Source organism: Oncorhynchus mykiss, chromosome 1, assembly GCF_057628025.1.
Source record: "Oncorhynchus mykiss isolate SJ-2025 chromosome 1, ASM5762802v1, whole genome shotgun sequence".
Lineage (NCBI taxonomy): Eukaryota > Metazoa > Chordata > Actinopteri > Salmoniformes > Salmonidae > Oncorhynchus > Oncorhynchus mykiss.
In genome coordinates, this window is record NC_143022.1 from 32756722 (window position 1) to 32996391 (window position 239670).

A 239670-nucleotide genomic window follows, 5' to 3' on the forward strand; every position below is an offset into this window, starting at 1 on the left:
TACAAACATTCTATAATCATCAGCTCGACTAAACTGTTTTTTTGTGTTATGAGAACAGTTGCCTCGACCCAACAAATGTTCTGTTAAACTTCACAGAACCAATTTTGGTTTGCTGGGTAGCCAGCCTTGGAGGTCCAATGAAATAATATTGATATATTGTCACATTGATCAAATAACCCATATGCTATGTTGAAAAACACCATAAGAGAGTGCTCATCTTGTCAAATGCATGTTGTTGAGAGGTTGACTGTCAGGTCAAACACCAAACACTGAGCGTACAAAATATTAAGAACAGCTTCCTAATATTCAGTTGCCCTCCCCCGACCCCGGTTTCAAAAGCGTTCTAGGGGAATGCTGTCCATGTTGACTCCAATGCTTCCCACAGTTGGCTGGATGTCCTTTGGGTGGTGGACCATTCTTGATACACACGGGAAACTGTTGAGCATGAAAAACCCAGCAGCGTTGCAGTTCGTGACACGGTGTGCCTGGCACCTACTAGCACACTCCATTCAAAGGCACTTCAATCTTTTGTCTTTCCCATTCACCCTCTGAATGGCACACATTCACAATTCATGCTTCAATTGTCTCAAGGCTTAAAAATCATTTTTTAACCTGTCTCCTTCCCTTCATCTACACTGATTGAAGTAGATTTAACAAGTGACATAAATAAGTCAGGGATAAGTGCAAAGTCTTGTAATCATAATTACTATGTAATGTTTAAATAGGCCTACTACTTTTTGAAACTACAAGATTGCCTAAATGTCAGTCGTGTAGCATAATCTGAGGAACCTATAGCTAACCTATATCTAGATCTATGAAGGTTCTGTGAAATTTGGGGATTAATCTTTTACTGCAGTGGGCTAAATCAAGGTCATAAGAGTGTTTTTAGGTAGTCTTAAACAAATCTACTTTGAAACAAAAGTATGCATCTCACACATGGTTATAGGCTTAAAAAAATAAGATACTTGTACCAAGTCAGATATAGAGTTTAAATGTTTTCCATTTATTTTCAGTTTGCATTCCAATATTACACTTTATATACATCACAGAAGACTGAAATATAGCAAAACTGTTTGACATAGAAACGCAAGATTTTCGGCTGTTTACATTTTTTTTTGTGGGGGGGGGGGAATAGGAAAAACATTCCACCCATGGGGACACTAGGTTATTTGACTGCAGGAAAGGGATGTATACCTGGGTTAGAATATTTTTTTGAAGTGACACAGAGTTGATGGAGGGGCATGCCAAAATGCTGAATTTTGGCACTTTTGCAAGCCTTTATTTATATAGAAACTCGGATTTATTGAATTCTCCATGTGGTCTACATTTCATATAACTCTTTTTTTCAATTCAATATTGGTGCACAAGTTTCACTTAAAATATCAAAGGGACGCAAAAGTCACTAATTTCACGGAAAGACCTAGTGACATGCGTCAAAGTAGCCTTTGACCATCCAGGAACTGGAACCGTATGCTGTCCTGCTGTCACTGCGATGTTATCGCGAGGAACACTGATGATGCTTTTGGGGGTGGGTGGCATGAAAAAGCTCTTTATGAAAGCCATAAAAACGTCAAATATTTCGGATTTTGATCTCACATTTCATTGTGAGATATAGTTCGTTGCTTCGCATCTGTGGATGACGCTGGATCACAATTTCAGCACCTGGACAGTTCCTGGTCATTAACCTATACTGGACACATGGAGTCCATAACGTGTTTATGGGGAAACCCTGTGAGCAGGCGCGATTTGTGCACTCGATTGGCCTCCTTCCGTTACAAAGATGCCATTATCTGAATATGTGGATCGTGGTGGACATTTAATAGCACCTTCGTGAAGGATGAGGCTTGCAGTAAGGATCGGGCTTTTTCGTTGTGCCCTGTATTCTAAGCAGCAGCACGGGTACTTCGCCAATGCAAATCTGGAGAGGATTGCAGCAGCCTACTCCCAGCAAGAACCGAGCCTCGCTCACACTGATCATCGACAAGGGAGACATTACCATCATCATTAGGAGGGCATGGGAGTCACGACCATACTTTCAACAATGTAGAGCATTAAAGGTATGTTTATTTGTCAGAATATCATATTTATTAATTATTTCGATACTTCCTGCCTGTGACTTTCACTGTTTCATCTATTCCTTCACCTTTTCTTTTATTGGCGTCTTAATGACCACAATGTCATATTCGTGCTGTGTTTTTTTTATTGCACTATTGATGGCTTTGCTACATTTTCAGGAAAACATCTAATATAGCCTACTACTTATAGTAGCTACCGTGTAGTACCAACCTATATATATTTTTGTTCCACGTGCTTTGAACCAGAAAACAGTCATTGTAGAAAGCTATCCAAGGCCTTGTGTGTGAAGAATAATGGAGACATACTAGCCTTTATCTGTTTAGCAGGGATCAATGTTGACAAGTCTTTGAGGTAGAACCCTGTGTTTATTGGGGGAACTTCGAATGTAGGATACATCTTGGATTCTGACTGAGGAGGTGGATACTGAAATGTAGACAGAAGGCTGTAACTGAGAATATTGGGAAGTGAAGGGATTGGATATGAAATGGTTGCCTTTATGTATGTCATAACCTGTGCGCACCGTTAAAAAAAATCAAGTTATTATTGCCTTTAAGGGGGAATGCAAGTTACTGTATGTTGGAGAACAACATGGATATATGGCAACAGTTCATTTACAGCCTGATAGATATTTTATTTTGATGATGAGTATAGAGGTGTGTAAGTATTTACTCAAGTCCTGGAATTGATGGATGTTTTATTCCATATATATTCTACCTGTTTCACGGAGCTTACCTTAAAACTACCTTGTCTGATGGGTTGTCAAGTCCTTGACCTATGACCACATCCATTATTAGGAGCTGGGATTGACTGGTTTCTTTAAAAAGAAGAAATCCTGCATACAGTAACTCCAATGCTTAGCCTATGCTATTGCCTGTGCTGTGACCACAGTTCCTATAGGTGCCAGTTCTGTGCATTATTTTGTCTTGGGTATAGCATTGATGCAATATTACATTCTAGCCCTTGATTGACCTGCATTTATTTATATTGAATACATTATTCTCTTCTCTGCTGTGCTGCACTACATTCTGTTCTGCTATAGCTCCAAATACTGACTCCTCATCACATCAGCTCATGTGTCTGAAGGTTTTTCCTGTGCCCTGACTTTGTACAACACTCTGCAAATGAACCTCTCCTCACCGCCCGGCATTTAAATGATTGATGCTTTGAATAAACAACCTCCACAGTGCATGCTGCTTACTGATATGTGTTTATATTGCTGCTGACAACTTCATCAGACTTTTTAAAAGTGACGCACTAGCACATTGAGCATCAGTTTGTACCTGCAATGTGGGGAATGCAGCTGTCTGTGCAGTGATATCCCTTTTCAAAGACTAGGGGATTGTGATTATGTGTGAGTGAAGCCTATGTACCTGGTTGCTCTTCTCTTGTGTGTAGTCTGTGGAAAGCTGCTGGAATGGACTGTAATTTAAATGAACTTTTCAATGGTTCTATTTCCTATGGCAAAAAAGAAGCTCTCATCCTGCCTTACTTGTTATTCAAGTGATGTGATGTTTTTGAGCCCCTGGTGCAGAGTTAAATCTGTCACTACCAGAGGACTCACAGAGCAGAGTATATACTGTAGGAGAATGTTTATGTTCAGATTAATTTATTGTTTTCACGCTATTCAGATGAATATAGAGTCTTTCATCTGTAGTTTATATGGACAATCTTCGTTGTTTTAGGTGAATTCATAAAACAGTTAATGAACATGACATTCAAAATAAATGTTAAATGGTTTAAAGTACAATGAACAAGTTTTCATATATGAGATGCGCTGTTGTCAGAATGTGAATAGTTATGGAGAGACTATGAATAACTTCCTTGTTTTCTAACCTTTCTCCACAGGTGTGATATGAGCCAAGTCTCTAATCTCTGTTGAAATCAGGAGTAACAATCGTGTCGACATCCATTCACAGAAACAATACAGCAACATGAGCAAGCCCCAGTAAGTAAAACATCAACTTACCAAATTAACTCTGATGTCCCTATCTGTTTAACACATCGTAACCTCTCACTATATTGTCATGTGTTTTGCGCATTTTACCATGACTGCCCGCTATGAAGACACACAGATTTTGCGATGGAACACCCAGCAAGCCTCAGCTGATTATGAGAACAGCCTCTTTGTATTTCCTCATGCACTTCCAGTCAAGGACTTTGAGCCTGAGCAGCAGGGGAGCTGAGTTTGCCTTAGCTAGGCACTCCAAGAGAACGACCACCAGTCGCCAGACTGCCTCTGCTGCAATCTCTTAGCATGCAGGAGGGGTGTCCACTTTTCATCTTCTCTTAATAATAATTCCTCTCTGTGTGGTACCCAAGATAGCCCCTGCATCCTGATGACAGGCCTGGTTATGGCCAAGTAAGGGGAGGGAAATGGTGGGTGAGGTGGAGGGAAATGATGGTGAAGTGGGAGGGAGATGGTGGGTGAAGGGGAGGGAGATGGTGGGTGAGGTGGAGGGAAATGGTGGGTGAGGTGGAGGGAAATGGTGGGTGAGGTGGAGGGAAATGATGGTGAAGTGGGAGGGAGATGGGGGGTGAGGTGGAGGGAAATGATGGTGAAGTGGGAGGGAGATGGGGGTGAAGTGCAAGGGAAGATGAAAACACTGTGGGACAATATACTGGCCAGTGGGCGACAAACAGAATTGTGATATGTTTTCTGGTTAACACTGAGGCATGAATTAATGCAGTCGGTCCTCAGCGACACCCTGGTGAAATGACAGATATGATATCCTTGTGTGGTGTGATCACGTCTGCGGAGCTGTTTTCACCACTGTTCTTTTCATTCTACACTACTTTAAATAATCTCTCCCTCTCTGTGGTGTATTTCTGCTCACACTAAGAATAGTTGCTACTAAAGATTTAACCTCCCTGTAAGTGGACAGATTTATTATATTATATTTAACATTCAGTTTAAATTTGAACATGTTAAAGTTGTAAAAGCTTTGATTGATTGATGCAAAGCAGTGAAGAAAATGTACTGACAAAAAGAAGAAAGAACTGCATTGCCTTTTCGAGCTTCATTCAATAACATCATTTTCCACATTGAATAAACTAGCTGTAGGCTCTTCTCATTGCAGATGGTCTATGCTAGTATATTGATAAGTATACTGTAGCAATAGTGGTTGGTGCAGGGTTTCCCAAACTAAGACTTCGGAACACCAAGGGGAGCCCATTTTGGTTATTGCCCTAGCACTACACAGCTGATTCAAATAATCATCACCAACTAATCATCACCATTCAGAGAGTATGCTACACACCATGACGAGTCAGCTAACAGGTCAGCTAACATTTACTGTAACTAACTTCTGTGGTCACGTGAGTCTCTGTCACAGAGCAGTTAATCACTCTATTTCGATTCTATGTCTCGATCCTGTCTCATTACAAGAAAATGTGCTGATGAGCAGTTTGCCGTTTTAGCACAATATATACAGTCAGCTCACATATGGGAAGTTTAAATCTCCTACAGATGATGTTACATGATATTACATAACATTATGGGTGGCAGGTAGCCTAGCAGTTAAGAGCATTGGGCCAGTAATGTAACGGTCGCTGGTTCGAATCCCTGAGCTGACTAGGTGAAAAGTCTGTAGATGTGCCCTTGAGCAAGGCACCTAACCCTATTCCCTCCTGTAAATTGCTCTGGATGAGAGCGTCTGCTGAAGTACAAAAATGTATGCATGTTTTCCTGGCAGATGTATCCAGGGATTCTAACCATTAGTTCCATGGGGCATTTACTGAAGTAACAAGGCAACTACGACCAAAAAACATTAGTCATAAATACAGCACCAGTGTTAATACTATGATTTAAAGCCATTTAATTGTGTTTTAATAGCTTAGTGAGTTCATCTTCCTAAGAATCCACACAGCTTCTCAAAACATAGGTTCCCAAGAAGGTTGAGTTTTAAACTAACAGTCTATCTTCACATTATAGTATTTGTTACTGCATATTGTCCATTGAATAGTATGTTACATATGTAATGCCATGTTAAAACCATGAATTAGAAACATTTACTGACTTGTTGGAAAGATGGCATCCTATGACGGTGCCATGTTGAAAGTCTCTGAGCTCTTCATAAAGGCCATTCTACTGCCATTGTTTGTCTATGAGGATTGCATGGCTGCGACCCAATTTTATACACTTGTCACCAACAGGTGTGGCTGAACTAGCCAAATCCACTAATTTGAAGGGGTGTCCAAATACTTTTGCATAAGTAGTGTATGTACAGTACCAGTCAAAAGTTTGGACACCTAGTCATTCAAGGGTTTTTCTTTATTTTTACTATTTTCTACATTGTAGATAACAGTGAACACATCAAAACTATGTAATAACACGGATATGGAATCATGTAGTAACCAAAAAAGTGTTTAACAAATGTTATATTTATATTCTTCAAAGTAAACACCCTTTGCCTTGATGACAGCTTTGCAGACTCGTGGTATTTTCTCAACCAGCTTCATGAGGAGTGAGTTTCCAACAGTCTTGAAGGAGTTCCCACATATGCTGAGCACTAGTTGGTTGCTTTTCCTTCAATCTGCATTCCAACTCATCCCAAACCATCTCAATTGGGTTGAGGTCAGGTGATTGTGAAGGCCAAGTCATCTGATGCAGCACTCCATCACTCTCCTTTTTGGTCAAATAGCCCTTACACCGCCTGGAGGTGTGTTTTGGATCATTGTCCTGTTGGAAAAACAAATGATAGTCCCACTAAGAGCAACCAGATGGGATGGCATATCGCTGCTGATTGCTGTGGTAGCCTTGCCTGTTAAGTGTGCCTTGAATTCTAAATAAATCACAGACAGTGTCACCAGCAAGCACCCCCACACCATCACATCTCCATGCTTCACAGTGGGAACGACACGTGCAGAGATCATCTGTTCACATGCTGTGCGTCTCACAAAGACACGGCGGTTGGAACCAAAACTCTCAAATTTGGACTCATAAGACAAAGGACAGATTTCCACCGGTCTAATGTCCATTCCTCATGTTTCTTGGCCCAAGCACGTCTCTTCTTCTTATTGGTATCCTTTAGTAATGGTTTCTTTGCAGCAATTTGACCATGAAAGCCTGATTCCTCTAAACACTGATTCCTCTAAACAGTTGATGTTGAGCTGTGTCTGTTACTTAAACTCAGCGAAGCATTTATTTGGGCTGAAATCTGAGGTGCAGTTAACTAATGAACTTCCTCTGTAGCAGAGGTAATTCTGGGTCTTCCATTCCTGTGGCGGTCCTTATGAAAGCCAGTTTCATCATAGCGCTTGATGGTTTTTGTTTTGGTTACTACACTATTACATGTGTGTTATTTCATAGTTTATATGTTTTCACTATTATTCTAGAATGTAGAAAATAGTGCAAATAAAGAAAAACCCTGGAATGAGTATGTGTGTTCAAACTTTTGACTGGTACTGTATATACACTACCATTCAAAAGTTTGGGGTCACTTAGAAATGTCCTTGTTTTTGAAAGAAAAGCACATTTTTGTCCATTAAAATAACATCAAATTGATCAGAAATACAGTGTAGACATTGTTAATGTTGTAAATGACTATTGTAACTGGAAACGGCAGATTTCTAATGGAATATCTACGTAGGTGTACAGAGGCCCATTATCAGTAACCATGACTGCTGTGTTCCAATGGCACGTTGTGTTAGCTAATCCAAGTTTATACTTTCAAAAGGCTAATTGATCATAAGAAAAGCTTTTTTCAATTATGTTAGCACAGCTGAAAACTGTTGTTCTGATTAAAGAAGCAATAAAACTGGCATTCTTTAGACTAGTTGAGTATCTGGAGCATCAGCATTTGTGTGTTCGATTACAGGCTCAAACAGGCCAGAAACAAAGCACTTTCTTTTGAAACTCATCTGTCTATTCTTGTTCTGAGAAATGAAGGCTATTCCATGTAAGAAATTGCCAAGAAACTGAAGATCTCGTTCAACGATGTGTACTACTCCTTTCACAATACAGCGCAAACTGGCCCTAACCAGAATAGAAAGAGGTGTGGGAGGCCCCAGTGCACAACTGAACAAGAGGACAAGTACATTAGAGTGTCTAGTTTGAGAAACAGATGCCTCACAAGTCCTCAACTGGCAGCTACATTACATAGTACCAGCAAAACACCAGTCTCAACGTCAACAGTGAAGAGGCGACTCCGGAATACTGGCCTTCTAGTCAGAGTTGCAAAGAAAAAGCCATATCTCAGACTGGCAAATAAAAAGAAAAGATTAAGATGGGCAAAAGAACACAGACACTGGACAGAGGAAGATTGGAAAAAAGTGTTATGGACAGATGCATCTAAGTTTGAGGTGTTCGGATCACAAAGAAGAACATTTGTGAGACGCAGAAAAAATGAAAATATGCTGGAGGAGTGTTGACGCCATCTGTCAAGCATGGTGGAGCCAATGTGATGGTCTGGGGTTGCTTTGGTGGTGGTAAAGTGTAAAGTGGGAGATTTGTACAGGGTAAAAGGGATCTTGAAGAAGGAAGACTATCACTCCATTTTACAACAACATGCTCTGTGGACGGCGCTTAATTGGAGCCAATTTCCTGCTACAACAGGACAATGACCCAAAGCACAGCTTCAAATTATGCAAGAACTATTTAGAGAAGAAGCAGTCAGCTGGTATTCTGTCTATAATGGAGTGGCCAGCACAGTCACCGGATCTCAACCCTATTGAGCTGTTGTGGGAGCAGCTTGACCGTATTGTACGTAAGAAGTGCCCATCAAACCAATCCAACTTGTGGGAGGTGCTTCAGGAAGCATGGGGGGAAATCTCTTCAGATTACCTCAACAAATTAACAACTAGAATGCCAAATGTCTGCAAGGCTGTAATTGCTGCAAATGGAGGATTTTTGACGAAAGCAAAGTTTGAAGGACACAATTATTTTTTCAATTAAAAATCATTATTTATAACCTTGTCAACATCTTGACTATATTTTTCATTTTGCAACTCATTTCATCTATGTTTTCAATGAAAACAAGGACATTTCTAAGTGACCCCAAACGTTTGAATGGTAGTGTAATTCAGTAAAATTGTGTTTACAGAGGTTGTTCAATTTCATGTAGAAATACACCCTCTGCACGCCAAAAAGATACAGCTGTTCATTTGGAAGCACTAATGAAATGCAGACTAATGCATTCTTGTGTAAGAAATGGGTGACTCAAAACTGCAATCCTACTTGAAAGTGTTTTAAAATAGGAATAGTGTAATTATACAATGTTATTTTGTTCAGAAAATGCACCAAAATACAATTATACCTATTGTCTGCACTCAACTTAACTGCCCAATGACCTCCTCTGACATTCCTCTTCTGAACAAATACTTTCCCATAAACCACATACAGTATATTCAGAAAGTATTCAGAATCCATTGATTTTGTTACGTTACAACCTTATTCTAAAATTAATTCAATATTTTTTTTTTTCTCATCAATCTGCACACAAGACCCCAAATTACTCAGTACTTTGTTGAAGCACCTTTGGCAGCGATTACAGCCTCGAGTCTTCTTGGGTATGCAGCTTGGCACACCTGTATTTGGGGAGTTTCTCCAATTCTTCTCTGCAGATCCTCTCAAGCTCTTGTCAGGCTGGATGGGGAGCTTGGCCCAAAGCCACTCCTGCGTTGTCTTGGCTGTGTGCTTAGGGTCGTTGTCCTGTTGGAAGGTGAATCTTCGCCCCAGTCTGAGGTCCTGAGAGCTCTGGAGCAGGTTTTCATCAAGGATCTCTCTGTACTTTGCTTCGTTCATCTTTCCATTGTCCCTGACTAGTCTCCCAGTCCTTGCCCCTGTAAAATATGCTCACAGCATGATGCTGCCACTACCATGCTTCACCATAGGGATTGTGCCAGGTTTCCTCCAGACATGACACTTGTCATGCAGGCCAAAGTCTTCAATCTTGGCTCTAGGAAGAATCTTTGTCATTCCAAATGTCTTCCGTTTAAGAATGATGGAGGCCACTGTGTTCTTGGGGACCTTCCATGCTGCAGACATTTTTTTGGTACCCTTCCCCAGATCTGTGCCTCGACACAATCCTTTTCCTATTTTGTTGCCTTACAACCTGGAATTAAAATTGATTTCTTGGGGGTTTGCATCATTTGATTTGCATAACATGTCTACCACTTTGAAGATGCAAAATGTTTTGGGGGTTGACACAAACAGGAAATAAGACACTGTGGAGATGGCGTTCTCGGGGTGATGAGAGGTGTTGGGTTTGCGACAGACATAGCGTTTTCCTTGATGGCCAAAAAGCTACATTTTAGTCTCATCTAACCAGAGTACCTTCTTCCATGTGTTTGGGGAGTCTCCCACATGCCTTTTGGCAAACACCAAACCTGTTTGCTTATTTTTTTTTAAAGCAATGGCTTGTTTCTGACCGCTTTTCCGTAAAGCCCAACTCTGTGGAGTGTACAGCTTAAAGTGGTCCTATGGACAGATACTTCAATTTCCGCTGCAGATCTATGCAGCTCCTTCAGGGTTGTCTTTGGTCTCTTTGTTGCCTCTCTGATTAATGCCCTCCTTGCCTCGTCTGTGAGTTTTGGTGGGCGGCCCTCTCTTGGCAGGTTTGCTGTGGTGCCATTATCTTTACATTTTTTAATAATGGATTTAATGGTGTTCCGTGGGATGTTCAAAGTTTTTGATATTTTTTTATAACCCATCCCTGATCTGTACTTCTCCACAACTTTGTCCCTGGCCTGTTTGGAGAGCTCCTTGGTCTTCATGGTGCCGCTTGCTTGGTGGTGCCCCTTGCTTAGTGGTGTTGCAGACTCTGTGGCCTTTCAGAACAAGTGTCTATCTACTGAGATCATGTGAGATCATGTGACACTTAGATTGCACACAGGTGGACTTTATTTGACTAATTATGTGACTTCTGGAGGTAATTGGTTGCACCAGATTTTATTTAGGGGTTCCATAGCAAAGGGGTGAAAATATATGCATACACCACTTTTCTGTTTTTTATATTTTTAGAATGATTTGAAACAAGTTATTTTTTTCATTTCACTTCAACAATTTGGACTTTTTTTACGTCCATGTATGTCCATCACATTTTATAAAAATCAATTTCAATTACAGGTTGTAATGCAACAAAATAGTAACAATGTCAAGGGGTGTGAATACTTTGCAGACCAATGCCTACTTCTCACATAAAACATTGTTTTTGTTTTTATTTTACATTGTTTTTACATCGGAAGGTCTTAGAATACGGCAAAACACAGCAATAAAAGTAAAAAGTTAAAGTACACAGTAATGACAAATATTGAGTAAACTGGACATGTTTTCCTCTTCCTCTCTTTTAATAAGACAATCAAGAAAGCCCCTGGAATGTACACAAATAATCAACATGTACCCATTAACTAGTTACCTGAAAATGTACTTTAAAGTTTACTGAAGAAAGGCCTAGTTCTACATTAACTGTAAAAAAATATGTTATTACAAAATATAAAAATATACAATCAAACGTACTTCCAACAATATGTAATCAGGTTGCTTAGGATTCAAATCTTCGCAAACAGCCTAAGTCATACTCTTCAGAAGGACTTTACATTGTCCTGCTATTAAAATGATCTGTCTATATATATATATATATATAATAACATATATAGCAGTAGTTCATGGTTTGGGGTTTTCGTCATTGATTATTTGGACGAATCAAGATTGGGTGATTCTATATATATATATATATATATATATATATATACACAATTTATTTGAAAAATATTCAGACGCCTTGACTTTTTCCTCATTTTGTTACATTACAGCCTTATTCTAAAATTGATCAAATACATTTATCCTCATCAGATATAACATTTATACATTCAAGGATGGTCACATTTGCTCTTGGAGAGCTACATGGTTATGCACGCTTTCTTGTTCAAGCCGAGTTCTGACACAGCTGATTCTACTATTCAAGGTCTTGATGAACAGCGGAGTAGTAGAATTATTAGTTTCCCCGAAGGAAAATTCTCTTGCATAAGTTTGTCATTTCCTGTCCACGAGAGATTGCAGGTGTGGTATTAGTGGGCTTGAACTTTAAAGCCTGCATAACTTTGTGGCACGTAAATAGCCATTTTGTGAACTCCTTAAACAAACACTGTGACAAATGAAAAACTGCTGAGAAACAGCTGTAAAGTTCAAAGTCATTAGACACAAAACACTTGACATTGGATAGGTGCTGTAAATCCTTTTGCTACATATGTTCTTAATAATGCTGTACACAGCTGTCCAACTCCTGCAAAAGAGCACACATTCATTCCCCACATTTATAAATGGCAGTATAAATATGAAAACAGATGGGAGCAGAGTTTGAGAGCTGGTCCCTATTTTCAAAGAACATCTTAAGGCCAATTTCATCTTCAGAACCTTCATAGTAGCATCGTTAAATCTCAGAGCTGTTTCACAAAACCATTGTTATTAAAATTGCAATTGAAAGCGCTCGTAATCTAACAGCCGCCTCAGATCACTCGTAAAACAGATAAGTGCGTCGTTAGATGCTTTTTTGCCCTCCCATGTCACTTTATACACAGATCTCCGCTAAACATATAATCACATGGTTTATCCGTCTGTGACTGCAATAACTTCAGAACAAAGTTGGCTACAAATACAAAGTTGCCTTTGCAATTGATACAAACACGCAACGTATATATCAAGGCACAAGGCAAGACCCAGGTGCAGACACGGGAGGCAGATGGTTGGAGTCTTACAATGTTTAATAATCCAAATGGGTAGGCAAGAGAATGGTCGTGGACAGGCAAAATGTCAAAACCAGATGGGAGTCCAGGAGGTACAGAGTGGCAGACAGGCTCGTGGTCAAGGCAGGCAGAATGGTCAGGCAGGCGGGTACAGAGTCCGGAAACAGGCAAGGGTCAAAACCGGGAGGACTAGAAAAAGAGAATAGCAAAAAGGAGTCTGGGGAAAAAACCACGCTGGTTGACTTGACTAAACATACAAGACGAACGAACTGGCACAGAGAGACAGGAAACAGGGATAAATACACTGGGGAAATTAAGCGACACCTGGAGGGGGTGGAGACAATCACAGGAAAAGGTGAAACAGATCAGGGCGTGACAGTATAAAAAGATGCTTGAAATGAAAACCAATATGATTGCATTAAAAATATAAACAGTATGCTATACGCCGATTTCAATCATATTGAAATACCTTTCATGGTCAATCAATTGAGTTATATTTTGCTACTTGTAAGCACTGTCTGTAATTTGTCTCAACATATTTCATGATGTGTAGCCTCAAAATGCAAAATGCACTCGCAAATCAGATCTATCTTTTTTTGCAGGTGTGTGGTACCAGTTGAATAAAAAGAAACCCGCACACTGCTCTTGATAGTATCACTGATCTTTAATAAGCTTAGGTATTCGCAAAGCTCTGAAGGTCATGAGGCCGATACATAAGCGTATTAAAGAGCAGTGATACTATCAGGAGCAGTGTACGGGTTTCTTCTTTTCTCTCATGATGTGTAGCCTAACATGTGCACAATGATGTGCCAAATCAGGGATTTAGTGCATTTTTGTTGGGTACGAATTTGAATAACCACCTCAATATCTGTAGCCTTGGGTGGAAATATCACTCTAGGAGCTGATCCGTCATCAGTATTGTGAAATAATTCTAATGTTAAGGAAAGATTTGATTTGAATGGAGAAAGTTGATCCGAGAGCAACTCCTTTCTATTCTATCATTATCAACACATGCTATAACAACACACTTAGCGACCGTTCTCTCTAGGAAACGCATGTTACATTTTCAGCCGTTGTAAGAAAGATACATCTTTAAAACACTTGTAAGCCTAAGTTTCATCACTGGTGTTTCCACTCCCTGTCCCTTGCCACTCCCTGCCGAACAAACTCAAAGGGCTCTTTTAAGAGACACCTAATAAATGAAAAGAAGCACACACCGTGTGTGCATGTGTGTGTGTCGCAAAAGGGAGGGGGGTGTCAAACTATACACGAAAGAGAATGGTCAAAATATCCCCTCCGGTAGGCAAACTCAGGAACTTCATATCCCAGGTCGGTGACGCTAACTGTTAAGCTACGAACCCTGTTATAGATGCTTCAACTTGACCCTCTATTTGAATTGACAGTCATTTGATGACAGCTCGCTTTCATTCCAAAATGTTGTTGCTGTTCATTCACTCAGTACTGATTGAACGTTTATTTCTCTTGCTTGGTAAAAAAATGTTTTGTATAAAACAGTTTATGTGTTGAAAACAGTTTCATTTTATCACATAGATAACCAAGTTAGCAAGCATAGCTTTTTCTTTTGACTGCACACAGGTCACACAAGCAAGGAATTATCATTCTGATGTTTTACCTGGATGCTTCATGTGCAACCCACACCCCTGCTACTTTTTACTTATGGATGGCGACTTCAGGTTTTCGGGAACACATTGAAAAGTAACTTCACACTGTGTTGATCAGTCAGCACAAATGTTTATTATAATGACAACAACATTGCATTGACAGAGGAGTGAGCACACTGAATTAATGCAGAAGGTGAGGGATAGAATTTGCTCTGCATCTTCTAACAGCGATGCATCTGTCTGGTGTGTGCATGTATTATAAATTAGCAGTGGCAGTTTTCTCAAAGTTTGATGTATCTAACGGGCTATAATAGCAGCCAAAACATTCGCTAGCTTATTTGTTTATGCTCTGATTACATGCAAGGGTCCAGGTCAGCAGTTTACACAGATGACTGTCTTCAGCCATATGAAAAATCTTCCATAGCAAAATATACCTAACTAGCTAGCTACTTTCCTTTTGCTTCTCATCCAACTGGTTTTAACTAGCTAGCTACTAGCGTTCTACTAGCTAGCTGCTACTGTTGCGCAGCAACCGAGGTGCTCGACCGATTTAGAACTCTGAGATTCATCTGAAAAGATCAGAAATGCTGCAAAAAAGGTAGCACATCATTGAAATGTGTATGTGAAAGTGATAAATTGTGAATTTAATAAAAACTATTGCAGCCACAAACTTGTTCAGTCAAAATGGATCTAAGTCTAATGGTCACCTTATGGATGTTGTAGCCTCGTTTTGGGACGGCAGGTAGCCTAGTGGTTAGAGCATTGGGATCGAATCCCCGAGGTAAAAATCTGTCGCTCTGCCCCTGAGCAAGGCAGTTAACCCATTGTTCCGTGGATGTCAATTATGTCAGCCCCCCACACCTCTCTGATTCAGAGGGTTAAATGCGGAAGACACATTTCAGTTTAATTTTTATTTTATTTTATTTTACCTTTATTTACCTAGGCAAGTCAGTTAAGAACAAATTCTTATTTTCAATGACGGCCTAGGAACAGTGGGTTAATTGCCTTGTTCAGGGGCAGAACGACAGATGTGTACCATGTCAGCTCGGGGAATGCATTTAGTTGTACAACTGACTAGGTATCCCCTTAATACAACATCTAGAATTTGAGCTAGGTTTGATCAAACAATTATCTGATGACCCTAATGCTAACAACCCTGTCAAAAATCCATTACAGTGGTAAAAGGCCGGACAGATAATGATGAGAGGCGTGGAGTGTGTTGTGTACCTCCAATAAAGTTGAGTTGCCAATTTTCATCGACATTGGTGTCATATTGACTTAGATATGATGGTAGGGAGATTTGAATTTAACCTTGAGTTTCAACCAATGCACGACTATAATGATTATTATTATTAATACAATTGCTCACTATTGACTGTACTGTAGAATACTGTCAATGTGAAAGCTTGTTGCTTGACTGCTCTGTGAAGAAGCTGGCAGTGGAGGTCTGACGGATGCTTTTGCTGAGCCCGACATTATATCCCTATCCCTGCACACACACATCTTCTCATCTCTCTATACACACAGCTATCTGCTGGCAGAGCTGTCCATGGGATGGTACAGGAGGAATTAGCTGTATCATATTTATCCCTATAATGGAATCAATCTCTTTGAGAAAGCATACTCATTCAATGTCACAAACGTCCTCTGTCTGTTAACGCTCATAATATTCAGGATGAAGATGGGGGAAATGCTCCCCCCCCCCCCCCCACACACACACACACACATACATTAGTGATGACCTAAAATGTCAGATATGACAAATACGCTGGCATATCAACGGGCCGCATCAATGTCAGGGGTGGTGGTTGAAACTTTGGCTTGTATTCAAGTCAATGATTTGGCACGTTGGTCTGGCTTGTATTCAAGTCAATGATTTGGCACGTTGGTCCGGCTTTCCTGGTGGTATCAGAGCACTGAATTGCTTTCCATTGAAGAACAAGCAACCAGGCTTAAATGCTTATTGGGTGAGAGTGTGACAGGGTTTTAGACAGCAGAAACAGTGTGGTGGTGAGTGATCAGAATGACAATGATACGGATGCCCTCTACATAACATGACGCTATGCTGAAGCAGAACTTTGTAATCATGTGAAGTGACTGAAATGGGTGGCTTCATTTTACAGTGAGAGCACAGAAATAATCATAATACTGTATGAGCAAATGGGAGTTATTGGTTTATTCACAAAATGTGGTTCATGAGAAAGTATTTATTCAGAAGAGGAATGTCAGAGGAGGCCATTGGGCAGTTAAATTGAGTGCAGACAATAGGTAGAATTAGATTTTGGTGAATATTCTGAACAAAATAACACTGTATAATTACACTATTCCTATTTTTAAACACTTTCAGTTAGGATTGCAGTTTTGAGTCACCTCTTTCTTACACAAGATTGCATTAGTCTGCATTTCAATAGTGCTTCCAAATGAATAGCTGTATCTTTTTGGTGTGCAGAGGGTGTATTTCGACATGAAATTGAACTCTGCCTAAAAGGCCAGCATTCTGGAGTCGCCTCTTCACTGTTGGCGTTGAGACTGGTGTTTTGCGGGTACTATTTAATGAAGCTGCCAGTTGAGGACTTGTGAGGTGTCTGTTTCTAAAACTAGACACTCTAATATACTTGTGCACCGGGGCCTCACACTCCTCTTTCTATTCTGGTTAGAGCCAGTTTGGGCTGTTATGTGAAGGGAGGGGTACACAGCATTGTACTTCAGATCTTCAGTTTCTTGACAATTTTTCTGATGGAATTGCCTTCATTTCTCAGAACAAGAATAGACTAACGAGTTTCAGAAGAAAGTGCTTTGTTTTTGGCCATTACGAGCCTGTAATCGAACCCACAAATGCTGATGCTCAGAGACTCAATTAGTCTAAAAAAGGATAGTTTTATTGCTTCTTTAATCAGCACAACAGTTTTCAGCTGTGCTAACACAATTGCAAAAGGCTTTTCTAATGATCAATTTGCCTTTTAAAATTATAGACTTGGATTAGCTAACACAACGTGCCATTGGAGCACAGGAGTGATGGTTGCTGACAATGGGCCTCTGTACACCTTGTACACACAATAGTAATTTACAACATTAACAATGTCCACACTGTATTTCTGATCAATTTGATGTTATTGTAATGTACAAAAAAAAATGCTTTTCTTTCAAAAACAAGGACATTTCTAAGTGACCCTAAACTTTTGAACGGTAGTGTAATTCAGTATTCAGTGATAGATTTAATTAAGTTTTATATTCTGTTGAGGTTTCAGTATTTGAGAGCATGAGGATGGATGCACGTTGAGCACCTCTCCTACATCAGACTGCAGTCTACTAAACTGACTATCTGTTCCCAATAGGAAGGTCCTATATAGAGGACAAGGAATGTTTTTTTTATGTAGGGGGTACCTATTTATTCCCCTCGTAGTTTATTTAATCTTGTCTTTGGTTTACTTTCTTGTAATATAAACTACCAGTCAAAAGTTTTAGAACACCTACTCATTCAATGTTTTACATTTTTTTAACTATTTTCTACATTGTAGAATAATAGTGAAGACATCAAAACTATTAAAAAACACATTTAATCATGTAGTAACCAGTCAGTCAATACGGAACATTTCAAGAACTTTGAAAGTTTCTTCAAGTGCAGTCACAAAAACCATCAAGCGCTGTGATGAAACTGGCTCTCATGAGGACCACCACAGGAATGGAAGACCCAGAGTTACCTCTGCTGCAGAGGACAAGTTCATTAGAGTTACCAAATAAATGCTTCACAGTGTTCAAGTAGCAGACACATCTCAATATCAACTGTTCAGAGGAGACTGTGTGAATCAGGCCTTCAGGGTCGAATTGCTGCAAAGGGGGGGTGCGGGGGTGCTGGGGGTGCTGTGCTGGTGACACTGTCTGTGATTTATTTAGAATCCAAGGCACACTTAACCAGCATGGCTACCACAGCATTCTGCAGCGATACGCCATCCCATCTGGTTTTCTATTTAGTGGGACTATAATTTGTTTTTCACCAGGACAATGACCAACCACACTAGGTTGTGTAATGGCTATTTTACCTAGAAGGAGAGTGCTGTAGTGCTGCATCAGATGACCTGGCTTCCACAGTCCCCCAACCTCAACCCAATTGAGATGGTTTGGGTTGAGTTGGACCACAGAGTGAAGGAAAAGCAGCCAACAAGTGCTCAGCATATGTGGGAACTCCTTCAAGACTGTTGGAAAAGCATTCCAGGTGAAGCTGGTTGAGAGAATGCCAAAGAGTGTGCAAAGCTGTCATCAAGCCAAAGGGTGGCTATTTGAAAAATCTCAATTATATAATATATTTTGATTTGTTTAACCCTTTTTTGGTTACTACATGATTCCATATGTGTTATTTCATAGTTTTGATGTCTTCACTATTATTCTACAATGTAGAAAATAGTAAAAATAATAAAAGCCCCTTGAATGAGTAGGTGTTCTAAAAGTTTCAATTTAATCTAATTTTACATATTTAATCAACATTATAAGGCAAGTCCCTTCATGGTTATACTACACTGTAAGTCAGTATAGTATAAGTCCTTTTGTTTCTAGAGTAAATAGTTGTAATTGCTCCAGATTCTGACATGAGACGCAATTATAATCAACTATATTAATCATTAAATTAGCCAATGCATTTGTGCAATTTATCATCCCTACTCTGAATCCATACTCTGAACCTTTCATATTTTCAAAATCTTTGTTGTTGACTTTTTTTGTCTTGACAAGCTATATTAAAATTTCCTCCTTCAGAGGGAATGAGTTGAACCTGGCAGCTTGAAGTCTCAGCAGGGTATTTATTTTTTATATTTCTATTGGTCATCATGTGGGGATTTATGGCCCAGCGGTGTAGAAATACTCGGGGCAAAGCCATGGATGCCTTTTATTCTGGGGGAGTCAATCCTTGGCAGTGATTAAATTCCAGAAGGAGAGGGTCCGACTCAAAAAGACAAAGCTACTATTAATACCATTACAGAAAATACAGAATGTCCAAATTTCATTCTAATTGGAAGTACAATTTGACAAAAGTTGCAAAAAAGTACATGTATAATATTTGTTCCTGTATTACCTACATTATATCTGTCACAGGATACTTACATTAGAGCATATGCATTGCACTTTGTTCTTTAAACTAAGGTTATCTGGTCCCTTTGTACCGTGTTATTAACATGGTGTGACTGTGAGCAGCAGATCTCCCTGAGCATTGAGTGCCCTATGTTAACCTTTAAACTTCCTTGTGGCGTTTGCTAATATTGCATGCCTTTGAAAAGATTTCCAGCCTTTGGCATGCTGGCTTCCTTTGCTTTGCCTGCCTGCCTGCCTGATGGAATGGAGCAGTATTCCAATGTGCAGCCAGCCACCCACTCCCCAGGATGGCAACAAGCCACTGAAGCGGCCACTGTCTCTACACATAATGGACCTTGGCCTCGTCTATGATTGTTTGGAAATGTGATTTTGATTCAGTGAACAGTTTGTCTGTCATGACTGATTAGCATCCTTGTTGCGGCTAGCAAGAAGAGGTGCCAAGTGTACAATTTCGGAATGCACTGGCTATTGTTGAGCATGTGAGGCGTGTGTGGGCATTTTTCCCTGAGCCAACCACATCCAGTGGCCACGTGTAAGTTACAGCATTATATCACAGACGGGGGGAGGGGGGGGGGGGGGTTCTGCTCTGTAGAGTGAACTGCACTGAAATACAAAGATGTACAATAATGTATTTCTAGCAGTACTATTATACCACCTTTTTGTGGGTACCTATGCAGATAAGAAAGCAACCTTTGAAGTAAGCATGTACAGTATGTTAGGTAGAGATAGTCATAGGTCAGTGGAGAGCAGTGGATGTTTTCCTTTCCAGGGCTGACTACATTAACCTTTCACAGGGAGGTGTGTCTCTGTCTGTTTTTCTGTCTGTCTCTTTGTCTGTCTGCACACACTGATCTGATGCTGACAAAGTGTGGTCCACAATTTAACCTCCACATATCACCAGGCTGTTAGTCCCCAACTATCTACAGGCACAATGTGTTTTGTTCTCTCTGGCTTGTAATCAATGCCCTCCTTCCTTGTTAAGCTCTGGGGTTATTGATGTCTTCAAATGGGCTGCGCTGGGCAGAGTCTTCTGTTCTTGGTTTGACCTCTCCTCGTCTTTTACTGGCTGAGCTGGAGAGGGGATCAGGGTCCTACTCACACTCGGGTTTTAGTGTGGAAAATGAAATAAGGGAAATTAGATTGCTGTCCCTGCAAGCAAATGCATATTTCTGTCAAACAGAAAAGTACTGCTATTTCATGCCATTTCACAAAACCCATTCCAGTTAGTTTGTAAAAGTAATATTATGATTCCAGAAAGTAAATGTGCTTCAAATCTCTCAGATCTCACTAATCAAGGCAAACCAAGGCAGTTATAAATGTTATTTTTCTGTTGTCTTTTTCATATTCACTGAGTGTACAAAACATTAGGAACACCTTCCTAATATTGACTTGCCCCCCCTTTTGCCCTCAGAACAGCCTCAATTAGTCGGGGCATGGACTGCAAGGTGTTGAAAGCGTTCCACAGGGATGCTGGCACATGTTAACTCCAATGCGTCTCACAGTTGTGTCAAGTTGGCTGGATGTCCTGAGGGTGGTGGACCATTCTTGAGTCACACAGGAAACTGTTGAGCGTGAAAAACCAAGCAGCGTTGCAGTTCTTGACACACTCAAACCGGTGCACCTGGCACCTACTACCATACCCAATTCAATGGCACTTAAATATTTTGTCTTGCCCTTTCACCCTCTGAATGACACACATACGCAATTCATGTATCAATTGTCTCAAGGCTTAAACAATCTTTCTTTAACCTTCATCTACACGGATTGAAGTGGATTTAACAGGTGACATCACCTGGATTCACCTGGTCAGGTTATGTCAGTCTATCACACAAGTTATACAATGTGAATAGGTACTTTGTTATACTGTAGTGCAGGAATTCCCAAACTGGGGGGTACGCCAAATAAAAATGTGATTCACATTAAAAAAAAAAAACATTTTTTATATATTTTATATATCTTCACATTTTCAAACAGTACATTTATATTTTCCAATGGGGCTTTACATTTGGGTGATGTTTTTTTCTCACCTGAGTAGCCTCGTTTCACTGCCAAAAATAAAATGAAACCATCTAGTGTTCAGCAAAAAACAACACATTGTCAAATACAGATAGTCTAATCAAATAATTAACATCAGATCACATTAACCATTACTCTCTCGCGGGAAACCTTCACTCTTGCGCAGACATTTAGAAACGAAACATGACAATTTGAAAAATGAGCCACAGGAGTTTTTGGAGCGAGAATAAAGATGACTTTCGAGTAGTAAGACGTGTAAAAGCAACAGATACCATTAATAAGAAGGGGCTAGAAGCATCTTATATGGTGAGCTACCAAGTGGCCCCATACTATTGTGGAGGACTTAATTCTTCCTGCTGCCGCTGATATGGCTGGGACAATAGGCCAAAAAAACTATACAGACAATGGCTTCATCAAACAACACTGTTTCCCGACCCATCAGTGACATGGCAGGAGATGTTTTGAAACAATTACTGCTTAACATTCAAGCCAGTGAATTATATGCGTTACAGCTGGATGAGTCAACAGACGTGGCGGGCCTGGCACAGTTCCTGGTATATATCCGTTACGTTTATGGGGGGTCAATTAAGGAAGACATCCTCTTCTGTAAACTACTGGAAACCAGGACAACATGAGAGGATATTTTTAAGGTACTGGATAGCTTTGTGACATCAAATGGACTTTGGTGGTCAAGATGTGTTGGTATCTGTACTGATGGCACAAAAGCCATAGCCATAATGAACTCAAGCTTACGGACAATGTCAAATGTGATATAGCGAAGCACCTGAGTGAGCTGGGTGCACAATTGCACATGTACTTTCCCGAAACGGACGACACAAACAACTGGATTTGTTATCCCTTTCACGCCCTGCCTTCAGTCCACTTACTGATATCTGAACAAGAGAGCCTGAGTGAAATTGCAACAAGCGGCTCTGTGAAAATTGAATTTAATCAGATGCCACTGCCTGATTTATGGACAGGGCTGCATTCACGTTGCTATGTGAGAGTGGATTCTCAGCCCTCACTAGCATGAAAACTAAATACAGAGCCACAGACTGTGTGCGGAAAATGATTTAAGACTGAGACTCTCTCCAATACAACCCAACATTGCAGAGTTATGTGCATCCTTTCAAGCACACCCTTCTCATTAACCTGTGGTGAGTTATTCACATTTTTTGATGAACATATAAGGTCTTAAATTGAAGATGGCTAAATAAATAAAGAGCAAAATGATTGATTATTATATTATTATTTTTGCACTGGTCCTATAAGAGCTCTTTGTCACTTCCTACGAGCCGGGTTGTGACAAAAACTCAGACTCATTCTTATGTTTAATAAATGTTTTGAATAGTGTGGCAGGCTTACAATGATGGCAAAAAAACAACAATTGAGAGTTCAATGACCCTGGCGCAAGAGGGATTACGCAGCTGGAGGTTGAATGTTTGAAGGGGTACGGGGCTATAAAAAGTTTGGGAAAAACTGCTGTAGTGTATTGCAATATGCTGACATTTACATTTATATAATCAGGTTTCACTATCTCAGCTGCTTATTCAGGTCAAGCTCTTCTTAATAAGAGAAAATAGCATTGTTGTGGATGTTGTATCTGATTCACCATTTGAGGAAGTACAGTTTGTGTAACCCATCATCTGTTTCCATTATGTAGGCTGTAATGTATTATTGTCCCTACATACCAGTCAGTATCTCTGAAAAATGGGTTCTAATAGATATTGTCCCTTGCCTTTTGTAACTATTTTGTTGATCAGTGAAAGACCAAACTCTGAAGTACTTTACCATTAGATTGTGAGAGAAGATTCATTTGTTTAGTTGAATGTGTGAGTCCTGGGCCCTCCACTACTACTAACAGAGTATCCATGGTGTTACGTACGTTGTGTCCTCCAGGGCCCCTCCCCAGGCCCAGGCCAGAGCCTCAGAGCTGGAGGTGATCTCCCAGCAGGTGGAGGAGGACAACCAGTGTCAAAATCCAGTCCAGCTAGGCAGCTTTGCTTACAGAGACCTGCCTCTGGCCGCACTGGACATCTCCCTGGCCGGTTCCCAGCTCATCTCCAACCTGGACGAAGAGGACAACAGAGAGGGGTAGGTGGACACAGAGACCCGTCCCCTCTGTGTATCTGTGTAGGCCTAACCATCAGCCTGGACCTGGATTAGTCCAAGCTATGCTCAGTCCATTTTTTTTGTATAATGCAGTCATACTGTATATTAATCTTTGTTATATGCCTTCTTTCTCAGGTGAGATCATTCTTACACAGCCATAGATACGTAACTGGAAAGACAGCTAACCTTCACATTTTGCCATGGGTCAAAGAGAAAAATGTGCTGTTCATTTCCTGCTATACTATCCTGTGGTCAAACTCTGTAGCCACAGTATGCACTACGATGCATTGCATACATTAGATAGATTACAGGAGAGACTTGAGTGTGAGGATATTGTACAGAGATAGAGGGTGCAGAACATTTGCTTAGGCATGCTAGGAATATGTTATACATGCTGCTGTAGCCTAGTGGTGAAGCAAAAATAGAATAAAGACAATGTCACCATCTAAAACAAGCAATGTTTCTTGACTGAAAATGTGTCATTCCAGTCATCTGAATTGGTGCCATGAAATGTTCAACCAAAAGGATGCGACTACAGAGATTGTACCTAAAACATTTCCCCTGTGTTTTTGATAATTGTACAATTACAATAACTGACATAGAACTAAGCACAATCCATAACCAATATGACAGAGATAATGTCTGCTTTCATTCTCTATCATGCTAGTTTAGCTCATCATAATGATACCTGACATGCCATTGAATCACTCACATTCACCTCTCATTGTGGTGTAGGATAGTTTGAGGATACAGTATGTGTCTGTAGTGTCATCCTTGCATTGTCAAGATATTAACTGACATGCCAGTGAGCCTACACTATTCAGTGACATAATTTCTCTGTTATAAAAAGATTCCTCCCTTCAACGTGCACTTTTGGCTCAAAACAAACAGTGTTGTTAGCGTCACATTGTTCCTGAAATGTCAGGCGCTGGTGGCTGTGTTGTTGGGTGTGTTCTCTCTGCCCTTAGGCCCTGCTCGTCCTGGTTGGGTGTTTCTCACATGGCCCTATCACTGCGCTGCAAGCTGAGTGTGTACAGGACACACCCCCTCTTATTCTGCCAGTACTCTCAGGATGCGTGACTCGCAGGCTCGTTGGGCATTCTCGTCTGTGCAGAGAAAGTAGACATACACCATGAGCTTAATTAGAGCATCCGCCCGCCACGTCATTCAATGCCTGCTCTGTCAGCTGACATCACCACGCCCGGCTGGGACCTGGTCCGGCCCAGGGCTCTGTGGGAACCAAGGGGGGGACAGATGACCCCAGTCCCACGCCACACACCCAGTCCACAGAGTGCAGGAGCTGGCAGCGCTGGCATCACTTTGGGCACTCTCAGGAGAACGTGCCCATATGAAACTCTGTCACACCATGAGAAAGCACACAGCGATGTGAAAAAGTCATGGGATGCTAAGGTGCATCTCTAAGGGATTTTAGAAGTCTAACTTTTCTGGTAAAGTCTCTGGTTAAAATAGCTATTTGTTTTGATGAAAGGGATTGGAATGATTTTCTTAATTGGAATGATATTTCCCTCCAAGCCTGGGAAATATTATTTAGCCCTGTAGTGCCTTCATAGTAATCAGAATAGGCGGTGGTGCCAGTGAAGCTGGAGATATGGCATGTTCAACCTTTTTAGATTGGAATTTCAGATTTCCAAACCACAGGCATTCCAAGGCCTACGCGTCATCAGAGTTTCACTGTGGGCTCATGTTTCCATCCGTTGGAAGCATTCGTGAAAACAGAGAAATATGCAGCCACGTCACAATTTCTTGTTTACTCTGTGAGTTATGTCTGTAGCATTAGAGGAATGACAGAGCTAAGTTGGTATTGCACATTGCCATTCAGACTCATTGAAATAGTCAGACGCCCTAATGACTGAGTGTACATTCTGATTATTTATAAAGCATTGTTATCCCTACCCTCATGCACATTATGTTCCTTAACATCCTCTCAACCTTGTCTTAATACATTTATAAGAAAAATCTATGCATAATGAAGTGCTTTCTCTAAATGTAGACCCTTATGTCACGGTCAATATTTGGCATGAACACCGTAACTGATTATGTAACGTTCAAAATCACATTGGATTATTGTTTTCCTGATGCTGACTCATTTTTGTTCTTAGATGTCCATATCAGATTAGCTACTTAGTTCTACTAAACCAGACCTGACAGACATTCCAGAGAATAAATGAACGTTGTTTTAAAGCTGACACAAACACTGTAATTTGTCCACATGACTAAATATGGGTCTTCATATATGGGTCTTTCATCAAGTAATCAATAGCATACTATAACGTTGGTTGCTTAGCTGAATGGGTTTACCATCAGCCCTGGGTTTACCATCCATTTTCCAAGTAGATTTAACGTCATCACATCATTTTGGGGGGGTTTGAAATGACATGGAAGCAATGTTGATTTAGTTTTTGCCCAGTGAGAAGGCTTTAAAGAGGACTTCCCTTTGTTGTGCTCTGTATAGCTGTGAAACAGAAGAGAGTCTTATAGTGCATGTGGTGGGTTTTGCATTGTAGCGAGCTGCTGCACGTGGATCTCTATCAGCAGACGTGGGCGATTATGTAGGAGGTGGATGTTCTTGCGGACAACAGGGGGCACATGCAGTACTAGCAGATTCAGAGCAGTGATGAGTTCTGGATTTATTAATAGACTTCTTCATGGAGCTACCTTCTTGCCAAGAACATGCTAGAGACTACGGTGTTGTGGCGTGTTGCTTTCCACTCTTATCACCTTATTCACCCCTTCTGATTAACCTGTCATATGCTTTTGTCATGTTATGACGTTCAGCTTCTGAAAATCCACCAGCATCGTCACAGGGATGTGGCATAGAAAGACATATCCAAGCCTTTCATTGGTTATAAGACATATTGTAAAAAGGGTTGTTTTAAACACATTCTTACACACTTTAACGGTTTATGAGTGTAACCGGACTATGTATAGTGTGATCTGTTGGTCAAGATGTGAAGCTGCAGCATTAAGGTGAATTAGAGTGACGACCTTCCTTGTGGGTTGACCCTTCAAATCCAGACTTAGTTGAGTCCAGGTCCCTCCAGAGAATCTCCAGGCCTCTCCAGAGCTGAGCCAGGGGCCAGGGCTCCTCTCTGAGCTGCCAACCCGGGGCCCACAGCCCTCACTCGGTATATCATCTGTCAGACCAGCCTCCAGCCCCAATCCACCAACAGCAGCAACAGCAGCATATGCCACTAATCTCAACGGGGCCAATGTGTGAAGTGTGATGCGTCGCAGCAGTGACAGATGGTTAATCTGGGTCAATTTGTCGCTGTGACTGGAGGAGAGAGAGAGAGAGAGGAGGGACCTTCACCCTGCCTGCTCCCATACTCCCATGAATTAACAAAGCTGCCCGCCAAAGATTAGTGGGAAATGGCTCCATTTGCTGAATGTGGGTTTGCCTCTGACTTGTCTGTGACTATCATTAAATGAGAAGACTGTTATTTTATCAAATAAATTCTCTAGATTTAAAACGAATTATTTAAACGTGAATTAACTTCTTTCGGATCAGTGGAACGCTAGCGTCCCTCGACAACATCCGGTGAAATTGCAGAGCTTTCATAAAATCACAAGTGCAATACATCAAAATAAAGCTTAACTTGTTGTTAATTCAGCCGCCTTGTCAGATTTCAAAAAGGCTTTACGGCGAAAGCAAACCCTGCGATTATCTGAGGACAGTGCCCCGCATACCAACACATGGAAAACATATTTCAACCAGGCAGGTGCGACACAAAAGTCAGAAATAACAATATAATTCATGCCTTACCTTTGAAGATCTTCTTCTGTTGGCACTCCAAAATGTCCCAGAAACATCACAAATGGTCCTTTTGTTCGATAAATTCCTTCTTTATATCGGCAAAATGTCAATTTATTTGGCTCGTTTGATTCAGAAATACACCGGTTCCAACTCGCCCAACATGACCACAAAGTAGCGGATAGCGGATAAAAATAACGTGGAGAGAGCTCCAGTTCACGCACGCCACACAGAAGAGCCCACTTGGCTTGACACTCACAATGAACAGCCCTACTTCTTCATTTCTCAAAAGAAAAACATCAACTAATTTCTAAAGACTGTTGGCATCTAGTGGAAGCCATAGGAACTGCAACCAGGTCCTCATAAATATAGTTTCCCATAGAAAACCAACTGAAAACAAAGTGACCTCAATGTTTTGTTTACCTGGATGGTTTGTCCTTGGGGTTTCACCTGCCAAATAAGTGCTGTTATACTCACAGACATTATTTTAACAGTTTTAGAAACGTTATAGTGTTTTCTATCTAAATCTACCAATTACATGCATATCCCAGCTTCTGGGCCTGAGAAACAGGCAGTTTACTTGGGGCACGCTTTCCATCCAGACTTGAAAATACTGCTCCCTATCCCAATGAAGCTAAGAGATTACAAAGTTATAATTTTCAGAATATAACTATTCAGATATTTTATCTGCACGAACCCTAGCCAAAACAAACAGTAGATATTGGTTACTAACAATGATAGAAAAGTCCCTAGTGGGCTAAGCCGATATGACGGCTTGGTAGACAAAGGAAAGGGGTGGGGACTGAGAAAGAGCGGGAAAGACAACATGGATTCACTACACACAGTCTATAATTATAGTCATTGAAGTGCTAATCCTTTGCACGTGAACGGCCACTCATTCGAGAATAATTGCAATTTATATATTTACACCCGTATGTCTTTGTTGTCTTCTCTGTTGGAATCCTCGATCGTCCTGTAGAGTTCATCAGAGTCTCTGGTTAACTTTCCCAGAAGTTACAATGCCTTTCATGGTTGTAGGTGGCAAGAATGGATACTTCAGAGTACCATTCGGAAATGTTCTTATGTAATAGCTGCTTCGGCGGTTGACAGTATTCTCGTAATAGACTTATGTAATTTCTAGCTGCAGACTAGTAATTATGCGTCTAAGATTTGCTCTTATTCTGTAGTGATCAATAGTCTCAGAGTTTAACCATTTCCAGCTGTGTAGCCAAACTACAGCTGTTAGGTCTCCGTGGCCTATAGAATTGTAGCCATTCCAATGTGGGGACTCTGTCCCGGCGTTCTCTGACTTCTTAACCATTCGAGACGTCCGGCTTACCGTGGTTCTCTTTGGCAGAGTTGTAGTTTAAACCATTTCACATGAAGTGTCAGCTGCATGTTTTCTAGTCTGGTGTGAATTTCTTCAGGAGTGGGTTTTATACACTTCAGAAAAAAGGGCGGTCCATGACGCCTACGTACTGCCTATGCTCACGTGGGCGTGGCCATTGATTTGGTTAACTTTTTATATGAAAACCTGTACTCTCATTTAGAAGGTTAGCATCACAATACATCTTTTCACAAATAGTTTCATGTTTAATCACATACATTTCACAATATTTAGAGGTAAAGCTGACAGCTGGGAAATGTACACTTTAAGAGATACAGTTATGTGTGTTTCCTGCCCTTCATGAGATCACCAAATGGAACACACTTGTCATAACTGTCCCTTAAGTGTCCATGGACCATTTCCACATCCTCCAAAATATAAATATTGTTTAGTTCTCACATTTTGGGGATTAGGAGTTTTGAAGAAAATAAGTTATTTGTTTTGGTAGACTCTCTCAATACTGCATGGTAGTTTCTAAATAAAGGAAACACCAACATAAAGTGTCTTAATAGGGCGATGGGCCACCACGAGCCGCCAGAACAGCTTCAGTGCACCTCTGAAACTCTATTGGAGTGATGCAACACCCCTTCTTCCACAAGAAATTCCATAATTTGGGCTGAGGATACCATGAAATTGGCGAGAGAAAAAATATACACTGCCGTTCAAAAGAAGGCCAGCATCCCGGAGTTGCCTCATCACTGATGTTGAGACTGGTGTTTTGTGGGTACAATTTATTGAAGCTGTCAGTTGCGTACTTGTGAGGCGTCTGTTTCTCAAACTAAACAATCTAATGTACTTGTCCTCTTGCTCAGTTGTGCACCGGGGTCTCCCACTCCTCTTTCTTGTCTGTTTAGAGACGGTTTGCGCTGTTCTGTGAAGGGAGTAGTACACAGCATTGTACGAGATCTTCAGTTTCTTGGCAATTTCTCGCATGGAATAGCCTAGACATTTCTCAGAACAAAATTTTTTTTTAAAGTTATATATTTCTGGCCATTTTGCTGATGTTCCAGATACTCAACTAGTCTAAAGAAGGCCAGTTTTATTGCTTCTTTAATCAGAACAACAGTTTTCAGCTGTGCTAACATAATTGCAAAAGGGTTTTCTAATGATCAATTAGCATTTTAAAATGCAGAACTTGGATTAGCAAACAAAACGTGCCATTGGAACACAGGAGTGATGGTTGCTGATAATGGGCCTCTGTACACCTATGTAGATATTCCATTAAAAAATCAGCTGTGTCCAGCTACAATAGTCATTTACAAAATTTACAACAATGTCTACACTGTATTTCTGATCAATTGTATGTTATTTTAATGGACAAAAAATGTGCTTTTCTTTCAAAAACAAGGACATTTCTACGTGACCCCAAACGCTTGTAAGATGGCGCTGGAGCAGAAGGCAAACATTTTACATGCCCCCAAACGTTTGTGTTTTTTTGTTTGTTTATCTGCGTTGTTTGTAACAATTTTGTTTTTACTCATTTTGTACATAATGTTGCCGCTACCGTCTTTTATGATCGGAAATAACTTCTAGACATCAGGACTGCGATTACTGACCACTCACCGAGGCAGAGTATATACGGCTCCCTCTGGAACAGGCCCCGACCCCCGTGATCTGCGTGAAGAGGAGGCGTTGAAAGAGAGGCCGGACAGAGGGCTGCCTTCTGAGAATTTGAAGGCGATCGAATCAACCCCCACTTCCCTCAATTCTGCTAGAAAACGTGCAATCTTTGGACAATAAAATTGACGAGTTACTGGGAAGATTGAACTACCAACAGGACATTATAAACTGTAACATCTTATGCTTCATGGAGTCATGGCTGAACGACGACAATATCAACATACATCTGGCTGCTTATACGATGTACTGGAAGGATAGAACAGCGGCTGGTAAGACAAGGGGCGGTGGACTATGTATTTTTGTAAATAACAGCTGGTGCACTATATCTAAGGAAGTCTCAAGCTATTGCTCACCTGAGGTTGAGTATATCATGATAAGCTGTAGACCACACTACCTACTGAGAGTTCTCATCTGTATTCTTCGTAGCTGTTTACAAACCACCTCAGTCAGAGGTTGGCACTAAGATAGCATTGAATGAGCTGTATTCCGCCATAAGCAAACAAGAAAACACTCACCCAGAGGCGGCGCTCCAAGTAGCCGTGGACTTTAATGCAGGGAAACTTAAATCATTTTTAACAAATTTCCAGAGGGAAATTTACTCTGGATTACCTATACTCTACACACAGAGACGCATGCAAAGCTCTCCCTCGCCTTCCATTTGGCCTATCTGGACATAATTCCATCCTCCTGATTCCTGCTTACAAGCAAAAATTAAAGCAGGAAGCACCATTGACTAAATCAATAAAAACATGGTCATGAAACATATGTTAAGCTACAGGACTGTTTTGCTAGCACAGACTGAAATATGTTCTGGGATTCCTCCAATGGCATTGAGGAGTACACCACATCAGTCACTGGCTTCATCAATAAGCGTATCGATGACGTTGTCCCCACAGTGACCGTACGTACATACCATGTCGTGGAAATATTAGATCAATAATATTTCTCAAATACCAGGTCCTGTGAGTTCAAATAGACTTTATTACAAAGTAATATGAGCCGAGCTGGTTCATGAAGTAACTCCCTTTCCAGCCTTGGCGCACACTTTTCATACAGGTTTCATCCTTACGTCACACACATAGTAACTCCTCTTTATGTTAATGATTCATCCCCTCTGGCATTTTACCATCATTATATTTTTGCCTTTTTGCCTTGCCTAATTTTTGCTCGGTTTCACATTAGGGCATAGAAACATTAGGCCATAGCAATGGCACAAAAATAAACAGACATTCCCACTCTCAAGACAGGTGCATGTGTAACGGATGTGAAACGCTAGCTTAGTTAGCGGTGGTTCGCGCTAAATAGCGTTTCAATCGGTGACGTCACTTGCTCTGAGACCTTAGAAGTAGTTGTTCCCCTTGCTCAGCAAGGGCTTTTGTGGAGCGATGGGTAACGATGCTTCGTGTGTGACTGTTGTTGATGTGTGCAGAGGGTCCCTGGTTCGAGCACGGGTATGGGCGAGGGGGCGGTTTATAAAGTTGTACTGTTACATTGATGCTGTTGACCCGGATCACTGGTTGCTGCGGAAAAGGAGGAGGTCAAAAGGGGGGTGAGTGTAATGGATGTGAAACACTAGCTTAGTTAGCGGTGGTTCGCGCTAAATAGCATTTCAATTGGTGACGTCACTTGCTCTGAGACCTTGAAGTAGTAGTTCCCATTGCTCTGCAAGGGCCGCGGCTTTTGTGGAGCGATGGGTAACGATGCTTCGAGGGTGACTGTTGATGTGTGCAGAGGGTCCCTGGTTCGCGCCCGGATATGGGGGAGGGGACGGTCTAAAGTTATACTGTTACACATGTCTAATGGTGTCTAATGACCTAGACACACATATAGAGTGCACTTATCCTGCTGACTACTTCAAAATGTATAATGGGCACACATGTACTAGAAAATTCTCAATAGGCGTAACCATAGCAACAGTAAATAATAGGCCATAGCAATAGTACAAAAATAAACAGACATGTCCACTCCCCAGACAGGTGCATGTCTAATGGTGTCTAATGACCGAGACACACATATATAGAGTGCACTTATTTTACTCTAAGATGTCACACATGTTCTGTCCCAACACCCACTGCCTGGTGTATCTTGATGTACACTCAATCTCCAGAATTCAGCCCGCTTCCTTGGTTATCTCCGCTTTCACATGAGGAGATACACAATGCAACGCATGGGTCATTTCCTCACAACATAGACCCTCCTCTTATGGCAAGATCACTAAGATGTTACATTTGAATAACAGACCCCCCTTACTCCAATTGGTCTCCTAGTTACCAGCTACCAAGCCATGTGGCAGGAGTCCTCATAAACTGATGTCCCAACAATGCTACTAAAATAACCCCTGCTACTACTAACATGGCCCATGCCTATAGTCTCCTTCAATTACGGTCCCTACAGTGACTGCAATGAGAATATCTCCTGCATGTAATCTGTCAAATGTTCACCGGTTGTTAGAAATTGGGAAAGAGATTAATGGGTTGGAAGAATATCCAACCTAACAAAACTCTGAATCACAGGTTTCTTGAAAGTTTACCATAGTGTCTGAATTGCCATCACTATCTATTCTACTCTCACCATGATCTGGGTATGTGTAATGTTCAATTTAACTTAATTAACTCCCTATATTGTGCACAGTTAGCTGTCCTCCCTCTCCTATGAGCTATCGCCTGTAACAATATACAGTCTCTGGGCATTTATACTCCTCTATCAGCACAACCTTAATTTATGAGCCCCCACAGATCTTTACTGCAGTCACGTTCCATCCCACTTAACAGCCCTATGTAAACATTCTGTCTCAAACACCTCCTCCTGCTACAGATACATTTGCACATATATAATTCCATCTAACCCATGACACACTAGTCAATACTCTTCCTAATGCACTTCTTTAATTATAAACATACTACAACATTCTCAAATCAATTAGTCAATATACATCAATCCCTCCTCTGGAACATTGATCACTCTGATGCTCCACAAAACCTAATAAACATATTGACTTGAAAAGGAAAGAGAAAAAAAATTCATGTTTAATAACTTCACATCACTCATTGATGGGACTTAAACTACAATTCTGATTACATGGTTAAACAAAAGAGAACAAAAAACTTAATGGTTAACCCAAGTTATCATTCAGTGAACTTCCCTGTCGGAGGACACTTAGAAATAAGGTTTCTGGAGCCTCCCTTGGCCTAATAAATTTGAGCAGTGCCGTCACCCCTTTCTGTTGCTGTTAATACCTCTTCTCATTACAGCCCCCCTTTGGCCCTGTTTTCCTGTTGCAAGTGGCCTGGTAATGAAAGATCAGTATCACAATGCATCCGTAGTCTATATTGTTCGCAGTGTGTAGACCCCCCCTGTCTTTCTCCTGGCACTTAGCATTCCAGCGTGTCTTTTTCAGATATCGTTTACAGTTCATCTTCCCAACGGCACATGTAACTCTTGCCTGTCCCATTTGATGGCCCTTGATAATGTCCCAATTTAAATTTCAAAATAGACACATCCGTTTCTCCCACATACACGAGTCTCTCACCTGAGCCATTCTCTCTTCACGCTCACTCAACACGCTCTCTCAACACTCCTGCCCCGGTTTATAGCTCGGATTCAAGTAGAAGTGTTAAAAGTCACTGTCGTATTGCATGCCTTTGTCGCTCTTTCTTCAGCCGGTTAGGGAGGGTGTTGAGGTTCACATACACTGTTTGTGGTCAAATTATTCCTACCATGCATTAAGACACGATCTGACGTCACCTCCATGATAACCTAAAAAAAACATAGATCAGAACAACAGTTTAGTTCAATTCATTTCTGTTTCAGGAAATCCAGACAAGCATTGACTATATTACAAATTATTCAGTAACCTTTTCTTAATAACGTTATCTCTATGACAAATGTCGAAGAGCATAACAGCATACTGTTACTACTAAAACCATTTTCAAAATTAGTTTATACTATCTTATTTTACTGGCAATCTCTCGGAAGAGTTACCAGATCAGAAAGTTATCACCCTAACGCCTCACCGAAATCCCACATTCCATAAATCCCAATCTGGTTAAATTTGTATCGAAACAAAAAAACGATATATAAAATCAGCAACTTACATATCACACTCCATTTGGAGTAACTGTCATCCCTTCTTAACATATATCTTTCCTTCTATATGCAGACGGACAAAGTACATTTGTAGATTTACCCAAAGAACAGGATCCCAGGAAACTGGTAATTTTCCCATTTGAACACATGATTCAAAACAACATGTTGAATAAAATATTAACCCATTTGAATAACTAATCAACTTAGAACTACAACAGTAATGGTACCACTCTTATTAGAGACTGGTGTTTCACATTCATTTTATAATTAAATCCTACCTGTTCCTGTCATTTCTAGTGAGATGAATCAGGCCTCACCATTAAAATATTTCCTCTCCCTTTTCTTTCCCTGATCTTCCGAAACCATTTAAACAGCTTTCAAAGCATTTTCATCCTTCTGCATACCTAATTTAAAACTGAATTGAAAAAAAAAACATCCAAAATAGATCCCACAGTATCAACACCACTAACGCATATTCATAACCGGTAAATTGTGTGTGTGTGTGTGTGGTAAACCATATGACAAAAACAAACAAATATGGCCAGGCCTTATTTCATTTAGTAACCCCACTTTAACACCGAATCCGGATAACTATATACAGTTGAAGTTGGAAGTTTACATACACTTCGGTTGGAGTCATTAAAACTAATTTTTCAACCACTCCACAAATTTCTTGTTAACAAACTATAGTTTTATCAAGTCCGTTAGGACAACTACTTTGTGCATGACAGAACATTTGTTTACAGACAGATTATTTCACTTATAATTCATGGCTTTAGAAGCTTCTGATCGGCTAATTGACATCATTTGAGTCAATTGGAGGTGTACCTGTGGATGTATTTCAAGGCCTACCTTCAAACTCATTGCCTCTTTGCTTGACATCATGGGAAAATCAAAAGAAATCAGCCAAGACCTCAGAAAATAAATTCTAGACTGCCACAAGTCTGGTTAGTCCTTGGGAGCAATTTCCAAACGCCTGATGGTACCACGTTCATCAGTACAAACAATAGTTTGCAAGTATAAACACCATGGGACAGCACAGCCGTCGTACCGCTCAGGAAGGAATAAATCATTCTCTCTACTATTATTCTGACAAAGTGGTGATCCTAACTGACCTAAGACAGGGAATTGTTACTCTGATTAAATGTCAGGAATTGTGAAACACTGAGTTTAAATGTATTTGGCTAAGGTGTATGTAAACTTCTGACTTCAACTGTACCTATCAAACTGCTATATTTCACTAACCACTCTCCCAAGACCATAGCCTCAAGAAACATTTCAAAGAGAGATAATGAAAACCCCTCCTCTTCTGGAAAAGAAAGTGTACATTTAGTTAGCATTCACTGTGCTACATCTTAATCAGCCATCCCAAAGTATTATTTATGAACCAAACATGATAATGGTAAATCCACACTCCTTACTCCAATCATTAAATGTTTGTTTTAATCCACCCAATTCTTTATTTAGCATGTACTACCCTTAGACACAATTCACTCCCATATGGTATTATATGATTGGTCACTCTCTTCCTTAACCATGTACAATTATCCTGGTATCATTACTAGACCAATGTCCATTCACCATATGTAATAGCTGTTTCACCTTAGATTGTTCCTGTTAACCTTTCTAAACGTAATACTTTTTCCTGTCGCAAATGTAGTCAATTTCTCATCTTAAGGAATCAGTGATATTTGATCCCAAGCATCTAATAAAAAGTTGTCTCCCTTAATTAGCATACATACTGTATTGGACTTCCATCACTCCTGGAAGCAAGAATCCTACTCAAGACACATCAGATAATACTGTCATGTATTGTCATGTTGTGTCTTTCTGTCCTTTCCTTTCACCCTGTCTCCCTCTGCTGGTCGTATTAGGTTACCTTTTCTCCCCCGCTTTCCCCCAGCTGTTCCTTGTCTCCTCCTGACTACCTCGTCACCCCGTTTCCCACCTGTTCCCTTTTTCCCTCTGATTAGTCCCCTATATCTCTCTCTGTTTTTGTTCCTGTCCTTGTCGGATTCTTGTTTGTTGTGTTTCATGCCTGAGCCAGACTATCGTCATGTTTGCTGTAACCTTGTCCTGTCCTGTCGGAATCTGCCGGTCTATCTGAGCCTACCTATGTTTGGTTATTAAAGAAGCTCTGTTTAAGTTAGTTCGCTTTTGGGTCCTCATTCACTCACCGTAACAGAAGAATCCGACCAAGAATGGACCCAGCGACTTCGGATCCTCTCCACTCAGCCGTCGAGATCCAGGGAGCGATGCTAGGCAGACACGAGCAGGAATTGTCTGCTGCTCGACATGCCGTTGAGACCCTGGCCACCCAAGTCTCCAACCTCACAGAACAGGTTCACCATCTCCGCCTCGATCCACCGGCCACTTCCAGGGCTTTCGAATCTCCGGAGCCCAGAATCAATAACCCGCCGTGTTACTCTGGGGAGCCCACTGAATGCCGCTCGTTCCTCACCCAGTGTGATATTGTGTTTTCTCTCCAGCCCAACACTTACGCCAGGAGCACTGCTCGTGTCGCCTACGTCATATCTCTCCTTACTGGACGGGCTCGTGAGTGGGGCACGGCAATCTGGGAGGCAAGGGCTGAGTGTACTAACCAGTATCAGGACTTTAAGGAGGAGATGATACGGGTTTTTGATCGATCTGTTTTTGGGGAGGAGGCTTCCAGGGCCCTGTCTTCCCTATGTCAAGGCAATCGATCCATAACAGACTACTCTATTGAGTTTCGCACTCTTGCTGCCTCCAGTGGCTGGAACGAGCCGGCTTTGCTCGCTCGTCTTCTGGAGGGTCTCCGCGCAGAGGTAAAGGATGAGATTCTCTCCCGGGAGGTTCCTTCCAGCGTGGATTCCTTGATTGAACTCGCTATTCGCATTGAGCGACGGGTTGATCTTCGTCACCGAGCTCGTGGAAAGGAGCTCGCGTTCTCCGTTGCCCCCCTCTCCGCATCACTACCATCTTCCTCTGCCGGCTCGGGAGCTGAGCCTATGCAGCTGGGAGGTATCCGCATCTCGACTAAGGAGAGGGAACGGAGAATCACCAACCGCCTCTGTCTCTATTGCGGTTCTGCTGGTCATTTTGTCACTTCATGTCCAGTAAAAGCCAGAGCTCATCAGTAAGCGGAGGGCTACTGGTGAGCGCTACTACTCCTGTCTCTCCTTCAAGATCCTGCACTACCTTGTCGGTCCATCTACGCTGGACCGGTTCGTCAGCTTCCTGCAGTGCCTTAATAGACTCTGGGGCGGAGGGCTGTTTTATGGACGAGACCTGGGCTCGGGAACATGACATTCCTCTCAGACAGTTAAGGGAGTCCACGGCCTTGTTCGCCCTGGATGGTAGTCCTCTCCCCAGGATTCAGCGTGAGACGCTACCTTTAACCCTCACTGTTTCTGGTAATCATAGCGAAACCATTTCTTTTTTGATTTTTCGTTCACCTTTTACACCTGTTGTTTTGGGCCATCCCTGGCTAGTTTGTCATAATCCTTCCATTAATTTGTCTAGTAATTCTATCCTCTCCTGGAACGTCTCTTGTCATGTGAAATGTTTAATGTCTGCTATCCCCCCTGTTTCCTCTGTCTCTTCTTCACAGGAGGAGCCTGGTGATTTGACAGGGGTGCCGGAGGAATATCACGATCTGCGCACGGTGTTCAGTCGGTCCAGGGCCACCTCTCTTCCTCCACACCGGTCGTATGATTGTAGTATTGATCTCCTTCCGGGAACCACTCCCCCCCGGGGTAGACTATACTCTCTGTCGGCTCCCGAACGTAAGGCTCTCGAGGATTATTTGTCTGTAGCTCTTGACGCCGGTACCATAGTCCCCTCCTCCTCTCCCGCCGGAGCGGGGTTTTTTTTTGTCAAGAAGAAGGACGGGTCTCTGCGCCCCTGCATAGATTATCGAGGGCTGAATGACATAACAGTTAAGAATCGTTATCCGCTTCCTCTTATGTCTTCAGCCTTCGAGATCCTGCAGGGAGCCAGGTTTTTCACTAAGTTGGACCTTCGTAACGCTTACCATCTCGTGCGCATCAGGGAGGGGGACGAGTGGAAGACGGCGTTTAACACTCCGTTAGGGCACTTTGAATACCGGGTTCTTCCTTTCGGCCTCGCTAACGCTCCAGCTGTCTTTCAGGCATTAGTCAATGATGTCCTGAGAGACATGCTGAACATCTTTGTTTTCGTTTACCTTGACGATATCCTGATTTTTTCACCGTCACTCCAGATTCATCTTCAGCACGTTCGACGTGTCCTCCAGCGCCTTTTAGAGAATTGTCTTTTTGTGAAGGCTGAGAAGTGCACTTTTCATGCCTCCTCCGTCACATTTCTCGGTTCTGTTATTTCCGCTGAAGGCATTAAGATGGATCCCGCTAAGGTCCAAGCTGTCATTGATTGGCCCGCCCCTAAGTCACGCGTCGAGCTGCAGCGCTTTCTCGGCTTCGCGAACTTCTATCGTCGTTTCATCCGTAATTTCGGTCAGGTGGCAGCTCCTCTCACAGCCCTTACTTCTGTCAAGACGTGCTTTAAGTGGTCCGTTTCCGCCCAGGGAGCTTTTGATCTCCTCAAGAATCGTTTTACATCCGCTCCTATCCTTGTTACACCTGACGTCTCTAGACAGTTCGTTGTAGAGGTTGACGGGCGTGGGAGCCATTCTTTCTCAGCGCTCCCTCTCTGACGACAAGGTCCACCCATGCGCGTATTTTTCTCATCGCCTGTCCCCGTCGGAACGTAACTATGATGTGGGAAACCGCGAACTGCTCGCCATCCGGTTAGCCCTAGGCGAATGGCGACAGTGGTTGGAGGGGGCGACCGTTCCTTTTGTCGTTTGGACTGACCATAGGAACCTTGAGTACATCCGTTCTGCCAAACGACTTAATGCGCGTCAGGCGCGTTGGGCGCTGTTTTTCGCTCGTTTCGAGTTCGTGATTTCTTATCGTCCGGGCTCTAAGAACACCAAGCCTGATGCTTTATCTCGTCTCTTCAGTTCTTCAGTAGCCTCCACTGACCCCGAGGGGATTCTCCCTGAGGGGCGTGTTGTCGGGTTGACTGTCTGGGGAATTGAGAGGCAGGTAAAGCAAGCGCTCACTCACACTCCGTCGCCGCGCGCTTGTCCTAGGAACCTTCTTTTCGTTCCCGTTCCTACTCGTCTGGCCGTTCTTCAGTGGGCTCACTCTGCCAAGTTAGCCGGCCACCCTGGCGTTCGGGGTACGCTTGCTTCCATTCGCCAGCGTTTTTGGTGGCCCACCCGGGAGCATGACACGCGTCGTTTCGTGGCTGCTTGTTCGGTCTGCGCGCAGACTAAGTCCGGTAACTCCCCTCCTGCCGGCCGTCTCAGGCCGCTTCCCATTCCCTCTCGACCGTGGTCTCACATCGCCTTAGATTTTGTCACCGGACTGCCTTCGTCAGCGGGGAAGACTGTTATTCTTACGGTTGTCGATAGGTTCTCTAAGGCGGCTCATTTCATTCCCCTTGCTAAGCTTCCTTCTGCTAAAGAGACGGCACAAATCATCATCGAGAATGTTTTCAGAATTCATGGCCTTCCGTCAGACGTCGTTTCGGACAGAGGTCCGCAATTCACGTCTCAATTTTGGAGGGAGTTTTGCCGTTTGATTGGGGCTTCCGTCAGTCTCTCTTCCGGCTTTCACCCCCAGTCTAACGGTCAAGCAGAACGGGCCAATCAGACTATTGGTCGCATCTTACGCAGTCTTTCTTTTCGCAACCCTGCGTCTTGGTCAGAGCAGCTCCCCTGGGCAGAATACGCCCACAACTCGCTTCCTTCGTCTGCGACCGGGCTATCTCCTTTTCAGAGTAGCCTCGGGTACCAGCCTCCGCTGTTCTCATCTCAGTTCGCCGAGTCCAGCGTCCCCTCCGCTCAGGCTTTTGTCCAACGTTGCGAGCGCACCTGGAAGAGGGTCAGGTCTGCACTTTGCCGTTATAGGACGCAGACTGTGAGGGCTGCTAATAAGCGTAGAACTAAGAGTCCTAGATATTGTCGCGGTCAGAGAGTTTGGCTCTCCACTCAGAACCTTCCCCTTAAGACGGCTTCTCGCAAGTTGACCCCGCGGTTCATTGGTCCGTTCCGTATTTCTCGGGTCATTAATCCTGTCGCAGTTCGACTTCTTCTTCCGCGATACCTTCGTCGCGTCCACCCGGTCTTCCATGTCTCCTGTATTAAGCCCGTTCTTCGCGCCCCCGCTCGTCTTCCCCCCCCCCCCCCCATCCTTGTCGAGGGCGCACCCATCTACAGGGTCCGCAGGATTTTGGACATGCGTCCTCGGGGCCGTGGTCACCAGTACCTCGTTGATTGGGAGGGGTACGGTCCTGAGGAGAGGAGTTGGGTTCCCTCTCGGGACGTGCTGGACCGTGCGCTGATCGAGGATTTCCTCCGTTGCCGCCAGGTTTCCTCCTCGAGTGCGCCAGGAGGCGCTCGGTGAGTGGGGGGGTACTGTCATGTATTGTCATGTTGTGTCTTTCTGTCCTTTCCTTTCACCCTGTCTCCCTCTGCTGGTCGTATTAGGTTACCTTTTCTCCCCCGCTTTCCCCCAGCTGTTCCTTGTCTCCTCCTGACTACCTCGTCACCCCGTTTCCCACCTGTTCCCTTTTTCCCTCTGATTAGTCCCCTATATCTCTCTCTGTTTTTGTTCCTGTCCTTGTCGGATTCTTGTTTGTTGTGTTTCATGCCTGAGCCAGACTATCGTCATGTTTGCTGTAACCTTGTCCTGTCCTGTCGGAATCTGCCGGTCTATCTGAGCCTACCTATGTTTGGTTATTAAAGAAGCTCTGTTTAAGTTAGTTCGCTTTTGGGTCCTCATTCACTCACCGTAACAAATACAGTGTTCCATTAAGTGGATTCGACCCCATCTAAAATAAACAATCCCAGAACCCCTTTCTGGTAATCCTATCAGTTTAACCTGTTGCATTAATTTAGTAAAATGCAAAACTGTTGTCCAACACATGTAGAACCTTCAAAAAGTTGGAGCTGTCTCATCAGCTTATTAACAGTCAATACTTATTTCATTCTACTTTTATTACTGGACACTGTTCCACTTAATGGAAACAGATTATCATTTTAGAATACATTAACTTCCTGCTCAAATTCACTGGTGTTACCTAACTTACCCACTGCCTGCTCCCTTTCAACCGCAGCGACTCTTTTTTACAATCTCAAGGCTCAATCCCTCTACTCATCATTTAACCTTGTATTGGACCTCAGCTTTTCAAATTACTAAAATATTGCATCATTAAAGTGCTAAAAAAACACTAATGACATATTACTATTCACATACTGTCAACACTCTACATTTACATCAAGCCTCCTTATCAATAGGACTATATTTGTATCACTAACCACTGCTTCACACTGTCGTGGACATTTCCTGTATTACCAAATCATGAGAGAGCAAACCACACACAAGTCAGAGTTATCATAAAGTCCATCTTTAATTATATGAGCTTCACCATAGCCCTGTGACTCTCAGATCAATTCAGTATCATAAATTAATTCTCTGAGAGTGTCAACATAATGGCAACTGAGATCCTTTATAGCAAAGACACACCCATCTAAACTCACATGACAAATAACAGATCTTAGAAACATTATACAAAGAAACAAAATCCTATAGCCAGACAGCATTAGCTATAAATTATCCTTCAGTTTGCCCTCTTAGACAAAGTTTTTATCTCGTTCTTGGTACCATTTAGGACCAAAACATTACCTCATCCAATGGCACATATCAATTGTCAATTTCTAGATACTCCCATAAAAAATACAACCCCTCCTGGACAAGCTTACAGAGAGAAGTGACTGGCACACAGACATTGTGGAGTCACCTAACTGGTTCACCATTAATCACACCATCCCTTCACATGGTTTAGGAATAGTTACAGACACATTCACAGATAAGACTAACCCGACCTCTCCCCTCTCTGGGCCCAAGTAACCTTTCCCACATAAGCATGCTTGTGAAAATGTATAAAACATCTTATTTATCATTGTTACCTAAAGGATTCTGATTCTGCTACCACAACACTCATTAAACATAGATTTTTTTTACGATTAACCTGTATTGCGCCAAATGTAGAAAATACATCAGCCAATTGTTAATCAATCCAAACAATTCAAATTCGAAATTCTTACTTTCCAATTGACTAACTCTCATTTGTTACCTTCACCAGTCTACATCTCTTCCCTTAAACTCAGAAAGCTCTGTACAGTCTCAACCATACTCTACCTCTGTCTTTCTGCTAACGTTTATGTTACCAGGTGAATTTTTTTAATTTAAATTATAGTCAAAACAAGCATAACTTCTACTTTTCACAGAGGCCACTTTAATTACTCGTATCTCTTCCTCCCTTTCGTCAATTCAATAAATCTATTTTTAGAATAAAATGAAACTAAGTCTCATAAATTTAAACTACTAGGGTTTTCTTCTTGAGTTGCATGGTTCTCGAAGCTCCCAAATATGTTCTCTTGTTTTCGCCAGTTGTACTTTACCATAGCTATAATTCCTTGTGACCCTGCTCTACCACATAGTTTACTAATGTGGCGAGGTTTGGCATATGAGTTTCTTCATCTTTTTACGCCAACAACAAATACACTACCTTACATATTGTATCAACACAGAACCCCAAAATCTACACCCTTTAGTGATTGTTTGAATGTGGCGTGATACAAAGTTTGACTATTTTTAAACATCATTCATGCTCTCGCCCATATATACTGCCCATTCTAACATGTTGCCTAATATCCACTGTCCTTGATTCTCACACGGATTACTCAACCCTGCTCTGCTAAGAAGCAGGGTTGATCAAAACTCTCTGATTCATAATGCATAATTATTTTCTTGCCAAAAGGCAGTCAAGCACTCAAGCTAACTGGCTGAAGTTGGCTAGCTAATTTAGCTAACGCTACTTCTAGACACAACCAAGAGAATACATCTTCACTCTCCATTCTACTCAACTCGCAGGGCTGGTTAGGCTCTTTACATGTTTGTTAAAAACGTTGGTGACTAAATGTGCTGCTGGCAATAATTCAAATTACGTTATTTCCCTGACGTTTACTGACACCGGCCATATTCAACCCGGCATTGAGCATTCGTAAATTCGTAAGTTTTCTGCACTCTGGTACATCCAAACCAGTGCTTTGAAATTCAAACAAAATAGCCTGAGCAACTTTACCAAGTACCCCATTTTACAATATCCATACTCAAATAATGCGGTTAGTGCAATTACACTGATAGAACGCTAACTTCAATACGCTGATATATTGATTATATCTGGTTTTATGTGATTGTGCCGAGTCATAATTTCCTCCCTGAATTCTTTTTTTGATTTGAATTCTCCATTAGCAGGGAAATGTTCCCTAATATGATCCTTTTTGCTCAATTCTTTCCATATTCAAGCCAAATTGGTAAAATTCTTGTGCGCTTCTTTCAGCGACTCCATGGTTTTAAAATAATCCTCTAGCTTCATATTACAGAGAAAAACGGGGCCGTTTGTCGACATATGAATAGTTATTATTCCCAAACCTCTCCCTACTGTGTCTAGGGTGTTATAGATTTCTTCACTCCCGTCTATATTTCACACCTTCTATTAACTATTTTCCAAGCCTCTCCCTATTTTCCTGTGGTATTTGTATTTATTATTTTCTCCCTAGTTTTGTTTTATTATGCTATTCACTTTATTAAAACCACTTTCTTTCTCTTGTTCTTAGATTTCTCCCTACTATTCCAGGGCTAAATCTTTCTAACGGTCTGTTTAAGCCCTGGATGGCTTGACCACACTCTATTCCCTCCTATTTATATCCACATTATTTTTCTTTCTCTGATTATTGTACTCGGTCTATTGGTTATTGCCCCTGTCTCTAGGTTTTTATAATTGTTCTCCCTTTTTGAGTATATTCTTACTTCAAATGCCACGGTCTGACACAATGTCCTCCGGGATCCCGTAGTGCCAGAAGACGTGTGTAAAAAGAGCCTAGGCAGTTTGCATGGCCGACGGGAGTCCAGGCAGAGGAAGGAGGCGACAAGCTTTGGAAAACCAATCCACAACGACGAGAACAGTGGTGTTCCCCTGGGAGGGTGGAAGGACAGTGACAAAGTCCACCGAGAGGTGAGACCAGGGTTGTTGTGGAACCGGCAGGGGAAGGAGCTTTCCATGGGGGAGGTGTCTGGATGTCTTAGACTGGGCACAACCAGGAAGTCCCTAGACAAGGTGGGCCACCAGTAGTTTTCAGTCAAGCAGGCAATGATACGGCCTATCCCAGGATGGCCCGACACAGGTGCCGTGTGCGCCCAGGTAAGGAGGCGGTCCCGCACCCCCGTGTGCATGTAGGCGTGGTTCTCCGGGCACTGTAGAGTTGTGGTTTCCGTACGCAGGGCCTGCCATATGTCGGCGGCCACGTCCCACACCACTGGCACAATCATACGGAACGGAGGGATGATGGGGGTCTCCTCTCCCTACATCATAGAGGCGAGACAGGGAGTCTTCCTTCACGTTCTTCGAGCCTGGCCTATAAGAAAGTGTAAATTGGAACCTGGCGAAGAATACAGCCCATCTGGCCTGTCTCGGGTTTAGCCTCTTTGCTGTCCTGGTGGGGCTGCAGGTAGCCTAGTGGTTAGAGCATTGGACTAGTAACCGAAAGGGTGTAAGATCAAATCCCCGAGCTGACAAGGTAAAAATCTGTCGTTCTGCCCCTGAACAAGGCAGTTAACCCACTGTTCCTAGGCCATCATAGAAAATAAGAATTTGTCCTTAACTGACTTGCCTAGTTAAATAAAGGTTACATTTAAACAATAATAATGTACTCCAGGTTGCGGTGGTGCGTCCACATCAGGAAAGGGTGTTTGAACCCCTCCAGCCAGTGCCTTCAGAGCCTTCATCGACCGCCAATAGTTCCCAGACCCGTACGTCGTAGTTCCTCTGGGTGGGGCTCAGCTGCTTGGAGTAAAAGGCGCAGTGCCGCAGCTTTGGAGTGGTTCCGGTGCAATGGGACAGCACTGCCCCAACTCCTACTTCAGAGGCATCCACACCGACAATGAAGGGGAGTGAGTGGTCGGGATGTGACAGCACGGGAGCAGTGATGAAGTGTGCCTTCGGCGTCCCGAACGCCATCTCTGCCTCCACCATCCAATGAAGCTGCTGGAGACCTCTCAGCAGGGAGGTAAGAGGTGTGACCACCGTGCTGAAGCCCCGGAAGAACCTTGGGAAATAGTTGGCGAAACACAGGAATACCTGGACTGCTTTCATGGCGTTGGGGATGGGCCATGACCTGACTGCGCTGACACGTTGCTCCTCCATCTCCACTCCCTTCGTGGATATGAGGTAGCCATGAAAGGACACAGACTGCTGGAAAAACAAAAAATGTCTTGTTTAACTTCTTACGGATCATTGGGACGCTTCCGTCCCACCTGGCCAACATCCGGTGAAATTGCAGAGCGCCAAATTCAAATGACAGAAATCGTAATATTAAACATTCATGAAAATAGAAGTGTCATACATCATTTAAAAGCTTAACTTCTCGTTAATCCAGCCGCGTTGTCAGATTTCAAAAAGGCTTTACAGAAAGTACACCATGCGATTATCTGAGGACAGCGCCCCGCACACAAAAGCGTTACATACATTTTCCAACCAAGCAGATGCGTCACGAAAGTCAGAAATAGCAATAAAATAAATCACTTACCTTTGAAGATCTTCATCTGTTTGCAATCACAAGGGTCCCAGCTACATAAAACATTGTCCTTTTGTTCAATAAAGTCCTTCTTTATATCCCAAAAAAGTCTGTTTCAATGGCGCGCTTGACTCAGTAATCCACCGGTGTCCCTCGTTCAAAATGCATACAAAATGAATCCCGTAAGTTACCAATAAACTTCTTCTAAACAAGTCATACAACGTTCCTAATCAATCCTCAGGTACCCTATTATGTAAATAAACGATACAATTTAAGACGTAGAATACCGGAGATCATTACCGTAGATAAATAATGAAGTACACACACTCACCGGAACGCGCTACAAACACTACAGACAAAATGGGAGCCACTTAGAAAAACTATAAATTCTAGCTCATTTTTCAAAAAAACAAGCCTGAAACTCTTTCTAAAGACTGTTGACATCTAGTGGAAGCCCTAGGAACTGCAATCTGGGAGGACTTCCTTTTATATTCCCATCCCAGCCATTGTAATCAGAGGTGAGCTGAAAAATAAAATTCTGGATGGATTGTCCTCGGGTTTTCGCCTGCCATATCAGTTTTGTTATACTCACAGACATTATTTTAACAGTTTTAGAAACTTTAGAATGTTTTCTATCCAATACTACCAAGTATATGCATATCCTAGCTTCTTACTCAGGCAGTTTACTTTGGGCACCTAATTCATCCAAACTTCCGAATACTGCCCCCTAGCCCGAACAAGTTAACATATAGATTATGCTCCAACCATCTTCACAGCACAGATCTGACTAACGAGACATGCTGGGCACAGTCAGCAGAATAGACCAAAATGTTGTTTTTATAAACCACTACGCTCCTTACCAGCATGTCCCGAAACACTTCGTTAAGAAAGGTCTGGAAGACTGAAGGAGCATTAAACAAATGCTCGTAATGTCCCGTGGTCGTGGAAAAGGCCGTTTTCCATTCGTTGCCTGCACGAATGCGCACCAGGTTGTAGGTGCTCCTCAAGTCCAGTTTTGTGAAGTGCTGCGTCCCATGCATTTGTTCGATTATGGTTGGGATGAGGGGTAAAGAATAGTTGAACTTCACAGTGGCTTTATTTAGTGTTCGATAGTCAATGGAGGGGAGCAGTCCCCCATCTTTCTTCTTAACAAAAAAATACGCTTGAGGAGGCTGGTGACGTAGAGGGGCGGATAAAACCCTGCTGGAGGCTCTCCTGTACGTAGATCTCCATGGCCTCGGTCTCCGCATAGGAGAGGGGATAGACATGTCCTCTCGGAAGGGCTGCGTCAGACAGCAGGTCAATGGCACAGTCCCAGGGGCGATGAGGAGGCAGGTATGTAGCCTGGGTCTTAGAGAAAACCCAGTGCAGATCCTGGAATTTCTCTGGTAATTCCACTTAAATGGCGTTGTCTGGACTTTCCACCATAGTAGTGTTGACTGACACTCCTGCGACCAACCCAGCAGTCTCCTCTCGGACCAGGAAATAACAGGGTTACCCCAACTCAACCAGGGGAGACTTAAAACAACGGGGTGCGTGGGGGTGTCTATAATCAAAAAGGTGATCTGTTCTGAATGAGTGTTAAAGGTCAGCAGAGTAACGGGAAAAGTGATGTGATGTATGAGCCCTGTCCCTATTGGACAATTATCCAAAGCTCGAACCGGAATGGGTGACTGTAGGGGAACCAAAGGAATGCGTAATGCAGTAACATGTAGCACCAAAAACTTGAAATAAAACAGAGCATAGGTAATCACAAGACCAATGGACCTAGGACAATGATCGACAAGGACAATGGAGAAAAGAGGGCACATATATACACATACTAATCAGACGGAATGGGAACCAGGTGTGTGTAATGAGACAAGACAGTCCGAGGTTGGTGGTAATGAAACAGTTCAGTGACGCCTCGACCTCCGGAGCTGGTGAACAGAATGAGCAGCAGCACCAGGGGGATCCGTGACAATATAGTTTCCTTAACTGATGTTACTTTGAAAAAGTAACTACATTCAAACTGCTTTATGAACAATTATCATATCGAAATCTGAAATGTCAAGAACAGATCACCATGGAGTCAGATGTTAGTAGAATTAGTCATTTAGCCTATTAAACACAAAAACTGTTTCAAGTGACAATTAGGCAAGTCTGATGCCAAAAAATAAAGGACATTTTTGCCTATTTCAGCCAATAGTGTGTATGTCCAGTAGTTAGCTATACCGTTAAATGGCAAAAAAATTGAAATTACTGACAACACTACCGACATTTTAATTTAGTTCAACTACCACCAAGCTACTGCAAAATGTAGTTGAATTATTAGTTGAACTACATGCAGTTCACTACTCCTCAACACTGGTCCCTCATTTACTTTGGCAGTTATCTATAGATTGATTACAACAGTGCTCTGAGTTCCCTACTGGGATCAAGTCCTTCTGCTACTTATCCTGCAACCATTGAAACATGACTGTTGCTTGGCACAAGAATGATTCCATTAATTATACACTCAATTGTACATTTCAACAGTCAGTAGAATTAAAATTGAAGTTATATGAACATCACAGAATGTAAGAATACAGTAGAGAATTAATTTAACTGAATCTGGACATCTCTGTAGATGGATTTCTGAAAAGAGTAGAGGGGACTATTTCAAACACACAGAGGAACAGTCCTCACCATCAAATTGGCTGTGCAGCAGGTACCACATGCTGCACAGCTGGGTAGCACAATTTGTGGGCATGGTTTGACGGTTTGTTAATATTCACAGACATGCAAAGTGTGAGATTGCTTTTTGGGCTGAGAGTGAGAGAGATCAAGTGAATTGGTGAAAAACCATTTATCAGAACCAGCTTGTCTGCTGCTCTGCAGATGTAGGCCGATCCATCTCCATTTGCCTTATATTAAAAGCCAATTTCTCCAGCAAAGAATCGCCTGAATTCCTTTTGGCACCATGCCTTCCAAACAGCAGGTAGTGAGGTGCATATCCTGCACCGTGTTGTTGTATTCCTGCATCACTTCCTGCAGGTGGTCATGCCAGTGTCGTCTCCAAGGATCCACTCCATTTCGCATATTGCCCCAACAGATCCACAGATGACGCAATCACTATTGCACTCCACACTGCCCTCTCGCACCTGTACAAGAAGAGCACTTACGTGAGAATGCTGATAGTTAACTACAGCTCAGCATTTAACACCATAATGCCCTCCAAGGTCATCACTAAGCTCAAGACCTTGGGACTGAATACCTCCCTCTGCAACTGTATCCAGGACTTCCTGACGGGCCGCCCCCAGGTAAGGCTGGGCGATATGGCCAAAATATCATATCACGGTATCTACATTTTTTTTACGGTTTGACAGTATTTTATGTTTTTGAATAATAAAAGTTAAAATTATGCTTTATGAGTAGTGTGTGACCCAAGGGTAGCAACACATACATTCTAAGTGATTTCAATGGGTCTTTCTCCATTCTGATGGTTTTATACTGTTCAATTCAACTTCAACAAAAAATTATTTTCAGCATTTACATTCATCTCTGCATTTCCTGCACTCATTTGAGATCATTTCCACACGTAGGGCTGCATGATAGGGCCAAACAATCTAGGCCTCATATTTATATTGAAATCATTTATATTGGAATCATGGAAATATAATGATTATTCAAATTCTATAGTTAGAATATAATAGTGGGCACTTTGAATAGAGTGTTTGACATGACAACAACTTAAAATGCCAGGGAGAAGTTATTGTTACAAGGTAGGAACTGAAGTGTTGACAAGTGTTTCCTATAATCTTGATAAAACAGCATCGGTTGTCATCAACATTATTGCAAGTGCAGCATTGACCATGCAGAGACTGAACGCAAGTGTCTCGTGCTCGAGGAACAACAAATGCGCTCCTTGAGTGACAGGAACCGGGGCTAGTTCTGTGTAGAAAGCGGCATTGAGAGCGATATCGGAGAGCGATGGCTCAGGAAGCGAAGTAAACTATAAAAATGGACGTTACACATGGTGTATCACATTTAACAAACCAAACATTCAAATACTGTTATAGAAGATAAAGTAAAAACACAAACCGGTCGTGCATCAATACAGCTATATCGTAAAATATGTTATACCGCCCAGCCCTACCCACAGGTGGTGAGGGTAGGAAACACCACATCCGCCACGTTGACCCTCAACACGGGGGCCAATCAGGGGTGTGTTCTTAGTGTTCCCCTCCTGTACTCCTTTATCCCTAACGACTACTTGGCCACACACTACTCCAACACCATTATAAAGTTTGCTGACGACACAACAGTGGTCGGCCTGATCACTGATGATGATGAGACAGCCTATAGGGAGGAAGTCAATGACCTGGCAGTCTGGTGCCAGGACAATAACCTCTCCCTTAACGTTAGCAAGACAAAAGAGCTGATTGTGGACTACAGGAAACGGAGATGCGAGCACGCCCCCAATCCACATCAACGGGCTATAGTGGAGTGGGTCGGGATCTTCAAGTTCCTCGGTGTCCACATCACTATGGAATTAACATGGTCCACACACACCAACACTATCGTGAAGAAGGCACAACAATGCCTATTCCAACGAAGATTTGGTATGGGCCCTCAGATCCTCAAAAAGTTCTCCAGATGCAACATTGAGAGCATCTTGACATCTTGACTGTATCATCGCTTGGTTTGGCCACTGTTTGGAATTCGACCACAAGGCTCTACAGAGGGTAGTGCATACGGCCCACCCAGTACATCACTGGGGTTGAGCTCCCTGCCATCCAGGATCTCTATACCAGGCGGTGTCAGAGGAAGGCCCTAAAAATTGTCATAGACTCCAGCCACCCAAGTCATAGACTGTTCTCTGTATGGCAAGAGGTTCCGATGCATCAAGTCGGGAACCAAAAGGACCCTGAACAACTTCTACCCCTAAGCCAAAGCTGTATGGCTATATCCAGGAAAGCCAAAGTTCCGAAAGCTGGGCCTAAAATAGTATATAAGAGATCATACAAAAGATTTTGCTGTGACTCTTATGTGGATGCTGTTAAAAAATATGTATTGTTCTCATGTGATTAATAAGGGGCATCCTGACGCTGCACTTGATGAAATTGATTCGTCCAATTACTGATAAACATGCACCTGACTGTTAGAACTGTTAAGGCTCCATGGATTGATGAGGAATTGAAAAACTGTGTGGTTGAAAGAGGTGGGGCAAAAGGAGTGGCTAATAAGTCTGGCTGCACATCAGACTGGCTGACTTACTACACATAGAGAAATTATGTGACTAAACTCAACAAAAAGTAAAATAAACTTTTTTATGAAGCCAAGATCATCGATATAAAAAATGATGGAAATCAACGGTGGAGTACTTTAACTGAAATGATGTGCAGAATGACTCATTCAACTCCATCTTTCATCCAATCAGATGACTTATTCATCACAAAGCCATTTGATGTTGCCAATTATTTTAGTCATTACTACATTGGCAAAGTGCACAAACTTAGGCAGGAAATGCCAACAACGAACAGTGAGCCATCATATTCATGCATAAAAAAACGAATAATGAAAGAAAAGCATTGCAAGTTGGAATTTTGTAAATTTAGTGTGGGAGAGGTGGACAAATTATTGTTATCGATCAATAATGACAGACCTCCTGGCATTGACATCTTAGATGGAAAGCTACTGAGGATGATAGCTGACTCTATAGCCACTCCTATCTGTCATATCTTAAATCTGAGCCTAGAGGAATGTATTTGTCTCCGGGCCTGGAGGGAAGCCAAAGTGATTCCGTTATCCAAGAGTGGTAAGTGGCCTTTACTGGTTCTAACAGCATACCTATCAGCTTGCTGCCAGCTCTTAGCAAACTGTTGGGAAAAATTGTGTTTGACCAAATACAGTGCTATTTCTCTGTAAACAAATTAACAACAGACTTTCAGCATGCTTATAGAGAAGTGCACTCAACATATACTGCACTGACACAAATTACTGATGATTGGTTGAAATGCTAATAATAAGAAGATTGAAATGACTGATGATTGGTTGAAAGGCTAATAATAATAGGATTGTGGGAGCTGTTCTGTTAGATTTCAGTGGAGCCTTTGATATCATTGACCATAACCTGCTGTTGAAAAAATGTACAGTATCAGTCAAAAGTTTAGACACACCTACCTACTCATTGAAGGGTTTTTATTTAAATGTAATATTTTCTACATTGTAGAATAATAGTGAAGACATCTAAACTATGAAATAACACATGGAATCATCCTAGACCCCATCCCCGCAGGAGGCCTTTTGCCTTTGGTAGGCCATCATTGTAAATAAGAATTGTAACTAACTTGCCTAGTTAAATAAAGGTTAAATAAAATAAAATATGCACCTGCTGTCACGTTCTGACCTTAGTTCTTTTGTTATGTCTTTGTTTTAGTATGGTCAGGGCATGAGTTGGGTGGGTTGTCTATGTTCTTTTCTGTGTTTGGCCTGGTATGGTTCTCAATTAGAGGCAGCTGTCAATCGTTGTCCCTGATTGAGAACCATACTTAGGTAGCCTGGTTTCACTTTTGAGTTGTGGGTGCTTATTTCCTGTTTAGTGTTTTTGTCTTTCACCTTACCGGACTGTTCGTTTGTTATTTATTGTTTTGTTCAGTGTTCTAGTACGTGATTAAAAGCTATGAACACTTACGACGCTACGCATTGGTCCTCCTCTCTTTCTCCCAATGACAAACGTTACACCTGCACTCCGCTCTCTCATTAAAAAACACTTCATAGCTCTTGGAGTCCCAAGAAAAGCTAGTCTAACTTGATGGATTTTTTGGGCCATTTCTTATACTAATAGACTATGCAATGAGGGGTGCAAGCTCTTGTTTGCTGAATGTTAAATACAGCAGCCAATAGGAGTTTGAAAGAAGAGAGAACGGGTGATGGCGGTAGGTTATAGCAGTTATTTACTCAGACCCATCTTCAATTTTGGTGAAGTGAAGGCTATCTGCATCTTAGTCTAGTCCATTGTAACATTCTCACATAGGTGTTCCTTTTGTTCAGGTGAGAAAAGGAAGTGTGGAGTGCAGTAGAGATTGCATCATCTGTGCATCTGTTGAAGCGGAATGCAAATTGGAGTGGGTCCAGGGTGTCTGGGATGATGGTGTTGATGTGAGCCATGACCAGCCTTTCAAAGCATTTCATGGCTACGGGGCGATAGTCCTTTAGACAGGTTACCTGGCGTTCTTGGGTGCTCTGGTGGTCTGCTTGAAACATGTAGGTATTACTGACTGGGTCAGGGAGAGGTTGAGAATGTCAGTGAAGACACTTGCCAGCTGGTCAGCGCATTCTCTGAGTATGCGTCCTGGTAATCCGTCTGGCTCTGCAGCCTTTTGAATGTTAACCTATTTAAAGGTTTTACTCACAACGGCTACGGAGAGCGTGATCTCACAGTCGTCCGGAACAGTGTGTGTTTGTGCGTGTGTGTGTGTGACAATGTGCATGCCCCGCCCACCCGAGGATGTATTTTTTAGCCATCTAGCAAAAACTTGCAAAAACTTGTCACTTAAATCTTGCTGGATTGATTGCTTTCATTTTACTCCTGCGATTCTTTCATAGTCTTGCTTGTGCCTTGTTGTGCCTTGTTGTTTCTAATGACCTGTCAAACACTCCCCTGTAATGGCTGAAATGGGCTCAATGGAATACATAGTCTATCATTTGAATCTATAAGAACGCTAAAGCATCGTCTGGGATTTTGTGCACTCTGAAAAGACAAGAAAGAGAAGAAATATAACTTTATTTTGATGTATTCATTTTTTTGTGAAATTGAACAAAAAGTTATTTAAAGCTGCAATATGTAACTTTTTGGGAGACCTGACCAAATTTTTAAGATCTGTCATTCTCATTGAAAGCAAATTTAAGAAGCAGTAGATATGTTCTATGGCTGCTATTTCTATGCTCCCCGTTCTTAAGTTTAGTTTTTGCATCTTTTACTTTGGGTTATGTACACCAGCTTCAAACAACTGAAAATACTATATTTTATGGAAAATATATTTCACAGCGGTTTAGATGGTGCAATGATTCACTACACTATACTTGTTTGTTTTGCCACATTAACTGAAATTATGAGAACTGTTAGAATTTTTGCAACCAGGAAATGGCTTAGCGATTTCTGAATAGTAAATCATTAATAAAAAAATGTTTACAAATTAGATGCGCTGAAATGCAGGGTTGGGGAGTAAAGGATTTGTAAGGGATTACAAAAAAACTGTAACTGTTTATCCATTACGTTACCAGCTAAAATATTGAAATCAGATTACAGATACTTTTGAAAATCTAGATGATTACTTCGAGGATTACTTTTAAATTCAGAAAGGATGTTTGTGAAAAAAAATCTTTGCCACTTCTCTGTTTTCTCAATGACTTTCAAATCAGCATTGAAAAAAGGCGTAAATGTACGTTCCACCTGAGCGAGTCTGACCACAAGTCAGAGACCACTATGATGACACACCAAATGTGCTTGATATATTGCGGGAAAAGAGCAGGAATAGGCTTTTGTAGGCTACAGTCCAAGCTGTCTTCCAATGGTGCGGCTGCTGTCGGCATCAAAGATTATCCAATTTGAATAAACGCTTGGAGATAAGGATGGCAGCAGGGGTTTGGGCAACGGCCATACGGATATCACTCATTATTGATATCTACATTGCGCATTGATGTGAATCACACTGCTGCTCTCATATCCATTGATTCTTGAAGAATAAAACTTATAAATGCCTCATGAGTTTAGTTCAACTGTCACACTCCATGAGAACCCAAAATATTAACTTGTTTTTCTACAAAGTTTGTAAACATTGTAAATCTTAACAAACACTGTATAGCCTCATAACATGGTTAAAACAATATTTTTGATATCATGGATGGTCAGTCCTTGCATCCATAGCTTTGTCTATTAATCATTTTTCCAGGCCCATCACTCAGCTTTTTAACAAAACAGACGCGGAGCGCCCATTTTGTTATTTTTTCATCTGTGGATTTGCCCCTTAAACAGCTGCATATTATCAAGATATCAAAGTGTCACCAACAAAAATGTAAACAATAGGCCTATAGCAAATGCAGCATATAGCATTCATTTTTCACAAGTAAATAGCACTTTTCAGTAGTGCTCAAAGCATGTCATTCCATGAGCAGAGCATTTATTTTTTTATTCGAATCAATGAGCCTAATCAGTCCTCCATGACAACACAATCATAAACCACAGAGTAGGGCTGGCAAAAAATTCCTTCGTTTTGGGGTTATGCTCAGGTAAAGCAATGTGGCTAATCAATACTTCCATATTTCCAAGTTCAATTCTTGAAGATCAAGGGGTATAACATTTATTGGAATGACTGGAATCCTGATAGACTTTTTAGGTTTTTAACGTAAAGATATCATTTAATCGTATTATTATATTTATTAGAAAGCGATGGGTTAGAAGAAGCCAACATAACCAACCCAATAATATATTTTTTACATCCATATATGGCCAGCTATGTAAACTTTAACATTGATTTATCCTGCAATAGATGTCATTCAATTGGTAATATACATGTTTGTCTTCTTCAAATGCCTCTTAAGGCAAAAGTAATCTAAAAAAGTAACTGAATGTAATCAGATTACGTTACTGAGTTTGGGTAATCCTAAAGTTACATTACTGATTACAATTTTGGACAGATAACTAGTAACTGTAACAGATTACATTTAGAAAGTAATCTCCTGTACCCAACTCTGCTGACATGAAAGTTAAAATGAACACTCAGATTATAGTGATATCATGTCTGATTTTCAAACAATTTAAAGTATGTTTAGCTAGTTGTAATCTAGAGCCAAGCGCGTTGAATTTTAATCCGAGGGTATCATGCTATTTACACACTTGTTGAATTATGCAAGATAACGTGACAACAACAGTAATTTATGAGGCAGTCTGGACAGCGCAGGTGAGTGCAGATAGGGTAGACAGAGCAAGTGTTTGGTGGTTGCATCCCTGTTCCACACCTTTATGTTAATTCATTCATATATGCAAATACACCCTGGTGTAGTTATGTAAATTAGGCACATATAATTGTCTTTATTTGAACACAAAATACTTTACAAATACATGCTACAATGATAAAATGTATATATGAGTGCATTTACTGAATTAATATCAGACGGATTAAAACAAATCTAAAAGTTTGTAGTATCTTTATCCATTGTCCGTTGCATTTATTTGATTTTTGGCAAAACCTTTTAACAATTTCAATGACTGTTGCTAGTGTGTGTGTGCGTGTAGATCTTGAAGTGTTGCCTGTTCTATGTATGGGCTATGACTGGCTAAGACTGAGGGAATTTCCCTCTCTCACTCACAGTGTTTTACCACTGATACTACTTCACTTGCTCATAAATACTTAAAAGTCTTCAGTACTCCAGGTTTAAAACGATTTCCCCAAAATTAAGTTTATGAGCTTCGAGTAATCCATCATGGCCAATTGCAATGCTTCCAGACAGGGTTTCTCTTTACCATTTTATTACATTAATACCTTTCCTCCTTGCTGGAAGGATCACTTTAAATTAATTATGAAACCATACACATTAAATTAGCCTTTTTAATCCAGAACCTAACACCAGTGTTTCCTAGAAAAAAAGTGCTGTGTTAGTGTGCTACCCTTTCAAATAGCTGTGGCAGACAATAAATGACGCCTGGTCTCAGTAGACGTAACATAGTCAACATCAATCCGGGACACTCAAATTAGTATGATATGTTACGCTTGGTATGGTTATATAAGACTGAAGGTTACTTAAGGCAAAAACGAAAGTTGGGTGTTTGGTCGGGGTGGATGGATGGATGTATTAACGTGAACATCTAGCAACCCAAAGGCTGCGTGCTCTAATCTCATCACGGACAACTTTAGTATTTTAGCAATTGCTTGCTACTTTTTTAGCTACTTAACATGTTAGCTAACCCTTCCCCTAACCCTAACTCCTAACCCTAACCTTAACCCTAACCCCTAACCACTAGTGTAGCTAATATTAGCCACCTAGCAATAGCCACCTAGCCATGTAGCTAACGTTAGCCACAATGAATTGGTGTACGTAACATATTGTACGGATTTCAATTCATAATATATCATACGTAATGAATGATAGACATCCACAAATTAATACATACCATACGAAACGTAACATCTCATACTAATTGGAATGTCCCCGATATACATTTACTATGTTACGTCTACCCTTGAGTCCAGGTTGATAAATGGAGTAGATATGTGTTACACATGTAAACATATTGTTTGTTTGGCTATTTACCACTGAACAAGTTTCAAATGTTATTAGTCGTATGTACAGGATGGTATAGCCCGTCCAACTAAATTCTTACTTGCAGGTTTCTTCTCTACAATGCAACCACAATAAGAAATAATACAAGATACGAATACGAACATAAAGTAAATGGTTCAGTAGAATATAATATGTTTTATAGCATAAGTATAAAACAGGGAGGCACAATTTATAGTCCAATAGTTACACGTTTTCGGGGAGGGCGGATTGGGGGCATGTGTTTAAATTGTGCAGTATTTAGCAATAATAATACAAGTCTGGTTGCAGCAGTTGTAATGTGTGTGTAGCATGTTTACCGTGTGTGTGTGCGCTTGAGTGAGTGCATGTGTGTTAAGGTGCGGACAGGCAGTGCAGGTGGTCAGTCCAGTTCAAGCGTTCAGCAGTCTGATGGCTGGTAAATAAAAACTGTTTTTGAGCCTGTTGGTATCAGACCTCATGCTGCGATACCGTCTGCTCGACGGTAAAGGGAATGAACAGCTCATGGGTGGGGTCCTTGATGATGCTTCGGGCCTTCCTCAGGCAATGTTTTGAATAGATGTCCTGGATGAGTGGGAGCACAGTCCCAGTGATGTACTGGGCCATCTTCACCTGGGCCAGGAAATTCCCATACCAGACCGTGATGCAACCCGGTCAGGACGCTTTCGATGGTGCAGCGGTATTATTTGGAGAGGACCCGGGGTAGCATGCCAAATTTCTTTAGCTGCCTTAGGAAGTAGAGACGCTGTTGCACCCTCTTGACGAGAGTGGTGGTGTTGTTGGTCCATGATAAGTCCTCGGTGATGTGACTCTCTCTACTGCAGTCCAGTTGATGTGGATCGGGGTGTGTTCCCTCCTCTACTTCCAGAAGTCAACAATCAACTCCTTTATTTTGCTGATGTTGAGGAAGAGGTTGTTGTCCTGGCACTACATTGCCAGTTCACTTACCTCCTCCCTATAGGCTGACTTGTCCTTGTTGGTTATCAGTCCTACAACCATTATGTTGTCAGAAAACTTGATGATGGAGTTGATGGAGGGTCGTGCAAAGGAACACAGTCGTAGGTGAACAGGGAGTTCAGCAGAGGGCTGAGGATACACCCCTGAGGGTCCCCTGTGTTAAGAGTCAGTGTGGAGGAGTTGTTGTTGCCAATCCTCAAAGCCTGTGGTCTGCCCATCAGGAAGTCCAGAATCCAGTTGCAGAAATTGGTGTCCAGACCCAGGGCTCTGAGCTTGTTGTCAGGCTTGATGGGAACAATAGTGTTAAATGCTGAACTGTAGTCAATGAACAACATTCTCACATAGGTGTTCTCCGTTCATCTAGGGTTTTTGGTTGGGTTACAGAATGTCCGTATTGTTATTGTGGGTACAACATCATCAACACATTTCCTACTGATACCTGTGACTGACAATGTATATTCCTCAATATTTGATGGATGGGTCCTGATTGAAACATATTTCAATCAGTATTCTCAAAACAGTCTTGCAGCATTGAGTCACACATGTAACGTGGGATACTGTCCCTACTGGCCAATGAATGTATTTTCTGCTATCACATAGAAGCCTCCTCTAATTCCCTGTTACCTCCAGTGTTGAGCTCCTAATCTGTTGGCATGGCTTGGATCAGAGTGACAGGCAGACAGTGCAGTGGGTAGCAGCGTGTGCCAGTTAGCCCCTGGGAGTGCTCATTGACACAGCATGGCCCTGCTCCAGCCCCCAGCCCCTCTGCTGATCTTGGCACCAGGTGGACAGGATATCCAGTCCTCCACCGGAGGTCCAGCTGTAGCCGCAAACTGGCTCATCTCACTGGGCCTCTCTCACTCTCTTGCTCTGGCTCCCCTTCCCCCCTCTCTCTTTTCTCTCTCTACCCCTCTCTGCACAGCCCCAGTGCCTTCAAAAATAACTGCCTCTCTGTCTGTTTGTCTGTTCTGTCCTGAAGCCTGGAAGTAGAATCTTTCTTCTTCTCTTGTGCTAAAAGACGGACATTGGCAATGGGATTTCTTCACTCGGGGACAGGTGACAATGACAAAGTGCTGTTTTTCAGAGGACATGCATCTTTCACTGTCTGCCCCTAAGAAGCTCTCTCACTAGAAATATCAGAGTAGTTTTGTATGTGTAAAACACAGAGTAGTGACAGGGAGGGAAATCCCTGTCTGCCTCGCACAGATCTGCCATTATTTATTGACCATAAATCTCTGGGAGCCTGTCTCCGGCCTAGCGTCTGGTAGGAGGGACCCAGAGGAGAGGATGGATTTAAGGTAGACACAATGTATCCAGACAAAGGCCTAACTCACCAGGGAAATGCCACTCTTATCTGCACACTGATGGAAATGCATGGCCGTTTAGATTTTAGAGGGAGGGGGATCACTGGAACCTTCTGTCAGATCACTGGGGAATGGATGGCAGTGTGCATGAATCACTGACATAAGGGTCATGAGATGTAAAGGTGATATTACGGATCCGACCCACACCCTGTTACCACCTACTGCATCCCTGTCAGAAGAGAGGGAAAAAGAAAAACCCAGTAGTGTATGAATATTGTCATTGAAATCAGATGAAGCCATCATCATCCTGGAGGCAATCATATTTTTGGCTGTGAATGGGGAGAGATGAGGAGGAGGTCTGTGGCCTCCAGATGGTGTGGATACAGCCCCACTGAAGCCCTCTGAGAGCCACAAGATGAGGTCACACAGCCAGCATGAAGGTGGCTGGAACACAACACGAGGCACACTGAGCACAGAGATCTGGTTTGGAAATATCCTTATATCTCTAATTAAAGAGATCATAAAAAGTTTGAGTTCTATGGCTTCAACATACTGCTCAGCTCTCTAAACTGCCAAATACATCTTGTTTGTGAAGCTGAGTAAATATGGCCATGTGGTGAGTGGTGCCAAAAGGCAAACACAAGCGCTGTGTGATTCTAGAGCACTAATTCTTCACATTGTTATTTGAGTTTAGATTAAACTTTAGTTGGTCAATTCAACAAATGCTCAGGCAAACATTGTCACAAATCAGTAGTAGGTGTGTGTGGATGTGTAATATTGTGGTATTTGTGCCTGATTGGAACTGTGTCCTATGGTGTCTCAGAGTATAACACCAAGTATAAAGCACTTCTCAACGACTCCACTGTACTGTACTGTCTGTCATAGAGCAGAGGTAGGCAACTAGATTCAGCCTCTGGCCAATTCTTTTTTTGTTAATGTTTGTTTAAAAAAAAAACATACATAGACAAAAATAATAGTCCACTTAACATTTACATACATTTCCACGTATATTAATGAAATCACAGGTGCTCAGACCCACATGTTCCACCGTATCCACACCCAGTGTTGTTTGTAATGCTTGTAAGTCTCTGCCCCATATGACTTCATATTGTGTTACGTTGTTTCTGTCTGTAGACAGATTTTTTTCAATATTTAAATCATGTCGAAGCAGATGGTCAGAAGGGCAGAACATAATTATAATTTGAACACTGCAAATTGACTACAACAAAGCCCATTAAGAGATTGCATTTGGAACTAGCAATAATTTAATATCTTGATTACATTGAGGCATGATCACAGATGTCTTTTTTTAATGAGTGGGAACACTTGGGAACAGACTTCCTAAATTAAACACATTTTTTGCTTGAATTCCTGACAATTTAAAAACATTTTTTTTACCTAATAAGTCATTTTTTTTACGAAAAACTTTGAGGGAGCAAAGAAAATCACTTGCAAGCCGGTTTTGGCCCACGGGCCGCCTGTTGGCGGCCCCTGACATAGAGGTTTGAAAGAGAACTAATACATTTGAATACATGTCCTTCTCTGATTTGCATTTAATGACATTATCTTTTGTCTCTGCATTCCACCCCCTCCTCTCTGTCTCTCTGATGTCAGGTCTAACTGGCTGAAGCCGTGCTGTGGGCGGAGGGCAGCCCCGTGGCAGGTGTGTCTGCTGAGCGCTGGCTTTAACTGTTTCGTGGTGGCCTGTGTCATCCTGGTGGTGGTGCTGCTGTGTCTGGAGCTGCTCATCGACACCAAGCTCCTGCAGTGTGAGTGACTCTGGAACATGGATCTTCTGGACTTGTTTTCATGCAATGACCATTTAAAAGGGCTAACTTGTGATAGACTTCTGCAACTTAAACTGTCACAAAGATTGTGATGGAAGATACACTAAATGTGATTTGACTCCTATTGAAGTTAAGACATACAAAACAGCTGTGGTATAGTATGTTGGAATATACTGTACAATAATGCACATCTGCTGTTATGGATGTAGATAATATACTGTTTGATAATGCAGTGGCAGTGACAGGTCCAGGACCTGGGGCTGTGATCTCTCCTCTCTATAAAAACAGTATAATGCAGTGACAGGTCCAGGACCTGGGGCTGTGATCTCTCCTCTCTATAAAAACAGTATAATGCAGTGACAGGTCCAGGACCTGGGGCTGTGATCTCTCCTCTCTATGATATCAGCCTCATTAGTAAGCACAGTGTCAGGTGGTCTAATGCCACTGTGACCCATCTCACATGGAGATGACCTCATCTGCATCCTCTGGCTCTGGGGAGGGAGGTGTCCTCATCTATCATGGGGATAAGGTCAGGAGTCATCACCTCTATGGTGTCACAAGCTCTATAAAGGATGATACTGTAGGGCCTCCATCATGTCAATGTGGATGTATTTTAATGCATTCAAGTCTTTACAAGTCCCTGGAGGCAGATTTAAGAGACGGGACAGTTGGGAGGGAAGGATAAATGAATTGGGTGATTAAGGTTGTCTGTCTGCTGGGTGAATGTACGGAGAGAGGGAGGGATGGAGGAAGATGAATGGACTGATGGACAGATCAGTGAACACAGCAAACAAAGACAGATGGGAAGGGAGGTGGCGTGTGAAGAGGAAGAGGAATGCTGTAGTTGACAGCCAAATGCAGTATGATGCTGGCCACAATTAGGCGGATGAATAGACAGGCATTCAGACAAACCTGTGCATATGCGCGTGCGTGTGAATGTATGTGTCCTTCCCTGTATGTCTGTGATTGTGTGTCCGTCTCCAGTATTTAACAAAGTATCTGAACCTCTAAATGAATCTCTAAATGTTGTCTATTCTGTGCTGTCTTCATAGTTAACAACGCGTTGCTGTTTGCCAGCATTATCCACTGGATCAGCCTGGTCATTCTGTCTGTGTTCTTCACTGAGGTGAGCCCCTCTCCCTTCTCTCTCCCCCACTGGATCAGCCTGGTCATTCTGTCTGTTCTTCACTGAGGTGAGCCCCTCTCCCTTCTCTCTCCCCCACTGGATCAGCCTGGTCATTCTGTCTGTGTTCTTCACTGAGGTGAGCCCCTCTCCCTTCTCTCTCCCCCACTGGATCAGCCTGGTCATTCTGTCTGTGTTCTTCACTGAGGTGAGCCCCTCTCCCTTCTCTCTCCCCCACTGGATCAGCCTGGTCATTCTGTCTGTGTTCTTCGCTGAGGTGAGACCCTCTCCCTTCTCTCTCCCCCACTGGATCAGCCTGGTCATTCTGTCTGTGTTCTTCACTGAGGTGAGCCCCTCTCCCTTCTCTCTCCCCCACTGTGGCAGCCTGGTCATTCTGTCTGTGTTCTTCACTGAGGTGAGCCCCTCTCCCTTCTCTCTCCCCCACTGGATCAGCCTGGTCATTCTGTCTGTGTTCTTCACTGAGGTGAGCCCCTCTCCCTTCTCTCTCCCCCACTGGATCAGCCTGGTCATTCTGTCTGTGTTCTTCACTGAGGTGAGCCCCACTCCCTTCTCTCTCCCCCACTGTGGCAGCCTGGTCATTCTGTCTGTGTTCTTCACTGAGGTGAGCCCCACTCCCTTCTCTCTCCCCCACTGGATCAGCCTGGTCATTCTGTCTGTGTTCTTCACTGAGGTGAGCCCCTCTCCCTTCTCTCTCCCCCACTGTGGCAGCAGGCTCACTTACAGCTGATGCAGCCAAGGGTTGATTTAATGCTATAGTGTGCAGTATGAGACAAAGGTGAGCTAGAGAGGTGCAGTGGTGTATCCTGATTACAACACCCTATTAAAGCCTGCCCTTTCCCCCATCAACACATTATCGACTTATTAGGGTTTCGTGAGATCCAGCAAGGTCTAAGCAAGTAATTTATTCATTAAAAAAACTAAGGGAAAAACAGCTAACTTCCAGTAATTCTACACATTTTGCCAATGGACAGGAGAAAAATCTGTCAAATGTAAGAACGGTAGCTATTTCTTTTGCTCCTCATGTTTGTTCACTGCATTACAGCCTCCTCTCTTTCACTCATTCCAATACAATTTGCCCTTCACATCTTGCTATGAGTGTTGGTTCCTCTTGATGTATTGTGTCAATCCTCAACACAAACACTTTATGTCAAATGCAGATAGAGCTTTTCCGCTGCACCGTAGATTTGAACTAACATTAGAGACTCTCGTATTGATTACCGTTTCCTCAGACATAGCAGCACTTATCTTAGTTATTCTCTGTTCATCAGTCTGCTGCTCCATTTGGTCGAGAGATGTGTTTCAGTTATCAATGAAAGCTAACCTTTAGTGATTCATGTAACTATTGGATGTGGCAGGGCAGCTTCATCTCAGGTGAAACCCTGAATCTGTGAAAAGAAGAGAAAAAGAAGAGAAACATGGAAAAATCGAGGAAAAGAAAGGAGAGTAGTGCAGTAGCTTTCTGCAGCCCCTGCTGAGTCAGCTCTAGCTAGTGCAGGGTGCTGTGTGCATCTCTAATTGTTTGGATGAAATCCGACCGCTGTGGTAGTGAACTGAATTAATATAATGTCATTGATGAATTACCTGTGGATAGATGAAAGAAAACTGAATCACAACCTCATTTCACTTTTTCTGAGACATTAATGTTTTTAGGGGGATGTTTACATCTAAAGGATTAAATGAATTATATCGCTATGGTTCTCTCCATCTCCCTTTTTTCCCTATCTCTCCCTCCCCCTCTTTCTTTCCCTCCCTCTCTCAGACGGTGTTCAGGATTGTGGTGCTGGGGATCTGGGATTACATTGAGAACAAAGTGGAGGTAAGCTCCCTGGAGGGCCATTAGTCCTGAGGTGGGGCTCTGAACACCCCACCACTTCCACTGCAATGTCATTCTCCCAATGTCAGACCTCAGCCTGGAAACCACCCACAGACCTGGAGGAACAAACTGTATGGAACACTCACTGACACTGGGAGATGTTCATGTTTTTTCATTCACATATTTTTCAAAAAAAGGATGTCTCCATTGTCTGCTTGCTAATTGTAACGGCTGTCTTGGGTGGAAGAAGGAGAGGACCAAAGCGCAGCGTGGTTAGTGTTCATCTTAATTTCATAATAATCAAAAACTGAACACTTCAAATACAAAACAGCAAAAGTGACAACCGAAACAGTTCTATCTGGTGCAGACACACAAAGACTGAAAACAACCACCCACAAACCCCACCCGCTACCTAAATATGGTTCCCAATCAGAGACAATGACTAACACCTGCCTCTGATTGAGAACCATATCAGGCCAAACAAGAAACCCAACCTAGAAACACAAAACATAGAATACCCATCCAACTCACGTCCTGACCAACTAAAACAAAGAAATAACACAAGAACTAGGGTCAGAACGTGACAGTAAAACCCCAAGGTGCGGACTCCGGCCGCAAAACCTGAACCTATAGGGGAGGGTCTGGGTGGGCATCTGTCCGCGGTGGCGGCTCTGGCGCTGGACGTGGACCCCACTCCACCATAGTCTTAGTCTGCTTCTGTGGCCTCCTAGGAACGGCGACCCTCGCCACCGACTATGGCCTGGGAACCCTAATAAATGGGCCCACAGGACTGAGGGACACCTCTGGAGTGAAGGATGCTTCTGGACTGAAGGACGCCTCTGGACTGAACAAACTCCTCCGGACTGAGGGGCAGCTCAGGACTGAGGGGTAGCTCAGGACTGAGGGGTAGCTCAGGACTGAGGGGTAGCTCAGGACTGAGGGGTAGCTCAGGACTGAGGGGTAGCTCAGGACTGAGAGGTAGCTCAGGACTGAGAGGTAGCTCAGGACTGAGAGGTAGCTCAGGACTGAGAGGTAGCTCAGGACTGAGAGGTAGCTCAGGACTGAGGGGTAGCTTAGGACTGAGAGGTAGCTCAGGACTGAGGGGTAGCTCCGGCTGACTGGCGGCTCTGGCAGCTCCTGGCTGGCTGACGGCTCTGGCAGCTCCTGGCTGGCTGACGGCTCTGGCAGCTCCTGGCTGGCTGACGGCTCTGGCAGCTCCTGGCTGGCTGACGGCTCTGGCAGCTCCTGGCTGGCTGGCGGCTCTGGCAGCTCCTGGCTGGCTGACGGCTCTGGCAGCTCCTGGCTGGCTGGCGGCTCTGGCAGCTCCTGGCTGGCTGGCGGCTCTGGCAGCTCCTGGCTGGCTGGCGGCTCTGGCGGCTCAGGACAGACTGGCGGCTCTGGCTGCTCAGGACAGACTGGCGGCTCTGGCTGCTCAGGACAGACTGGCGGCTCTGGCTGCTCAGGACAGACTGGCGGCTCTGGCTGCTCAGGACAGACTGGCGGCTCTGGCTGCTCAGGACAGACTGGCAGCTCTGGCGGCTCAGGACAGACTGGCGGTTCTGGCGGCTCAGGACAGACTGGCGGCTCTGGCGGCTCACGACAGACGGGAGACTCTGGCGGCTCAGGACAGACGGGAGACTCTGGCGGCTCAGGACAGACGGGAGACTCTGGCGGGCTCTGGACAGATGGGAGACTCTGGCGGCTCTGGACAGACGAGGCGCACTGTAGGCCTCAAGGCGAGTGCGAGGAGCAGGAACAGGGAGTACTGGGCTCTGAAGGCGCACTAGCGGCCTGGTGCATGATGCCGGAACTGGTGGTACCGGGCTGGGAATACGCACCTCAGGGTGAGTGCGGGGAGCAGGAACAGGGCATACTGGACTCTGGAGGCGCACAGTAGGCCTGGTGCGTGGTGCCGGAACTGGTGGTACCGGACTGGGAACACGCACCTCTGGGCGAGTGCGGGGTGCAGGAACAGAACACCCCGGGTTGTGAGGGTACTCTGGAGACCTGGTGTGTATAGCCGGCATCAATTGTTTCGGAACATTAACACGTCTCAGGATGAGTATTAGGAACTGACACGTGGCATCAGACAGCTAAAACGCTCCTGAATGCTGTGCATACTACGCCAAACCAACAGCTCTCTCTCTTCACTCTCCTCCAATTTTGTCAACAACTCCTCGAATGTCTCATAATCTCCCCTCCATTCACTCTCCTCCAATTTGTCCAATAACTCCTCAACATTCTCAGACTCACACCTCAACTTCGCCGACTGCTCTGATTTCATCCTCGGCTCCTTACGGTAAGCACGGGAAGTTGGCACAGGTCTCCTACCTGGCTTCGCCACACTCCCTGTGTGCCCCCCCCCCAATACATTTTTGGGGCTGCCTCTCGGGCTTCCAGCCGCTCTGCCATGCTAGCTCCTCATAATGCCGCGCCTCTGCTTTTGCTGCCTCCAGCTCTGCTTTGGGGCGGCGATATTCCCCTGGCTCTGCCCAGGGTCCTTTGCCGTCCAACTAGTCCTCCCATGTCCATTCCTCCTTCTTGCGCTGCTCCTGCTGCCGCTGCCTGTTACCGCGCTGCTCCTGCTGCTGCTGCCTGTTACCACACTGCTTGGTCCTTTTTTGGTGGGTTGTTCTGTAATGGTTGTCGTCTGGAGATAGAGAGGACCAAAGCGCAGCGTGGTTAGTGTTCATCTTTTTAATGGAAAACTGAACACTTCAAAAATACAAAACAACAAAGTGACAACTGAAACAGTTCCATCTAGTGCAGTCACACAAAGACTGAAAACAACCACCCACAAACCCCAACAGAAAACAGGCTACCTAAATATGGTTCCCAATCAGAGACAATGACTAACACCTGCCTCTGATTGAGAACCATATCAGGCCATAGAATAGCCACCCAACTCACGTCCTGACCAACTAAAACAAAGAAATAACACAAGAACTAGGGTCAGAACGTGACACTAATATTATTTGTTTGTGTGTGTGGTGTGTTCCTGTCTGTGTGTGTGCATGCTTGTGTGTGTGTGTAGGTGTTCGATGGTGCAGTCATAGTGCTGTCGCTGGCCCCCATGGTGGCCTCAACGGTGGCCAACGGCCCCAGCAGCCCCTGGGACGCCATTGGCCTCATCATCACCCTGCGCATCTGGAGGATCAAGAGGATAATCGACGGTGAGGTTGGGAGGACCACAGGGGGTGGAGGAGGCATTGGGTGCAGTTTCCTCTGTATCATGTCCTTTACTGTCAGGTTGCAGAGATGCAGCAATAATATTTCTGCAGCTCCACCCATATGGATGACATCATCATCCCAACCTGCTTTTTACTGAGCTTTACAGAGCATTTTTTGCCATGCTTATTACAAACTGCAATCAATACTTGCTTTACAACACAATGACAAATACATACATAATCTGCTACAGATACACACGTTGTACTGACTCTAAATTGATTATTTTACAAGGATATTACGCCCTCTTGTGGTGGTTCTGTCTTCAGCTAATGATTAGCACAAATACATTTGGTTAACCCCATGCTTCAACCTATGTATTTATAACCACTATGCTGCATCAGTTGGGCTACAGGTGATATTGCTTATTGTTAAATAACACACCATCCTGATAATATGGACCAATATGTTGTTAGGCAAAATATTTTTTGGGGGAGGGGGGTATATTTTAAGGGTGTCCCCATAATTTTATTTTAATTATTTTGCAGTAGAAAAGTCACCAGGGCTGCGTTCAGTACGATAAAGTGTAATGCAACGTTCAATTAAACGGAAATTGTGCCTTTCTGAACGACCAGTTGAAAAAACAGGGAGGGGTTGGGTTGTGGGTTCAAATTGCACCGCTGCCCTTCAAATACGTCAGTTATTGCTTCAAGCCACACTCTGCCACACCCACCAAATGGAGCAAACGTAGGCTACCTCAAAGCCTGTTCAAATCAAATCAAACGGGGCCTACTACAGATATATAAAATAAAGTTGTATCAGTGTGAATGCTTTTACCCCTACATTGCAGTCTGTCCTGTGTTCTGTCCCAGCCTACGTGCTGCAGGTGAAGGTGGAGATGGAGATGGAGATCCAGCAGTATGAGAAGGCCAAGGCTGTCAGGGAGGAGCAGCTGGAGAGACTTACCCAGATCTGCCAGGAGCAGGCAGTATGTTCACACACCTCCTACATACTGACCCTGCCTGTCATACACATCTCCAACCAGCAGAAGGCAGCAACTTGCCAAGAATGAAAAGACGTTCATTTCCAATACCTTTTGTATAGATTTGAGAAAACAAAACATTCAAATCCAAACATTTATGTGCAGAATAACCAAACATTTCATCTGAGTAGGGTCACACTGACCCTTGAACACATAAATACATTACCTATCCATAGGAGGAGCAAGTATCAGGTCCTGTATTCAGTCAATGTTTCACAAGTTCCTGTTATTCCCATCCTGGCGTTTACATTCAGAAAAAGGACCCAGTCACATTTGTACACATATGTAATATAGCAAAGCTTGACTGAAGAGGGCATTCGGTGCATTCAAAAAGTATTCAGACCCCTTGACTTTTTCCACATTTTGTTAGTTACAGCCTTATTCTAAAATAGATTAAATTGTTTTTTCCCCCTCATCAATCTACACACAATACCCCATAATCACAAAGCAAAAACAGGTTTGTAGAAATTTTAGCAAATGTATTTAAAAAAATAAAAAAATAAAAAGGAAATATCACATTTACTTAAGTATTCAGACCCTTTACTCAGTACTTTGTTGAAGCACCTTTGGCAGCTATTACAGCATTGAGTCTTCTTGGGTATGACGCTACAAGCTTGGCACATCTGTATTTGGGGAGTTTCTCCCATTCTTCTCTGCAGATCCTCTCAAGCTCAGGTTAGGTTGGATGTGGAGCGTCGCTGATCATCTATTTTCAGGTCTCTCCAGATATGTTCGATCTGGTTCAAGTCCGGGTTCTGGCTGGGCCACTCAAGGATATTCAGAGACTTGTCCCCGAAGCCACGCATGGGTTGTCTTGGATTTGTGCTTAGAGTCATTGTCATTGTGCTGTCGGAAGGTCAACATTTGACCCAGTCTGAGGTCCTGAGCAGTCTGGAGCAGGTTTTCATCAAGGATCTCGCTGTACTTTGCTCCGTTCATCTTTCCCTCGATCCTGTCTCCCAGTCCCTGACACTGAAAAAACATCCCCACAGCATGACGCTGCCACCACCATGCTTAGCTGTAGGGATGGTGCCAAGTTTCCTCCAGACGTGACACTTGGCATTCAGGCCAAAGAGTTCAATCTCTGAGAGTCCAGGCTTTTTTTCTGCAAACTCCAAGTGGGCTGTCATGTGCCTTTTACTGAAGAGTGGCCTCAGTCTGGCCACTCTACCATAAAAGCCTGATTGGTGGAGTGCAGCAGAGATGATTGTCCTTCTGGAAGGTTCTCCCATCTCCACAGAGGAACTCTGGAGCTCTGTCAGAGGGACCATCGGGTTCTTGGTCACCTTCCTGACCAAGGCCCTTCTCCCCCGATTGCTCAGTTTGGCTGGGAAGTAAGCTCTAGGAAGAGTCTTGCTGGTTCCAAACTTCTTCCATTTAAGAAAGATGGATGCCACTGTGTTCTTGAGAACCTTCAATGCTGCGGAAATGTTTTTGTACCCTTCCGTAGATCTGTGCCTCGACACAATCCTGTCTCATAGCTCGACGGGCTATTCCTTCGACCTCATGGCTTAGTTTTTGCTTTGACATGCACTGTCAACTGTGGGACCTTATATAGACCGGTGTGTGCCTTTCCAAATGTCCAATCAATTGAATTTACCACAGGTGGACTCCAATCAAGTTGTAGAAACATCTCAAGGATGATCAATGGAAACAGGATTCACCTGAGCTTAATTTCTTATTGCAAAGCCTCTGAATACTCAAGTAAATAAGATATTGCTGTTGTTTTATTATAAATTAGCAAAAAATTCTAAAAACCTGTTTTCACTTCATCATTTTGGGTTATTGTGTGTAGATTGATGAGGATTTGTATTTATTTAATCCATTTTAGAATAAGGTTGTAACGTAACAAAATGTGGGAAAAATCAAGGGGTCTGAATACTTTCCGAATGCACTCTATATGTAATGTATGTGTTCAAAGATCAGTGTGACACAACCCAGGGTTTGTCAATAAAGCCAACACAGTTAAGCAAGAGACCAGGTGTGTAGCTATTTGATTAAGTACAGTGGGTGGCCTTTAGCATGGTGGATGGATATGAGAGCCAGAGCTCTTAAAGTTTATTCAGGTGTTTCTGTGTAAGGATAACACATGTACTGTATGCATCTCTCTCTCTCTCTCTCTCTTCATCCATCCATCCATCCATCCATCCATCCATCCATCCATCCATCCCTCAGTTTGAGATCAGGCAGCTGCGGGCCCATCTGGCTCAGCAGGATTTGGACCTGGTAGCAGAGCGAGAGGCTGCCATGCAGATTCACCATGTGTGGGGCAAGCAGAGCAGTATCTTTCAGGAGGTGGACGGCCTAGCCCCTACGGGCCCCGAGCAGCGCAGCCAGGCTAAAGCCAGGGAGGCAGCGGGCCATAGAGGTACCACACCCTGATCCTATATCCACACCAATTACTGTAGTATTACTTCAGAGCACAGCAGATTGCCTTATTGAGATAGAACCCTATGAGACTGTTTTCTCTCTATGGACTGCCTGCTGGCTGTGGTTTCTAACCAAAGAGGGTTTCTCTTGAAGCCAGGGAAATAGATAGATGCTCTTGCCATGTCACATCAGATTTTCCATGCAAAGTGGTTGAATGAAGAGAGTGCTCTGTGCTTTGGGTCATGTAGTTGTTACAGAGTGTTTGAAAATATGTGCTCAGTTCACCTTGAAACCCCCAAAAAATAAACATCGAACAAACCTCACCATATTCCAGGGAGGATATAATTGACAAATCAAACTTTATTTGTCACATGTGCTGAGTACAACAAGTGTAGACCTTACAGTGAAATGCTTACTTACAAGCCCTTAACCAACAATGCAATTTTAAGAAAAATACGTGTTAAGTAAAAAATAGATAAGTAACAAATAAGAAATAAAAGTAACAAATAATTACAAAGCGACAGTAAAATAACAATAGCGAGACTATATACAGGGGCTACCGGAACAGAGCCAATGTGCGGGGGCACCGGTTAGTCGAGGTAATTTGTTATGTACATGTAGATAGAGTTATTAAAGTGACTATGCATAGATAATAAACTCGAAAATAGCAGCAGCGTAAAAGGGGGCGGGGGGCAATACAAATAGTCTGGGTAGCCATTTGATTAGCTGTTCAGGAGTCTTATGGCTTGGGGGTAGAAGCTTTCCGTGCAGTAGCAGAGAGAACAGTCTATGAGTAGGGTGGCTGGATTTTTAGGGCCTTCCTCTGACACCGCCTGGTATAGAGGTCCTGGATGGCAGGAAGCTTGCCCCCAGTGATGTACTGGGCCATACGCACTACCCTCTGTAGTGCCTTGCGGTCGGAGCCCGAGTAGTTGCCATACCAGACAGTGATGCAACCAGTCAGGATGCTCTTGATGGTGCAGCTGTAGAACTTTTTGAGGATCTGAGTACCCATGCCAAATCTTTTCAGTCTCCTGAGGGGCAATAGGTTTTGTCGTGCCCTCTTCACAACTGTCTTGGTGTACTTGGACCATGATAGTTTGTTGGTGATGTGGACACCAAGGAACTTGAAGCTCTCATCTCCACAACAGCCTAGTCGATGAGAATGGGAGCGTGCTCTGTCCTCCTTTCCTGTCCACAATAATTTCCTGACTTGATGACGGAGAGGTTGCTGTCCTGGCACTACACAGCCAGGTCTCTGACCTCCTTGCTATAGGCTGTCTCATTGTTGTCGGTGATCAGGCCTACCACTGTTGTGTCTTCAGCAAACTTAATGATGGTGTTGGAGTCTTGCCTGGCCATGCAATCATGAGTGAATAGGGAGTACAGGAGGGGACTGAGCATGCACCCCTGAGGGGCCCTTGTGTTGAGGATCAGCGTGGTGGATGTGTTGTTACCTACCCTTACCACCTGAGGGCGGCCCGTCAGGAAGTCCAGGATCCAGTTGCAGAGGGAGGTGTTCAGTCCCAGGGTCCTTAGCTTAGTGATGAGATTTGAGGGCACTATGGTGTTGAATGCTAAGCTGTAGCCAATGAATAGCATTCTCACATAGGTGTTCCGTTTTTCCAAGTGGTAAAGGGCAGCGTGGAGTGCAATAGAGATTGCATCATATGTGTATCTGTTGGGGCGGTATGCAAATTGGAGTGGGTCTAAGGTTTCTGGGAAAATGGTGTTGATGTGGGCCATGACCAGCCTTTCAAAGCACTTCATGGCTACAGATGTGAGTGCTACGGGTCGGTAGTCATTTAGGCAGGTTACCTTAGTGTTCTTGGGCACAGGACCTATTGTGGTCTGCTTGAAACATGTTGGTATTACAGACTCAGACAGAGAGAGGTTTATATAATGTCAGTGAAGACACTTGCCAGTTGGTCAGCGCATGCTCGGAGTACACATCCTGGTAAACCGTCTGGCCCTGCGGCCTTATGAATGTTGACCTGTTTAAAAGTCTTACTCACATCGGCTACGGAGTGTGATCACACAGTCGTCCGGAACAGCTGATGCTCTCATGCATGTTTCAGTGTTACTTGCCTCGAAGCCAGCAAGTTTGCAAGCCCTGCCACATCCGACGAGCGTCGGAGCCGTTGCAGTACAATTCGATCTTAGTCCTGTATTGACGCTTTGCCTGTTTGATGGTTCCTCAGAGGGCAATGTTGGATTTCTTATAAGCTTCTGGGTTAGAGTCCCGCTCCTTGAAAGTGGCAGCTCTAGCCTTTAGATCAGTGCGGATGTTGCCTGTAATCCATGGCTTCTGGTTGGGGTATGTACGTACAGTCACTGTTGGGACAGTGTCATCGATGCACTTACAGTGCCTTGCGAAAGTATTCGGCCCCCTTGAACTTTGCGACCTTTTGCCACATTTCAGGCTTCAAACATAAAGATATAAAACTGTATTTTTTTGTGAAGAATCAACAACAAGTGGGACACAATCATGAAGTGGAACGACATTTATTGGATATTTCAAACTTTTTTAACAAATCAAAAACTGAAAAATTGGGCGTGCAAAATTATTCAGCCCCTTTACTTTCAGTGCAGCAAACTCTCTCCAGAAGTTCAGTGAGGATCTCTGAATGATCCAATGTTGACCTAAATGACTAATGATGATAAATACAATCCACCTGTGTGTAATCAAGTCTCTGTATAAATGCACCTGCACTGTGATAGTCTCAGAGGTCCGTTAAAAGCGCAGAGAGCATCATGAAGAACAAGGAACACACCAGGCAGGTCCGAGATACTGTTGTGAAGAAGTTTAAAGCCGGATTTGGATACAAAAAGATTTCCCAAGCTTTAAACATCCCAAGGAGCACTGTGCAAGCGATAATATTGAAATGGAAGGAGTATCAGACCACTGCAAATCTACCAAGACCTGGCCGTCCCTCTAAACTTTCAGCTCACACAAGGAGAAGACTGATCAGAGATGCAGCCAAGAGGCCCATGATCACTCTGGATGAACTGCAGAGATCTACAGCTGAGGTGGGAGACTCTGTCCATAGGACAACAATCAGTTGTATATTGCACAAATCTGGCCTTTATGGAAGAGTGGCAAGAAGAAAGCCATTTCTTAAAGATATCCATAAAAAGTGTTGGTTAAAGTTTGCCACAAGCCACCTGGGAGACACACCAAACATGGGGAAGAAGGTGCTCTGGTCAGATGAAACCAAAATTGAACTTTTTGGCAAAAATGCAAAACGTTATGTTTGGCGTAAAAGCAACACAGCTCATCACCCTGAACACACCATCCCCACTGTCAAACATGGTGGTGGCAGCATCATGGTTTGGGCCTGCTTTTCTTCAGCAGGGACAGGGAAGATGGTTAAAATTGATGGGAAGATGGATGGAGCCAAATACAGGACCATTCTGGAAGAAAACCTGATGGAGTCTGCAAAAGACCTGAGACTGGGACGGAGATTTGTCTTCCAACAAGACAATGATCCAAAACATAAAGCAAAATCTACAATGGAATGGTTCAAAAATAAACATATCCAGGTGTTAGAATGGCCAAGTAAAAGTCCAGACCTGAATCCAATTGAGAATCTGTGGAAAGAACTGAAAACTGCTGTTCACAAATGCTCTCCATCCAACCTCACTGAGCTTGAGCTGTTTTGCAAGGAGGAATGGGAAAAAATTTAAGTCTCTCGATGTGCAAAACTGATAGAGACATACCCCAAGCGACATACAGCTGTAATCACAGCAAAAGGTGGCGCTACAAAGTATTAACTTAAGGGGGCTGAATAATTTTGCAAGCCCAATTTTTCAGTTTTAATATCCAAATATCCAATAAATGTCGTTCCACTTCATGATTGTGTCCCACTTGTTGTTGATTCTTCACAAAATAATACCGTTTTATATCTTTATGTTTGAAGCCTGAAATGTGGCAAAAGGTCGCAAAGTTCAAGGGGGCCGAATACTTTCGCAAGGCACTGTATTGATGAAGCCAGTGACTGATGTGGTGTAATCCTCAATGCCATCGGAAGAATCCCAGAACATATTCCAGTCTGTGCTAGCAAAACAGTCCTGTTTTGCTAGCACAGGAAAAGACTACAGGAAAAGACTTGGAAATTACGCTAGAACAACAGGCTGATAGAGGCCTAGCAGTGTGGGACCTCTGAATCTGAGACCTAAGTGCTATTGGAGTGCTGTTTTGAATGAGTAGTGCTGTTTGGACAATATCCTCTGTGTAAATATACCTGTAAACAATACACCAAGAGATTGGTTTAATATGATGAGCCACTTTTGTATGAAGACTATGGCATCGAACTTAATCTGGAATTCAATCAGATCGCAGGCTAAAGGCATTGTTTCTTTTAAAGGAAATGTCCGATGTACATATGCAGCATGACTGGAAACTCCACGAATGTGGGAACATTGCCTTTAAAAGCCGAAATGCCTATAACCTGCGATCGGATTGAATCCCGGCCTTAGATATAATGAGGAGAACATCTATCTGATACTGTAAATCTACTGTTTGATTTCCATGTATCAGGAGACAGAGGGCAGGGTGACTGGCATGATGGCATGGAGGTACTGAACTATTGTCAAAACATACTTATTTAAAACACTCCAAGGAGCCATACACCTTTCAAAGGGTGACAGATCATAAGTTACAGGAGGTAGAGGAACAAAGCACTGTCAGTACTGTATTCTCAGAGCTCAAAATACAGAGCCCATTCCTTAAGTAAAGATCTAAATCACCATGCTTCTCTCTCTGCTATATATCTGAGGTTTCACAGAGAGGCGGTGTGTCAGACTACAGTATTTTAAGTGCTCATGTGTTATTAATCACAGAGTGATTGTCTCTGCCGCTGCATTTTAGGCCAAGCATTGACTTTCCTCTTGGGACAGTCTTAAAATAAATATTTGAAGAAGAAGCAAATATAACCCATAACTATCTGGAGGGAACAGGGATGGATGGCACTTAGAGGGAGGTAAACTGTGACAGGTCAGGCAAGCCAGTCACAGGCCCTGCTACCCTCCACCTTACCACTGCTCACCTCTTCTCTGGTAATTCAGGTATAATGAGCATTATAAACCAGGTAGTTTGGGTCATGGATGCTGATTGGCTGAAAGCCATGGTATAGTTAAGCAATAAGGCACGAGGGGGTGTGGTATATGGCCAATATACCATGGCTACCCACTCCGCGTTGAGTCGTACATAAGAACAGCCCTTAGCCGTGGTATGTTAGATATATACTGCACCTTCTCGGGCCTTATTGCTTAATTCTACCGTAGTCTGACTGCATTCTATGTGTCTAAATCATTCGCAACCACTGCTATCACCTACAATGGGTAGGACACAAAAAAATCTGCAGCTCATCACTGAACTACAGCAGCATGCTTTTATGTTTGGTGGTTGGTGCCGTTACAGTTCATCATTCTGGTCAGACATATCTGACTGATGCATGCTGGGAAACCTTTACACAACAAACACAGGAATAGATAAGGGTACCAAACATCCTACTCATTTGATTGTTTTAGAGAAAGAGTGCACATGTATTTAGTTTCTTATTTCTTTCAGATCATGTTGTTCAAGACGACATGAACAACTACATCAGCCAGTACTACAGTGAGGCAAGCAGCGGTAAGAATAAATAATGCTTCCCACTCTGACACATTTGTTTCTGTCCTTTATTTCACAGTCAGTCAGCAGTATTGTGATGAGTCTAAAATGTTTTCTTGTAGATATTGGAATCCCAGATCCAGCTCGTGTCATCACCACAGCCATAGACATCCATCTTCCCAACAATCCCAGCCAGCAGCCCTCGTCTCTGGTGAGTGCAGACGCAGCGTCCAGCCGCCTGCAGCCGACAGGCGGCTCTGTGAGCGAGGCCTCCAACGCCACCATGTCCCACTCCAGCTTCAGTGCCCGCCAGCACAGCATCAGCAGCCACACCCTTGGCTCCACCACTGACTGCAGCTCCACCGTCCGTGAGGCTTCCACCTCCACAGACTCCTACAGCGGCCAGCGCTGTTACCCCCCACCCTACTGCAGCCCCCTGGCCCTGGGCACACAGCCTGGCGCCAGAGGACACCCCAGCGCCGTGGTGCAGGAGTTGCTCTCCTCGCTGTCTGAGGACTCCTGTCTGGGCCAGAAGGGCCTGGACCCTGTCAACCTCAAACTGCCCAGCCCTGCTAGCTCCACCAAGACCAGCCCTGAGCTGGAGCACAGGCTCAACATCTACAACAAGAGGAACCAGGAGAGCCGGGGAGGCTTCCACACCAAGCCCCTCATCCACCTGCAGGCCAGTGAGCCCTTCATGGAGGAGAAGTACAGGCTGTCTCAGGCAGATGCCCCCATCAACCGTCTGCCTGAGACATAGGAAAGGGCTACAGGGGTACTGTAACTCTCAGACCGCACTGACTCACTCCTCAAAGACCCTCCTGAAACTCAATAACACTAAAGACATGCACTCAGAGGCCTCCTCAACTGGCATACAGCCATCCTCCTCATCGCCAAAAGCACCCTGGAACTGTGAATGGCGGCTCCGCCAGCAGCGCACATCTTCCATGGAGTACAATAAGGCAGTTTAGTGAACACGCAATGAACATTATCAGGAATTGACACAATAAATGAGTATATGAACAAGTCACCAAAAGAAACCAGCAATGGAGCATTAGCTCCAGCTAGGAGACAGCAGGGCTCTGCAGAAATGGGACTGGCTCTGATGCTTTTACAGTGCCTTCGGAAAGTATTTACACCCCTTGACTTTTTTCACATTTTGTTGCGTCATTGGCCTACACACAATACCCCATAATGTCAGAGTGGAATTCTGTTTTTAGACATTTTTACAAATGAATGACAAATGAAAAGCTAACATTTCTTGAGTCAATAAGTTTTCAACCCCTTTGTTATGGCAAGCTTAAATAAATTCAGGAGTAAAAATTTGCTTAATAAGTTGCATGGACTCACTGTGTGCAATTATAGGTGTTTAACATGATTTTTGAATGACTACCTCATCTATGTACCCCAGATACAGATAATTGTAAGGTCCCGCAGTCGTGCAGTAAATTTCAAATGGATTCAACGACAAAGACCAGGGAGGTTTTTCAATGCCTCGCACAGAAGGGCACCTATTGGTAGATGGGTAAAAAAAAAATCAATAAAAAACCAGACATTGAATATCCCTATAAATGATGCCAATAGTGACTTTAAAACAGTTAAGAGTTTAATGGCTGTGATAGAAAACTGAGGATCAATTAACAACATTGTAGTTACTCCACAATACTAATCTAAATGACAGAGTTAAAAGAAAGCATGTACAGAATACTCTAAAACAAGCATTCTGTTAAGGCACTAAAGTAAAACTGCAAAAAATGTGGCAAAGAAATTAACTTCATGTCCTGAACTCAAAGCATTATGTTTGGGCCAAATATATCATCATCATCGTCGTCGAGTACCATCATTCATATTTTCAAGCATGGTGGTGGCTGCATCATGTTATGAGTATGCTGTCATCGGCAAGGATGAGGGAGTTTAGGATAAATATGAACAGAAAAGAGCTAAGCACAGAAAAAATCCTAGACGAAAACCTGGTTCAGTCTGCTTTTCAATCAGACATTGGGAGACAAATTCACTTTTCAGCAGGACAACAACCTAAAACAAAGCCAAATATACACTGGAGTTGCTTACTAAGACAACATTGAATGTTCCTGAGCGGCCTAGTTACTGTTTTGACTTAAATCGGCTTGAAGATCTATGGCAAGACTTGAAAATGGATGTCTAGCAATGATCAACAACCAACTTGACAGAAAAACTGGCCTTCTTTAGACTAGTTGAGTATCTGGAGCATCAGCATTTGTGGGTTCGATTACAGGCTCCAAAACGCCAAAAACAATTACCTTTCTTCTGAAACTCATCAGTCTATTCTTGTTCTGACGAGTTTCAGAAGTTCTTTGTTTCTGGCCATGTGTGTAGATGGGTGAGAGAAAAAAATTATATTTAATCCATTTTAAATTCAGGATGTAACACAATGTGGAATAAGTCAAGTGGTATGAATACTTTTTGAAAGCACTGTACATTAGATATCATTTAGGGATGGGGCTGGGTGGGTGTGGAACTGGGTGGTTTGTCTAAAATACTTGATTAGGGACTGGAGACGCTAGACCGATCACCCTTAGACATGTAACAAACATAGTTCAAAAGTCAGCCTGATGTCTCCAGACCCCAACATTAAGTACAGTCCTCTCTGTTCGGACTGCTGCTGTGTACATTTAATCTGTTCAAATGTGTTGAGTTGTGTTCCTAGTTTATTTCTTACCTTAGTCTTTCTACATTATCAATGCTAATGTTTGTTTTCAAATTACGACAAAAAAAAGCTCAGTGAAATCATAAGCCAGACACCAGAACACTTGAGGAACATTTCAGCTACAAAATCTGGAGGGTTTTGTAATTGAAGCTGTGCAAAGTGTTATCAGGAGAAAACGTATTATAGGATAAACCTTCGATATGGCAAACTAACCCTGTGCACTTTAATGTCAACAGGCATTTTGTAAGTTGATCATGAAGGGAATTCATTGCAGAGTAAAAGCAATTCAAATGCAAACATGGTAAAAGAACAGTCATTTACAGTCAGTTTCATCATTATACCAAGAGCTTTTGGTATAAAAAAAGTTAAGTGAGGAGGCAGGTTTAGACTTCCCGAAGATGACCTTTGCGATGCTACGTTAAATACAAAATATGCATTAATAGGGATAAAAATATCACCTACGCCAGATAAGCAGATCATTATTTGTGGCATTTTCCTACCTACGTACATAAAAACAGACAGTTTGTAAAATGAGAGTGTTATTCTGTTGCCATTTAGGTACAATGATGATAACATTATTAGGGTCCCCAAAATAGTAGCTCCAGAAACCATTTAAGGCAGAGGTTGTAGGAGAGTTGTATCCGTGGTTACAGTCTTGGTACCCAGGTAAGAGTGGTGGGATGGCTGCTTAGCTGAACGCTGGCTTACTTGTTCAATGCTGCAGTCATCTCAGGCACAGCCTAGTGAGAGAAAAGAGTTGAAGATGGTTACACCTCCCTAACCAGGCAAATCTAGCCAGGTTGACACAATGAACATGGTGTATGCTTGCGACATGGAAATGGAGGGTTGAGCTTTGCTATAACTGTCAGTGTTTAGTCTCATGGTTTTGGGGTGACATCAATTCATTGATAAACCAATTAAAATCTGAGAGTAACTGGGCATGAGGGGCATGAGCGAGGGTACCTGACAAACTATATCAGTAGCACCCGAGTCGAGTGTGTCCCGGGGATCAGTTTTCAATTGAAGGAAGAAGAGAAAGCCCATACATTTTAATCGGTTATCCGAGGAGTGATCACATGTAAGATGATAACCAGCAGGTCACAACTCTGCTGCCACGAGCTATTACCAGTCACTTTTACAGAGTTTACCCAGAACACCTGGGCCTCTCACACACCCCCACAGTAAATAAAAGATGAAAAACAGGACACATACACAAGAAAAAATAAAAGCTCTTTCACCGAAAGCAAAGGCCCTCTTTTCCAATAGTTTGTCATCCCTCTGGCACACTGGCCATATGTGCCAGCCAGACAGTAGAGGGCAGCTAAGCATGTAAAGTACTGACACTAGGAAAGAGAAAATAAAACCTGAGAACCACCCAGCCACTTAAGTTAACTATCGATTTCTTTTTATGGTTTGAAGGAGAGCCGTCATTGCATCTTAACCGAGCAGTAGGCTCTGGCCACAATTCACCTGATTAATTCAGCACCTCAATAATTCAGATGCACATTTCCATTAGGAAGGATAATAATGTGTCTTGCAAAATGTATTAGGGAAACGTTGAATAGAATTTTCTGACTGTCCCTTTTGTCATGTCTTGGTTATTGAAATGCCTCTCTTGCTGATCAGGTATTCAGCGCTGTGCAGGAGGCTGGTGCAGTGTTGGGTTTGTTTCAGTCATGGCAAGGGTGTTCATTAATCAGCATGCTATCTCACCTTAAAAGAGATCAGACCCTAGTCAACCACCTGGAAGATGGGAGCCTCTGGGTCCTTGTTAATGGCAACAATAGTCTGCAGAATAAAACATAGTTCAAAATATCGCAACATGCTCTTTTTTTCTTATACTTGTGTATACCTAACAGAAGATTCTGGAGGGGGAAAAAAATCAAGCAAGAATGGTAACGTGCTGACCTTCATCCCAGACAGATGTTGAATAGCTCCAGAGATGCCAACAGCGATGTACAACTCCTGCAGAGACAACAAGGACAAACAAGCTTTATCAATATAATAACACAAGAGCTTGGTGCACATGCACATCTATGTAGTGTCAGTTGATTCAGACTGCTGAACACAGGTAAGACCATATTTACTGAGGAAATGTATTTTCAATCTATCTCCAGAAAAAGTCATTAAGAGCTGACCATGATACCAGAGGCCCTCATTGACACCCTAAGTCTGATGCAGCATTTGCTACGTTGTGTAACGGCTGGTACTGAACACCTTTCTCCAAAATATTCTTGAACAGACTGAGGTAAGTTTGGTCGGTGAGGCTTGAAGCAATGAGTGACGTATTTAAAAAGGGCAGCGGTGCCTTTAACCCACAACACAACCAGTTTTTCAATTAGTCTTTCAGAACAACACTGTTTGTTTAATTGAACGTTGCATTATGTTTTTCCGTACACAACGCAGCCCTGGGTTTCCATATTAGAGGATGGAGCTGTTCTAGTGCTGACCCTGACCATGTTATCTCAGAGAGAATGCTGGGGGTGGTGAAGCAGAGTGTATGACCCTCCACCTCTGGGAAAAACAGAGGCTTTCAGCGTAATGCACTGCCATATTAATATTTCAGTGCTATTTAATGTTATTGGAGTAGTCTCGGAGGAGCAGAGCATAAATTTATGAACACAAGTGTACTAACGACTAAAAGTGAGGACCAATATTTCACGATGAGAGGTACTGTCCAGCAAGAGCACGGTCCTACTGTAGCAGAGGGAAAACGACAGCTTTAGTTCTTAAATATCACTGTATGGAAATATCAGAGTACATGCATGTCTAGCCTATTTGGAGAGTCTTCTCAGAGTTCTTCTCTTTACGCTCTTTTAGCAGCTTTGCGGTTTTCAGTAAGAAGACCAGGCAGGCACACCAGCTGTTGTGTTGCTAGCTTTCCCTCAGGTGTCAAAACAACTCCCTACATGCAGCATGACTGCATCGCTAACTAGTCATTCAAGTGTGGTGATGCTATTGTTAACCAATTTAAAAATATATATATACACATATGTATACACACACACACACACACACACACACACACAGTGGGGCAAAAAAGTATTTAGTCAGCTACCAATTGTGCAAGTTCTCCCACTTAAAAATATGAGAGAGGCCTGTAATTTTCATCATAGGTACACTTCAACTATGACAGACAAAATTAGGGAAAAAAATCCGGAAAATCACATTGTAGGATTTTTTATGAATTTATTTGCAAATTATGGTGGAAAATAAGTATTTGGTCACCTACAAACAAACAAGATTTCTGGCTCTCACAGACCTGTAACTTCTTCTTTAAGAGGCTCCTCTGTCCTCCACTCGTTACCTGTATTAATGGCACCTGTTTGAATTTGTTATCAGTATAAAAGACACCTGTCCACAACCTCAAACAGTCACACTCCAAACTCCACTATGGCCAAGACCAAAGAGCTGTCAAAGGACACCAGAAGCAAAATTGTAGACCTGCACCACGCTGGGAAGCCTGAATCTGCAATAGGTAAGCAGTTTGGTTTGAAGAAATCAACTGTGGGAGCAATTATTAGGAAATGGAAGACATACAAGACCACTGTTAATCTCCCTCAATCTGGGGCTCCACGCAAGATCTCAAGATCTCGCAAAAACCCCAGAACCACACGGGGGGACCTAGTGAATGACCTGCAGAGAGCTGGGACCAAAGTAACAAAGCCTACCATCAGTAACACACTACGCCGCCAGGGACTCAAATCCTGCAGTGCCAGACGTGTCCCCCTGCTTAAGCCAGTACATGTCCAGGCCAGTCTGAAGTTTGCTAGAGAGCATTTGGATGACCCAGAAGAAGATTTGGAGAATGTCATATGATCAGATGAAACCAAAATATAACTTTTTGGTAAAAACTCAACTCGTCGTGTTTGGAGGACAAAGAATGCCGAGTTGCATCCAAAGAACACCATTCCTACTGTGAAGCATGGGGGTGGAACCATCATGCTTTGGGGCTGTTTTTCTGCAAAGGGACCAGGACAACTGATCCGTGTAAAGGAAAGAATGAATGGGGCCATGTATCGTGAGATTTTGAGTGAAAACCTCCTTCCATCAGCAAGGGCATTGAAGATGAAACGTGGCTGGGTCTTTCAGCATGACAATGATCCCAAACATACCGCCTGGGCAACGAAGGAGTGGCTTCGTAAGAAGCATTTCAAGGTCCTGGAGTAGCCTAGCCAGTCTCCAGATCTCAACCCCATAGAAAATCTTTGGAGGGAGTTGAAAGTCCGTGTTGCCCAGCAACAGCCCCAAAACATCACTGCTCTAGAGGAGATCTGCATGGAGGAATGGGCCAAAATACCAGCTACAGTGTGTGAAAACCTTGTGAAGACTTACAGAAAACATTTGACCTCTGTCATTGCCAACAAAGGGTATATAACAAAGTATTGAGATAAGTATTTGGTCAATAACAAAAATTTATTTTCCACCATAATTTGCAAATAAATTCATTAAAAAAAATCCTACAATGTGATTTTCTGGATTTTTTTTTCTCATTTTGTCTGTCATAGTTGAAGTGTACCTATGATGAAAATTACAGACCTCATCTTTTTAAGTGGGAGAACTTGCACAATTGGTGGCTGACTAAATACTTTTTTGCCCCACTGTGTGTGTGTATATATATATATATTTTATATATTTTTTTAATCTACATGACAACCTGGCTGCTCCGTTGCCAAGCTGTTCCCCGAATGTGGTACTTCCCTGAAATGCTACGGCATGACACCCCACATCTTAGGTTACATAATTTCAAAAGCTTAGCTGTGACATACATGCTGACAGAAAGAGTGAATGTCAACTAATTCCGTGCCGTGAGATTCTTTCAAATGTAAACATTTCAGCAAAACTATACTGATCAAAAATAAACAAAATAATTTCAGAGTTACAGTTCATAAAAGGAATCAGTCAATTTAAATACATTCATTAGGCCCTAATCTATGGATTTCACATGAATGGGCAGGGGCTGGTAGGGGCCCACCCACTGGGAAGCCAGGACCTGCCAATCATAATGGGTTTTTCCCCACAAAAGGGCTTTATTACAGACCAAAATAGTCCTCAATTTCATCAACTGTCCAGGTGGCTGGTCTCAGATGATCCTGCAGGTGAATCCGGATGTGGATGTCCTGGGCTGGCATCCTGGGCTGACATGATCTACAGTTGTGAGGCCAGTTGGACATACTGGCAAATGTTCTAAAACAATGTTGGAGGCAGCTTGGTTGACATTCCTGCAGTCAGAATGCCAATTGCACGATCCCTCAAAACTTGAGACATCTATGGCATTGTGTGGTGTGACAAAACTGCACATTTTAGAGTGGCCTCTTGTCCCTGGCACAAGGTGCACCTGTGTAATGATCATGCTGTTTAATCAGCTTCTTGGTATGCCACACCTGTTAGGTGAATGGATTACCTTGGCAAACAATAAATGCTCACTAACACGGATGTGAACAAATCCGTGCACAAAATGGAGACATTTTATTTCAGCTCATTAAAAGTGGGACCAACACTTTACATGTTGCGTTTATATTTTTGTTCAGTATAACTGGAGCAGTTCAATACTGGACATAACCACTATTTTAAGCTTGCAAATAAATAAATAAATAAAATAAATAAATACACACACTATTGTCAAAAGGGGTTCAATATAATAATTAATAAAACTGTTGTATATGTCAAATATAAATTGCTTGTTACCTCACATAACAAAAAGGAACACAGCTTTGGGCTATGTCACTCATAGGGAATAAGGGGACATTTGTAAAATAAAAAAAAGATGTCAGACAGACCAGACAGTAACACTGATAAGACACGCATGGTTCTGTCCTAACAATGCCTGAAGATAGTGATAACAAATTACCTTCTAATATTTATATGAATCCTTTAAGTGGTGTGTATGAAGACAATGAACAACTGACTGACAAATATGAACAGGATAAAAAATAAAATACTGCAATTCAAATTGTATTTAATACATTAAGCCTACATGACAATCTTGTCAAAACATTAGCAAAATACAATTTGGGAAGAATGACCTGATCTGGGGGTCTGAGCAGACACCCACTGCACTGTGCACTGCTCTTTAATGGATCAGCTAAATCATTTAGGAGCCTATATGTGCCATTAACTACATTTCATGGGATCTAATGTGTGGATAATCACAGCTAGTATATCCCAGTTGAACCGGATGATGGATTTCTTTGCCCTTTTAAAAAGGTTAAATTCCCATCTTTAGAACACTGAATTCCAGGAATTGTCTAGCAGGTCTTTGTCAAGCTGCGGGCAACTTGCACAATAATTGATGGGTAACTCCTCAGAAAACATATATTCGCATTTTAGAGGAAAAAAATTGTAAGTGTAGACCCACAAAAAGTTTACCGCCATCTTGGAAAATTGTGCAATATTATTACAGATGACACCATTGTGAGCACAACATTGCCTATCAAAGAACAGGATGAGTGTAAAATGATCCAGAGTTTGTCACTTACGGGGGCCACGATCTTGCCAGTCTGTCCAACCTGCATGTCATTGGGGACATATCTAGCATCCACAGCAGCTCTGGAAGCACCAACTGTGGGGGAAATCAATTCAAACCTAATGGACAAAAAAAATGCATTCCAATTTGTTCACAAATAATTTATCAGTTATTCAAATTAAGAAAGTAACATTTGTTGTCATTGAAAGACTTATTCTAAATTACCCACTTACCTGCAGCATTAATTTTGTCAGCAAGGTCATAGAGCAGCTTGAAGTTGTCTCCATTCTTCAGTCCCCTTCCTAAAAGGACGATGATTTATTTAAACGTTTACATGAACATGACAAATAAATTGATGTGTAAGGCAAATAGTATGATGAGCTGAAGGTGACTTCTACCTCCGGACACCACAACCTTAGCCCTGGTGAACTCTGGACAGTCACTATTGGACAAGGTTGCTTCCAGCCACTCAGACATCCCAGCGGAAGCAGACACAGCAACTGAAATAAACAACTCATGGGGATCATATTAAATAAAACTAACTATACCCTGACAAAATAAGTTATCCAGTCAGGAAATTAACTAATTATTTTAGAATGATAAACAAGAACAATAGCTTTTGTATGTATGCTTTTCATGTGTGTATCACTGCATGGTTAGTACTATAGCTACCTTCCTCTGATGTAGCACTGCCTCCATCCACCTCAGTGGGCTCAAAGGATGTCCCTCTGACAGTGAAAACCTTGACATTGTCATTACACTTGACAGTGCTGAGAGCATTTCCTGAGAATGAGACAAACAGTGATGTTTTGTTATCTAACTCTAAACCTCATGCAACTCTTCTGATGACAAATGGGAAATAAAAGTAGATAATTAATTTCACAGAATCTAATTTGGGAAACATCTTCTGGGCTCAAGGTTCACCATGAGTTTTCAATATGACCTATTTGGACATGACAATTAAACAGCAACGGTTTAAGTGGATAATGTCATTTTGATTCATTCAAAGCCCATAAGTGCAATTGAGAAATTAGGCTTTTGGGATCTAGTCATTGCTGGTATTGCCAAAAGACTGAATTGGCGCTATATCTAAAAGCAAACCAGTTCCCTATGGTACAGTACATGAGTTACTTTTCAAATTCATAAGAGCAGTCCCAAAGCAGTAACAAATTCAATTGACTTCCAAAGATAATATCAAACAAAATCCATTTTGAGTATCAAAAAATGTCTAAAGCACTCTAAAATGCATTGGTGAATTATAATGTGCTCAAGAATATCTTAGTAGTATACAGTGGCTTGCGAAAGTTTTCACCCCCCTTGGCATTTTTCCTATTTTGTTGCCTTACAACTTGGAAATAAAATAGATTTTTTTTTGGGGGGGGGGGGGGGGTTGTATCATTTGATTTACATAACATGCCACTTTGAAGATGCAAAATATTTTTTATTGTGAAACAAGAAAAAAAAGAAAAAAAAAAGAAAACTTGATCGTGCATAACTATTCTGACAGGTTTCCCAGTCCCTGCCGATGAGAAAAATTCCCACAGCATGCTGCCACCACCATGCTTCACTGTGGGGATGGTATTCTCGGGGTGATGAGAAGTGTTGGGTTTGCACCAGACATCGTGTTTTCCTTGATAGCCAAAAAGCTCAATTTTAGTCTCATCTGACCAGAGTACCTTCTTCGATATGTTTGGGGAGTCTCCCACAAGCCTTTTGGCAAACACCAAACGTGTTTGCTTATTATTTTCTTAAGCAATGGCTTGTTTCTGGCCACTCTTCCGTAAAGCCCAGCTCTGTGGAGTGTACGGCTTAAAGTTGTCCTAAGTACAGATACTCCAATCTCGCTGTGGAGCTTTGCAGGTCCTTCATGGATATCTTTGGTCTCTTTGTTACCTCTCTAGTTAATGCCCACCTTGCCTGGTCTGTGAGTTTTGGTGGGCAGCCCTCTCTTGACAGGTTTGTTGAGCTGCCATATTCTTTCTTTTTTGTTGCGGTGCCACATTCTTAATGGTGCTCCATGGGATGTTCAAAGTTTCAGATATTTTTTTTAGAACCCAACCCACAACTTTTTTGTCTCTGACCTGTTTGGAGAGCTCCTTGGTTTTCATGGTGCCGCTTGCTTGGTGGTGCCCCTTGCTCAGTGGTGTTGCAGACTCTGGAGCCTTTCGGAACAGGTGTAAATATTCTGAGATCATGTGACACTTAAAAAGTCCAGATAAATCACATAATTAGATTGCACACAGGTGAAGGTAATTGGTTGCACTAGATCTTATTTAGGTGTTTCGTAGCAAAGGGGGTGAATACATATGCACACACCAATTTCCATTTGATATAATTTTTTGAAACAAGTTATTTTTTTCATCTCACTTCACCAATTTGGACTACTTTGTGTATATCCATTTCATGAAATCCAAATAAAAATACATTTAAATTACAGGTTTTAATGCAAAAAAAAATTAGGAAAAACGCCAAGGGGGATGAATACTTTTGCAAGACACTGTAGGTTGGTTTGGGGGAAAAAAAATAGTTATATGCTTAAGTTCAAATGTATCTTCTCATAACACATTCACAAAAAGCTAGTTACCGGCATAGATGGTTCTGACAAAGGTGTCAGGGGCTTTGATCTCAATAATGTCTGAAATAGGAGCAACATCCAACTTGGCAGACACTCTGGGGGGGAGATTCTAGAAAAGACAGGTTGGTAAATAAGCAGGGATATAAGGCAATCTGTAACGATCAGCCAAAGATGCTCTACAAATAAGTTCCAGAAACCATGGCATGAATAAAAAAATACAGCATACTCATAACAGCTATATTTTTTTACACTAGGCTTATGAAACCAAATCCATCCTACGAAATAAATAAAGTCATCTGCAGGCAGATCGCTTTCCTAAGAAGTGACAAACGACCTGAAGGTACGTACAGTTGAAGTCGGAAGTTTACATACACCTTAGCCAAATACATTTCAACTCAGTTTCAAAATTCCTGACATTTAATCCTTGTAAAAATTCCCTGTCTTAGGGCAGTTAGGATCACCACTATTTTAAGAATGTGAAAATGGCAGAATAATAGTAGAGAGAATGATTAACTTCAGTGTTTATTTCCTTCATCATATTCCCAGTGGGTCAGACGTTTACACACACTCAATTAGTATTTGGTAGCATTGCCTTTAAATTGTTTAACTCGGGTCAAACGTTTTTGGGTAGCCTTCCATAAGCTTCCCACAATAAGTTGGATGAATTTTGGCCCATTCCTCCTGACAGAGCTGGTATAACTGAGTCACGTTTGTAGGCCTCCTTGCTCGCACATGCTTTTTCAGTTGTGCTCACAAATGTTCTTTAAGATTGAGGTCAGGGCTTTGTGATGGCCACTCCAATACCTTGACTTTGCTGTCCTTAAGCCATTTTTGACACAACTTTGGAAGTATGCTTGGGGTCATTGTCCATTTGGAAGACCCATGTGACAAAGCTTTAACTTCCTGACTGATGTCTTCAGATGTTGCTTCAATATATCCACATAATGTCCCCACCTCATGATGCCATCTATTTTGTGAAGTGCATCAGTCCCTCCTGCAGCAAAGCACCCCCCCACAACATCATGCTGCCACCCCCATGCTTCAAGGTTAGGATGGTGTTCTTCGGCTTGCAAGCCCCCCCCCTTTTCCTCCAAACATAACGATGGTCATTATGGCCAAACAGTTCTATTTTTGTTGTTTCATCAGACCAGAGGACATTTCTCCAAAAAGTATGATCTTTGTCCCCATGTGCAGTTGCACACTGTGGTCTGGCTTTTTCATTGAGGTTGTGGAGCTGTGGCTTCTTCCTTGCTGAGCGGCCTTTCAGGTTATGTCGATATAGGCCTCGTTTTACTGTGGATATAGATACTTTTGTGCCAGGTTCCTCCAGCATATTTACAAGGTCCATTGCTGTGTGTCTGGGATTGATTTGCAGTTTTCACACCAAAGTACGTTCATCTCTAGGAGACAGAACGCGTCTCCTTCCTGAGCAGTGCAACAGCTCCGTGGTCCCATGGTGTTTATACTTGCGTACTATTGTTTGTACAGATGAACGTGGTACCTTCAGGCATTTGGAAATTGCTCCCAAGGATGAACCAGACTTGTGGAGGTCTAGAATTTATTTTTTGAGGTCTTGGCTAATTTCTTTTGATTTTCCCATGATGTCAAGCAAAGAGGCACTGAGTTTGAAGGTAGGCCTTGAGATACATCCACAGGTACACCTCCAATTGACTTAAATGATGTCAACTAGCCTATCAGAAGCTTCTAAAGCCATGACATCATTTTCTGGAATTTTCCAAGCTGTTTAAAGGCACAGTCAACTCAGTGTATGTAAACTTGTGACCCACTGGAATTGTGATATAGTGAATTGTAAGTGAAATAATCTGTCTGTAAACAATTGTTGAAAAAATTACTTGTGTCATGCACAAAGTAGATGTCCTAACCGACTTGCCAAAACTATAGTTTGTTAACAATAAATTTGTGGAGTGGTTGAAAAACAAGTTTTAATGACTCCAACCTAAGTGTATGTAAACTTCCGACTTCAACTGTATATAAAGGGTCTTATAACCTTACTTTCCCAAATGCAGAAGCTCCAGCACAAATATGGGTGAAGTTGAACTGCTTCTGGGTTGCCAGTATAAGTGGAGTCAATTCCTCTGTGGAAAGACATGCAAGTTGCTGTTAACACCACACGCAAATAGATGTTTTATTTTTTATTACTCAGATTTTTAAGTAAGATGCTGAAGTAAAACTTCCAACTCATTTACAGCTTCAGTGAATCTATTGCCTGTATCTGCTTCACACTCTGGATATACATACCTGGCAGAGAGCCTTTGTAAGCATCATTTTGAGCAATCAGAACTGTCTTCACACCTAGGACTTTGCTGACTTCCTGTGCAACCTGAAGAGATGATAAATATACAGCAAATCAATCCCTTGAAGAAAACCACTAAGCGTCTAGGTCTGGATCCATTTCACTTCAAGCGCTATTTGACAGCCTCCATTTTAATTTAAACAAAACTTTATATACATGATTGCTCATGGAAGAAATAGTTGAGTTTGATATAATTTAAAAGGTTACAAAACAAGGTTGTCAAACTGCTTTATAATTTCTTGAAAACAAACCTCAAGAAATTATACATCAAACGTCAAATTCACGTTGTAGTTTAGACCCTACTTTACATCTGAAGTTTGTGTTGTGCCCGCCATCGGTTGAGACATTCTTGAATACAGGGTGTGTCATTTCAATCATAGAAATGTAATTCATAGAACGGACATCCCTTCAGACCACTGCAATTTAGCTGGTACACCATTGACATTTTTATTGAAATGTTAATTTTGAATTACTCCCATAAAGATGGCCGATGGTCCAAACACTGTCGAATGTCAGCATAAATGGTCATGTCTATTCTATTATTTCTATAATTGCAATAGGTTTCCGATGGAGGATTGACAGTATAGTATAAAATCAACAGATATTCCCATTCAAGTCAACATTCTTTGATGTGTGGACCTTGAACGGTCTAAATTTATCTAAAAAAACATGAAACCTACCCTGTATTTAAGCGCATGTTGGGTCTCAAACTATGGCGGGCACAACACAAACTCAAATATAAAACTTACTGTATGTGAATGACAAATCTGAGTTGTGTTTTTTAGCTAATTGACATTTAATGGGTAAACCCTGTTTGTAAGCTTTTAAAAATATATAAATCTCAAACGTTGATCTTTTCCCATAAATATTTGCCCATTGTAGAAGTGCTCAGAAAGTTACTTTTTGTACCTGAATGCCAAAACATTCATTATGCAAAATAGGTCAACCTTGAGCACTTTTTATCTAAGTGGACACATGTTTTTAGATTTTTTTGTTACATTTCATTTTCAATAAATGTCAAATCTCATTTACGTATGTGTACACCCCTTCAAATTAGTTGATTCGGCTATTTTCAGCCACACCCGTTTTCCGACAGGTGTATAAAAATAGAGCATACAGCCATGCAACTTCCATAAACAAACATTGGCAGTAGAACGGCCTTACCGAAGAGCTCAGTGACTCAACGTAGCACTGTCATAGGATGCCACCTTTCCAACAAGTCAGTTAGTCAAATTTCTGTCCTGCTAGAACTGGCCCAGTCACCTGTCAGTGCTGTTATTGTAAAGTGGAAACGTCTAGGAGCAACAGCTCAGCTGCATAGTGGTAAGCCAAACAAGCTCACAGAATGGGACAGGGGAGTCCTGAAGCACGTAAAAATCATCTCTTCTCAGTTGCAACCCTCCTACAGAGTTCCAAACTGCCTCTGGAAGCAATGTCAGCACAATAAATGTTCATTGGGAGCTTCATGAAATGGTTTTCCATGGCCGAGCAGCCTCACACAATCCTAAGATCACCATGCGCAATGCCAAGCATCGGCTGGAGTGGTGTAAAGCTCGCCGCCATTGGACTCTGGAGCAGTGGAAAAGCATTCTCTGGAGTGATGAATCACACTTCACCATCTGGTAGTCCGACAGACAAATCTGTGTTTGGTGGATGCCAGAAGTACTCTAATTACCTGAATGCATAGCGCCAACTGTAAAGTTTGGTGGAGGAGGAATAATGGTCTGGGGCTGTTTTTCATTGTTCGGGCTAGGCCCCCCTAGTTCCAGTTAAAGGAAATCTTAACGCTACTGCATATAATAACATTCTAGACGATTCTGTGCTTCCAACTTTGTGGCAACACTTTGGGGAAGGCCCTTTCCTGTTTCAGCATGACAATGCACCTGTGCACAAAGCGAGGTCCATAGAGAAATGCTTTCTTGAGATTGGTGGGAAAGAACTTGACTGGCCTGCACAGAGCCCTGACCTCAACTCCATCAAACACCTTTGGGTAAAATTGGAACTCCTAATCGCCCAACATCTGTCCGACCTCACTAATGCTATGGTGACTGAATGGAAGCAAGTCCCCGTAGCAATGTTACAAAATCTAGTGGAACGCTCTCACAGAAGAGTGGAGACAGCAAAGGGAGGGACCAACTCCATATTAAATGGCCATGATTTTGAAATGAGATGTCCGAATAGCAGGTGACCACATACTTTTGGTCATGTAGTGCAAGTATTTACACCCGAGGAATAGATCTTCAAGCCGATTTAAGTCAAAACTGTAACTAGGCCTCTCAGGAAAATTCAATGTCGTCTTGGTAAGCAACTCCAGTGTATATTTGGCCTTGTGTTTTAGGTTATTTTCCTGCTGAAAGGTGAATTTGTCTCCCAGTGTCTGTTGGGAAGCACACTGAACCATGTTTTCCTCTAGGATTTTACCTGTGCTTAGCTCTATTCCGTGTATTTTTAGCCTAAAAAAACCTCCCTAGTCATTGCCGATGACAAGCACCATGTTTTAAAATATGAAGAGTGGTACTCAGCAGAGGTCGACCGATTATGATTTTTCAACGCCGATACCGATTATTGGAGGACCAAAAAAAGCCGATACCGATTAATCGGCCGATTTTTAAAATATATATATATATTTGTAATAATGACAATTACAACAATACTGAATGAACACTTATTTTAACTTAATATAATATATCAATCAAATCAATTTAGCCTCAAATAAAATTAAACATGTTCAATTTAGTTTAAATAATGCAAAAACAAAGTGTTGGAGAAGAACGTAAAAGTGCAATATGTGCCATGTAAAAAAGCTAACGTTTAAGTTCCTTTCTCAGAACATGAGGACATATGAAAGCTGGGGGTTCCTTTAAAAAGGAGTCTTCAATATTCCCAGGTAAGGAGTTTTAGGTTGTAGTTATTATAGGAATTATAGGACAATCTCTCTCCATACAATTTGTATTTCATATACCTTTGACTATTGGATGTTCTTATAGGCACTATTGCCAGTGTAACAGTATAGTCCCTCTCCTCACCCCTACCTGGGCTCGAACCAGGAACACATCGACAACAGCCACCATCGAAGCAGCGTTACCCATCGCTCCACAAAAGCCGCGGCCCTTGCAGAGCAAGGGGAACAACCACTCCAAGTCTCCGAGCGAGTGACGTTTGAAACGCTATTAGCGTGCACCCCGCTAACTAGCTAGCCATTTCGCAATGGTTACACCAGCCTAATCTCGGGAGTTGATAGACTTGAAGTCATAAACAGCACAATGCTTGAAGCACAGCGACGAGCTGCTGGCAAAATGCACGAAAGTGCTGTTTGAATGAATGCTCAGTCAGACTGCTCTATCAAATCATAGACGTAATTATAACATAATAACACACAGAAATAGGAGCCTTAGGTCATTAACATGGTCGAATCCGGAAACTATCATCTCGAAAACAAGACGTTTATTCTTTCAGTGAAATACGGAACAGATCCGTATTTTATCTAACGGGTGGCATCCATAAGTCTAAATATTCCTATTTACATTGCACAACCTTCAATGTTATGTCGTAAGTACGTAAAATTCTGGCAAACTAGGCAGCCCAAACTGTTGCATATCACCTGACACTGCGTGCAATGAACTCAAAAGAAGTGACACAATTTCACCTATTGCCTGCTAACCTGGATTTCTTTTAGCAAAATATGCAGGTTTAAAAATATATACTTCTGTGTATTGATTTTAAGAAAGGCATGATGTTTATGGTTAGGTACAGTCGTGCAACGATTGTGCTTTTTCGTAAATGCGCTTTTGTTAAATCATCCCCCGTTTGGCGAAGTTGGCTGTCTTTGTTAGGAAGAAATAGTCTTCAGAGAGTTCGCAACGAGCCAGGTTAGCAGGCAATATTAACTAAATATGCAGGTTTAAAAATATATACTTGTGTATTGATTTTAAGAAAGGCATTGACATTTATGGTTAGGTACACATTGGTACAAGACAGTCCCTTTTTCACGAATACGCACCGCATCGATTATATGCAACGCAGGACACGCTAGATAAACTAGAAGTATCATCAACCATGTGTAGTTAACTAGTGATTATGATTGATTGATTGTTTTTTTACAAGAGAAGTTTAATGCTAGCTAGCAACTTACCACGGCTTCTTACTGCATTCGCGTAACAGGCCGCGTGGAGTGCAATGTAATCAGGTGGTTAGAGCGTTGGACTAGTTAACTGTAAGGTTGCAAGATTGAATCCCCGAGCTGACAAGGTAAAAATCTGTCATTCTGCCCCTGAACAAGGCAGTTAACACACCGTTCCTAGGCCGTCATTGAAAATAAGAATGTGTTCTTAACTGATTTGCCTAGTTAAATAAAGGATAAATAAAGGTGTAAAAAAAAAATCTAATAAAATACAAAATTGTTATGAAAACTTGAAATCGGCCCTAATTAAATCGGCCATTCCGATTAATCGGTCGACCTCTAGTACTCAGTGATGTGTTGTGTTTGCCCCAAACATAACACTTTGTATTCAGGACATACATTTATTTTCTTTGCTACTTTTTTGCAGTTTTACTTTAGTGCCTTGTTGCAAACAGGCTGCATGTTTAGGAATATTTGTATTCTGTACAGTCTTCCTTTTCCCACTGTCAATTAGCTTAGTATTGGAGTAACAACAATGTTGTTGATCCATCCTCAGTTTTCATATCACAGCCATTAAATTCTAACTGTTTTAAAGTCACCATTGGCCTCCACTCCGGCACATGAGTTAGGAAGGATACCTGTAACTTTATAGTGACTGGGTGTATTCACTGCTCGACTGAGGGACATTACAGATAAATTGTACAGTTGGGGTACAGAGATGAGGTAGTCACTCAAAAAGCATGTTAATTAAACACTATTATTTCACACAGAGTGAGTTCATGCAACTTATTGTGACTTGTTAAGCAGCTTTACTCCAGAACTTACTTAGGCTTACCATAACAAATGGGTTGAATACTTATTGACTCAAGACATTTCAGCTTTTACTTTTTAATGAATTTGTTTAAAAAAAAATGTAAAACATAATTCCACTTTGACAATATGGGGTATTGTGTGTAGGCTAGTGACACAAAATATAAATGTAACCCTATTTTAATTCAGGCTGTAGCAACAAAATGTGGAAAAAGTCAAGGGGTGTGAATACCTTCTTTAGACACCATCTGATCAAACCCAAGATTTAGCATACCTTTGCACAGTCTGTTCCAGCAACTAAACAGGGCACGTCTCCTCCTAGTTTCTTGGCTGCAGTAATAGCACTCAGCGTAATGGGGGTCAGCTTGTCATTGTTGTGCTCTGCCACCACCAAGGTGCTTTGAAACCTCTGGGAGACCAGACTACAGAGGAAATGTATTTTTCAGTAAATGGCATGACATAAGCGTAAACATAACTGCTCTCATGCCAATCAAACTTGAAAGCTACCATTACGATATGGACAATTCAGCAACATTGTGTAGTCCAATAAACAGCAAGGCATTGAATCAAACAGGATACTACAGATTCTGTTCAGGTGTACCTTTTGGGCGAAAACAACATCTAATGGGTATTTTTTGGAGGTCAGCTATAGCAGAAAGTGTGAGCTACATAACACAGAAGGGGAGGAAGGATCTGGGCCAAACCCTTCTGTAAACAAGCCGACATGACATCCAAGATATGCACTGGCTTATACAACATTTTGACCGGGAGTATCAATCCTATCACCAACCTAAAACAGGAACAGATATATCTGAACCTGTGTCTGAAAGACAATTTGAATTACCAGAGTAAAGGTCATTCACACAGCAGTCTATCCAACGTCACAGCACAATACAGTAGCAAATTGGGAGTAAATAGTAGCTATACATTAAATTATGGTCTTCATTGAAATTGTGCTTCAATGGCTTTAAAGTTATTGCATCATTGAAGATTGACATGTTTTTACGTTTCGTAACTCATTGTTTACGAGGTTGCATAAGCTAGCTAACTAGCTACAGTAACAGCTAGTTAACGTTAGCTACATTTTCAGCTAGCTAAGGTATGTGAAGCTGGCTGTGAGATCAAATATGATCCGATTTTCAAAACTATGCAATGTACTTTTTTCATATGTATTAATAAAGCAAGGAAAATCAATTAACCTTTCTATGGTTTCGTGCACGGGAAAGATAAGTTAGACATATAAGTTAGCTAGCATAGCTATCAGGCACCTACAACACCAGTTTGTACTATGTGTGCTTTTTTTGTATTTGCCACATTGCGAATGAATAGCAAGTTACTTAGCTAGTTAGTCTGATATAATCATTTGCGTGTAACGTTACTTACCAACTGTTTGAAATGTGTTTTCTTGATAGCTCTGTGCATCTTTCTCTCTGCTCCTCGATGCTCACCTCTTGAATGAACTCTGACAGGTGTAGAATGTTCTGGTTTGACTACAAATGTCTGGTTTGACTACAATCACTTCCGTTTTGGGTGGAAGCAGAATAACCAAAGACAGTACAGTGTGAAGAAAGGCAGAAATGTATTATCCAATAGGTGTCCGTGCGAGAGTTGCAGTGATGAGACAATACTGTAACTACCAATTGGATACCACAAAATTGGGGAGAAACGGGGTAAAAAAATAAAATCAATAAAAAATCCCTGATCACACAGGTAGGCGACGTTGGTTAGTTTAAACTCATGCGCAGAAACATGTAATCGGGTCTAACTCATGGTCTCCGCCAAACTGGGCATGTATCTAAAGCACTCCTTATATATAAAGTTATTTTTGACGAAAAGGAAAACGTGTCAGTTTGTCACTTTCAGGTGGTTGTAGTAATGACATGTTCAACTACTTAAGACATTGTTTCGAATCTAGGTTGTGCCTTTAGACTTATAGATAATTAACAACTAAGGAATACTTTTCCCACTTCTCTCATTGACTTCTCAAACCTAGGACTGGTCTGCTTGGTCTGTTTCGAAGTATTACCTATTGCGCCTCCGGGTATAGAAACTCAATTGAATAACGTTGTATTTCAGAAGACCATCCTAGATCCTGCCTGTACCACTTGGGTGCATGATGATGACTGGGTAGATGGATGTGGGCAACAGGGAAAACGACATACTATTTATCAACAGCAAAGTTATTACAACTATACATTCAACCCAGATCTGTAAACAAACTGAATTTAAATGAGTAGATGGCAAAGTTCTATGAGAAGGGTATAGCCAGTAAGACAATGCACACCAAATAAAGTTTGATAACCAATCTGTTGCCTAGACCCTACCTAGGCCACATGAGTCAACCCTGGAGTTGTAAGCGCCATGCTCTACCAACTGAGCCAAACGGCACCCACACAGGATATGTGATAAGGGACATCTTTCCACCCAGGCAAAAGCTAAGTCTTATCTTAAATCGAGTCCATGAAGAAATATGCCTTCACAAATACTTTGAAACTGCACCAGTACGAAAACTCTAAACTCTCTCCTAATGTTTAATTGCAGTATTGGGACAGGTCTACATTGTGAGGAATACATATATCAATTACTGTAGGAGGAATTATAATTTTAATCTCAATGGGATCATCTGTTGGCGATCTAGCCTAATGGATAACTAAATTAATGATGAATACAAAAGTTTCCAGGATCAGGGATGGATGGCAAACATCAACATGTAACAAATAAAGACTTAGTAGCCATTCACAAAACAAAATTATATTATCATAAACATTAGTCTATTTATGCCTCTACAAAATTGGTCCTGACTCTCTGTGGTCACTAAAGATCCCATGGTATTTATTGTAAAAGTAATCTGGTGTCCTGGCTAAATCCCTAATCTGTCCCTCATACCATCATGGCCATCTAATCATCCCCAGTTTCCAGATGGCTCATTCCTCTCCCCTGTAACTATTCCACAGGTAGTTGCTGTAAATGAAAATGTATTCTCAGTCTATTTACCTGGTAAAATAAGAGTAAAATAAATAAATAACAATAAATGACCTTACTATGATTGTTTTCAATTAAAATAGTTAAAAATAAACAAAGAGCAATTTCTCAAGTAAGAATTTTGATAGGACTGGGAGTGGTCTGAGTGGGGAGGGAAAACTGAAAACAGGGCAGAGAGGTTTGGAACTCTCTTTCTTTTTGGTCTAGGAACTATTTTACCTGTGATGTCACCAGGCAGGCCAAAACTCCATCCCACCAAATAAGGCTGAAATTTCAGGCAGGCTTTTCAAGCAGCTAGTACACTAAAATGGCATTATCAATTTCACAGTATTATTCCAACCTCATAGCGTGCAAATACAGTGCCTTGCGAAAGTATTCGGCCCCCTTGAACTTTGCGACCTTTTGCCACATTTCAGGCTTCAAACATAAAGACATAAAACTGTATTTTTTTGTGAAGAATCAACAACAAGTGGGACACAATCATGAAGTGGAACGACATTTATTGGATATTTCAAACTTTAACAAATCAAAAACTGAAAAATTGGGCGTGCAAAATTATTCAGCCCCCTTAAGTTAATACTTTGTAGCGCCACCTTTTGCTGCGATTACAGCTGTAAGTCGCTTGGGGTATGTCTCTATCAGTTTTGCACATCGAGAGACTGAAATTTTTTCCCATTCCTCCTTGCAAAACAGCTCGAGCTCAGTGAGGTTGGATGGAGAGCATTTGTGAACAGCAGTTTTCAGTTCTTTCCACAGATTCTCGATTGGATTCAGGTCTGGACTTTGACTTGGCCATTCTAACACCTGGATATGTTTATTTTTGAACCATTCCATTGTAGATTTTGCTTTATGTTTTGGATCATTGTCTTGTTGGAGGACAAATCTCCGTCCCAGTCTCAGGTCTTTTGCAGACTCCATCAGGTTTTCTTCCAGAATGGTCCTGTATTTGGCTCCATCCATCTTCCCATCAATTTTAACCATCTTCCCTGTCCCTGCTGAAGAAAAGCAGGCCCAAACCATGATGCTGCCACCACCATGTTTGACAGTGGGGATGGTGTGTTCAGCTGTGTTGCTTTTACGCCAAACATAACGTTTTGCATTGTTGCCAAAAAGTTCAATTTTGGTTTCATCTGACCAGAGCACCTTCTTCCACATGTTTGGTGTGTCTCCCAGGTGGCTTGTGGCAAACTTTAACCAACACTTTTTATGGATATCTTTAAGAAATGGCTTTCTTCTTGCCACTCTTCCATAAAGGCCAGATTTGTGCAATATACGACTGATTGTTGTCCTATGGACAGAGTCTCCCACCTCAGCTGTAGATCTCTGCAGTTCATCCAGAGTGATCATGGGCCTCTTGGCTGCATCTCTGATCAGTCTTCTCCTTGTGTGAGCTGAAAGTTTAGAGGGACGGCCAGGTCTTGGTAGTGCTCAGTGCTCCTTGGGATGTTTAAAGCTTGGGAAATCTTTTTGTATCCAAATCCGGCTTTAAACTTCTTCACAACAGTATCTCGGACCTGCCTGGTGTGTTCCTTGTTCTTCATGATGCTCTCTGCGCTTTTAACGGACCTCTGAGACTATCACAGTGCAGGTGCATTTATACGGAGACTTGATTACACACAGGTGGATTGTATTTATCCTCATTAGTCATTTAGGTCAACATTGGATCATTCAGAGATCCTCACTGAACTTCTGGAGAGAGTTTGCTGCACTGAAAGTAAAGGGGCTGAATAATTTTGCACGCCCAATTTTTCAGTTTTTGATTTGTTAAAAAAGTTTGAAATATCCAATAAATGTCGTTCCACTTCATGATTGTGTCCCACTTGTTGTTGATTCTTCACAAAAAAATACAGTTTTATATCTTTATGTTTGAAGCCTGAAATGTGGCAAAAGGTCGCAAAGTTCAAGGGGGCCGAATACTTTCGCAAGGCACTGTATATATCTGCAACACAAGAAAATCTAATTTTTGACTGCACTGGGCCAAAGGTGAGGGTCGATACAAGTTCACAGTTTGATTTTCAGGAAATGGTTGATGTTGCCACATGGTCTTATGAATAAAGACATCTTGAACAAATAAACCAATAATCTGATGATATATCATGCAGTTCTTTGCAATAATGTAATTATTTAGGGTGAGTATTGAAAATGTGCTTTCTGGAAAACCTTACAGAATCATCCCATTGTCAGAATCATCCCATTGTCAGAATCATCCCATTGTCATGTCCCCAACATGATACTATTCTAAATAGCTTTGGAACTCTACTGCAATATATAAAGGAAAAAGGAAGAAATATTAAACACAGGATGGATGATGTCTTCAAACACAAATTGTTCTGAGACCACAGTTTTTCAGTTGATACTGGCAAATTGGGATACATTGATTGGCAAAGTGGGACACTTAATTATTTATTATAAAGAAGGAGAAATGAGAGAATATATATCAGTAATTTCAATATTTTAATGATAAACATCCATTATTAATTCAAATTAAATATATTAAAACATTCTGTAGGTATTTTTGTGGAACATTAATAATTATAATTTATTGTTATTATTAATATCATCATACTTGATTATAATTATATGCCCTACAATACCAGTCACAAGTTTGGATACACCTACTCATTTGAGGGTTTTTCTTTATTTTTACTATTTTCTACATTGTAAAATAATAGTGAAGACATCAAAACTATGAAATAACACATATGGAATCATGTAGTAACCAAAAAAGTGTTAAACAAATCAGATTTGCCTTGATGACAGCTTTGAACACTCTTAGCATTCTCTCAACCAGCTTCACCTGGAATGCTTTTCCAACAGTCTTGTAGGAGTTCCCACATATGCTGAGCACTTGTTGGCTGCTTTCCCTTCACTCTGCGGTCCAACTCATACCAAACCATCTCAATTGGATTGAGGTCGGGTGATTGTGGAGGCAAGGTCATCTGATGCTGCAGTCCATCACTCTCCTTCTTGGTCAAATAGCCTTTACACAGCCTGGAGGAGGTGTTTTGGGTCATTGTCCTGTTGAAAACCAAATGACAGTCCCACAAGAGCAAACCAGACAGAATGGCGTATCACTGCAGAATGCTGTGGTAGCCATGCTGGTTAAGTGTGCCTTGAATTCTAAATAAATCACTGACAGTGACACCAGCAAAGCATCCCCACACCATCACACCTCCTACTCCATGTTTCACAGTGGGAACCACACATGCAGAGATCATCCATTCATCCACCCCTTGTCTCACAAAGACACGGCGGTTGGAACCAAAAACCAAATGACAGATTTCCACCAGTCTAATGTCCATTGCTTGTGTTTCTTGGCCCAAGCAAGTCTCTTCTCTTTTTTGGTGTCCTTTAGTAGTGGTTTCTTTGCAGCAATTCAACCATGAAGGCCTGATTCACACAGTCTCCTCTGAAAAGTTGATGTTGAGATGTGTCTTTTACTTGAACTCTGTGAAGAATTTATTTGGGCCGCAATTTCTGAGGCTGGTAACTATAATGAACTTATCTTCTGCAGCAGAGGTAACTCTGGGTCTTCCATTCCTGTGGCAGTCCTCATGAGAGACAGTTTTATCATAGCACTTGATGGTTTGACTGACCTTGTTTTAAAGAAATGACGGACTGTCGTTTCTCTGCTTATTTGAGATGTTTTTGCCATAATATGGATACCGTCTGTATACCACCCCTACCTTGTCACAACACAACTGATTGTCTCAAATGCATTTAGAAGGAAAGAAATTCCACAAATTAACTTTTAACAAAGCACACCTGGGTGGCAGGTAGCCTAGTGGTTAGAGCGTTGGACTAGTAACCGAAAGGTTGCAAGATCGAATCACCAAGCTGACAAGGTAAAAATCTGTCATTCTGCCCCTGAAAAAGTCAGTTAACCCACTGTTCCTAGGCTGTCATTGAAAATAAGAATTTGTTCTTAACTGACTTGCCTAGTTAAATAAAGGCAAAAATAGAAATTCCAGATGACTACCCCATGAAGCTGGTTGAGAGAATGCCAAGAGTGTGCAAAGTTGTCATCAAGGCAAGAATCTCAAATATAATTTTTATTTGTTTAACTTCTTGACGCACCCATCCCTTTAGAGGGATCATTTTCATCAACACCCGCTGAATTGCAGCGCGCCAAATTCAAATTAAATTACTACAAATATTTAATGTTCATGAAATCACAAGTGCAATATAGCAAAACACAGCTTAGCTTGTTGTTAATCCACCTGGCATGTCAGATTTCAATACAGCTTTCCGGCAAAAGCATAACAAGTGTTTATGTAAGAACATCTCTCTCAGTAGACAAAATAAACACAAACACTAGCAGCCAAGTAGATTGGTCACAAAAGTCAGAAAAGCAATAGATTAAATCGCTTACCTTTGATGATTCTCGGATGTTTGCACTCACGAGACTCCCAGTTACACAATAAATGTTCCTTTTGTTCCATAAAGATTATTTTTATATCCAAAATACCTCCATTTGTTTGGCGCTTTATGTTCAGAAATCCACAGGCTCGAGCGGTCACGACATCGCAGACGAAAATTCCAAATAGTATCCGTAATGTCCAAAGAAACATGTCAAACTTTTTTTGAATCAATCCTCAGGTTGTTTTTAAAATATATAATCGATAATATATCAACCGGCACTGTCGCTTTTTCAATAGGAGAGGGAGATACAATGGCTGCCACACTGTTGTGCAAGCAAAACTCTGCGAACACCCAGCTATCCACTGACGCGATGTTATCTTTCTCGCTCATTTTTCAAAATAAAAGCCTAAAACTATGTCTAAAGACTGTTGAAACCTTGAGGAAGCCATAGGAAAAGGAATCTGGTTTATATCCCTTTAAAGGGAGGCAAGGCATCCAATTGAACAGAGGAAAAACAGTGCTTCCTGGTTTGATTTTCCTCAGGTGTTCGCCTGCAATATCAGTTCTGTTATACTCACAGACAATATTTTGACAGTTTTGGAAACTTTAGAGTGTTTTCTATCCTAATCTGACAAGTATATGCATATTCTAGTTTCTGGGCCTGAGAAATAGGCCGTTTCAAATGGGTACATCTTTTAGCCAGAAAATCCTGCCTACACTCAAGAAGTTAACACTTTTTTGGTTACTACATGATTCCACATCAAATCAAGTTGTCACATGCACATGTTTAGCAGATGTTATTGCGGGTGTAGCGAAATGCTTGTGTTTCTAGCTCCAACAGTGCAGTAATATCTAACAATTCGCAACAATACACAAACCTAAAAGTAAAATAATGGCAATTAAGGAATATATAAACATTATTAGAGTGACTAGTGTTCCATTATTAAAGTGGCCAGTGATTTCAAGTCTATGTATATGGGGCATCAGCCTCTAATGTGCAGGGTTATGTAACCGGGTGGAAGCTGCCTAGTGATGGTTATTTAACAGTCTGATGGCCTTGAGATAGAAGCTGTTTTTCAGTCTCTTTGTCTCAGTTTTGATGCACCTGTACTGACCTCGCCTTCCGGATGATAGCTGAGTGAACAGGCAATAGCTTGGGTGGTTGTTGTCCTTGATGATATTTTTGGCCTTCCTGTGACATTGGGTGCTGTATGTGTCCTGGAGGGCAGGTCGTTTTTCCCCGGTGATGTGTTGGGTAGACCGCATCACTCTCTGGAGAGCCCTGTGGGTGCAGTTGCTTTACCAGGCGGTGATACAGCCCGACAGGATTCTCTCAATTTTACATCTGTAAAAGTTTGTGAGGGTTTTGGGTGCCATGTGTTGTTCATAGTTTTGATGTCTTCACTATTATTCTACAGTGTAGAAAAGAATACAACTAAAGAAAACTGTTGAATGAGTGGGTGTTTCTAAACTTTTGACTGGTACTGTATATTTTTTTTTTTTTTTTTTTTTTTTTTTTTTTACCTTTATTTAACCAGGCAAGTCAGTTAAGAACAAATTCTTATTTTCAATGACGGCCTGGGAACAGTGGGTTAACTGCCTGTTCAGGGGCAGAACGACAGATTTGTACCATGTCAGCTCGGGGGTTTGAACTCGCAACCTTCCGGTTACTAGTCCAACGCTCTAACCACTAGGCTACCCTGCCGCCCCATATGTAATTGTGTAGCCAATAAATACAATAAAATGAACATCTAGGCTTACAGTATCAGCACAACATTCTCAACACTACACTCTAGTGGACATTTCATAGCATGCAACCTGAAATACCTCTCACACCTCAATTTGAATGCCTTTTGTTATTGTTACAAGAGTCAAATACAGCAAAATAAAAATAAAATGATCCTATACCTGTATGGTTATGAATATAGCTTGCTAGGGTTTTTGTTGGTGAGTTAATATATTTCTAAGTAAAATGCAGCTATGCTAGCTTTTGCTAGCAAGCTAGCCTCTCTGGGATAGGGGGCGGTACTTTCGCATCCAGATGAAAAGCGTGCCCAAAGTAAACTGCCTTCTACTCAGGCCCAGAAGCTAGGATATGCATATTATTAGTGGATTTGGATAGAAAACACTCTGAAGTTTCTAAACCTGTTTGAATAATGTCTGTGAGTATAACAGAACTGATTAGGCAGGCGAAACCCAGATCACAATCCATCCGGGGAAAATGTTTTTGAGGTCAATCTGTTTTCCATTGGTTTCCTATGGCAAGCCCGTTTTAGTAGAAATATGTTTGCAGTTCCTATAGCTTCCACTAGATGTCAACAGTCTTTAGAAATTGGTTGATGTTTTTCTTTTGAGAAATGAAGAAGTAGCCATTTCTTTTCTGGGTGTATAGCCAAGTGTACTCTTTTGTTTGGGGCGCGTGACCTGAAGCTCGCTCCACTTTCATTTTATCCGCTATTGAACGCAGTTTATCCTGTATTAAATTTGATCAATTATTTACGTTTTAAAATACTTAAAGTTGGATTAGGAAAGTTGTTTGAAATGTTTGGACAAAGTTTACAGGTAACTTATTCGATATTTTGTAGTCATGCTGGGCGAGTTGGAACCGGTGTTTTTCTGAATCAAACGCGCCAAATAAATTGACATTTTGGGGATATAACGATGGAATTAATCGAACAAAAGGACCATTTGTGATGTTTATGGGACATATTGGAGTGCCAACAGAAAATGCTACCCGTCCAACCTGGCTAACCCTACTTTCGTTTTTGCCTTAAGTAACCATCTGTCTTATGTGATCATACCAAACGTGACATATCAGACTAATTTTAGCGTCCAGGATTTACGTTTACTATGTCACCTCTAGTCTATGAGACCAGGCTGTTGGAGACGTGTGTCCACAATGATGAAATCATAGCCATTGAACCTATTGTTTATCATCACATACTTCCTCATTAACAGGCATGCATTAATTGTTGGTTATGTTAAAGATATCCATTACAAATGTTAAATGGTGCACTTTGCTACCTGTTCCTTAACCAATAGTGTATATCACATGCAAAAAATTGATGGGTTTTCCATGTCAAAACGTGTCTTAAAACGTACTGAAAAGGGTAAATATTTTCTAAAGATTTCTTGATTTATATATCCGGACAATACTAATCAAATTTGAATTTTGATTATACAATATTGCAGAATGGGAACATCTTGTTATTATACTTATACATTTACAAAACGAAATTCAGAGTAATCTAATAAATGTCAGTTCATGGAATGCGTGGCAAAATAGCTTCTTCATTTATTTTTTGGAGAGATTTTGTTAGATTTCTATAAATTGACAAAATAATAATATTGACTAAATAATTTGGCTGTTATTAAAAACATAAACAACAAAATGGTCCTTTCTGCTCCAAAAGGACCTTTCTGCTTCTTTTCCAGTAGAGGGCTCACTCATAGAACTCTAGCTCCTATGAGGTCTCTAGTCTAATCTTACTTTATGAAATCCAGGCTTTTAATATGATTTTGCAATGCATATTATACGTTTTTGTATTGTCACCAGGAAAAATAATAATGATAATAAAAAATTATATTAAGAATATAAAAAATGAATAGGTCTGCATAATCATTATCATCACCGTAATAATTATCACAATCATAAGTGTAGAAGCATAATCATAACAATGAAGTTCAACTTTCCACTCAATTTAGGCGAATTTGTGTGTGAAAATCTCTTTATGTTAAGAAAATAAACGTTTTTAGTATTTAGACTTTTTTGTCTTGGGTCTTTCTTAACATTCACTATATTATGCAACATATTTCAATGAAAATGCCAAAACTCAATTTCGAATTTCTTTAAATTACCTTTACAACTTTTCTTCCAGTTCCATGCTTTTTAAACAAAAAAGAAAACGCTGGCTTGGACACAACAAAACACGGATGGAGGGGGTCTATGTTGATCTAGTAAGCCTACAGCGATTCTCAACTGGTGGGTCGTGCATTTAAAATGTGTAGAAAATGATAATTAACTTTTGTTTTTTTTATCATTTTACCTCTGAACAATTTTTCTTTAATCAGTCTTTTCAATAGAGTGTTATTAGCAGCGCTATTTAGCAGAGTTTGTTGATTTTTTGGTTTCAAACCAGTGAGTTTAGCATTCTTCATCAAGAATATGGGCAAAATGTATTTTTTGAAAATGAAAAGGTAGTTCCCTTGTCATATAAATTGTACATTTACTATCAATATAGCATTAAAATAGTTTTCCAGCTATTTGGGTCCAGAGGCAAAAACCAGTTGAGAACTACTGATCTAGTAAGTAGTCTATTGTTTCATAGTCAAAGCCTTTGCATAGTTTACCCCCTCCCCAAACGCACAGAGGTCCAGGTTGACATGTGACGTCACTCTGCGCGTGGGACATTGCTCTTCTCTTCCCACCTCTCAATCGAGGAATAGAAGTTAGCAGTCAACCAGGAACGGGACCGGGCAGTCTTCCACTCAATTTCTTAATCTATCGGCCTGCACTATCCCTCCTGTATGGTGGATATTATATTAAATTCTTCTTTCTTGGGTGATATGGGGGATCATTCCAAAAGTAAGTAAACATTCGTGTCCCTATTTTAATTTTGACCCAGGCACATTTAAGATTGATTTGATCGTTAACAATATTGGGCTATTATTGGAACATTTCACGATTTTTTTGTTTGTTGCATTGGTCAATTTCGATAACTGAAAAGGGTGATGTGAATACATCTTAGGTCTACGGCCAGTTATACCCGTATATAGCTACGGCCCTTCGTTCTGGAAATGACAAGGATAACAAAACAGGACACGACACGGTTGCATGCTGCAGAGTGGACACTGGACGAACATGCGGGGATTTAGCGAGTATATCTGGTGATTACATTGGTGTAGGTGGTGGTAGCATTAATATACTGTGCATTCGACAGAGAAGTCTGGAATCGCAATGTGTGTGGGCTGTGGGAGTCAGATCCACGACCAGTATATCCTGCGGGTCGCCCCGGACCTGGAGTGGCATGCTGCTTGTCTCAAGTGCTCGGAATGCAGTCAGTACCTGGATGAGACGTGCACTTGCTTCGTCCGAGATGGCAAAACATACTGCAAAAGAGATTATGTAAGGTAGGAGTTGACTAAATTTCCTCACTGACGTGATTTCAGAGCTTTGGAATTTCCAAAGGCCCCAATTGTGAAAGAAATTGTAGTTAGGCCTACTGAAGTGGACATGTATGAGAAATTGTTCAAACTGCTTGTTGACACTAAACAGTTTCCACATGAGAGAGAATAGCACAACCTAGTCAAAGTTTCTGGTTTATTTGGTAAAAATACAATCAAAAAAGGTCGACTTTTGTCGTAGGCTATTCGTCTCCTTCATCTGACTAAATTGCATGTTTTTGTTATGCATTATAAGATATTGAGACCAATGTTCCTATGTCCTTTTCAGATTATTTGGGATTAAATGTGCAAAATGTAACATTGGCTTCTGCAGCAGTGATCTGGTGATGAGAGCTCGTGACAACGTTTACCACATGGAGTGTTTTAGGTGCTCGGTGTGCAGCCGGCAGCTTGTGCCGGGGGATGAGTTCTCTCTGCGGGACGAGGAGCTGCTCTGTCGGGCTGATCACGGGTTACTTCTGGAACGGGCCTCAGCGGGAAGCCCCATTAGTCCGGGAAATATTCTCTCCAGGTCTTTTCATATTGCTGGTCAGTGAACGAATAATGGTGGTAATAATAATAACGAGAGTATAATATTAATATTAACGTTAATAACAACGAAAGGATATAGCATAATAATAATAATTGTAAAATAATATATTTTTTTATAATAAGTTATTATTATTATACGTGTCTGCAATATGTTCCTTTCACTGATCAAGTGTGCAGACTTTTAAGCCTATAGGTTTATTACATTACTTTCATTGGTAGACTAAACATTAATTAAAACATATTGGGTGTTGTTTGTATCTATTAAGTTGTTAAAGCTATTAGACTAAAGTGTATGTCAATTCGTTTATTTTGAAAACAATAAGGTAACATTTTGGCTGTGTAAAGGGGGTATGCAGCAATGGTCGATATATTTTTGTTAATTCAAATACTGAAAGTTTTGAGTTTGTAGGTGTGAAGTTAGAAAAATACAGAATAAAAGACGTCGATCGAAATATGATTCTACAACAACAAATAAATTCATGTTAAATGGGAGGCATTTTAAATTGTATTTGTAATTCACAAAATGTTTTGGAGTTAGTATTTGAAGGGATATTCAAATATTGTATAGCCTGTTTAATTCAAGTTTACCAAATAATCTTATCAATTATCACGAAATTACATGATCGTCGTTATTATTATTTTTGGTTGAGTACATCTTCACTGAGGAATGTGGGTGTTTTATATGATTGTTTTTTTCTTTTTCTTTGTGAGTTTCCTATGCTCCTGCCTTGATTGTGTAATTACTAGGGAGAAGTAGGCAGAATAAGTGTATCTATCATCAGTTATGATTGCTTTTCTAAATTTGTCTCAGTCAGTGGAAATGACATTTTCAAAGATATTTCCTTTTTAATATTTGTCCCACAGATCCTGTGTCAGTTCGACAGCCTCCTCATCGGAACCACGTCCACAAGCAGTCAGAGAAAACCACTCGGGTGCGAACAGTATTGAACGAGAAGCAGCTTCATACCCTTCGGACCTGTTACAATGCCAACCCAAGACCAGACGCTCTTATGAAAGAACAATTGGTAGAGATGACCGGTCTTAGCCCGAGGGTCATCAGAGTTTGGTTTCAGAACAAACGTTGTAAAGACAAGAAGAGAACTATATTCATGAAGCAACTTCAACAACAGCATCACATCGATAAAACTGTAAGTTCATTTAGACATTATAATGCAACATAAACTAAAAATACAGGTGTTATTTAATAGGGCATGCCAAATAAAATGTAATGAATGCATATTTTTATTTAACTAGGCAGTTAAGAACACATTTTTACTTACAATGATGGCCTAAGAACAGTGGGTTAACTGCCTTGTTCAGGGGCAGAACGTCAGCTTTTTACCTTGTCCGGGATTCGATGGCCCAATGCTCTAACCACTAGGCTACCTGCCGACCATATTGCACTTTGAATGTTGAGAAAACCAGATGGATGGTGGTGAGATGTTTGTTGTGATACATTTTATCTGTAGAATCTTCAGGGGCTGACGGGTACACCTATGGTGGCAGGCAGTCCAATTCGACACGACAACACGGTCCTAGGGAACCCAGTAGAGGTGCAGACTTACCAGCCCCCCTGGAAGGCCCTGAGCGAGTTCGCCTTGCAGAGTGACCTGGACCAGCCCGCTTTCCGGCAGTTGGTAGGCACACACACACAATCATTTTGCAATAAATGTGTGTTTATTCAAATATCATCCACTTGATCACTGAATGGCATATCTCGATTCAGATGAGAGAATGCGATTTTATTCAGTCAAATATTTCTAAATTAAATAAATGCTTTTCAGCATCAAATTCGAAGGCTGGTCGATTTACATGAATATTCATATTGGCCTAATATTTGCATTGGACTTCATCGAAACATAAGGGTCAATATCAATATGCAATAAGCAATATTGAGAGAAGAAAAACGCTAATTAAAACAACCGTTTCCATCGCAGGTGTCTTTTTCTGAATCGGGCTCCATGGGTAACTCCTCCGGTAGTGATGTGACCTCCTTGTCGTCGCAGTTGCCCGACACCCCGAACAGCATGGTACCAAGTCCGATGGACACGTGAGACCAGCCCAACAGTGACGCTTCGAACTCCAGCATGCTCCCGCGTGCTCTGCATGAGAATTGGCTAGTTAACAGCTTTGAGAGGAAAAGGATTTCATCTTATTTAAAGAACAATAACGCTGGATTTGTCTATGAGGATGCACCATTTGTTCACGGAGGGACTGGTCTGCATTGCTCAGGATCGGATGAATTTTAAGTTACCAGCCAGTGACAACCAAGGGCTATAACTAAAGCGGAGGCTGAGCCTCGGATCTTACCTACATGGTTGGACATAGCCTACGTGAGGATTATATCTACAAACATTCAACTTTATTATGAGTCGATAGCTTGTAATGATGAACATATCAGAACATTATCCATAGTGGCCAACAGTTGTATAGTTTCATCTATGTAAGTTTCCTATGTCGGGTTGCGACCATGACTCTGTAGATGTGCATGATTTCTAGAGATTATTTAAAATCAAGCCCTGTAAAATATTGTAATTAAGTGGATGGGATACAGATTGTGGAACCTTTCAAGAAAAAGTAAGTTATTGATATTTATTATGCGAAAATGTAGGCTATCGTATTAAACCCATATGGACGGTTTCATGTCTAATGAACTCTGCATGTGAAATCTCATAGATGCAGTAATTCAATCAAATATTAACTGAAATTTCAAATGGACAAAATAAATCACTATGTATTTATGAAACGGCTATTTCATGGTGGTTTTGCGTTGCCATAAGCCTATGGGCTTAATCTAAACTATGTAGCCAGGGTGAAAAACGTTTGAGATGTAATAGGCCTATAGAATGTCAAATTAATTTCGAACCATCCAAAATAAATCACTGTAATGTCAGTTAAGACCACAATCTTTCACAGAATCGCGTTAGTCATTAGAGAAAATCAAATTGATGGAAGGTATCATTTTAATGGCATATTCAAAAATCGTAACGCAACAGAATCAGTTGGTCAAATGCAAGCATTTCTACGTTGAGGCCTGTTTGTTAAATACAATTGAGGATAACATATTGTTTATTTAACTGTCCTCCACATATGGATTTGCGATGTGATCATTCCAGTTTCACTTGTAAAGTCACAAGTCTAGACAGAGGACAGGGCTCGGCGGCTCCTTATCTACGCTTGGCATCATCTGCAAACGATACATTGAATGGAACCACAACAAACCCACCTCTCTCTGTCGCTGGAGTCTGTGCTGAAGGGGACTCCCACCCTGCGAACGCATACTGGCATGTCTTGGGTTTATTTTCCTTCCAGGCAAAATCCTGGATAGCCTCTGGACAAGGAGTGCAGGTCAAGATACTGACGACATACTAGACCTCAACAATTTGTTGTTGTGGATGAACTTTCTGATCAGAGGACGCAACAGCATTCTAACCTCTTAATCACGATCCGAGACATGATCAGTCTTTCAGCACAGTACATAGTAGTAGTCCTAGCTAGGTCTCTTTATGTGACTTCTGGCATCAAATCAAAAAGCCACTAGGCCTATCCTGCCATGCATAGTCTTTTATGTCAATAATTGTAGCTATGCAACAGCCTACTGACCAACAAATTCTGCCCTTGTACCCCACCTAATCTTTCCTCTGGAAATATTTCATAATCGTGGTTAAAATGCATTTTAGAAACAAAGCATAGATTTGAGATACAGGCCTAATCAAATTATTTCCCCCTTAAACATAATATATACACATTCATATTCACTTGATAAGTGTTTTGCATATAAGGAAGGCAATGTCTGGAATAAAAGTTTAGAACTTTCAAAGTCGCACAGAAAATAACAGCATCCATAGGCCTCAAATGTTGGAATTGCTTTATCCATTAGATAGGCTATGTAGTTAGTTTTATTGTTGCATATTTCTGTCATTTACACAACTCATTAATTCGTCCATAAAGCCATTTAAGAGGGGGGGTTGCAAGACAACTGGCAAATAAAGTGCGCAATGCCTTTTGGCACGTCAGATCATGGTTTTACAGTTATCTAATTTCCATTTGATCAGATAATTATATAGTATGAAAATCTGCAATTCACAATCAGCCATTTAGCTGTATCTGATAGACATTAGTCCAAACAACAGCCAGCATTCGTTAATCCACTGTTGCGCTCCAAGCTGCAGAAAGAAAATAGATGCTGTAATTTCCTCCTGCGTCATTTCAGGATTTCACCTAACCGATAACAAATGATAGGAATCTAATGGACGTAATCAGTTGTCATAATTCTGATGTATAAATAATTAGGCTACTCCACAGTTTGGGGTAGGGGTAGGGTACACTATTTCAGGGAAATAATAGACCTAGGCTACTTTTCAAGCGGTAGGCCCATTGTAGAGCTGCAGTATGCTGCATGTGAAATGCGTTTAAGAGTCTTATGCATTTACTATCCCTTAATATGAGAGGCCTCTTCAGTTGATATTAAAGTTGAAGAGACACTTGGCAAGAATTGTGAGAATATACCCAGCCCTGTATAGGTTTATGTACTGAAAATAATTATTCAATATTGCATTAATTTCTAGGAGTTATCTTTCAAAAAATATCCACTGGTATGTCTCCTTGCTGGGAGCTCTGAATTAACTGTTGGGATTGATTGAGCTGCTCCAAGGCAAGAGCAGAGGATTGACTGGGTCTGCAGAACTGAGTCTGGTATAGAGAAGGACCAGCCATTTTCTTTTACCCCAGCTCCTCACACCACCTGGGATATTAATCACTATTACAAATGTTACAATGCTGTACAGGCAGAAAATTACACAGGCAGAGAGGCTACAGTCAGTAGTTCTCATTAATTGTCACTTGATCAGTAGACATAGGGGAAATCATTGAGACTTGAATGAGTGAGCCGCACAGTCTCTAGATAAAAATAACTGGAGGACAATGAATGATGCCTAATAATAAATAATTTATTAAATGGGATAAAAATGTAATTTACTAAATCAATTATATTTTGTAAGTTCTTCACAGCATAAAGGCAAGAACAAGGGAAACATTTGTACTTGAAATCAGGACAGCTCCTACTAGAGCAAATCTAAAATGTACAGAATAAACATATATAGACTATGCAACTTACATATTGAAGTACAAAACTGCCCAACGCCTGTAAAATAACTACAGGGAAAAAAACATTCTGATCAGGTCATTCACATCTTAACTGTATATGAAAATATTAAAAGGAATTAACAGGAAGTACACAGTATTAGTGATGAACATGTCATGTAATCTAACCATTATGAGAGTGCTTTTGATGATCTCTGCTCTCTTCTGCTACGTTGTCATTCTATCCACAATAGAAACACAACACGAAAGCAAATGACTTGGTTGGACAAGGAACATAATTATTGTGCGTGACTCACGGTAAAATACACAAGATACTCACTTCCAACTCAAACTTTCGTGCAAATCGCCCATGGACATCGATGGATGACTTACACAAACATTTTAGTTATACATGTGCATCTCAAGTTAGGATTTATCCCTCGTCTTCTAGGATTTCAAGAGTTTTGGGAAGGCTAAGACTGCGTTTTTTAAATAATAAGCCCATATGCAGACTTCAAATCTAAATGGGAAAGTATGTAGTGTAGAATGGAGGGTTAAGTGTCGGTTTCTACTTTGTAGTGTTTTTTATGTATATGTGCGTGTTAGAGGTCGGCATGCAATTCTGGATTAGTCCTCCTGCTTCTTGAGGAAGAACTGCAGTGCTGATTCCCATTGGTCTCTGGGAAAGCGGTCGGACAGCTCACAGTAATCCAGTGACTGAGAGACTCTGTCTGCATGGTGACAAACCATAGAACATTGTTTTTTGTCTGAGCAAGATGCCTCACGATTATACACTAATATTCAAGAATTACAATCGTTAATTGACCAAAACAATTTATGTAAATTCATATTTTTCAATTGAAAACACTGTCCTGTGACCTTTTTAAAAATAATTGGTGAATGCATTAATACATTTTAATGCAAAACTATCAAAACAAATTAAAAGTGAAAAATGGCATTGAAGAATACCTACCTCCTTGTTGCATTCTGTTGTCTGGATGGTTCTCACTTGAGGCACCGTCCTGGAGGAAATAAAAGAGGAATATGTCAGAGTGATCCACAGTATTAAGACAGGAGTAGGGGAGAGGCCAGACACCATTGCTCACCAGCTGTGAAGAAATTGAACATTTTATCCACCATATCTAAGCCAACCATAACTCATCATGCTTGAAGCTAACCAACCTAAATAGGTACGAACAGATAACTTTACCTTAAACAAACTTTTGCATACATTTTGCAACTTTCATGATGCCGGATTTGATCCTGACAACGGTGTGTTTTGAACATCCGAAATAACTCAGTGTATTTTACATACCCATACACTCTGTTTGCAGTCCCTGCATGTCTCCCTGTTCTGATTAACACACACATTAAAGCTTATAAAGATGTCACAATATACTCATAATTTCAATACGAACCATATCCTTAAAGGGATAGTTCACTCAAACTATAAAATTACACATTAGTTCCTTACCCTGTAAGCAGTCTATGTGCAAGGTATGATAGCAATCCATGCTTTGGTTTAGTTTCCCTAGCACTAGCTGGTACAGTTTCCTAATGCTAACGTTTTAGCATTTGTGGCACAAATCCCATTCAATTCATGGAACCGATATTATACTGAACAAAAATATAAACGCAACATGTAAAGTGTTGGTCCCATCTTTCTTGAGCTGAAATAAAATATCCCAGAAATATTTCACCTGCACAAAAAAGCTTAATATATTTTTTTTAAAGAGCAAAAATGTATTTACATCATTGTTAGTGAGCATTTCTCCTCTGCCAAGATAATCCAACCACCTGACAGGTGTGGCATATCAATAAGCTGATTACACAGGTGCACCTTGTGCTGGGGACAATAAAAGAGCACTTTTATATGCAGTTTTGTTACACAAAACAATGCCACAGATGTCTCAAGTTTTGAGGGAGTGTGCAATTGGCATGCTGACTGCAGGAATGTCCACCAGAGCTGTTGCCAGATAATTGAATGTTAATTTCTCTACCATATGCCGCCTCCAACGTTGTTTTAGAGAATTTGGCAGTATGTCCAACCGGCCTCACAACCGCAGACTACTTGTAATCACGCCAGCCCTGGACTTCAACATCCAGCTCCTCACCATGGTCTTGATCTGACTGCAGTTCGGCATTGTAACCGCGCAGATTGCATGTATGGCATCATGTGAGTAAGCGGTTTGCTGATGTCAACTTTGTGAACAGAGTGCCCCCATGGTGGCGGTGGGGTTATGGTATGGGCAGGCATAAGCTACGGACAACAAACACAAATTAATCTTATCGATGGAAATTTGAATGCACAGAGGTACAGTGATGAGATCCTGAGGCCCATTGTCATGCAATTCATCCGTAGCCATCTCCTCTTGTTTTAGCATGATAACGCACAGCCCCATGTCGCAAGGATCTGTACACAATTCCTGGAAACTGAACATGTCCCAGTTCTTCCATGGACTGCATACTCACCAGACATGTCACCCATTGAGGATGTTTGGGATGCTCTGGATCAATGAGTACGAGTGTAAATGCGCACAGGCATTGAAGAGGAGTGGGACAACATTCCACAGGCCACAATCAACAGCCTGATTAACTCTATGCAAAGGAGATGTGCTGCATGAGGCAAATAGTGGTTACACCAGATACTGACTGGTGTTCTGATCCACCACCCCACCTTTTTTTCCAAGGTATCTGTCACCAACAGATGCATATCTGTTTTCCCAGTCATGTGAAATCCATAGATTAGGGCATTAATTTATTTCAACTGACTGATTTCCTTATAAGAACAGTAACTCAGAAAAATCTTTGAAATTCTTGCATTCAAATTTTTGTTCAGTATAGCATTTTTGCGTATCATGTTCAAATCATCCATAAGTGACTTTAGTGAATCTCAATCAATTGTAGGTACTGTACTTTTGAATGATTTGAACATGATGTGCAAAAAATGCCAATATCAGGCCCACGACTTGAATGGGATGTGTGCCAGAAATGCTAAGAATTGCTAACATTTAGAAACAATGCCAGGGAAACTAAACCAAAGCACGATTGCGGACATCCTGTCCATAGACTGCTTATAGGTTAAGGAAACCAATATGTAATTTTGTAATTTGGGTGAACTATCCATTTAATACTATTAAAATAGCAAAAGTACTAGCAAAGCACATTTTTGCTTCATCTCAGGTTAATTCTATAATAAATAATGACACAGGGAAGGAGGAATCTATAGATCTTCCCACTGTTTGGCTGAAATTACAATAGCCTGTCCCTCTATTGTGCGAGATAATCTTAATGTAAATAATGGTGGTAGCTAGGCGGTGAGAGGCGATGTTGTCAGAGAAGATGAAGGAGACAGCCTGTTTACTGGAGGCTAAACCACTGGCAGGTAAATCCACTGAGGAAGCCATGTAGATGCTAAATATCCACCAGGAGAAAAAAGGTCCAATGCAGCCGCTTTGATCTCAATATCAAATCATTTCTGGGTAACAATTAAGTACCTTACTTACTGTGATTGTTTTCAATTAAAATAGGATTAATAAGTAACTAAAAGAGCCATTTCTCATACAAGGATTTTGCTAGGACTGTCTGGGAGTAGTTTGGGAAAATGGAAAACTAGCTTTTAATGGCTGAGAGGTTTGTAACTCTTTCTTATTGGTCTATTGACTAATTTACCACCTGGGGATGTCACCGGGCAGGCCAAAATTCCATCCCACCAAAACAGGCAGAAATTTCAGGCAGTCTTTTCAACCAGCCCTTGCACTAAAAGGGAATTACCATAATTTTCACAATTTCACAGTATTATTCCAACATCAGTGTGTAAATAAACACAGAGTATACCAAACATTAAGAACACCTTCCTACTATTGAGTTGACCTCCCCCCATCCTTTTCCATCAGAACAGCCTCAATTCGTCGGGGAATGGACTCTACAAGGTGTCGAAAGCATTCCACAGGGATGGCCCATGTTGACTCCAATGCTTGACATCAATAAGGGATCATAGCGTTCACCTGGTCAGTCAATGTCATGGAAAGAATAGGTGTTCTTAATGTATACAGTGCTTTTGGAAAGTGTTCAGACCCTTTGACTTTTCCACATTTAGTTACGTTACAGCCTTATTCTAAAATGGATGTTTCCCCCCCCCCCCCCCCAATCTACACACAATACCCCATTATGACAAAGCAAAAACAGGTTTTTAGAAATTGTTGCAAATGTATAAAAAATAAATAACTTAAACATCACATTGACATAAGTACTCAGAGTACTCAGTACATTGTTGAATCACCTTTGGCAACGATTACAGCCTCCAGTCTTCTTGGGTATGACTCTACAAGCTTGGCACACCTGTATTTGGGGATTTTCTCCCATTCTTCTCTGCAGATCCTCTCAAGTGCTATCAGGTTGAACGGGGAGCGTAACTGCGATGTTAGATCGGGTTCAAGTCTGGGCTCTGGTAGGGCCACTCAAGGACATTCATAAAACTTGTCCCGAAGCCACTTTTGCGTGGTCTTGGCTGTGTGCTTAGGGTTGTTATCCTGTTGGATTGTGAACCTTCGCCCCCAGTCTAAGGTCCTGAGCGCTCTAGAGAAGGTTTTCGTCATGGATCTTTCTGTACTTTGCTCCATTCATTTTTCCCTCGATCCAGACTAGTCTCCTAGTTCCTGCCACTGAAAAACATCCCCACAGCATGATGCTTCCACCACCATGCTTCACTGTAGAGATGGTGCGAGGTTTCCTCCTGACGTGACACTTGGCATTCAGTTCAATCTTGGTTTCATCAGACCAGAGAATCTTGTTTCTCATGGTTTGAGTCCTTTAGGTGTCTTTTGGCTAATTCCAAGCGGTCTGTCATGTGCCTTTTACTGAGGAGTGGTTTCAGTAAGGCCACTACCATAAAGGCCGGACTAGTAGAGTGCTGCAGAGATGGTTGTCCTTCTGGAAGGTTCTGTCATAGTGGCCATCGGGTTCTTGGTCACCTGCCTGACCAATGCCCTTCTCCCCCGATTGCTCAGTTTGGACGGGCAGCCAGCTCTAGGAAGAGTCCAAACTTCTTCCATTTTAGAATGATGGAGGCTACTGTGTTCTTGGTGACCTTCAATGCTGCAGAAATGTTTTGGTACCCTTCCCCAGATCTGCGCCTGCAATCCTGTCTCGGAGCTCTACAGACAATTCCTTCAACCTCATGGTTTGGTTATTGCTGTGACATGCGGTGTTAACTGTGGGACCTTATATAGACAGGTGTGTGCCTTTCCAAATCATGTCCAATCAATTGAATGCACCATAGGTGGACTCCAATCAAGTTGTAGAAACATCTCAAGGATGATCAATGGAAACAGGATGCACCTGAGCTTAATGTCAAGTCTCATAGCAAAGGGTCTGAATACTTAAGTAAATAAGGTATTTCTGTTTTTATTTTTAATACACTTGCAAAAAATTCTAAAAACCTCTATTTTATTTGTCATTATGTGGTATTGTGTGTAGATTGATGAGGATTGTATTTAATATATTTTAGAATGAGGCTGTAATGTTACAAAACATGTAAAAAGTCAAGGGGTCTGACTAATTTCCGAATGCACTGTATACAATACAGAAACATATTTTTTTTTACTACACTGTGCCTTTAAACCAAAAAGACTGACTAAACCGGTGGCTCTATTATGTATTTGCTCTGTATACATTAAATGTGCTAGTTCTTCAGAAAATGAAAGCTTCGCCAAAACATCAGTGTGTGTGTTACCTGTATGAAGGTGGCCAGTAGCACACAGCTCATCTCCTGCTGCAGGATAACCTTGTTCTGGGGATTGTTGTAGCAGGCTGAGATGAGTGAAGGGAAGAGCACTTTGATGAGGCGCGGGTGGCTGAAGTACTGGAAGGGTAGCTGACACAGTTTCTGCAGCACGCTGGGCTGGCGGCCAGACTGCACTATCACCTGGAACACAAAGAGCAGGGCCAGTCAGCCAGTGCCGCCCGTAAATCACTGCCCTGCACCCCTCCCACCCATAAATCTGCCACTAAAACAACACACAAACACCCATTAGGAGGAGAACTGGAGGGCACAGCATCCCACCACACAATTACAGGCTATAAAACACAATGATGGGATGTTTTGCTCTTCCTTTGTACTGCAGGTAATTTCCGAGCTGTTGTGAAATGGGGGCAACAAGAAATAGTAATGTGAAATATCTTCTTGATGAGAAATATCTTGACTTCATTATCAAAATATATAGGCTTTTATGTATTACCTGGTAACAGTTATCTCCAACTGTGTGAGTGTCACTGAGATATTGAAGCCAACACCAGACCATATCCCTGTGGATGTGCACTGTGCAGCTTAGGTTAAGAGGGCATGCACTGCGTAGGATTGGGGGGGGAAGGGTGAACAGACCTCCACTGTAGCCTTGCCACCATCACTAAGAAATGAGCAATACCATTAATGGAGTTCTCACCCGGCTGACATCCTGCTCCCCTTTACCAGCGGCCAATCAATCACACAATTACATCCGGCCCACCAATATTAAAACCAAATCACGTCCAGCCTAGTTTGATTAGAGCGGGAACTGGTCCAAAGGAAGGGGTCCTGGCCTAATGCTCAGGGCATCTCCCCAGAGCCTGGGAAGGCCATCAGCACTTCTCTAAAAACTGGGGGGGGGGGGGGTGTCACCACAGTAAATCCTGTCTGGAAAAACACCCCACTGCTTTACAGGTACAGAGACCCAGGCTGGGGCTCAGCTGAAATAGGAACCAGACGGGCAGGGTGAGGTCCCCTGGCCACAGTGACATAAATTCAGAGGATTTACAAGATTTGGAGAATACACTTAACAATACTCTTCCAATGCATTCTCTCTTTGATAATGCACTTTAAGGTTTAAGGGTAGGATAAACAAAGCGATAATTCACTGCTTTTATAATTTCAAGGTGAAGCTCCTCAAAGCTCTGTTCTACAGCAGTGTTCAAAGGGCCACAGGCGATGCCTCTTCCTATTAATGTCTGTAAAGATTCTTTACTGACCAGCTAAAACAAAAGAGGCTTTTTAGGGGAGTTAAGTCTCCACTGGCACGCAACTAAAGCAAATTCTCAATGAGGTTAACAAAGATGAACTCACAAACATGCAGGTTCACTAGGAGGATACCGAAATACCCTGTATTTTCACTGTCATGTAATGCAAGAATAATCTAACGTTAACTCCACTGTACAGAAGGAAAAAAGGGGAAGATCTCTATTTTGAAAACAATCAGCTGCTTATTTTCATTTTAGAAGCTAGCTGCAGGACTTCGCAAGATCCTAGATCACCGAATCAATCTTTACCTTTGCAACACTGCCGGAGGAGGAACGGCCAGAGAAGGTGGTCATACATTTGATTATGAGATCCCAGGTAAAGGAATCTTTCATCAGAATATTGAAAAACACACTTCAGAAACACTGCAGACTAACAATTTGTTGTTGCAGGGCCTGCTTTTGGACATCATAATCCTGAACTTTCATAGGTCTCAGAGATTCAGAAGTCAGCGTCTGTGTTGGGGCCGATGCACTAAGGACTCAACCTACAAACCATACAGCAATCTCATAATCCTCCACTATGCAGTGTTCCATCCTCAGCTGCCTAAATAAATTGCCCACCCTCAAGTGCCCTCTGCAGGGAGGCATACAGTGCCTTCAGAAAGTATTCATACCCCTTGACTTATTCCACATTATGTTGTATTATAGCCTGAAATCAAAATAGATTACATGTTTTTTTCCCCCTCACCCATCTACAAACAATAGCCCATAATGACAAAGTGAAAACTTTGTTTTAGGATTTACATTTATTGAAAATAAAATACGGAAATATCTCAGTCACACAAGTAATCACACCCCTTAGTCAATACATGTTAGAATCACCTTTGGCAGTGATTACAGCTGTGTATTTCTGGGTAAGTCTCTAAAGCGCTTTGCACACCTGGATTGTACAATATTTGCACATTATTCTTTAAATTCTTCAAGCTCTGTCAAATTGGTTGATAATTGCTAGACATCCATTTTGAAGTCTTGCCATAGATCTTCAAGCTGATGTAAGTCAAAACTGTAACTAGGCCACTCATGAACATTCAATGTTGTCTTGGTAAGCAACTCCAGTGTATATTTGGCCTTGTATTTAAGGTTATTGTCCTGCTGAAAGGTGAATTTGTCTCTAAGTGTCTGTTGGAAAGTTGGACTGAACCAGGTTTTCCTCAAGGATTTTGCCTGTGCTTAGCTCTATTCTGTTAATTTTTATCCTAAAAAACTCCATAGTCCTTACCGATGACAAGCATACCCATAACATGATGCAGCCATTACCATGCCTGAAAATATGACGATTGGTACTCAGTGATGTGTTCCATTTACCCCAAGCATAACGCTTTGTATTCAGGACATAAAGTATATTAATTTGCCACATTTTTTGCAGTTTCACTTCAGTGCCTTATTGCAAACAGGATGTTTTGGCATATTTTTATTCTGTACAGGCTTCCCTCTTAATTAATACAGTTGCCATGCTCAAAGGGATATTCAATGTTTGTTTCTAGATTTTTTTTTACGCATCTACCAAAAAGGTGCCCATCTTTGCGAGGCATTGGAAAACCTCTCTGGTCTTTGTGGTTGAATGTGTTTGAATTTTACTGCGAGACCTTAAATATACTTGTATGTGTGGGGTACAGAGATGAGGTAGTCATTCAAAAATCATGTTAAACACTATTATTGAGTTAATTCACATTATTAGGTGACTTGTTAAGCACATTTTTCCTCCTGAATTTATTTAGGCTTGCCATAACAAAGGGGATGAATACTAACAACCTTTAATTAATTTGTAAAATTGTCTAAAAACATAATTCCACGTTGACATTATGGGATATTGTGTGTAGCCCAGTGACACAATCTCAATTGAATCAATTTAAAATTCAGTCTAACAACAAAATGTGGAAAAAGTCAAGGGGTGTGAATACTTTGAAGGCACTGTAAAACAAGGCCAGCTGGCAGCCAAAGGTTACCTAGTCCTACAGAAACCAAGTCTACAGGCAACTTTTCAGGACTCTGTAGGCATCACCCCAGGTGAAGAGCAATGACAGTGCCCCACACGGTGTTCCTGTCCACTGGAAGTATCTATTCAAACCCTGACATCATAAAAAGGTCCAGCAAGCGTCTGTCTGAAGCCATGAATCAAGCCGCAGTTTAACACAGACCCGTAAAGCTCAAGTGCCTGGTGGTTCTGGTCTGTCTTAACTACAGAGATCTGCCTTTTCAAACAGGCATGCTCTTTTATGACTCGCCATTACATAACCACTTTGCTGTCCACAGACAACAGAGAGTGTGTAAAGTTAATGTTCCGAAACGCAAACAAAACCTTGGGAAAGCCCAAGTTGAAGCGGAAACCAGGCGGTATGGACTATCCAAATAAAGTGTTACCAAAAATAAAACTCTCATGCTATAACCAAGGTTAGCTAGCTAGCTAGATTTGACAACTTCTAAGAGTCAGAGTGAACCTGTACTGTAATTCCAGCACATTAAACATTTTAAATGTGAGATTCCTCCACACATAGGAAGACTACCGTGGATGAATGGACAGTGGAGTAGTCTCTGTTCCGCATGCTGTCTAGACAGACCCAGACACCTCAGCTAGAGGAACCATGCCAGCCTTCAAAACAGGGCAACAAACCTGAAGCTCTTGCCCACAACACAAGTCAGACCCTCTGCCAAGCCTCCCTCTACACACTGGAGTTACCCTAGTGAAGGAACGGCCCTACTGATAAGAGAGAGGGGCAGATGATATTAGAGGACACAGAGTTTTTTCAGGAAGACAAGCTACTGCTGAATGTGCCTCTTAACAACTAGCTACCACCTGATTGAGATGATGTAAATTGTCAACTGACAATCAGATGTCGACATGGACATTGACTTAAGATATCCCCTGGACAAGAAGAGAAGATCCCACCATGGCTTTTAAGAGACAGACCAAGGGTATTCATCTCCTATAAACCACATGTGACACGGTGTTTGCCAAATAACGTGTAATTATTCTAGATCTATCTGCCTAATAACCATGTCAACTTACAGCAGATGATGCCGTTCTGAAACTGCCAAGAGCCACAATCAAAATGAGTCATTCTGCAAAAACAACTTCTTAAAAAAGATATGGAAGTTTTATGGGGAAAATGTCCCCTTAACTACACTGAAGTTAGTTGGACCTGGGCCCTCCCAATATGGAGTGTGTAAATCATCTACAGAGTTAACAATCACCCTTACCTGCCAGTCACCAGTCTGAGTTGGTGTGTGTTTACTGTGGTGTATAGTAGGAGACATAGGGTGCATTCCCCAGCACTGGGTTGGCTCCCCAGGAAGGCGTGAAGGTTTAGGGTTATGTTGGCAGTAATGGGGAGTTGATCAGGGATTACAGGTGCAAAGCTGTGAGCTGGAGTCTGAGGCAGAGGAAACACCTTCGTACAGAATGGGAAGGACAGGGGCTGGTCTGGCTGCAGATAACACTGATGTGTGGGATGTCAGTCTGGGAAGGGGCCTACTGCAGTTCACAAGCAGATAGTTTTCTATTTTACAGTAGACTTCTTAGTGAACTGAAATATTGTATCCGAGTAGTAAATGCATTGCAAGTGTCGGGATGAATTAATGTCAATTTAAGTCAATTTGGGAAATTGCATTAAGCTCCTGAAAACTTTCCATAGTCTGGAACTGGTCATGAAATGGAAAGCAAGCAAAGCCAGGGGTCTGGGTTAACGTGTCAACATCGCTAGCATTTACTGTTCCTACATTTTAAAGAACCTAGAGATCATCACCATGAATGACTCACAAATGGATCACTGGAAGGTTGGGAAGAAAAAGTCACGGGAGCTTACCGGTATTTATCCCCTCATGAGACAAGGAACATGGCAGTGACAAAACGAGTTTCATTTAGCCCCTTTTTAGTGTGACTGTCTCTATGGGTTCTCCCAAAAGACAATGAAAACATATGGCCACATGGCCCTGTGAGCCGAAACACTTAAGCACACACAAGGTTACATATGTCACTCTCCCAACGGATTTCTATGTGACAGGCTGAGTTATTCATACCCTCAGAGCAGGGAGAATATATATCTACAAAGACCGTCTTCAAAGTTCTACGTTTTATGAGCAGCGTTATTTCTAGCGCAACACATATAAACAAAGGCTGGTGTGCCTGCCTGCCGACAGTGAATCAGCAGTCTGTGTGACCGCACGGGCGGGCCTGCTTTTGTGCTCTGCCAATGCTTACATTAGTCTGAGAAAAGCTAAAGCTACTCCAAATATTCCCCTCTTCTCCATCCATCCTGCTCTTTTCAGGGCCCAGATCAAATGGACAAATTCCAGGAACCGTGCCACTGGCCAGGATCAGTCCACGAAGGTTGCTCTTCACATTTCCTCACATTTTCTCAAAGGGTTCTCACACCTATCAAATAAACAATAAAAGGAACAAGTCCTAAACACTGATTTCACTCTCTGGGATGACATTGGAGTAGATAGACAAAGGCTACATATAACATTTACTAAATTGTCAGCAGCTTGTGCCCTGATTGGAAGTCGCAGGTTGAAGACTTTGCATTAGGGCATTTCAAATTAGCAAAGTGCGCTGGTCATAAATGAATATGCAAAGGTCTGCTACTCCCAGGCAGACTGTTAGGTTAACTTTGCTGGGCAAGTACAAAGCCCAATCATCTGTCACCCCCCTAATTCAATCATCGGTCCTCATTCAATTATCCAATATAATATGCAAATCAGGCCAACAAATGCTAATTACGTACATCTAAATAATTAAATTGGATAGGAGAAGCAGAGGAGAGCTGAACTGCCATAAAATGGAGACAGATTCTTTAATTAGGACTAAAACATCATGGATATTAGAAACTGAAATCCGCCTATAAATTGCTGCGTGGTTGACCGCGCCTGTGAGGACATTAAAAAGGCAGAGGTTTGAGGTAAAGCTCGATGGCTGGCACTGAGGGTCAGGCTTCACTTAACTAAAGCCTGGCCAACTGTAGCACTTGTAAGCTGCTCAGGGGCTCAGTAGACAGACCATGCATGACAGCCAATTACACAGCAGCCAAGTCTGCTCCATCACATCCTGCTCACAGCCACATAGGCCCAGTAGCCTTAACACTAGGCCTGGGCCAACACAGCAAAGCACACAACACTAGAGAGAACTGGCAGCTCCACTGGGACAGAACAATGGACCATGCTACTGAGGGACAATAGAGCACCCACAGCCCAACAGCACAGAGGTGGCAACATATGAATATTTAAAGAGGTGGCTCTTGTTGCTTTTGTATGAACCACAAAAAACTACACCCTCTCTTCATCTAATGATACGTTTTCAGAAGCATATAAAGGAAACAGAAGTATCATTATATGGACAGACTGTTGCAGCAGGGCCACAATGCCAAACCAGATACCATTCATCTCATATTTCTGAAACAGAACAGATACAGTGGGAACTGAAATGATTGACACCCTTGATAAAGATGAGGAAAAAATGACTGTATAATATAAATCATTCAAATACTGTCTTGGGGGTATGTCTAAAATGAGACAATACATTATTTACCATTCATTTCTATTGGGCACAAAATAATCTGAAATACAACCAAAACGAACTACAAATGCATCCAACAAGTTTGTAGTCACAAGCTTGATGTTGTCATTGCATGCTAGGAATATGGGACCTAATACTACACTTTTGACTACTTTATATAGAATAATCTTTAGGGGTGTCAAAAAAGGCATGAAACAACAACATTGACTTTATTACATATTTGAGTATGTGTGTGTGTGTGTGTGTTAGACCTTTACCTGGTTGTCAGGGTGGTTGACGGTGAAGTAGCCCACACAGATGATGACTTCCTGCAGCAGCTCTTCAGAGGAGTGCTGAGAGCAGTACCACAGCAGGGAGCTCACTATGTGACGGAAAGCAAGGGACAGGCCCTCGGCACCTAGAACAGTCTGAGACGGCACAGAAAAAACATCAGCATTCAAACACCACAAAAACCACAAACACAAAGCAGACACAATCTAGCTGGAGGCAGTCACTAAATCTAAGTGGATAGCGAACAACAACCGTCCTAAAGAGTAGAAAATCAACACGATGATGGTAATATAAGTGAGGCTGGAATTGCTAATTAAAAGAGAGGAGAGGGATTTGTGTGCTTTAGCGGGTAGAGATTCAGACTGGATGATGCAGTGTACAGGGACTCCTGCTAGGGGGTCTCTCCCCAGCACCAACACCAGAGGGTCCTACCAGAGGGACCCCAATCCCCAGAAAATGAGATGCTATCAGAGGTCCACAGACAGTATTTATTAAACATGTCAGCATGACTGAGCACCACAGGGTAAGCAGAGAAAAAACACACTGGAATCAGGTTGGGGTGTATGTATGAGGTTTTGGGACTGATGGAGGGGAGGAGGTAAACAGTCTCCTAAATTGTACCTACCTGAGAGGCCCACTCCTGTTAGCAGACCTGAGCCTTACTGCTGTCTACACTCTCAATATAACACCCTGCAATACTGGAGACATAGAACTCTATTTCTCCCCAACTGTAATTAACCATACCCATCAGTCTTAGGACAGCGAGACAAACTGAACCCTATATTTTGTTAGTGAATGAATGCAAAGGCTGAATATACTGTCTGTTTTGATGGGCACCAAAAGGTTGGTGATTAAATACTAAAATATTTTATTAATTTACTTGAAAATAGAAATCAAATATTTGCTAAATAACTCATCACCAGCAGTGTCCTTTTCAGCTTGAAATCCCCTCTAACCACACTATTTCGTAGTTGATTCTGGGGCCTAGCAAAATGTCCAATGAGAAGAGAGAGCAGCTCAGCATCTACTGTAGTGCTTATTAGTCGGCACTAGTGTGGGGTAATGTGAACCACAAGGTGATTTCAACACAGGCCACAAAAAACATTATTTAAAATGTTCATAAAAACGTTGGCACTGAAAAGCTTTGAGTTCCAGCTGTTATGAATAGCCTGAGCATGGCGGAGCCGAGGGAGAGCAGCCTCTGTGTTAATTACCCACAGGTATTAAAATAATTAATAACTCTCCCACTTCCTCCCTTACGCAGTTATGTTTATGCGCTGCCTGAGCACAGTGAAGCTGTCATTCTCTCTTGATCAGAGCTGGTAATGTATGGCTCGGGCTACAGCACTAATCACTCAGGTCCATCCGCATTTCTGACCCACAGTGCTCCATTTAACCTCAGCAACTGACCCTCGGTCAGGGGACACTCATGTTTATGTCCGAGAGGTCAGGTTTATCCTGAGGATAAATACTCCAGTCCAATGGCACCAGCTCCAAGACCTGGCCTCTGCTGCCTGTCGATCAGTTACACATGGCCTTGTTGCTGCCAGGAAGAGGAAAGAGGGATATTTGTGTTGCCTGATGCTTGTGCACAGGGATATCAAATCAAATTGTATTTGCCACACACGCCGAATACAACAGGTGTAGACCTTACCGTGAAATGCTTAACCAACACTGCAGTTCAAGAAATCGAGTTAAGGAAAGATTTACTAAATCATAATGCATAGATAAACAGCGTGTAGGGGGGAGGGTGCAAATAATCCAGCTGGCCATTTGATTAATTGTTCAGCAGTCTTATGGCTTGGAAATAGAAGGTGTTAAGGAGCCTTTTGGTCCTAGACATGGCGCTCCGGTGCTGCTTGCGGTAGCAGAGAAAACAGTCTATGACTTGGGTGACTGGAGTCTTTGACAATTTTTTGGACCTTCCTCTGACACCGCCTAGTATATAGGTCCTGGATGTCAGGAAGCTTGGCCCCAGTGATGTACTGAGCCATACGCACTACCCTCCGTAGCGCCTTACGGTCAGATGACGAGCAGTTGCCATACCAGGCGGTGATGCAACCAGTCAGGATGCTTTGATGGTGCAGCTGTAGAATTTTGAGGATCTGGGGACCCATGCAAAATCTTTTCAGTCTCCTGAGGGGGAAAAGGTGTCTTGGTATGTTTGGATCATGACATTTTGTTGGTGATGTGGAAACTCTCGACCGGCTCCACTACAGCCCTTTCAATTTTAAATGGGGGCCTGGTTGGCCCTCCTTTTCCTATAGTCCACGATCAGCTCCGTTGTCTTGCTCACATTGAGGGAGAGGTTGTTGTCCTGGCACCACACTGCCAGGTCTCTGACCTCCTCCCTATAGGCGGTCTCGTCGTTATCGGTGACACGATTGTGTCATCAACAAACTTAATGATGGTGTTGGAGTCGTGCTTGGCCATGCAGTCGTGGGTGAACAGGGAGTACAGGAGGGGACTAAGCACGCAACCCTGAGGGACCCCAGTGTTGAGGATCAGCATGGCAGATGTGTTGTTGCCTACCCTTACCACCTGGGGTTGGCCTGTCAGGAAGTCCAGGATCCAGTTGCAGAGCTAGGTGTTTAGACCCTTAGTTTAGTGATGAGCTTTGTGGGCACTATGGTGTTGAACGCTGAGCTGTAGTCAATGAACAGCATTCTCACATACTGAGGTGTTCCTTTTGTCCAGGTGGGAAAGGGCAGTGTGGAGTGTGATTGAGTTTGCGTCATCTGTGGATCTGTTAGAGTCATATGCGAATTGGAGTGGGACTAGGGTTTCCGGCATGATGGTGTTGATGTGAGCGATGACCAGCCTTTCAAAGCACTTCATGGCTACTGACGTGAGTGCTACGGGGCGGTAATCATTTAGGAAGGTTACCTTCGTTTTCTTGGGCACAGGGACTATGGTATTCTGTTCAAAACATGTAGATATTACAGACTCGGTCAGGGAGAGGTTGAAAATGTCAGTGAAGACACTTGCTAGTTGGTCCGTGCATGCTTTGAGTACACGTCCTGGTAAACTGTCGAGCCCCGCAGCTTTGTGAATGTTGACATGTTTAAAGGTCTTGCTCACATAGGCTACGGCGAGCATGATCACACAGTCGTCCGGAATAGCTGGTGATCTCATGCATGCTTCAGTATTGCCTTGCTTCAAAGCGAGCATAAAAGGCATTTTGCTCGTCTGGTAGGCTTGCGTCACTGGGCAGCTCTCGGCTGGGATTCCCTTTGTAGTCTGTAATAGTTTTCAAGCCCTGCCACATCCGATGAGCATCAGAGCCGGTGTTGTAGGATTCAATCTTAGTATTGTATTGATGCTTTGCCTGTTTGATGGTTCTGGATTTCTTATAAGCATCCGGATTAGTCCCGCTCCTTGAAAGCAGCAGCTTCCTGCTTTGTTTTTTGCTTGTAAGCAGGAATCAAGAGGATAGAATTATGGTCAGATTTGCCAAATGGAGGGTGAGGGAGAACTTGAATGCATTTCTGTGTGTAGAGTAAAGGTGGTCTAGAGTTTTTTTTCCTCTGGTTGAGGAACGGATTTAACGGATTTAAGTTTGCCTGCATTAAAGTCCCCGGCCACTAGGAGTGCCGCTTCTGGATTAGTATTTTCTTGTTTGCTTATGGTCTTATACAGCTCGTTGAGTGTGGTCTTAGTGCCAGCATCGGATTGTGGTGGTAAATAGATGGCTACGAATAAAATAGATGAGAACTCTCTTGGTAGATGGTGTGGTCTACAGCTTATTATGACTTCTATAATATTAGCGCACCAGCAGTTATTGACAAATAGACACACCCCAGCCCCTCGTCTTACCAGACATAGCTGCTCTGTCTTGCCGATGCACAGAGAAGCCAGCCAGCTCTATATTATGAGGGTGCTAGTCAATAAAACTGTGAGAGAGGACATTGGTGACAAGGCCTTTTCATGGCACCCCCTATTTGGAATGTCTGTCTGTGGAATGTGTCCAGCATAATACACCTACGTAACCAGCAAGACCAGTATATACTGTATGGTATGTGATGTGCCGGTATTGAAAAACCTGCCCCACAGGCAGCATAACCTTTGGAATTAGAGTCACTGTAATTAACACCACCTACTGGACCTGCAGAATGAGGGATTCAAGTGTGAGAATGTGTGCGTGTCTCTCTCTGTGTGTGTCCTGTACCTCAGTATGAAGTGGTGTGTGTGTGTTACCTGGAAGGCAGACAGGTCGAGCAGGGCGAAGCTGTTGAGGAAGCGGAGGCCCGTTAGGGCCACCTGGATGACCCCTGGGGCATAGGGCTCCTGTGGGCCCTGGGCAGCCGGCTCAGGCAGGGCGGAGCTGTGGAGCAGGATGCAGTACAGAGTGTGTACCACACCCACCAGGTCTGTGGACTGCAGCAGGGCCGTCAGCCCTGTGGGGTCTGTACGCTTGTTGTCAAATATACTGGGAGAGCTGCAAAGGACACAGGCAATATAAATAAACATGTGACATGATCATTTAATTTCTGCTCAATGAACATAGTGACAGTGAAATGTTATATAGGGAAATTAATGGGATCTGACCACATTAGAAGTTCTCCAAACGTATTATTTATTATTATTGATTAAAATGCTTCACTTCATTCTAAATCAAGTAAAAGTTCAATTCACAACATAGCTTTTGTCTGCCCTCACCACAGTGACCAGAGACTCAGGATGTAAGAGTGAAGGCAGTCTGGTCCCTGTGGCTTCTAGATTTACTCGCTAGACCAGGGTTACCCCTTCAAATATAAATAATAGGGCCTGCCCCATTTACACTGGATGCCTATCGGGTTAAGTGGAGTAACTGGTTACACTGAGTGAGAGGGAAGTGCAGTCTGGGGGCTGTGTGTGAGAAGGTGTCTACGCTCAGCTGTGCACTGAAGATTATTTAGGCCTAATCAAGGATGATCGCAGTTAAAAGCTTGGTCATTATCACTACAACCACAGACTGAGAAATTCCTTAATGGTACAGCAGTGACACAGAAATGTGACTGTTATTTTAAACCAGTTCAGAATGTGAGTTTGAGCCTCCAAGCTGGGCAGAATGAACACAGGAATGTGGAAGTAGCTCTGACAGCTCATGGCAGTGGCTCATCCATGCCCTTGGCTGCAGAAAGCTTCCTGGCAAGGTGCTGTGTACTCAGGCACATTTAATTAAGGTCCACCTTACATGATTGAAAGCAGCATGTTAGTGTGTCTTAGCAAGGAGGCAGATTAAAAGGGATTGGTAACATCATCCTCTCAGCACACATCACAGGTGAGAACAGAACGGGAGTATAACACTGATGGGATGGAAGGAGAGATCGCTCTGAGTTCCTCAGCTGCCCTCTTCATAAAACTGGAGGCCAGTCAATGTAAACTTCTATAGCCAGACTAACACCTGGCGCATAAGAGGAGTTTACCCTGATTAGTCCATGCTTTATAGATGGGAAAAGTATTCTGTTTAGCTGAGACTAAATACTGTACAAAATTTACATCGAAGTCAATGGCATCAGGGAAAACATGTCAAATGGCTGCCATTGTTTTACAATTAGGATTCCTGCAAACCCACGAGTTCCATAAGCTTGTGCTGACAGGGAATTTAAGAATACCCCTGCTACACAGGATGTGATTTGCAGGCAGAGAATAAAGGCTGTTTGACCTCTGGATGGAACCCACTGTATGTTGGCCAACAGCTCTGTGTGGAAATTCCTAGCTCTGCAAGTACATGGTCTCTAATGCCAGTTAAACCCCTCGACACAGCAACTGGCATGGCAAAAAATATTCCAGGACCATGGTATACATTCTCTCCAGTATAATCTCCTGAACACACAGAGGACAGGGTAAGAATGGAGATAGTTGGCTGGATTAGCAGGGTGTTGATTATTACGCAACACTGCTCGGTGCGCTCATTAAAGTGGCGAGGTTATGGCGCTGTGTTTTCTCACAGATATTCAGTGACACAGTCACAGCAGTGCTCCCTGTGTTGGTGTGAAGCAGCTGGGCACTGTTACAGCACACAGCAGCTGGAGAGGAGAGGTACACAAGCAGTACAGTGTGGGCACAGGAACGATACAGTCACAACATCTACATTATGTGATAAAGACACGGATGGGTTGTTCAGCAACAAAACCGATGCGTGTGCAACGTTTGGGCAAAACAACTGTCAACGCCAAAGGATTATTGAGATGGGAACTGTATTGTCTCCAAATGTTTATTGAAAACATAAATAAATGTACACAATAAGCACTTGTCTCTCAAATACATTGTTACAGTTGTTGGCTAGCTAGCTAGCGAATTTAAGCCATATTAGCATAGACGTGTCATCAGTCGAAACACTTCAAAACAAGACATGGTGTAAGAACAAGATGAAACGAGCCACTTAATATTCCCCACATGGCAGCTTTTTGTCATTGTTTCTAGCCATTTGACCGTTCAGAATCATAACACACACAGCCCCAACGATGCAAACACCTTTTCGTGACTTTGTCAGGCAACCCGTCTAGAATGCAAGGTTTTGGCAACAGACCAGCAAAATTTAGAGTTAAAATACCTCTGTTCTAATTCAAACAATGACACAACAGAAACTAAAGGGATAAAATGTGCCCATATGACCACTGATGATATTTAACTATGAGGGCAGCATTCCTGTACTAAGGGTCATGCTATCTTTGTCGGTATTGTGTCTCAGTCTGTATGCTTAGCCTCTGTCAGCGGCGCCATTGAGCCTCTCTCGGGGCAGGTCACAGTAACACGTGGGTGGGCTTCCCCTGGCGTGCTGGAGGCAAGGGTTTATGGTGAGTGACAGAGCACGGGGGTCAAGTAGATGCCTATCTCGATCAACAGTAACGATGGCCTTGCCAGCGCTCAGACTAAAGGAAACCACAGAGTGTGATTGAAAAGGAGGCAGTGTCTTTGTTTGAGCTCCAACAACAAGTCTTTATGGGATGGCCGGGCGGACTTAAAAGATCCAACGGTGAGTCACTCCTGTCATTAGTCTTGTGAACAGCCGTGCATGATCACAGGGATGTCTGGAGAGGAGGGTCATAAAGGAAGGAGACTGCTGCCACTCACCGGCCGGTCACAGCGAAGCACAGCTTACACATGGCGTGCAGCAGAGCGGTGGCCTGCTGGAGGAAGGCAGACATCTTGGGGCTCTCGTCCACTGGGCCCTGGACAGACAGGAAGCAGCTGTACAGCTTATCAATCAGACCCATGTTTACCACATAGCTGAGGGAGGGACACAAACACAAAAGGAGGATAAGAGTGAATCCACATGAACAAAACTACAAACGACAAAACTTTCACAATGAATGAAGTTTGTCCCGGTGAAATATGTTTTATCCTAACAAAGGCCCTCACTGATAGGAACTCACCGACAGCACAGTTGAAATGTTATCTCGCCCTCTGTACTCCCTGTTATTACTGTGATATTTGTCTTGCCAATGGCAGGTCTCATGACCATGTTCCCTCTGCTCTCTCAGCCACATATCACTGGTAACAGCATCATTAGAGGGTGGCTGTGCCCCCGTGCCAGCCCAGAGACAGGCCTGACTGTCCGCTGACCTGTGGATGCCTCACGGCTAAGGTATGCCTCTCCCACCACTGCTCAGCCCCCTTTAGCCCATAGGGACAGACAAGGAGGCTCAGCTGTCAATCACAAGACCTCCCAGATGTACCAGACAGCTCAGTCAGGAATCAGGAAGCCAGCCACTGTTCTACGCTACAGGCATCCATCTATTCCTTTCCCTCTCCGTCTCCGCTTAGCTTACTCCCTTAACTTGCTAGCATACCTTTTTCTGTTGGGACTGTCAGTCAAAATGGCAGCCTTCTCCAGTCAGGTAATTTAAAAAAAATGTGAAACCTCCACAAAAGGTCATCTGACACTTGAACCACGGCAACTTGCTATGACTATCCTCTTCCACAGCTTCACCTAAGCTGAAAGGAGCTGGACCATAGTCTGTTTGAAAAGCAGTTTAGTGTTTCCCCTGTGTTTCACAATTGATGCGCTACACACATCTGTACATTTCTGACACTTGTAGGAGATAAGTATAGTACAAAGCCTGGTGAGTGATTGGTAATAAGAAATGAAGACGTAGAAGTGGAATGCTGATGTTCTCTTTCTGTGTGATCTACAGTTCACCATAATGAGAAAAAGTGTTGCAAAAGCTACCATATTTTTTTATCTTATTTCCTCCCTACCATTATATACATTATTTGAGGCAGTTGAGGTAAATCGTCCATTGCTTTGCAGGGATTACTAGACACCATTTGTCCTCAAGATCTCCCCTGTCTCCTGGGTTACGACTGGGACATAGTATGAGAGTTGGGCCTGTGCAGATGCTCTTGTCTAATTAATCATTGGCTGTGGGAGGGGATGGTTGGAAGACTCCACTCTTCCTGAAGGCTCGGGCCTGCCTTTCCTCACCGCCCCACGGTGCCAGGAGAGACAGCCCATAGCCCTTGCTACTCAAAAGCCAAGTTCAAGGGGATGTTGCAAACTTCCAGGAGTGTTCTTTGTTTATGTTGCCCTAAGTAAAAAAATGACTTATTACTTCGCTGAAGATTTTGATCCAGAATGTGTGAAAAAGTACTATTTGGACACATGCCAGAGGATGACCTCTCTCACCCTCACTCAAAGCCCCTGAGCAAGGAGGAAACAAATACAAACACTGGGACCTATTCCAAGGGCGCTGACATTTTGTAGGCTATTTCTGACAGCAACTAAGTTATAATATCAGTGGTTCCCCCATCAACCCTGTCAGTAAGAGAGTGGAGGGGGGACATAGGAGGTGGTGGGAGAGAGGTACAGTGAAAGGGAGGAGGGCCCCAATAGAGCGGTGTGTGGTTTGAGAGAGAGGAAGAGGAAGAGCTTACCTGATGAGGTCCTGGGCGCGGGTGTTGAAGGGCTCTATAGGGGAGGTCTTGGTGTCTGGTGACATGATGCGAGGGGCGTCCCCGCGGCCACAGTCAGGGACATAGGGACGGAGAAGGCTCAGGACAGTGGCGCTGGTCTGCAGCAGGCCGGTGGTCAGTCCCTCAAACACCTGCTTGTTCACACTGCGACCAAATATGGTCTTGTCTTCATCTGGGACGAACAGCTGAAGGAGGAAAAGACTGGTCAGTCAAGAGCTCTAAACCTCCACCATGTCACAGACCAGTCTGTACCAGTAGCTCAATACCTGCATTCTCAAACAAGCTTGTATAACATACTGTACAGTGCATTCAGAAAGTATTCAGACCCCTTGACTTTTTTCCACATTGTTACGTTACAGCGGATCCTAAAATTGATTAAATTGTTTTTTTCCCCTCATCAATCTACACACAATACCCCATAATGACAAAGCAAAAACAGGTTTTTAGATATGTTTGCATATTTATTCAAAATAAAAAAATGACCCCTTAAGGGTGATGAAGTTTGAGAGTGAATTAAACATGTTCAATTTATTTAATGAGCTTATTCTCTCACTGCCCAGAATTTAAGACAAGGGTTTAGCTATCTTGGACTTAAGAACAAATCCAAAAACGTAATTTTCAAGAATCAAATTTCTTCAACTTTTTGCTTAAGGGGATAGATAGTATAAAAGTATCGATTTGTACTGTAGGTAGCACTAGCTAGAGCTAGTTGGCTTCTTTTTAAAATGGTGAGCCAACATGTTTTTAGCAATTTTACTTCACTGACCAATCAAAACTTGTTTTCTCATGCTCTCTCTTTTCTCTCTGCCAGCAGACATATAGTGAGCAATAGGTTTGGAACATAAAATTGCAATAAAACCACAGTATTGTATCGCAATACATTTTTAATCGTGATAATCACAATACATATCGTACCAGTACCTAAGTATCATGATAATGTTGAACTGTTAGGTCCCTGGCAATTCCCAATCCTAAAAAGGTATGGAGTTCCTGTGACAGGAGCACAGAGTGCATGTCCCCTTTTAGATAAAGTGCCTTCAGAAAGAATTCGTACCCCTTGACTTACTCCCCATTTTGTTGTGTTACAGCCTGAATACAAAATGGATTAAATAGATTTTTTCACACTCATCTACACACATATCCCAATAATGACAAACTGAAAACATGTTTTTAGATTTTTTTTGCAAATTTATTGATAATGAAATCTCATTTACATAAGTATTCACAACCATGAGTCAATACTATGTAGAAGCACCTTTGGCAGCAATTACAGAGGTGAGCTTTCTACACCTGGATTGTGCAACATTTCCACATAATTATTTTCTAAATTCTTCAAGCTCTGTCAAATTGCTAGACAACCATTTTCAGAAATATCTAATTTACATACACTACCGTTCAAATGTTTTAGAACCACCTACTCATTCAAGGGTTTATCTTTATTTTTTACTATTTTCTACATTGTAGAATATTAGTTAAGACATCAAAACTATGAAATAACACATACAGAATCATGCAGTAATCCAAAAAGTGTTAAACAAAACAAAATATATGTTATATTTGAGATTCGTCAAAGTTGCCACACTTTGCCTTGATGACAGCTTTGCACACTCTGGGCACGCTCTCAATCAGCTTCACTTGGAATGCTTTTCCATCAGTCTTCAATGAGTTCCTAAGCACTTGGCTGCTTTTCCTTCACTCTGCGGTCCCAAACCATCTCAATTGGGTTGAGGTCGGGGGATTGTGGAGGCCAGGTCATCTGATGCAGCACTAAATCACTCTCCTTCTTGGTAAAATAGCACTTACACAGTCTGGAGGTGTGTTGGGTCCTTGTCCTGTTGAAAAACAAATGATATCCCATCTGGTTTGCGCTTAGTGGGACTGGTGTACCGCTGTAGAATGCTGTGGAAGCCATGCTGGTTAAGTGTGCCTTGACTTCTAAATAAAATCACAGACAGTGTCACCAGCAAATTACCCCCACACAATACAACCTCCTCCTCCATGTTTTACGGTGGGAAATGCACATGGAAAGATTTATTTTCACTTTTTTTTTTTTTTTTGTAAATATATATTTATATATATATACACTTAAGAACAAATTCTTATTTTCAATGACAGCCTAGGAACAGTGGATTAACTGCCATGTTCAGGGGCAGAACGACAGCTCAGGGATTTGATCTTGCAACCTTTCGGTTACTAGTCCAACGCTCTAACCACTAGGCTACCTGCCTCCCCAGATCATCCGTTCACCCACACTGCATCTCACAAAGACACGGCGGTTGGAACCAAAAATCTCCAATTTGGACTCTAGCCCAAAGGACAAATGTCCACTGGTCTAATGTCCATTGCTCGTGTTTCTTGGCCCAAGCAAGTCTCTTCTTCTTATTGGTGTCCTTTAGTAGTGGGTTCTTTGCAGCAATTCGACCATGAAGGCCTGATTCACAGTCTCCTCTGAACAGTTGATATTGAGATGTGTCTGTTACTTGAACACTGTGAAGCATTTATTTGGGCTGGTAGCTCTAATGAACTTATCCTCTGCAGCAGAGGTAGCTCTGGGTCTTCCTTTCCTGTGGCAGTCCTCATGAGAACAAGTTTCATCATAGCGCTTGATGGCTTTGCGACTGCACTGACATTTTTCGTATTGACTGACCTTCATGTCTTAAAGTAATGATGGACTGTCGTTTCTCTTGACTTATTTGAGCTGTTCTTGCCATAACATGGACTTTTACCAAATAGGGCTATCTTCTGTATACCACCCCTACCCTGTAACAACACAACTGATTGGCTCAAACGCATTAAGAAGGAACATAATTCCACAAATGAACTTTTAACAAGGCACAACTGTTAATTGAAATACATTCCAGATGACTACCTCATGAAGCTGGTTGAGAGAATGCCAAGAGTGTGCAAAGTTGTCATCAAGGCAAAGGGTGGCTATTTGAAGAATCTGAATTATAAAATATATTTTGATTTGTTTAACACTTTTTTGGTTACTACATGATTCCACATGTGTTATTTCATAGTTTTGATGTCTTCACTGAAGAAAAGAGTAAAAATAAAGAAAAACCCTTGAATGATTAGGTGTTTTGACCGGTAGTGTAAGTATTCACACTCCTAAGTCAATACATGTTAGAATCACCTTTGGTAGCGATTACAGCTGTGAATCTTTCTGGGTAAGTCTCTAAGAGCTTTGCACAACCGTATTGTACAATATTTGCACATTATTCTTTTAAAAATTATTCAAGCTCTGTCAAGTTGTATGTTGATCATTGCTAGACATCCATTTTCAAGTCTTGCCATAGATTTTAAAGCAGATTTAAGACAAAACTAACTTGGCCACTCAGGGACATTCACCTTTTTCTTGGTAAGCAACTCCAGGTTTGTCGTGGCCTTGTGCTTAAGGTTATTGTCCTGCTGAAAGGTGAATTAATCTTTCATCTAGTTGTGTTGTTTGGAATATTTAATTTTGTACGGGCTTCCTTCTTTTTACTCTGTCAATTAGGCTAGTATTGTAGATTAACTACAATCTTGTAGATCCATCCCCAGTTTCTCCATCGCAGCCATACATCTCTGCAACTGTTTTAAAGTCACCATTGGCCTCATCGTGAAATTCCTAAGTGCTTTTCTTCCTCTCTGGTAACGGAGTTAGGAAGGACACCTGTATCATTGTAGTGACTGGGTGTATTGATACACCATCCAAAGTGTAATTAATAACTTCACCATGCTCAATGGGATATTCAATGTCTGATTTTTTATTTTTACCCATCTACCAATAGGTGCCCTTCTTTGAGGGGCACTGGAAAACCTCCCTGGTCTTTGAGGTTGAATCTGTGTTTGAAATTGGCAGCTCGACTGAGGGACTTTACAGATAATTGTATGTTTGAGGTACAGAAATGAGGTAGTCATTAAAAAAAATTATGTTCAACACTATTATTGGAAACAGAGTGAGTCCATGACTTGTTAACAAAATCTTTACTCCTAAACTTATTTAGGCTTGCGATAAAAAAGGGGTTGAATACTTAATGACTCAAGACATTTCAGCTTTTCATTTTAAATTAATTTGTAAAAATGTCAAAAAACACAATTCTACTAAGACATTATGGGTGCTTAGGACAGTGACAAGTAAATGTAATCAATTTTCAATTCAGGCTGAAACTAAATGAGGAAGAAGTCCAGGTGTGTGAATACTTTCTGAAGGCACTATAAGTGACATTTTGGTGTGTGTGTTGTAGAAATAAGGAGATGGTCAGGTAAAACGTCTGAAAACATCTCATTTAGACTAATGGTTAGGGCAGCATGCTGACAGCGTTAGTAAATCCACCAACATTCTCCACAAATCTAAATAAAAAGAGGGACAAGCACCGACGGCGGCACTTGCTACCCCCACCCGCTAACCCCACCCGCTAACCCCACCCGCTAACCCCACCCGCTAACCCCACCCGCTAACCCCACCCGCTAACCCCACCCGCTAACCCCACCCACTTCCAAACACAAACACACGTGCGCACGCACGTACACACACACACATTTTTACAAGGACTATTCATGGGCCCCATATTTGTCACTATCCAACACAACTTGAAAAGTTAGCATTGTGCTGTTCAACATGTCAGTCGTCAGAGCAGCTGTGGGAATATGTTTTATATAAACTGAAGCATACAGGCTAATCTCCCCCTCTGTGCCCTCAGGAAATATGACAGCTTTGGATTGGAACTCAGGACTGCGAAAAGAAGCCCCAATAGAGTTCATGCATGTAGCAAAGGCCATGTCTGTGCCTCGTCTGGTTCTGTGAAGTGTGCAGCCGCCACCGTTAGATGTTTGGAGTCGGCTGATGTTTACAGTCTCAGAGAGTGCTGAAGGATATTGGCTGACAGGTAACCCAGCCGCCATATTGCCTCCCTGACAGGCTGCTCTTTCCCCTCCCTCTCTCATTCCCTAATCTGCGTGGCTAAGCCTGTGGCTGGGCCAGGATTTATACTGTAGCGTGTGTCTCTCTCTGTCTTTTATTAACACAGTGCCAGAAAGGAACAAATGCTGGTGATGAGGTCCTAGTTTTTCAGCACTTAAGTGTTGCATGTAGCCAGGAGGAGAATTTACAGAGACATTGGAAGGGATTCTTTAAACAGCCTGGTCCTTGGGTAAACTGGCTGCAATTCTGATCATGCCATGTCACCTTCATAAGTATCACACAGACTTTAGTGACTCAAGCTAAAATAATACGTGTTGTTTGAGAGAACATATATGTTAAGTAATGTTAACATATCAATAATGGTAGTAATAGGAGATGTTTTCTATGGTGTGGTGAAAGGACACTTACTGTAAGCTGATGTAGCAGCAGGTCCATGAGGAAGGCTATCTTGTTGCTGAAGATAACATATGTGCAGTTGAGGTGGCAACGAGAGCATGCCAGATAGTAGGTGTTTATCGCAGCACATAGAGACCTGAGAGGAGAGGGAGAACAAGATGAATCACTTGTCACAAGTAAAACTAAATAGTTCAAGGCAGAATGTTACGCTCTATACAGCTCATTCAAAACAACACGAGATACAGTGTAGGAGTTTATCACGGGCATTGACATGGCTCTCAAGTGATCAAGAAACCAAAACACACTACACCAAATGTGTGGTTCCTTAAAATGTTGTTTTATCTTTGGCAGAGTTGAAAGCATATACATCACTGACAGCAAGAGACGGAAAGCAACATTCAGGAACCCAGTTATATTAACTACTACTTATGCTTACAACGAAACTACCTCACTCGTCAACTCCTTATCCAGAGTGGGACAGTAATAAGACAAGAGATCTGCATAACCAGAGAAGCTGCTGGATGGAATCTGCAATCACAGTGCCGGGCAGTCCAATCTGGAGTCAGATCCTGTAGTGTTTCCTCTGTGGAGATAAGGCCATTCCTCTCAGCAGCTCTTCAGCTCAGAGCCCCAAGGTACAGCCAGACAGAGCAGAGCAGTGAGCGGGACATGCCTCTGTATTATGTCTGCTTTAAACAAGCCCCAGAGACGATTAATGCTACAGATACCTGATGAATCATTCTACTCTTGACTGCTGCTCCCCCTCGCCCTTCTTTCATCACTTAATATTTTCTGACAACTGTATATTTTAGCCAATAGCAGAGTGGCGTGTCCTATCTGCTCGGAGGAAGAATGGAATCTGGCTTTCCTATTCTAAAGTAGGCCATGTTTATTTCAACTGGTAAACATTTTGATATCTACCGCAACCTTCACATCTGCAACGCATTTCGACTCCAACCTAGTCGGCATATAGAGACAAAATATCAGAGACTGATGTAGGCCTAGGTGGATAGGTCTGCCAATAACTTCCTCGTGACCAAAATATTCCAGTTGTTTCATATGCTAGTGGGCAGATCTGTCATTTGCTCCATATCATTATTGACAATGTAGTGTAAAGCTGTCAGATATAGAATGTGGTGATAATCTGAGAAGCATTACATTGTGAGTTATGGGAACATTTCCAAATAGTGGTTAAGCACGCCAAAACCTGCTTACTAAACATTTTTACAGTAAGCATCTTACTGTATGGGTATCATATGCCATATGTGTATGGGCTTTCTAGCAAAATACATTTTTTGGGTCTTTTCCACCACCATTTATCAACACATTCCTGAGAAAACACAAACCACACCTGGTGTGTTGATTCCGGTTTCTGCCAATCACTACTTAATGACATTGTTTTATGTGTCAAGCACCAAAACACACTCATTATGTTATATTGATATAAAGTATATTATAAGGGGCGGTAGGTAGCCTAGTGGTTAGAGTTGGGTCAGTAACCAAAAGGTTGCTAGATCGAATCCCCAAGCTGACAAGGTAAAAATATGTTGTTCTGCCCCTGAACAAGGCAGTTAACCCACTGTTCCTAGGCTGTCATTGTAAATAAGAATTTGTTCTTAACTGACTTGCAGAGTTAAACAAAGGTAAAATAAAACAAATAAAAAAGTATTGAAATGGAGTGGTTAGGATAAGACAGCCATCATGGTTGAGTGGAATGATAACACAAACTCTATTGGGCCAGAGTGAAGTAACGTGAGAACCCCACCAAACTGTGCTCTCTGGGCAGCCGACCAGCACCGGGGCTGCCTGCCTGACTGATCCCCCCCCCGCCCCCAAAAAACAGATCCATGATTGAGTAACTCGGCAAGAAGTCCATTTTTCACTGACATAATACCACCATCATTAGAAAGATGGTACCAATTGAATGAAATACTAGTTTTCCTCTCAGTCTGATGCCGTGCTGCTTTTAATAAGTCCATATCAAATCAAATGTTATTTATCACATGCTTAGTAAACAACAGGTGTAGACTAACAGTGAAATGCTTACTTACAGGCCCTTACTAACAATGCAGATAGAAAAGAACTAGAACAATTAACGTACAGAGATTAAACCAAGACATTGTCATTCCCATGCCTGACACAGTGGGGAGAAAGTCCGTTTCATATGAATATTCCTTCAGGTACTGTGATGGAATGTAAGGTGTCCTTATTGAATTAAACAAGACGCAATAGAAGGGTGTCAGGTCACCTGGTCAAATGACAGGGTTGGGCTGATCCTGTTACAGCTTCGACATGAAAAGGCCTGGGAAATCTATAAGACGCTATACAAATTATGAGGAGAGGGATAGCATCAGAGCAGTCAAACGGAATATGAACGACAACCTTACAAAAAAAAGGCAAGGTCAATATTTAAAAAAGATCTTGTAAATATTAGGCTACAAAAGCAACGCATGAAATAGGCAAACACCATCTTCAGTGTCCATAAAAACCTGTCAACCATAGCACCCTGTTTCTTCACCGTGTATAAATAGAGGTTGCCCTGCCCAGAATGTCTTTATCCATGTAGGAAGATGGGGGGAGAGGCCAGTCCCCAGGTGGCTGCCACTCTTAACCAGCAGATTAAAGGGCACATCCCTAATTTATTTACTCTAATCTTATTAGAGAGAAAAACAGCCGTCGACTGCTTCCATTCTCTACAAGAAACCCATGTGAGAGGAACCAAGATGGATCCAAAGGAAAATGTTGCTGTACAAGTTAACATTGCAAATGTATGCTGAAAATGATCCAACTCACTATATAGAATGCACATTTTATTTTATAGCAATCATTATATTGATGATTTTAGTCTTTAATTCAATTCCATTCCCATTAGAATCACCACTAGGTTTGCAAAAGGAGGGTATATTAAAGGAAACTTTTGAACGTTTACTGGTAAACTACAAGAATTGTGGTAATTTAAGGATTTTATGTAATTTTTCACAAGACATCTGGTGGCCCTTTTTGGTACTTCAAATGATCCTCTTTGGCCTTCTTGTGTGGCCTCGTCACATGTAAAATAAATACAATAATCAAATAAGATGATTAAAAAAAATATATATAATAGAATGACAAATCTGTAAAACATTATCCTAAATATAAACCATACATTTAGTGAAAACTAGGTGTTTAATATCAGGGTTTTGGCATGATATATCCTATATATATCATGCTGAAATAAAGGAGTAAGTTATATATACAATGAAAATAATACCATTGTTGATTAATTATTTTTTTCATTCATTATTTTCTCTTGAACCATATGGTCCATCTACTAGAAACTCATGGACACAGATCTATTTTTTTATACTATATATGAATAATAAATAAAAAATATATAAAAAAATTCTATTCACACACATTTAAAAAAATAAATAGATCTAGTAGATAGACCATATGGTTCAAGAGAAAATAATTAATGAAAAAAATATCTAATCAATAATGGTATTATTTTCATTTGACTCCACAACTCTTCCAACTACTAACATTTACAATAAAGAAATATTGACACATACATACACACACGTATATATACACACACACGTATATATACACACACACACACACACATACACACACACATATATATACACATGTATAAAATTACCAAAAATACCATAGATTTACATAGATTACCCGTTAATTTCCCAATTTCCAGAAGATTCGGGTAACTTTGGTAAATTACCAGTAGCTTTGCAACCCTAATCACCACACTCTCAACCAGAGTCAGATCTGGAGTCATGAACTTCCACTGACTTCTCACAATCGACTCAGTTAACTACTCATGTAATGAGCATGCAATTGCTTTGTAACACAGCTAATCAGGCATGTTTTAGGCCCGCTAAACAAATGGCGACTGTCAGAGGTACGTTTGAGTAATGTCCTTACAGCAGCTCATGCAATGAGAAATCTCAGTGATCCATCTTTAGCTCCCTCCCACCTAATTGAGCTTAATTAGCATGACACCTGATATCCTCCCTGTCCCTGGAATCTGTCGCCGCGCCCCCTTGATGACAGCCTATTTCAAAGATTTTGAGGAGCAATTTGGTAAGGGGCCATGCTATTCCGTCTCGTGTTACCCATGCACTATGTAGGCGGCGTTGGTTGATCCACGTATGCCAGTCCATCCTAACAGGCAGCATACCTCCACAGCTCTGGGTGCTCATTTGACAGCATGCCACACCCACTGCCGGACCCAAGGATTTGGTGCCTGCACCAACCGCCAGACTACACCCAGCGGGAGATACAACAGGTACATTGTTCATCTGGGATTAATGAAACCTTATTTTGTAGACGCGGGATTAGGTTCCACTGATGGCCCATACAGTTGCGGAGAGAGAGCAAGAGAGAGGAAATAGGAGAGAGGAGAGAGAGAGAGAAGAATAAGAAGCCTGGAGAGATGTAGATAATTAGCAGTGCAATCTGCTCACCTACTCTAAACTGCTTAACCTCAGACGGCCGGCCACAGCAAACCACCCTCCTGTTCTGATGAGGCCATAGACACACAGCCACCTCAAGACAGGAGCTATTGTAAAGGGCTAGATAGAGACTAAAGACACACAGACTGGACTAGAGCACACAGTATACTGGGCCAGCCCCCTGGGACAACCATACACCATGGAGCCCTGTGGGGATCACTGTGGGTGGCCGACAGGCTCGGACATGACAAGGGGGCTGGGGGATTGGGAGTGTCACTGATCTCTGTGGCTGAATTAAAACTCTTAAGTTTAAACCATCCCAGAATCCATAGAGTATCCCAGGGGCTGATAGACAGATGGCTGGGAAGGGAAAAATTAGAGCACAGGTCAGGACCCCCCGCAGTATAGTACTGCCCCAATATCCCAGAAAACACTTAGGGCTCAAGACAAAACAGAAAACAAAACACAACAGAAACTGCACAATAGTTTAGGGTACTGGGAAAATACCCGGTAGACTCCTCTTACAGGTAAATGTTTCCAATTTTCAGAAGTCGTCCCTTCTTGCAAAGATAATAGAACATCATCCATGTAAAAGACTCTTTATGCTTTTGTTACTGGGTTATCAAGCAGGAGATCGTTCCACCTGAACCTCAAGCTCACGTTTCCCAACATCTCAGTGCTTTTCCTATGTGCCCAGTCAGGCCTGACCATGGCAATGCTGCAGAAATCTGACCAACTTCCAGATCAGGTTGAATCCCTGCTTTTCAACAGGGAAAATGTGTGTTCATGGAAAGAAAACTAACCCTAAGCCAAAATACAAGGTGAGGAGCAAATCCATTTCCTGGTGCTGTCAAACAATCCCTTCATTCACTGCTATCTAAATGACACTTCCTTTGATTCTTCTGTTGATCTTTCCGATACCCTGAGTGCTTCCAAGACGTTCCACACTGGCTGGGTATGAACTGGGAGTAATCTGATGAGCTTTCATGCATCACACACTCACACCATATAACGACATCCTGAAATGAAACCTAAGGTAGCAGCTTTGATTACACAGCATACACTCAGTCATGTGACTGAGATGGGTAACTAACTATAAGAGTGTTTTAACATGCAGTGTCCTAGCATAGCAGTGTCACTGGACTATTCATTTTTATTCGTTTAATTTAACCTTTATTTAACTAGGCAAGTTGGTTAAGAACAAATTCTTATTTACAAAGACGGCCTACCCCGGCCAAACCCTAACGACGCTGGGATAATTGTGCGCCACCCTATAGGGACTTCCAATCATAGCCGGTTGTGATACAATCGAAACCAGGGTCTGTAGTGACGCCTCTCGCACTGAGATGCAGTGCCTTAGACCGCTGCGCCACTTGAGAGCCTTCTCGGGAGTTAAGACCTCTCTCTAAAACTAAAAAGCTTAAAAATAAGCCCGTTTCATTTTCAATGTGGTAGAACAGAGAGGACACTTAGATAAAACAGATACCAGATACCACAGTCAAACTGAATTGTATCATCAAGTGTTCTCTCCCGATTCTCTCAAATACAACTCAAAAAGTTATACGACCTCTTCAGCCCTTCGGGTGGGTCAGTCTGTCTGTCTGTTCTGACGTTAGCTTCTCTTCTCTTGTGCTGAGCCCAGACATCACTGGGAGAAACTCCCCCCAGTCCTGTCTCTCTCCTCCTCTACTCCCCAGTGACCCCTACTGGGAGACACAGGGACATGTCCCATAAACACACAGTAGTTGACACAAGGTTGGAATACTTGAAGAATGTATCCATCTTTCCTTGACAGAATTACACATCTGAGAAGTGTCAGATTTGTTAAAGTAGTGATGTGGAAACTTTGCTTTTGCTAATTAAATCATGCAGGGATTTCCCCAAAGTGAGGAAGGATGTGCTAATAAATATTGAAAACAGGGCCAGAACGGCACCACCGTTTACCCCCCCCCATCTAACCACACCTCCAGACTGGGGCAAAACATTTCCTCAACATATAATAATAATGATGAAGATAAGTGTCTCCAGAGGCAGAGAGAGCAAAGCTGTGGTTTTGCCTGGTGAGGATCTGTGATCATTTACAGCTTATTTTAGACAGCTCTGCCCCCTCCTCCCCAAGGGAGCACAACACACTCTCCACTCAGAATCACAAAGAGAAAACACATTCACACAGAGTAGGGCTCACACTTGCAAGGCCTTGAAGAAGATACGTAAAGCTCAAAGAGCAGTGATACTAGCAAGAGCAATGTGCGGGTTTCTTCTTTTTTCTCTCATCTTATTCAACTGTTGCCATGCACCTGCTGCAGAGATAGCTCAGATGTGCGAGTGCCTTTTCAATTTTGAGAGAGCATTGTTAAAATTCCTCCAACAATGGATGTATATTTTTTTCTGTTTCAACTAGCAGGTTTCTTATTTTTTTCTCAAAAATACTCCCTCACCTTGCGATTTGAATATGTAAATTTTGCAGAAAGAGTGTGATAAAGGTAATCCAGGTGGAGAACAATTAAGGATCATCTTCACACACAATACCATTTGGTTTATGGATGACTTTGCAGGTAAAAATCTCTGGTATATCATTTATACTGTGTTATATTGATGTTAATGAGAGTTGTTACTCTGCTCGTCTAGACATGGATCCAGCGGCCACAGGGTTACACTGGGACATTAGCCGAGCCTCAGAGGAATTAGCTCATTAATGTAATGGTAACAAGTAGGAGTGGGCCTCCCAGGGGGGTAATATTACCCAAGCATCTCCGACTCTGCAGTTGACTTTTTTGTAAATCACTCAGCTTATCTGAGAGGAGGCGATCAATACGGCAGCATTACTGTAAACAGATAATGTAGCAAGCGCTGGGGTTAGCGTCTATCTCACAGACGCCGACCATTACGCCATACAGCCACCCAGATGAACAACAGTGATTAGTGGACAGACGGGCCATGTCCTTGTGTTGGATCTCATCACTGGCTCCCAATATTCTCATCCCTTGCCCTGAATCCCTTACATTTCCCCCATATTGTAAAGGTGTGTGTTTATATATAATGAATGTGGGTGTAATACATGTTTAACCATGTACAGGACTATTATGAGTGTGGGCTTGATTTTTTATTTTATATCTGTTTTTAATTTAACCTTTATTTAACCAGGTAGGCTAGTTGAGAACAAGTTCTCATTTGCAACTGCGACCTGGCCAAGATAAAGCATAGCAGTTCGACCTATACAACAACACAGAGTTACACATGGAATAAACAAAACATACAGTCAATGATACAGTAGAAAAAAATAAAACAAAAAGTCTATATACAGTGAGTGCAAATGAGATAAATTAAGGGAGTTAAGGCAATAAATAGGCCATGATGGCGAAGTAATTACAATATAACAATTAAACACTGGAATGGTAGATGTGCAGAAGATGAATGTGCAAGTAGAGATACTGGGGTGCAAAGGAGCAAGATAAATAAATAAATACAGTATGGGGATGAGGGAGTTGGTTGGGCTGTTTACAGATTGACTATGTACAGGTGCAGTGATCTGTGAGCTGTTCTGACAGCTGGTGCTTAAAGCTAGTGAGGGAGATAGGAGTCTCCAGCTTCAGTGATTTTTGCAGTTCGTTCCAGTCATTGGCAGCAGAGAACTGGAAGAAAAGGTGGCCAAAAGGATGAATTGGCTTTGGGGGTGACCAGTGAGATATACCTGCTGGAGCGCTTGCTACAGGTGGGTGCTGCTATGGTGATCAGTGAGCTGAGATAAGGCGGGGCTTTAACTAGCAGAGACTTGTAGATGACCTGGAGACAGTGGGTTTGGCGACAAGAGTGAAGTGAGGGCCAGCCAACGAGAGCGTACAGGTCGCAGTGGTGGGTAGTATATGGGGATTTGGTGACAAAATGGATGGCACAGTGATAGACTACACCCAATTTGTTGAGTAGAGTGTTGGAGGCTATTTTGTAAATGACATCGCCAAAGTCGAGGATCCGTAGGATGGTCAGTATTACGAGAATATGTATGGCAGCATGAGGGAAGGATGCTTTGTTGCGAAATAGAAAGCCGATTCTAGATTTAATTTTGGATTGGAGATGCTTAATGTGAGTCTGGAAGGAGAGTTTACAGTCTAACCAGACACCTAGGTATTTGTAGTTATCCACATATTCTATGTCAGAGCCGTCCAGATTAGTGATGCTGGACGGGCGGGCAGGTGCGGGCAGTGATCGGTTGAAGAGCATGCATTTAGTTTTACTTGCATTTAAGAGCAGTTGGAGGCCACGGAAGGAGAGTTGTATGGCATTGAAGCTCGTCTGGAGGTTAGTTAACACAGTGTCCAAAGAAGGGCCAGAATTATACAGAATGGTGTCGTCTGCGTAGAGGTGGATCAGAGAATCACCAGCAGCAAGAGTGACATTATTGATGTATACAGAGAAGAGAGTCGGCCTGAGAATTGAACCCTGTGGCACCCTCATAGAGACTGCCAGAGGTCCGTACAACAGGCCCTCCGATTTGACACACTGAACTCTATCAGAGAAGTAGTTGGTAAACCAGGCGAGGCAATCATTTGAGAAACCAAGGCTGTTGAGTCTGCCAATAAGAATGTGGTGATTGACAGTCGAAAGCCTTAGCCAGGTTGATGAGGACCATGCCTCAGGACTACCTGGCATGATGACTCCTTGCTGTCCCCAGTCTACCTGGGCGTGCTGCTGCTCCAGTTTCAACTGTTCTGCCTGCGGCTATGGAATCCTGACCCGTTCACCGGATGTGCTACCTGTCCCAGACCTATTATTTGAGCATGCTGGTCATTTATGAACATTTGAACATCTTGGCCATGTTCTGTTATAATCTCCACCCGGCACAGCCAGAAGAGGACTGGCCACCCCTCATAGCCTGGTTCCTCTCTAGGTTTCTTCCTAGGTTTTGGCCTTTCTAGGGAGTTTTTCCTAGCCAACGTGCTTCAACACCTGCATTGCTTGCTGTTTGTGGTTTTAGGCTGGGTTTCTGTAGAGCACTTTGAGACATCAGCTTATGTACGAAGGGCTATATAAATAAATTTGATTTGATGAGTACGGCTGCACAGTAATGTCTCTTATCAATGGCGGTTATGATATCACTTAGGACCTTGAGCGTGGCTGAGGTGCACCCATGACCAGCTCTGAGACCAGATTGCATAGTGGAGAAGGTACGGTGGAATTCGAAATGGTCGGTAATCTGTTTGTTAACTTGGCTTTCGAAGACCTTAGAAAGGCAGGGTAGGATAGATATAGGTCTGTAGCAGTTTGGGTCTAGAGTGTCTCCCCCTTTGAAGAGGGGGATGACCACGGCAGCTTTCCAAACTTTGGGAATCTCAGATGATACGAAAGAGGTTGAACAGGCTAGTGATAGGGGTTGCAACAATTTCGGCAGATAATTTTAGAAAGAGGGTCCAGATTGTCTAGCCCGGCTGATTTGTAGGGGTCCAGATTTTGCAGCTCTTTCAGAACATCAGCTATCTGGATTTGGGTGAAGGGGAAATGGGGAGGCTTGGGCGAGTTGCTGTGGGGAGTGCATGGTTGTTGACCGGGGTAGGGGTAGCCAGGTGGAAGGCATGGCCAGCAGTAGAAAAATGCTTATTGAAATTCTCAATTATAGTGGATTTATCGGTGGTGACAGTGTTTCCTAGCCTCAGTGCAGTGGGCAGCTGGGAGGAGGTGCTCTTATTCTCCATGGACTTTAGTGTCCCAGAACTTTTTTGAGTTTGTGCTACAGGATGCACAATTCTGCTTGAAAAAGCTAGCCTTAGCTTTCCTAACTGGCTGTGTATATTGGTTCCTAACTTCCCTGAAAAATTACGGATGCAGGAAATGAGGCAGTGATCGTTGAGATCTTAAAAACAGCAGAGGTGTATTTGGAGGGCAGGTTGGTTAGGATGATATCTATGAGGATGCCCGTATTTATAGATTTGGGGTTGTACCTGGTAGGTTCATTGATCATTTGTGTGAGATTGAGGGCATCAAGCTTAGATTGTAGGATGGCCGGGGTGTTAAGCATGTCCCAGTTTAGGTCACCTAGCAGCATGAGCTCTGAACATAGATGGGAGGCAATCAGTTCACATATAGTGTCCAGGGCACAGCTGGGGGCAGAGGGTGGCCTATAGCAAGCGGCAACGGTGAGATATGTCTGAGGGGACGGGTTGATGTGCTCTGGAAGAGGGTTATCACAAGTTCTGTCCCAAGCTCATAGCTCTCAGGGGCCCAACAACAACCCCAGGAGTAGAGGCAGCACTCTACTCTATAGCATGGAGGACAGAGAGAGCAGAGACAGCTCAAAGACAGCTAGCCTATCACAACCTGAGCCCACAGGTGCTGGGTAGACAGGAACTGGCAACACGTCGTCTGCTTTGCAACTGGTAACATCATGAATATACTGTTATTATGTACTATTCAACATATAATACCACTTTATCAAGTGGAACACATACTAAGAACTGTCAACAGAACTGGATAACTTTCTTGAGCTTTACTTTAGGAAGGTTACATTCTAACATTCCTATTTGTGATGACCCCACAGGAGTGACCTGCCCCTTCATGCTTGAAAGTTGTCCTCAGTCTTATGTATATTTCTAGAAGATCTGAAGAAGTTATTTTCAACATGTTCAGACAAGGTGGTAATTGAGTCCTGAAAGAAGGTAACAGGGAGGCCATTCCTTTGTCACTAGACATGGCACACTTCAGCTCTGGATTGGACTAGGAGCCCGGCAGAGGATGAAATAAGTACCTCTGATCTTATTCAACTCCTCTTCCTCTGTACGCCAAGTGGCTGTCTCAAAGCGTAGGAACAACAGTGAGTGTGGGTGTAGTCTCCCGCTTCAACAAGAAGAAACAGTCCAATTGTGAGCTAAAGACTCCTAGCTACCTACAAGTAAAAACCTGTCCACCCAATTTAAGTTAATAAAATTCCTCACGATACGGAAGTCTGCTTCAAATTCTCCAGGATTAGTGATGGAGTGAATCATTTTTTTATTTAAAAAAAATCTATAAACACGAGATGGCCATATTTAAAAGCATTAGAAATTTAAGAAGCATTTGTCCATTAGTAGAGGTTTGGGAAACAGTAAATGCTAATGAGTGTAGGAGAGAGGCCATTCCAGTCCATTAGAGAGTTCCAGTGTTGTGAGAATGGCGGTCTCTTCGAGGTTATCTACTGGCAGGCCACACTAACTCCAGACCCACAACTCAAAACCACGACAGAGTCCTTCTGATGGATTAGACACATGGCCTTTCTGTATATCAACAGAAAAGAATGAACACAAAATAGATGACCAAAATGTAATCCCTTTCTCCTTCAAAAAGGGTGCATTATTATTCATGATCCATTCTGAAAGTATTGATTGAGATACGAGCACTATAAACAGAGAAATAAAAGGAAGGGTTGAGGTTACCTCACTCACTTTACGCAATTGCAAAAACATCACAAATTGTAAACAGAGGAGAGCTGTCACGGAGGTCAGAGTGTGGAACATGTCTTTAGAGGCTTACACAGCAGCTGGTAAGGCTCATGGGTTTTAAGTGGAGGTCCGGTTGGACGACAGACAGTGAAATGTCGGCTCATGACTCATGAGAGCAGCAATAGGCCAGGATATTGGTTGTGAAGAGTATGGGAATATGGGGATGGGGATGGAAAAAGGACAAAAAATTACAAAATGTCAATTTCAATGGATTCATGAAGTTGTATTGTATGGGGACCGTGGAGGTTCCAGCCAAAGTAATTTGACATCCCGTACACTTCCTCACAGCTGTCTCAGCAGAGGTGACATCACGAGAGGTCAGCAAGATGCATTATGACCAATGACGATGACCCTCACAGAGCCACAAGCAGCAGCCACATACACTTCATGACCAATTTGTATTAAAACATAGTGTCATTATACACTACTTGACCAAAAGTATGTGGACACCTGCTCGTCATCTCTTTCAAAAACCATGGGCATTAATATGGAGTTGGTGTCCCTTTGCTGCGATAACAGCCTCTACTCTTCTGGGAAGACTTTCCACTAGATTTGGGAAAATTGCTGCGGGGACTTTCAGCCACAAAAGCAGGTCGGGCACCAATGTTGGGCGATTAGGCCTGGCTCGCAGTCGGCGTTCCAATTCATCGCAAAGGATTTCGATGGGGTTGAGGATCAGGGCTCTGTGCAGGCCAGTCATGTTCTTACACACCGATCTCAACAAACGATTTCTGTATCGACCTCGCTTTTTACACAGGGGTATCGTCATGCTGAAACAGAAATGAGCCTTCCCCAAACTATTGCCACACAAAGTTGGAAGCACAGAATCGTCTCGAATGTCATTGTATGCTGTAGCGTTAAGATTTCCCTTCACTGGAAGTAAGGGGCCTAGCACGAACCATGAAAAACAGCCCAAAATCATTATTCCTCATCCAAACTTTATAGTTGGCACTATGCATTCGGGCAGGTAGCATTCTCCTGGCATCCGCCAAAGCCTGTCGGACTGCCAGATGGTGAAGCGTGATTCATCACTCCAGAAAACATGTTTCCACTGCTCCAGAGTCCAATGGCGGCAAGCTTTATACCACTCCAGCCAACACTTGGCATTGAGCATGGTGATCTTAGGCTTGTGTGCGGCTGCTCGGCCATGAAAAGCCATCTCATGAAGCTCCAGACGAACAGTTATTGTGCTGACGTTGCTTCCAGAGGCAGTTTGGAACTCGGTCGTGAGTGTTACAAACAAGGACAGACTATTTTTACAAGCTACACGCTTCAGCACTCGACGTCCCGTTCAGTGAGTTTGTGTGGCCTACCACTTTGTGGCTGAGCCGTTGTTGTTCCTAGACTTTTCCACTTCACAATAACAGCACTAGCAGGGCAGAAATCCGACGAACTGACTTGCTGGAAAGGTGGCATCTCATGACGGTGCCACGTTGAATGTCTGAGCTTTTCAGTAAGGCCATGTCAATGTTTACCTATGGAGATTGCATGGCTGTATGCTCAATTTTATACACCTGTCAGCAGCGGGTGTGGCTGAAATAGCCGAATCCACTAATTTGAAGGGGTGTCCACATACTTTTGTATATATAGTGTAGTTTGTGTAAAACCCTCTAATCTGAATAGATAGTGTATCAAAAGACAGTGTGCGTGGAGACTAGGTTAGCTGTATTTGAATGTAAAAGCTGGAACTCACTTGATTGGAATGCGTGAGACTGCGGTGGGGGTGGAGGTTGCAGTGACTACCTGCAGAATCTGTTCCAGAGTAGAAAGTCCCCCTCCCACCTGGAATGCCACTTGATCTTCATTGTTCTGTGGAGGGAGAGAACAAGAACCGCAGTCAGGTAACAGGGAGCCGGATGGACAAGGGTATCACGTTGCTCTCACTGAGGACCCAACGGCTCTTTTCCCCTCATCCCCCACTTCCAAAGGGGAGTTGGGAGTGAAATCTGAAAAACACAGCGATCCCCAAAGCATTCCTGTTAAATCTCAAAAGTGCACAACCCCAGCTCCACCCCCACGCCAGCCAAGTCTCAGTAGAGGACAGTTACTCTGCAGAACTCCACACACACACACACACACACAAAACCAGGGTGGTCTGTGCTCACAAACACAGGCCGAGGAGAGACTCTAGACAAGTAAATAACTGAGAAATCAAACAAAAACTACTAAAGAAAATCATCAATCAAGATAAGAGTCTTGGATACATGCTGAATTGACTGTTTATTTATTCCAATATGAAAACAGCTATAACTCTGACCGAGGTAGTGCACCCAGCTGAGGCTAGCACATGGGATTTAAAATGTATAGTAAACAATTTTCATCATTAAACTGATCAACATGTCTAACACAATACAGTGGTCCATAGAGTGAGTCATAGATCTAGCGATCAAACGGGCCCTAAATAAGAAGAGGGCCGTGCCCTGCTGTTAGGATAGGAGAAACGAGTCAGAACTCTTGGCATTTGGTCAGATGCTGCTGCAGCTACACAGTCCCATAAATCAACAGCTCCAAAGCCCAGAGCAAGTGGCTGCTATCAGGCATGTTAGTGCCTGGGTCGACCGGGAGGATAGGGGCTGCAGGGCATCAGGGGAGGAGTGGGTGCTGATGGAGGGCTTTCCTCACACGGACGGAACAGCCAGGGGGGTGCACACCTCACCACATCACGCAAGGACGGACGGAGGTACACTGGAGGTTGCTTCTACACCTAATGAGGTCACCGTCTCCCAGGTAGTGTGACAGCCTCTATATCCAAGCACTTCAACGTGTTTTTGTTCCACAGATAAGGGGTTTGCCAACAAGCCTGAACACATTGAGGAAGCGCTTTGCAAAATTATATATAAGCCCTTCATCTGTCACTCACATGGAGTGCCAAGGCACAAGTCCTCAGGATCCGGTGACAAGTAAACACTGAACTCGGCTAGGGTTAAAGTATTTTGGACCAACACACTGAAAAGCACACCAGAAAAGCTCCTGCACTGAGGATTATAGAAATCTCTCCAATGGTCCAATCAGCACCGTGTGTGGTTGTATTCTGTTTGTAAGAGACCAACCTCCTTTTGTGGAGGTTACCAACACTCTTCATACTTAAATCACGATGGTCTCTAGCACTGAGCTGGGTTTAACCCACTCTTAACTCACCCATCAACACGCCCATCTAAAAGCTTCTGGGCTAAATGAGAAAAAGGCAGCTCTTTCATGGTAGTAATCAAATGGTCTTCTAAGGGAGTTAACTGGGACCTGCCCAGTCCTGGCTGTCTGACGTTAAAGCCAGACTGGGACATCTTGGCTGCGTCTGCCTTGGCAGCCTGACAGATCAATCTGCTGTGGCGATGGAAAAGAAGAAGAATGGGTGGAGAGGATTAACCTCCAATCATTTTAGGCAACATCTTAAGGCAGTCTACGTCTGCAATAACCATGGCATCCCTACCAGAGAGGACCAAGAGGAGACCTATCTGCTGATGTGGAGATATAAATCATTCATTTCTCAAAAGCACACCATCAGATCTAGGCTATCAATATTGGTGTTATCGGTGCAGGAAACCGTACAGTATTCAGTGAGTGGTCCTCTCTGTGGTGTTTCTCTAGCTTTAAGACTTTATACTCTGCTGCCTCAGTACGGTGGATGGCAGTAGAGCAGAGCAGGAATAATAGGCCTTCCTGTTCCAGATCAATGAAGAATAACATTTCAACTGCAAGAACTAAAGAACAGCGGAATTACACGCCATATTAAACTGAACCCTCTGGAACTTACTTTTCAGGTACAGTAACTAAGTCATACAGGGAAACAATAAAGCTGTTGTTCATTAAATAACCCCTTGAACCACGCTGGGAACTGTATAACAACGTTAAGGTGAGATCTCCATAGGATGTGTGATGTAGTAACTGTTGTATCTATTGTTGCCAAATGATTATTTCATATAGCCAACAGGCTTCTGGTTCCAAAGTCATGGTCACAACATCTGCATTTGATAGATCTTTTCAACAAGCCACATCAGAGAGAGGCAACAGAAAGTCTGTTTGTATATGATTAGGGACAGTGGCTGTACACACTGAAACAAGGTGACAGTGGCTGTACACACTGAAACAAGGTGACAGTGACTGCCTGTTGATAGAGGCTCAACACTCGCTCCTGAATGAAAACCAAAATGTTGTAACACAGCACTATCCTGCACTGACAGACAAAGATACATCTCACTTAATCTCCCATTCCATGTTCCTATGAAGCAGTGTGAGATCTGTCTGCATCCTGTCACTCCCTGCTTGCCAAACTTTTATTTATTTAACCTTTATTTAACTAGGCATGTAAGTTCAGAACAAATTCTTATTTACAATGATGGCCTACCCCGGCCAAACCCTAACCCGGACGATGCTGGGCCAATTGTGCGCCGCCCTATGACCCTCCCAATCATGGCCGGTTGGGATACAGCCTGGAATCGCACCAGGGTCTGTAGTGAACCCTCTAGCACTGAGATGCAGTGCCTTAGACTACTGCCCCACTCAGGAGCAGACACTGATGTCAGTGTAATATGATGAGGGGCTCATTTATTCTAGAGAGAAACCCCCAACATGACTGAAGACTTGAGGAAAGGTGAGGGGGCAAGGACAGACAGCCGAGTCCAAACTGAATTATACAGCTGGAGGAATCTTAAACAATTATTACCCCTGGTGACCATTATTACCCCAGCTAATCAGAAGGCCAGTCAGCTGCTAATTCCTGTGTCTGTGACAGAGGTGCTTTTGGGATGAGAGGGAGAGAGAGGGAGGGCCAGCAGGACATCTCTTTGTAGTTACCTCCCACCAGCCACTCTAATTAGACACAAAGACAGGGAGGAGGGGATACACAGGAGGGGAAAGCCCCGATCCTCTGGCCCCACCAACAGACGCTGGGGAACAACTGACTTGGGAGTTCATTATGGGTGTGACACAGGACAGCCTCAAACTGGTTTTCCCATCACGCAAAATAACAGATGGAGTGAGCGGGGCAGACATACACTTCCGTACATGCATTTCATCTTGGACCATGACTAAGACATAAACTTGCAAAAAAAAACCTGTGAGGAGTAAACAAAGTTGAGTAATCTAAACCAGCATCAGCATGTACGAGAGGAGTGAGAAACCACAACAAGACTGCTGGGGTAAACATTTAGAGAGAGTAAGAGTTTGTATGTTTATCGGGTGTAATGGAATGCTGTTTGGTACAATAAAGAAGGATGATTGGTTGAGAGACTGTAAATGGGAAACAAGTCTGGTGGAATTTATTCTATAAATTGGACTGACATTCATTAGGGACTAGTGAGGCGCAAAATCAGACGCACCACAGAAACCACAGCCTATGGAGGAACTACAACACAGAGGGATTTCAATGTATGACCCCGATTAAAGTTACAAAGAGTAAGCCATCCTTGGAACATATGAACTAAAATACTAAAAGGGCATATTCATAGACTTCAAGCAAATCTGTCCTGGTTAGGTCAGAAACATGTTGTCAAATGAAATGATTTCCCTGACTTTTTTTACTCACTTTGGCAGCAACAACAAAGGCTTTAGTCCATCTGATACATAATATATTACTCCTTCTGAACTCACAATACAGGTAATATGAATGGGTAATATTCTGGCCAACGTAAGTCTGCCTATTCATTTATTGTAGTAAAATCCTTCAAGGATGGAAGCAAATAATTGTAGTTACCTGGTATTATTTAGTTGTTATGGTAAAAAGGTATGGCGACATTCCAAATCAACTACAGTAGGCTAATCCAGAACCATGTATTTAAATACATGTTTCTGGGGTAGTCCAATAGCTTTCAAGACTAGCTTAAATAAACATAAACTTAGAATTCAAATCTTGACACTTATTGTATAGACAACATGAGTATTGAAAGTCATTGGAGTATAATAATCCTTATCCCTAGCCCCCCCAAAAAATACAAGAATTATACTAATCATCACAAAATATGCAATTTCTTAAAAAAATATTTGTAATTAACCTGGTTGTGAAAAAACTAAGGCTGGGAATTGCCAGGGACTCACGATACAATATTATCACAATATTTAGGTGGCGATACTGTATGTATTGCGATTCGATACTGTGATTATTACGATTCGACGTTCCAAATATATTGCTGAAAACTATTTTGCTCCCTATTTAAAAAGTAGATAGAAAACAAGCTGTGAAGAAAACAAGCTATGAAGGAAAAATACTGGAATTCTTGTGCAGGTACAGCAAACTAGCGCAAAAAAATACTATTGTGATATTGTCAAAACTATTTGATATGATATACAATCAAAAATAATATCCCGATATGTAATTGTATTGCATTTTTTCCGCCCCCAGCACATGAAAAACTACTAATTCATCAATTTGAATGCTTAATGTGAGCCCCGGACCAGACTATCGTGGAATAATAATACGTTTCCTGACACACTTGTCCATCATGTCAGTTTAGTTCTCCTAGTCTCTGACAAGTTCCTTAGATCTACTTTCTCAAATGTTTGTTTATGGACACACGTAACACTCCCAATCTAAGCCAAGGGGAACAAAGAAAACCCTCCCCAAGGGGGTGAGGAATTGAGAAAATTGTGATTTTCATCTACAGGACCACTATACTAGTCTAAGGTGAGAATTGCATTCAGTGTAAAGGAATCAAATATATACAGTTGAAGTCAGAAGTTTAAATGTATTTGGCTAAGGTGTATGTAAACTCAGTTTTTCACAATTCCTGACTTTTAATCCTAGTAAAAAAAAATCACTGTCTTAGGTCAGTTAGGATCACCATTTTATTTTGAATGTAAAATGTCAGAATAATAGTAGAGAGAATGATTTATTTCAGCTTTTATTTCTTTCATCACATTCCTAGTGGGTCAGAAGTTTACATACACTCAATTAGTATTTGGTAGCATTGCCTTTAAATTGTTTAACTCGGGTCAAACGTTTTGGAGAGCCTTCCACAAGCTTCCCACAATAAGTTGGGTGAATTTTGGCCCATTCCTCCTGACAGAGCTGGTGCAACTGAGTCAGGTTTGTAGGCCTCCTTGCTCGCACACACCTTTTCAATTCTGCCCAAACATTTTCTATAGGACTGAGGTCAGGGCTTTGTGATGGCTACTCCAATATCTTGACTTTGTTGTCCTTAAGCCATTTTGCCACAACTTTGGAAGTATGCTTGGGGTCATTGTCCATTTGGAAGACCCATTTGCAACCAAGCTTTATTAACTTCCTGACTGATGTCTTGAGATGTTGCTTCAATATATCCACATAATTATCCTGCCTCATGAAGCCATTATTTTGTGAAGTGCACCAGTCCCTCCGGCAGCAAAGCACCCCCACAACATGATGCTGCCACCCCTGTGCTTCACGGTTGGGATGGTGTACTTCGGTTTGCAAGCCTCCCCCTTTTTCCTCCAAACATAAACAATGGTCATTATGGCCAAACAGTTCTATTTTTGTTTCATCAGACCAGAGGACATTTCTCCAAAAATTATGATCTTTGTCCCCATGTGCAGTTGCAAACTGTGGTCTGGCTTTTTCATTGCGGTTTTGGAGCAGTGGCTTCTTCCTTGCTGAGCGGCCTTTCGGGTTATGTCGATATAGGACTCGTTTTACAGTGGATATAGATACTTTTGTACCGGTTTCCTCCAGCATCTTCACAAAGTCCTTTGCTGTTGTTCTGGGATTGATTTGCACTTTTCGTACCGAAGTACGTTCATCTCTAGGACAGAATGAGTCTCCTTCCTGAGAGGTATGACGGCTGCGTGGTCCCATGGTGTTTATACTTGCGTACTATTGTTTGTACAGATGAACGTGGTACCTCCAGGCGTTTGGAAAATGCTCCCAAGGATGAACCAGACTTGTGGAGGTCTACACTTTTTCTTCTGAGGTCTTGGCTGATTTCTTTTGATTTTCCCATGATGTCAACAAAGAGGCACTGAGTTTGAAGGTAGGCCTTGAAATACATCCACAGGTACACCTCCAATTGACTCAAATGATGTCAATTAGCCGATCAGAAGTTTCTAAAGCCATGACATCCTTTTCTGGAATTTTCAATGCTGTTTTAAGTCATCATAGTGTATGTAAACTTCTGATCCACTGGAATTGTGATACAGTGAATTATATGTGAAATAATCTGTCTGTAAACAATTGTTGGAAAAATTACTTGTCTTGCACAAAGTAGATGTCCTAACCGACTTGCCATTACTATAGTTTGTTAACAAGAAATTTGTGGAGTGGTTGAAAAATGAGTTTTAATGACTCCAACCTAAGTGTATGTATTTAAACTTCCAACTTCAACTGTATATACTACCGTTCAAAAGTTTGGAGTCACTTAGAAATGTCCTTGGTTTTAATTGCCAAAAACTGAAGATCTCGTAAAACGCTGTGTACTTCTCCCTTCACAGAACAGCTCAAACTGGCTTTAACACGGGAGTGATGGTTGCTGATAATGGGCCTCTGTACACCTATGTAGATGTTCCATTAAAAAAAATCAGCTGTTTCCAGCTACAATAGTCATTTACAACATTAACAATGTCTACACTGTGTTTCAGATCAATTTGATGTTATTTTAAATGGACAAAAATTGTGCTTTTCTTTCAAAAACAAGGACATTTCTAAGTGACCCTACATTTTTGAACGGTAGTGTATATTTTATCTTTATTTAACTAGACAAGTCAGTTAAGATCAAAATCTTATTAACAATGATGGCCTACCCCGGACGACGCTGGGCCAATTGTGTGCCACCCTATGGGACTCCAAATCACGGCCGGATGTGATACAGCCTGGATTCGAACCAGGGACTGAAATGATGCCTCTTGCACTGAGATGCTGTGCCTTAGACCGCTGTACCACTCAGGAACTTGGGCCTTTCACAAAATCTGGACACAGCTGATCTTGGCTGCATCCGTCAACTTTAGGCAGGCTCCTTCAGGCCCCATATTGTTGTTACTCTGCTACTCCATTCCCCCACCTCCACATCCCAGGTAGAACCAGTCACTGGTTGGCTACGAAGGGGAGCCCAACCAGCCCATGACAGCTGGCAAATGAAAATGTAAATACAGTCTCCATTCTCAGAGTGCAGTGTTTCTGACAGTCCCTCAAGTGTCATAAACGCTGTCCATCTCAGGCCAGCCTTTATTTGAAAGCAGTGAGAAACATTTGGGCCAGTGTGTAAATATGTGAGCTCATTACCAAGGTAAGAGAGGAGAAAGTTAAGAAATTATACTGGAGAAAAATGATAGAGAGGAAAAGCTCTCCACTCCCCAACAAAAAGATCTAGTTTGACACAAAATAAACCATTAGTGGTCACAGAGGGAGAGGCGTGCTGGGGTCGGCGACTAGGCCCAGCCCAGAGAGCAGCAGCGAGGGGGGTGGTTAGCCTGACTAAGGCTGCTTTGGAGGGGGGAGTGTTGGGTGTTGTCTAAGGAATTAGCAGAGAAAGTGGAGACTGAATCAGATATCGTAGAGAAAAACAAATCTCTAGGTGAGTCAATTACACACGAGAGATGCTTGTTAGGTCAAATAATCTAAACGGTCCCGACTCAGGGGGCAGACACCCATGCTGACGGAGACTATATTTATTTGACTTTGTCCAGGGATTAGAGGAGGAAGTGCCTCCCAGGCTGGTTCACAGGCTGGCCCCCATGTCCCACCCCACCCCCCTCAGTCCAGGCCTCACTCTGCTCTGGGCTGGGCTAACGGGGGAGTTTAACAGTCATACTGAATGAAGTCTAGATTAAGCTCTTCCACCCCTCTACACAACCAAAACTAATGCAGAGTAGGGCTTTCCTCAATTGTTTTAATGCTCTATAAATATGTGAAGAGCTTTAACCACACGGTAAAGCCCAAACAGAGTTGGCTGACCTACCAACCCCAGTGTTGAATGGAGGAGGGCTCCTGGCCCAGTGACCCCTGACCTCCCATAGGGAGAGTATGGAGCTGAGGGGAGGAGCCCCCCCTGTTAGCGACAGCTTGAACACCATCACACTGGACTCCTCCTCTCCAATTACACTGTGCTGCTGTGCTGTGCCACCCACCCTTGCCACCTCTCTCTCCCTCTGGGGAAATTCAGTAATAGCCTCTCCACCCCTCCCCCTGTCAAGGACCAGACACCATCATCTCTCTATCCTCCCGCCCACCAAAATGCACAGTGTGCTTTATGATACCTTGAACCTTGGCAGGAGAATGATGGCTTGTCACTCACTGTATGTTCAGCCCTTCACAAACACAGTGACAGGTGCTCCATTCATCCTCCTTATTGATGAACACACACTGGGTGTGCTGGGGCTTCACTGTCAATAGAACTCAGTTCAACTCCTTAAAATGCCATCCAACGAAGCCTATCTTCTACAGTGGGTCTCTCTTATATTCCTAACATTGATTTAAGTCAACTGTTGTCATCAATGTCTGTCATTCATAGCTTTCTCGATAAGCATTGACAGTCAATGGACTACCTTATATTATGGGTTTTCAACCAGGGATCCGCAACCCGAGGCAATGAGCGGGGGGGAAGGGGGGGGGGGGGCACAAATGTTTTCTTTTATTTATTTAAATGTTTTTCCGAATATTTCTACCAATATAATAAACACATTTAGAAGCATCCATGAATAAATAGGCTACCAGTGTGATAACTGCAGCTGGATGCTGGTAAGCTTTCTTGACTTGGACCTTTGTAACCTTTGTTTAACCAGCTACACAGCTGCTCTTAGCGAAAATGTGTTTGAGTTACCTTTCGAGCTTATAGACTATGTTAGAATTTACACTTCCTCTTCCAATTGTGATATGGGAAGGTCAAAATAATAAAGAACCATCTACCAAATCTATTCATTTAAAAAGGTTAATTACTCCTCCTTGCCATTATCATTCGACTGATGATTTTGTAGATTTTTTTGCTAACGTATGATGAGGGTCCCTGGGTCGATGGTTTGCCTGGGAGCGGGTCCCTGGGCGAGAAAAAGCTGAAGACTCCTGCCTATATTCCATTGTAACTTGAGATCCTTTGGATTACATCTTCTAGGAAAACCTTATGTAATTGTATAAACCCACAAATACTTCTGAAGCATACAAATGTTTGCCTGTCCAGTGATGGGTAGCTCCTCTATTAGTAACATGTGGCCAATGAAAACACATAGCTAATCTGGCCTGCATTACAAATAACCCCGGGCAAGGAGTTGGGGAGTAACTGATACTCTACACTAGGACTGAGAGACACACAGATAGAGCTGCAGCCAAACAGAACGCAGTTGAGAGAACTGCCCCCCTCCCTCCCTAACACCGCTCCACACTCTGACTCTAAGCTCTGACAGAATGGCAGACAAGCAGACAAGGAGCAAGTCTCAGTAGTGTGTTACAGCTAGGTGTTAGTGATGTACCTGTTTCTCCAGGATGCGGGAGATCTCTCCCAGGGTTCTGTCCAGGCCTGACACCCTGGTGTTGGCCCACTGACCACTGTCTTGGCCCTGGAGCTGCTTGACCAAGTCCTTCACCAGACGCTGGAGCCTGGGGAGGAAGAGAGGGGAGAGGTTAAGTCCTGTCATTCATCCATCTATTCATCCACGCATAATTATCATTGTATCACTACAGTTAAATAGAAGAGATAGAATGCATAAACGTGTAGTTGGAACTTACTTGGCCTTGTATGGGGAGTCGGGGACTGTCTTTGCCTCCATTGACGTCTCATACTCCTTTGCCCTACAGAGGAACAGAAGAACTCTTTGAATAAGAGGAAAAGAGTGCCCCAGCTTTCATTAAAAATGCAGGGGAGGATGAAAAGTCTGAAGGAACAGAAAAAGGTCAGGTTAAGACTGAGTGTTTATTTTGCCTGTCAACTTTCCCCCCAGTAACTTGGCTCAAAATAATGTTGCATTAATTCTACAGGGGCATAGTGCCTCATTGCAACCTGCTATTTTCATTCATAATGACATTCCACCCTCATCACTTTACAATGGCATATCACATTCTCTGTTCAACTGTATTGTTAAATAAATATGAATGGTATGCTTTAACTTGGGTAGCAAATACATCAGTGTTTTGAATCCTGGACATTCACAGATTATGGAGGTCATCAGGACTGTTCTCTGTGGCATTAGACCAGCAGAAATGGCAAAGAAGACAGGCTCTACTAGTAGCACACAGAACATCTCGGTCCATCAGTCAGTCAGTTAGCATCCCAGAGCAGATAAGAGCTATTATTGATCCCAGTAACAGACATAAGGTCTTACGGTCAGGAAGCAGCTGATAAACTAACAGATCCCAGAAGAGGACAGGTGGAGCTTCCCCAGAGGACCAGACGTATTCTGACAGAACAAGGCTAAAGTCATTAGCATCAGCTAGATAGAGGAGATCATAAACACTGTCAATCCAGCTCAGAATTAAACCCAGAAATAAAAGGTTGTGTAGTCCCAGCGAAGTCAAAAGCTTTAGGTAAACTGACTAGGGAGTAACCAATGTTTACTATTTCTAAGGTTAATTAGCAAACATTTATCCCTCAGAGAAATATCTCAAATGACCAACAGTCAGAAATGTATCATCATCTTGGTAAGCAGCTTCAGTGTAGATTTGGCCTTGTGGTTTAGGTAATTGTCCTGCTGAAAGGTGAATTTGTCTCCCAGTGTCAACCAGGTTTTCTGAAAGATTTTGCCTGTGCTTAGCTGTATTCTTTTTATCATAAAAAAAAAAAAAAAAACTTGCAAGTCCTTGCAATGACAAGCATACCTATAACATGATGCAGCCACCACTATGCTTGGAAATATGAAGAGTGGTACTCTGTGACGTGTTGTGTTGGATTCTTCCCAAACATAACACTTTGTATTCAAAGTTAGCTTTAAAAAAAATAAAAATAATAATATTCGCAGTATTAATAAATGCCTTTTTGAAAACAGGGTGTTTTGGAACATTTCTATTGTGTACAGGCTTCCTTCTTTTCACTGTGTCATTTAGGTTAATATTGTTGAGTAACAACAATGTTGTTGATCCATCCTCAGTTCTCTCATATCAACCATTAAACTGTTTTAAAATCCCCATCATGGTTTAATACCCGAGCAGTTTCGCTCCTCTCCGGCAACTGTGTTAGGAAGGACAACTATCTTTGTAGTGACTGGGAGTATTTACACACCATTCAAAGCCCAATTAATAACTTCACCATGCTCAAAGGGAGTTTTTTCTTTTATTTATTTATTTTTAAACCAAAATCGGTGCCCTTTTATGCAAAGGCATTGAAAAACTTCTCTGGTCTTTGTGGTTGAATCTGTGCTTGAAATTCACTACTCAATTGAGGGACCTTAAAGATAATTGTATGCGTGGGGTAGTCATTCAAAAATCATGTTTTTTTAAACCGATATTTTTTAACACAGAATGAATCCATGCAACTTATGTGACTTTGCTAAGCACATTTTTACTTCTGAACTTATTTAGACTAGCCATAACAAAGTGGTTGAATAGTTATTGACTTTACATTTCAGCTTTTCACTTTCAATTTATTGGTAAAAAATTGAAAAACATAATTCCATAATGGGGTATTGTGTATCAGTGGCACAAAATCTCAATGTAATAAATGTTTTATTCAGGTTGTAACAACAAAATGTGGAAAAAGTAAAAGGGGTGTGAATATGTTCTGAAGGTGCTGTACGTCTGCTGCAGAGAAAAGAGAGAGCATGGGAAAATGAGTTTCGATCAGTCAGGGAAATAAAAGTGAGGAAAAAATGTTGGCTCACCATTTAAAAAGAAGATGGTAGAACAAGCTATATGTTGAAAATTCCCAGAGTTTTGGTGCAGGTACAGCCGACTAGCGTCAGCAAACTATCTTCCTTTTTAAAATATAAATATATTATATACAGCGCATTCGGAAAGTATTCAGACCCCTTGACTTTTCCAATTTTTGTTATGTTACAGCCTTATTATAAAATTGGAAACAATTATATAAAAATCCATCAATCTACACACAATACCCAAATAATAACAAAGACAAATACGTTTTTTTTTAGAAATGTCTGTAAATGTGTTAAAACATAAAAACCTAAAAACTGAAATACCCTATTTACATAAGTATTCAGACCCTTTACTCAATACCTTGTAGAAACACCTTTGTCAGCGATTACAGCCTCGAGTCTTCTTGGCACCTACAAGCTACAAGCTTGGCACCTGTATTTGGTGAGTTTCTCCCATTATTTTCTGCAGAACCTCAAGATCTTTCTGGTTGGATGGGGAGCATCGCTACACAGCTATTTTCAGAGATGCTCAATTGGGTTCAAGCCGGGCTGTGGCTGGGCCACTCAAGGACATTCAGAGACTTGTCGCAAAGCCACTCCTGCGTTGATTTGGCTGTGTGCTTCAGGTCGTTGTCCTTTTAGAAGGCCAAACTTCAACCCAGTCTCAGGTTCTGAGCGCTCTGGAGGATATTTTCATCAAGGATCTCTCTGTACTTTGCTCCGTTCATCTTTCCCTTGATCCTGACTAGTCTCCCAGTCCCTGACACTGAAATACATCCCCACAGCATGATGCTTCCACCACCATGCTTCACAGTAGGGATGGTGTCAGGTTTCCTCCAGACGTGGCGCTTGACATTCAGGCTAAAGAGTTGCGTTTCATCAGACCAGAGAATCTTGTTTCTCATGGTCAGAGTCCTTTAGGTGCCTTTTGGCAAACTCCAAGCAGGCTGCCATGCACTTTTTATTGAGGAATGGCTTCCATCTGGCCACTCTACCATAAGGTCTGTCAGTAAATGACAAGAGGAAAACTGCCCATGCACTAACACATTTTGAAATAGTAGGATGCACAAGGTGCTATCACAATTCAATAGCATTACGTTTTGGAACACACCGTCCGCATTGACACCATTCTGGGTCCGGATCAGGACAGCGGTCCACCTGTTTTTCACTAACTTCTTCAGTTTATGGATAATGACAACCAAAAAAAATGACCTGACCTGTATCCCATAATGTACCTGCATTCCATACAGAACCAGCCTAATAATGACTAGCCATCTTTAAAATTAGTATGCCCTTGCAAGGCTTGACAGTCATGTAAATTTGCCAGTAGCACACCGGGCCAGTACCAACTGAAAGCCAAAGATCCGAGTGAAAAGAATACTAGCCCGGGAAAGAGTATGATGCGCACATCATTTAAATGTTATTTTTAATTTGTGGGCTGAGCCAGTAGCCCATAATGACCTACCCTCCATTCACAATCACATTTTAACTTGGCAATATCATATTTAGATTGATTGTTTGGAGGGAAAAATAAAAACCTCTGCGCAATCTCAAAAAGGGTGTCTTTATCTTTTGGTAATTTCAGTTGTTATAGTTTCTAGTGTTTTCAGGTTTCCACTGTCAAAAATCACACCTTTTATAAAAACACACACACACACACACACACACACACACACACACACACACACACAGTATCAAATGTCCCGTGATTGATACAAACCATCATGATATCATTCTGCCAGGTAGGCCTATTTTGCAGTCAACATTTAAATCGGGAAGGTTAAGAAATGTTCAACCAAAAACATGTAATGGCACCCTAGCGACCAATAAAACAAAAATGTGGTATCGCACTTCCAAGTCAAAGGGTAAAAAAAAATGGCAGTATTTTGGTCTCAATTTTGAAGCCTGGTATACAGGATTGTAGAGGGATACATTTTGAGGGCTTAATGGAAGGTAATTCGATCACACACACTGGGCTCTAGAGTAGACCGTCGCTGTAGGTGAATGGGTACGTACATTCCCACACAAAGATTACAGGATTAACCGAGGATGTATGCATTTTCACAATGCTTTCACAAACTTAATATGAAATACTATTAGTACTGTCGTTTCCGAAAGTATGAAAAACAAATCTTGTTTACAGAGAGAAAACACCATAAACTGCATTACCTGAGAGGCATTACCCTGAGATATTCAAAGCCAAGGTCAAGGTGCTTAAACGCTGTATGTACTCTGAGTAAACCAACCAGCAAAACAGCTAGTTGGGTGACTGAGGTCCATCATTCTATCACATTATTTACCATGTCCTCAAAGACAACTGAATAAAAATGTTTTTGCTGCCTCGCTTCCACCAGAAATTGAACTATACCTGGCCTGTTTGTCATTCTGATATTACAATATTCATCTCTGACAGGTTTACACCCACCCATGTTAAACGGGGAGCAATTGCTGAGCCATTCATCATGATCCGCAGCAGGCGCGGCTAAATGGGCTGCGGCTATAAATATTAGTAAACTGCAATAAGGAAAAAGCACAAATCTACAATGCAGAACTAATAATCAATTAATCAAGCTTCTTTATTAATCTGAACTGGCAGAGAGCCAATGCTGTAAAAATATCTACCTATAAGCAATTCAGTTTTAAACTGTTAAGTGTATATATACTGTTTGATGCTGTGTTCCTGTATATACTGCGCATTACGGATAGAAGCTAAACGGTCGGCTAAATCGTCGGAGTGGACTTCTACACTGTGCACCCAAATGGGACAGGTTGTTTAAACTAGGAGTAAGTTGGCTAGATGAGCATGAAATCTCTAGTGGCTTACCTTGGGCCTCATCTCACAGGAACATGGTGTGCATGTGTATATGGACCCCTCCAGCTCCTCCACTGGGTGAAATGAGTAAGGCTATGATCACCTCTCCAGGTTGCACACAGGGGTGTCTTTGTGTACCCACCTCTTTCTGAGCTCCACTCACACACTACGGACTCTGTTCCCAGCCAAAGGAAACACACACAGTGGGCTACAGCCAAACAGCTTGCCCTACAGGAGCAGGTACACACTTCCAAATCCTTGTTTTAAAGTCCAGAACGCATCCTGACAAAATGACATGCTACTTACATGCCTTTTCAACAGCATATTTTCTTAAAAGAAAAGCAGCCCTATATGACTGAAGGAAAGACAGCCAAACCACAAACATTTGGGTTAAACTGTGTTCAGTAGTTTATGATGGGGAGTACAAGCCCGCCCCAGAGTCCAATGAAAACTTCTTGCATTTTACAGACACCCTGCCACGCTTCAATAAAACGGCTCATTTCCACCCAGCGGTGGAGCTGCTCACCTTTATGCTAGCAGGGGCTTTGTGTTATTTACTACCTCTGAAAGCCTTGTGCCATTGAGTGCTAGTCTCAGCAGGGCTCGGGTTGGAGCTGAGGCTGGAGAGAGGGCTGTGCCTGGGAGTGACAGTGAACAGGCAGATTATGTTGGTGTTTTCTCAGCCCCAAGCCCTTCCATAAGAGAAGTAACAGCAGCAATACTAAATGATACATTTCACTGAAAGCAAAGTACTATTATTTAAAAATGGTGGATAAAAAAAATACAAATAAATGTGACAGTAGTAATGTTAAGGGAGAACTGTGTTCTCCCTTAACATTAGCGAGCACTGCTAAAAATAGACTTCATAGCAAACATGGATCCATCACAATGTGTCCTGGTAATAAAAGTGACTACAATACAGGACTGTGTGTGAGTAAGAGTTAAGGATGCAGCTCAGAGACGCATGTCATCTCTGGTGCTGCACCCCCCCCCCCCCCCCCCAGGCCCCCACGCTCCAACCTGCCCCGTGACAAATAGCTCATCCCACAACTTTTTCTCTACTCTGTCGTATCCCTCTCCTGCCCCCAAACCCCATCCTCCCTCCCTTGTTGTGACCGGCTACTAACCTGATTGAGCCCATGCCTGGGATCTGACACGGTGGCACGTTGCCTCCTATTTGTTGATTACTATTGATTTTCTTTGATACTTCATTTAAAAATCAATAGCCCGGAGAAAGAAAAATAGGCATGGTTTACACATACTTTAACATACTATTGTACACCGAAGGAGGCTTCAGTTTTGGCAGCACCGTGGCAGCAATTAGGGGGAAAGCTCTTAACAGGTGAAAGTCTGGGCCCTCAGATCGATTCCCAGTTTTTCTCCTCAATCACAGAAAGTGGCCATAAATTTAACTCATCAGTATTATTCTTTGGACAGCTGTGATGCACATAACTTCTGCTCTCCATCTCCTTGTCATTCATAAAGCGCCTTCTCGCTGGAAACGAGAGAGGGGAAAGAGAGAGGTGAGAGAGGATGCATCACCTGGAGTTCATGCGTGTGCGGAGCTTCTTTGCCTTCTTGCGTGCCTTCTGCCTCTCCTCTCCATCCTTCACACTCTCAGAGGAGACAGTGTTGTCCGTCACAATGTCCACTATGTACTTCTTTAAGGAAAGATGCTCCTGAAATGCATGAAAACATTTAATTACAATCTCATTAGCTCATTCTGAAATCGAGATGAACACACAAGGAGTGAGAGGAAGAAAAAAAGTTCAACAGAAAAGTGCAAAAGTGTGACAATGAATTGGGCCTTATGGGAGTAATTATGTAGGGTCCCATATTCCCTTCCGTAGACATAACATCCAGCTACTGAGAGTCACCTGCTGCCAGCACCCACAAATATTTTCAATATAGCCTGCAGTCCCCTTTGTGAGGTCACCCATATCACCACAAGGATATCATAGACTGGCTGGATAGTCTATCAAACTAAAGCAAGGATCTTCAAAGCTGTAGGCAGTTAAACTGAGAACACAAAACCTGTTCTACCATAATACACATGTAGCTAATTATGTCCATATCACAATAAAAAATAAGCAGTTGAATCTAAGCCCAGGCAATCTGCTATAAGTAGAAGCTTATCCATTGAAATGGCAGATGTGTGTCCATTGTGTGGCATATACACCTCTGGGCAGAGCAATTGTATCCTGTCATTATCAGGGCATCTGCAACAATTGCTGTTCGTTTGAAGCCACATACCCATGGTATTGCTGAAGGGGAAAGAGGTGTCGCTTCCAGTCTAGTGTGCACCACACCAGGCCTGTCAGATCAGATCAAGCTGATATCTCCACCAGGAGACAGAGAGAGGTAATCCAATTTAAAAGAACATGATGTATGTGCAAGAAACCAATTACCCAATTATGTTGTCATCCAAAACTCTAGAGGATGGGATGGTCCCGCAAGATAACCGTTTCCATTCAGCAGCCAGCGTGTGGCATGCCATTCCTTTTTGTCAAGTTTTGGCAGTGCACCTGCTGCTTGAATAGGGGTTTCAGATGAGGTGTTGTCATCATAAGCACAACTAGAGAAGACCTACAGTTAACCAAGTGCTAAAGCGCTTCGCAATCCAGGAGTCATAATAGCAATCATAAACAGGACCGAGAATCAATTCTTATTCCTTTATTTGTTTGACTTATTGATTTGTGACCAACCTGATCAATCAGAGGGAGGTTCAGGGTGATTAGAAAGTAGCTCCTCTAAGATAAGTAGAGATACAGGCCTAACAGGAATACAATGTGACGTGGCAGGTGAATCAATGGTAGCATGATTTTAAAGGGATTGAAGGGAAAAATAAACATCTAATGTATTTACTGATGGGAAACATCCCATGAAAATCTAAACTATTTTTCACTGGAAGTTGAACACATCTCGAATAAATGTCACCTGTCTTTAATGAATGAGTTAGATACAAAATAAGCACTTGTGTGTTGACATGTGTAGTGCAATATTGTTCAGCTGAGCCTTTCAGTCATGACCGTGGCTCTGCCTTGCTTGAGAGGCAGCTGTTCAGTATTCTCCCTGAGAGCCTATCCACTCCTGTGCTACTGCCGTTTACTTAACATAATTGTTTCAGTAACACCTCAAAGACATTACAAATCTCAAAATCACATCAAAGACCGTTTGAAAGGGAGCTTAAACATAAATTAATGTACATAATTAATTGATATCAAGATTATCATGTTATAGCCTAATACTTCTTCGTGAACTTAAAACTATTAGTGATTTTCTGTATCTTGTCAGGTGATCTGATGAGGCAGTGTGACAGACAGGTGTCTGGCTGAAGCAGGAGGACAATGGGCCACAGAGCCAGGCCTGAGGGCAGAGCTCCTTCACAATACCTACCACACACGGCTTCTCTTGTGTTCCATTCTGGAGGGAGTAACCAGAGAGCTGTCTAAACATTACACACCCACAGTGCCCAGAAAACAGGCCTCTTTAGAGACAGGCACAATCTAAGTGATATGTTCCCCCACCACCTCTTTTGTCCAAGACGAAGTCGGCTTTCCCACTTGGTGTGAAACAGACAGCTGTATGTCATGTTGGGTACAATGTGATGGCATACTGAATCCAGTTACACACCATCTAAGCAACTGTTCACGGGACTATTTTTCAAATGGAGCTGAATGCTTTGTGACATTCAAGTCCTGTAGCACTAGGAACACTGTACACATGAAGATGAAAGATTACAGACTGATAACAATCCCAAAATATAATAACGTTTGTTCTCTACGTTCCCTGAGCGCCTAATTCTTTAGCACGCTGTTCCTTAACAACTCTTTCAATTACATTTTTGTCTTTCAGGAAATCTGAACCGCAACCTCCCCCCCATGACGAGTGAAAAGACTTTACAACTCTGTACACTTCTTTCTGATTGCCTGGCAGAGACGGGGTAACATCAGCCTCTGTGTATCTCAACAGGGCTCTCTGGCCACCAGAGGGGATTCATCATCAACAAGAACCTAATTTAGTGCTGGCTCCAGGAGGTCAACTCTTATACCCAGAGAGAGGCCTGAGTTCACCACAGCCTAGCGATCCCTCTGGAGGCCCAGGTCAGTCCCACACCCCCACCGTCAGAGTCCCAGCTGAGGGTGCAGGAGAGGGATGAGTAGTCCCTTGGAGAGTTCACTGGTGTTTTTGCGCCAATAAATAAATCCAACATGTCTAACACGAGGGTTCCTGGACATTTCCTATATCATCTTAAAACAGGACAGATGACAACTTATACGTTTAAGTAAAGAGAGTGATTGCAATCCCAGCCGTTATCTCTGTACATCGATCCAGCCCTGTAGATAATCATTGTATCCTCAATTTAATTTGTGAGTCCTTCAAAACGGGAGAAGATGACTAAATATAAAGCTTTGGGGCATCTGCCGCCCGCCTTCACTGAAAAACTATGTAGTGAACCCTGTACAGTTCAGCCAACCATCTTCATTTTAATTAAAAATCTTTCATTCCAGCAAGAGTTATGGAACCAACAGCTGGAAAATAGTTGCCAGTTGCATGAATTAAATACTGCACACCAAAACGAGCAGGACATAAAAATAAAGGAAGGCAAGCGTAGTCTATCTATACAAAAAATCCCAAGACATTTCTCCATCTCCTGCCTGATTAACCTTGAATGCTGAATGAAAACATGGAACAAAAGCAGGGCTGAATACCCCATAATAGAAACATAGAGCAGTAAATGCTAAGAGCATTTATTACACAGAAAACACCATGCTGCTGATCCATAGAACATACATTGCAATCGTTTGGACCCGTTAGCTAGGCCATTTCAAACCCCACCAGCCACTACTATTGTAAAGCATAGCCTACACTGCATGGTTTAAAGGCAGTCTGAAGAGACAGTGTGATACTGACTGTGGCCGTAGTACTGTATTGGAGATTTTCATACCTTCATTGCAAATGCCTTGTTTATCATACTGTCAAACAGAGAAACGGGCTGCAGTTGGAAAGCAAATGATTTAGAGTGGAAGGTGGGGGGATTAATGATCAGCCTGTGAGAAATAGGTTTGAATGAAGGAGCTGCTAGGGCCAAAGGTGATGCATATAGCACCAACAGTTGTCAGCCTCACAAAGAGCAGCATGCTGAAAAGGCAATCTCATATTGCAGAGCAGGCTGAGAAGCCTCCTTCCTTTAACAAGCAGTCTTCCCATGAAAAGCACTCTGTGACAGAATGGCCTGTAGACATGGGGGTGATGTCACCCCCTCTACTGAGTCACTGAACTCTAACTGTTTACATTTCAGGGCCCATTTATAATCTCACAAAGACCTGCGAGAGAGCTACTATATGACGGGATTCATAAACAATAATAATGAGCCTGTCATAAATGACAAATAACCTTGATTTAATATCACAGACAATATCTGAGTGGTATTATTTTGTTGGGATGGTGGATGGGGGTATCTTTCTATTTGAGGTAAGACTGTGGGGGTACGCACCACTTCCTCGTCTGAGAGCTCGCGTCCCTGGATGCTGCTGCTGTCTCTCACGGCCTGCTGGTGCCTCTTGCCCTTGGTGTGGCTGTACAGGTGCACCTCCGTGGTGATCTACAAACACACAGGTCAGAAGTCACTGCTGAGGACACAATGGAGACAGAGGCAGACAGGGTCGACAGGGTCCTCCCCATGGGAGGCCACTTAAACCAGTGTTGTAGTACTCAAGTCCAGGATTCTAGTCCAAATTTAGTCCCCATGACTTGTAATTCGACACGGATTTGACCATTGGTGACTCGGACTCACTTTCTTGTGACTTGTATTTGCACTTGGGACTGGATAGGCTATGATAATCAGAATATTAGCAGCACGTGATGCGCAGCGAGGGTTCAGTTTTTTTCCAGCTACACCTTGTTTAGGCTACACTTTCTTCAGTCATGTAACCTCATTAGATAGCTAGCTAACAAACTGATCATGTTACCAGCAGCCTATATGTAAACATTTGGTGGCACAGAAAGAAAGGAAAATGTATTTACTAAATAATTTCTCTTGCCGCTACACTATATCTGACTGGGAAAATGTTTTGATTTTGAGTTCATGCGCACTCCGTGAGCATTTGGACCAGAACTCAAGCACTGGGACTAGAACTTCAGCCATAGACATTCGTGACTCGACTCGTGATTCGAACTTGGACTCTGGCTCGAGCACATGGGATTTGGGACTCGACACGGACTCAAGGTTTAGTGACTTACTACATCACAAACCACATTTTCATCCAAAGTTTATATGTGAGTAAAGTCATACCATACTAAAATAAAATCACGACAACTGTGATGGAAACAGGTAATTTTGCTATAATTGTATTAATGCAGACAGAGTTTGTTCGTTCGACATGGTGGTATCTTTTTGTGTTGATAAAATGTACTATGAAAAAAATGGTGGTGAAAATGCCTTTATGCACAAATATTTATATAATATCCATCATATCGAAGCAAACTTGGAGTCACGCGATGAAATGGTATGTGGTCTTCCCACTATTATTAGGCTACAGATTAAATAAGTTATGATGAACTTCACAGGGTGGTGAAAGTGCACGGTGATGAGCTTGATGCTCCTTTCCAATAAATATCCAGGTTCTTCTTCTGGTGACATGATCATCGCTGCTTGTCTGCCGTTTGACAAATAAAAAATATTATTGCTCTTATCCATAATAATCTCATAATGTAGACTAGTCTACCCTCACTGTATCTGCCAGCTGTTGACTAGAGCACATGTGTCAAGACCAGAGTAGGTACATTTACTATTTAACTCAACAGAGTGTGTGTCAAAACGATCGGTAGAGTTGAAAATGCGATGGAAACACATTGAACTTTAGATTTTTAATTGGTACATAACTTTAAGCAAAAAAAGTTAATGTGTGCACTACGTCATCACGCACAGACTTTTATCCGCAACAAATCCGTTTGGTGGAGACACCACTGGTGGGAAAATGTGCAGATTTTCTTTATGTGGATTTTAGAATATTAGCATGAAAATCTGTCGCCAATTGGATGGAAACCTAACTACTGACTGACACTACACATTACAACTGGTTTTCAATAAGATCAGACAGACTTTCTCCTCCATCGGACCAAATAGTGAGTCCTAATTTGTAGTAGGTGTAAGGAACTTAACTGCAGTCAACAAGCCTTTAGTGGAATGAATTGACATGGTTAAGAAGGTGACAAGGGTAGCCACGTAGTTTCTTCAAACAGCATGTGATGTGTCAGACACATATGAGAGCATTGTTAAACTGAAGACGCCTTCATGGCTGTATTTAATGGCATTCTCCTTTCTGACAGCACAGCTGGATCATAGTAGTTACTGCAGTATGAAATCGGGGGCTGACAGATCCACTAAGGATGATCCATCCCAACACTTACAGTGAACAAATGTAGCCTATATAACAACATTAATGTGATTGGCTCTAGGATGGTCTATTCCTTTTCTAAGTCAAGCAGAATATGTTATCCCTGTACTCTTTTTGTTTGTGTCAATGACTCATCCTCAAACCAACTGATGAACCAATGTCCCTTCGGTCGTTCTTGCTCCTCACACAGAGTGACTATATATAGTGTGGCATGTCTGGAAAACCACACTGAAAACACTGGTACAGTAAACCACAAACTGTGGGAAAGACTGAGCTGGACTATACACAGACAAAAGCATGGCGTGAAGATGAAGAATTGACACAAACGGCATGAGGTTAGGTTGATGTGGACGTGTTGTTTCCTCCCACCAAGGGCTAGAACAAAGCCCATTACGGATGGCCTCGGTTTAATGTCATTAAATAGAGTGCTGGCTGCTGGCCTATAGATGATCTCTAGTGTCAGATGCTAGCCAAGGTCATCGGAAATGTTAACAAGATTCCCCCCTCCCCCCACACACTCCTGTTTATCTGATGCTAGTTGGAGCTCCAAGGTGTCGCAACCTTGTTGCGGTGAGAGCCAGCCTGGTCCGTCACAGATAAATGTGCCTGCCAATAGATTTGTTGCCCGTCACTTGAAAAGCATAGTCATGCCCAGTCATAAATCTCCACCCCAGAGATCATGTTTAATCAATGCAGTTAAATCCTCATTTAAATACATTCTCTTCCAAAATCCACTGAATCTCCTTCTCATGAGCATTTATATGCATACAGTCTGCCAAGGGGGACCGCCAGAGCTGCTCTACTGCCACAAAGCTGCTGCTGCTCCTTTCCCCTTCAGTTTAGGTTAAGCATGTAAGCCAATCAGTCTCACAAATTAGTGCAAGGATTTAAGTTAATGAAGTAAAGGGTGAACTTCTCACTGGAGAGTGGATCAAGCCAATTCACCATTTAGTATATACTTTCTCTACTCAGCATGTCAGCATCTGTCTAGTGTGACAAGAAACATGCCAAGGACAAGTGGGCAAAATATCAATCATCATCTACACGAAGAACAATACAAAGACATCTTGTTAAAAAAACTATGGAGAACCATTTCAAACTGGGACTTTGTGTACATACCACAACATTGCACAAGGAGCACTGTTTCTTGCGCTCATACGGTGTCAGTTTGGGGGCATAGTCAGTGTTGGCATGTCTGCCACTGCTGAGTTCTGCTGCCTTCTCCTTCCTCTGTTCAATCTGCTCCATGTGCCTGCGACTGCTCTCATCATGCTGGGAAGGAGAACAACCAAGAGATCATGAGATTAAGAGGGACTTTAGTCTGGTCTACAACAAGGAAATGTAAACTTTAGACAGGAGCCGTATCCACAAAGTGTCTCAGAGTAGAAAATCGTTCCTAAGTGCTGAGAATAGAGACATTTTACTACCACACTTACAAGTCAAAATAAAAGCTATGCGTGAAGCCTCTTTGGTCATAAGAGTCCAACCTAGTCGATAGATCTTTAGAGGAGCACATAAGGTGTCCTGACCAGATAAGAGTTACCAGCAGGTGTTTTGATAAAGAAAAAGTAGTCAGTGGTTCCTGCTCCACATGAAATTGCTTTGGAGTGGTTGAAGAATGTTTAGCTATTTCTATATTATCACTACACAAATATTCTAGACTTACATGCTTATGAAAATGATTCCACATGAGCCCTATTTCACATGATATGAAACACTTATATGAGGATCTATGAGGATCTAAACACTTAACCACATAGGCTAATAAATAATCACATCGTTTTCTTTAGATTATTTCATTAACCTACATCTAGTCATTTCAAGTTATCCCCTTGGAACGCAATAACACGTTGTTAAAAAAAAAGCTTAAAATTGGGCATGCCTATAAGTTGGACAATTAAAGGCATCTAGGGCCTATGTTAGCTTTAATTGTGTTCGATGAAAATAAATGATAAACCTTTCAAACATTTTATGCAACATTATCAGCAAGTGATTAGATGTCAAAGTGTGTTGATATAACGGTGCTATACATTTTTGGGAGAGATGCTTTGTGGAAATATCTGAGGCAGGAGTGAGATTGTGCCTCACTAACCTTCATCTGGATCTTCTTCTGCAGTTCCTCCATGGCCTCCTGTTGAGCAGCGCTGAGGGCAGCCAGACGCTCCTCTCTGTCTCTGTGGAGAGAACAACAGACTGGAACAGTGAGAAGAAGATCCTTCGGATTAGGGTGGGGGGGATATCTATTTCAGACAAAGCACATTGTCTGTTGGGTGAAATGCTGTTATGATTAAGGGCTGGTTAGCATGTGATGATGGAAGCACCTTAGGTAAGAATACAAAAACAGATAGTTGATTCCAACTGAGCAAGGGGGTACAGACCTGGCCCTCTCTCGTGCAGCGTCTTCCCTGGCCCTCTCTTTCTCCTGCTTCTGCTGCTCGATGCGTGTCTCCTGCTCCTTCCTCCTCATCAGCAGCTCCTCCACCCGTGCCTGCCGCTCTGCCTCCAGAGCCCGCTTACGCTCCTGGGGAGACAGACAGGGACCACAGCCAGTCAGTGGGACTGTACACTGTGGTGGTAAGGCAGAGACGTCTAAGGGGTGAGGGGGAGCTGCTGCTGTCCACTGTTACCTGTACAGCCTCGTCTCTGGCCTGCTTCTCCTCCTGTCTCCTGCCTCTCTCCTCCTGCAGCTCGTTGAGGCGCTGCTCGTACTCGTTCAGCTTGGCCAGCACATCGTGCCTCTTGTTCTGAGCTTCCAGAGTGTTGATGAATGCTATCTCATTCACCTGCAGACAGACACAAGGGACTGGTCAACAAGCCTGACTCAATGAGCTACAAACAAAAGTGATTATTATAACAATAGTCTGCCTCTAGTCTAGTTTGCCATTGCTTTTTTCTGGGATCCTGTTTCTTTGCTTTTAAGAACATTCTCAATGTCCAAAATTATTATCAAAAGAAACATCTAATTAGGAAAATACTTCAACTCTTGGACATGTAGCTAGGTGTGGAGAGTCCTAGGGGTCAGTCCTGTACCTTGGCCTCCTCCTCCTGAGCCTTCTTCACTATGGCCTGGAGCTGCAGCTCCCGCTTGAACTCTGCATGGAGTAACTTCTCCTCCATCATCCTCCGCCGCTGGTCCAACAACTCCTCCTTCCATTTCCTGACCTCCTTCTCCTGTGAGGGAAAGACAGCTTGGGTCAGCTCATTTTACTCATGTACATTCTCTAACCAAGGCAGACACTATTATGGTGTCTTGCATTCAAAGCATTTGCTGCTACCCGCTCTGGTACGATGTCCACAGGGATTCATGTGAATATACACCACTTCATGTACTTATGTGGTTAATACTCAAGATTATTGAAGGGCACACTCATCTCATGAGGGCCTGGAGAACAAAAACAAACGTCATGAAAGATTGTTGAGTTTGGGCTACGTCTCTCCCAGACGTGTCTGTGGTCAGCTGGGCTGAGAGAGACTGAGAGCTGGCCTCTGTTATTTAGTGATTCTATTTGGCAGTGTGCTGACAGAAGCTCTCCACGTGGCCAGGCTGAGCTGGGCTAAGCAAGGCTGTGGTGTTTCCCGTTGGCTCTGTATGGCCACTCACCCTCTCCAGGAGCTTCTGCAGTTTGTGAGTCTTCTCATCTCGCAGTTTATCCCGGAGCTGCTGGGCCTTCAGCTGCTTCTCTTCATGTTTTTTCTTAGACTCTGCGATGGTTCTGCCAAATAAGACAGAAAAAACAACTTACACCTGCCATCCTATCCTCTCCCCCAGTCGTTCAAAATAGGAACGAACTTTGACATGCACCAAGATCTTTTCTCTGACAAACATCAGTAACATGAGGGTGTGTGTCTCACCTTTTGCGAGATGGGGAGGACAGTTTCTCGTGCATGTGGATCCCATGGCCAGGTGGTCTGGAAGGCTCCTCCTCCACGATGTCCCCCCAGGAGGTGCTCTGACGCCACGGCTCCCGCGCTGCAGAGAGAGGCGAGTCTGGACATTGACCACATCTGTGTCTTTAGCAAGAGCATCAACACTCAACCCATCTCATTATAGATATATTACAGTTAAACAGAAAAGAGATTTACCGTCATAGTCGGCTAGCATGTCACTCCAATCCATGTTGAATCCACCTCCACTGCCAATGCTGGCCTGGGGGAGAGATAATCAGTACACGATCACTGGCAATCATATGGATATTACAAGGCGAGAAAAACTCAAGACCTGGGGGAAAGAGATCCTACCACTTCAAAAGCACTTCATATGACCAAAGAAAATTGAGAGAGTGTCTTACAGAGAAGTCAGTCTCATTGTCAGTCTCCAGGTCATTGTTCTCAGCCTGGATCTCTCTGGTCAGCTGTTCCTCTTCAGCGATGGCGCTGGCGATAGCCTCCTCGTTGGCCTTCTCCAGGCGGTCAGCCAGCTCCTCCTTCTTTGCCAGGACCTCTGCCATGGACTGGGGCTGGACACACGGCACACACACACGCTCACATATAGCACTTTCTTACTCATTCAGGTTTCACTAAGCCCACTGGCAGTCAGGGTCTATCTGTACCTCTCTAAAATGCAGGAATGTTGTCTATTGCTTTTATCAAGATTGTGAAATATGTTATTACATGTATATACTGGTGGGCTTGGTGTGATCAACTTAAAAGATTCCATGAATTTTATATTCAAGAACAATGACTCTTAATTTCATACAGCTCTAAAGGTACTATTTAGAAAAGTTCCCAAGACCCTTAGTATCATAACATGTACAAACAGAAAAGAACATCAAACCCAAAAGCACATCAAACCCAAAAGCACAAACCACACCACACGATCAATCACAAGATCACAGGTGAGGAAGCATTCAGGAGTCATGCAGAACAAGTTCCCTGTGAGAATGACGAGATGGTGGAAGGAGGCACAACCATGGGACCAATTCACTGACATGGTGTAGGAATAAATACTTACTAGATGAGTCTAAACAGCCTGATGGAGCTCAAAATGTCTCCATTTCTATTAGTCTTTACACTTACAACATGAACTTGACCAACTGCCTTTCCTTAGTCACAAATTACATTTACATTTTAGTAAATTTGAAAACGCTCTTATTTAGAGTGACTTAGAGGAGCATTTAGGGTTAAGTGCCTTGCTCAACAGCACAGACAGGTTTTTCACCTTGTCGGATCGGGGATTCGACTCAGCAACCTTTCAGTTACACTCTTAACCTCTAGGCTACTTGCCGTCCAATCACTATCAGGGAGGACAGACAGTTAACAGCACTCCAGTCCAGAGAGGCCAGAGCTCCAGTCTAACTTAATGAGGGAGAGGTTTCTCTCACCACTGAGGCAGTTTCTCTCTAACTAGGGGCCTGCAGTGCAGTCTAAACAGCACTGGGCTTATCTGAGCCACCCACAGAGGCGTCTGGCCCGGCCCAGCACTAAGACCAGGTCTGCCTGTGTTTGATCTGAGCTTAGATAACTTCCCTGTAGACCATTTAGAAGCCCTCCATCTCTAGGTATAATGAATGGCCTTCAGAAGAGGTTAAGGTGCTGTGGAGGTATCTATGACAGTAGCCCTGCTAGTGAAGGAGGTTCTCCTCAATTAACTCCAGAGACTACTTATGATGCCAAATGAGGCAGTAATAAACCTGACACAGGACGGTTGCTGATCACTTAATGCACAATGGAGACAGAAAACAAACTAATACCTGACACAGCCATTGTAAACATGCCATGATCCCTGGCCCTTTGGGCTGAACCTGTCCCTGAACTGGATACCCTGTCACAGGTTCGCACCATTTCAGCTCAAAGCACAGTCGTTTTGATTAGTGGCCACTTCCTCAACACAGCATAACAACTGGGCCAGCCACTTCAGGAGTACCAGCAACAAGCATGACAGACACTGTTTTCTGAGCTCTCACAACAAGAGCCCCATGGACATCCTCTCACAGCCAACCACCAACACCCCCACACAAACTGTCCTGCCTACCTGGCACGGGGCTTTTCTGAGGGGGCTGTGCTGCCTGTCATGTTAGCACATTGTGGCTGGAGGCTCTGTAGATTGACTTTGTTTAGGCGCTGAAGGTCCATGGGGGATCCATGACCCCCTGCCCTGAGCCCTCCCCTCCCTCTGCTCCTCCATCTCTCAGCACTCACAGTGGAAAGCTCTTTGGGGTCCAGCACACTCTCCAGTTTCACCGCTGCCATGGGAGCCTCAGCCGGTCCTGGAGCAGATGTTGCCATGCCCTGTGACGTGCCCCCCGCAGTCCCCTTGTCCCCCAGAGCACAGGGCCCATCCGTCTGGGCTGGGTCTAGGGATGGAGGGAGAGCTAGGGCAGGGACTGGTAGGGATAAGGCTGGGAATATCGTAGGGTCTGGGTCCTGGGTAAGGTAAAGGGTAGGGGCTGGTATGGGGGGAGGCGCGTCCTCACAGGGTGCGTTGACACACTGCCCCGAGTCTTGCGCACTGTCTGATGGGGGCTGTACCAACACAATCACACACACACCATTCAAGACATGCATATTCCAAGCATTTCATGAGAGCAGTAAAACAAAACGATTAACACAGCTGAAAACACACATCATGCAAGGAGGTTGGCAATAACATGCCCTAACCATTCAATTCTCATCAAAACATCAAATAAACACAATGTGGAAATACATGAAATGTGTATTTCAAATAAGCAATGCCTAGAATACACCCATACCCAGTGTGTTCCGAGGCAATGAGTATTTATTTAATGAGAGGGAAAATAGCATATTTCTGCTTCTGAAGTGTCAGTGTACGAGCAATTGTGTTAAAACTGATATGCCCTGTCTGGAAAGGTTGTCTATGAATAATGTGGAGCCCAAAACCAAAACAATGTAAGTGATAAAACGGTCTTGTGTTACTCTGCTCCACGTCTCCTGTCGTCCTGAATAATTGATAGCTGGGGACTGCTGGGAGGGTGAGTGACTTCAGGGCTCAGTACTAGGGATGTGCACGGTTATTTGAATATCCGAACAGACGTTAGTATTAGAATACTTGTGTGAGTATTCATTTTTGCAAATACATTTTTCTTTACCTGATTTGACTGAAAAGGCTTTTTCTAAATTAAATTTAAACATCAATGTGACATTCTTAGACAAGGACATATCATGACATTTCAAATGATTAATTTAATAAAACAAACTCTTTAATAGAATTTGGATGCACAGTGCTCCCCATAAAAAGACCGCTAGCCATCACGTGTGTAGCTTATGTTGGCCAATCAAAGTGGCAAAAAGGCTAAATGTGTAGCAAGTGGAGTGAGAGTTCACTAACGCAGTGCAAGATGGAATACAATTACAGAATTAAAAGTTAGCGAAATGAGAATCAAATGCAATTTTATTAGTCACATGTGCCGAATACAACATGTGTAGGTAGACCTTACAGTGAAATGCTTACTTATGAGCCCCTAGCCAACAATGCAGTTAAAAAAAAATATGAATAAGAAATAAAAGTAACAAGTAATTAAAGAGCAGCACTAAAATAACAATAGCGAGACTATATACAAGGGGGTACCGGTACAGAGTCAATGTGCAGCGGCACCGGTTAGTTGAGGTAATATGTACATGTAGGAAGAGTAATTAACGTGACTATCCATAGATGATAACAACAGAGAGTAGCAACGGTGTAAAAGAGGGGGGGGGGGGGGGGGGCAATGCAAATAGTCTGGGTGGCCATTTTATTAGATGTTCAGGAGTCTTATGGCTTGGGGGTAGAATCTGTTTAGAAGCCTCTTGGACCTAGACTTGGCGCTCCAGTACTGCTTGCAGTGCAGTAGCAGAGAAAACAGTCTATGAGGCTGGATTCTGACAATTCTGTTGTGCCCTGTTCACGACTATCTTGGTGTGCTTCGACTATGTTAGTTTGTTGGTGATGTGGACACCAAGGACCTTGAAGCTCTCAACCTGCTCCACTACACTACTGGCGTGCTCAGTCCTCCTTTTCCTGTAGTCCACAATCATCTCCTTTGTCTTGATCACATTGAGGGAGAGGTTGTCTGGCACCACACGGCCAGGTCTCTGACCTCCTCCCTATAGGCTTTCTCATCGTTGTCGGTGATCAGGCCTACCACTGTTGTGTCATCGGCAAACTTAATGATGGTGTTGGAGTCGTGCTTGGCCATGCATCCATGAGTGAACAGGGAGTACAGGAGGGGACTGAACACGCACCTGAGGGGCCTGTGTTGAGGATCAGCGTGGCGGATGTGTTGTTACCTACCCTTACCACCTGGGGGCAGCCCGTCAGGAAGTCCAGGATCCAGTTGCAGAGGGAGGTGTTTAGTCCCAGGGTCCTTAGCTTAGTGATGAGCTTTGAGGGCACTATGGTGTTGAACGCTGAGCTGTAGTCAATGAATAGCATTCTCACAAAGGTGTTCCTTTTGCCCAGGTGGGAAAGGGCAGTGTGGAGTTCACTAGAGAGTGCATCATCTGTGGATCTGTATGGAAATTGGAGTGGGTCTAGGGTTTCTGGGACAATGGTGTTGTGGTGAGCCATGACCAGCATTCCAAAGCATTTCATGGCTACAGACGTGAGTGCAATGGGTCAGTAGTCATTTTGGCAGGTTACCTTAGTGCTCTTGGGCACAGGGACTGTGGTGGTCTGCTTAAAACATGTTGGTATTACAGATTCGGACAGGGAGATGTTGAAAATGTCAATGAAGACACTTGCCAGTTGGTCAGCGCATGCATGCAGTACACATCCTGGTAATCCATCCGGCCCTGCAGCCTCGTGAATGTTGACCATGTTAAAGGTCTTACTCACATTGGCTGTGGAGAGTGTGATCACATAGTCTTCCAGAACAGCTAGTGCGCTCATGCATGTTTCAGTGCTATTTGCCTCAAAGCGAGCGTAGAAGTAGTTTAGCTCGTGTCACTGGGCAGACTTCGACTGTGCTTCCCTTTGTAGTCTGTAATGGATTGCAAGCCCTGCCACATCCGACAAGCATCAGCGCCGGTGTAGTACGATTCGAGTCCTGTATTGACGCTTTGCCTGTTTGATGGTTCGTCGGAGGGCATTGCAGGATTTCTTATAAACACCTGCCTCTGCAACTGGGGTTAGAGTCCCGCTCCTTGAAAGCAGCAGCTCTGCCCTCAGTGCGAATGTTGCCTGTAATCCATAGCTTCTGGTTGGGGTATTACGTACGGTCACAGTGGGGACGACGTCGTCGATGCACTTATTGATGAAGCCAATGACTGATGTGGTGTACTCCTCAATGCAATCAGAGGAATCCCGGAACATATTCCAGGTCTGTGCTAACAAAACAGTCCTGTAGCTTAGCATCTGCATCATCTGACCACTTTTTATTGATCGAATCACTGGTGCATCCTGCTTTACATTTTTGCTTGTAAGCAACAATCAGGAGGATAGAATTATGGTCAGATTTGCTAAATAGAGGATGAGCTCTGTACGCATCTCTGTGTGTGGAGTAAAAGTGGTCCCGAGTTTTATTTCGCCTCTGGTTGCACATTTAACATGCTGATAGAAATTTGGTAAGACGGATTTAAGTTTCCCTGCATTAAAGTCCCCGGCTACTAGGAGCACCGCCTCTGGGTGAGTGGTTTTCCTGTTTGCTTACGGCGAAATACAGCTCATTCAGTGCGGTCTTATTGCCAGCATCAGTCTGTGGTGGTATGTAGACAGACAGCTACGAAAAATACAGATGAAAACTCTCTAGGTAGATAGTGTGTTCTACAGCTTATCATGAAATACTCTACCTCAGGCAAGCAAAACCGAGACTTCCTTAGATATCGTGCACCTATGTATTTTTGTAAATAACAGCTGAAGGAGTAGGATACAACGAGCAACCAACAGGTAGGCTGTTGTTTTATCTGAATGGGGTTGGGGAGAAAGCACAGCTTGTGGCCTCAATTAGCCTAGCTAGCTTCTCTATGCTACTACAGTCAAGACAGGCACTGTTTTACAGGATGATAAATAACATTGTGGCTGCTACAAGTTAGCTAGTCTTGGCTGTAACCGAGTTTCCTTGCCATCTCTGTCGCTCTCACTCAGTCTCCTCGCTACACACACAGCCCTTCGAAGCTGCAGCATTAGAGAAGAAGGGTCTGAAAGTGTGCCAGCCTCTCTCCCTCACGCAGCAGTGCTCAGTTTTAAAAACGTAGCTACGTACATGAAAAAAAAACATGTTATCCGACAAAAATACATGCCACTATTCGAATAGTAAAATTATTTTAACCCCCATCCCCACCTCCATCATGTGACCCTTCTCTAAGTCTCCTGTCATCTCCTCCAGGGGGTCGGGCTCCTCAGGGATTGGTTGTTCACACTGAGCCTCGTCTTTGTCCAGGGGGCAGGGCCTGCCAGGGGGCTGCTGGTTCTCCTTGTTGATATCATCTTTAGGGCTGATGTGGGCCAGCACCGGGCTGACCTTCGCTACGATGGCGGCAGAGCGAGGCCGTGCCGGACGCCCACGCTGTACTGTCTCCCAGCCCTCAGAGTCCTTCTTACCTGGACACAGTGAAGGACACACACACTCATTAGAAGTGTTGCTCCGCAAACATCAATCATAAGAGGATACACACCCTGAGGGGTTTACATGCACTGATTATAAAAAGACCACGAAACCATGTAAGGATCATATAGTGCACCCTCTAAATTTCATGCTTACCTGGTTTCTCTGTGGGATAGTTGTTGACTTGGCTGGGGACAGGAAGGGACTGGGAGGACTTGACCCGGTCAGCCCAGCTGGGGCCCGTGTGGGACAGACGAGCTACGGCCAGTGTGGGTGGAGGACCACTGGAGAGATGAACACAAATCACTCAAAACCAGATGAGCACAATGTCAAGATACACAGAAGCATTTCACCACAGAGATCAGTATAAATTATTTGTTTTAATAGACAGCTTGTCCTCTACACAACTGCCGGTCCAACAGTACAGTTTAAACCAGTGGTCACCAACCTTCAAGATCACTTTCGCAGTCAAAAAGCAAGCATCGATCCACCACTCAGATGTATTTTTTAACATGACTTTAAAAAAAATAATTTTACATGACATTAATGTTACATTCTAGAAGGATAGAGTTTCCAAGTTGGATGACCGTTTAATACGATTTTTCCCCAGAGGGAGCTAGTTTTTTTTCTTCCAGTGTTCCCAGTTGTCTTGAACGCACTGAAGTTTACAGTTTTTAGTCTCAGCAGAGGGAGGGAGAAAGCAGCAGAGGGTCTGCCTCTCACAGTCCCTGCTCTCTACTTCCTTTCCTTGGGTGAGACTGACCAGAAAGGGAACAGTCTTCCACCTGATGGCGAAATTCAAGTAGCACCGCATCTGCCTCATGCACAAATTCATGTTGTTGCTATGACCAGAGAAAGTGAAATATTCCTCAATATTAAAATACACGACAAGATGCTAATAATAAAAGTGCAGTGCTATCGATACACCTGGCTACTCATTCATTGCAGCTGCAGCACGAGTGGAAGTAGGGAGAAGCACGTTTTATGCTTCGTAATAGTGTTGAACAAAAACAGTGTTGACAGTGCTGAATGAAATTGGACATAAACTCACTCATAAAAACTGCAGCGCTTTGGTATATTCTTTGACAGTCTCTCTCCGGTCATGATTTTAAAAGTTATGAAATCTAAGGTAGGCTAGAATCAAACTGTGGCTGGGGTCATGGAAGACATAGGCAAGGTGATTTGAGCTATCCGATTGGCCAGCGCAGTATGTGCACAGATCTCAAACAAATTAAGTGGTTCAAAATGGCAACACTTTGCTTAAGGTGCACAGGGCCTCTGAATCAAGTGCACCTACTGTACCGCCAACAGAGCAAAACAAATAACGATAAATAAATAGACTAGGAATGCATTGAAGATCGACCGGTTGGTGACCACTGTTCTAAATAATGGCTGTGACGTCACTGACTACTCTAGCAAGAGTAATAAGAGGTGACCATAAGGTGAGCAGCGCCATCTGCCTCACCCAGGCTGGTGTCTGATCCAGGCTTTCCTCCCTACACGCTCAGGGTCTACAAACCTCCCTAATGATCAATACCCATTTCCTGGAGCATCCGATTACAGGGCACCGCACATATTGAACCGATGCTTCAGCAGTCTTTAACCACACTTTTATCTATACCTCCCACTGTTTCTGTGGCGTGGCTAGTGAGACTTGACAAATTACATTAAACAAATGCCTCAACATCAGCAATCAATCCCCTTACCAGCAGATCACAGAGCAGCCACTACCAACCCAGACCAGTTGGCACATCATATTGCACATTGATTTATTAATTAGAAGTTTCTAATGCTATTTTTTTATCAAATTAGCATTGCTGATCCCTTTACTCCAACTGTGAACATGTAATGATGGCTGACTGTATTACACAGAATATAGCTGAGAGGAAACATTCTGCTGCCCAGAATGTGCTGAAGGGGAGTAAAGTGAGGAGGGATTTTGATGACTGCCGTATAATGGTGTGTGTTCATAATGACTGGCAGTCATTACATTAATATGATGGTAAGCACTTTGAGTTCAAATCAGAAACAGTGGAGATTAGGGCTGTCAACCAAACCAGAAAAGAGTTGGAGAAATCTTACCCAAAGTTTAGGGCGCGGCGAGCACTAGGTGAGTGGACAATCCTGTCAGATGAGGGGCTGGGCATCACATGACGACCTGGGGACATCTTACGCACTTCCCAAGCCAAAGACGTGGGTCTGGATTCAGAGAGGACAAATAAAATAAAAATATATATAAAATTGTAATAAACTGTAGTACCATAGGGGGAGATTTGTATCTCAGATAAAAACAATTCAACTTATGGGAAAACAGAAACATACACAAAAGTTGCAGGTTGATTGACCGATTAACAGCCTACTTTAAATGTACAACTTGGGAGGCAACTTAAAAGCTTGGATTTTTATACCCATTTAAATGGTGTTGTGGTCATTGTGTTAAAGAGGAGCCAATAAACGGGTGGATCACCTTGAATTACAGCCAAGGCAAGCCTATTGATTGATCTAGTGTGTTTGAAACTCAAAGCCAGGGAGCAGAGATGGCACTTAGAGGTTCCCCTCAGGGAGTGAGCGAGCGAGCCAGAGAGAGAAAAGAAGAGAGCCAAGGCATAGATAGATCACCTGTTCTGGGCATCTGTTTTCTCCAACTTCTCCTGCAGCTGGATCCAGTCAATCAGAGCTTTAAAGTCCCGCACATAGTTGTCCAACATCATCAGCACCTCCTGAAATAAAGACATGTCTTTCAGACACCGACAGGGGGACATTTCAGTGGAGCCATCATCCACATATCGGGTAGGCAGGTAGCCTAGTGGTTAGAGCTTTGGGCCAGCAACTGAAAGGGTGCTGGATTGAATCCCCGAGCTGACAAGATAAAAATCTGTTGTTCTGAACAAGGCAGTTAACCCACTGTTCCCTGGTAGGTCATCATTGTAACTAAGAATTTGTTCTTAACTGACTTGCCTAGTTAAATAAAACAAATGCAAACATATCAGGACAATGAGAAACTACTTGGTCGACGGTTGTTGCTCAATATGCGATAATGTGACTAGAAAACAATTTATACAACAGCCAACTTTCTGGGACATCGACATGTCTTATATGGGCAAGAAATCTTAAATCCTTGTTAATCTAACTGCAGTGTCGAATTTACAATCGCTATTACAGAAAAAAATACCCTACTAATGTTTGAGGATAGTGCACAACAACTAAACACTTATCACGGCAACTGATTTGATACACTCACCACTGAAGGTAAATAATGTACTTACATTCAGTAATATTGCTCTGATTTGTCATCCTGAGGGTCCCAGAGATAAAATGTAGCATAGTTTTGTTTGATAAAATCTATTTTTTCATTCAAAATGTAGGGAACTGGGTTCTACAGTTTGACCCCACGGCTGTCTCTGACATTGCTGGGAGTGTGTAATTATTTGTATTACCATAGCATTTTTGTATGTTCTCTATAGTTATATACTTGAAAATGTATAAAGTGACCAATTTGGCACATTTGGGTAAACTCCTGGCAGACTTGATGAAAAATGTTGTGTAGTGAGGTAATTCTTCACTGTAGCAGTCTGAAGCTAAGCACACACACTGCTGCCATCTTGTGGACAAAATCGAAATTACACCTAGAATCCTCTCTCTTGCATTCAGCAGATAATGTATTTAAATAGAAAATGCATGTTCTTTGGTTTATATTATCTTTTACCAGATCTAATGTGTTATATTATCCTACATTAATTTCACATTTCCACAAACTTCAAAGTGTTTCCTTTCAAATGGTATCAAGAATATGCATATCCTTGCTTCAGGTCCTGAGCTACATGCAGTTAGATGGGTGTCATTTTAGGCCAAGAGAATAAATAAATAAATAAATAAATAATATATATAATATATCACTTTGGAAGCTAAGCCCCAGTGAAGGAGAGTGCCCCCCCCCCCCCCTCTATAAAACAGAGAGGGATGGTTATCTGGGCCAGGCCCAGTGAGTGGAGCTCATCTCACCCGCACACACAGGTAGGAGGCCCGCTATTCAGCCCAGAACAAGGGAGGACAAAAGGAGCTCAGTAAAATACTTCTCCCTGCCCCACTGATCCACCACAAGAGGTGGGGCTGAAATTACCAATGACATTACCAGAGGGGCCAAGACAAATTGAATTGGCTTGTAATCATTTCTTGCTACTGGCACAGGAAGAGTCTGGTGACGCCACCTCATTGTCCATCTGATACCTAATCTCAGAGTTCAGGAGCTAGAACTCTACCCACTGTTCATTTCCCAGCCTCTGTGAAGGTAGCTATCGAAATACAAAATCTTATAGCAGTCAAACTGGTAGGCTACATAATGAGTCACATTTCTTTAAATTATTATAGGTCATCTGACAGGGTCAGTTGTGAAGACTAGAGGCTGTCCCCTCAGCCCAACACAGAGCTCTAGTGAAACAAACAGAGGGGACATACTAGGATGGGAAGACTAGACAGGATTCTACACTAACATTTTTACATTGATGTTGATAGATTTACTGTAACAGGAAAGGAGACAGACTTAAATAATAATAAATAAATAACAAGTGCAACATTATTTATTGCAGTTTTTAAAGTGCCATGTGTTCTTTTCTGAAAAATCAGGTCAGTTTTTGAAAGAATTATACTTCATACCAAAAGGATACCACAGTAACAGGATTTTGCTCTCAAAAATCTCACTTTTTAACAGAACATCCAATTGTGTTGTTTTTCAAAGTCCACAACAATGCCTAAACCACATCAGGGGACCATTTGAGGTCTTTGAAAAATATGAGAAATGTTGCATTTTTTGTGTGCGTAGTTAGTTACCCTTCAATTCAGGTGTGCACAAGCCAGTCATTTGTTTGGCTAGCTGTGTTTCTGTAGGGCACTTGTGATGGAGTTTTCAAAACAAATTGCCACAGGATTGATGCAAATAATCATGATTCTGCCAGGTAAGCATATACTACCTTTTGAGGATCTCAGGACCCATGCCAAATCTTTTTAGTTTCCTGGGGGGGAATAGGCTTTGTCGTGCCCTCTTCACGACAGCTCAGTCAATGAGAATGGGGGCGTGCTCCGACCTCCTTTTCCTGTAGTCCACAATCATCTCCTTGGTCTTGGTTACGTTGAGGGATAGGTTGTTATTCTGGCACCACCCGGCCAGGTCTCTGACCTCCTCCCTATAGGCTGTCTCGTCGTTGTCGGTGATCAGGCCTACCACTGTTGTGTCATCTGCAAACTTAATTATGGTGTTGGAGTCGTGCCTGGTCATGCTGTCGTGGGTGAACAGGGAGTACAGGAGGGGACTGAGCACGCACCCCTGGGGAGCTCCAGATTTGAGGATCAGCGTGGCGGATGTGTTGCTACCTACTCTCACCACCTGGGGGGGGGGGGGGGGGGGGGGGGGGGGGGGGGCTGCCAGGAAGTCCAGGATCCAGTTGCAGAGGGAGGTGTTTAGTCCCAGGATCCGTAGCTTAGTGTTGAGCTTTGATGCAACAATTTAAAAGATTTTAGTGAGTTACAGATCATATAAGGAAATCAGTCAATTGAAATAAATGCATTGGGCCCTAATCTATTGATTTCATATGACTGGGAATACAGATATGCATCGGTTGGTCACAGACCCCTTAAAAAAGGTAGGGCCATGGATAAAAATAAACATATTTCAAAAATCAGTATCTGGTGTGAGTGACCACCATTTGCTTCACATAGCGTTAAATCAGGCTGTTGATTGTGGAATGTTGTCCTACTCAATGGCTGTGCAAAGTTGCTGGATATTGGCGGGAACTAGAACGCGCTGTTGTACATGTCGATCCAGAGCATCCCAAACATGCTTAATGGGTCACATGTGAGGTGAGTATGCAGGCCATGGAAGAACTGGGAGTGCTTCAGCTTCCAGGAATTGTGTACAGATCCTTGCGACATGGAGCCGTGCATTATCATGCTAAAACATGAGGTGATGTCGTGCCGTTCATCTGCTGGCAATGGGTCTCAGGATCTCGTCACGGTATCTCAGTGCCTTCAAACTGCCATCTATAAAAACGCAATTGTGTTTGTTGTCTGTAGTTTATGCCTTGCCATACCATAACCCCACCGCCACCACGGGCACTCTGTTGACAGCATTGACATCAGCAAAACGCTCATCCACACAACGCCCGGAACAGTTGAAACCGGGATTCATCCGTGAAGAGCACACTTCTCCAGCGTGCCATTGGCCATCGAAGGTGAACATTTTCCCACTTAAGTCAGTTATGATGCCAAACTGCAGTCAGGTCAAGACCCTGGTGAGGACACCGAGCACCCAGATGAGCTTCCCTGAGACTGTTTGACAGTTTGTGCAGAAATTATTTGGTTTTGCAAACCCACAGTTTCAGGTGGCTGGTCTCAGATGATCCCTCAGGTGAAGAAACCGGATGTTGAAGTCCTGGACTGGCGCAGTTACATGTAGTCTGTGGTTCTGAAGCCGGTTGGACATACTTGCCAAAATCTCAAAAACGACAGAAGAGAAATTAACACTGTCATCTGCTCTGGTGGACATTCCTGCAGTCAGCATTCCAATTGCACGTTCCCTCAACTTGAAACATCTGTGGCATTGTGTTGTGTGACAAAACTGCACGTTTTAGATTGGCCTTTTATTGTCCTCAGCACAAGGTGCACCTGTGTAATGATCATGCTGTTTAATCACCTTCTTGAGATGCTACGCCTGTCAGGTGGATGGATTATCTTGGCAAAGGAGAAATGCTCACTAACAGGGATGTAAACTAATTTGTGCATAAAATGAGAGAAATAAGCTTTTTGTGCATACGGAAAATTTCTGAGCCTTTGATTTTAGCTCATGAAACATGGGACCAACACTTTACATGTTGCATTTATATTTTTGTTCAGTGTATAGGATTATTACCCTTTTTTTTCACAGGCCCAAATGGGCCACTGACGGTTATGATGGACTGGCCCAGAGGGTTTCCAAAACCTCCCCTTTAGGCTATGTCGAGCCGTGACACACACAGACAGGGGCATTCCAGTGCTGTTGTTGCCTCTTCCGATTTTTGGTCAATTGCACATTACTGTTTGAATAAAAAAAAATAGTGAACCAAAAACTATGTGACCTAGTAAACAGTGAACAATTAAAAATGTGACTGTTTGGTTGCAGTATCGAACCCTGCTAGAGCCTGTCTGTTGCCTGCTCAGAAATCAGCCCAGGCAGAGCTCTAGTGAAACAGACGTTGGTTGGTGATTGATGGGGAGTGTGGAGGGAGTGGTAATTGAGACTAAAGCTTCACAGTGCTTTTAGTTAATAGACAAGTCAGGCCAGTGAAAGATGTGTCCAGCAGCAGGCCTGCTGATTAGTTAGTTAACAGCCTCAGCCAGGCCCTCCGCTGCTGCCGACTTCATTTGATTTTGAAGGGACCACAGCTGAAGGGAGGCAAAAAAAACTACATTCATGACAAACTAAAAACACTTACCCACAAATACTACTCACCTAAATATAAATACTTAAGATTTCCTGAGGACTGCATAAAGATCTAAACCCACTAGAGGTCAAATGCTGTAAAAACTGTAAAAAGCTGTAAAAACGTGGTCATTCTGGTAACAATTCAATTAAAACGTTTAGATGAGTGAAAGCCAATTCAATTTCACTTTTAGTTTCTAACAATATATTGTGTGCCAATTATGTCTGTTTTTGCCTTAAAGTTTCTCCAATGTCATACTTTATGATGCAGTAGATGCCTTCTACAGTAGCTCTCTGTTCAAGAGAACTCAGAGCCTCCTCCCCTGCACGGTAGTGTAGTATGATGTGTCATAAATCAGGGACCGGACAGAACAAATGGTTGATAAGAACCAATTAGACCCGGGGGATGTGGGTTCAAGAGATGTGAACATTACTAATATACAAGCATGAATCAGATTGCGGCAGGCTCTACTGGCTGGGGGGAACCACAAAAGATGAACCAGTGTTGATGAAAGTGCTGAATGGTCTCTGTTGGTCTGTTAGTCTCATTCAAAAAACACAAGCACACTATTGAAATAACACTCCCTGCAGAAATGTAAAAATGTATCTTTAAACTAAAGATATCTGGGCTGAGTCTCAATCTAGCACATCCAACGATGTCGCCCTTCCGCATCTGCAGTGGTAGGTGACAGAGCTACAGCTGTGTTTGTCAGACTTTGAGACATCCTGAAAATCTGTCATCTCACAAAAATGGTTTGGCCTACATACTATTACCCCTATATGGAAGATGAGACTCTCACGAACATGTCGGTTGTTTTGCTCTAAGAACCCCACAAGAGTCGCAAGACTCATGAAGTCAGTACAGCCGATCTGCCAACTTCTGTCTGTAGCATTAGAACAGTTTGGGCTACAAACTAATATGACCCTATTATGGAAAGGCGAGTCTCTCACGAACAGTTACATGTTGGACGCCCACAAGCCTCACTAGACTTGTCTGAAGGTACCCCAGTGCAAGTTTAAAAATTAATGTAAGTATACGGTGCATTCGGAAAGTATTATTTAAAAAAAAGTTGAGCTCAGGTGCATCCTATTCTCCATTGATCATTCTTGAGATGTTTCTACAACTTGGAGTCCACCTGTGGTAAATTCAATTGATTGGACAGGATTTGGAAAGGCACACACCTGTCTATATAAGGACCCAGTTGACAGTGCATGTCAGAGCAAAATCCAAGCAATGAGGTTGCAGGAATTGTCCGTAGAGCTCCGAGACATCATTGTGTCGAGTCACAGATCTGGGGTAGTCTATCAACACATTTCTGCAGCATTAAAGTTCCACAAGAACACAATGACTTCCATTATTCTTAAATGGAAGAAGTTTGAGCTGGCCACCCGGCCAAACTGAGCAATCGGGGGAGAAGGGCCTTGGTCAGTGAGGTGACTAAGAACCCGATAGTCACTCTGACAGAGCCCCAGAGTTCCTCTGTGGAAATGGGAGAACCTTCCAGAAGGACAACCATCTCTGCAGCCCTCCACCAATCTGGCCTTTATGGTAGAGTGGCTAGATGGAAACCAGTTGTACAACTGAAATGTGTCTTCTGCATTTAACCTAACCCCACTGAATCAGAGGTGCAGATTGCTGCCTTAATCGACATCCACGTCTTCGGCACCCGGTGAACAGTGGGTTTAACTGCCTTGCTCAGGGGCAGGACGAAAGACAGCCCACTCTGAGTTTGCCAAAGGGCACCTATAGGACTCTGACCATGAGAAACAAGATTCTCAGGTCTGATGAAAACAAGATTGAACTCTTCGGCCTGAATGCCAAGTGTCACGTCTAGAGAAAACCTGGCACCATCCCTAAGGTGAAGCATGGTGGTGGCAGCATCATGCTGTGGGGATGTGTTTCAGCAGCAGGGACTGGGAGACTAGTCAGAATCAAGGGAACAATGAAAGGAGCAAAGTACAGAGAGATCCTTGATGAAAACCTGCTCCAGGAACGACCTCAGACTGGGGTGAAGGTTCACCTTCCAACAGGACAACGACCCTAAGCACACAGCCAAGACAACACAGAAGTGGTTTCGGGACAAGTCTCTGAATGTCCTTGAGTGGCCCAGGCAGAGCCCGGACTTGAACTCGATCAAACATCTCTGAACAGACCTGAAAAACTCCCCAAATACAGGCGTGCCAAACTTGTAGCATCATACCCTAAGAGTCAAGACTCTAATCACTGCCAAAAGGTGCTTCAACAAAGTACTGAGCAAAAGGTCTGAATACTTATGTCAATGTGATATTTAATTTGTGGGAAAAGTCAAGGGGTCTGAATACTTCCCAAAATGCACTCTATATGGAAGTAGTTTAGTGCCTAAAATAAGGGGTTAAAAACATTTAAAGAAATTGTTTCCTGATCTTTCTTATATCTCACTTTAAAACAAACTCTTTAATTTAATGTTTTATATATTTGTTTTGAGGGGTCCTAAAATTCAAATCAAATAGCAAAATAATCCTTTGTATGACAATTTTTAAACAAATCCATATGTTAGATTAGAAAACCCCTCCCCCCGGTTTAGAATCAAAACTAATCTATAGGCCTGAGTACAAAGTGATGCCAGGCCAGAGATGCGTGTCTGTGGGTGGCAGAGCGCAGAGGGGCGGTTTATGTTTGAGTGAGAGAGCAAAGTGCAGATTTACACTGCTCCAGGGGATTGTGGCCGGGTGGAATCAGAGCACTCTGCTTCTCCTCCAGCTAATTCTATCATTTATCAGAGTCAGTCAGTCCATTAGGGCCAGGCTGAGGCTGGCTGGGTGGGACTGACAGGGACAGGGGGTATGAGCCCAGCTCATTAGACTTCACTGGGGTGGGAACACACAACAGCCAGACTACATCTCACACAGCCTCACTGTCAGCATGGAGACCACAGGCAGGGGCAGTGTGTTCCAGCACTGACCACACGCGGTCACCACAACCATGCTCAGCATAATGCTGCATGGCAGACTGATCGATACAGCAGAGCAGTGTATACCAAGATCAACATGGCAGGCCAGCCCTGAAGTAGGATTATACCACAGGCTCTGCCTAGTAAACAAAAGCATTACTGTGTATTATCAAAATCCCAATATACTTAGTGTGCCATCAGTAGCGGAGTACATAGAAATTTCCATTCATAGTTGGCCTAAACAGAGACTCAGGCATCGTTCCACTTAGTAGGCCGGCCGGCCCCCATTCCAAGCCCACTAGCACAGCCGTTACACCACACAGCACACACCCACATTGTTTACACCATGTCATTAATATCCACTCCCTCCAGCCAAACCCAGGAGAGTGCCCTGTGATAATTCTCTAACTAGCAAGCCTTCAAAGGCCCTCTGACACTAACCAGAGAACAAGTGGAATGTGAGAGAGCAGAAGGAAAACCCCGTTAACAACTCAATATCCCCCTCTAGTGTTGATGAAGTGTGGTGCTCTGCAATGCCTCCAGTTGTTCCTATTTTTGTTGTTGAGGACCCTGTTGAGGTAGGGGTGTTTAGGTTTTGGGTCACATCTTAAGGTCCAGAGACCTACCTTACACTCCACCACACTCTGATCAGATTCACAGGTGACATAGATCTCATCCACTGCCCGCCGCAGGTTGTCGAAGAGGAAGGCCCAGTATCGTGCTCGCAGGTCCACCTTGCGCGGCTGCCTGGCTTTGGTGGGACTCTTCTCTGCTCCCTTGTCAAGCAAGGCCCCGGCTGTGCTCTTGTTGTCCAGGCCTGTATTCTGTAGAGACAGCAGAAGAGGAGACAAAGCATAATGTTGAGGCAAAGAATAGGATGTTGCTAGGTCTACAATGCTCCCTAGTGGTACATGTGCTTAACTAGCAGTGAGCAAAATATTTCATTCATCTTTAGGTTTTATTATTTCATAAAGGAGGCAAAATTAGAATAAGTAAGTAAGCTAATATTAAAAGATGACAATATGCACACCTGTTTCTTATTCCTATGCAGTCCAGAGTTAATTCTCTGATTCCTCAAATTGGCGTTTGTATGAGTCTTGGACTTCCCTGTGAAATATAAAAAATAAACATTTCATTTCCAGAAAAACAAACTATTAATCCTAAAAAAGCCACAAAAAAGCTTTTACATTGATCTGGTCACCCTTTGTTTTTCAAAAGATGGAATATGGCCTGTGGGAGTAACAAAACATAAAAGTACAGAACTGCACACACACACACACAATACAGACTGACCCAAAGCCTTGCAAGAGAGAAGAGAATGCACTCTCTCCCTCCTCTCTCACGCTGTTCTCTGCACAACATTGTCAGTAGGTAGCATTCCCAAATAGTGTGGGGAAACAACCCTGATACAATGACCACACGGCTGTGTGCATGAGCAGGTTCAATCTGTGATACCAATAACATCTTTCTGGTTTGTTGTCCAGTTACCCATTGCAGAACCCATCCAGACAGTTATGAAATATTCCGCCAGTGTTCAATCAAAGGACTAACTGGGTTAATTGTTGTGTGTTCCTAATCATGATCAATCATGTTTAAAAGCTAGCAAACTGACTTTCTGTCAACCCATTAAACATTCCTCCACTACTAGAGGGTGTGAAGCTCATTAAATCAGAGTTATATTGATCTTTTAAATCTGACGAGGGACCAGTGAAATGACACATCACCTTGACACCTGTTTTGAATTCAGTCGTCTCAGGGAAGGGAAATATATGAAGGCCAATGCATAGAATAACAGAGGTGAATCAAAGGCTGTAATTTTGTTAAGGGAGATATTGTATTACAGCCAAGAGTCTGGACTCACGTGATCGTTCCCCACCACAATGCCCTTTGCTGTGCCTAAGTTAATTGATTCCTTTGTTCCAAATAGACAAAGGGCTTGATTCAAGCACTGTAAGTCAATATCAGCACCTGCCACTGGAGGTGAACATTGGTTTGCCCATCTAATTAATTATATACCCACCAAGACAACACAAATGTATCTGGTGAAAAACATAATGGAATCTACTTCAAAGAAACACGCATCTGTAAACATAAAAACAGTCATTCCTTTTACATCAGACTGATACATTCAGTATTATCAGGCCCAGTTGAGCGTGTGTGTGTGTGCATTTTCACTGACCTTCCTCCTCTTTGTTCTCCAGAGGAACACTCCAGGCAATGAGATTTCTCGCAGCACGGCCCTCTTCTGCCACAATCTTCCTCACCTTGTCATGGCTGTTTGACCGCCGAAAGGATGCCTGCAGACAAAATGGGGACCACATCAAATGGTACCAAATATCAAAAAACATGAAGGCATATAACCCAGCTGTAGGACTCCATGGATGAGTTCATAACATTGACAACATGCTGTGGATGGAAACTGGTGCTTTGTACAGAACAGTAGATTAATAGTACATTACTATGCAGCATAGTTTCCTTACATATACTGTAGGCTAGGCTACACTAGAGAATGTACACAAGTGTTTTATGGCCAAGGAGACCTGCCCCACACAGGTCATATAAAGCATATGATGTTTTGAACAGCACAAGACAACATGGCTCTTCACACCTGCGTGTGATGGTATGGTGCTTGGTAACAGGACATAGACACATAGGTATGGGTTTAATTAACATGGGGGAATCAAATGCTTTGTCATAAATAAATGCAGAGTACTGTGCTATAATAAAGACGTCTCTGAACCCTGGGCTCTGGCCTCTCCCTGGGCACCTCATGTGACATTGAGTTAGTCATGCAAGTTGAGTGGATGCCAAAATCTCTTGCTCGCTCCGCTCTTTACCTCTTCCTCACACACCAACGCACATGTGCACGAACACACACAAACACTTATACATAGACAGACAAGCAGGCACATCACAACATGGTCTAGATAGGATCCCATGCATGAATGCCAAGAGAAAGTGCTTATAGAGCATAAATCAGACTGAGTCCCACTTTGCAATGCCAATTAAAGACTCTGCCATTTCCAAATATTGAGAATGCCTGGCATCTAGGTTTACGTTTTCTATAAGCACAAAATAAATGAATATGATTGTGACATTATCATACTGTATTGTTGTGCACTTCATTCCACGCATTTTAAGATTTTGCATATTTTCCACATACAGAATATAATTGATTGACAGCAACACGATTTCGAGTTTAAATGCAAAATAATCTCCCGGTGGATAACAAAGTTAAATCTACTGGTAACCCAATTAGACTATAAAAACGACTACCTAAATTTGGACTTGCTTATCAAAATCGGGACCTGAACCAGACTCAAGGTTCTCTGCATTCTGTCCGCAATAGCAACCGAGGCATGTCATGAGAGATTGTTTTATGTCACTGCCATTCACAAAGACTACAACAAAATAATGACTTCCATGACACCTTTCAAAGAAACTAATTAGAACAACACTAACATTACCGTTTATCTACCAAATGAAGTGTCTGACAATACAGAGGTACTTCTATGTTTTAATCAAGCCCATGGTATCTCTTCTGTGTGGAACTCCCACACTATAGTATCATAGCATGCTGACAGAACAGGCTACATGCTCATATGACTCATTAAGTTTTTACACATGCATAAACAGCAAGCAGTGTCCTGGTCTGCTACCATTTCATGTCCTTCTGGAATATTCACAACTGACCTACTTTTAGTGAGCAAAAAAATATCCTTTACATAAGCTCCATTCTATTACTATAGAAGAGCATAAGGACAATGGGATCAAACACCAACATCACTGAGGCTGCACATCAAACAGAGTAGCCAAACCCCACTGAAAATTAACAAATAGCAAGCTAGGTTACCATCACAGCAGTGAATATACTGTACCGCCTGAGGCTGGCAATGCTTACAGAAAGGCTCTCCTGATCCACTTAATCAGCTGCTGCCACTTGGCCTTCACTATGGAATGTTATTTTTAGCTATTTTATTTATTTAACCTTTAACTAAGACGGTGCAGGTTGTTTTTTGGAGCATGCGTTATGCTAACTGGTTTATAAACTGAGCCTCTACATATGCACAGGAAAGGGCCGGTCCTGAGGAGCAGGTGTAGGGTTTTCATTCTAAAAGCAGGTCTACAAACAGACACATGCAGCAAGTGGGAGAGTGAGAAGAGAGACAGAGATGAGAAGATACATACAGAATAGAAGTAGAGTCTGTAAGCAGGTTCCTCGTCCTTATCCGCCCCTGACATACTTTTGTAGCCAACTTCAGCCAACCTGTTTCCCCTCGACGGCATTGCCACTTGTGCAAGGTGACAGTGAATCGACAGCAGGACCAAAATAGACTGTATGTAGCTTGAACTGCTATAGCAACTTGCCCAGCTGTGTCAACTACTCCAATTGTGATTGAGCTGTCTAATCAGTGCTGAGCTAGTAGCCAACCACCCCTGCTGCAGACCACTGCTGCCTTTCTGCCTGCCGGCTCTCCTCTGCTATCTGTTTACAACGTCTCTCCTCTTCTGTCATCTCACAGCGCTGCATCGCTGCCCCCTTTCACTCCCTCTGCCACAGCACCGCGCAGTCATGTGGTATTGGAACTCACTAAAATATTTCCTGTATATAGTATGATTACTTAATTGTGTAGTTAATGTTTCTTATTTCTCTTGTATTTTTTTCTAGTAATGCATTGTTATTGATTATTGTATTATTGGGTTGAGTTTGCAAGACAGGCATTTCACTGTAATTGGGCATGTGACTTTAAAACTTCAAAATTAAAACTTTAAATGTGCGCACACAGTAGGCCTGCCTCTCAGACCCTGTCCTCCGCTGCCAGTGATGTGTGAAACTGCAGGCTCAAGGAGTGTGCTAATGTAATCTTGCGCTCGCCAGAGAGGCTGAGGCTCAGCAGCATCCTATTGGACTCGACAGTTGATGAATCATACAAGGCTGGAAGATAAACACAAAACCACATGGTCTTCCTGCAACTTTGTGCCAAATGAGTAGTTTCACAATGAACGTTGTGAGGTCTGCAGCAGATTTCATGTGACAGCAGGTTCTCTTTTTGAAAACACCACTTTGCCTAAAAAAACAACTACTGTTGGTGTCATCAGCAATGCATCCCTGTATTTTGGCAGGTCACTGTAACCAATACATACAAATTCTATAGTATATATTTTCCTGTCAATACATCCTGTGTGAGGGCATCCTATACAATAAGTGTAAAAAAATAAATAAAGAACACCCGCTCTTTCCATGACATAGACTGACCAGGTAAATCCAGGTGAAAACGATGATCCCTTATTGATGTCACTTGTTAAATCCACTTCAATCAGTGTAGATGAAGGGGAGGAGACAGGTTAAAGAAAGATTTTTAAGCCTTGAGACAATTGACACATGGATTGTATGTGTGTGCCATTCAGAGGATGAATGGTCAAGACTAAATATAAATGCCTTCGAAGGCGCTACTACAGCCTGGGGTTCGACCCCAGTCGTGACCGGGAGCTCAATATTAATAGGAAGGTGTTCCTAATGTTTAGTATACTCAGTGAATTATTGAAAGGTGGCTAGCCAGTAACAAGCCAAGTTAGTTAGCCATCAAATATAAACGTATTAGCTAGCTAGCTATCTGAACGCGGTCTTAATTTGCAGGTCATAGTTACATTATAGTAGAACTTGAAAATAGAGCTAGTTACAGTACCTTCAAGGCAACGGTTATTGGAGTATTCCTGCTTTTTCCTCCTCCATGCGAGGACCCTGAGCTGTTGCTGCCAGACCTCTCCCTCCCGTCCCCGCCTTGTCCAATTCTAATACCGAATCGGTGCTGGCCACGCCGTCGTCCATCGTTGCGACTGTCTTTTGACATTTACGTAATTCAATTCTCAGGGTAAAAGCTAAACTTCTTAGAAAATTAGCTAAATTGATGTGTTTTATGTGTTGACGGAAACGACATAAGACACCATTGACAGTTATAATCTACATAGCATTTTGCCGGAAGTGTATGATAAAATGTATGACCGTTTCAGACTATCCAATCATTCATTTGTTAGGAGAAATATAAACCAATCACAAAACAAGAATTGAGGCTAGGGGTGGAATTTAAACTTTCAACCATGGCAACCATGGCAACCAAATAAATGGGCGGGACACATATGAAGTAACGTTTTTTTTTTGTCAAGTCGATCTGCTCGTGTCCTCTTGCTCCTGGAATCCTCATCATTATTGGACCTTACTCAAATGTTAACCCAGATTTTGCGAGCTGGAACGAGGAATTGGCACAAGCAAAGGTTTGTTTACGACATAATGTTCTCCTAAAATAGTCTGGAAGTCACTCAGCTAACTTGACCAAACGTCTGACCAGTTCAGAGTCCTCAAATTTGGTCAGACATTCATTGTCAACAACTCAGTTTATTTCAGGAAAATGCTCAGCATTATTAGCTAACAATAGCTAGTTAGCGTCCTTGTAACTGAACGTTACATCAGCCAAGTAACATTTGATTTATTGTTTGTCATGGTATGTTTTTGAGGGGGGTCAATGACTGACAGCAACACTTTGGTTGCTAACGTTAGTTGTTACCTAGCTAGCAACAGTACTGTATTGTTGTAGCCCAAACTGTCCAGTCTCTTTAATGTCGACCACACCAAGTAACTCAGCGCTATTGTCTTCGCGTTTCATACAGCTAATAGTAGGTGAACCAGAACCAGACGGTTACACAATTGATATGTGAAATACATATTCTATGATTGTTAATCTATATTCTTAAAGTTTACGAAGAATGCTAAAATCTTAACATGACGCTTTTTTTTCTCCATCATAGATGAAATACTCAGTTATACCCATTGCATTGCTTGTAATGCACTGTGCCTTTGGAGAGAGCTCCCACAATCATGAAGATCATTATGTGGGTCATCAGCACAGCCCCGAGCACGACATGGATCTCCTATTGGGAACTGAGGTTGTCATTTCTCTCTATCATCTGAATAATATCCCCTTTCAGTCATATTTGCTATCTCACCATTTCTATAACTTGGGTTTTTAGGAAGAAGATGGAATAAAGAAACTTAGTCCAGCTGAGCAAAGGAACAAAATTATGGAAATCCTGAAGAAGATTGATAAAGATTCTGACAAACATTTAACCTCAGGTAAAAATACATTTTTAAAAAATGCCTTTGTTTTAGGATGTATTTTGACTTTCATATGAAAAATGAATCCCACATTGTTATAAAAAAATCATACAGTATGGATACTGTATGTGTAATCTACTGCCTGTACAGTATGTGTAATATTTTGTCACTACAGAGGAGATCACACTATGGATTCAACATGTCTACAAGAAATATGCATTGGATGATGCAGAGGAGCGCTTCCCTGAATTTGACACCAACAACGATGGTGTTGTGTCGTGGGAAGAATACAACATGGTTGTCCATGAACGAGTCATTAATATTGATGAGAATGCTTTTCTGGAGGATCCAGAGGAAGAGTCACTCAGATTTGTATGATCATCTTAGTTGTACCAGCCTTTATTTTATTGTTGACAACATATGGATTGCACATGCTCTACACCTCACAGTACTTATCAATCTTTTCCTTTTTAGCTCCACTTAAAGGAAAAGAAGCGCTTTGATTTTGCTGATATGGGTGGCACACCAGGCCTTAACCTAACTGAGTTTCTTGCATTTACACACCCATCAGAAGTGGATTACATGGCTGTAAGACATTTCCACAAGCTGTTTACATTTGTATCCACATGAGCAGAATCAAATGTTTGGTGTGGTAATATTTTGCTATTTTTTTCTTTTAGGATTTTGCCGTTGAAGATGTGTTGAGTGAATATGACACAGATAAAGATGGGTTCATCAGTCTACGTGAATTTATTGGAGATGTTCGAACTAATGGTAAGCACAGAAGAATGCTTTCTGTGTTTTTCTCAACATATAATGGTTTGTAAGGGCTCAGTTGGCTTTCCTGCTGTAGTAATGTGTGTTTGTGTACTTCAGAGGAGGATGACCCATCAAAGTGGGAGATTGAGGAAACTGTCCGCTTTGACGACCTCTATGATCAAGACAAGGATGGCAAGTTGAATCGAGAGGAGCAGCTCCGCTGGGTGGCCCCTAATAGCTATGGCTCTGCACGGGAGGAGGTGAGTAACCCCTATACTACCGTGTCTCTGCATTACATGGACAGCCATGCCTCACTAGGGTGCTCTAGGAGTGCCATTTCTAATTTGATTATAACATATTAGTTCCTGTGAAGTGCTGTCAGGGTATGGAAACATTTATACATTGGTTGGTATGAATGGTATCCCCATTAAAAGTGGCTGTATCTATCAGTTGTCTTCAGTTTGCTTGAGTTCTTTTGCTTTGCTCTTATGTTTTAACAGGCTGTTCACCTCATCAAAGAAATGGACCAAGATGGTGATGGGAAACTGTCAGAGGCAGAGGTTTTGAAAAATCAAGATGTTTTTATGAATAGTGAAGTAACAGACTATGGAAGGCAACTGCATGTGTCACATGACGAATTATAACAGATTTTTTTTTTTACTGTGATGTACAATAACAGTTAAGTTTGGACACGCCTACTTATTCCATGGTTTTTCTTTATTTTTACTATTTTCTGCATTGTAGAATAATAGTGACGACAAACTGAAATAACACATGGAATCATGTAGTAACCAAATAAGTGTTAAACAAATCAAAATATATTTGAGATTCTTCAAAGTAGCCACCACCCTTTGCCTAGATGACAGCTTTGTACACGCTTGGCATTCTCTCAACCAGCTTCATGAGGTAGTCACCTGGAATGCATTTCAATTTACAGGTGTGCCTTGTTAAAAGTTCATTTGTGGAACTTCTTTCATGTTAATGTGTTTGAGCCAATCAGTTGTGTTGTGAAAGTTTTTTTTTTAAGTGCAGTCGCATAAACCATCAAGCGCTATGATGAAACTGGCTCTCATGAGGACCGCCACAGGAAAGGGAGACCCAGAGTTACCTCTGCTGCAGAGGATAAGTTCATTCGAGTTACCAGCCTCAGAAATTGCAGCCCAAATAAATGCTTCACAGAGTTCAATTAGCAGACTTGCCTAGATAAATAAAGGTTAAATAAAATAAAAACAGACATCTCAACATTAACTGTTCAGAGGAGACTGCGTGAATCAGTCCTTCATCGTCGAATTGCTGCAAAGAAACCACTACTAAAGGACACCAATAAGGAGAGACTTGCTTGGGCCAAGAAACATGAGCAATGGACATTAGACCGGTGGAAATCTGTCCTTTGGTCTGATGAGTGCAAATTTGAGACTTTTGGTTCCAACCGCTGTGTCTTTGTGAGATGCAGAGTAGGTGAACTGATCTCCGAATGTGGTTCCCACCGCGAAGCATGGAAGTGTGATGGTATGGGTGTGCTTTGCTGGTGACACTGTCAGGGATTTATTTAGAATTCAAGGCACAGTTAAGCAGCATGGCTACCACAGCATTCTGCAGTGATACGCCATCCCATCTGGTTGACGCTTAGTGGGACTATCATTTGTTTTTCAACAGGACAATGGCTCAACATACCTCCAGGCTTTGTAAGGGCTATTTGACCAAGAACGAGAGTGATGGAGTGCTGCATCAGATGACCTGGCCTTCACAATCACCTGACCTCAACCCAATGGAGATGTTTTGGGATGAGTTGGACCGATATGTGGGAACTCCTTCAAGACTGTTGGAAAAGCATTCCAGGTGAAGCTGGTTGAGAGAATGCAAAGCAGTCATCAAGGCAATAATCTGAATAATCTCAAATATATTTAGATTTGTTTTAACACTTTTTGGTTACTACATTGTGTTATTTCATAGTTTTGATATCTTCACTATTATTATAATGTAGAAAATAGTCAAAATAAAGAAAAACCCATGAATGAGTAGGTGTGTCCCAACGTTTGACTGGTAGTGTATATATATTTTCTCAGTTCAAGAAGTCTTAATGATTTACATGTAACATTTCTGAATAGGTTTTTCAATGTTTTTAGGGTATCCATCTATCAAATGACAACCACATTTTAATGTTATCTTGGATGCAGTCTGTCTGTGTTAGCTAACATCACACTGAAGCTCTTCCTCATTTGAGTCAAACGAGTTAACTTCAAGCCATGTCTACTGACTGGGTGTTTCCTGTGTGTGGCATTATAATTTTCACTGGCTTTGATCCGGCCTCAAAGAACCATAAGTGCCTTCTTTACTGAATGCCCTCACAGAGGATATCACATTTGATCTACTGCTGAGATGACTTTACAATTCCAAGATGTATTTTGGGTGAGTTCACTTTAATGTCTTTACTTTTGACTAACCACTTTGATACTCAATCTATATGATCTTTATGGATAAGATGAGGTTGAGGTAATTTAAAAAAAATGCACTGCACAGAGGCTATCAGCAGAGACAGCTAAATTATTTACTGCTCCAAACTGTATTGTGGTAACAACACCTGAGGCAGTACACCTGTGTCAGAGGAAGCCCTTTACTAAATTATACTTTGTTTTTTTCATTGGCTCTCAGATTGTCATCTTTGCAAACGTTTGTTCTATGGTCTCACAGCCAACTTTGTTCTTTTTCTAAACACACTAGACTAAAACTTTATTTCATACGCTATGATGAAGAAATGTACTTGTGTAATTATTTTATGTGGAAACTTGCTTTTCAATGTGTGGCATTAATAAATGTGTTAGTGTGTTATATTTAGTAATTTATATAAATACCTAGGCCCACAGAACATTGTTTAACTTATTCTCTTGGCTGGATTGCTCATTTCTGAGTGTCAGTACCTCTATGCTGAGTTTCCTGTAAAACAGGCTCTTATCTTTCTGTATTTGATCTTCTGACTGTGATGCATTGTCAACTGTAATCTACAAAACTACAAATAACTTCTGGGTTGATTTGCATAGCAGGCTCAGTGCAATAATCCCCTTCTAACCTTTGCAAATAAAAATTACTTTATTGTGCATTTTTTTTCTTATTACTTTGTATGAAATAGTTTGGCATTGAATTATGTTTGATATTGTATAACACTTGTGCAATACTAATACCTGTATTTGTCATTCCATATTGTACATTCATTTATAAATGTTTTACTTCACATAGTACACAATCATGCATAAGCCAAAGTTCAGCTAACAGACGACAGTCAATGGTTTGCTGTTGATACATGAGGCGGTCAACAGTGGAATCCTTTGTGGCTGCTAAGGGGTTTTTATGACCAAACTACTATTTATGACTGTTTTCCTGTGGAAACTGGGTGGTATGTAGTATAAGGTATGAGTGACACAGTGTGGGCCAGCAACATCTCCACTGAAGGCCTACTACAGTATGTGATATGTGTCATTTAACTTAACTTTCACATGCACTGGCATTCAATACTATTATACACGGCATCCATGAAAGCATTTTGTTTTGACAAACACCATAAATCTGTAAAAGTGTCAAAAGCTGCTGTAACTGAAAGATTAATGTTTGCATCTATTTTTCAAAAGGGACTTTCTTTGTACCTTTGTATTAAATCTTTGCATTTTCTTTTAAGTTAAGATAAGGCTATGATTCTGTATGGTTGTAGGGAGTGGATTTCATCAGTAATGTGGGATATGAGGCTCTCATCCAGAGACTCTGTGAGGGTCGACGGATGTGCAAAGACATGGAGGAGCTCTTGAAGATGAGGTAGTTGGTGAAAGCAAAGCAGTACCTACATTGTGTATAAAGTTATATTATGTCACAATTATAAGTTAAGACATATTGTGTTTCCATTGGATAGGGCATCTGCTGAAGAGAGATATGGCAAGGAGTTAGTGATGATTGCACGCAAGGCAGGGGGTCTCTGTGAGATCAGGTGAGTAGCTCTGCTCTCAAGATTCATGGAAACAAAATGCCTTAAGTTTTGGTAGAGAGAGAGGTGTGTGTGTGATAATGTATTGTGTAAAATAAATGTATTTGCACTTTCTCACAGTTATATTCTTTTCACAGCACTTTGAGAGCATCCATTGACCAACTCAAAGTCCGTAAGTAGAACAGAATTTTAATTGTCCACTTCTAGCTATGGAGTTGAAACATCTGTAAGCAGCACCACTTCATCCCAGATTTGTAATGTTGTGTTACCTCATGTTTTGTAGAAATTGAGAACATTGGGAACCTACACATACAGCTCTCTGGGATGTTAAAGGAAGAGGTTAAGAGGATGGAACAGTTCAGGGATCGACAGAAAGAGCAGAGAAAAAAGGTTTTGGTTTGACATTTTTAGCTTTCACCTAAACAAGGCCTAAAGACAATCTATTGTTTGTGCATGGTGGTAAATATCTACATAGAGCATGTTGTACTATTAAATCATGTACTTTGATTTCAAATGTTAACCATTTGCTGTTTAAGGACAGAGAAAGTATCCGTGGTTAGATGAGATGAATCCACTATTGATCTGTAATTGATCAGCTATTTTTGCGTCAGTCACAGCATGTTTTTCTCTGTCTCAGTTTGAAGGTGTCATGGACAAGGTTCAGAAGATAAAGGTGTCTTTATATAAGAAAACAATGGAGGTGAGCACAGTTCCTACCAAAAACCTTAATTTCTTTATCTGTATGCTCCTTTGTGTGACGTGAAACCCTATTCCGTATAGTTTGTCTGTGGTAGGTAGGGCTTAACTCAATGTGTCAGGGATATTTTAGCTTTACTTTCAAAGGTCCTTTAGTTGGTATGGTTCAGGAAAACCATCATGTTTTTCTGTCAGGTGAAATTATATACCGGTAAGGGAATTTGTAATGTTCTCGAATAATAGGTTGCACCAGTAAGAGCATACAGATAAGAAAGGAAACAAAGAGGGCCATTCAGTGGCAAGCCGAGGGAGCGCCTCTAAAACAGAACTCTCAGCTCAGGAAATCCTGCTCTATTTGTTTTATTTTAGTCTCCCTGCTTGCACATGCATCTCTCGCTCTCGATTGCACTTTCTGTTCCTTATTTGGCAGAAGCTTCATGAAAGTGTCAAATAATAATAGCTGTCTTAATCTAATAATTGGAGTTAAGTAGGACTGTGGTGGTCACACAATTTTGTCAGCCGGTGATTATCAAGCAAATAACTGTCAGTCTCATGGTAATTGACCGTTTTATTTTATTTAACCCTTATTTTGGAATATCTACATTTTAAAAAGTCTAATAAATCCATGTAATATAGCCTACATCTTCACAATAAATCCATTATTTTAGACAGGTCTAAAGAAGTATGATATTAAGAAAATGTAGTCTATTTCAGGAGAACAGAATAGCATACTCTGAGTTGTCCTTATGTTAGGTCCTGATCTGGCTGTGGGCTACACTAGTTCATTTAGCAGACAATATTTGCTTAGACATATGTGGCATGCATTATTTTATAGTATGAAGAAAACAATTTAACAAAGCTGAATAAAATAGAAAGTATATTTTCTCCAAATGATTTGAGTTCACACATGCTGCTATTCTTTGTTGAGTGGTTAACAAGGAAACGGTTACCCCTATATGCTTAATTTAGAGTTATTAATGTAACTTTAGTTGTTCTACAAATGTTGGGCAATATGTTTTGATTTTTACACTTCCGGGACGCAACTGCGCGCATCCTTATCGAATTCCGAGGTGCATATTGAAGATATTGGAAGAACTGTCCACATTTACTTTTCGTCAGCCAACAAGATGAGTAGGCCTAATGAACAGCAAAAGTACTAGCCTATGTCAATCTACTATCCACCATAGTACAAAAGTTGACCTATTTTGTGCGAGAAATAAAAAAACACGCTTGTCATTAGAAACCTAATTACCATGACTAAACGGTCACATGGAATTTGACTGACTTCATGACTCGTGACCGCAGGTGTGGCGGTATTACGTTCACCGCAACAGCCCTAGAGGTAAGTACATTGTGTAGTATTGTAAACCTGATAACAAGTTCCCTTTCTGTGTGTCCTTTCCCAGTCTAAAAGGTCCTATGACCAAAGGTGCAGAGAGGCAGATGAGGCAGAGCAAGCTGCTGAGAGGATGAGCAGTGCAGCCACCACCACACCCAAGCAGGCTGAAAGGGTAAATCACTAAACTATCCATGCACACTGGACAACACATCTACTTAACTGACAATGGAAACCAGGCTTAGAAATATACCATTCAATTGTATGAAATCGTAACACAGTGCTCCCTGAGTATTTATGTAAAATGTAACATACAGTAGCTGTAGGTCAGTCTGTAGGCTATATGTTTTGAATTGTAGGAATAATAACAGAGGATGTGAATTGCAGTGAATGGTTTGACTTTCATCATAGAGTGAATGTAAACACATATTCTGAAATGTTGCTGTGTGGGGCATAAAGCAAAACCCATGTTCATGGGGATTCCTGCCACATTCCTGCCACAATCCCCTTCAACTGAGTGATGAAATATAAATTGTTATTTCTGATTACTGTTCTACTATTTCAAATCAAATGTTATTTGTCACATGCTTCATAGACAACATTTGTAGACTAACCATGAAATGCTTACTTACGGGTCCTTTTCCAACAATGCAGAGTTAAGACAAATAACATGAATATATATAGGGAGTAGAAAATAACATGGCTAAAGAGGGAGTACCAGTGCTGATTTGATGTGCAGGGGTACGAGGTAATTGAGGTAGGTACTTTACATGCACTGAGCATACCAAACATTAGGAACACCTTCCTAATGTTGAGTTGCACCCACCACCGTTGTCGGTGATCAGGCCTACCACCGTCGTGTTGTCAGCAAACTTAATGATGGTGTTGTCGTAGTGTGTGGCCACGCAGTCGTGGGTGAACTGTGAGTACAGGAGGGGACTAAGCACGCACCCCTGAGGGGCTCCCGTGTTGAGGGTCAGCGTGGTGTATGTGTTATTGCCTACCCTGACCACCTGGGATCCAGTTGCAGAGGGAGGTGTTCAGTCCCAGGGACCTTAGCTTAGTGATGAGCTTGGAGGGATCTATGGTGTTGAGCTGTAGTCAATGAACAGCATTCTCACGTAGGTGTTCCTTTTGTAGAAGTGGGAAAGGGAGGTGTGGACTGCAATCAAGATTGCGTTCTCTCTGGATTTGTTGGGGCGGTATGCGAATTGGAGTGGGTCCAGGGGGTCTGGGATGATGGTGTTGATGTGAGCCATGACCAGCCTTTCAAAGCATTTCATGGCTACAGGTGTGAGTGCTACGGGGTGATAGTCATTTACCTTGGCGTTCTTGGCCACAGGGACTATGGTGGTCTGCTTGAAACATGTACTGTAGGTATTACAGACTGGGTCAGTGAGAGGTTAAAAATGTCAGTGAAGACACTTGCCAGCTGGCCTGTGCATGCTCTGAGTATGTGTCCTGGTAATCCGTCTGGCTCACACATGGTTCAGTGTTGCTCGCCTCGAAGTGAGCATAAAAGGCATTTAACTCGTCTGGTAGGCTCGTGTCACAGGGCAGCCGTTAGCTGGGTTTCCCTTTGTAATCCATGATAGTTTGCAAGCCCTGCCACATCCGACGAGTGCATGAGCCGGTGTACTAGGATTCGATCTTAGTCCTGTATTGATGCTTTGCCTGTTTGATGGTTCATCGGGGGACGTAGCGGGACTTCTTATAAGCATCCAGGTTAGTGTCCCGCTCCTCGAAAGCGGCAGTTCTATCCTTTAGCTCAGTGTGGATGCTGCCTATAATCCATGGCTTCTGGTTGGGATATGTACGTATGGTCACTGTGGGGGCAACGTTGTTGATGCACTTATTAATGAAGCCTGTCATTGATGTGGTAAACTCCTCAATGCCAGAGGATGAATCCCGGAATATAAACAGTCCTGTAGCTTAGCATCTGCTTCATCGGACCACTTCCTAATTGAGCGTGTCACTGGTACTTCCTGTTTGAGTTTTTGCTTGTAAGCAGGAATCAGGAGGATAGAGTTATGGTCAGAATTGCCAAATGAAGGGTGAAGGAGAGCTTTGTATGCGCCTCTGTGTGAGGAGTAAAGGTGACCTAGAGTTTTTTGGTTTTTTTCCCCACTAGTTGCACAGGTGACAAGCTGGTTGAAATGGGGTAAAACGGATTTTTAAAATCACCAGCCACGAGGAGCGCTGCCTCTGGATGAGCATTTTCTTGTTGGCTTATGGCCCTGTATAGTTCGTTATGTCTTAGTGCCAGCATCGGTTTGTTGTGGTAAATAGACAGCTACAAAAAATATAGATTACGTCTCTCTTTGTAAATAGTGTGGTCTACAGCTTATCAGGCGAGCAGAACCTCGAGTCTTTCTTAATATTAGAGATTGCGCACAAACTGTTGTTAACAAAGAGACACACCCCCGCCCTTGAGTTTATGACTCTTGAGCCATGACTCTGTGAAGCATAGGATATTACTGTTCTTTAGGTCTCGTTGATAGAATAGTCTGGAATGGAGCTTGTCCAATTTGTTCTCCAGTGATCGTACATTAACCAGTGGAACAGATGGTAGAGGCGGTTTATCTTGAAAAAAATCACTTAATTATTTCTCATGATGTAATTGGGAGATCATTTCCATACTCTTTAGCACTGACATTTATTTATTAGTTTCCTGTCAGTGACAGTAACTTCCCTGTTCGTTTGCAGATGCAGAACAAGTCTAAGCAGTGCAGAGAGGCAGCAGGAGAGGCAGGTAAGAGATATTAGGCTATTGAACTCCTATCATTCCCTGTTGTTGTACTCCAAATAAAGGCAGTCCAAGACTTGAAATCAAGATTGCTGAAAAGCCATGGCATGATTTGACAATTTGTTTTTGTCTCCCTTTTATCACCATAATGCTGAGGTTTACCAGAAATTAACTGTTGTAAATGTTTTCAGTTTCAGTTCCTCTTTCATTAAGTAATCTTAAAATTTGCTTCCAATTTGCAGATTATATTTTTAAAGGCCATATTCACTGAGTGTACAAAACATTAAGAACACCTTCCAAATATTGAGTTATTAGGTAGGTGGTTTTTGGGGGGGCATCGGGGCATGGACTCTATAAGGTGTCGAAAGCGTTCCACAGGGATGTTGGCCCATGTTGACTCCAATGCGTCCCACAGTTGTGTCAAGTTGGCTGGATGTCCAAGTTGGCTGGAAACTTGAGTGTGAAAAGCCCAGCAGAGTTACAGTTCTTGACACAAACTGGTGCGACTGAGGTGTTCCAAGGTAGTTAAATATTTTGTCTTGCCCATTCACCCTCTGAATGACACACATACACAATCCATGTCTTAATTGTCTCAAGACTTAAAAGTCCTTTAACCTGTCTCCTCCCCTTCATCTACACTGATTGAAGTGGATTTAACAAGTGACATCAATAAGGGATCATAGCTTTCACCTGTATTTACCTGGTCCGTCTGTTATGGAAAGAGTAGGTGTTCTTAATGGGTTTTTTTAGACTTAGTGTATATTGTCCCTCCACTGTGACAGAGGATCCAATGAATCTTCAAAAATGATTCAGTCAATAACTGCGTATTATCTGAATACCACCTTTGCTTCTTTGTCCTCAGAAAAACAATACATGTCAAACATTGAACAGCTAGACAAGATTCGCCAAGAATGGGAAACTACACATGAGAGCACATGTGAGGTACATTGAGGCATATTCTAATGTCATTGCAATGAATGCAAGTTGGATTGTGCAGTATGATCAGATAAACTTTTCTTAAATTACGTAAATATTTTCTGTCAAACCAGCTGATGGTCCACAGATTGTTGTAAACATGGGATATAGATATGGGATATAGCATTCTATATAGATATTTTGTACAATGGAGGATTGTTTTGCAGGTCTTTCAGCAGCAGGAGGGAGATCGTATCAACATCCTAAGGAATGCCATCTGGGTCCACTGTAACCAATTCTCAATGCAATGTGTCAAAGATGATGAGGTTGGTCAAGTTTGTTTTGTCTTACCAAGCCATACTGTAATCCACAATATCAGTAGTAGCATTAGTCAGCATTTTAAAGCATGGTACCATGTATACCACCAGTGTGTAAGAAAAATATAGAATTTGTCTCAACTGTATCATATAGTAGCTGTAAGACTACTCAGTAATGATGATAAAGAGTATACTGAATGTGTTTGAGCCGTGCCCAAAATGTACTTTCAGTGTTATGAGGATGTGAGGAAAACTCTAGAACTGTGTGACATCACGGTAGACAACAACTGCTTTGTTGAGATGAAAAGCACTGGCTCAAGTCCACCAGGTAGGTAGAATACACCACCTGTCCTGTTTCCTGGTTTGTGCACATGAATATGTTCCAGGTCTGAACATTTCAATATTAACTCTTTAAATGTCATCATAGTAAAATATTGTGGCCTCATTGAGAAATAATATGTTCACCCTTCGTTTGAACTTTGCAGTGCAGCCATGTCTCTGTGATACACTCTTTACTTAGGCCTTGGGTGAGTTTGCTTTGCTGAATGCCTGTGGTTTCTCCCCAGCTCCCATTGTGTTTGAGAACTACTATGAGAGGGAGCCCTCGACAGACACCAATGGCAGTGCCCGCTTTGTAGGAGGAGTTATGAAGAGGTTAGAGATACTAAGATTTGTTTTTGCACTACAAGAATGCACATTTGAACTCATGTAACCATCAAAACAGCATGTTTACAATGTGTAGCAAAGTAAACTCTGTTTAATTACTTTTAGGTTTTCAAACCTTTTGCAAGGCAACTCCTCGGCTGGCTCCAAAATGAACATCAATGACTGTTCACAGCCATTAGCCCCACCTACTGGTTTGTATGCTGCTACAATTACTGTAAATAAGTGTGGTACCAATAGAAACCATTTGTGGACGGGGAGAGATAATGTTTTTTCACAGTCATTATATTGTTACTTGTCAGGTAAAAATACATTTGAGATGGAGAGGATAACGATGTATGTTCTCTTTTTATGCCTCCCCATAACAATGCATTTTGTTGATCTTGTTCCAATTATAATGTGAAAACATACATTAATAGCCCATAACCTGATCATGCAGGCTTTCCATCTATTTACATGATCACCAGGGGGCACAAACATCCACCTGATTTCAGGTCAAATGTCCCTTGACGCAAAAGTAGCTGTTGCCACAATATTAAGCAGGGTCTGACACTATATCACATCACACTACATTACATGGGCTTACTCTTTGAGTTCAGTCAATAGCTGTGGTACTGAGGTTTCAAACTGCCAGTGATTTGACCCAATAACTGCATGCCTTAACTACTTCATGTGTAATCCTTAGCCGACACATCAGATGGAGTGTACGCCTCCATTCCTGGATTTCAGCCAGTTGAGCCAACCATCTCAGAGAGCAGAGAGAAGTACCAGGCGCTATATGACTATGAGGCTCAGGTCAGAATGCTCTGACACCCTAAATGCCTGCATTTAACATCTAAGCCTACATTCACATTTCTGTGACATTTGAACCACAACTAAACCTAACCTGTCCTTGCCGTCTCTAGAGTGCGGGTGAGCTGTCCATGTCTGGAGGGGAGATGGTGGTGGTCATTGAGCAGGGTGTGGATGGCTGGTGGACTGTGGAGAGGAACGGCCTGTCAGGACTGGTCCCTGGATCCTATCTGGCCAAATAATGAGCTCCTCTTGGCACAAGTAGTAAGGCTGGAAGGCCCATAGCATAGCCCTACCCTGCATATGTCTTAGACTATTTCCTCTAAGTCTAACAGTGCTGATAATGTTAGCTCAGTCTTGGCTATACTGTATGTGTTGTTGAGTGACCTCACTGACCTGAGACCATGGCTTTATCTAATGATGGAGATTATTAATTTATTTGTTGTCAAGATGGAAAGAGATGTGCACTTACCTGTTTTACTTTCCTCTCAAGTCAACAGGCAATACAGTTTGTGTTGTTGAACAATCCTACTGTCGCCAGGACAGCTGCAAAATGAAGCACTCTAGTTTTTACATTTGGTTAAGTTGTCAACTAAGGTGAATTCAAAGTGAAATCAACAAAAAAAATGTCACTGTCATTGGATTAAGGTTCAAATAAAAAATTGCCTTACGTTGATGATTTTGCAAATCCAATCAGTTTTTCAATGTCATCACATATCATTTTTGTTGTTGAAATGGTTTGGAAACAACTTTGATTCAACCAGTCTTTTTCCCAGTGGGTAGTCACTGACCTATTAATATGCTATAGTATTGAATAACACCTTGTGTGTTTGAGCAACTAATAAACTGTCCACATGCTAACTGTCCAAAATACAATGGTTTAAATCAGGGTTGTCAAACATACAACCTGCGGGCTGAATCCGGCACACCCAAAAAAATCACAGAAACGAAAGCTAGCCAGTCAAGGAGCATTGAAAATACCAAAACCGATGGAAGAGTATTTTTTGCCAATTTTGCCAGTGATGAAGTATAATCAATTGTCAGTGCAATTGTCATGGCTCCCAGGACCTCGTTGAAGACCGAATGCAGCCCCTGGGGCAAAATTAGTTTGATGCCCCTGGCTTAGATTAATGTAGGGCGATATTTCTAATATCTCTTTCTACTAGAATGCTTGCAGATACCCATAGACTTCCAGTCATTGCGCTAACGCAAATTAGCATTGGCTCGCGAAACTACCTCTAACTTCCTTCATACTAGACACAGAGACATAAAAATGGTATCCACTGGTTCATCTGACCCTGGAGAAGTAGATAAAAGGCCTAATTTTCAAAATCCTGAAGTATCCCTTTAAGCGAAAAATTCACCAGAAGCAGGCAGGCAGAGCAAGCAAAGGGAGGTGGGAGGAAAGGACAGGAGGATAGTCCATATCTCCAGTCATCTTTGCTGATAGCGCTGTTGTTTCCATAAGTGGAAGAATTGGTCTAATTTAGCATGTAGCCTATGGTAAAGCCTCAACTCTACCTCTTCCAAGTCAGATGAGATTAAATAAAAGTGAATAATGACATTTTTATTGTTTTGTGTGACTACAGCACCAGCGATAAATCGCAAAAATAGAGACACGTTTTAATTGAGCGAGGCATCAAAGTGGCCAACCTGCCCGTCCGGCTTCAGTTGGGTCATTACAATGCATTCTAAAATAAATCTTGCACGCTCGCCTTTGGTGAGTTTAGGCCATTAGGGATACTATTCGACTTTGACCATTTTAAATGTATTTATGAAGTAAAGGAATCTAGCTTTGGACATGTTTACATAAATGTTTAGAAATGTTGGGATGATGACAGCAATAACTAGCAAATTAAGATGTCAGTTTTCTTTGCAAAGGTTAGCCAGGCTTGTTTGACTGACTCCATTTTTTATAAAATACCTATAATTTTCTCTGAAATACCAATCCTTTGATTATGTGTAAAGAGATGTGTATTTCAGAGGTTACACTCACACGAGTAATCAATGCTCTATTATGTATACTGGACTAAATTAAACACGCAACATGCAACAATTTCAATGATTTTACAGTTCATATAAGGAAATCAGCCAATTGAAATAAATTCATTGGGCCCTAATCTATGGATTTCATGACTGGGTAGGGGCGCAGCTATGGGTGGGTCTGGGAGCCAATCAGTTTTTCACCCACAAAAGGGCTTTATTACGGACATAAATACTTGTTTCATCAGCTGTCTGGGTGGCTGGTCTCAGACGATCCTGCAGGTGACAAAGCCAGATGTGGAGGTCCTGGACTGGCGTGGTTACATGTGGTCTGCAGTTGTGGGGCCGGTTGGACGTGCTGCCAAATTCTCTAAAACGACTTGGAAGTGGCTTATGGTAGAGAAATTAACATTCAATTATCTGGCAATAGCTCTGGTGGACATTACTACAGTCAGCCAATTGTATGCTCCGTCAAAACTTGAGACATCTGTGGCATCGTGTTGTGTGACCAAACTGCACATTTGATTGGACTTTTATTGTACCCCGGCACAAGTTGCACCTGTGTAATAATCATGCTGTTTAATCAGCTTCTTGATATGCCACACCTGTCAGGTGGATGGATTATATTATTAAAAGAGAAATGCTCCCTACCAAATTTGTGCACAAAATATGAGAGAAATAAGCTTAGTGTATATGGAACAATTCTGGGATATTTTATTTCAGATCATGAAACCAACAATTATTCAGCCCCTTTACTTTCAAACTCTCTCCAGAAGTTCAGTGAGGATCTCTGAATGATCCAATGTTGACCTAAATGACTAATGAGGATAAATACAATCCACCTGTGTGTAATCAAGCCTCCGTATAAATGCACCTGCACTGTGATAGTCTCAGAGGTCCGTTAAAAGCGCAGAGAGCGTCATGAAGAACAAGGAACACACCAGGCAGGTCCGAGATACTGTTGTGAAGAAGTTTAAAGCTGGATTTGGATACAAAAAGATTGGTTTGGGCCTGCTTTTCTTCAGCAGGGACAGGGAAGATGGTTAAAATTGATGGGAAGATGGATGGAGCCAAATACAGGACCATTCTGGAAGAAAACCTGATGGAGTCTGCAAAAGACCTGAGACTGGGACGGAGATTTGTCTTCCAACAAGACAATGATCCAAAACATAAAGCAAAATCTACAATGGAATGGTTCAATAATAAACATATCCAGGTGTTAGAATGGCCAAGTCAAAGTCCAGACCTGAATCCAATTGAGAATCTGTGGAAAGAACTGAAAACTGCTGTTCACAAATGCTCTCCATCCAACCTCACTGAGCTCGAGCTGTTTTGCAAGGAGGAATGGGAAAAAAATTCAGTCTCTCGATGTGCAAAACTGATAGACATACCCCAAGCGACTTACAGCTGTAATCGAGCAAAAGGTGGCGCTACAAAGTATTAACTTAAGGGGGCTGAATCATTTTGCACGCCCAATTTTTCAGTTTTCGATTTGTTAAAAAAGTTTGAAATATACAATAAATGTCGTTCCACTTCAACACTTCAAGTGTCCCACTTGTTGATTCTTCACAAAAAAATAGTTTTATCTTTATGTTTGAAGCCTGAAATGTGGCAAAAGGTCGCAAAGTTCAAGGGGGCCGAATACTTTCGCAAGGCACTGTACATGTTAGAAATGGTTGAAACTTTGTGGAGAAAACCACACAGCTCTAATGTCCAGGCATGGCTATAGTCTTGTGTGTGTGTGTGCAGAGAAACTTGAGCATATTTTTGTGATAGAGAAACAAATAAAAATAGACAATATTCTGGATGGAATATACCGTTTATTTCCTTGTTAGTTTTACCCCATTCTATTTACATTCATCTCTGGTTTACGTTTCTGTACATGGCTAAAATCTATTTGAAAACTAGGCCTACATAGTGTGCTCAACTCCACACAAAGTACAACAAAAGCTCAGTAACAGTACATGTGGATTATTCCTAAATAAGCCTGTTTTATGCACTGAATCAAATGCCCACATTCTTACAAAGCAAATCAGTTAATTGACTGCACTTTGGTTACTGCTCATTCCTGGTGGGTCGATCCAGTGCCTGTAATTAATCTACGGTCTATAGTTCTACTGCTTATCAGAAACAGAATGGTGCTGGTGAAGGGTGAGATCTGGACACAAACAAAGCAGTAGCACAAGGCAACCTCATACAAGGGAATCTTCAACTCAGTTATTTACATGATAGATTTAAATAGTTATAAAATATTCCAAGGCCATACACAGTGCAAACAGACATGAGGAAAGTATTCAGTCCACATATTCCATACAGTAGGTCCATCATTCACATCCTTGTCTACCTCAAACAACAAAGGGGTAAGTAGTCAGAGCAACAAATTAAACAAACAAAAAACGTGTTTAAATAGCCATTTTAGAATTTGGCTTGTAGCGTTTTTAATAAGACACCTAAAACAAAACATCAACTTACATAGCATGTAAATAAATAGGTTTTTCACCACTTCACCATTGTGGAGTATGAGCCACTGTGAGGAGCTTTTCAGCTTACAGTAGATACCTGAACTTGGGCAAGCCAGTGAACCACTCTCCACTGACAAAGCCACGAGCCTAGGTGTGTGTGGTGTGAGAGTGTAGGGTCCTTCTTATGCGTAGGTTCCCCCCGTCATGAGAAGTTCATAGGCAGGGTCACGGCTCCTCCGGCACAGCACAACAAAGGCACACAGCATCCCAAATACCTAGGAGAGGAAAACAGCAGGGGTTGAAATGTAGTGTCATGCATCCATACCTTCCTGACGAGGTCGTCTGTCAACCTCTGACCTGGACGCTAGGCTAACTAGTCTCCCAGGAAAGGCTGAGCAGGGACACAAAAACTACATCAGCAGCAAACAGAGAAGCATCTGGGTCAAAAGCCTCTAGAATTACTGCAAACCAGCAGATTCAGATGCCTCACCAGCCCATAGAATAAGATAATCTAATGATGAAATGCAGAGGGTCAAATGAACGGAATGAAAAAGGGGTAAATCTAGCAAATAACATGCCGTCTCAATCCACCGACTCAATTTCCCAGACTCTAGAATCTAATTATGCACATTTTTAACAAATCAAAGTAACTAATATATCTATCAAGTCAAGATAAGACAATGGTGTACCCCAGCCAATTTAAGTTTAAGTTTGAGATCACCTTGAATTCCTAGATTTTCCCCTGTCCCTATTGATGGGTTAGCTGACAATGTCACGAAAACGATGAGCATGCTTCAACAGGACAGAAGTCCATGAGTTGTTTTGATTCTAGTTGGCCAGATAGCCTACCAACAATGACAAGAAACTGCCATTTGGGGAATCATAAGTGACTCATTTCAGCTAGTTCCATCTTGTTCTTGATACCATGTCTTGTTTTGAGGTGTTGACTGATTTCATGTCTATGGCTAAAATTAGCTTGCTAGCTAACCAGACAATTGCAACAATGTATTTGAGAGACAAGTGCTCATTGTGCAAATGTATTTAATAATCATTGGAGACTAAATATAGTTTACACGTTGACAACAATCTAAGCCAACCCAGTCTGATTTGCCCCATAGTTGCGCACGCGTCAGTTTTGTTGCTAAACAACTAACCCGTCTATGAAAAATGTAACAGTCCCATCTGTGCCCTGTCCCGGTTCCTTGAGGCTTGCTGGAGTGTGGCAAGGGGGTTAACATAATACGGGCATACCCCAGGCCCACTCAGCCTCCATACTGAATAATTTCATGACTCATACCATAAGTGCTTTTTAGATAGCCAGCGGAAAATAGCAGAGTATCCCACTTGTCCCTCTAGTCAAAGCGGCTAGTGCCTTCACACACTAGGGCAACAGCACAAATAGAACAATAAGACAGATATTTCACCGGATGTATACATGTGAAGCATGGCGTTTCCACAACCAAATATGGTAGTGAGAGGAAGCCCAGTGGCCGGCAGTGGGAGAAGATGGATTTTGGCCGACATTCTGCAAATTTTCTCATCGACTAAACATTTGATCTCAATACAGTTCTGTTCCCAAAACTAGAATCTGTTACGAACAGAGTGGATAAAGTTTTGTAGACTTTACTGAAGTTAAAAAAAAAAAGCGTTGTTTAGAAGGTGAGCAAAGGCAAATTGAGTTATTGCACACAAGCACTTCACAAAGTAGGCATTATTTAATGGAAATATGCAAACGCGCCAAAACAATGTTTTTTATTGTTAAATGTGATTCTGTAAACTGATAGTTAGCCAGCTAGCTGGAGTGGCCAAATTAGCTGGTCCTACTGTTGGACGTACGTGCTGACGTATCACCATGTAGGCAACGTTTTCTACTGTGATTGGTCAACAACTCCGGCGCCGCTTGAAAAATAGAGCAGAATCCTATTTTCTCCGCCTTGGCTGAGAAGCTTCCATGGGCACAAGCATCCCCCATTAGTTGAATGAAAGAGAGCTGATGGAAGTTTTATTTTACCTGAATTGCAGCGAACGTGAGTGCTGCCCAGATGACATACATAATAATCTCCTTTAGTTTCTTCACAACAAGGGCTTCACAACCCTGGAGACACACAAACAATACATTGTGTAAGAGAATCAATTTGTATATTATGCATGCAAGAAAAGCATAGGTACGTTTTGGATCTCTTACCTCTGGATAGAGGTCTCCAGGATGGGCTAGAGAGCCTGTACAGTTTCTGGCGTTAGGTTTGCAGCAGCTCACTGGTATACTGTTGTTTCGAGACTCATTAAACCAGCGCGTGTTCCTCCAGTCGGAGTAATTGTGAATCCCACAACAGTGGAGCTGCAGGCATGACAAATGATGATGGTCAATACTAGGTCAATTCAATACAGCTTTAAAATTACTTTAAAACTGTTACACAAAACATGAATTGCTCAAGTTCCATGCCAACACCTGTCTTTGCACGTAGTCAATGGCACGGCTCGGAGCATCTGTGTTGGTGCCATTGTACTCATTGTACACCTTCTGGATGGAGTGATTGACCTCATCTTCAACCTGTAAACAAACAGTTAACTGTGCTTAATAGGTCCATCTTACACAACCTCAATGCTTTTCTAATGAATATCACTATATCCAATCACTTTACTTTGGATAGCACTTTTCCTGTCAGGGGAAAACAAATCTCCAAACATGTAGTCTAAATAGAAAAAGACATAGTGGCTACCATGTTTTCCATGGAGAAAATAGGTAATTTTTTAAATTTAATTTTTGTATTTAACCTTTAACTAGGCAAGTCAGTTAAGAACAAATTCTTATTTACAATGAAGGCCTACCAAAAGGCCTCCTGCGGGGACAGGAGCCTGGGATACAATATAGGACAAAACACACATCACAGCAAGAGAGACAACACAACATAAAGAGAAAACTAGGACAACAACATAGCAAGGCAGCAACACAGCAAGGTAGCAATACAACATGGTAGCAGCACAAAACAAAGTACAAACATTATTGGGCACAGACAACAGCACAAAGGGCAAGAAGGTAGAGACACACAAAGCAGCCACAGCTGTAATATTGTGGCTGGTAGAATTTTCTTTCCCCATTGGGAACATATCTAAAGAATTGGTATCCAGAACAAAATCTTTATTGCACAAACGCACTGTAAGCTTGATTTATACTTTACTTAAGCCCTATTCACATGGAATTAGTTTTACTAGAGAATGTTGGTTATGTAATTATTACTCCAGAATATCCGTTATTCCAGAGGAAGAATCGGACAGGATTTGTTTTTTCCAAACAGATGCCTGTAATTCTTTAATTCTGGAGGTTTTTAGTCTAGGCTTGAAGTTATGCCAACATGTCCAGGTGATAACAGGCTACACTGATAACTAGAGCTTGGCTACCAAATATTTTTTGGTATAAGTGTCGCCACAATATTTAAATTGAGGAAGTGTGATCATAATCATTACTTTATAGATCTGCAGTAGACATCATAAATGCCCCACAGCCTGCAGATGGGAGCTAAACAGCACACACTTGAGATGCGCTTTTAGGCTATGGATGAGAAAGGGACCTTTGCTCAGTTATAATGCTGCTTTGTCATCTATTAACAGCAAGGGTTGCATTAAATAGGAGCAATATTTTTTTTACTGAGACATTTGGTGATGTTCAATACTTTGGCACAAAACATATAAACAAAAGCATTCACTGTGAAGGTTGATACCGTAGGTCCTAAATATATCGGCAATGCGCAGAATTTTGTTTAAAGCATCAATTTATCTAATCAGTTATTGTTTTCTTGCTCAAACCACGAGCAACACCTGTCAAACTCAAGACATTTCTCTCAAAACACAGGGATGTCGATTCGCACGTGACTAGTATTTTCAGAGGACCTTGGAGTTAGTTGAAAAACAGTAGTTTTTAAGGAATTATTACTCTCCTGCTATGCAAAAATTGGCAGAGTCGGATGGGGGACTTAAATAATGGATATGGTGATTTGTGCTCGTACACATAATTACAGAACCCCATCTCTCCCAGTAAAACTAGTCCCATAAGAATAGGGTTTTACACACCTTTGACCTGTAAATATAACCAAAAACCACCACAAGCACTTCCGTCACAAACACCAGCAGGAGAAGGACGACAAACTGTGGGGAGAAGAGGAATAATTAAACATTGAAGAAACTCCTGAAAATAAAATGGGTGCTTGGCATTCATAAGAGGCACATTTAAATCAATAAACTGTAATGAAGGATTATCCAACATAATACAAAACAATATGAACTCTTGTCTGTAGCCTGAACTGGGCTATGCATTTAGTAATCAGTCATCTGGACAACAGGAACACAGAGGGATATGATATCTGAGCCCAGGTTGAACGTTGTAGTAGTAGGTGCTAAGAAAACATTCACTGACCGCTGCAAGCCCATAGCGGCTTTCTCGTATTGTGGCACAACATCCAATAAGACCGATGATGAAAAGGAGGCCTCCTACTGCAATTATGGTCACAGCAGGGATAAGGGTGTACACATCTTCAAAGAAGTGGTCGTAGTCATCATACGTGATGAACACGTAGGCTCCAACATAGCACAAAATCCCTGCTGCTGCCTGTATGATGGGTGGGGGGGAAAGTATTAATACCACAAAAACGCAAATGAAATAAAATGTTTGAATGAGTACAACCTCTGAGTCTGATGGTCCCTGAGAAGATATGAAAACCCAAGGCATTAACAGGGCATTCTGCTTTATCCTAAGGGTTCTCTGCTACAAGCACCGCTTAATGTTTAGAAAAGTCAATAATCATTGCTTGTGATACAGGTTTAGAAACATGTATATCAGCAAGAAATAATCGTTCAAATAAAAAAAATATATACTTACCTTAGCAGGTTTGCACATACGGCTGTGTGCCTCCAGCCGACAAACTACACTTACTTCCCAGTTCGCTTACACACAGGTGTTTGAGCTCAATAGTGATCACCTTTATCTTCCATAAACAAGCGCTGTAACGTGTAGATATGGCCATGTGTGAACACTAACCCCCCAAAAAGGTGTGTTTAACCTTTAGTTTTTTGATAAAAATTGGCCCTTATGTTTCTAAAACTGTACCGCAAGCAATGCGTGTTAACATTCAGAAAGTGCATCAGAGCTCTTAACAAAACTCCCCCAGAAGACACCTTAATGAATAAAGCAGGGATGGGCAACTCATCATGAGGGGCCTCAGATGCTCACGGGTCTGAATACTCACATCCACAACCCCTCCACATTGAGAGTAAACATTTTAGTGCCCCCCCTCTTGACAGTGGAGAGAAATGCTGTTAGTTTCGTGCAATTCTACACATTTTGCCATGGTGTAGAGAAAGTGTTGCAGTTTTAAAGAAAGTTCTTTGCTGCAATTGTACATATTTTGCCATGGGGCAGAGAGGAGATTTTGCACTTGATAACAAATTTCATGCAAGTCTACTTATTTTGCAGAGAGGACAATTTGCTGTTTTACATGTTAGCTGACTGGGGATAATTGACTGACAGAGAGAAACTGCTGATGGACAACTACATTTCTAAATTGCACCTTGTGTATTCTACTATTTGAACTTGTAAGTTGAGACCCTGACTCAGTTTAAACACCTGTGCTAAAGGTATCTCCTGAGTGGCACAGCGGTCTAAGGCACTGCATCTCAGTGCTAGAGGTGTCACTACAGACACCCTGGTTTGAATCCAGGCTGTATCACAACCGGCCGTGATTGGGAGTCCCATAGGGCGGCGAATAATTGGCCAAGCGTTGTCCGGGTCTGGCCGATGTAGGCCGTCGTTGTAAAGAAGAATTTGTTCTTAACTGACTTGCCTAGTTAAATAAAGGTTCAATAAATCAATAGTTTGTGTATATGAATGGACTAAACTAGGCCTATAAAAGAATCTGAGACCAATCATGAGCGGGCTACGGATGGCCTGAAAGGTGTATGTCTGACAAATGCATAACTATTACAACCATCCCATTTGCATTATAATAACTCAAGCAAGATGGCAGCTTCGCTTCTAGTCCTTAGGAAACTGTACAGTATTTTATTTTTGATGTATTTCTTACATCGTTAGCCCAGAAAACCTTAAGTGTTATTACATACAAACGGGAAGAACTATTGGATATCCGAGAAACATCAACTTACCAGCACTACAACCAGGAATACGACTTTCCCAAAGCGGATCCTTTATCTGTACCTCCCAGGGCATTTGAACTGATTCCAGAGGCCGATCCAAAACAACGCCGCCAGAGGAGAGGGTGCTGGAACAGTCTTCTAGTGAGGCTTTGGATGCGCGCACACCATCCACCACTTCTAAGCATATTACTCGCTAATGTCCAGTCCCTAGTTAACAAAGTAGACGAAATCAGGGCAAGAGTTGCTTTCTAAAGAGATATCCGGGATTGTAACATGTCGGAGACATGGCTAGCTGGGGACATGCTGTCGGAGTCCATACAGCCAACGGGATTTTCAGTGCATCGACAGGAATAAAGATCTCTCCGGTATGAAGAAGGGTGGGGGTGTATGTGTCAGGATTAACGACTCATGGTGTAATTGTAACAACATACAGGAACTCAAGTCCTTTTGTTCACCTGACCTAGAAATCTTCGACGGTATTATCTCCCAAGAACTCTCCTCGGTCATCGTCACAGCCAAGTATATCCCCCCGCAAGAGGATACCAAGACATCTATCAAGGAACTTCACTGGACTTCATGCAAACTGGAAACCATATATCCTGAGTAGAGGTCGACCGATTATGATTTTTCAACGCCGATACCAATATCGATTATTGGAGGACCAAAAAAGCCGATACCGATTAATCGGACAATTTTTATTTAATTTTTTTAATGTATTTGTAATAATGACAATTACAACAATACTGAATGAACACTTATTTTAACTTAATATAAAACAAATAAAATCTATTTAGCCTCAAGTAAATAATGAAACATGTTCAATTTGGTTTAAATAATGCAAAAACAAAGTGTTGGAGAAGAAAGTAAAAGTGCAATATGTGCTATGTAGGGAAGCTAACGTTTAAGTTCCTTGCTCAGAACATGAGAACATTTCAAAGCTGGTGGTTCCTTTTAACATGAGTCTTCAATATCCCCAGGTAAGAAGTTTTAGGTTGTAGTTATTATAGAAATTATAGGACTATTTCCCTCTATACCATTTGTATTTAATTAACCGTTGAATATTGGATGTTCTTATAGTCACTTTAGTATTGCCAGTGTAACAGTATAGCTTCCGTCCCTCTCCTCGCTCCTCCCTGGGCTCGAACCAGCAACACAACGACAACAGCTACCACATCCAAGCAGCGTTACCCACGCAGAGCAAGGGAAACAACCACCCCAAGGCTCAGAGCGAGTGAAGTTTGAAACGCTATTAGCGCGCGCTAATTAGCCAGCCATTTCACTTCGGTTACACCAGCCTCATCTCGGGAGTTGATAGGCTTGAAGTCATAAACAGCGCAATGCTTGACGCACAACGAAAAGCTGCTGGCAAAACGCACGAGTGCTGTTTGCATGAATGTTTACGTGCCTGCTTCTGCCTACCACCGCTCAGTCAGATACTTGTATGCACAGTCAGATTATATGCAACGCAGGACACACTAGATAATATCTAGTAATATCAACCATGTGTAGTTAACTAGTAATTATGATTAATAAGATACGTTTAATGCTAGCTAGCAACTTACCTTGGCTTACTGCATTTGCGTAACAGCCAGTCTCCTTGTGGAGTGCAACGAGAGAGAGGCAGGTCGTTATTGTGTTGGACTAGTTAATTGTAAGGTTGCAAGATTGGATCCCCTGAGCTGACAAGGTGAAAATCTGTCGTTCTGCCCCTGAACGAGGCAGGGGCAGAGGCAATAAGAATGTGTTCTTAACTGACTTGCCAAGTTAAATAAAGATTAAATAAATCTTTTTTTTTTTTTTTTTTTTTTTAAATCGGTGCCCAAAAATACCGATTTCCGATTGTTATGAAAACGGCCCTAATTAAAATCGGCCATTCCGATTAATCGGTCGACCTCGAATCCTGAGGCTGCATTTATTGTAGCTGGGGATTTTAACAAAGATAATTTGTGAACAAGGCTAACTAAATTCTATCAGCATATCGATTGCTGTACACGAGCGAGTAACACGCTCGACCATTGCTACTCTAACTTCCGCGATGCATACAAGACCCTCCCCAGCACTCCTTTTGGCAAATCTGACCATGACGCTTCAAGATTGCTTCGATCACATGGACTGGGGATATGTTCCCGGGTAACCTCAGACAATAACATTGACGTAAACGCTGATCTTGTGAGCGAGTTTAGAAGGAAGTGTATAGGAGATGTTGTACCCACTGTGACAATTAAAACCTTCCCTAACCAGAAACCATGGACTGATGGCAGCTTTCGAGCAAAACTGAAAGCACATGCCTTGCCATGATTAAATGCGGTGGTAACTGGAAATATGGCCGAACACAAACAGTGTAGTTATTCCCTCCAAAAGGCAATCAAATAAGCTAACACGGAACCCAAACCGGCTGCGAGCGTGCGCCATCGTGTGCTATCGTGCATACATTTATTTTGTCCCCCTACTCCAAACGTGATCATGACACGCAGGTTATAATATCAAAACAAACTCTGAACAAATTACATTAATTTGAGGACAGGACGAAAAGCATTAAACATGTATGGCAATTTAGCTAGTTAGCTTGCTCGCTAATTTGTCCTATTTAGCTAGCTTGCTGTTGCTAGCTAATTTGTCCTGGGATATAAACATTGAGTTGTTATTTTACCTGAAATGCACAAGGCCCTCTACTCCGACAATTAATCCACACATAAAACGGCCAACCAAATCGTTTCTAGTCATCTCTCCTCCTTCCAGGCTTTTTCATATTTGAACTTATACGGTGATTGGCATCTACACTTTCATAGTATTACCACAACAACCAGCAAAACATTTAATCTTTCAATCACCCACGTGGGTATAACCAATGAGGAGATGGCACGTGGGTACTTGCTTCTATAAACCAATGAGGAGATAGGAGAGGCAGGACTTGCAGTGCGATCTGCGTCAAAAATAGAAAGGAGTTCTATTTTAGCCCTTGGCAACGCAGACGCTCGTTGGCGCGTGCAAGCAGTGTGGGTGCAATAATTGAATAACATGGATTTCTAAATGTATTTTGCGGCACTCGCGCACGCGATGGTTCCGGTTTGGTCAGCATGTAAATGTCAGTATAGAGACAAAGTGGAGTCGCAATTCAACGGCTCAAACACAATACGTATGTGGCAGGGTCTACAGACAATCAAGGATTACAAAAAGAAAACCAGCCCCGTCGCAGACATCAACGTCTTGCTTCCAGACAAATTAAACAACTTCTTTGCACGCTTTTGGACAATACAGTGCCACCGATGGCCCAGACGGCATCCCTAGCTGCGTCCTCAGAGCATGCGTAGACCAGCTGGCTGGTGTGTTTACGGACATATTCAATCAATCCCTATTAGAGGTCGACCGATTATTATTTTTCAACGCTGATACCGTTTATTGGAGGACCAAAAAAAAGCAGATACATATTATAGAAATCAGCCGATTTTAATCTATGACAATTACAACAATACTGAATGAACAATGAACACTTTAATTTTAACTTAATATAATATATAAATAAAATCTATTTAGTCTTAAATAAATAATGAAACATGTTTAAATAATGCAAAAACAGTTCTCACGTTCATCGGAGATGAACGTAAAAGTGCAATATGTGCCATGTAAAAAAGCTAACGTTTAAATTCCTTGCTCAGAACATGAGAACAGGTGCTGTTTGAATGAATGCTTACGAGCCTGCTGCTGCCTACCACCGCTCAGTCAGACTGCTCTATCAAATAATATACTTAATTATAAATGTAATAAGCACACATAAATACAAGCCTTTGTTCATTAGTCAAATCCAGAAACTATAATTTCAAAAAACAAAACGTTTATTATTTCAGTGAATTACGGAACTGTTACGTATTTTATAAAAACGGGTGGCAACCCTAAGTCTAAATATTGCTGTTACATTGCACCACCTTCAAAGTTGTCATAATTATGTAAAATTCTGGCAAATTAGTTCACAACGAGCCAGGCGGCCCAAGCTATTGCATATACCCTGACTCTGCTTGCACTGAACGCAAGAGCAGTGACACAATTTCCCTAGTTAATATCGCCTGCTAACATTAATTTATTTTAACTAAATATGCAGGTATAAAAATATATACTTCTGTGTATGGATTTTAAGAAAGGCATTAATGTCTATGGTTAGGTACATTTGTGCAAAGATTGCTGAAAAAAAGCACAATGTGTTTTTGTTAAATCATCACCCGTTTGGCGAAGTTGAAGTAGGCTGCGATTCGATGATAAATTAACAGGCACCGCATTGATTATATGCAACGCAGGACAAGCTAGTTAACCTAGTAATATCATCAACCATGTGTAGTTATCTAGTGATTATGTGAAGATTGATTGTTTTTTATAAGATAAGTTTAATGCTAGCTAGCAACTTACCTTGGCTCCTTTTGACGCTGCACTCGTGTGGCAGGCTCACTCACGTAACAGGTGGTAGGCCTGCCACGCAGTTTCATCGTGGATTGCAATGTAATCGGCATCCAAAAAGGTAGACTACCGACTGTTATCAAAACTTTAAAAATCGGCCCTAATTAATCAGCCATGCCGATTAATCGGTCGACCTCTAATCCCTATCCCAGCCTGCTGTCCCCACATGCTTCAAGATGGCCACCATTGTTCTTGTTCCCAAGAAAGCTAAGGTAATTGAACTAAATGACTATCGCCCCGTAGCACTCACTTCTGTCATCATGAAGTGCTTTGAGAGACTAGTCAAGGATCATATCACCTCCACCCTAGACCCACTTCCCCCAAAAAAATTACTGCCCCAATAGGTCAACATACAATGCAATCGCCATCACACTGCACACTGCCCTATCCCATCTGGACAAGAGGAAGACCAATGTAAGAATGCTGTTCACTACAGCTCAGCATTCAACACTAGAGTACCCTCCAAACTCATCATTAAGCTTGAGACCCTAGATCCCGACCCTCCTCTGTGCAACTGGGTCCTGGACTTCCTGACGGGCCACCCCCAGGTGGTGAAGGTAGGAAACAACATCTCCACTCCGCTGAACCTCAACACTGGGGCCCCACAAGGGTGAGTTCTCAGCCCCCTTCTGTACTCCCTGTTCACCCACAACTGCGTGACCATGCACGCCTCCAACTCAATCATCACGTTTGCAGACGACACAACAGCGGTAGGCTTGATAACCAAAAACGACAAGACAGCCAACAGGGAGGAGGTGAGGGCCCTCGGAGTGTGGTGTCAGAAAAATAACCTCTCACTCAATGTAAGGAAAAGAAAAGAGATGATCGTGGACCTCAGGAAATAGCAAAGGGAGCACCCCCCTATCCACAGGACAGCAGTGGAGAAGGTGGAAAGTTTTAAAGTTTCTCGGTGTACATATCACCAACAACTGAAATGGTCCACGCACACAGACAGTGTGTTGAAGGCGCAAAGCTGGGACAGAGAGATAGAAGCTGTTTTTCAATCTTCAAAGCCATCAGATTGTTAAAACAGCCTCCACTAGCACAGATCGGCAGCTGCCTACCTACAGACGTGATATCATTGGCCATTTTAATAAATGGAACACTAGTTACTTTAATAAATGTCTACACACGCATTACTCATCTCATATGTATATTATGTAAACTGTATCTATTCTTTACTATCTATTGCATCTTAGCTGCTCGGTCACTGCTCATCCATATATTTTATACTTACAGTTGAAGTCGGAAGTTTACATACACTTAGGTTGGATTCATTAACTTCTTGACGCTACCCATCCCTGACGCGGGATCATTTTCGTCAGCAACCGCTGAATAGCATAGCGCCACAGTCAAATAATATTACTAAAAAATATTCATATTCATGAAATCACAAGTGCAATATTGCAAAACACAGCTTAGCCTTTTGTTAATCCACCTGTCGTCTCAGATTTTGAAATTATGCTTCACAGCGAAAGCAATCCAAGCGTTTGTGTAAGTTTATCGATAGCCTAGCATAGCATTATGTACACTTAGCATCAGGAAGCTTGGTCACCAAAATCAGAAAAGCAATAAAATTAACCGTTTACCTTTGATGATCTTCGGATGTTTTCACTCACGAGACTCCCAGTTACACAAATGTTCCTTTGTTCCATAAAGATTATTTTTATACCCAAAATACCTCTGTTTGTTTGTCGCCTTATGTTCAGAAATCCACAGGAAAGAGCGGTCACGACAACGCAGACGGAAATTCCAAATAGTCTTCATAATGTCCACAGAAAAATGTCAAACGTTTTTTATAATCATTCCTCAGGTAGTTTTTAAAATATATACTCGATAATATATCAACCGAGTGTGTAGGTTTTTCAATAACAGCGGGAGGAACAAAAGAGGCTTTACTCTGTAGCGCAAAAACTCACTCAGAGAGCCCCCACCTATCCACTTACGCAATGTGATCTTTCAAGCTCATTTTTCAAACTAAAAGCCTGAAACTATGTCTAAAGACTGTTGACACCTTAGGGAAGCCAGAGAAAAAGGAATGTGGTTGATATCCCTTTAAATTGAGGATAGACATGCATAGGAACAGAAGGGTTTCAAAATAAGAGGCACTTCCTGATTGGATTTTCCTCAGGGTTTCACCTGCAATATCAGTTCTGTTATACTTACAGACAATATTTTGACAGTTTTGGAAACTTTAGTGTTTTCTATCCTAATCTGACAATTATATGCATATTCTAGTTTCTGGGGCTGAGTAATAGGCAGTTTCAAATGGGTAAGTTTTTTAGCCAAAAACAAAAACATGCCCCTTACACGCAAAAGGTTAAGGCTCGTTTATCAACCACTCCACAAAGTTCTTGTTAACAAACTATAGTTTTGGCAAGTCGGTTAGGACATCTACTTTGTGCATGACAAGTAATATTTCCAACAATTGTTCACAGACAGATTATTTCACTTATAATTCACTGTATCACAATTCCAGTGGGTCAGAAATTAACATACGACTGTGCCTTTAAACAGCTTGGAAAATTCCAGAAAATGATGTCATGGCTTTAGAAACTTCTGATCGGCTAACTGATATAATTTGAATCAATTGGAGATAGGCCTTGAAATACATCCACAGGTACATCTTCAAACTCAGTGCCTCTTTGCTTGACATCATGGGAAAATAAAAAAAATTCAGCCAAGACCTCAGAAAATAAATTGTAGACCTCCACAAGTCTGGTTCAACCTTGTGAGAAATTTCCAAAAGCCTGAAGGTACCACGTTCATCTGTACAAACAATAGTATGCAAGTATAAACACCATGGGATCACGCAGCCGTCATACCGCTCAGGAAGACACGTTTTCTCCTAGAGATGAACGTACTTTGGTGCAAAAAGTGCAAATCAATCCCAGAACAACATCAAAGGACTTTGTGAAGATGCTGGAGGAAACAGGTACAAAAGTATCTATAACCACAGTAAAACTAGTCCTATATCGACATAACCTGAAAGGCCGCTCAGCAAGGAAGAAGCCACTGCTCCAAAACCGCCATAAAAAAATACAGACTACGGTTTGCAACTGCACACTTTTTGGAGAAATGTCCTCTCGTCTGACGAAACAAAAATAGAACTGTTTGGCCATAACGACCATCGTTATGTTTGGAGGATAAACGGGGTGACTTGCAAGCCGAAGAACACCATCCTAACCGTGAAGCACGCAGGTGGCAGCATCATGTTGTGGGGGTGCTTTGCTGCAGGAGGGACTGGTGCACTTCACAAAAATAGATGGCATCTTGAGGTAGGAAAATTATGTGGATATATTGAAGCAACATCTCAAGACATCAGTCAGGAAGTTAAAGCTTGGTCGCAAATGGGTCTTCCAAATGGATAATGACCCCAAGCATTCTTCCAAAGTTGTGGCAAAATGGCTTAAGAACAACAAAGTCAAGGTATTGGAGTGGCCATCACAAAGCCCTGACCTCAGTCCTATAGAATATTTGTGGGCAGAACTGAAAAAGCGTGTGCGAGCAAGGAGGCCTACAAACCTGACTCCTTTACACCAGCTCTGTCAGGAGGAATGGGCCAAAATTCACCCAATTTATTGTGGGAAGCTTGTGGAAGGCTCCCCGAAACGTTTCATCCAAGTTAAACAATTTAAAGGCAATGTTACCAAATACTAATTTAGTGTATGTAAACTTCTGAACCACTGGGAATGTGATGAAAGACATACAATCTTAAAATCACTCTTTATTATTATTCTGACATTTGACATTCTTAAAATAAAGTGGTGATCCTAACTGACCTAAGACTGGCATTTAATCCTAGTAAAAAATCCCAGGGATTGTGATGTATTTGGCTAATGAGTATGTAAACTTCCAACCTCAACTGTATATACTCTTATCCCATTCCTTTACTAGATTCTGTGTGTTAGGTTTTGTTGTGGAATTGTTAGATATTACCTGTTTGATAGTGGTGCACTGTCTGGTGGCTACCAGGCTAGTATTGTATGAGAAGTAGCATTTTAAAAGGTTCAAAGGGGTAGACTGCAGGGCAGGCAGTGGCTTTCGTCCTGGGAGAAATGGGGCACAAAAGCCATGCATTTAACTCCCTCTAGCCGCAGTAGCCAAAGCAACCAGACAGGAAATAAAACAGAGAAGCAAAGGAAATGTTCCGAAAACTAGTTACATCTAAAAGGGGCAGCAACAACATGACTGCAAGAACATTGAATTATAATAGCCCAAATTCTCAAACAGTAACGTTAGCTAGCTATATTGATGCTACAAATAGACAAACATGGGCCGAGGTTGCCTTGAATGGCTAGCAGGTTGCTTGCAAATTTGCTGCGTATTATGGTTGAGGAAGGGATGTTGCGCATTCATTCCCAAACGACAAGATGTCGTTTTGACTTACCCAAAAAATTAAGTTCAGAAAAACCAGCACCGTCTTTGATGATGTGATACCACACTGCCCCATGTTTAAAACAGGTATTGTCTATTATTATGGTAAAAACGTATTTGCAAAATGGCTGGCTTTGTAATCCATGCCCGACTGGAGTAGATTCTCTGACTCCCATACACCGGAGCGCCAGCACCACAAAAACCAACCAGTTGGAGGTCATGTGACCCGATGTTGCAACCTCAACTCATTTTAGCAGCAAATATTTTTTATAACTAACTCGTTGTTCTATCTGTGCTAGCAGTGTTTGTATCATAATACAAACATATGGATCAGTGAGTAAATTACATATGTAAAGGACGTACCACGTCCTCCCGATTCGTTTGTATGGGGGGTGATAAGTGCCAGAATTAAGCCTCCCGAAGCTACAGATACCCTTCACGAAGTCTCCTAAGGTCTTCCTTATTTTTTTCTAAGTCTTCAAATTGCCGACATGTTCATGTCACGTGACACGTACACGTCATGTAGATGTAGCGTGGTTCGTTCTGCGTTGTGTACTTTTAATTAGGATGCTGCCACAACTGAAGGTCTGCTAGTGGAATTATTTTTTATTTGCCCTGCACACAAAGAGACAACACACATTATGTTAACCCTTGGCACAGTCCTAGCTCTCAGGCACCTTGCTAGCCGAAAGTCAGGCAAAAGAGCGCCAAAGAGCACACATTCAATGCACAACAGCACACCATACAAGTAAAATGATACAGAACATAATTCTGATAAAATAAAAGACATACCTGCACACGAAGAGACAGCACACATTATGTTAACCCTTGGCGCAGTCCTAGCTCTCAAGCACCTGCGCAAGCACATGAGACACTCACTCAAACACTGTCCCAAGTACTCACAAGTTACAATAGATACCCTAGTTAGCGAGCTTTGTGAAACTTGTTAACATAAATCTTTATATTATCCACATTGTAACAAACATATGGTAGCATAACAGTACATTGTGTAACATTATGACGGTTTTATATTAAACAATTTCGGAGCCAAGGACAACATACCTTGCTAGCCAAAGGTCAGGCAAAAGAGAACAATAAGGGGGTACAGATAACCCGCGATGGGCCAAACCAAAATCTAAAAAAAGTTTTACAATCATCATCATGTATGTATAATATTGATATGAAAAAGTGTTTGTACACCAAAGAAAAACATTAGCTATGCAGCTGTAATTAAATTTAAAAAATACACTGAATTATTATTATTATTATCAAATTATTAACATCCTCTCTTGACCTGGCCTATTTGAATTCGTCCTTGTGTGCAACTTGGTGCATAATCTAGGGGAACAACATCACACTGCCACATTGACGTAGTGTTCACAGTGTTCGATCTAACCATGAACGCCTTAACGTCTACATGTGTTAACCTTTTTGGGATAGGGGGCAGCATTTTCACTTTTGGATGAATAGCATTCCCAGAGTGAACTGCTTCCTACTCTGTCCCAGATGCTAATATATGCATATCATTATTAGTATTGGATAGAAAACACTTGAATGATGTCTGTGAGTATAACATAACTCAAATAAATGGCAGACGAAAACCTGAGAAAAATCCAACCAGGAAGTGGGATATCTGAGGTTTGTAGTTTTTCAAAGCTTGGCCTACCGAATACACAGTGTCTATGGAGTCAAGTTGCACTTCCTACGGCTTCCACTAGATGGCAACCGTCTTTAGAAACTGGTTTGAGGATTCTACTATAAAGGAGGGGCTCATGAGACCTGTTTGAGTCATTGGTCTGGCAGAGTTTCTCAGGCTCAAGACGTGCTCTCCCGACAGAGTTAGCTCTTGTTCCAGTGCTTTTCTTCAGACATAGGAATTCTCCGGTTGGAAGCTTATTGATGTTTTATGTTAAAAACATCCTAAAGATTGATTCCATACATCATTTGACTTGTTTCTACGACCTGTAATGGAACATTTGAGTTTTTGTCTGGACGAAGTGCTCACGCCTCATGAAGATGGATTACTGGGCTGAACATGCTAACAACAAGTGGCTATTTGGACATAAATTATGGACTTTATGGAACAAATCAGTCATTTATTGTGGAACTGGGATTCCTGGGAGTGCCTTCTGATGAAGATCATCAAAGGTAAGTGAATATTTATGGTGTTAGTGACTCCAAAATGGCGGAAATTTCTCTGGCTGGATTGGGCTCTGAGCGCCGTTCTCAGATTATGCTTTTTCTGTAAAGTTTTTTTGGAATCTGACACAGCGGTTGCATTAAGGAGAAGTCTGTCTTTAATTCTGTGAATAACAGTTGTATCTTTTATCAATGTTTATTATGAGTATTTCTGCAAAATCACCGGATGTTATGGAATCAAAACATTACTGCACGTAACGCGCCAATGTAAACTGAGATTTTTGGATATAAATATGCACATTATCGAACAAAACATTCATGTCTTGTGTAACATGATGTCCTATGAGTGTCATCTGATGAAGATCATCAAAGGTTAGTGATTCATTTTATCTGTATTTCTGCTATTTGTGACTCCTATATTTGGCTGGGAAAATGGCTGTGTTTTTTGACTTAGCTATGACCTAACATATGTTGTGCTTTCGCTGTAAAGCATTTTTGATATCGAACACGATGGGTAGATTAACAAGATGTTTATCTTTCATTTGCTGTATTGGACTTGTTAATGTGTGAAAGTTACATATTTCAAAAAAATATTTTAGAATTTCGCGCACTGCCTTTTCAGCTGAATATTGTCCAGTGGTTCTGCTAGCGGAACGTCTGCGCTAGAAAGGTTAAAACCTCTTTGGGATAGGGGGCAGTATTCGGAAGTTTGGATGAATGAGGTGCGTAAAGTGCCTGCCTGAGTAAGAAGCTAGGATATGTATATAATTGGTAGTATTGGATAGAAAACACTCTAAAGTTTCCAAAGCGGTTAAAATAATGTCTGAGAGTATAACAGAACTGATTTGGCAGGCGAGAACCCGAGGACAATCCATCACCCCTGATTACTATGGCTGTCAATGGGAATATAAAAGTAATACCTCCCAGATTGCAGTTCCTAGGGCTTCCACTAGATGTCAACAGTCTTCAGAAAGAGTTTCAGACTTGTTTTTTGAAAAATGAGCTAGAATTTGTAGTTTTTGTAATTGGCTCCATTTTGGCTGTAGTGTTTGTAGCGCGTTCCGGTGAGGGCGCGCACTTGGTTATTTATCTCCGGTAATGAATATACTATTCTCAGTCTTAAATGTTATCGTTTATTTACATATTAGGGTACCTAAGGATTAATTAGGAACGTTGTTTGACTTGTTTGGAAGAATTTCAATGGTAATTTACAAGATTCATTTGTATGCATTTTGAACGAGGGAAACCGGTGGATTACTGAGTCAAGCGTGCCAACAAAACAGACTTTTTTAGGATATAAAGAAGGACTTTATCGAACAAAACGACCATTTGTGATGTAGCTGGGACCCTTTGGATTGCAAACAGTGGAAGATCTTCAAAGG

General features: G+C 42.2%; 7 protein-coding genes across 26 annotated transcripts; 4 read left to right on the forward strand and 3 right to left on the reverse strand.

Annotated features, from left to right (window-relative positions):
• Nucleotides 1–1435: 1435 nt before the first annotated feature.
• Nucleotides 1436–81096, forward strand: LOC110521024 (transmembrane protein 266). Of its 2 annotated transcripts, XM_021598466.3 has the most exons (11): nt 1436–2057; nt 3922–4021; nt 23376–23570; nt 61274–61428; nt 62499–62572; nt 64350–64406; nt 67438–67576; nt 68444–68559; nt 70789–70981; nt 76556–76618; nt 76720–81096. In XM_021598466.3, the coding sequence occupies exons 2-11, from the start codon at nt 4008–4010 to the stop codon at nt 77355–77357; spliced, it is 1644 nt and encodes a 547-aa protein (XP_021454141.1). In that variant the 5' UTR covers nt 1436–2057; nt 3922–4007; the 3' UTR covers nt 77358–81096. The 2 variants fall into 2 exon arrangements, with proteins under 2 accessions (XP_021454141.1, XP_036831442.1); XM_036975547.2 differs by lacking the exon at nt 23376–23570 and having other exon boundaries at nt 1462–2057.
• Nucleotides 78182–97183, reverse strand: LOC110521048 (electron transfer flavoprotein subunit alpha, mitochondrial-like). Of its 7 annotated transcripts, none has more exons than XR_016493486.1 (12): nt 96952–97183; nt 90584–90665; nt 90338–90420; nt 88334–88433; nt 87831–87911; nt 86422–86532; nt 86148–86249; nt 85983–86051; nt 85763–85868; nt 81192–81248; nt 80997–81071; nt 78182–80023 (listed from the first exon to the last, which is right to left on the reverse strand). XR_016493486.1 is itself a non-coding variant. In XM_090227414.1 (12 exons), exons 1-11 carry the CDS (start codon nt 96988–96990, stop codon nt 81015–81017), a joined length of 864 nt encoding a protein of 287 aa, XP_090083540.1. In that variant the 5' UTR covers nt 96991–97183; the 3' UTR covers nt 78182–80023; nt 80997–81014. The 7 variants fall into 7 exon arrangements, 2 of the variants coding, with proteins under 2 accessions (XP_090083540.1, XP_090083569.1); XR_016493495.1 differs by having other exon boundaries at nt 86148–86262; XM_090227414.1 differs by having other exon boundaries at nt 85763–85845.
• Nucleotides 97184–107271: 10088 nt separating this feature from the next.
• On the forward strand, nt 107272–111373 carry LOC110521096 (insulin gene enhancer protein ISL-2B). The gene is made up of 6 exons (XM_021598520.3): nt 107272–107497; nt 107853–108042; nt 108365–108624; nt 109492–109775; nt 110097–110264; nt 110565–111373. Exons 1-6 carry the CDS (start codon nt 107440–107442, stop codon nt 110679–110681), a joined length of 1077 nt encoding a protein of 358 aa, XP_021454195.1. The 5' UTR covers nt 107272–107439; the 3' UTR covers nt 110682–111373.
• A 2185-nt stretch (nt 111374–113558) lies between these two features.
• Nucleotides 113559–203433, reverse strand: LOC110521059 (S phase cyclin A-associated protein in the endoplasmic reticulum). Of its 10 annotated transcripts, none has more exons than XM_021598492.3 (31): nt 203120–203433; nt 199612–199729; nt 198463–198539; nt 198059–198256; nt 189672–189772; nt 189135–189251; nt 187209–187336; nt 186789–187048; nt 182713–183036; nt 180864–181031; nt 180658–180721; nt 180427–180544; nt 180176–180287; nt 179605–179745; nt 179202–179357; nt 178953–179095; nt 178667–178748; nt 177694–177846; nt 174672–174779; nt 170717–170853; nt 164285–164347; nt 164029–164155; nt 154361–154476; nt 140760–140883; nt 135407–135630; nt 133604–133759; nt 130742–130982; nt 126532–126681; nt 119444–119635; nt 114683–114731; nt 113559–114440 (listed from the first exon to the last, which is right to left on the reverse strand). In XM_021598492.3, exons 1-31 carry the CDS (start codon nt 203282–203284, stop codon nt 114337–114339), a joined length of 4416 nt encoding a protein of 1471 aa, XP_021454167.3. In that variant the 5' UTR covers nt 203285–203433; the 3' UTR covers nt 113559–114336. The 10 variants fall into 10 exon arrangements, with proteins under 10 accessions (XP_021454167.3, XP_021454161.3, XP_090084130.1 ...); XM_021598486.3 differs by having other exon boundaries at nt 180427–180562; XM_090228004.1 differs by having other exon boundaries at nt 182546–183036; nt 203120–203259.
• Nucleotides 203395–208397, forward strand: rcn2 (reticulocalbin 2). 2 transcript variants are annotated; one of them, XM_090228241.1, is made up of 9 exons: nt 203405–203705; nt 204237–204374; nt 204459–204561; nt 204719–204915; nt 205018–205131; nt 205224–205317; nt 205420–205562; nt 205803–205862; nt 206959–208397. In XM_090228241.1, the coding sequence occupies exons 2-9, from the start codon at nt 204237–204239 to the stop codon at nt 206989–206991; spliced, it is 882 nt and encodes a 293-aa protein (XP_090084367.1). In that variant the 5' UTR covers nt 203405–203705; the 3' UTR covers nt 206992–208397. The 2 variants fall into 2 exon arrangements, with proteins under 2 accessions (XP_021454204.3, XP_090084367.1); XM_021598529.3 differs by lacking the exon at nt 206959–208397 and having other exon boundaries at nt 203395–203705; nt 205803–205998.
• Nucleotides 207075–217413, forward strand: LOC110521117 (proline-serine-threonine phosphatase-interacting protein 1). 2 transcript variants are annotated; one of them, XM_021598540.3, is made up of 15 exons: nt 207075–207711; nt 209006–209106; nt 209201–209275; nt 209410–209444; nt 209556–209662; nt 209910–209972; nt 211375–211479; nt 214011–214056; nt 214913–214992; nt 215193–215291; nt 215514–215610; nt 215849–215936; nt 216054–216139; nt 216631–216740; nt 216851–217413. In XM_021598540.3, exons 1-15 carry the CDS (start codon nt 207682–207684, stop codon nt 216977–216979), a joined length of 1251 nt encoding a protein of 416 aa, XP_021454215.1. In that variant the 5' UTR covers nt 207075–207681; the 3' UTR covers nt 216980–217413. The 2 variants fall into 2 exon arrangements, with proteins under 2 accessions (XP_021454215.1, XP_090084266.1); XM_090228140.1 differs by lacking the exon at nt 209006–209106 and having other exon boundaries at nt 207533–207711.
• Nucleotides 217414–220520: 3107 nt separating this feature from the next.
• On the reverse strand, nt 220521–236626 carry tspan3a (tetraspanin 3a). Of its 2 annotated transcripts, XM_021598551.3 has the most exons (8): nt 236163–236611; nt 235712–235821; nt 225594–225785; nt 225251–225325; nt 223632–223733; nt 223368–223520; nt 223194–223277; nt 220521–221457 (listed from the first exon to the last, which is right to left on the reverse strand). In XM_021598551.3, exons 1-8 carry the CDS (start codon nt 236368–236370, stop codon nt 221365–221367), a joined length of 1017 nt encoding a protein of 338 aa, XP_021454226.2. In that variant the 5' UTR covers nt 236371–236611; the 3' UTR covers nt 220521–221364. The 2 variants fall into 2 exon arrangements, with proteins under 2 accessions (XP_021454226.2, XP_021454244.2); XM_021598569.3 differs by lacking the exon at nt 235712–235821 and having other exon boundaries at nt 236163–236626.
• Nucleotides 236627–239670: the final 3044 nt, after the last annotated feature.

What these genes read in the sequence shown, in the direction of transcription:
- LOC110521096 (XM_021598520.3), top strand. Translation starts at nt 107,440, where the DNA reads ATGGTGGATATTATATTAAATTCTTCTTTCTTGGGTGATATGGGGGAT. An exon ending in CAGGTCTTTTCATATTGCTG is followed by an intron (nt 108,625 to 109,491) that starts GTCAGTGAACGA and finishes TTTGTCCCACAG; the next exon opens with ATCCTGTGTCAGTTCGACAG. An exon ending in AGCCCGCTTTCCGGCAGTTG is followed by an intron (nt 110,265 to 110,564) that starts GTAGGCACACAC and finishes TTTCCATCGCAG; the next exon opens with GTGTCTTTTTCTGAATCGGG.
- LOC110521117 (XM_021598540.3), top strand. Translation starts at nt 207,682, where the DNA reads ATGACTTTACAATTCCAAGATGTATTTTGG. An exon ending in CACTGGCTCAAGTCCACCAG is followed by an intron (nt 215,611 to 215,848) that starts GTAGGTAGAATA and finishes GTTTCTCCCCAG; the next exon opens with CTCCCATTGTGTTTGAGAAC. An exon ending in GTAGGAGGAGTTATGAAGAG is followed by an intron (nt 215,937 to 216,053) that starts GTTAGAGATACT and finishes AATTACTTTTAG; the next exon opens with GTTTTCAAACCTTTTGCAAG.
- rcn2 (XM_021598529.3), top strand. Translation starts at nt 204,237, where the DNA reads ATGAAATACTCAGTTATACCCATTGCATTGCTTGTAATGCACTGTGCC. An exon ending in TGACAAACATTTAACCTCAG is followed by an intron (nt 204,562 to 204,718) that starts GTAAAAATACAT and finishes TTGTCACTACAG; the next exon opens with AGGAGATCACACTATGGATT. An exon ending in AGGAAGAGTCACTCAGATTT is followed by an intron (nt 204,916 to 205,017) that starts GTATGATCATCT and finishes TTTCCTTTTTAG; the next exon opens with CTCCACTTAAAGGAAAAGAA.
- LOC110521059 (XM_021598486.3), bottom strand. Translation starts at nt 203,284, where the DNA reads ATGTCAAAAGACAGTCGCAACGATGGACGACGGCGTGGCCAGCACCGA. An exon ending in AGAAGGGTCACATGATGGAG is followed by an intron (nt 183,037 to 186,788) that starts GTGGGGATGGGG and finishes GTGTTGGTACAG; the next exon opens with CCCCCATCAGACAGTGCGCA. An exon ending in TGCAGAAGCTCCTGGAGAGG is followed by an intron (nt 179,746 to 180,175) that starts GTGAGTGGCCAT and finishes TTTCCCTCACAG; the next exon opens with GAGAAGGAGGTCAGGAAATG.
- tspan3a (XM_021598551.3), bottom strand. Translation starts at nt 236,370, where the DNA reads ATGACCTCCAACTGGTTGGTTTTTGTGGTGCTGGCGCTCCGGTGTATG. An exon ending in GCCGCTATGGGCTTGCAGCG is followed by an intron (nt 225,326 to 225,593) that starts GTCAGTGAATGT and finishes TTCTCCCCACAG; the next exon opens with TTTGTCGTCCTTCTCCTGCT. An exon ending in TTGACTACGTGCAAAGACAG is followed by an intron (nt 223,521 to 223,631) that starts GTGTTGGCATGG and finishes TCATGCCTGCAG; the next exon opens with CTCCACTGTTGTGGGATTCA.
- LOC110521024 (XM_021598466.3), top strand. An exon ending in CGACACCAAGCTCCTGCAGT is followed by an intron (nt 61,429 to 62,498) that starts GTGAGTGACTCT and finishes CTGTCTTCATAG; the next exon opens with TTAACAACGCGTTGCTGTTT. An exon ending in GGAGGCAGCGGGCCATAGAG is followed by an intron (nt 70,982 to 76,555) that starts GTACCACACCCT and finishes TATTTCTTTCAG; the next exon opens with ATCATGTTGTTCAAGACGAC.
- LOC110521048 (XM_090227414.1), bottom strand. Translation starts at nt 96,990, where the DNA reads ATGCACAGAGCTATCAAGAAAACACATTTCAAACAGTTG. An exon ending in AAACACATTTCAAACAGTTG is followed by an intron (nt 90,666 to 96,951) that starts GTAAGTAACGTT and finishes TCATCTCTTCAG; the next exon opens with GTTGCACAGGAAGTCAGCAA. An exon ending in AACATCTGTCTGGGATGAAG is followed by an intron (nt 81,072 to 81,191) that starts GTCAGCACGTTA and finishes TTTATTCTGCAG; the next exon opens with ACTATTGTTGCCATTAACAA.